The sequence below is a fragment of the Sciurus vulgaris genome, assembly GCF_902686455.1.
Source record: "Sciurus vulgaris genome assembly, chromosome: X".
NCBI classification, from domain to species: Eukaryota; Metazoa; Chordata; class Mammalia; order Rodentia; family Sciuridae; genus Sciurus; species Sciurus vulgaris.
Window position 1 is genome coordinate 33,977,736 of NC_136471.1, and position 283,420 is coordinate 34,261,155.

The following is a 283,420-nucleotide window of genomic DNA, read 5'->3' on the forward strand; positions in this document are numbered from 1 at the left end:
TGTGTTCTGAGTATATGTCCAATAAAGGATCTAAAATCAAAATTCTGTCTTAGATTCAAATTGAAATAATTTTTGTTCTATGTGGGTTTGTCACCAATGTCGTGTAAAATTAGTTTCATTTATATCAGTTTAGTTTGCTATTGTTAGGAATTTTTTCTTTTTGTTTAATTTTGTTTCATCATCATACTATATAACAAGGTGTATATAAAGAAGCCTCAAGGCCATCCCCATTCTATGCACCTTATCTCCTCCCCATATGGATAACTATCTTGATAGTTATTATTTTAACAATCTTTAGTTTGTTTTGAAAGTATAAGCAAATATATGTAAATAGATGTGTGCATGTGTTTCCCTTTATGGTAGGCTGTTCAAAAGATGACATATTATGAACACTGTTTTACCTTTTTTCCCCTAATAAGAGATCTTGGAGGTGTACCATATGAGTATATAGAAACCTTTCTCATTCTTTCATTTTTAACAGCTGTATAGTACCCATTGTGTGAATTTTCCATAATCAATTAGTCCTTTATTGATGAACATCTGGGTTGTGTCCATTCCTTTGCTACTACAAATAATACTGCCTCAAATCTTCTTTTAAATACACTATTTTGTATTTTGTCAGTGTATCTTTGTAATATCTTGGATATAATTTTTTTTAGTGCTGGGGATTAAACCCAGGCTGACTCTAGCACTGAGCTACATCCTCAGCCCTTTTTATTTTTTGTTTTGAGACAGGGTCTCAGTAAGTTTACCAGCCCTTTAACTTACAATCCTCCTTCCTCAGCCTCCTGAGTAACTGGGATTACAGGAATGTGCCACCACACCCAGCATGGATATTATTTTTAATGTGAGTTTCAGTTGAGCAAGTCTATTTCCATTTCTTAGTGACAGGACAATAGTAAAAGCTCTTTGCTAATGTGGGGTTGATGAATGCTATGAAAGGAAAAACCCTGAAGCAGGAGATATATCCACTGCTCCTCAACATGGCTATTATGGTTTAGATATGAGTTGTCCTCCAAAAGCTCGTGCATTAGACAAAGCAAGAATTTTCAAAGGCAAAGTCATTAGGTTATGAGAGCCCTAACCTCATCAGTGGATTAATCCACTGATATGGATTGTGTACTAACTATAAGCAGGTAGGGTATGGCTGGAGAAGGCCCATCACTGGGTGCATGCCTTTGGGGTTTATATTTTGTTCATAGTGAACAGAACTCTGCTTCTAGATTGTCATGTCCTGAGCTGCTTCCCTCCTTCACACCTTTCCATCATTATGTTCTCCTCATCTTAGGCCCAGAGCAATGGAGATGGCCATCTATGGACTGAGACCTCAGAAACCATGAGCTCTCAATAAATTTTCACTCCTTCATGTAGTTTTTGTCAGGTCTTTTGGTGATGAAAAAGCTAACTACAAAATGCACCCAATATAGTTGTCTCTCAATATTTGTTGGAGATTGATTCCAGTATGGGTATTGAAATCTAAGGATGCTGAAGTCCTTTCTATAAAATGTTGTAGTATTTGTACATAATCTATACACAACCTCCTATATATTTAAAAGATCTCTAGATTACATGGAATATCAAATACAGTGTAAATGCTCTCTTATACTGTATTGTTTAGGGGATAACGATTAGAAATAAAGGCTATGTTCAGAACAAACACACTTTTAAAAAAATATATTCACTGAGGATGGTTGAATCAGCCAATGTGGAACCTGTGGGTTTGGTGGGCTCCCGTGCTTCATACTCATTCTTGTCTGTGGACCCTTGCTCATCTGCAACCCACTACTCTCAGAATAACTTTTCCTCCTCTCTAAATTCTCATTTGAATGTTTCCTACCTCTATGTCTCTGTTTCCTCTGACCTTTGAAAGTATATATAAACTTTGAAATCTGTAGTTTGAATACTCAAGAGATCTTTCAAATAATGCCTAATATTTCCTCCCCTCACCTGCAATCAGGGTATTCTGTTGCTAGATGACAGCAGCATCTCGAGTTTTGTTCTTATGTTCCAAACTCCAAAGCATGGGTAACTTGGGCAAGTTTCTCCTAGTCTATATCCTTATCTAGATTGAAGGGAATAGGTTGAGTGATTTCTTTTCTCTGTCCTTCTATGAGTCTAAATAATTTTCAAAGTATTTTCAGTTGTCTTTGTCCTCTTTTACTTCCTCTTGGCAAGATAGAAAAATAAATTATGGGCCTTTCTTGGGCTGAAGGTATACTATTCATGAGTTATCTTTAATTGAAAAGAAACCATTTTTCCATGTTATTTTGTCCAAAGAGTAGAAATTTCCTTTTGCTCATCAGGATATTTTTAAAAAGAAGCTACTGGCTAAGTGTTATTTAACTGTATTTGTTTCATCTGCTAATTTATTTACTTATTCAACAAATATTTATTGAGGGTCTTTATGTGCCAGGCACCATTTGGTTGTTATTGGCTTTGTTCCTTTTGTTTTTAGCAGTAGCTTGAGCTTAAAATCTGTTTTCTTTTTTTGGAACTTCTAATTATAAATACAAACAATTCCCAGAACAGAAACTTCTAAATAATAAATGTAAGCATTTTTTCAACTGAACTATAAACTGGATTAATCATATTCCTTAAGTAGGTTGTTAGTGATTTAGTAGTTCCCATACATTTTGAGTTAACAGACCAACAAAATTAACAGAAATATGTAGATTGTAGACTAACCTGCAGTTGCCTCATTTTTTTTTTGCTAAGTGAGGATGTTAAAAAGAGAAAGCTGCCATAATAAAATAAATAACATTTCTGTGTCATAGAAAGTGGAGAGGAAAATCTCATAATAAACTTTTAATAAAGGAATGTCTTTTAAATTGAATATGAATTTAGAATCACGAAACATTTTCTTTATTATTCTCTTTGTCTTTCATTAAACTTTGCCGTGGACTTGTGAAAACATTGTCATGGACTCGTCCAAATCCATGGACTAGTGTGTGGGAATCACCGTTTTAGAATGGGTACTGTATTTTTTCCTATTTATGTTCCCACTGTACTAAGCTCCAAAAAAATAATTGTCAATTCAGTTGAAGTTCATCCTTAGAGTTAATGTGTTTTTAACACACACACAAAAATGGTTTCAACTGAGGAGGTGGTATGTTATGCTCTGAAATACACTGATGAAGTAAAAATGGTTTTGTACACAGTTATGGTTTTGTAGCCCAAATTTTATAGATGATGAAAAAGACACAGAAAGATTTAGCAGGTTAGTACCCTCACTTAATGAATCAGTAAAAGAGATAGAAAAGAACAAGACTATGAATTTTTAGGGTCACATAACTACTGAACTACAATCAGAAATCAGAACAGATGAACTGCTCATGTGATTTTCAACAGCTTTGAATGACTAATTACCCCAATGTCACAGCATGACTTTTCTAACAAATATACATAAGTTGATACTCTAGTCCCAGGCTGAAATGAGCTGTATTCCTGTTATAGTTGCATGTGGGTTAAAATTCATACTTTTCTCCAGTTAAGAAGAAGACAATGTATTCTAGCAATGGTCTTCCAATTAATAAAAATATAAGATGCACACATTCTTGGAATCTTGACAAAAAAAATATTTTCCCCTACAATCCTTTAAGCAAAGTGGACTAGTCTTCAAGGATCCTCTCAACTCAAAGATCCTAGAATTCTGTGATTTTATATGTCTTCTGACCTACAACCCAATTACTGAGCCAACTAGATATTGAATTTTCCATTTACTAAATAAAGTCTTTCCAAAGTATCTTGGACTTTGTATAGATTTTGTGTATCTCATGTGTTTGAAGTCATTTGTTTCCATCAGTGGAATCCTTGGGAAGATTGTTTTAATTTTTATTCTCTCTTAGTTTTGGCATACAGTTACTAAAAGTTTTCAAGACTCTCATTAGACTCCAATACATAATATTACAAACTATCTCATATTATTCTCTAATCCTAATCTAATAATCCTATGAGGTTACATTTTATTCCCCTTTTTGAGAGGAGAAAGATGAGGTTCAGAAAGCTGAAATTTCAGGTGATCCTGGAGGATTGTAGAACTGTCAACAAATGATATTAGGCAATGACACGTACTCCATAATCTAAGCCCTTATCTCCAGAGAATGTGGTCCCTTTAAGACTACAGGGTACTACTTGGGAAGACCTGAGCCAAAAACATGGCCAAGATCCGCACATAGTCCTTGACACAAGATGGCTTTCTATGGATAACTCCTTTGCATTGTTGCATGTTGCTGGTTTCCTGTCTTGCTGTGGTTTCCAATTCTCTGTCTCATTTTGTGTCTGCTACAATTATGATTCCATGTTTCCTTGAGTAACCTGATTGATCTAGTAAGGGGATGATCATTTGGTTTATGTTCATTACCTTCTCTCTCCCCAAGCACATCCATACTTTCTTTTTTACTTTAATGTCTCTGGCTTGATTCCCAGTCAGTTAGGCCTAGCAGGTGCCAGCCACAGCTTGTATTTACTCATGTCAGTTTGAGAATCTTCTGTCTCCATTTTATCTTAAACCTGCAACCAAGAAAAAACTGAATAAACCCTCTAGCTTCACTTGCTTTTAGTTGACTTTAAAAATCACTGATTTTGGAGTTCATGTGGCTGAGAAATATATGATTAGTCTTCCACTAACTTTGCTATAGATAACATCTCTGGTAGGTGGGTTATGATGCTAATGGTTACCTAGGTTATTTTTCAAAGATTTGAAAGCCACTTTTGTCAAAAGCACTGACTTTTTACTTTGATCTGTGCAGGTGTCTGATGGATGACAAAAATAGGGTGAAAGACTTGACATTTCTGCCTTTATATTGTATCTGCCTCCTTTGCTACCTTAGCTTGGGTCAGATTGTTTTCACTCCACTCTGCATGTAGACATGTTAGTCATTTAGGGAATGTTTGTCCAGAACTGGCAGTAGAAGATAGATGTACCCCAAAGTTCCCTAATCTCTCTCCTCCCACTTTAAGACACCAAGATAAGGATAACTAAGATGTTTTCAAGATTTACACAGGCATCGTGACCTTATGATTACATCTGTACCAGTCACCAGGTTTCGCAATGTCCCATTCCGGACCTCTGAAGCAGCACCTAGAAGTCTCCAGTCATCACGCCCATTCCAGCCTAAGCCCCACTCTTCTTTCCCCTTTGCCTAAGGATAAAAAGAGCTTAAAACTTATGCTGAGTTAAATTGTTTTGTCTCCAGAATTCTAGTTCACAATCTTGGTTTTTCTAGCTTACTGAATGAATATTTTTTATTGCATCTACAACTGGCCCTCAATTAATTGAGCCCTTTTCAAGCAGTGAATGGAAGGACTTGGATTTGGTAATAAACCTACATATTTGCTCCCTCCTCTTAAAGCTATATCTCCCTTATCCTAATCATGGGTCTTATATAGTTTCCAGTAAGTATGGGAGTATAACTGATTATTTAACTTAGATTTCTTCATTAATATTTGTTCATTCACATCTATTTATTCAACATATATTCATTGAGAGCCTACTGTTGGTCACTGTGATAGGAACTGAAGATAAATCAAAGAAATAATACAGTCATGGTGTGTGCTTTCATGGGTTTTAAAAACCAACAAGATACATAGTTATTAATCTAATAATCATACTGATGAAGATATAAGTACAAATTGAGACAAGTTTTCTGAAAGAAAGGAATATGGTTTCATGAAAGCATATAAAAATATATTTACTTCAATTGAGGATGGAGAGTTGGGATCAAGAAAGGCTTCCTTGAGATAGTAATGCTTGAGAGGAGATTTGTAGAAGCAGAAATGATAGGGGAGGCAGTGGTTATGTGAGGGCCATTAAAATATGCCTGGGAGACACCCTAAAGTAGGGAGTATAATTGACCTAGGGCCTTAGCTGCTGTGTTATGGCACTTCCCGTGGGCTGTCCCCTCCCATGATTGAGTACTGTGGGAATACTAAGACAGATTCATTCCTAGAAGACACATGAACTCCTTTGTTGGCCAACATTGGCTCAAGGATTTGCAGGAGGCTTCCACTCAACCTTGTCTTTCTCCTCTTCCCCTCACTTAGGATCAGACTTCCATCATGGCTCTCTTCCTCTTTTCTATCACAAGAGCATTTCCCCTAATAATATCTTCACATATATTTCTTGGAGGACCTAGAAAAACACAAGTGAAGTGGGTATTTGAAATGGAAGGAACAGTGTTTACTTTTCTAGGTTCATATTTGACTTGCATGACTTACTACAATCTTGACAGAAAAACTTAAAGAGACAGACACAGAAGAAAGACCATGTGAAGACAGAGGAAGAAGACATCTATCTATAAGCTAAGGAGAGAGACCTAAGGAGAAACCAACCTTCCCAACACCTTGATCTTTGACTTTAGCCTCCAGAACTGTAAGAAAGTAAGTATCTATTTTGTTAAAAGAGAAAACTGAAAGCTGCCAGGCCCCCAAAAAACTAATTGTTGGTAGCTGTATATTCAAGACCAGAATATCAGGAATAAATTCAAGAGGGATGAGGGTGTAAATATTGTGAGTGGGATGCAAGCCTGCCATTCCCTTCTGCCATTCAAAGCCTGGGGAAATGTCTGAGCAGTGTGGCCTTGGGAAAATATCATCTCCTCACACCATACTGCATGGCTTGCTTTTATCTGTATTCCTGGCTATAGCTGTCACTCTTTTGCTCCAGATTGAGTTACTACAATTACCAAGTGAGGAAATACCAGTAACAGAGAATTAGAGTTCATGCTTTGCTTCTTCATAAAGATTATCTCAGTCATTTAAACCCTATATTCCTGTATTCCTAGAGCCTCATTTTTCTTGGTTTGGGCTTTTCCTCAAGTTCTTTGCCATATATTTTTCTTTCTAAGCCTGAAATTCTTTCTTTTCCTCACTCAATTAAAATGCTTTTCTATTTTCAACTTTCTATTTGAAGAGTCAGTGAGTGTTCTAGAAAGTGTTCAGACTCAAAGCAGAGAAAGAACCCCAACTCTACCACTTCCTGTGTGAATCTGGGCAAGTAATTTGTGTCTCAGTTTTTTTATTTATAAAATAGAGATGATGATGCCTGCGTCCTGAGTAATGTAATATAATACCTCCTCAGGTAATGCAAGAATTACATGAGTTAGAGCATATAAAACCTTGATATTGGCACTTAGTAAATATTCTCTTTTAGCTCTCTTCCATCCTTCCTCTTGGCATTCTTAAAATTTTTTCCCTCCTTAGATGCTTAGTCTGCACAACATATTTCCACTTTCTGAGACAATGAGAGCCTGGGGAAAGCCATTTAGATATTTTTGTACATCCTATTTTTGTATGCACAAATAAGTCATTTTCCCACCTTTAATTATTCAAAATTTCAGAGCATTCAAAACTCATATGAAAGGATTCAATTCATCATAGAGAAATGGAGACACAGAAGAGAGAAATTGAAAACTACTGAATAGATAAATGTGATTCATTCATTCATTCATTCATTTCTTTACCAAACACTTCTTGACTATTAACATATCCGCTGAATAAGGCATACATGTCCTAAGGCTTACTTTTCCAGGATAGGCAATAGTATAGAATAGGGAGCAATGTAAAAATAATGTTTGGTTCCCAAATATTTGAACCCAGGGCCTTGCATATACCAAGCAAGCCCTCTGTCACTGAACTACATTCACAACTCTTTTCTATTTCATATTTTGAGACAGGGTCTCACTGAGTTGCCCAGGCTGGTTTTGAACTTTTTTTTACATTTATTTGACTTTTATTAAAAAATATTCCCACCAAAATTTCTCCATTTTGTTGACTTCATTTATAAATTCTATGAAATACATAAGAAACAAATATTACTAACTCAAAACAATTCTTCACAAAAATATGAGAGAGCAGGACCCTTCTCTCATTTTTTGGTGCATTATAGTTAGACATAATAGTGGGTTTCATTTTGACATATTAATAAATTGATATAACATATTTTCCTCCATTTCAATCCCCAGCATTATCACCTTCTCTCACATTCTCGCTTTCTCTCACATCCTCCCTCTCCCTAAATCTTTTCCTCTAATTGGTCTTCCTTCTATTTTATATAATTTAAAAATTTGTACATTATAGTTATATATAAAATTGGAAGGCACTGTGCTATATTCATACATGCACCTAGTATAATTTGGTCAAATTCATTCCCCAATTCTTTACCTTTCCCTCTCCTCCTCCCTTCTCCTTTGTCCCTATCTTGTACTCCACTGATCTAACCTATCTTGAGAAATTCCCTTTATTACTTTTTCCTTAATTGGTTCTGCATATAAGAGAAAAAAGTCAACCCTTGACTTTCTGTCTTATTTCACTTACAGCATGATGTTCTACAGTTCCATCCATTTACCATCAAATGACATAATTTCATTCTTCCCTTTGGCTGCTGGTTTTGAACTTTTTATTCCTTCTCCCTCAGCCTCTGGAGTAGCTGGGATGGCAGGCATGCTACACTATGCTTGAATGGAAACAATGTGAATATTCAATATAAAATATCAGAGTTTCAAAAGATTCTGGGCCTCATACCATTATGGGTTATGTCCTTATAGCTTGCTGTCTCCTTAGGCCCTGGTATCCCATCATGTTGTCGGGGGGATACTTTTACTCCACAGCTTTTCCATTTTTTGGCTATGTAACTTGGGATAGTGGGTTTATCTTGAAAACACCTTCTTTTTGTAAAGTAGGGTAAATAAAAATATTTTCCCCAAAATGTTATGAGAAGCAAATGACCTGACTTGTTTAAAATGCTTAACACAATGTTTGGCAATTAATAAGTATCCAATATCTGTCAGCCTATTATCAGTATTATCACCATCACTAACTCGGATGAAGTGACCCTAAGAGTTTATATGCCTAGACTTTAAATGTCTACACTCTTTTTCCCTTTCAGTGGTAGGTGAACAGGGCATGCCATGTATGAATGTCAGCTTTGCCACTTAGTAGCTATGAGAACTTCAGCAGTCATATAATATCACTAAACTACAATTTTCAGCTCTGCTAAATGAAGAGATTAAATATTCTTATTTCATGAGACTATAGAAAAGAGAAAAGATTACATGAAATCATGGATAAAGGAACTATCTTAGTTTGTTTTCTACTGCTATAATATTATTATATTATAAACATTAAAAACAATTATAAACAATTTTTGGCTCATGGTTCTGGAGGCTGGGACATACAAGACTAAAGAGCCCTGTCTGGTGAGGGCCTCTTTGCTGCATCAAAACATGGCAGAAGACATCACATGGTGAGAGAACACATATAAGAGAATAAGAGAGAGAGAGAGAGAGAGAGAGAGAGAGAGAGAGAGAGAGACAGAGAGAGACAGCCAGCCAAACTTCTTTTCTCAGGAGCTTACTCCTGAGATAAATAACCCACTCCCAAGAAATAGTATTAATCCATTCCTGAGGACAGAACCTCTGTGACTTAATCACCTCTGAAATGTCCCACCTCTTTTTTTTCTTTTTAGGAGACAGGGTCTCACTATGTTGTCCAGGCTGGCCTCAAACACCTGGGCTCCATTGATCATCTTGTCTCAGCCTCCTGAGTAGGTGGGAATATAAGCTTGAAACACCACTCCTGGTAAATTTCCCACCTCTTAATACAATCACAATGGCAATTATATTTTCACATGCATTTTAATCATTCAAACCATAGCAGGCACTTAGTCCCATGCCTGGATGAACATGGCATGCATTAGAGGTTATCTATTATCATTCCAGAGTTGGTTTTCAATCATTTCTTTGTGCACCTCCTTTTCATCTCCTAATTTTGGGACTCTATTCAGAGGAAGCAAGAATAATTTTGCACTAGCATAATAATCTTTGTCTCTAGAAAGATGCATTTTCTACTTCATTTTGTTGGCAGTTAGAACCCTTTGACTAAATCACATTTTGGCCTATGCTTTGGGCTTTCACTTTTATTACTGAAAGTCCATAATGATTTTTCCTAGATAGAAGAATAGCATCTCCCCCTTTGTGCCTCAGGTAAATTCCTCTGTCCCATCCTCCATTCTAAAGTAATTTTCCCTTCCTGCAATACAATCAATCAGTAAAAATGAAATTTTAGGTATCATTCAATGACCATGGGGCCTTATTGACTAAACTTTGGTACTCCCCATTTTCATCAATTTCGATTTAGAAGTGCCCCTGACCCATTAATGTCAAATCTAATGTATTCAGCCTTTAACAATCTCCACCAGTCTGTGTGAAGAGGCTTTGACCTTCAGATGCATTCATGCCATTCTGATCCACAGAAATCTTCAGGCCAGCCTATGTGGGGAGAAAGGGTGAAACTGTGTGGGGGTAGGGGTGGGCAAGAGCAGAAATCAACTGAATTATAAGGCACATACTTGCCAGGTTATGAGAAACATTAAACTAAACAGCCTGAACAGTCCATTTGCTGAAAAGACGTTTAATTATTTCAGCAAGAACTAGTCAGAGATGAGAGCCCATAAAATAAACAAAGAGACACTAGCATTTGATGTTAATGTCTTTCTATTTTGCCACAGGCCACAATTTAATTAAAATTCTGAATAGAAATTTTAAGACAACACTTTATCCTCCCTAGCAGCCAGACAATGGAGATAAAACATCACCAATATTTGGGGAATTTTGGACATTTTAACTAAATGTTTAAGCTAGACAATCTTTGCCAACTACCTTCACCCTAACCTCCCAATGATGGCCGAATTGATAAGATATGTTTGCTAAGCTCTGTTTTAAATCGAGACCAAGAGACTATGGATTGTAGATACTTTTCTGTTCATTTTAGAGAAAACTGCAGACATGATGATTGGAAAATGAGTCAAAAGAGTTAGAGGTAAATGTGAGCATTGGCGAAAGGAACGGTATTATTGGTGGGATTTTCATTGGTAGAATGATTACTGATTCAATTCAGGAATTCTGGGTTTCAACTCTGGCTCTAGTAGTTAAAAATTGCATTTTAAAATTCTCATAATTTCAAATATGCCATATGTGAAATGGGATAGGATAGGCTATAATCTTTAAGGGCCCTCTAGCTCTAATATGCCATATTTTAATACAGTAAGATAAATATAGTCTTGGAATAGAAATTCTCACAAATCCAAATATTTTGGAAATGAAGGCAGTTTTCTGATGGTGTTGATCAGATTCCAAAAGGAATTACACAGACCTATCTATTTTTTTGTTGACATCTAATGACTAGAACAATGTCTGGTTCATACTAGATGTTCAGTAAATATTTTGCTAGCAGAATATATGAATCATCCATGAGTAGTTGAATTCCCAGTTTTATTTTTATTTTTAAATGATTTTATTATTTATTTATTTATACGTGTTAGTGGGGTTATATGTGATATTTCCATGTATGCATATGGCATGGATCGATCATATCCAACTACCCTTTCCACACACCTATCTTCCAAGTTCCTAGTAATCACTACTCTACTTTCAGGTCAACTCTTTTTAGTTTCAACATATGAGGAAGAACAGGCGGTACTTGTCTTTCTGTGTCTGGCTTATTTTACTTAATGTCTTCTAGCTCTATCCATTCAGGATTTCATTTTTCTCTATGACTGAATAATAATCTATTGGGTATGTATATACACCACGTTTCTTTATCAATTCACCTGTTGATAGGCACCTAGGTTAATGTCATATCTTAGCTATTATGAATAGTAATGCAATAAACATGGTCATGAAAGTCTTTGAACTCTTGGTTTTAATTACATACCTTCCAAGCCCATGATTTGAGGATGTTTAAGATGTTTTGATGTACTTGGGAGAAAATCTGTTTAATAGGAAACATGCTAAATTATAGGCCATAACATTTTTACTTGCTTTAACTCTGTCAATAAATTGCTACCATGAAGGATTTATTTATATATTTATTTATCTACTGGTGCTGAGGATTGAACCCAGGGCATCACCCATGCTAAGTAAGCACTCTATCACTGAGTTACACCCTCAGGCCCACTATGAGGGATTTTAAAAATGTAATCTATATGCCAATTAGGAACAAATCAAAGGAGAACAATAATTTGTATCCTACCTTAGCATACGTTTTGTGGTTTGTACATAAAAACCAAAGGCCAAAAAATGAATTCTGTCACATTCTCACTTACCAATCATTTATTTTTTTCTTTTTTGTTATACATGACAGTAGAGTGTATTTTGACATATTATACATACATGGAACGTAACTTCCCATTCTTGTGGCTGTACATGATGTGGAGTTTCCCTGGTCATGTTCATACATAAACATAGGAAGGTTATGTCCGATACATTCTACTGTCTTTCCTAGTCCCATCCCTCTCCCCTCCCTTCATTCCCCTTGGTCTAATGCACTGACCTTCTATTCTCCCCCCCGTCATTATGTGTTAGCATCCACATATCAGAACATTTGGCCTTTGGTTTTTTGTGATTGGCTTATTTTATTTAGCATGATGGTCTCCAGATCCTTCCATTTACCAGCAAATGTCATAATTTCATTCTTCTTTGTGGCAAGTAATACTCCATTGTGTATATATGCCACAGTTTCTTTATCCATTCATCTGTTGAAGGGCACCTATGCTGGTTCCATAGTTTAGCTATTGTGAGTTGAGCTGCTATAAACATTGATGTGGCTGTGTCACTGTAGTATACTGTCCGATCATTTCTTTATAGCAAATGAAAGTGCATTAAGTTTTCAATTTTTCTGTTTCAACTTCACAGTTTAGGAAGCTCCTATGAACCTGAGAAATCCTTTATTTGGAAGCTCCACTCTTATCAGCAGGAATCATAAAATCTCTGACTTTAAGCCTTAGAAGGTATTTTGGTTGCAACTAGAAATGTAATCTCAGCTATTCAGGAGGCTGAGGCAGGAGGATTGCAAATTTGAGGCCAGTCCCAGCAACTTTAAAGAGATCCTGTCTAAAAATAAAAAAGAGCTGGGGTGTAGCTCAGTGGTAGAGTGCCCCTGTGTTCAATTCCTTGGTATGTCCCCTGCCACGCTCCCCAAAGTTAATTTGGTCAATCTCTCTCTCATTCAAAGCTTGCTTGAATCCATTTGACAACAGTTTCAATGGAGTACTACTTCCTGACAATGATTCTGGTCTCCCTCATGTACAACTCATAATTATGGTTTTCCTTCTAGTTATTCTATTTTCTTTCTTCCTGCTGTAACTGTGCTTTTAGACTGCTTGCCTCTGCTTCTTCACTCCCTGTTCATTCCTCAGTGTGGTATGATCTAGCACTGATACTATTCTAAGGACAACAGTAAGCCTATTGCCAAACCAATGGATACTTTTCTTATCTTGCAATGCATTACAGCATATGAAATATTAACCACTCCCTTCTTGAAAATCTTCCCTCCTTTGGCTATTGTTCATTTCTTTTCCTTCTTACCTCATTTTCTGGCTCCACTTTCTCAGCTGGAGCTTACAATGTTGTTTCCCAAGGCTCTAATCATGACCTTGGACTCTGTCCTGTACTCTCTTTTTGAGCAGTCCAAAGCATTACCATTTACATACATAAGGCTCTCAAACTTATCTTGATCCCAAATCTTTCTTCTAAGCTCCATACCTATATATCCAGTTGCCTATAGAAAATTTCCACCTGGATGTCCAATAGGCATCTTACCATGTCCTACCTGGTTCATCACAGTCATCTTCAGTCTTATTTCATTCTCTTCAGTTCTCCACACTGCTAATAGAGAAATGTTAAAAAATACAAACCTTATTGAGTCATTCTGTAGCTCAAAAATATTTTGTGATTCTCCTTTGCCAAGTATAAATCTTCTCTATAGGGCATGTAAGGCTCTTCACGACCTGACATTTACTTTTTCTCTAGATTCATCTCCCTTCACATCCATCCTTTCCTGCTATAGCAATATTGAGATCCCTGAGTTCTCTGATAATACCATGTCCTTTCACAATACGAACTTCCCCCATGCTGTTCCCTCTTTAAAGTCAACACAAGCTGTGTCCTCTGGGAAGTCGTCCCTGATTCAATTTTTCCTTTGTTTAGTCTTTCATTGCTCCACCTATCAACCTTCATTTAGTTGACATTGCATAATGATGGCTTCTTTTGTGTGTTGGTTTGATTAAATACTCATTTATTGGTTTCAGATATGAAGCAAGGAGGAGTCTTGTCAGACAAGAAGACCTTTAGAGCAAGACCCAAATTCACAGCCTATGAACAGAGCAAAAGCAAACTTTGATAATACTCCCCAGTCTCCTAAGTTCTAGTGGAGAAGATAAAGATTCATTCCCTAATCCAAAGGGGGAGGAAAGATGACTATTTTTTAGCTTTGAGCAAGGCTTGCTATTAGCAAAATAACAGATTAAGTGGAATTATTCTAATAATCCATAGACTACTAACAAGAGTGAGTCTTCTATTGGCTATCTAGAAAACTGACAACCCCTTTTCAGTGGTTTCCAACAGTGCCATGGGTCTTACTTTTGTCCTTCTTCCTTTGGCTATCCCTCCATCTTTTGGTGACAGCTGAATATTGTCCTAATTGTTACAGAAAGAGAGTGGATAGCCAGGCAATTAGGATTTGGGCAGCACATTAAAGATGACAAAATATTTAGCAGCTGGCTATTCAAGTACATTGATGGAAGTCCAACATTGAGGAGCCAAAGCTCTCCGGACAAGTATAAATTCCCAGGGCATAACCCACAAGAATGGGGTCCTAATTAGAATAAGATATGTTCTATACTTGTATAATTTTATCAAAATGTATTCTACTGTCATGTATGACTAAGAAGAACTAATAAAAAACATAAACAGAAAGATCATTACATGAAAATTAAAATAATGGCAACCTCATTGTGTGCAGGTAGTATTGATTTTGTGGTGCAAGGAAGATTTCTGGTGTGCTAAAATGTTTTATATATTGATCCAAATAGTGGTTACATGGGTGATTCATAAGTAAAATTTTATTGAGTGAGTCACTTAAGATTTATACACTTTATGTATGTTATGTTCTAATAAGAGTTAAAAAATGAGAGTAAAATATATATAGCAGAAAAAAGTAGCCCATCACAATTTATATTTCAAACATAAAATTGACACCTAAACTCAAACTGCTGTGTTATAATCATGTTTTACTTAAGACCTTTCTGACTTTATCTACTGTAGGGGACAAACTGGAGAGCGAAGAAAGAGATTTCTTACAAAACGGCATTTTCTCAGAGATGCTTAGGCCCATGCAGAGATGATTGTGATTGTTTATTTCCCCCCATTATGTTATAAGCCTTTCAAAATAATGGAACATGTCTTCCATCTGCCCATTGCGAGTGTAGCAGAGAGTATATGCCTTAAACACCATTACCTCTACAAAACAGAGAAGCAGACAAAGACTATTTTTTTTTTTTACCTCCTGTTCTACTTTTCAGTGTTCCTCTCCTCCATCTTGGTGCTTGGTGGAGGGACACTGTGCTTGTCAAACAGTAGGCACTTAATAGAGACCTGTTGATGGAGGCAGAGAAACAAAGATCCAGGGCACTATTGTAACTGGAGGAATGAGTGTGTTGAAGAAGTCAGTTATCAGGAAGTCATGTTGGAACACAGGTGGATTTGCTGCCAAGGGCAACACACTAGAGAGAAAGTTCAAGAAAGAGTAGTAGGGTCCAGAAGGTAGAGCCAAGCCTGAGGCCCTGGAGCCTGAAATGCCAATCTAAATTTCCCAGACACAGGAGCCAAAGTTGAAAACAGCCAGGGTCAACCAGGTAAGGTATGAATATGCCTAAAGGAGAGTTAGGTGAAGGCCATATTTTCCCAGGTTGACAGTTGTGAATTGCCTGTGATGTAATTTTTTTGGACTATGCCCTATAAGTCTGTTTATCTTAAACTGGTTACATACATTTCTCTGGTTGTCAACTAATTTATCTAATCTTACCAGAGATTTAGCTGATCACAATAATACCTTAGAGTTGTATAATCCTTTAAAGTCTGCAAAATGCTTTTGCATCCATTACATTCCAACAATAATCCCATGAGGGAGTTGCAGAAGGTGTTAGCACTGCCATTTAACAGATAAAGAAAAAAAGACGCAGAGTACTAAGTATTTTGCTCAAGGTTACATAGGTAATAATTGACAAAGTCAGAGGTAGAACCCCTCTTCTGACTACAAGTTCAATTTACTTTTTTTTAAAAATCGCACTATGGATACCAGTTAATGGTTTGAGGGATTGCCTTTCCTGGTGATAGTTATATCTTCATAGAGGATTTTTGAAAATGGAAAAGCCTCTAAGATGTAGAAAAAAATGACTTTCTTCTTGGAATATATATATTTTTGTAGGAAGTGAGAAATATTTTGGGGCAGGAGATCTGCCTAGTTCCTCTCAAATCATAACATGTAGTTGGCAGCTTAGTTTGTGTTCTCCTTAGCATAACCCTGCTATCTGGGCCAAGGTGGTTGATTCAGACAAGTCCTTTGCCTCTTACTCTACACATCAGGCACTGTGGCATAGTTGTTAAAAGCAAAGACTTTAGAGTCAGGCAGCTTGGGTTGTAATTTTAACTTTGCCACATATTGACTGTGAAACCCAGGGCAAGTTCTTTACATTCCCTGTGGCTCAGTTTTGTCATCTGTGAAATGGGTAAATACAACAATATTTTTACCTCATATGAGGATTTAATGATTAAATATGTGTGTGAACTTAGAATTGTGATTGGTACAAAGTAAGTGATGTGCGTGTTTGCTTATTTTTCATTATTGGCAGTATTTATATTAGAAGTCCTGGTGAGGACTGTGTTGGATACATGTGTAAATGAATGATCTTGGAGAGGTCAAATTGGGGGGAGTGAAAAGTAGGGTTTTAAGACATATGTACACATTGGGCAGGAATCCCAGCTTCTGACCCATACACACCTCAGAACTTCTGATGATCAGTTCTGCCAAGAGTCAGTGCACCTGAGCAAACTATACACACAGTGGGCCACAGACAAGGGGTCATTTCAGGAGCAGTTATTTCCATCCTGTAAAGGCCATGTAATTATAGTCACTAAATTACATAATAGAGTAGTGCTCCTCCAGACCCCAAATAGCCAAATGTTTGCACCTTTCATGGGTAAAGATTTGTATTTAATTCCCTGAAATTTTGATGAGAGGGAACATTCATTTATTCCCTAGATAACTGAATGGAAAGTAGGCTCCCTTTCTGTCATGCTTCTAGGAGGGTGGGCCTGATCACTGTGAAGAGTGGTGAAAAATAAGCCATTGAGACATGCAGAATTCTAGCCTTTTCCCTGGCTTGCTCCAGGAAACCTTTCACAGTTGCTATAGCTTCCACTGATCTCTCTGCCTCTTGATCTCCAGAGCACTAACTGTCACTCAGTTTGGCACTTAATTATATACTGCCTAAGGTGAAATCTCCCTCCCCAATTATAGCCCATCCAAAATATACCCCTGTTCTCCCAGCAAAAGCCTGACTGAGACAGTTGATATTTGAGGAAGAATTGAAGGCATAAATTAACCTTTTATTAACCATGTATTGCCCTTATGGTCCTCTGAGCTATATCACTGTGACCAGTCTGATAACCACAGGAACTACATAACTGAATTATATTGCTTTGTTCTCTTCCCCCTTCTTACCCTGCCCCCTTAACAATTCTATAAACCCAACTTATAGAATTGTTTTCCCACAAATGTTAGCTTATATTTATTTATATTTTCCTTCCATTGTTTTGCATTTTTAAGTGAAAGTTATCCCAAATCCTTGATGGAAGAAGGTAACATATACATACTCAAAACAAATTCCTGTGTAAGGTAGACAAAATTATCCTCATAATTTGATGATATGTTTGTTAATGAAGATGAGGAAATCTGAAGGGTTTGTTTGGTGGGTGGGCTACGAGTAGGCAGAGGGAGAGTTGTTGGGAACTGTGGGGTTTCGGATGCCTGCAGCTTTTGAAGTGTCAAAAGTATAAAGAAGTTGTGAAAAGTAGAAAAACTTAGGGTAGTGAATTAGGACAGAGTGCTGGTTGCTGTGAGAAGGGGGACAAAAATTTTCCCTCTATCATATCTCTTCTAAATGTCGCCTATCTCAGCCACCCTAAGCTGGGCTGTTCCTCTCCCTCCACCCCACCCCCATCAAGGACATTTCCTACAGACAATTCGGATACAAGATTTCCAGTTACTGGTGTGTTTGCCTGCTTACATGTTGTTGATTGTACTATCATATTGAAGTCATCTGGAATGCCACTGTTGGTGCATGTGCCCAGCATTTTACCTACTGGATTAGAACATATAGCTTTACCTGATATGTGATGTGTGATCTGTGGGCTTGGAAGTAGACATAAAAGTATCTTTGTAACTAGCTTGGTCATTTTTTGTGATCTTGGTCCTGGGGTGGAAGCTTATTTTAGATGTTATACTTTTGGAGACTGATCTCCAAGGCCCTTTGAGACTCTATGGCACGATATGTTAGTAACCAAGAACTGAGACAACTCTTCTAGCTGATTATAGCTACAATGTAGAGATGGCAAAATTCCAGCATGATCTATTGATCATGACTTCATGATTCTGAGAATCAGAAGAAAACATATTGCCTTTTTTTCTCCCTTAAAGTAAAAGCAACATGTGGAAATCCAGGTTTTGCAAATAAATTAATAGATGGTTATTTGTTCTGCAAAATGACTCACAGAGATTCCTTTAAATAGAAGACTCCTCTGGTATGCTTAAAATATGGGTCAATTTATTTTAAAAAAGACTTTAAACGTGCAGCACATTTAGAAACAAGTCTATTATATGAAGAAAGATACTTATGCATGATGATTTTGGTTTGGTTTTGGACTTAACAGACTTCACTTGTCCAAGTGAATTCACTTCTATCTTTTTCCAGGAAAGTCTTATTTTGACTTTGGGAGCCGAAGGTAATTGGGTTAGGATCCTTAAAAAAAAACCAACAGAAAAGTACCATTCATTCTGCCTCCTGTGGTGGTCTCAGACAACCAAATTCTTGTTGCAGGGTAGTCATAATGGTCTCAATGGTCCTTTCTATGCACTTCTTCCCTGGGGTATTAGCAGAAAGTGTGGTATTTTATTTTTTTCTGGAATATCTACATTCTAAAAGAGAAGTCAGAAACCTCTGGCAATGTGTGAATCACATGGAAAAAATCTGTGATATTTTCTAGGCAAAAGGTGACCTTCTTGACCAATCCAGGAAGATTAGTATGGAATTGCAAATTCTTTTTGAAGTGAGTACTAAGACCTTTTGGAGAGTAAGTCACTCTGAAAGTCATGAGACCACCATTACCTTACTCTGCTTTTGAAGTTAAACCTATATGTATTCAGCTATGAGGTGTGCTGAGACTCAGTAGGGATGTGGAGAAGGCCAAGATTGAACTGATCTAGGGTAAAGGCACTTATCTAAGAAGGGTGACCCACTACCCAAATCCCAGCATCTAAAGACATAGTGCAAATTTCACCTATAATTGGGCAGAAATTATATCCAAAGTGTTTCCTTTGATGATCTGGCCCTATTAGCACAGGTGAAACTAAGTCAGACACACTTTGGTATAGCTGACTAGGTATGGATGTCTTTTTTTTTTTTTTTTTTTTCGGCAGAATTTCTGCTGGTAGCTAGGGAGAGAGGGAGAAGTCAAGTCCAACAGAAACAGGAATGGTTAGTGTAAGATGGGGATCGAGGGTTGTAGCCAAGCTGGTTGAGGTTCCACGCAGAAGACACTGACTATAATCCAGGAACTATGGAAGAAGCACAATTATGCAAGTAATAGTAATAGCTGTTCTTGATTAATCATTTATGGTTTATCACAGAATATTCTATGTAATTCCCACAACATTAAAAGGGAATCTGTTGTTGTTTTTTGTTTTGTTTTTTTTTTACTGACACAAAATACACAGTATCTTTCTAATACTAACCAATTCTCCAATTCTCTGGACACTGAGTGTCCAACAATTCAATTCAATTCTGATGCTCACTCCCTCAGATCTCACATGTTATAGGGCTTAGTCCCACAAGACTTCTACCTCAGACACCAGTCACAAATGGGGTCTTCAGGTGAAACACTTCTGTCTAGCTTACAATGAATATAGGAATTCCCATGACTCTCCTCAGCTTCAATACTTTGATGATTTAGTCTTTGAGAAAGTACTTTATTTTTTATTAGTAGTCTATTATACATCTCAGGAACAGCCAAATGGAAGAAATACATGGAGTGAGGCATGGGAAAGGTGGTAGGACAGAAATTTCATGCAATCTTACCCAGCAAAACATGTTCATTCACCAGCCTGGAATATCTCCTGGTCTCTTTTTTCAAAAAAATTTCCAGAACTTTATTTCTAGTACTCCTATCCTCTCTGAAATCTGGGAGTGGGACTGAAAGTTTCAACCCCATAATCACATTTAGTCTGTCTTATGACTAGCCCTCATCAAGAAGCTATCTAGCGCGCCTGTCAGTTTCAACTCAATAGCAGAAACTCAGGTCTGGTCAAAAGCAAGATATTCCTATTACTTAGGAAATTCCAAGGATTTTAGGAGCTTTGTGTCAGGGACCAGGGACAGATAAAATATATTTGTATTATACCACTATTAGGCATTTTTGTTATTCTTATTTTACAGATAAGGAATCTTAGGCATAAATAGATAAAGTTACTTGCTTAAGGTCTTATCATTGGCAAAAGGTACAGCTAAGAATCAAACTCAAGTATGGCTGTCGCCCAAACCATATATTTAACCAGCATCCCGCCCATACTACATAGTTATGTCATGGCAGAGGTTGGAAGGAAAGATTGCTGAAACTGAGACAGCTGAGCCCTACACATAACACTGGTTAGAACAGGGACAGTCTTCGATATTAGAAAATAGAGAAAATAAAAACCCCAACAAAGCAAAAATTAAAGCTCAGTACTACTAAAATCTCATATATCAAAGGTGATAATGCTGAAGAACATTTTTATTTTTTTTTTAATTTAGGGATAACTGGACTCCATATGACTCCAAGTCACACATGGTGTGGGGCCGTTCCAAAGCAGATTTCAAGTAGCAAGAGGAAGTTGAGCTTATTATACTTTTGCTGAGGGCTTGCCTTCTAAATTTGTCAGGTATTGTGCTAAGGATATTCAGTGAAGAAAAAAGTAGAATGAGGGAGAAATTAGGTGGAAGTTAAACTTGTAAAAAGACTGTAGTGTGGAAGTCACCAGGTCAAAATGTGTTGAATCATTAGGATCAAAACAAGTATCTTGGGAGCCCTATCATCACCAACAGTCACTTGTGGAATTAGCCTTGCCTGTTCTAAACAAGTTCCCTGAGTTTCATCTCAGCCCCCATGGGTGCCCATGTGGGAAAGTTCTGAGTATTGGATTAACCTAGATTAGTTGTTATCTAAGGAGGCATGAGGATCCCTTAGTAATATGGAGAAGCAAAGTTGTAGTTATTCATTTGGTCAGTAAGTCTACAGTTCTTCACTGAATAGTTACTGAGGGCCAGATACTGTGCTAGTTACATCTGAGAGAAAACCACATATTATCAAGAAGAAAGTAACATTGTATAAATGTAAAGGGCTGAGTGGGTATAGAATGGAAGGAGTAGAAAGGACAGCAGTCAGCATAGTTTAGAGTTGACTAGGGCTGCAGTCCTAGTGCAGATGAGACAAGCATTTGAGAATTTATCCTTTTAGAGGAGAGTATGACTGCTTAAAAGAGCCTTGACAGTGTAGACACATATCTGAAATAGACCAGATAATATGAAGGATTTTTTACAGCCTGGAGCTCAACAGAGTTCTATTCAAGTGTAAAGATGTGCCCTGAGGGAGCACAGTATAAGGGGATGAGTACTGGATTGGGAACCAGGAGATCTGGATGTTAATTCAACCTCTGCCCCAAGCTTTTTGTATGATTTAGAGCAAATCACTTAACTTCTCTCAGCTCAAGATTCCTCCTATGTAATAGAAAAATAGGTTTGGGCTTGATTTACCTTACCAAATAACTAATCTGTAATCAAGCAATGTAGCATTTTAAAGTGACTCCTAGATGGGCACTATGGTGCACACCTGTAATCCCAGTGACTCAGGAGGCTGAGGCAGGAGAATTGAGAGTCTAAAGCCAGCCTCAGCAACTTAGCAAAGACCTAAGTAACTGTCACGAGCAGCGAGTAAGAGAGGAATCAAGTTTGGTTCCAACAAGTGGATTTTTTTCATGCAATGCACACTCAACTTAACATTCCTAATAATAGCCAGTCACAAATACATTGAAGATTCACTCCCTTGTTCACCTAGAGTCCAATCCCCATGGACTTACTCAATGCAACGTTTCTTAGCCAAGAAGTCAGTCGGCAAGACCGAGGGGATTCTTCTCAGCCTTAGCCTCTCTCAGCTCCTCGGATGTTGTTGGATGTCCTTGGGTGTCCGATAAGCCGGAGGCTGGGTGGCAGTCATTGCCATGGGAGAGGTGGCCTCGGTGACAACAGTCGATCAGCAATCAGCGATAGTGTGGACAGCAGCCAGGGCAGTCAAGAGACAGAGTGACATGGAATACTCTGGTCACGGTGCTGCTGACAGTTTGCTCCAAAAGTCCAGGGGTTTAGGTAGTGATTTCCAGCCCAGTCATGCTCTGGTCTTCATTGATAAAGACCAGAACTTGACCAGACTAGGAGCCACCACTCAAATCATAGATAAAGGTTCATGTGGGCATTGTTCAGGAGTGTCATCCTGCCACACAGCAAGTTTGTCACCAGGTGCCTTTTATGATTTTAGTTTTACAAGTCCAGGAAAGTACCAAATACAGCTTATTATTACTACATAACACACAACTATAGCAATTCCTATTATTTCCTTGTCTCATTACAGTAACTTAGCAAGACCCTCTCTCTAAATAAATATAGAATAGGGCTGGGGATGTGGCTCAGTGGTTAAGTACTCCTGGGTTCAATTCCTGGTTTAAAAAAAAAAGTTACTCTTGACTCCTGTCTTGCCTTTCCACACTTTTTAAAAAATTATTATTCTTATTGTCTGTGGCAAAGAATTTAACATTATCCTTGACCACTATACAATCTGAGTTGGGAAACTCTGGGCTAGGTGATATCCTAGGTTCCTTTCAGTTTGAAAATTCCATGATTTTGTGTCAGTATAAATGAGGGCTTTAACTGCATTAATTTCGACCTGTGTAAAGATTGATTGGCAGTCAGTCAGAAGGTAGGTTTAGACCAGCTATGAGGGGTAGAATTGGTCAAGTAATAGACCTTGCAGAGAAAAATGGAATTGGAGAAAGGGATGATTGTATCTAAGTTGATGGAAACAGCAAGTGTGAAAATCTCATCTGTTTAAAAGGAGGTAAGTTAAATGGAGAAAACTCATAATGATCATTATCATTGTTATGATTTCAGGTACCTTTTTGTGATCACCTACCCAGTTCCTCTATGTAAGTTACATCTTCATTCTCACAATAAATCTATGAGATATCCCCATTTTTCAGAGAAAATTGAGGCTTAGAGAAGAAAATGGAGACTTTCCCTACACAACAGGAGAAAGGAGACCTGTTTAAAAAGAACTGGCAACTGCAGATGCTATGGCAGATTGGACTTGAGGTAACCAAAGAGAGTATACCTTGGGTTTGAAACAAGGATAGGACCTGGAATCCTCAAGAGAAGGCTTGAGTGTATCCAATGATTGGGTTAAATGGTAGATGATTAACTTGGAGGAGAAACAATAAGAATCCAATAGTTGTGTATCAAGCTTGTATGCAAAGATATCAATTTGTTTAGCTTTGTTTTGTTCGGAGGACTCATCATTTTCTTCATCATTTTTTTGTTTTATGAGTTCTTGTTATAATGGATACATAAACTCAAATTCCACAGCTTGCCTGTAGAGAGAATGCACCATTTCTGTATAGACACATTTGCCCATGGAGTTAAAGTGTTGAATCTGATGATAATTCCCCTTTAGGGATGCACTGTACTAAATTTATTGGCTGATTTGATGTTCACTACAGTTGGCGCTGTTTAAATTCATTGATCTTTAGAGCTCTGCTTTTGTAGCTTATGTCTGGGCAGCAATCAATAATTTTATATTTAGTGTGGGAATTTAACTGTAACCAAAGGACAGAGGGCTTCTTTGTCATGACTCTTTATTGTAAATAGAACTTATGCTTTCTATGTTGTAATCAGAATGAATGGACAGTGCAGGTTTTCAGTATTCCTACTGTGCTCTCAGAAAAGTCAAAGACACTCATTCACAGCTAGGTTAGGGACATAGAATTCAACTTTCTATGAATTTGAAATTTATGGCTTGTGCTTAATTGTGATGGAAATCATTTATGAATAGGGTGCTTACCATTCTATTGTATTTTAAAAGATCTTTTAAAAAAACTCATTAAATACAATTAAGAGAAAAATGCATCTGCTTTGATAGAAACTTAATTATGTCAATTTAATTTATTATCCTTAAATATAATTTGCAAGTCACTTCCTTTATGTGTTTATTTTTGTTTCCTTCTGAAACATATCTATTTCCTCAGATCTTTAATGGATGCCAATAGGAGAGAGTGTACCCTATTTAGGAATTTGTTCAAATTTAGTTGTAGTGTACTCTATTATCTTCCTGTATAATTTTCAGAATTTTCAATAAGTTTATATATTCCTGCTAATCAGATCAGCTTCTATCACTTTAGTTCATCCTGAGAACTCTTGTGTGACCCACATCCCCTTTATGTCACTCTTATTGACCCTTACTTTTTTAAAAAATTTGAGACAAGGTCTTGCTATGTAGCTCAGGCTGATCTTGAACTCCAGGGCCCAAGTGATCCTCCTACCTCTGCCTCCCAAGTAACTGGGGCTACAGGTGTGTACCACCACACACAGCTGACCCTCTCTTCTTGATGTTCTCTGAAATTTTCCCAATATAATATTGTCTAGAAAGTGGATGAGTACCCTGATCATTACTTTCTGGCCATTTTAAGATGGTTTATCCGATTAGTTGATTATTACCTTGGAAGATACAAAGAGCTTAACCCGGAAAAGATCTGCTCTGTAGTGAATATTTGTTAGAAAGTCAGGAGACCTGGGGTCTGTCCTGGACCTAACTAGGTGTGTGACATGAGCCTGGACACTAACCCTTTCTGGATCACAATCCTTTCATCTATTATCATAGGTTGAATTTTTTCTCCTCTCAATACGTTCATGCCTTAATCACTGGCTGCTGTTACTGTTACCTTATATGGCAAAAGGGGACATTGCAGATGTAATTAATTTAAGGATCTTGTTATATGAAGATCATCCTGAATTGTCTGCATGAGACAAGTATAATTCTAACTGTCATTATAAAGGGAGGCAAGACGAGACAGGAGGAGGTAGTGTGATGATAGAAGCAGAGATTGGAGTGATGTGTATTAGAGAAGGAGGAAAGGGCTATATACTCAGAAATACAGGTGATCACTAAAAGCCTGTGGGCAGATAGGTGATTTGAATAAATAAAGCAGGTCAGATTGTATTTTATTGAAAGACACATTTGCTTTTCATATTGAATAGTAAAGCAATATTCACTTGTGCAAAACATTCTTTTTCATTGTTTCTTGAAATATGTGATTCCTATTTATCTTTTCTTTGTCTACTATTATTAGGCATGGATAGAGGAAATATTTCAACTTCTTTACTAGAAAAAAACTGTAGGATAAATGCAATGGTAGCCTGATGCCCAGCTGTAGTGTCAAAGAGGCAATAGGGAATGGTTAGGAAGGTGGCTGCCTAGAGAGTGAACGCCCAGTGTAGTGGAGACTGCTTCTGTTCAGTACTGGCACATCATTACCACAGGAGAATATTGGCCTGGTTTTGCCAGATTTTGTGATTTTCAAGAAAAGATGGAAGTATAGATTTTTTATGTGAAATCTCCCACCTTTAAATGTTAGTAGTTTTTTTTTTTCTTTTCCCCTTCAGTACTGGGGATTATACCCATAGCCTTGTGCTTGCTAAGCAAACATTCTACCACTAAACTACACCTCCAACCCTTAAAAATTTTTATAATTTGAGACAGTTGCCCAGGCTGGGCTTGAACTTGCCATTTCCCTGCCTCAGTCTCCTGAGTACCTGGGATTATAGGTGTATGCCACTGAACCTGGAAAATGTTAGTAATTTTTTTAAAAAGATGCAAGATATTGAAGGGACCTCATAGGACATGCTTGGGCCTCCATTTTGCATCATTTGATTTGAATAACAATGTGTAAATTTTTTTTTTTTTACTCAGCCTCCATTGCAGCCAAGTACAGATTCGAATGTCTTAATTTGAAACAAGAGTGGGAATAAAATCAGTCTCATGTTAGAGATAAGGAATGAATTTGAAGGAAAGGAAAATAGAGAAGAAAAAATTAGATATTTTTATCCATCTGTTTGCCACATAAATATTGACAGGGCTACATCTTTCTCCTTTAGAATGCATTGTATATTATATATGTAAGCATGAAAATTACATTTTTGAAACAATAAATTGGAACACATGATCGATCTCACAGTGGGACATAGAATTTGAATATGGAAATGTGCAGGACAATCTGAGATATATTACAAACATCCTTATAAAAGCATAAATGAAGTGCCTTAGAGACTTACTATCTTGCTTTCTTTCCAGGTGTCAGCCCCTATTCCAAGATCTTTTTATGGTTTTGCTTTTTTAATACCTTGCTAGGTTAAACTCCTTGTGTCTTCTAGTGAACTGTAAATTCACTGAGGTTCCTGTGTTTGCTGTGTCTCTCCGAACCTTCAACTCTGGCTTTTCTTCACAGTTTGAAGCACCTTACTGACTCCACCCTAGCCTGCACTAGTCTTTTGTCCTCAATGGGAAGTCCCAGGGCTTAGTATGCAAGCCCCCTTCAAAGTACCTTCCTGTATTGGTTGCACTAAAGCAATGCCAAAGTACAGAAGGAAATGTGGTTGGGAAGCACAGACAGGCCTGAATTAAGGGTATTTTTAGAGAAGGGTCTGACTGATTTGACTTGTAGGTTGTTTTATTTTGGATGGTTATTGGAGACAATACTGTGGCTGCAAGGGGAAAGAGCCTCAGGCAGAAAATAGTGTCATAGGGAGCTCTGGCTTCTAAGTCTTAGCATTTTGGGGCTAGTCTGCCCAGTGAAAGTCCAGAGTGGAGGCTGCCTGGAAGAACAGGAGACTGTGTGCCCTTGTCAAAGGTGTTCATAAATCAAAATTACTTTAGATATATGCTGGTCTCATAAAACATGTGCTAAATTAGGCCCATTTGCTACCAGTGGGAGCCTTGGCCTAGTTCCTGGCTGAGGGCCCTCCAGTTCTGACCTTTCATTATTTGGTAGTACTTTAAAAATCCAATCCAGAAGCTAAATGCTTTAAATCCCTGAAAGGAGGTCAAGTGGGTTTGAGGCCAAACAACATCTATAAAGAAATGCTGTTGCTCTGAGAAAAAGACTGAAGAAAACCAAGAACTGGGCAAGCATGTATTTCTATTCCCATGTGGGCTTTCTTACCTTCCTCTGAAGGCCTGAGTCTTCCTCATGTTTTATTTGGACTAATACGTACCAAGGTAGCCTTAAATTTAGGTCATATCTAAGTCTTTGGTAGTAGTTGATCACATTCTGTTTACTGCTTCCCATCATGTGCCAACAAGCCTGGTGGGGCTTGTCAGATTGGATTCAAATATTTTGACAACCCCTGATTTGACTTTTGAAGTGTTGAAGAATAATCTTGCAATGGAATGGGGTGTGGGGAAGGATCAGGTGGTGCTGTTTCTTGGACTTCAAACTTTTACTCATGCTTTTTGAAAATGAGAACATAGAGCAAGTTCCATTTGTTTAATATGATTGCTTTCCCTGGCTGCTTATTCATTTCCTTACATGGGGGTAGTGGTTGTTGACTTTCAAAATATGTATATGCATAGAATGGCTTGGCTACAAATGTGGGTTTTATAGACTCAGAATGTCAGAGCTAAAAGGAACATATGAAAGGATTTTCTTCATCAAAGCCCTCATTTTACAGATCAGGAAATAGAGGTCCAGACAGGAGAAATGACACTGATTTAGCGGCAGGATAGAAAAAAAAAATTGGGACTCCTTTTCTTTCCAATCCAGAAATCTTTTCTCTTTATTTCCTAATGTGTAATAGCTACAATTATCCACTGTTCATGAATCTGGTAATTTCCCTCCTAAGATACCTATAAATAATTATGAACTCAATGTTATAAACAGCTATAATGGAAAATACTGCCATCAAAATTTATGCTTCCTACCTGAAAGTTTATCATATCCAATAGGACTTCTCAGACTTAATTAGTGGGATCAATGAATGTGTTCATATATTCCAGCTTTACTATTCCTAGTTACTACCAACACTATCTTTAGTTGGTTAAATAAATGTAATTATGATAATGTTAAAAATTTTCTTATTTAAAGAAAAGTGTTGAGCTGGGCATGGTGGCACATGTCTGTAATCCCAGTAACTCAGTAGGCTGAGGCAGGAGGATCACAGATTTGAGGCAGATCTGGGAAATTTATTGAGACCCTGTTGCAAAATTAAAAAAAAAAACAACAAATAAACAAAAAGGAGTAGGGCTGTAGTACTGGTTCAACCCCCAGTACTAAAAATAGAACAACGTTATATTTTTTTAATCTTAGTACTGAGTGTGGAGTAGGTGCTCAATAAATATGTAGAGTTGACCTTTCATATCCACGGGTTCCACATCTGCAGATTCAACCAACTTAAGAGAAAAAAATTCAAAAAACAGTGTGTCTTTATTGAAAATTTATAGAATTTGTCATTATTTCCTAAGTAGTGTATGGTATTCCTGCCATTTACATTGTTCTAGTGTTATAAATAATCTAGACATGATTTGAAATATATGGGAAGATATGTGTAGATTTTATGCAAATATTATGCCATCCACATTATGAAATCAATCCCCTTGCTAATACTGAGGGACTGCTGTATTGAGTGAAATAAATGCTTCATCTCAATTCTAGGTTTTAATGTTCTACTCATTGGCCCAGTCTCCCAGGGGAAGCAATTCTGTCCATATGTGCTTACTTATAGGAAATCTGATGCCGTTCCCTAGTGTAGCAGCAAAAAGCAAAGGGCTCTAACTCTGATATATTTTCTATTGGCATCTGTGCAATATACAGAGAGGACTTAGAAAATTACATCTAATCAGCAAATGTTCCACACCAATGTCAATGCATTACCATAAGGAACCTACCTAGGAAAACTGGCCTCTTATTCTTTGGCTATCTTGATGACAAACTATTTCTAAGCTCCTCTGTTCCTCCTATGGTATAGAAGATCACTGAATATAGTGCTTGTCAAACAATTCTGCTTTTCCTAATGGTAGAGAAAAGTAATGGTGGCAGGGGCTGGGGTCGTGGCTCAGTGGTAGGGCACTTGCCTAGCATGTGTGAGGCACTGGGTTTGATTCTCAGACCACCTACAAATAAATAAATAAAATAAAGGTCCATTGACAACTAAAACAATATTTTTAAAAAGTATATGTGGATTCTTGGGGCATGACAAGTAGTTCAAAGTGGCTTCTTGCATATAAATTTCTGTTAGAGCTTATGTTTTATTTTTTAAATGTATGAGTTTTTTATTTTGTTTAATCCTTTGTTTCAATAGAGAATTATCTGCTCTCAAATTTTCAGTAAAATTTCTGCTAAGGAAAATATGTCATGTTTGGGCTGGGAATATAGCTCAGTTGGTAGAGGGCTTGCTGCAAGCACAAGGCCCTGGGTTCAATCCCCAGTACGCAAAAAAAAGAAAGAAAGAAAGAGAATATGTCATGTTTATATCCTATAGCATTTCTTGGAACACCTGGACCACATTATAGGAGACCTATTTGAGGAACATGGAACTGGGAAGTACCTGGTGTATACAACCCCTTGATACAAGGTCATTATTCCTAGCCTGGTAAGGTTAAATTCTCTGATTTCTTTAGATTTAGGGTGGTAGCTTTCAAACAATTTCCAAAAGCCTATTCAAGCAATATGTTCTTCAAAACAGAGCTTAAATGGACAGTCAGTATGTAAGATTTGTGTTTGCTCTAGTTAAAGCGGTAGTTGGAGGCCTAGAGCCTTATCCTCTTGGATCCCTTCTTCTTCTCTAGTAAGGGGATTCTGCAGGCTCTGAAAGAAGTTTAAAAGTCTTTAAATTAGTGTGAGACCCTGGGTTCATTCCTCAGCACTGCAAAAACAAAACCAAACAACAACAACAAAATACACCAAAACAAAAAAACAAACTTAAAAAAATAGAATGAATGCATTCTTCATCCAAATCTGGTATTTTCCATTCATCCAGGAGCCATTCACTTAATAATTGTTGAGTGACCACCATGTGCTAGGCACTGTTCTAACACTGCTGATTCAGTGGTGAATAAAACAGATAAAATTTTCATTCTGGATGGAACTAACACGTATCAGTCAGCTTTCTATCACTGTGACAAAATACCTGTGATTATCAACTTAATGAAGAGGTAAGGTTTATTTTGGCTCACATATTTGGAAATTTCAGTTCGTTATCTGTCATCCTATTGCTTTTGGGCCTGTGGTGAGGCAGGTCACATGGCAGCATGTGGTGGAGAAAAACTCCTTACCTAAAGGTGTTTGTGAAGCAAAGAGGGAGACAGGAAGGAACTGGGGGACCTGATATCCCCTCAAAGGCATAACCTAACTTCCTTCTACTAGTTACCAACTCCTAAAGGTTCAACACCTCCCAGTAGCACCAGAGGTTGAAAACCAAGCCTTTAACACATGGGCTTTTGGGGGATATTCTAGATCCAAACTATAGCATAAATCCTTAGTAGAGTAGTCAGCCAGGTAATATGCTAAATAACTGAAAAACGTACCTTGTTAGTCATCTGCAGTCTTTTTTTTTTTTTTTTTTTTTTTTTTTTTTTTTTTTTGCAGTGCTGGGAATTGAACCCAGGGCCTTGTGCTTATGAGGCAAGCACTTTACCAACTGAGCTATCTCTCCAGCCCCATCTGTAGTCTTAAGGAGAATAGTAAAACAGGGAAGGGAAATTGAAACTGTCAGGGTATTTGAAAGTGTGGCAAGGGAAGGCTTCAATGAGATGATGAGATGGGTTTTGTGTGATGGTCTACAGGGAATGAGTGAGTTAGCTCTTTGGAGATCGTATGAAAGAGCCTTCCAGGGGAAGAGACCAAGTACAAAACCCTGAATTGGGAGTGTGCTTGGCATGTTTGAGGAATGGGAAGACTTTCACTGAAGGTAAAATGAAAAGTCACTGAAGGGTTTTAAGTAGACACTATTTAGTTCTAATGATTAATTTGACTTCTGGGAAAAGAGATTAAAAGTAGGCCAAGGAAGAACAGGGGAATTTGTTAGTTTATTGCAATAATCCAGAAGGGAAATGACAATGACTTGAGAGAATAGTGGTAATGGGATGGTGAGCAGTGGTCACACTCTGGTGGTAGGGTCGTCTAGATTTGCTCTGGACCAGATGTAGTGTGTGAGAAAAAGGAGGAGCAAGGCTGTCACTAAGGTTTTTTTTTTTTATCTCAGTAATTAGAAGAATGGGGTTAAAACTAACTAAGATGGGGAAGACTGAAAGAGGAGTAAGGTTTGTGCCTGAGGGTATTGTAGATGGAGTGGGAGTGGGCAGAGGGAATATCAGGAATTCATTTGGACATGTTAAGTTAAAGGTGTCTGACATACATCCAAGTAAAGATGTCTGCAAAGCAGTTGGGTATGATGAATTCAGGGCAAAGCTGGGCCTGGATATTCACATTTTCCCATATCCCTGTACTAAATATGTGATATATGAGAAATACACCAGCAAATTGTCTTTCTACAAATGGCACACACCCAGAGGGTTCATGGCTTCCAGTCCCAGTCACTTCAGGCTGCATTCCAGTTGGCATATGTACAGACAATCCCTTGCTTTCACCCTTAACCAAGGGAGTTAGATAAACATGTCCACACCTTCTTTCAAGGACCCCTAGGGAAGACTTGTGAAACTGAGAAATACAGTTCCATGGAACTAAGTTTCATAATCTCAGATTCAGAACATTGCTTTTCAATTGCACTGGCCTCCTTAGGGGTCCACAAAACTTTGGAATACAGTAAAGAAAATTTGTTTAGCCACCAAGTATGCCTTTGCAGAACCCAGGGAAGACCATAAAGCTGGCATTATCCCACATCGTAAATGACTTTATCAAGAGGAAATCCTCTTCAAAGGAATGTCAAGGGCAGCCTTGAGGGAAAAGAAGTTAAAAAAGCAAAAGGCAGCTCTGGGAGGAGGGGTGGAAGATTGGCTTTGCCTAAATCATGGAAGGAATGGTTTTCTTGACCTGTGTGCACAGGAGCTTCAGTTTCACTTAGTGTCAGAGGGCCAAACCATCTATGCCAGTAGCTGCATCCTAGAGTAACTGCTCAGCCTCAGTTTAAAAGTGTGGAAACTGGTGCAGGGCTACTAGTCACTGAACACAGATAAATATAGTAAACTCCTGCTCTCTAAAGTGTAGGAGGTGGGGAAGGGGAAGAGGGAGGAGGTTGACACAGGAGGATGAAGTAGATGAAGGGCAGGAAAGAGTATTATTGGGAGTTCTAGAAGGGAGAACTAAAGGTAGATTAAAGAAGAGTGAGGAGTAAATGGCATTTGAATGGCAAGTAGAATTTGGCTAGGCATAAATGAGGAAAATGGCAATCCTAGCCAAGGAAATGGCATGAGCAGAGGGAGATGTCTTCAGGGAATAGTAAATTCAAATGGGCAGAGTTAAAGTAAGTGAAAGGGCATGGAAAGGGAAGCCATACAGCATTGTGGTTAAGTGCATAGTCTCTGGAGTCCAACAGACATTAGTTAGAAGCTCAGCTTTGCAATTTATTCTGTGACCTCGGGCAAGTTAGTCAACCTGTTTTTTTCCTGAATATAAAATGGAAATAATAAAATTAATTGCATAGTAGAATGTTAGTATTTAATGAGGTAATATCTAAGTGCTTGGCATATTTCTATTTAAGTGCTTGGCACGGTTCTCTCGAACCTGTCAATATTATTATGAAATGTAAAAAGGCCAAAAGAAATTACACCTAAACATCTCTAATAGTTATCCTTGGGTGGAGGAATTATGAGTAAATTGTCTCTATTTTATTCTTTTCTTCTACAAGTGTTCTCACACTAATAATTAGGAAAAACTCAAGTTTTCTTTTTTTGAAAGAAATGTGTGAAAGCAGTGGAGGAAAATAAAATCAGAAAAATAGAACAAGACTAAATCATCAAGCATTTTCTTTTATGGCAAGTATTTTAAACTATGATGCATGAACTTTAAGATTCTTTACAAGTGCTTCAGGGATTCCACAGATACTTGATTTAGTTTTCTACTAAAAATTGACATCAAAATACATATTTTAAAATATAATAAATTACATTAAATTACATAAATTTTTACATAAATAAATTACATACTTTAAAATGTATGTAATATATAAAAATTAATATATAGGTTATGCTTCAAATGATGCTTCCATTTGACTTATTTTTGTGCAAAACATATAGTGAAGCTACTAGGCCTTCTTAAGTAAAGTATCTTACAAAATGAACTGTTAAAATTGTTGACATTTGAACTACTTACCTGTGAGTAAGAATTTTTTCAATACTCTACAACCAAGGTAAAAACATAATTGGATGCTAATATAAGACTTTCTCTGGTCTCCCATATCACCCTATATATGCTTCTATAGTGGTCTTTTTCACACTGTCAGGTCCCTGGCCATAGACCCTAAAGACAGGAGTTGTGTAATTCATTTTGGCAATCACCATTGATTACTGAATAACAGTCGAATTACAGTTGATCAGAAAATGCTTTTGAACAAATGAAAATAAAAACAAAGGTCAATATTATTGCCAGAACATCCATTAGTTCTAAAAAGGTCATGGAGGGGTGTGTAGCTCAGTGGTAGAGCAGTTGCTCAGTGTGCAGGAGGCCTAGTTCCCTAATTCTTCATTTCAGAGTTTTGTATTTTTCAAGAGCCTAACTTTTCCTCACTGATTGATTTTATAATGCATAAATGTAATGCTTTTTAACTTACAAAATGAATTCATGCTGATGAAATATTTTTATGTTTTGTACATTGAAGTTCTGTGACATTTTTCTAGGAAATCATTCATCTGATTTTGAAAAATAAAAAATGTCTGAACACCAATATTCTATGGGAATCTGGGGTCTCTGAAAGTTTTTGGGTAGGGGAATACAAATCTTGGACTTTTGATTGGGGAAAGTTTATTTGGTATCAGTGTGAGAGATTGAAGGGGAAAAGATAGGAACTAGAATCAGGGAGAGGAGTCTAAACTAGGGTTAGGGCAGTGCACATGGGGAAGAGAAAATGGATGAGTGATTCTGCAGGTGGTATTTACATGACTTGACAGGACATGACAACTGATTAGGCATGAAAGAGGGGAGTCAGTGACGACATGCTGAAATCTAAAAGCCACACCCCCAAGATAATTGCAGCACTGTCCTCAAAAGATCATAGACACAGGAAGAGGAGTTGTTTCGGAATTCTTGAGTCTCAGGTATCAATGGGTAGAAAAATGGGCATGACACCAAATCAACAATTAGAAATGTGCAACTAGGGGCTGGGGAGATATCTCAGCTGGTAGAGTGCTTGCCAAGGCCCTGAGTTCGATCCCCAGTACTGCAAAAAAAAAAAAAAAAAAAAAAAAAAAAAAAAAAAAAAAAAAAAATGCAACTAGAATTGAGAAGATTGTTCTGAACTCAAGATGGAGGGGGAGATTTAGGAGTGATCCACTTAGAATAGATGGATCCCTCAAATTGCTAATACAAACCATTAATTAGAATATGTGTTCTTATTTGGGTCACTACACTTCATGTTAAATGTCATCATGATGCCTCTTTAAGTAGTTTTACTTAATCTTAAATGAAGTAACAGTGTCTCTCAATCTGTGCTTTGTTGGTATTGCATGGAATATTGTTTTTCCAGTTTAATTATAGACACAGAAACTAGTGGAACTTTAGAAGATTCACATAAGAGCATTGACTCAACTTTACCTTGTAGAGTTAAGTAACCCTAGGAGAATCACAGCTGAAGATAATATGGCTACAGCCTAAATCTGCTGCAAACAAGGAGAGGCTTATGTTTCACTGGTAGGAATATTTACCTAGGTGCCAGAATTATGTGAATTATAGATATCATATTATTTGCTAACAAAGGTCTATTACTTAACATACTTAAAATTTGGAATCTTAAAAACCAACATAGTTTTAGAAATCAAATGTTCCATGGAGTTCTTCCAGCTCAACTTTCTAATTTAACATTTAACCCAAAGTCATACTTGGTAGCAGAATTCAGAATTTAGACCAGCCAGTGCACTTGCTGTTACAGTACATTTCATCTGATTCCATTATTTCAATTTCGAACTATTGTAGTCCCGTAATTTGATGGGATTTTTATGGACATGAGGTGAATTAACCTTATCTGTAAAAGAATGAATATGTTTCAAGCAGTGCTTGATTTGACAGGTGAGATGAGGAAGCAGCAACCATTCTACAACCCTTTTCCTTTGTGTATCTGCTACTTCCTTATTTTTCTCAAATATATTTGTATATATAGAGTGAATTTGGATTATACCAGTGATAGTTAAATTGGAAAGGAAATGATCTATGGTAGCATGCCAAAGTACTGAAAGTTAAGGGGTGTTTGCTAGAAAGGTGATATTCACACTTTGAATATGTGGAAACTTAAGTAGTGTGGCTGTTCTCCCTTTTTGTTTCCTGACCCTTACTAAACGTCTAATTTATTATGGCCTAGCAGTAGTACCTATTTCAAAGTGGTGAAAATAATTCAAGACAAACTTGAGATTGTCTTGCCATGAGAACACAATTTGCAATTTTCTCTCAAAAAGACTACTATGTGTTCAGCATTTCTTATTTGAAATCTTGGGACCAGAATGTTATGATTTTAGATTTTTAAAAAATTTTGGAATATTTGTATATACATAATGACATATCTTGGGGATGGGACCCAAGTCTAAATGTGAAATTCATTTATTTTGTGTACATACCTTATACATAGTTTGAAGGTAATTTCAAAATATTTTTAGTGTACTTGGATTTTCACTGTGACCTGTCACATAACCCCAGGTATGAAATATTTCACTTGTGGTGTCTAAAAAGTGTCTAAAAAAGGTTAGTGTCTAAGAAGCTTTTTTTTTTTTTTTATTTTACTTTGGAGCATTTTAAATTTCAGATTTTTGCATTAAGGATGCTCAGCCTGTAATTGAAAAAGATCGCCTTTTATTAAGGATGCCACTGAGTTAGAAACAATCAAATAGCATCATTCACAATTAAAATATTTAACAAAATCACAGTTACCTTTTCAAATAGTGTCTCAATTTATATCACAATTCAAAATTATGTAATATTAAGTGTTTATAATCCCAAAGAGTTTGAAATGGGAGTTAGATTACACAATACTTAATATCTTAAACATTTTTCTAATTTAGAAAAACATACGTAATCATTATAGAATACTTTTGGACAACACAGGAAAATGGAGATGGGCATGTGACACACACCTGTAGTTTCGGCTACTACTTAGGACACAGAAGCAGGAGAATCACAAGTTCAGGCCAGCCTATCTCATAGTAAAAAATAAAAAGGGCTGTGGATGTAAGTCTGTGGTAGAATGCTTACCTGGAATACACCAGTCCCTGGGTTAAATCCCCAGTACCACACTGCTCCCTGAAAAGAAAAATGTAGAAAAAGAGAAGGAAAAGAAAACTCATTCATAATCCTTCCCACTTTGTGGTACCTATTTGGGGGGGGTGCAGGCATGTGCTATTGGGGTGTTGCTTGTGCTAGGCAAGCACTATACCACTGAACTATATACCCCAGTCCATGGTACCTGTTTTTTAAATTTTTTAAAAATATTTTTTAGTTGTAGATGGATACAATACCTTTATTTTATTTATTTATTTTTATGTGGTGCTGAGGAGTAAACCCAGTGCATCACATGTGCTAGGCAAGTGCTTTACCACTGAGCTATAGCCCCAGTCTGAATTAATGAATTTATTTTTAATTTATTAGTTGGTATCTGTTTTTAAAGATGAAATTAACATACAAAAGCAATTAGTTTAAAAATAGTAAATATAGAATTTCACAAAGTAGAATTATGGGCTAAATTCACAAAGTAAAACTGTGGCCTGATGGTAGTTAAATGGCTATGATTTGTCCTTTAGGGTACACATGTCACCCATCCCAGGTCTCCTTCTGTTCCCAACCTATGTAGGAAGGACAGAAACAGTGGAACTACAACCAGCTGTTCTTGATCAGCAAGGTGATCCTTAGGGCCCACAGCTGATTATACACACTGTCATCACTGAGGTCAGTATGGTGGCAGAACAAGCTGGTTCTGGAGTGACTTTTTATCCTGTGTCCTTCCATCTCATCTTTAAGTCACTCAGCTGACATCTATTTATTGAAGAGAGCTGAACTAGTCATTTAGGACAAAGAAACATTTTTAAAAAAGGCATGTTCCTGCCTTTAGGGAGATTAAAATCTAGTGAGAGTGACAAGAATTAAAGAATTATGCCCGTAAACAATTAGAGTCATAGCATAGGTACACTTCTGTGATTTCCATTCTGAACACTCTCATTTTTATGTAATTAAAATACTGAAAGTTATATTTTGCTTATATTACCTGTTCTGTACAGTATATTCCTGTGTACATGTTCCTACACAAAGTAATACTAACTATAATACTTTCTGTAAGATTTAAAGGATTTTAATGGTAATCTTGACACTGCTATTTTTATCTCATATGCTGATTTTTGAACCTAACCCCTGGGTGAGCTGGAGCTTCACTGTGATAAGGATTGTGAGGGAAGAGCACAAAGTGCCAAGAGATAAGGTGACCAAAGGGCTCCATTTAAATTAGAAGAGTAGCAAAAGCTCACTGCTTCCACTCTGCCACACCCTTTGTATGTTTTCTGAACCTAGATATGGCCATTACTAAAATAAAGAACATTTGTCTTAAAACATAGCTCTTAGGCTATATTTTGTAGGAAAATAAGGTAGGAATAGGGAATTGAAAGGTATAACAGATAGTGATTCTGAACCAGTTTAGAAATGTTCAACTCTACTCCTCATACAGAGCTGCTCTTTGTTTCACGTCTGATTTCTTCTACATGAATAATTCCCATTCTTGTGTTGAGATACAACAATCCAGCATTCATTGTCATGATAAAAATAGAAAGCGACAGGCATTGATTTTTCATAGCAATTAGTCCATGTCTGTTTTCTGATTTCTTGAGCACATACAGGCAAAAGAGGTAGGGCAGTAACATGGAACAGAGTGCCTCCTGCATTTAATGGGAGACAGTTGTTTTAGCAATAAGGAATGATGAAGGATGGCATATGCCCAAGCCTTTTGGAGCTCACATCATCCACTATATTTCCCAGATCCCAGACATGGAGCTATAGGATTTAATGTTTGTCCTGCTAGGTTTTGGTCCTGCTTTGTTCTACCTCCTTATTACTTTCTTATTCTTTCCTTTGGGAATGGGAAAGTTTACCCTGTGCCATTGTATCTTGGAAGTATATAACTTGTTCTTTTTAAAATTATTTTTAGTTGTAAATGGACACAATGCCTTTATTTTATTTATTCATTTTTATGTGGTACTGAGAGTCAAACCCAGTGCCTCACACATACTAGGCAAGTGCTCAACCACTGAGCTACAACCCCAGCCCTGTAACTTGTTTTTTATATTTACAAGGACTCACAGCTGAATTTGTTTTGAGTCTCAGAGGAGATTTTGGACTTGGACTTTGAGTAATACTGGAACAGTTCAGGGGACTCTTGGAAAAGACTAAATGTATTTTTTAAGACATTTTTTCACATTCATTTGTTTATTTCCTTATATTCTATTGTGCATTGGTTCATATTAATTATACAGAATCATGGGTTTTGTTGTGGCATATTCACATATACCTAAAAGCAATTTGATCATTTTACTCCCCTATTCTTTCCTCCTTCTTCCCCCAATCCTCTTTCTCTACCCTAATGGTCTCTCTTCTACTTCTTTTATGATGGCTTTCCCCTGCTGTAGCTTCCACATATGAGAAAAAAACATATGATACGTATCTCTCTGAGTCTGGCTTATTTTACTTGCCATGATATTCTGAAGTTCCATTCATTTCCTGGCAAATGACAAAACCTTATTCTTCTTTATGGTGGAATAAAACTCCATTGTGTATATATATCAAATTTTCTTTTTTTTTTAACTGTAGGTTATTTATTTCATTTAAAAATTTTATTAGTACATTATCATTACACAAAATTGTGGGGTTCATTGTGAATGTATATAACATGACTTGCTTCATTTAAATTCCCAGCACTGTTCCCTTCCTTCCCCTCTGCCCTTCCCCGATTCTCTTTCTTTACTCTATTGGTCTTACTTATATTCTTTTATTTTTAAAAATTGGTGCATTTTAGTTATACACAAAAGTGAAAATCATTGTGATATATTCATACATGCACATAGCCTAGTTCAGTCAATTTCATTCTGCTGTTCCTTCCCTTTCCCTCCCCCTCAGTACCCTTCCTCTATTACACTATTCTCCCTTCTATTTTCATGGGATTCCCTCTTTAGAAAATTTCCTCATTTCTCTCCAGTTTCTGTATATGAGAAAAAAAAACTTAGACTTTCTGAACCTTGACATTTTGGCTGGCTTATTTCACTTAGCATAATGTTCTCCATTTCCATTCATTTACCAGGAGATGACAAAATTTCATACTTCTTTAAGCTGAATAAAACTCCATTGTGTATATATAAGACATTTTCTTTATTCAATCATCTATTGAGGTATACCTAGATTGGTTCCATAACTTGTCCATTGTGAATTGACTGATACAAACATTGGTGTGCATGTATCACTGTAGTGTGCTGATTTTAGTTCTTTTGGATATATTCCAAGGACTGAGATAGCTAAGTCATATGGTGGGTTCACTCTTAGTCTTTTGAGGAATTTCCATACTGCTTTCTAAAGTGGTTGTACTAATTTGCAGTAGTACCAACAATGCACGAGTATACCTTTTACCCCACATCCTTGCCAGCATTTATTGTTATTTGTATTCTTGATGACTGCCATTCTAATTGAAGTATATGACATATTCTTTATCCATTCATCTGTTGATAGACACCTAGGATGGTTTCATAGCTTAACTACTGTGAATTGCACCCAAATAAACATGGATATGTATGTATTTATGAAGTATGCTAATTTTAATTCTTTTTGATAAACACCAAGGAATTGTATGGCTGGATCATATGGTAGTTCTATTTTTAGTTTTTTGAGGAATTTCCATACTCATTTTCATAGTGGCTGTACTCAATTACTTTCTTAAGAACACTGTATCAGAGTTCCTTTTTTGCTGCATCCTTGCCAGCATTTATAATTTGTATTCTTGCTGATTGTCATTCTGACTGGAGTGAGATGGAATCTCAATGTAGTTTTGATTTGCATTTCCCCAATGGCAAAAGATGATGAACATTTTTTCATCTAATTATTGGCCATTTTTACTTCTTCTTTTGCAAAGCATCTGTTCAGTTCATTTGCCCATTTATTGAATTGTTTATTTGTGGTACTTTTTCGGTATCGACTTTTTGATTTTTTTATACATTCTGGATATTAATCCTCTGTTGGAAGAGTAGATGGCAAAGATTTTCTCCCACTCTGTAGGCTGTGTCCTCCACTGTTAATTTTTTTTCTTTTGCTTTGCAGAAGCTTTTTCATTTGATGCCATCCCATTTATTGATTCTTGCTCTTATTTTCTGAGGTATAGAAGTCCTATTCAGGAAGTTGTTGCCTATGCTTATATGTTGAAAATATTTCCCCATATTTTCTTCTAGCATTTGCAAAATTTTTGGTCTTATGCTTACATCTTTGATCCATTTTGAGTTGACTTTTGTGCAGGGTGAGAGATAAGGATCTAATTCCATTCTTCTCCATATACATATCTAGTTTTCATAGCACCATTTGTTATAAAGGCTGTCTTTTCTCCAACATGATTTTGGTATCTTTGCCAGAATCTGATAATGGTAGTTGTGTGGGTTTGTCTTTGTGTCTTCTATTCTGTTCCACTGGTCTATATGTCCATTTTTATGCTAGTACCATGCTGTTTTTGTTATTATGAATCTGTAGTATAATTGAAATTGAGTATTGGAATGCCTCTAGCATTGCTCTTTTTGCTCATGATTATTTTGGCTATTCTGAGTCTTTTGTTCTTCCATATGAATTTTAGGATTCCTTTTGTTGCTAGTTCTGTGAAGAATATCATTGGTATTCTGATGGGTATTGCGTTGAATCTGTAGATTGCTTTGGGTGATGTGGACATTACTAGATGCATTTGCATTATGAAGTGGACATGAACATTTGGGAGGTAGGGGTGGAATCCTATAGTTTGGAAGTATTCCCCCAAATCCAGTGTGTTAAAGGCTTGGTTGCTAGCCTGTATCACTGTTGGGAAGAAGTGGAACATTTGGGAGGTGGGGCTTGGTTAGAGGAAGTTAGGTATTGAGTAACATGCACTTGAAGGGGATATTGAGACTCTAGACCCTTCCTGTCTCTTTGTTTTCCTGGCCAGCATCCAAAGAACAGGACTCCTCTGCCACATGCTCCTACCATGATGTACTGTGATGCCATATGCTCAAATTTTTCAAGTTGGTTATCTCAGGTGTTCTGTCACAGTAATGGAAAACTGACATACTATATATTTCAGAGTTTTTTTCCCCTGCATTTCAGAATTAACTTTTTCTCATATATAAGAAACATCTCTTGATATAATGGTTAGATTTAATATAGTCAAAATAGCAACAATACTAATTTTATCAAGTGTACATTCTATCTTCTCATGCTTGCTATTTAATGTACCATTTTCATCCCCATCTATTTTGATTGTACTAAAAGGACCTGATAAGGTCAATTATAATAACATATAGAGCAGTGCTTTTGTAAACTATAAAATGTTTTAGGACAAAAAGTCACTATTATTCTTCAGCAACTTCACAACTATTTATTGAGAGACTACTTTGTGACTGGCACTATACTGGATGCTAGGAAAATTGCAGAGAATGAGGCAGGCCAACCCCAAGTCGTCTCATGAGGCTTGCATTCCAAGGAGGGTAACAGTCAGTAAGCGAGATTATGGAATAAATTCTAGAGACCTTGGTTCATTGTCTAGATAATCTACCCTTCAAAATGCCACCCAAACCTTATTTCCTTCAATTAGTGTTCCCTGGCTCCCTGACCCACCCCTCACACCTGATGTGTGCAGACTTCATCATAGCACTTATTTCACTGTAGAGAAATGGTTCATGGTATACCTACATATCTCCTCTGATATTTATTCACTTATTTTTGCAGTGTTAGAAATTGAACCCAGAGCCTCATGCATGCCAGGGAAGTGTTGTACCACTAGACTACACCCCCAGTTTCTCTTCTGTTACATTGTCAGCTCCTGAAAGACAGGGGGCATGTCTCATTATTTTCCTGGTATATATGATGCCACCTGATCACTTGTTAGTTGCCAAGTCAATTGATCTCCCAGGAAAAGTGTACCTCTCTTGTCATAAGTCTTCAATGCAACAACAACAACAAAAGGGAGGGAAAGGATTGCTATGTAGTATGTCCTTGGTTGCCTTGCAGAATGGACCGCCTTGTACTTTACATCTTTGAGCTCATAAACACAAGTAGGCAGGCATTAATGTTTTTCCTCAAAGGCAATCAACCAATTCCTGCATAAATTTTCTTTTGCCTCCAGGGAGGTCACTGTAAATATAAATGGTGTTTAAGCTATTAAATGTTAATATGCTTAGCTCATTAAATCTTCTTAGGAATAATTTGCCGCAAGGGAGGGTCTATTAACATCCACATGCCCATCTGTATGTCTGCCAGGGGCATATGGAGCACCCAAAGAAATACTGTGTAAGTCTTAACCAGAGCACACCTTGGGTGTGAATGTTTCTAAGTGGGGCATCAGTGGCCAGGGTGAGACATCCAGTCTCAGATGTGAGTAAAATGGGAGAGCATTCAAATGCTGAATATAACGATCATGGTGGATCAGGTCTCTTGAAATAAACTGGTGGAGATGTGAAGAAGAAAAAGGGAAATGCAAGCATGGGTTACAACTTGGATTATCCTTACATGATAGTTATTTTTAAAAATACTTCCAGATCATTGTAATTTTTAACTATCAAATATAATTACAAAGATGTTCTATAAGTTACAAAGTATACCATAACAATAAACCCACTGTCCATCAAAGAGTTGCAAGAAGTCTGGATTTGGTCTCTGTATTTGTATCTAATCTATTATTTGTTGTTAGGTCTATGTCTTTGGAAGACCCAATAGCCAATTCCTACATTAATATCATTTTGTCTTCCTTGAACCTGTGCATGACCAAGGAACATAATTTTGAATTATTATTATTATTATTATTTTAAATATTTTTAGTTGTAGATAGACACAATACCTTTTTTCTGTTTATTTATTTTTATGTGGTGCTGAAGATTGAACCCAGTGCCTCAAAAGTACTAGGCAAGCACTCTACCACTGAGCTATAACCCCAGTACTTGAATTATTATTAATATCAAAATATTCAGTTTCAAACATAGGTAAGCATTCTAGATAATGTACATACTAAAAATTGCTTTAATGCTTTCTACATGTTAAAATTTTCAATCACTTGGAGCATAAATATACATTTTTCTGTTACCAGAGTAAAATGTTGCACTAATAATTGAGTTGAGGAAGCTGTTACATTCATATACAAATACAATTATTATGCAGTCAAATAGTTAAATAGAAATAGGCCCAGAGTTAGTATGAATATTAAAGAATGTATTCACTAGATAACTATATGAAGAGTATATACTTTTTGAGTTAATAAGCGTTTATAAAAGTAAACAATAGTATCAGATCAAATAGTCTGGATTAGATTATATAATAATTCTAATATTTTTAATTGGTGTGCTTGTGTTACTAACACAAAACAAAATCTTTAGGTAATAAATTTAGCTTTCAGGTATGTAATTCCACTTAGGTCATAAATAAGACTTTCAGGAAAAGTCCTATTTGAGAATTTTTTATATTTCACGAGGATGAATTAAAAAATGGAATACCAGAGGTAAGAAAAAAAGGAGGTACTGCGGAATGAAACTGAACAAATTTTTATGTGCTTGCATGAATATATAATAACAAATCCCACTATTATGTATAATTATAATACCCCAACAAAAAATGGAATATCATGTTGTTATCTCAAAATATTTCAAAAGAAAAGAACTCCAAAACCAACATAACCACATGGCATTAGTCAATTTTCCATTCTGAGAATATGTTATTGGAATTATTAGAAGTTCATCCCCTTTTCTAACTGTACCTCTGCACCTGTTAACAATCTTCTCTCCACTCCCTGTCTCCCACCATTTCCAGTCTTTGGTAACCATTATTTTATTCTCTACTTCTAGGAAATCAACTTTTGTAGCTTCCACATGTGAGTGAGAGCTGGTGGCATTTGTTTTTCTGTGCCTGGCATTGTATTTAGCAAAATGTCCTCTGATTTCATCCATATTGCCAGAAATGACAGGATTTTATTCTATTTATGGATGAATAATATTCCATTGTGTATATATGCCACTTTTCTTTTTATACATACCTTTTGCCATTTTTATTGTTTTTATTATAATTACACACAATAGTGGGATTAATTGTTACATATACATACACATACATGATATAACAATATAATTTGGTCAATATCAATCCCCAGTATTAACCCTTTCCCTCCTCTCCCCCTACTGATCTCCCTTCAATTTCCATGAGATCCACTCCACCTTTCTTTCCCTTTTCCTCTCTAGCTTCCACATATGAGAAAAAAACACATAACCCATGACTTTCTGAGTTTGGCTTTTTTACTTAGCATAATGCTCTCAGGTTCATCCATTTTCCTGCAAATTACATAATTTCATTTTTCTTCCTGACTGAATAAAAGTCCATTGTGTATATATGCCATCTTTCCTTTATTCATTCATCCATTAACAGACACCTAGACTGGTTCCATAATTAGGCTATTGTAAGTTGTGTTGCTATAACATACTATTGCATATATCACTATGGTTATGACTTTAATTCTTCAGGATAGACACTGAGGAGTGTATACCACATTTTTTTAATCCATTCATCCATCCATGGACACTTAGTTCAATTCTGTATCTTGCCTATTGATATAGCACTGCAATAGATATGGCAATGCAGATAATCTCTCTGATATGCTGATTTCCTTTCCTTTGGATTTATAGCCAGTACTGGAATTACTGGATTTTCTGGTAGTTCTATTTCTACTCTCTTTTTTGAGGAACTTTCAAATTCTTTTCTAGAATGGCTATGACTATAATAATTTACATTCCTACCAGAAATGAGTGTAAGTTCCTCTGCTTCCTTGCTAGCATTTATGTGTGTGTGTGTGTATATGTGTATGTGTGTATGTATCATATGCATATCATATAGCTAGGCTGAAGTACTATCTCATTGTGGCTTTTATATGAATTTCCTTCATGATTAGTGATAGTGAGTATTTTTTCATAATTTTCTGGCCAATTTTGTATCATCTTTTTAGAAATGTCAATTCAGATCATTTGATCGTTTTCTTAGTTGTTGATGGACCTTTATTTTTATTTATTTATTTATATGTGGTGCTGAGAATTGAACCCAGTGCCTCACACATGTGAAGCAAATGTTCTACCACCTGAGCCACAACTTTGGCCCTCTTTCTTTTTTTGTACTCTTCTTTTTCCTTCTTTTTTTATTTAAATTTTTATTTTTACAGACTGAATTTTGATTCATTGTACATAAATGGGGTACAACTTTTCATTTCTATAGTTGTACACAATGTAGGTTCACACCATTCATGTAAGCATACATATACATGGGGTAATACTGTCATTTGATCATTTTTAATATTGGTATCTTTTTGCTGTTGAATTGAATTTGTTACATATTATGAACGTGAATCCCTTGTTGAATGAATGACTTGCAAATGTTTTCTGCATTTCTGTAGCCTCTTAACTGTGTTGTTTCCTTTTCTGTGCAGAAACTTTTTAATTTAATGCAATTCCATTTGTCAATTTTTGCTTTTGTTGCCTGTGCTTTTGAGGTCATATCCCAATGTACTGAAATGTTTATCCCATATATTCTTCCAATAATTTAAGTTAATCTATTTTGAATGGATCTGTGTAACTGAGAGATAAGAGTCCAGCATTCATCTGCATATGAATATCTAATTTTCCCAGTGCTCTGTATTGAAAAGACTGCCTTTTAATGGTGGGACCGTAAATTAGTACAACCATTATGGAAATCAATGTGGCAACTCCTCAAAAGAATAGGCATGGAACCACCATATGACCCAGCTATACCACTTCTTTGTATTTACCTTGAAGAATTAAGTCATTTTATTGTAGTAAAATAATGCATGCCCATGTTTAAAGTGGCACAATTCATAATAGCCAAACTAGGGAACCATCTTGGATATCCATCATTGAATGAATAGTTAAAGAAAATGTGATATATATTTATAATTGAGTTTTATAGAGGCATAAAGAAATATGAAATTATGACATTTGCAGGAAAATGGATGGAACTAGAGACCATCATGTCCAGAAAAATAAGTCAAACTCAGTTTAAGGGTAGTCTGTGTTCTCTCATATGTGGAAGTTAGGAAAAAAGAAAACAAAGGTTGGGGTGACTCCTCTAAAGATCAAAGGGAGACCAGTAGAGAAAAGGGACAAAGGGGTGAGAGGTGGGGAGGAAGGGGGAAGTGCTGGGGAGTGATATTGGTCAAATTATATTTTTATATTGTGTACGTGTACTAATGTGTTACAACAAAACCCATCAATATGTACAACTATAATGCACCAATTAAAATGTGGAAAAAAACTGCCTTTCTCTAATGTATGTTCTTGATGCCTTTGTAATAAATCAGTTGACTAAGAACATAGATTTATTTCTGGGTCCTTTATTCCATTCCACTGGCCTATATGTCTGTTTCTATGCCAGTGCCATAATTTTTTGATTACTATAGTCTCATAGTATGTTTCCTCTAAGATCTGGAATGAGACAAGGATGTCCACTTTTACCACTCTTACTCAATGTAGTACTAGAATTCCTAGATAGAGCAATAATCTTGGAGAAAGAAATAAAGTGCATTCAAACTGGAGATGAGGAAGTTAAACTATACTTGTTTGTAGATAGTATGATAGTATGTATAGAACAACCTAGTTTCCCCCAAAAACTGTTAGAACTGATAAATTCAGCAAAGTTATAGGATACAAGATTAATGTACAAAAATCAGTAGTGTTTCTTGATGACAATAGTAAACTAGTTAAAAAGAAATCAAGAAAACAATCAAATTTACAATAACCCAATACCCAGAAATAAATTTAACAACAGAAGTGAAATCACTCTACAATGAAAACAACAAAAAAAGGAACAAAACAAAACAAAAGAAAACAAAAACACTGATGAAATAAAATTAAAAAGGACAAACAAATATATGGAAAAACATGCTACATTCATGAATTTGGAGAATAAATATTGTTAAAATGTCCGTACTAGCCAAAATAATCTACAAATTCAATGCAATTCTTTTTTTCGTACTGGGTATTGAACCCAAGGTACTTGACCACTAAGCCACATCCCCAGCACTTTTTATTTTTTATTTTGAGACAGGGTTTTGCTAAATTGATCAGGGCCTTGCTAAGTTGCTGAGGCTGGCTTTGAACTTGCAGTCCTCCTGCCTCAGCCTCCTGAGCCACTAGGATTTCAGGTGTGTATCACTTTGCCTATCTCAGTGCAATTCTTATCAAAAGACTAATGGCATTCTTTACAGAAGAATATGTGTCTGTGCACTTGTTTTGGTTTGGGTAAGTGTCCACCAAAGGCCTATAAGTTAAAGACTTGATGCTCTAAGGAGGTGGTAGATCCTTTAGCTTGTGGAAGAAAGTTGGCTCATTGGGAACGTGCCCTTAAAGGGGATATTTGGAATTTGGCCCCTTGCTTTCCTTTTTGCTTCCCAGCTGTCATGAGGTGCATAGCTTCCTTTACTACACATTCCTGCCATGATGTTTTGCCTTGCCAGAGGCCAAAAAGCAATGGGTCAATGGATCATGGACTAAATGGACTAACACCTCCAAAATTGTGAGCCAAAATAAACTTTTCCACCTTGTCAGTTGATTATCTGAATATCTCAGGTATTTTCTTAAAGTAGTGGAAAGCTAACACAGAATTTTTATCTATTATGTATACCATATATATGATATATATAACAATAATATAATAATGTATTAGATAATATATTGTTTAATATATACAATATAATATACACAACATAATGTATATATTGTGTAATGTGTGTGTGTGTGTGTGTGTGTGTAGTATTATTGTCTAATATGTAATTCACCTGAGTTCCATTCCATTGAAGGGCATAACTCACTTATTTTGTCCTTTCTTCCAAACTATTCCATTAATAGCAATTCTACCTTTTCCCACCTCTTGATTGGGGTAATAGGAAAAAAATTAGCAGAGCAGGGAAACTTTATACAAACTGAATTTTAAAACATCTGCTTTTGAGACTTGCTTACTCTTGATATCAAAACTTGACCATAATCATAAAGCTGTATGGAAAAGTACCTACTTGATAATGAAATGCTGAACTTTGAAGATGTGTTATCTTAAAGATATTATGCACATATTTGAATGGATTTCAGTTGTAAAAGTGCTTTCCCAGTCCAGGAGGGGAACATATAAATTCAAGTAGTGGTCTCATGATTGACTAAGCCTTCCTTCTGGCCTTGTGTGCAGCATAATGTTGTGTAGTTGCCTTGGGCAACTCCTGGAACATACATTATTTAGTTTGTTAGTTATTTAATTTGTTATCTCAATTCAGATTAATGTTAAAATTCTTCTGTGCTTTTGGTTTAAAATGTTTTTGTGTCCAGTACATCACCAATCTATTTATAAGCTTGAGAAATGGATTAGTAGGAGGTAACTTAAAATGAGTGGCTCTACTGTGAATTTAGGTCAGATACTGTCTTAGTAACTAAGCTGCTAAATATTGAAACTCCCTTATCCCCTAAGGCATTTCAGTCTTAGTTTTGGTTGGACATCTTCCTGATAGCTGAAAGTTAATGGCTATGGACATTCCTAACAACATTTTCTCAAGTTTCCTGTATTTTCCTTTTCTTTCACTCTTTGATCTTTCCAGTGTTTATCTTTTAATTAGTTGTTTTATAAATATTCAATTTCCTTTTATATGTTAAGTAGAAAAGTTATATTTCTTGATTATAGAATAATACATTTATAAAATTATTATTTTATTGTGAAATTAAAGTTTTTCATTAAAACCTAAGTTTTCATTCACCATAGTATTTTAATGAGACACATAAATAGCCAACATCTAACATTGTGCTTGAGAAGAGACTCAATGAATACATCTTTAGTTAACTTAGTTAATAAAGCCCAAGAGCAAACATACTATGCAGCAGTTGTTATTTTTTAAAAATTTTTTGCAGCACTGGGAATCAAACCCAGGGCCTCACAAATGCTAGACAAGTGTTCTGTCACTAAGATATACATAAGAAGATATAAGAAATGAACAATAATGGTTATGTGGAATAAGGGTTCTAGGTGGATGGGACAGAATTGAGAAGACCATTGTTTTTCTGGGAAGTTCTGTGGATTGAACCCAGGGACACTTAACCACTGAGCCACATCCCCATATCTTTTTATTTTTTTATTTAGAGACAGGGTCTCTATCAGCAAGGTCGATGGAAGTAACTGGTTGAAGTGTCACTTATATTACAGTAGGCTAACTTGAACTTCTTCCTATGACAGTTGGGTTCCATTAGCAGTAAGACAGAACAAACTTCAATGCCTAAATGCTTTTAAGTCTTCTGCTTTTGACATTTTTGAATTTGTTTATATCACATTGGCCAGAGGAAGTTACAGAGTCAATGTAAAAGGCCAAGTTCATAGTCAGTTAGGGGACTGACTACACAAGGGCAGCGGGGAGGTGTGATCAAGGGAGCCCATATGTACAACTAATTGTTACAATTTCTGAAAATTTCAATTTTCTCTAAGTACTGATAATGAAAAAAACTCATAACTAAACTCATGACTAATACATTTTTGAAATATTTTTAGTTGTTGATGGACCTTTATTTTTATTTATTTATATACAGTGCTGAGGATCAAACCCAGTGCCTCACACATGCAAGGTAAGTAAGTGCTCTACCACTGAGCCACAACACCATCCTGTGACTAATACATTTTCTTTACAATTAAAATAACTGTCAAAATTCCTTGACACAGCCCACTTGCCCTGATTATGTTTTTATCTACCTTTACAACATCATTCCCTATCACTTTGCTTATAACTTAAAATCCTTCAGCTATAATGGCTGTTTTTCTTTTTCTTTAACACATTGAATTCATTCCCACCTCAAGGATTTTCATTTGCCATTCCTTACCTGGGATGATTTTCTCTCAGATCTTTGCTTCAATGGCTTCCTCTCTTAATCCAAGAGAGGAATTTAAATTTTACTTCTTTTAGCTATCCCACTTCTCAGTTTTTACCCAAAGGACCTAAAATCAGCATATTACAGTGATGCAGCCACATCAAGGTACACATATATATATATATATACACACATATATATATATGCACACACACACACACACACACATATATATATATATACACACACACTATGGAATATTACTCAGACTTAAAGAAGAATGAAATTATGGCATTTGTGGTAAATGGATGGAGCTGGAGAATATCATGCTAAACGAAATAAGCCAATCTATCAAAATACATTCTACTGTCATGTATAACTAATTAAAACAAATTAAAAAAATTAAAAAACAACAAACAAGAATAGCTTTTTTTCCTCTTTCTATATTTTTTATTGGTGCATTATAGTTGTATATAATGATGGGATTTGTTGTTACAAATTAAGAATAGTCTTTTTATAGCAGGGAGGCTACTAGAGAAGAAGAAAGGGATTGGTGAGGGCATAAGAGAGAATAAATGTGTTAGCTTTTTTTATTGTAACCAAAATACATTGCAAGAACAACTTAGAGGAGGAGATTTATTCTGGTTTATAGTTCAGAAGATTCAGTTTATGCCTGTAAGGCATAAATATTGTGATGGAACAGCATGGTTGAGGATAACTACTCAGCTCATGGTAGCTGGGAAGGAGAGGTGGTAGAGGAGAATGGAGGAGGAGAGAAGAAAGGTCCAGGGAGTAGATAAATCCTCCAAAGGCATGTACCCAGTGACTTACTTCCTCCAACTAGCTCCCACTTCCCAGTATTACATTCAACACTCAATGAATTAATCCACTAATGAGGTCAGAACTCCCATGATTCAATCATTGCCTCAGAGCCCTGCCTCTGAATCTTGTTGCATTGGGGAGCTATACTTTCAACACATGATCATTTTATGGGACATTCCAGATCAGAATCACAACATTAAGGGAGGGTAATAGGGGATGGATATGATCGAAGTATGTTATTTGCATGTACAAATATGCCATGATGAAATGAATTATTCTGTATAATTAAAATACACTAAAAATAACAGTCTTTCTTAAGTACCCTTTCAGAAGAACCTCTATCCATTTCAGATCTCTCATTGTCTATATTATTTGTTATAAACCATTTTCCTCTTTCCTTCCTAACACCTATCATTACCTGAAATTATCATAGCCTGTTATTGCTTGATACTATTCCCTCTGCTAGATATAAGTTTCTTAAAGATATAACTTTGTCTCTGTGCACCATCCAGAACACACAGTAGGTACTCAATAAACATGCAGAATTAAATTAACTAAGACCTAAAATAATCAGTCTGGACCCAGGGATCTTCACCTGTAAGATGGAGAGGTTAGATCATATCCAAGGTCATTTCCAACTCAAAAATGTTGTATTTTCTATTCAGATAACTTACTTTTTAAATGAAGTTTGAGCATGGGGAAAGAAGCTGTCAATTATAAGGCGTGTGGGAATAGATATTCTATATATAACTGCTTCAAGTCTGAAAAAGAATCTGCCATAGTGATTTTCAAATACATCAAATGTAGGTAAAATTTAGGAAGTGGAATGATGATGCAACTTAAATTTTAAAAAAGGCATTCTTCTGGCTAATTCTATACCTAAGGATCTTGAATAAAAATAATATGATTTTTTTGTCCCACTGAGAAGGCCAAATCAAGGCAAGTGGAGCTCTTCCCTTAGTGATACCAAGGTACTAACATTTTCACTGAAATGTTGTAGCATAAGCTTTGGAGTCACCGTGCTCAGGACCAAAGCCCACCTCTGTCCCTTAATAACTGTAAAACTTTAGGGAGGTAATTTAATCTTATATGTTTCAGATTATACCTCTTTGTAGCAGGGACATTAATGGCATCTACCTCATTGAGTCCTTTTGGGGACTTAATGGGATAGTGTTTATAAACTCCTTATAAACATTTGATGTATTTGAAAATCACTATGGCAGATTCTTTTTCAAACTTGAAACAGTTATATATAGAATATCTATTCCCACACTCCTGAGCATAGTACCTGGCTCATTATAGCATTCATATTATTTATCATTAATAACAATTAGGGGGACTGGGGTTGTAGCTCGGTGGTAGAGCATTTGCCTGTCATGTGTGAGGCACTGGGTTTGATTCCCAGCACCACATAAAAATAAATAAATAAAATAAAGGTGTTGTGTCCATCTACAACAGAAAAAATATTTTTGAAAAAGAATAATTAGGGTAATATCAAGAGGCCAAATCCAAAGAATAACATATAAAAGTTGGCAAGCAGGTTGGGGTAAGGAATGAGATCCGAGGCTGGGAGAAGTTCAGAATATTTTTGTTTATCACTGTTGAAGTTGGGCAAGGTGAGTGTGGTTGCTTAAAGAAGCAGCCAGCCTCTGGAAAGACATAATTCATTCTGTAAGGAAACAGTTGTAAACAAAATTTTGCCAAAAGTACCAAGAAATCACAGATGCAATTTAAATTTACCTTCCTATGTTAGGAATTTACAGGTGTGAGATTTATATTGAAATTCTATATTTAGGCAGTTAAAGATTATTGTCCTAAGAAAAGCATTGCCAAGATCACCAGTATCATAAACATGATTGTATCAGGAGACCTTAAAATATTTAAAAGCATAAAGACTGTTGAACCCTCTTTTAAAGATATAATTGTTAGCTAAAGTAGTTATTCCTCACATGACATAATTTACTTATGACTTGAATTAACAAATTAAACCAACAATAATTATACACTTCAGTTATGTGAGACTTTATTTGAGACACTGATATTCACTGGACTAGAATAGATATTTCTCAAGTATGCTCCTCAAGTCAGATCTGGTCCATTCCTTCATAGTGTTTACATGCTAGCAAGAAGATAATATTGTTTTGCATTAATGAAATAGTATTATGACTTGAAGAGCATATTTGAGAAATATCTATTCTAGTCCAGTGTATCAGAAAAGATCTTATGGGGGAAACACTAAGACAAGACTTGAAGGGGGAGTAGAAGCTATTTGGGAGAAGAGGGTTGGGGCATGGTATCCTTAGAGGAAATAGCATGTGAGACTTGGATGCCTCACTTGGCTGATTATCTTTTTATTAATATAGCAGGTCTATTAAAAGTTTCCCTTGATTCTTTGCCAATCTGGTATGCATTTCTCTATATTCTTGAAAGTAATGTAATTGTTTTCTTTTCTTGAAAACATTCTGTGGTTACAAATTTTCACAAAAGCATTACTTTTATTTTATTAAAAAAATCTTCTGTTCAGAAGTTGAGATGCTCTTGAGGCAATTCCTGTTGCCCATTTCTTTTTTGATTGGTCAGAAATGTAATAGATGGTCTTTTCATATAAAATTCAAACCCTTAACAACTTTTATATTTTTCTGTAGAACATTTAGTATTGTATGATGCCATTGTAATTTAGTAGTGGTATTTAGCAAGACCACTAATGTATGGACAATGAAACCACACATCCATATCATTTTCTGTACTCACAGAGTATTGTGTGAGGAGAGCAGTGCTGGAGACAATAATCTGATGTCTATATCTATATCTATATCTACATGTACATATATACAGAGGGATATATACATAATAGATATGTATATCTATAATATATAATAATATAATAATAGGTATATCTCTATATATGCATATATATGTGTGTGTGTATATATATAGAGAGAGAGAGAGATACATGATAGATATAGATACAGATATTCAGGTTACTGCAGATCAATAAACCAGAACTCTATAGATTTGTGCTGTCTAATATGGTAGCCACTGGCCACATGTGATTATCCAGCACTTCAAACACAGCTAGCCTGAATTGAGATGTGATGTATATATAAAATATTCCCTGGATTTCAAAGACCTAGTAAAATAAAACAGATACTAACATTTTTACTGATCATATTTGAATTACTAATCATATCATTTATTTTTTATAATTACATGTTAATAACATTTTGAATTTATTGGATTTAAATACATTAAGTTAGTAGCTACATTCATGATACTTGTATATGACTGGTATTAAGGTTACCTGCACTTTGACATAACTTTCCAAAAGGATTTCTTAATTTTTGATACCAGATCTTATATTTCTTTGTGTCCCATAAAATTTAGCATTGGCCTTCCATATAGGAATCATTCAATAAATGCTTTTTAAATGAATGGAGAGATGATATGCTAAGCTTAGGTGACAAGGAGAAATGATGGTACCATTTATTAACAGAAAGAGGAGTATGGTTTGAAGAAAAGGGAACATGAAAATATGACTTTAAACATATTAGTTTGAGGTAATATCTATCCTGATGTTGAAAAATATTTTTAAAACAAATTCTGGAAAATTTTAATTAGTTGTCTGTTAATTTCATGTTAGTAGACTCCTGTAGTAGATTGTTGGAGCTAACTGAAGCTCCAATGACTTACAGTCATGACTACTATTCATATATGTGTTTGCATGTGTGTGCGGGTATACATACAAATATATATATATATTTGCCCTGCCGTGCTGAGGATCAAAGCCAGATCCTTCAGCATGCTGGCAGATACTCTCCCAAGGAGCTACACCCCATAGATTTCCCCAAATTCTTAATGGATGGATTAAGTAAGACTTTCTACTCTAGTTTACATTCAATCCTGGCTAGAGTGTAGGTACCTGATACCAAAAGAGCCAATCAGAGGACTTCCAATGGAATAATGGAATATTGAATTGAGTTTTAACTACTCCAGACTCAGTCTGGCTGAATTCTTGCATAGAGGAGATATAACCCAGATGTTTGTGACATGTCCTACCATGAAATTCAAAAAGCATACAATGCCAATCCATAGTAGAATAGTGAGAGACTCCCTGGTCATGTACAGAAACTTCAACATCATCCCTTTCCTCATCTTTTAGTTTCCCTCTCAGCCTCTGGTAAATACCTTTCTATTCTCTGAGTCTGAGTTTGACTTTTTTATATTCAATAAATGTGAGGTCCTACATTGTTTGTCTTTTTATGCCTGGCTTATTTCACTTAACATTGTGTCTTCTAGTTCCATCCATGTTGTCAAGAATGACAGAATTTCTTTCTTAAGGCTGTATAGATTGTACAGATTTTCTTTATCCATTCATCTGAGGATGGACACATTGGTTGCTTCCATTCTTGGCTATTGTGAATAGTGCTGCAATAAACATGGGAATGTAATTATCTCTTTGACATACCAATTTTAATCCCTGTGGATATATGTATCCAGATGTGCAATTACTGTATCACACAGGCAAAGGATTTGAACATCGATTTCTCAAAAGAAGACATATGAATGGACAACAGATAAATGAAAAAATGCTAAACATCACCAATGAGAAAAAAAAAATGCTTCACTCTTCCTGCTAAGGATTGTTTTGGCTATTCGAGGTCTTCTATTCTTCCAGATGAAGTTCATGATTGCTTTCTCTATTTCTATTAGGAGTGTCATTGGGATTTTAATTGGAATTGCATTGAATCTGTATAGTGCCTTTGGTAGTATGACTATTTTGACAATATTAATTCTGCCTATCCAAGAATATGGGAGATCTTTCCATCTCCCAAGGTTTTCTTTAATTTCTTTCTTTAGTGTTCTGTAGTTTTCATTGGAGAGGTCTTTCACCTCTTTTGTTAGATTGATTCCCAAGTATTTTATTTTATTTTTTTGAGGCTATTGTGAATGGGGTAGTTTTTCTAATTTCTCTTCCAGAGGATTCATCACTTATGAATAGAAATGCATTAGATTCATGAGTGTTGACTTTATATCCTGCTACTTTGTTGAATTCATTTATTACTTCTAGGAGTTTTCTGGTGAAAATTTTTTTGGATCATTTAAATATAGAATAATGTCATGGGCAAATAGAGATAGTCTGAGTTCTTTTCTTATTTGTATCCCATTAATTTCTTTGGTCTGTCTAATAGTTCTGGTTAGAGTTTCCAGGATGATGTTGAATAGAAGTGGTGAAAGAGGGCATCACTATCTTGTTCCAGTTTTTAGAGGGAATGCTTTTGATTTTTCTCCATTTATAATGTTCACCTTGGGCTGGACTTAGCATAGATAGCCTTTACAATATTGAGGTATGTTCCTACTGTCCTTATTTTTTCTAGTGTTTTGAGCATGAAGTGGTGCTGTGTTTTATCAAATGCTTTTTCTGCATCTATTGAAATGATCATATGATTCTTAACTTTAAGTCTATTGATGTGATGAATTACATTTATTGATTTCTGGATGTCGAACCAACTTTGCATCCCTACTTGATCATGCCACACTACCTTTTAAATATTTTTTATGCAATTTGACAGTCTTTTGTTGACAATTGTCACATCTATGTTCATCAAGGATATGATCTGAAGTTCTTTCCTCCATGCGTCTTTGTCTGCTTTTGTTGTCAGGGTGATGATGTTATCCTACAACGTGTACAAGCAGAGAAATGATACGTTGTACTTCACTTGTGTACAATGAATCAAAATGCATTCTGCTGTCATGTATAACTAAATAGAACAAACAATAAAAATGCAAATTTAAACCACAGTGAGATTCCACCTCATAACTGTTTGAATGGCTATTATCAAAAACACACAAAATAACAAGTGTTGGTAAGAATGTAGAGAAAGGGAAACTCTTAAATACTGTTGTTGGTGGGAATGTAAATTAGTACAGCCATTGTGGAATACAGTATAGAGGTTTCTCACAGAACTGTATTGACTTTGAAGCTTTGTTGACAATCGCTTATCCATATATGTTGTGGGCTTATTTATGAAGTCTATTCTGTTCCTTTAAGCAATCCCACAATGTCTTGATTTTTGTAGATTAACAGAAAATGTTGAAATCAGTGTTATCTTTTCAAGTTGTTTGTTTTAGAGGTCGTTTTGAATATTTTAGGTAGTTTACTTATCCACATATATTTTAGAGTTGACATAAATTTCTACAAAAAAAAAAAAAAAGCCAGTTGGTGTGTTGATTGGGGTTGCCTTTTAACTGCTGATCAATTTGGGAAGAATTGGCATCTTAATGATATTGAAGGTCTGCTCTGTGAATGTAATATAGCTCTCCATTAATTAGGTCTTTTTATTTCTCTTAGCAATGTTTTATAATTTTCAGGGTGTAGGTCTTGCACATTTTTGTCAGATTTATCCCCAAGTTCTAAATCAAACCCTTCTGTGTATGTTTCTCAAAGTCCTGTGACTCTAAGTTTTCCTGTAAGTAGTAGTTCCACTCAATAATGAACCAGATGAGTGTTTCAAAGAAATGCAATTTGACCAGACAGACCAAAAAAAGTATCCTAATATATTTCATTTTGTTATTTAGTCAGAATTGATGCAATTTGATTTTTCACATTAGGTGCATAGCAGGCTTATAAATGCTTTTGTACTGACCAGGCATCATCAACTTCTGGCACTCTCTCTCTCTCTCTCTCTCTCTCTCTCTCTGTGTGTGTACATTTGGGTCCCCATATCTGCCAGTAGGGTGTCTTAGTGAATTTTTATAATTTTATTATTAAGTTAGTGCTGTTACACTTTTGGGTTTGTGGTAGGAAGGATTCTAAGGTGGCTTCAAAGATTCTTGCCTTGTGGTGTTTTTTTCCTGTATATTCCTTTAGGACTGGAGTTGTAGCTCAGTAGAAGAGCACTTGCCTAGAATACATGAGGCCCTAGGTCTGATCCCTAGCACCCACACAAAAACTCCCTACAACAAGAAAAACAAAAACCAAAATAATGCAAGGATTTCTGTGTATTGTCTTCCCATTAAGAGTGGTTTGTGAATTTTCTTGTTTATCATTCCTTTGATTAGGTTATATTATATGACCAACATGAAGAGATTTTGCAGAGATAATTAAGGTACCCAATCAGATGATTTTTTTGAGTTAACAAAAGAGGGAGGTTATCCTGGGTTTTCCTTCCTTGATTTGGTGGTAAAAAAACTTGAAAGAGGAAAGAGCCACTCCCAAGGATAAAGAAGTTTTCCTATTAGCCTCAAATAAACAAACGACCATGTTGTCCACTGCCTGTGGGGAGGGTAAGCCTCTAGAACTTGTAGATGCTAAGGATCTCAATTATATAACTGTAAGGAACTAAAATTGGCCAACAATATGAATAGGTTTAGAATGTTCCGAGCTTCACATGAGATACCTTGATTGAAGCTTTTTGAGTCCCTGGGCAGTGCACCCAGAAAAGTAATGGTTGGACTCCTGACCCATGGAAACAGAAAATAAATGTGTGTGGTTTTATGTGGCCAGGTTTATGGCAATTTGTTACACAGAAATTAATTATAATTTACTCAGTGGCTATGTAGCTACCTTTGACATGTTTGCCATTGTATTAGTTGCTACAGCAGCCATAACAAAATACTATAGTGTGCATGACACAAACAGAAGTTTATTTTCTCACGGGAGTCTAGGATTCCAAGATCAAGGGGTTAACCAGTTTGTTTTCTTCTCAGGCCTTTTTAGCGTGTATATGGCCACTTTCTTACTGTGTTCTCACATGGTCTTTCTTCTATGTGCATACATCTAAGTCCTAATCTCTTATAAGAACACCAGTGATATTGGATTAGGACCTAATTGAAGACCTCACTTTAATTTCACTATCTCTTGAAAGACCTTATCTCCAAACATGATTACATTCTGAGATACTAGGGGTTAGGTTTCCGACATATTAATGGGGGGCACAATAATATTTCATTGAGACTCTCTTTTTAGCTCCTGAACCTCTGCTACATCCACCTATTCTTTTTTTGAGGGGGTACCAAGGATTGAACTCAGGGGCACTCGACCATGGAGCCACACCCCCAGTCCTATTTTGTATTATTTACAGACAGGATCTTACTGAGTTGCTTAGCACCTTGCTTTTGCTGAGGCTGTCTTTGAATTTGTAATCCTCCTGCCTCAGCCTCCCTAGCCACTGGAATTACAGGTATGTGCCACCATGCCTGGCCCATCCACCTATTGTTTCAGATTTTTGTCATACTATTGTATTTCGGATACTTTGTTTTTGTGTGTGTATGGGGGGGGGAGGGTAGGGGTGATGGTGGGGATTAAATCCAGGATCTTGTGTATGCTAAGCAAGAACTCTACCACTGAGCTATACCACAGAATTTTTTCTTTTCCTTGACAGTTTTGGCTTCAGATTAACATGTAAAATCTTTGATAATTACATTCCTAGCTTCTAATGATCAACCCTCCCAACAGTAACAAAATCATCAACTTAAATTTGTATTTTTTTTTACAAAATTACAAGGTACTTTCATATTCATTCTTATTTTGAAACTGAAAATACTATGAAGGATGTCAGGCCAGTATTATTATCATATACACTCAAAATTTAGGAAAACACGCTCCAAAAGGTGAAGAGGCTAATTTTACATCATATAATACATCTTCTGAATCTAAGTCTAGCGCTCTATTCACTAGATTAATTATTTAGAAAAAGTGTCCTAACCCAAATAGCAGGATTCCCATTGAATAAGTATTTTGTAATATCTCAGTCTTAGTTCAAATGCAGATTCCATTATTGTCCCCATCCCAAAACTCTTGTTATGCACTCTGGGGGCTTTTGTCCTTATGTGGGATAAGGCTTCCTTAGGTCACACCCAATTATCCCATTTTCCAGTCATTTCTATTGGAGAAACTTTTGTAAAGTAAGTCCATTTGAACGTTTTTATGACAGGGATGTACATCAAGTGAATTTGGGTTTATTTTAACATATATGTCAGTTTTGGAATACATGTTGAAATTGATTGCTTTATACACATCTGATGAGATCATAAACTTCTGTAGCAGGTGCTTTCCTCCTAATAGGCATTTACTGAGTGATGTAGGTATACAATAATTATTGAATAAGCATAGTGGAGAAGCAAGTAAATGAATTCCTCTTAATAGAGGTGAATTGGATTGAATAAGCTGACAGATAAATAGGGAATAATGCAAATTCATGTGTATTTGGAATTCTCATCTTTCCAGCAGTTCAATAAAGCCTAACAATGTGGTATTATCTTTAGTTTTAGCAAGTTTTTGAGTAGCTGGTTTTTCTTAAGTTTACCTAAAACTTATCACAGTACTATAATTTCAATGTATGGAAGCTGGAAATACTAAAGCAGCACTGTTGAGATCTAAGATCCTAGATCAGGGGATAGGGTTGTAACTCAGTGGTAGAGCACTTGCCTAGAATGTCTGAGGCACTGGGTTCAATTCTTAGCACCACACATAAATAAATACCATAAAGGTCCATTGACAACTAAAATATATTTTTAAAAAGATTCTAGATCAGTATACTGGTAAAGAAAGGGAGAAATACTAGGAAACACATATACCCATGATCCCCATCACACCCCATCACACCCTTAAAACATAGAACCCCCAAATAGTGATTAAATGATTTCTAAGAGCAAATTCCCATTATTTTCCTAAGGAGGAGTCAGGAAATATAAGGAGAAACAATACCAGACAGGAGATGTAAGAAGGTGGCTCCAGGCTGTAATGGTCTGGAAGGTAAAGAATGAATAGTAGAGAGGCAAGGGAAAAAACTGGCTTGACCAGGGGTTTTTGTTGGGGGCTTGGGTGACAGAGCTGGGAAGAGAGAATGGAGATTCTGAAATAGAGCAGTCCAATTAGAGTTTGGAATCAGTGTAACACAGTGGTAAAGAGCTTGGGCGACAGGATCACACCACTTGGGATCCTTGGTCCTGCTCTGGCTCTTCCTAGTTTTGTAACCTTGGGCAACTTGCTTAACCTTTACACCTTAGTTTTGTGACTAGTAACATGGAGATAATAATAAAGTATGCTTCTTGGAGTGGCTATGAGAGTTAAGTGAGTTGATAGTTCCAGAGCTTGGTTAATAGTAAACAGTAAAATGTCAAACTGCTATATCTGTAGTTATTATTCTTCCTCTTTCTTAATACTCTGTACTCCATTAGGGAGGAGGGGAGTGATGAAGGGTTGTGTGAGAACCTTGATCAGGCTTATTTTGAGGTGTGGGCTTCACTGAAGTAAAGTGGCACTACTTCCAGAGAACCCCCTTTGCCTGGGTCTCGCTGTGAGTATGAGGAGGCCGAGGTCCGGACTGTCAGGATGCACCGATGACCTCTTTGGCTAACCCGGGGCGGCTGCACTGTTGTCCTTGCATACTTGACAGTTTTCACTTCTGCCTCTTGGGTACTAGAAGCCATGTGGGCTCACACCCGAGTTTCCCAGTTTTAGAGGCTTGAGGGCCACTTGGCGGTCATCCTGCTTCCGGGCCCAGCCCTGCCACGCATTGGCCGGGGAGTTCAGCTCTGACCCCACACACGGTCCTAGCCCCAGCTCCCCCGGCCTCCCGCGCAGGCGCCGCCAGGGCCACCCCCGCCGCCATGTTTCCCCCGCCCTCGCGCTCCCTCCCACCACTCCCCCCTCCTCTCCCCAGCTGGGCTCCCGCCCCCCTCCCTCATCCCCCCATCCCCTGGTGAGGTCAGGCGGAGGCACTGCTGCTGCGGCCGCTGCAGCTCAGCTCCCATTCCCAGGAATCCTGGAACGGGGACTTTTGAAAATAACTGGAGCGGCGTTTGGGTTAGGGTCCGTGCTTTCCTCCTGCTCGAGGACAGGGCGAAGTAGCCTGGGCGAACAGGGGTGCAGAGGTACGGGTGCTGGTGCCTTGCAGCAGGAGCAAGCCCCGATTGCGCCGCGCTACTCTCCCTTCGGCCCTTGGAGCGCAGCAGCTGGCGGACGAGCGACGGGGGCGCAGGGACGCGGCAAACAAGGTGAGGCAGGTTGCTGAAGTCATAGGGGTTCCATCAGCCGCTTCCCTGCCTCCGCGACCTGGCGGTGCGCGGTAGTGCGAGGCTAAGAGTTGCGATCTGCATCAGGGACAGTGGGGCGGGGAATCAGCTTCACTCTTTGCCCCCCCCCCCCTCCGCCTTTTCTACCGCGTGCTGGTGCGCGCCCTTATCCCTGCACCTTTGCCAACTCCAGGTCCCTCTGTCCCCGCCAGATACCTGGGTTCTCCTAGGATCCTCGAACCCAGTTTTCCTGTGCTTATTTGTCATCTTTCCAAGATCTTCTCTGGGCTTCTCAATCACTGCCCTGATCGTCCGGGGTTCCACTGTCCACCTCGACCCCATGGTCTCTTGCCCTCTAACAGTTTTTGCTTTATGCCTTCCTAACCCCTTCGTTAGAATCTAACTTGGGAGACTCCCCTGCTGGCTCCCAAGTTAGAAGCACACTCTTTCCTCGAAGCTTTTAACTTAGTTCTGAACATCCTCAGCTCTGAATGTCTCCGCTGTTTTTGGTTTAATCACAGTTGACTAATTTTTTTTTTTTTTTTGGAGGTTTACGGCTTAGCCTACCATTTACTGAAAGTGGTGGAATCATTCCTTCATTAAATATCCTTTAGTAAATATCTGCTAAGGAACTTTAAAAATTTCTTTCTAGTTTTCAGTAACTTAATTCAAGAACCATAGCCACTTAAAATGTGTGTATATATGTTTTGTGTAATCCTTGTACATGGTCCTAAACTTTCCAGGATGCTAAGCAGGCCTGACAGAGGGAGAACTGGTGGGACTTGTAATGCCTAGCTCCATTTCTGAATCTGTAAATTAGGATTCTCATCCTGTTAATGCAGTTGGAGGACCTTAATGATTTAGGGGCAAAAAGTCGCTCAAGTTAGTATAGTCTGGTTACTAAGCCCATTGAATGGAAACTGAGAGACTGAGGGGAAGTTTAAAACTGCCTCTGTTGGGAGGGTACTTGCCTTCTTTTAAAAAAAAAGAAGCCACAGTTTCTTATAGTAGTTCTCATGTTTATGTAAACCCTCCAGAAACAGAATTTTAAAACCTCATAGTTATTTAAAAAAAAAAACCGAACAACTCCAAACCCCTACTTTTAGCTATATCACTTTCTTCCCATGCAGTTGCTATTTTAGTTCCCATACTGAGGTTCATTTGTAGTAAGTGTGTAAAGAAAAATAAATGGAGACACTGAAAGTGGAGGCAGATACCAGCAAACAAGCCCATGCTGATGTATGCAGTTGTGTTTTTGGAAATAGGCTATATCTAGTGCTCAAATTTGAAAACTGAGGAGAAAAATGAATTAAGTAGCTGTGACATCATTTTATATCTAAAAATATTAGCTCCCTTACCTGCAAGTTCTTATTCAAATCCTTAAACTTAACAGTGATAGATTTGTTTGCTTGATGTAAGACCAGGTGTTGCCAATGACACAATATGCACTAATTGCCAGAAATCTCAGAAGAAACCAAGTTGTGAATGAAGATGGTGGATAAATTTCACTGTCCTGGTAGCACTTCTTTTGGCAGTGAGACAATGAGAATACTTTCTGCTATAACGTCAGATGATATATTTTTAACATAGGTAAATAAGAGTCTCAATTGCCCAAAGTCTTTAATCTGCCATTTTTATAAGCACATTTTAAATTGTGTGATGTGACTCTGTAGAGTTTAGTAGATGTTCCGAAGGAAGTAGTTTTCACAAGAGCAGTAAAGGCTATTGATTATCAATTTAGTTAGATAACTTTCAGGTGAAAGTGTTGTTTCCCATTCATTTGGTACATTCCTGAGCTCACTTAAGTTCTATTAAAAAAATTGAATGTTGTAGGTAAAGAGTACTTGTTCTAATAGGCTCATGATTATAGGTCTAATTCTTTTGGCAACCCATTCTAAAAAGATATACAAACTTACAACTGTTTCAGGGAAAAGATTGCATACCATTTGTTACTTTTTTCCTTTTGTGTTTCTTATTAATACTAAGTCCAAGCTAAGATTGCCACTGATGTGATTATATAGTAAAACTATGTTTGCCTAGAAGAAAAATATGGATGTGAGTTAACTATAAGCATTTTGCTCTGACTCCTCAATATGTATTTAATAGCTATCCTGGTACATCTAGAGGTTATCAAAAATGGATATTTCTGATGTTATTAAATGTATGCAGTTTGCTATTACATTATCTTTCTCATTTTCAATTATGTTTCTTCAAGTAATTTGACTTGCAGTAGTGAAATGAGACTAACCAAATTTCAAATTGTTTGATTTTTTGATGTTTAACATACTACTGCCTTTCTCAAGTAATATGTCAGTTGACTCTGTTTTTATTTGTATGAAATAATAAAAGAGTTTGGTATGAATCGTCAGATTTCAGAAAGTGTAGAAAGAGTATAGGAAGAATGAAGAGCCCTAGAGGACACATCTGAAAATTAGGGAAAAATGGCTTTATCAAGTTAGAAAGACTCATAGCAATCATGTTTTTTTTCCTTTTGTACTAGACTTTGAACCCAGGGGTGCTCTAACACACTGAAATACATTCCCAGCCATGTTGAGACAGGGTCTCGATAAGCTGTTCAGGTCCTCCTACCCCAGCCTCCTGAGTCCCTGGGATTATATGTGTGTGGTACTGTGCCTGGCAGCACTGAGGTTTTTAAGTATTATTCATTCATTTAGTAATTCATTTTATAAAAGTAGCTGAGTGACTTTTGTGTACCAAGCCCCTATATTAGGTACACTTAAAACTTGTAAGCCATGATCTTTGCTCTTGTGGAATATCACAGTGATCATATTCTATCAGAGTGTATAGACAATAAACAAGTAAACAAATGAAGAATATCCTTATAGATTGAAGTAAGAACAAGTAAGAAAATAAGGAAATGTGCCACAGAGAACTAAGAAGGGCCTGCTTGAGCAAGAGTGGAAAGACCTCTATGATGTTTAATTTTAGGTGTCAATTTGTCCGGATAAGGAATACCTAGAAACTGGTAAAACATTTTTGGGTGTGTCTGTGAGGGTGTTTGCAGAAATCAATGTTAGTCTGAGTGGCTATGTGGAGAAGATCCTCCCTTAGAATCAGTAGGCACCATCCAATTGGCTGGAGAGAACAAATACAGAAGGTGAACTGGTCTTTTCCGGAGCTGGTAAAGACTCTTTTTGTGGTCTTGGACTTCAGGACTCCAGGCTTGCTGGCCTTTGGACTTGGGCTCCAGGGCTTATACCAGGGGCACCTTAGGTTCACAGGCTTTCAAAGTTCCTTGAACTGAGAGTTACAGCATCTATCTCCTTGGCTCTCAGGCCACTGGACTTGGACTGAGCCACACCACCAGCACTCCAGTGTCTCCAGCTTGCCTGTCTTGGGACTCCCTAAGCTGCCATAATTGTGTGAGCCAATTCCCTTAATAAATTCCCCTACATATTTATTTATGTGCATATTCTCTTGGCTCTGTCTCTGGAGAACCCCAACAAATATAGCCTCTTAGAGGAGGTGATGTTTGAGGAGATAACTGAAAAAGTAGAGAGAATGAGCCTGCCTTGTCAAGATATGGGCATACATTGAACATTCTTGCAGAGAGGAGTAAAAACCAAGGTCTTGAGGTGGGAAAACAGGCTTGCGGTTTATGAAGAATAGGAAGAAAACCAGTAATGACCCTACCCTGGTGAGCTGGGCAGGGAAATGATTGAAGAAGGTGTTAGAGAGCTTAGAGGGAGTCAGATAATAGATAAGTAAGACTTGGAGGCCTTGAGAAAGAATTTGAGTTTGATTTTCAGAACAGTGAGAAATCATTGAAGAGTCTTTTCTGTGGAAGGTACTTCGCTGTAAAAAAATGTTATCCAGTGGAACTAAAAAAATAAATGTTTTATGAAGGATAAGTAGAATGTTCAGCTACACAGTCATTTACATTAATACCTGAGAGTGATAGACTTTTATTAAGCATGCTAAATAAATATGTGATTTAGTTCTACTCTGCTTTGTTAAAGGGTGGGGTAATGGGAACTTTGAGGTGAGTATAAAGTAGGCCACTTTCCACTGTCACATTGTCACCTGTACTGCAAGGTAAGTTGATTTCAACTTTATTAAAATCAGGTCATTGTTAATTTTAAGACCTTATTTTTCAAAGAATGATGTTTTATTTTCCTATCAAAATAAACATATTCATAGGAATATGTTCCTTGGGAAGGTTGGAAGTTTCATTTCTGTATAAAGGAATATCTTAGGTTTTAGTCATGGCCTTTGGAATTTTAAGTTAGGTTTGCCTTTTTCCTTTAACCATTGCCTTTCCAAAATTTTCAATTTCCATACATTTATTCCTGGAGAGATTAGGGTTTACTCTAATGCTTGAAGCTTAAGTTAATTTTATTGCTCTGAGCCATTACTTCAAAGCAATTCAGATTTGAGGTCTAGATATTCCCAAATAGGAATACAGATGGCAATTGGGATCCCATAGGGGTAAATCCTAATATTGTAGGGGGATGACCTGCAAAAATCCTTTAGCAGGTCTTCCAGAGTCAAGTTCTAACTCCTTAACTGAGCACTTGAGGGTCTGCCATGATTTGACCCCATTCTGCTTTCCCATGTGTCTTTATTATTCTCATACAAATTTCTATTAATTTCAAGTGATTTTAACCAGTTTGGAACTTTTCTGTTTAGCATTATTCCTGATATAGATTAGGTGCACAATAGGTATTTCTCAAATGGAAACCATGCCATCCATTTGAAAAGCCCTTCCCTTTCCTTTCTGTCATTTCAAATCCCAATACTTGTCAAGGAAGAGTTTAAACATCATGCACTATTATAGCATCTGCCACTGAGCCTGAATTCTTTCTCCTCTGAATGTGAGCAGCAGGCACACACTTGCCCTGTTGTGTCATAATTATGCTTATTTGATGCCCGACCTTTTCTGCATTGGTCTGTGGCTCCATGAAGGTGACCTGAATCTTGTCTGGTTTCCCATCATTGTATTCTGAGCACCTGGCACATGATGCATACTATATGGTTATTAAATTATGAATACATATTGCCTTGTGATATTCCTCCTATTTTTGACACTTATGTAAGTTAATACTGTTTTGCCTTTCGCATGTTCCTCTGATTTTTTTTTCTTCTAGTCCTTGGTATTGAACCCAGGGGTGTTCTACCACTGAACTACATCCCTGCTCATTTTTATTTTTTATTTGAGACAGAGTTTTGCCAAGTTGCTGAGGCTGCCCTCTAACTTTCAATCCTCCTGCCTCAGCTACCTGAGTTGCCAGGATTACAGCATGTGCCACCTCATCTGGACCCTGCTGGTCTTCTGAAGCAGTTTTGGAGAGAGGTTATTTAGAAAGCATAGTTGTCGAGATCACAAGTTGTGGGGCTAGGCTGCTGGGTTCCAATAATGGCTAGGAGATTTAGTAGCTAGGAGCATGGGGTGAGATAGTTAACCTCTCTGTTGCGGTTTTGATAGGAGGTATCTCCAAAAACTCAAGCATGAGACAATGTAAGAAAGTTTAGAGGTGAAATGATTGGGTTATGAGATCTTTAACCTAATCAGTGCATTAATCTGCTGATAGGGATTAATTGGATGTTAACTATAGGCAGGTAGGGTATGGATGGAGGAGATAAATCATTGGGGACTTGACTTTGGGGTATATATATTTTGCCTGGTTAGTGGAACTGTCTCTCTCTGTTTCCTGGTGGCCATGTCCTGAGCCACTTTGCTCTACTACACTCTTCCACCATGATTTTCTGCCTCAACTAGGACCCAAATCAACGGAGCTGGCCATCTATAGACTGAGACCTCTAAAACCATGAGTCCCAAATACATTTTTCCTGTTATAAAATTGTTCTTGTCAAGTGTTTTGGTTACAGTGGTGAAAAAACTGACTAAAACACTATCTGTACCTGAGTCACCTCATCTGTAAAATAGGGATAATTGAACTTAACCTCCTAGGGTACTTGTAAGGATCAAATGAGTTAGCTAGGCCCATAATTTAACAGTTTTCAAGTTTCAGAAGTTCTGAACATTGATAAAAAAATTAATTTGGTCAGTTAGATGCCAAGTGGTAGCAAAACATGAACTGATATTCATGGTCTTTATTCTATTTATTGTTAAATTTTTCTTGTTTCTGCTGTAATATCAGTAATATGTTTATGGGGGTAGTACCATGGACCCTAGTGGGGTATTACATAATTACTCATTTTCCCCAGTTTGGAACTTTTCTCTTTAGTCTTATTTAAACATAATATGTAGCATATGCAGGCTATTGCCTATCTAAAAGTCTGGAAATTTCTGAATTTGAATCACATCTGGCACCAAGGTTTTCAGATAAGAGATTGTAAACCTCACAGTAAAGGGCTTAAATCAGGGCCTTGCACATAGTAAGCTGTTGCTGTGGGTGGCAGAGATTAGTGAGGTAAATAAACTACTTTTATCTTTCCCAATACCTTTCTTATAATGGTTACCATGTAAATTGTTACCATGTAAATACTGTGCTGATTTAGTCCTACAAGGACTCTGAATGGAGAGGGCTGACTGTATGGTCCTTAATCTTTTAGGACAAGAGAATCTCTTGTCCTGGGAGGTGAAATTCAGTTAAGAATTTGTTTAATATGATTCGACATCTATGCTTTGAAGTTGCTAAACATTTTTTAACTAATGTATATAACTAATGTGTATGGATGTCTGTATTAAAAGCAGAAGAAAGGCATAAAACAAATGATACTGCTTTAGCAGTTCTAATGTCATTCATGGTGAGATGGGGTCATGGGTCCATGTTATAATCCTTTACTTTGTTCTGTAGTCTTGAAATAATATCAAAAACATACAAAGGGAGCTGGTGGCATGGCTCAGTGGTAGAGCATTTGCCTAGTATGTGCTTCATCCTGGGTTGCATCCCCATCACTACAAAAAACAAACAATGAAAAAACATACAAAGGGAAACCTAAGCATCAATTGGAAACTTTCCTTAGTGTCTATTACAGGAATTGTTTTTTAATTATTCTAACTTCCTCTCAATATTATATAACATCTTGACAACCTATTCTTCCCAACTAAACTAAAAAGCATAATTTTTATTGATTTCCCTTATCAGTATTCATAAATTCCAACTGGTATGTTTTCTTTTTTCTCTTACTTTTTGTTGTTGTTTTTTTTTTTTTTTTTTTGGTACCAGAGATTGAACCCAAAGGTACTTTGCCACTAAGTCACATTCCCAGCCTTTTTAAAATTTTTATAAATTTTGAGACAGGCTCTCACTAAGTTTCTAAGGGCTTCATTAAAGTTGCTGAGGTTAGCCTTGAACTTGTGATCCTCCTGCCTTAGCCTCCCAAGTTGCTGGGATTACTGTCATGCACCACCATGCCCAGCTATATTCTTTCACTTTTGCCAGTAGTTATGTCTCAAAGTTTTTTTTTTTTTTTCCTGAAATGTTCTTGCAATTGAAAACTATTCCTTGAAATCAGTCTTCCAATTCACTTAACAAATACATATTAAATGCCTATTATGTTATAGGCATTGTACTAGTCTAAACAATTAGAATCTCTGTCCAGTGCTCTTTCCTCTATTTTGGACTCCTTCAAACTATAACACATGTACTGAGTGAACAGGCTGACAACATGGTAGTGTGCCCCAGGAGACACAAAATTAAGTACCTTGGCTTTTCCCTTTCCTTGCCTCCCCTACCCTTCCATCCCCCCCTTTTCAGTTTTCCTTTCTTTCTTTCTTATACTGGACATTAAATCCAGGGACACTCTATCACTGAGCCACATCTCCAGCCATTTTTAAAAAAAAATCTGAGGCAGGTTTTCACTAAATTGCCGAGGCTGGCCTTGAACTTGTGATCCTCCTGCCACAGCATCCTGAATTTCTGGGATTACAGGTGTGCACCACCATGCCCAGCATGTTTTCTTGAAGTATATATTTTACACAAAGATTTAGGAGAACATTAAATAGTAGTTCATTTAAAATTTGTAAAAATATTAAAGCAAACTCATATACATTGTAGAATGCAATATTCATATGAAAGTCTGAGATAAAACCCAATACTTAAGAGAAAGTCTCAGCTTATAAGGGCAGCTGTGGTAACCCTTAGTGACCACTGAAACTGTTCTATTTCCATAATCTCTTCTTTGAGCAAATACTCAAACATTTTTAGTCTTAGATTCCCATAATGGGTATTAATGTTTTTCTCTATGTTTTTCAATTAATTCAAGGCTACATATTGCTTGATAGTGGTATAAATCTTAAAATGTGTTGAGTTCCTAATGTTGGTGAGTAATAACTACGATGAATAGTGAAGGACTTGTCAGGGAACTGATATCTTCAAGAAGAGAGATTGTTAGAACACAGTGACCATGAACTTGACGCAGCACAGTTGATGGATTAAAGTTTTGCCTTATTTTATGCACACTTGTTTATCTCACTGATTTGAAGTTATCTTTGCTAAATTTCAAACTGCTTTTGTTTATAACACATTCAATATACAAATTGTTTTGTTATTTGCTGGCCACTGAAGTATTCCATACTAGAAGAAAATTGTCAAAGTTTGCTTGGTTGGTGAAAGGTTTCTCCAGTTTCAGAAGGTTTTGTAAATAGGTCAGCAGTGCCTGTTACAAAGTAATGGTTTAATTTGCTCCAAATGAGAAAGATAAAGAATAAAAAGGCAAGTGAAGAAAGGGGATGAAAGTAAATGGTGTAAGTCAAACACTAAATCTTTCAATTCATTTTCATGATTGCTTTCCCACTTTCATTGTTGTCCCATGCCAGGCACAGTTTGCAGGGTCTGACATTGTCATATTGCTGCATTACTGTTCAAAGATTATAAAGAGATGGGTACTGAGGATGATGAAATGCTGTTAGTTTTTGTTCAGTAAAAGAGTTGTAGAGTTTTCCTTCTTGGTCTTACCTTTTAAGAATGGACATATATTTCTAAGAAATACTTCATTTCAAAAAAATTTTCTGTTCTGCTCTTGTGTATTTCTTAGTAGGAAGGTAATAGAATTTAATGACTAAGATGTTGGGTTCTGGAATCACAGGAAGTGTGATATTGGGCAACTTGCTTAATCTCTCTGAGTTTTGATTTTTCTCCTATAAACTATCTTGACTGCTTGTTTTATGAATTATATAAAATAATGCATAGGAAGCACTAAGCACAGTTCCCACCACATAGCAGATAGAGCTATTCTTATTATCGACCTTTTTCATAGATTAGTGACTGAAATAGTTGAAAACATGAGACATAATTTAAGAGCTTTGCCATTGACATGAAGCAGAAGTGAGGGATGTAGTATATATGGCATGTATGTATACACACACACAGGCATGTATACATATATCTCCTTATTCGTATTCCAAGGTGAAATGCTGTTTTTTTTTAATTTGTACCTTTAAATGGTGAGTAGACTGTTTAGAAGTAACATCAAGGGGTTGGGGATAGCTCAGGTGCTAGAGTGTGTGCCTCACATATACAAGGCCCTGGGTTCAATCCCCAGCACCACACACACATACACACACACACACACACACACACACACACACACACACAAAGTAACATCATTTTTCTAGCAGACAAGAAAGTTTATGGTAAATCTGTGGCTTATTACTTATTCACATGTAGGCATCACATTGAATATAAGAAAAATGTCAGTTTTAATAGTTAGCCCAGTACATATTCAAATATGATATTGTTCAGTTTGATAAGATTTTAAATTTTAATATCTATTGGTGGAAGAAAGAGATGCTGGAAAATATGTACTACAATATTGTCTTTTAAATACGAAAACTTTTGGTGTTCTGATAATCAAAGAGGTCACAAATTTTATTTTTTCTTTTGTAACTTTTTTGGTGTTTCTAGGGATAGAACCAGGACCTTGTGCACACTAGGCAAGCACTCTATCACTGAGCTACATCCCCTGCAACAAATTTTCTTAATGTATCTTGAATTGTTTCAGTTTTCAGGTTTCCAATATTAAAGCATTTGTAATAGTTAAACCATTCGGAAAAGGGCTAATTCTTTCTGAATAGTGTCTTTCTATAGATTTTGAGTTGTTATGGTTAAATTTTTATTGTAGTTACTCTAGCAGCAAATCAAGTAATATCTTAAGAGTTGATAAAAGTCAATATTAGCTGGGCACTGTAGGTTATGTCTGTAATCCCAGTGACTTGGGAGTCTGACACAAGAGGATTATAAGTTCAAGGCCAGTCTCAGCAACTCAGTGAGATCATGTTTCAAAATAAAAAATAAAAAGTGCTAGGAATGCATCTCAGTGGCAAAGTGCCCCTGGGTTCAATTCCCAGTACCAAACAAACGAACGAATAAAGGTCAGTAGTAGTTTTAATAAATGAATGGATAAGTTTAAATTAATTACTGAGAGCACCTTCAGGTGTTGCAAGGATAGTCTATCCTTTTAAGTTGAAAATATATTAAGCTATCATTCCTGCTTTCCTAAATTATACCCTGTTCCAATATCAGATAAATCAGACAGAAATGATACTTGGGGAGCCAACCTAGCCATGGACTACCACAGGTGTACCAAAAAGAAAAACCATGTAACACATTGGTACTACGCTGTGCATTTAGAGGTTTTGTGACAATTATTAATATACTGTGCATCCGGATTCATGAACAGCTTAGATTACTAATGGAATGTTTATTAGCAGTATGTCCTGCATTTATAGATAACAATCATTATTAGTATCATTTGAAGATGAAAAGACATTGTCCAAATGTATTTTTAGGGCTGGGGATGTAGTTCAATAGTGGAGTAATTGTCTAGCATGTGAGGCCCTGAGTTTGGTCCCCAGCACTGCAAACAAACAAAAAAAAGTAGTTTTAGAAAAATTAGACTTACTTTTCCCTTAGGTAATTAATGTTAAATAAAGGTAATGCCCTTTATTTGTAGAGCACCTTTCTTTTGAAACTTGGTTAACTCTCATTTTATTTACTCTTGTGGAATATGCACAATAAGTTTAAGTAATGTACGGAAAGTCACATCATGTAAAGTAGTGTTAGGTGTAGAATGCCCATGATGTAATTTTTTTTAGAAAACTTTAATTTTTTGGTACAGATTAGTTAAACAGAATGGGATATTTAATTGTGGCATACTCATACATGCATATAACATATTTGGGCAATTTTACTGCCCAGTATCTACCCTTGTCTGCCCCTCTCCCTTCCCCCTGAATTCCCTTCCTCTTTGTTGATAGTCTCCCTTCCACACATTTATCACATCCTTTTTATTCTGTGCTCTAGTTTCCACATGTGAGAGAAAACATGATACTTTTCTTTCTGAGTCTGGCTAATTTCACTTACCAAGGTGTTTTCCTATTCCATCCATTTTCCTGCAGCTGACATAATTTTGTTTTTCTTTATAGTTTAATAATACTCCCTTATGTATGTTTGTATATGTGATATATATATATATATATATATCACATTTTCTTTATCTGTTTGTCTGTCAATGGACACCTAGGCTGATACTATAAGTTGGTTATTGTGAATTGTGTTGTGATAAATATTGGTATGTGTGTATTGCTATAGTATACTGACTTTAATTCTTAGGGATAAATACCTAGTAGTGGGATAGCTGAGTCATAGGGTAGTTCTATTTGTAATTTTGTGAGGAACCTCCATACTGATTTCCATAGTAGCTGTGCTAATTTACGTTCCCACCCAGTATATAAGAATTCCTTTTCCCCACATCCTCGCCAGTATTTATTGTTATCTGTATTTTGCTGGTTGCCATTCTGATTTGAGGTGAGATATAGTTTTGATTTGCATTTCCCTGATGATTAAAGATGATGAATGTATTTCATATACTTGTTGGTCATTTGTATTTTTTTAGAGAAATGCCTGTTCAGTTCATTTGCCCATTTATTGAATGGCTTGTTTGTTTGGTATTGAATTTTATGAATTCTTTATATATTCTGGATATTAATCCTCTGTTGGAGGAGTAGCTGGCAAAGATTTTCTCCCATTGTGTAGACTTTTCATACTTGTTTGCCTTGTTGTACAAAAGCTTTTAAATTAGATGTCATCCTGTTTATCGAATTTGCTTTTATTCCCTGAGCTATAGGAGTCCTATTCAAGGAATTGTTGCCTGTCCTTATATGTTGAAGTGTTTCCCCTATGTTTTTTTCATAGTATTTGCAAAGTTTCTGGTCTTATACTTAGGTCTTTGATCCATTTTGAGTTGAGTTTTGTGCAGGGTAAGAGATAGAGATCTAATTTCATTTCTCTACATATGGATATCCTGTTGTCCCATCACCATTTGTTAAAGAGGCTGTCTTCTTCAATGTATGTTTTGGAGAATGCCCTTGATTTCTAACCCAGTGCTTTTGCACTGATATAAATTGTGCCTCAACCCAAAGGATCCTTCAGTATTTCTAAGCCTTTGAATTGATAGAGTGAGACCAAAACATTAGTAGAGGAGATACCAACTATTATTCTGTACCTGTACACTTTCTTGCACAATTTGGTATTTATTAAAATGAATTTTGAATTTATTAAGGAGTTTTCAAACTGCTTTTGTCATTATATAGGTGCAGTAACTGAGCAGTTTTATGTAAAGCACTACATTAGAGGGGAATAACATGAATCCACTGCCCTGAACTAGCTTACAAACTAGCCAGAGGCAAGAGACAACAAGGACAAGAACATGAAGGTAACATGATATCAACCAATATTAATATTAATTCCAATCAATAAGAAATTATTATAATACTCATCATGAGTTTGACATCATTCCAAGTACTTTCTACACTTTAACTCATTTAAACCATCACAGTGCTAAGAGGTAGGGACTATTATTATTCCAATTAACAGGTGAGGAAACCAAGGGAAGTTTAGATAACTTGCTCAAGGGTGCATACCTAATAAGTGGAAGAGCTAGGTATAGAGTCCATGTCTTCTGTCTGATTTTTGAGTCTGTGCTTTTAACCAAAACACTTCCTTCCATTCTGTCTCTGACATGGGGCATTATGTAAGGGAGCGTGATAGCTTAAAAAAAGGCATGTGAGAAAACAGATTCTGGAGAAATACAGAACAGTGATCAGAGAAAGGTAGTGGAAAGGTTCTTCAAAGAAGGGGGTCATATTGAAAAGCAAGGAAAGTATTTCTGAATATTTTAATGCCCAAAGCTGTGTGTGTGTGTGCATGTGTGTACACAGGTGTCTGTCTGTATATATGAGTATTTATTTTGAGCTATAAAAATACTTACAGGGTAAATGAAATTGAGAATCCTTTATATTAACAATCAGAGATCTGTTTTGGGGTGCAATATTTGCCTTCACAAACTTGTGTTTTTAAAAATAAAATAATTGACAGACCATACACTTCACTCATTTCAAGAACGCAATTCAGTGGTTTCTAGTGTATTTACTGAGTTGTGGGACCAGCACCACAATCAGTGTTAGAACATTTTCATCATTTTCCCAAAGAGAAATGTGCTTTGAAACAAATGTGGTTATTGGGAAGATGGAACTAGACTGTTGATACTTCTGCTTCCCTATCAAAATGTTCATAGATGTCTGCTCAGTATAACTCAGATCTTAATACTATTTTTTCTTCTGTCTAGCTCCAAATTGTTGTAGAACTCCTGCTTTTGATCAGTAACTTGTTTTTCAGAGGATTATATATCTGATTTTCAATTTCTAAATGCAAATCAATTATATAAATTTGCTCATTGTATATTTGTCATAAGAATATCAATATTAGTAACAAATAACTATGACAATTTATATTTAAAAACAAAAGTGCTAAACCCAGTAGTGTGAATGGCATCTTCTTTGTACATTCTAATGGACCCGAACCGGAAATACCTGAGAAATTTCCTGGGGGGAAAATGTCATTTTAAAATATTTCTAAAGATTATGCCTGACATAAGTTACTAGTGCATACATGGTTGAGATAAAAGCAATACCCTTTTTTGGCTATGGCATGGTATTGGGGTGGTACATAATGGGAAATTTCTTATAAAATATATACTGTTATGATGTATATAGATATTATGAAATAATTGGAATTTAAAAATTTTTTTTCAGTCCCTTGCTTTTCAGATACTCAGGTTTCACAAAATATACAGTCAGTGTTATATTCAAGGACTGTATTTCAGTCTAGTGGGAGTTACCAAGCCAAATATCTGTGTGTGTTGGGGAAAGCAGACTGTTCTCAGGTCTTTATCAAAGTAATAAGTTACAGTCAGTGTTATTTTTCAGGTTAAGGAATTACTGTTTACTTTTCATTATTTAAAAAATCTTGAGACATATTTAGATGTCTTAAAAGAAGATAGATGTCTTTTGAAATAGGTTAATCATAGGTTGGTCTCTTGCTACATGTGATTTTTCCTACTTTTACTTTTGGAATGACTTCGAAATGTTACTATACTTCCTCAGTATTTTTCTATGCTTATTATGTACTTTGGTAGAGTTTCTACTCAGGGCCCAAAGTTGCAATTGAATTTAAGTTGACTTGATTCATTCAACGTGATTAGCTGTAAATTTCAGCTATATTTTTAATTTGCTTGAATGGATTCTATGCTTTGCCTTGTGTGGCAAAGGTGCAGTGATCTCACCACTGGTGGTTTGAATAGAATCAGACAAGATGCTGCTGCTTTCACTAGAAGAAGAAAGCTAAGTGTATCTTTGTATTAATTAGACAGAAGCACAGCTTCATCACTAAGGTAGTTGACATTGCCTGGAGTCAGGGAATTAGATGCTGTGGAGTTAAAAAAAATTGCTGGATTTAGAAATTTTGGTGTCTATATTGTGATGCTGCTTTTTTCCATGGCTAAATTTTGTTCATTAAGACGACGTGATATTGGGCTATGTAGAAAGGCGTTGGAAGTCTTCACATTTAAAACATGCTGAATTAATCTGATGTAAGAGGGCCATTCTGAATAAGAATGTGTCATATCATTTAGGAAAGAGGAGTTAGAGTAATGCAAGTTTTGTTTTCTGTGGCTTGGAATATTTTTAATTTTTTTTATTTGTTCTAATTAGTTATACATGACAGTAGAATGCATTTATACATTTTGATAAACCATATATGAATGGAGTGTAATTCCTCATTTTTCTGATTGTACCTATTGCAGGATCCCATTGGTCATGCAGTCATATATGTGCATGAGGTAATAATGTCTGTTTTCCTCTACTATCATTCCCTAATCCATACCCCTTCCCATTCCTTCACTCCACTCTACCTAATATAAAGTAACTCTATTCTTCCCTAGTGCTCTGCCTTATTATGAATTAGCATCCACATGTCAGAGAAAACATTTAGCCTTTGGTTCTTTGGGTTTGGCTTATTTTGCTTATCATGATATTCCCCAGCTCCATCCATTTTCCAGCACATGCCATAATTTCATTTTTCTTTAAAGCTGAATAATATTCCTTCATATATATATATACATATATATACATATACACACATATATACACATATATATATTGCATCATATGTATATATATACACACATTGCATCATACACACACACACACACACACACACACACACACACACACCATTTTCTTTATCCATTCATCTGTTGTAGGGCAGCTAGGTTGGTTCCATAGTTTAGCTATTGTGAGTTGAACTGCTATGAACATTGATGTGGCGGTGTCACTGTAATATGCTGACTTTAAGTCCTTTGTGTATAAACCGAGGAGTGGGATAGCTGGGTCAAACGGTGGTTCCATTCCAAGTTTTCTGAGGAATCTCCGTACTACTTTCTAGGGTGGCTGCACCAATTTGCATTCCCACCAGCAATGTATGAGTGTACCTTTTTCTCCACATCCTCGCCATCACCTTTTGTTGTTTGTATTCTTGATAATCGCCATTCTAATTGGGGTGAGATGGAATCTTAGTTTTGATTTGCATTTCTCTAATTACTAGAGATGTTGAACATTTTTTCATATATTTGTTGATCAGTTGTGTATCTTCTGTGAAGTGTCTGTTCAAATATTTATCGACTACCATTACAATGTACTCATCAATGATTACTTCACAAGCTTGATTTTTAACTTTGTGTCTGAAATAGTTTAGACTATTAAGTGGTTTGGAAGGACTCTTCATATGGATTAGATCCATCTACCTCTTGAGTAGCTAGATTTGCTTTGTCTGCAAGTAATGGAGACTTACTAAATTTAATTAACCTTACTATGTAGGGCAGCACCTTATTTTGCTGAGAGGAAATGAGGTATTTTATGTAAATTCATTCAACAAAATTATTGGGCACTTTACTCATCAAGGTGCTGGGGATACAGTGGTGAAGAAGGTTGATTTCTACCTTCATCCTATGAGGCAATTGCACTAGTCTGTTCACTTTTTGTTCTTTTTTTAAGTATATTTTTAATTTTATATTTTTCACCTTTGCCCTTTTATAAGAAATTCCATCAAAACGAATGGAAAAGGGGGCAGAGGAAACACAATCCTTCCATTTAAGGATATAACTTGGCATTCATAACACATTACTTTTGCACACATCCCAGTGGCCAGAACTCAGTCCTAGCTACAAGGGAGGCTGGAAAATATTACCCTTCACTCATGACTATGTGCTCTGCAAAACGTTTATTACTTTGAGGAGAATGGAAAAGCAAATTGGGGGATTCCCAACAGTGTCTATTATGTGATTTCTCTAATGTAACCTTGAATCTTTGGTCCATGTCATGACTTCTCTGGATATAATATCTTCTTAACATTGGCTACCCATTTTCTTCAGGATAAAATCTCACACTTGTCAGCACAATATACAATCTTATCACGATTTGACTCCTGCCTCTCCCTGTAGCTCCTTACTCACCTCTCCCAGTGTTATATTCTAAGGTGCAACCTTACTGAGACTACTTGCACTTCCCCAAACTTTTCATGCTCTCTTATCCTCACCTTTGCACTTCTCACTCTTTCTGAAATGCTGAGGACTTCCTGTCTTTCAGGGCTTAATTTGAATGGCACCTCTCTTGGGAGCACTTCTTTGAGCCTCTTCTACTTTACAACCTCTGTCAGGTGTATCTTTCCTATATTTCTTTAGTATTGCTCGTATCTGTCTTTAGCAACTTTTATTACAAGTATTATTTCTATTTTTCTGTCTCTCCCATTAGCTTGTGGGTTCCTTGAGGGCAGGGACTAAGTCAGTTATCTCTCTTGTCTAGCATGATACCTGAGACAGAATTGAGTTTAATGTTTCATAATGAGAAAATGAATGAGTGACTATTTCACTTTTTAATTATGGTTATTTGGCAAAACTGGCAGGTCTGCCTATTTTCCATTTGGAAATTACTATAATGTAGTTAGAGTGTTTTCCATTAGCCAGGGCTGGGTCATTTAATACTAGATATTGATAAAATAAGATTGTTTGAAAAATGCCAGGTGATTATAATATTTTATATAAGATTATAAAAAATAACTGTAAAACTTTAGAATTAAGAGGAGACCTATGAACCATTTAACCCAGCCCTTCTAATTTTAGAAAGATACATCATCTAATGGAGAGGGAGAAGTTAAATGCTTGCTCAAGGGTCTGTATCTCCAAGGAGCTTTCAATATCATCAGGAAGCTGATATTTACAAACATGAAAAAGATGCCTGAGGAAAAGGTACCAAAGGAGTAGAAAAGGGTGAAATAGTCAAGATAGGTTTGACCAGGGAATTAGGCTGTGAAATGACCCTTGATGTCTGGATAGCATTTTGAAATGAGAGAACATTCAAGGTGTAGTGAATGCATAAAGGTGGAAAAATAGAGATGTGTGGGAGAATTTGGGGATATTTCATTGAGTGGTGTTTAGTATGAAGACAGAAAACAAATGAATGGAACCAGAAAGGGGACAAACTTGAGTAACAGGCTACTGATGAAATCCATGAACAGTTTTAAAATAGTCAACAAATACAATGAGAATGATTTTTTTTGTGGTGCCGGGAATTGAACCCAGGGCCTTGTGCATGCAAAGCAAGCACTCTACCAACTGAGCTATTCCCCAGCCTGAGAATGATTTTTATGTTTCATTTGACTGAGAGATGTGCTAGGTTGAAAGCTGAATGGGTAATGAAATTGGCACATTGTCTAATATGCCAATTAAAAACATGAACTTAATGGGTTCTCACTTTTCGCTCAAAGGCAAAACGTGATATCACCAATTTTTGTGATAGTTAACATAACAATGTCGGATTTTTTTAATGGAAAAAGTAAGCCCAAGCAGCAAGCTTGTGATATTAGTAATGTGCCTGTATTAATCATGACATACTGTGGATAATTGCATAAATTCTTACGTTATGCCAATAAACTGTAAAAATTCCTGAAGTAACTGAGAACATGGTAGCAGCTGTAGCATTGCCTGTGCTATTTCACAAGTCATTTAGAGACTATACAAATTTGTGGGAGAAGCATGAAGCCTCCTGGTGCGTTTGGGAGTCATTTTAAGAAATTTTTTTAGCAAGATAACATGGTACATTGTATTTTAGAGAACAATAAGAAGAGGTCTGCAGGACATTAAACTTCATCTGAAAATGAAAAGCATGAGAATAGGACCTTAAATTCTACTTTGTATATACAAACAAGAAGTAGGCTCATAGAGCAAGATTTGTTTTATAAGTAGTATAGCTCATTGGTGTAGTCAGGGATGAGTGTATTTCTTTAAATACAGTGTGTGTGTGTGTGTGTGTGTGTGTGTGTGTGTGTGTATCTGGAAAGAAGACATGGATGGCTTTCACACATACTTTTGAAAGACTCTAAGTTTACAACTTTAGAATGTATAATAGTGGAAAGATAGGAATATATGGGAGAATTTGGGAATATTTTTAGTTGAGTGGTATTTAGTATGAAGAATGAAGCAGACAAATGGAACCAGAAGGGAGGAACTTGAATAACAGGTCACTGAGGGGAACCATGTAGTTTTAAAGGAGATGACTGATATAATGCAAATGATTTGAGTATATGTGAGCTCATGTCCTGTATATTTTTCTTTTTTTCCCTTTCATCAAGGACTACATGAAACATATTAATACTTATCCTTTTAAAAAACTTACATGCAAACAGCTTATGTTTTTCCTAAGAATTAGGAGAAGTCTATTTAAATTAATGTTCATTGAAGTTGTATTGATTTGTGTCTGAAATATTTGTTAAACCTTTTTTAGGAAATCTACCTAAAGGTACTTGTTTCAGATGGTATATAATTAAATACACAAACAACTATCCTAATAACATCTTTGTACTTCAACATAATTTAAAGTTAACTTTATGTAGGCTTTTGAAAATTAAGTGCATTGTAGAAAATAATGAAAGTGTGCTTTGATTCATTTTTTCCTAGTCTGATAGAAAATCTGGTCACTTCAGCTCATATAACAACATGGAAAACTGTAGCAACCAGTTTTTTTAGTATTATATGTCATTATAAGACTTCCTCTCATAATACTTCAGGGAAGTCCTGCTATTGTGTGTGCCATTAAGACATAAAATCAGTTCTTAGGATTTCTTAGTTGTAACCTATTGAGAAGTATTTGTTTTATTTCCCAGTCTGGTTGAAATCCTAATTAAAATAGTTAAAACAATTTAAAATGTACAGTGTAATGGGAAGTATTGATAATATGTCAGCATATGTCCTGTTACATGAAATGGTAATTAAACAGTATAGACCTAGGGTTATAGTGTAGTGGTTAAAAGTATCCCAAGCCTAACTTAAACTCTGACTCTTCCACTTTCTACTTGTACCACTTCATTTCATTGACTTATAGTTTCTTCATCTCAAATGGAGAAAACTAGAGATTTTATAGGAATTAGATAAAACCATGTATGTGAGTATTTAGCATAGTGCCTACAATATGATAAGAGGCAATCAATGTATGTTCGTTATTATACTTTATGCCAATAATATTTATCTTGGTATCCAAAGAACTTTGTTTAAATTTATTTTTTCAGCTACTTATTTAAAACAAACATCTATAGAAGAAGATATCTCAAAAGAATGAGGTAAGTGTTTAAATCAGCAATGTAATAGTTATGAAGAAGTAGGGGACATTTTTGGCAAGTACATTTATTATTATTGTCAATTATTTGGCCAAATAGTTGAAAAACAAAGTGAGAAAAAAAGTGACCACCAGACTAAGAATGGCCTGTAACTTTTATTTATAGGATCACTTTGAATTTACCTCACTATTAGAAAATAGCCTAGTTTGATTAGACATTGAAAAGAACATAACAAATGCAGATTTCCAGGAACTTTCAAAGATAGTGCAGAGAGTTTTCATGTACCCTTCACCCCAGTGGTTATATCTTAGGTAACTATGGTACTTTATCACAGTCCAGAAATTGACATTGGTACAACGTATGTGTGTATAGTTTTATGCCATTTTAAATCACATTTTATATTCATGTACCTACCTCCATAATGAAGATATAGAGCTATTTTATCATTGCAAACATAATTTTGAGAATTCAAGTGGTGAAGTAAGGAAAGTCTATTGTATTTATTCATATTTTCTTACCATGTTCTTTCTTCCTGTGCATAATTTATAAATTCAACTTTATCATAGATATATATGTGTAGGAAAACAGTATATATGGTTTGGTATGATCCAGTTTCAGGCACTGCTGGGGTTTTGGAATGTATCCTTTGCTGATAAGTGGCGAGGGTGACTATCTACTTTTTACCTTACTTGTTTTCTCACACCTTCTAAGACTCTGCTCTCTGATGATTTGTTCATATTTTTTCAATCTATAGTCTCTCTACTATTCAAATTGGGTAAAGAGTACTGTTCCATCTTTCAGTTCACTCATTACTTTCTTTGTTCATTCTATCCTGCCATTGAGCCTATCTGTTGAGTATTTTATTTTGATTATTATATTTTTTTCAGTTTTGAAAGTTCCATTTGTTTATTCATTTCTTCTATTTCTTTCCTGGTTCACTTATTTTGAAGTGTGTTCATAATTGCCCGTTGAAGCATTGTTAGGATTGCTGTTTTAAATTTTTGTCAAATCTGTGTAATCTTGGTGTTTCTTCCCATTGATTCTTTTTTTCATGCAACTTTATTTTCCTGGTTCTTGGTATGGTAAATGATTTTTTTTTTTGTTTGGGAATCTATATATTTGTGGTTTCACGCATGAAAATCTGGTTCTTATTGAAACATTCTATTTTAGCTGGCTTCCTTTGACAGCTTGCTTCCACCCGACAGCTTTCTGTCATGGGGAGAGTGGTTGCTGCCTCATTACTGCCATTTGGGTCTAGACTCCCAGGTTCACTTGTTTACTTTCATTGATACACAGGGAGTTGATCCTCTTTCTTATGAGTGAGAGTGGAGATCCTGGCTTCCCACTAGCTATCCAGTGATACATCTCTGCCTGAGGAATAGGAGTAACTTGTTATAGTTCCCCACCTTGACTACACTGACACCATGAGGGAGGAATGGCTTTGTAATCACAGGACAATGATGAAAGTCAGAACTCCTCTACCACCATACCAGTGGATGATGTGTCTTTTTAGTATAGCCTTGTGAAAAGGTAGAAGCCTAGGCTCCTTGCTAAGACTTTGGTGACATGGATGGAGTGCCATATGTTTTATGGTATTTAGTTGGAGTTAGGCTATGGTCTAAATGTTTTCCATCCTGCTCTTCTGCCCATTTTCCTAGATCTTTTGCCAGAAAGAACAGGTCTCTGTGTGTGTGTGTGTGTGTGTGTGTGTGTGTTTTCTCTTTTCTTTCTTTGTCTGTGGTCATTGTTGTTTCTAGGTTTTCAGCTTCTTGTTGGAATATATGAGGCAACAAGAATACCAGGGAGCACATCACTTTGTTGTTCCTTGGGTCCTGAAGTCCTTAGCCTATCTGCTTTTTCTAGCAAATTTTTAGAACCATTTTATCTTTCTTTTTTAGTCAATGTTTGTGGCAGTTTGCTGTATTTCGTAGGAGGAACAGGGAAGAATTGTCCCTATTTCATCTTTCTAGAAGCAGAAGTTTGACATAATTTTTGACCTTGATGAACTTTTATTTTATTATTAGGGTTTAATTACCTCTCAACTTGAAACTGGAACTATTCTTATTCTTACTTATGAGATGTTTTGGAATGGCTTTATATACCATTTTTTTGCAATAATATTGTTGAAAGTAATCTTTATATAGGCAGCATTTGTTTAGTTTGGAAGATAGTGTTAAGTCAGTGAAAAATATATTACACAGACAAGAGTCTGTCACACCTTTAATAATTTACTTATATTAAAAGGAAACCTGTTTGAGGTAAGGGCAGTAAAAGTGGAGGCAAGTATAGATGACACAAATTTCATGAAAAGAAAAATTTGAAATCAGAATAGAGAATTAGTGTCACAATGAATTTAGTAATGTAATTATATGTAATGCTAATATAATGATTAAATGTTTGTTATTATAGCACCAGTTAACTAGTAAGCACATAGCTCTGATTAAAATCCTTTAAAAACACATAATATTGGTATACACTATTATTTTACATGCCTTGAAAGCAGCAAATACAGAAGATTGATTTAAAGGCTGTCTGCTTTAACAATAAATTTTCTAAGTACTTAAGTATCTTACTGTGAATTTTCTTTGTCTTTCTTGTTGTATTATTGTTAAGGGAGATTGTGAGCATGACTTCAAAATAATAGCAGTGGCAAAATGTTCCCCTGCTCCTACAGTTGAGATCTACTGATAAAGGAGAAAAAAAAGATCCACTGTGATAACATGAATAAATGTTAACCTAGAAGAATAAAATATTGAGAGCTGAATGCAGTCTTTTCAATTTACAGATGAGGAAACTGAAGCATAGGCATGTTAAGGGACCTGAGACAGGTGAAAAGCTTAATAAAAGAACTAGGACGGTGGGAGCGGGGGAGAAAAAATAACAGAATGAATCAAAACTATTACCCTAGGTAAGTGTATAATTACACAAATGGTATGCCTCTACTTCATGTACAAACAGAGAAACAAGATGTATCCCATTTGTTTACAATAAAAATGAATTAAAAAAAAAAGAACTAGGACTCAGATTACCTGCTCCTGAGGCCATTGTGTTTTCCACTAGCTGTTACAGTGAGAGGACCCTCAGACCTTGGGCCTGCCTACGAAAGTAGATAGAAAGGGTGGAAGTAATTATAATACTTGGTAAAAAGTGACCTCTCCAAAAGAGAGGTTCAGATAAATTTTTGTGAAATTAAATTTTTTGAGCATTGAAATATATACTTCACTTTTATACTATGAATACTTAAAGGAAGGAAAGAAGTCAGAAATTTTATTCATTTCATATTGTTTTAAAAAAAGATCTCCAAATTTTAAAATTTCTATTTTGAAAAATCATATTAGTGGTATAAAAATGTGTATAATGCCTGGTTTAGAGTTTTCTGTAACTTGCTTAATGTAAGTATTTATATAAATAAATAGAAAATAAATAAATATATTAATAAATAAATGTTTAATTAATAAACACAGTTATATAGGTTTAATTTTAAGATTAGAGTCAGTGGGTAGAAGCTTCAAAGAGGTAAATGTCACATCAGTACAAGAAGATCTTCTATGAAGGTATTTTATTGAAATATGGAAGGAGCCATCTCAGAGTGTAGGGAATTCCCATTAGTAAAGGTGACTCAGGGAAGGCTTGTTGCTCTCTTATCAGGGATGATGGAGCTTATAGGGAAATTTAGCATTGTATAGGTGATAGGACACATATGACCTATACAGTTCCCTTTGAACTTTGATATTTTTCATTCTTACCTAAACTTTGGAGGCACAGTGATAGTTTAAATGTTTAATTTTCCTTACATTTTAGCATTTTAATAAATACCTCTTGGACTGGAAGAATTTAAGCAGAAGGCCAGGATTTGCCTTTGTGCTAGAGATTTTCCACTGGAACTAGATATTAATGAGTTGTCCTTCCCTTTCTAATTATGATCAATACACAATTAAATGTATCTTTTCATAAATATTTTGGTGCTTTTTGATTATAAGGGTACTGCACACATAAAGATGAAAACATTAAAAGAAAAACTGGAGTAACTCTGAAAAAGTTAAGTCTTCTGTCTCTGGAGGCAGCCATTTCTTATTTGTTTGTATATAGATGTTTTTCTGGAAACAGAAGCATGTGTGGTATGTATATCCTTTTAAACACAAATTAAAGTACACAGTACATACTAATCTATGCTTTCTTTGGTTTTCAAACTTAATATATATTATGCATAGATCAATATCAGGACATCACCTATCTCATTATTTTCTCATATAATTAAAAAAATTGAGTATTATTAGCATGTTATGGCAAGACACTACAATTCTCTAGCCCCCCAGTTCCTGGCAATCTCTATTCTGCTTTATGTCTCTGGATTTGTTTATTCTGGACATTTTATATAAATGTAATCATACAGTGGCCTATTGTGTCTGGCTTCTTTCACTTACCCTAATATTTTCAAAGATCATCTAAGTTACAGGATATGTCAGTAACTTATTTCTTCTATGGCTGAATAATTTTGTATCATATAGATAATACTACATTTTATTTATTCATTCATTAGTTGATGGATATTTGAACTCTCTTCACTTTTTGGCTATTCTGAGTAATGCTGCTATGAACATTTGTATACCAGTTATATGGCATGTTAACTTATTATTTTTAATGATTCCATAGTATCTTGTCATTTGTACGTTCTGCAGTTTATCTAAATAGTATCCTGCCTAAGGACATTCAGGTTAGGTCTAGAATTTATAATTGCTAGTACAAACAGTTTTGCAAGTGCAGAAATATGCATATTTTTTAGATAACAGTCTAGAAATGGAATTGCTACAATAAAAGTATACTTATGTCCTCATTATCCCCTAAGGAGGTTTCATCAATTTGTGCTTTCAAGTATCTATTTCCCTAAAACCTTAAAAAGAGATTATCCTTTTGACTTCTGAAGCATCTATAATTTTCCTTTTTATATTCATGCTGTTTCTCTTTTTCTAGATCATTCTTTCCAGAAGTTTGAAACTATGAATAGATTAAAAAGCCCTCAATAATTCAACCCTTGATTTTCTTGAACTTCTGATATTTTATTTTCTATTTATTTTTGCTGTTTTTTATTTCTGTATTTGTACTTTCTTCTTATATTTTTTTTCTTTTTCTAGCATCCATTTCTGATGCATCCATTTTTAGATTTTGTTTTGAAATATTAGTATTTAACACAATAAATTTCTGTCTAAAGCTTTGTTTTAGCTGTACCTCACAAGTATTGCTATGTAGTATTTGTTCTTGTTTTGTTTTAATACATTGTAATACTCATCATTATTCCTTTGTCCAATGTATTGTTTACAAGTTTAATAATGTTTAAAATTCAACATGGGTATTTTTATTGCATAATTGCATATGCTCTAATGTTTAGTCCTTTTGATATTTGTTGAGATTTGCTTTATGGCCTAGTATGAGGTCAGTTATCACAAATGTTTTATCTGTGTTTTTGAAAGGAAGGCAGTTTTCCACTTGCTGAAATAATTTTGTATGTACACCCAAAGATTAAACTTGACAATTGTGTCCATATTGTGTATAATTTAACTCAGTTATTTTGTCTGATAATTCTATCAGTTACTCAGAGAGGTGTTATAAACCTTACATTCTTATTGGTAGATTTGTCCATTCCTTTTTTTTGTTCTGTGAGTTTTATTTGTATGTTTTCAAGCTATGTATTAGGTGCATTAAAAGTTTAGAATTGTTTTCCCTTTCTGGTAAATCTCCCATTCTGTTTACTTTTCGCTACTTCCCCAATAAGATTCACTCTGTACACACTTGGCAGTGGAACCAAGAGTAGATTGACTAGAAGTTCAAACCTATTTGTTGGGGGGTCACAACCACATTGTTTGTGATCCTCTTTTCCCCAAATATAGCATATAATAATAAGAAGGCCATAGAAGAATGAAAGAAATAATTCTGAATGTTGGGAGAAGGGATGTTTAGAAAAGAATGGTTAAAGCTTTCTGACTAACAGTATAAAACTTATCTCTATGATTGTATATCCACCTTCACTATATAACTTTTCCTCACTTCTGATAGTCATGGGTACCCACTTTTCTTGTTTCCTCATAGGTTTCATGTTTGCCTGTATCTATTACACCTTACTGTATGGGTCAGGGAGGTCTGTGGATCAAATTGCACTCTTTCAAGGCTGGAAAATTATGGAATTTTTAGTAGTCCTTTCCCAACCCCAACACACTTTAGTTGAAGACACTGAGGTCTTTATAGGTCAATTTACATTTTCAGAATTCTACCTTTTTGTCAGGATGGAGATTAGTTAAAATCTCCCTTTTCTAACTCCCTCATCTTATTTTTTCTTCTTTTTTTTTTCCACTTGAGGGTCTCATAGTCACAGATTTTGCTGTCTGATGACTTGTTAGTGTTATAACCTATATAAAGTGCTACAAAACTGTTTCTTCTTAGGAGTATTGTTGGTGCAAAGGGACACACTGACCTCAGTTGAAATTTCAGTTATACCTAAGGGTTTGTTTGTGAAATAAAAACCTCAACCATAAATCTGTCACCCCTTATGGGTTGAGAAAAAAACTGGTTCTCAAAGGGTCCAGAATCTCTCTGAATGCATATTTATGAGCCTGAACCAGCAGCAGACATTCACATGTATTTCAGCTAGTGTAATAAGTGTGTTGGCCTAATCTGGCTACTGGGTTCCACCTGTATTTTTCTTCGTAAATGTTTTTTTCTTCATTGTTGTGCAGACTTCCAGGACATTTTAAAATGAAAGTTCCATTTCCTTTGGGTTCCACTACAGCTTGGTATATGAGCTGGTTGGGGGCAGACAGACTTACCAATATGGAAAGTATCACATGTCTTTTAAGCATACCATTGAATATATGACCATGTCATACATTTTCCACTGATTATTTTGTAAAAGCTTATTGTCATATTTTGAACTCCATGTAAAATCTCTTTGCCCATAATTATTATGTACGTTGAAAGACTGGACTCTATTAGAGTCATTTTTTTAATTCAACCCCCAACACTTTCAACCGAAAAGTTTGATATCATATCCTTGTGTTTGTGAAATTGATTATTTTCCTTTCATTTTTGCTCTCCTACCCTACCATGTACATATTTAATTATCCCTTTCTATACTTCCTCCTCCCTTCTAGAGAGTCATTCCATGTTTTGAGAGTTACGGATGGAATGCATTACATATATGAACAGTATGGGGGAAGTTAATACTTTGAGAAATACTGATCTTGTCCCTTTGAACGTGAAAATTGTTTACATGGCCTATGATGTTTTTTGGCCTAATATCTCAGATCCTTGCCCCTTTCCCAAGCTCGATACATTATTAATATTTGTGTGTCCTTAAAGTTTCTGATGGTTAATGAAAACTGATTTCGGTCTTTATTAGAAAATGTATAGGAGTTAACTAGGCAACGTGAGGAAGGGAGAGGGCATTATAGGCTTAGGGAGCCGCAGAAGTGAGATACAACATAAACTAGAGCAGGGAACTCAGTTTGTATTAACAAGTGCCCAGATCCTCACTGAAAGGTTTATGTGTAACTCCAAAGAGTTTAAATTTTATACTGATGACACTAGGAAACCACTGAATTATTTTTCATTAGAGAAATGACTTCAGAATAGCATTATAGCAATTTTTCTCAGAAGGCAGTTTGTAGAACAAATTGAAGGGTGGCAAGTCTTGAGGTCAGGGGATCAGTTAGAAGGCCAGTAAGAACTAAGGTATAAGAGAAGAGATAGGAGGAAGGATAGATTTGAAAGACAACCAATGGTTTCACAGCTTGAATGCATAAGGAAGTAAGAAAATAAGGAGAAATAAAGGAAGACGCTCAGGTTTATAGCTTATACTGGTTGGTGAGTGAACAGCTCTTCATAGTGCCACAGAATACAAGGAGAGAGAAAAAGGAAAACATTTAATTAAGATGAGGAGTTAAATTCTGGACATGTCAAAATCAAAGCACTGGGTGAGGGTATAGCTCAGTGGTTGAGTACTTCCCTGGTATGCTGGAGGCTCTGGATTCAATTCCTTGCACCACAAAACAAAACAAACAAAAAAACAAACAAGGCATTTGTGTACCATCAAAGTCTTCTAGTATACAATTGGATATATGATCCTGGATCTTAGAAAAGGCTTAAAATTAAAATTTCTTGGATGTGTTTTATCACAATACACATAATTAAAAATATGTTTTAATAAATTTATTTCAGAAAGTCATCAGCAAGTGGGTAGTAGTTAAAACCAAAAAGATGCATGAGATTGATTTCCCAAGAAGCATATATATAGTGAGCATGGAAGAAATATGTGCTAGGGTTAAGGGAACTGCCAACATTGCTGATAAATGTATGCAGAGAAAGAGGAGATTTTGAAGGAGTGGTGTGAGAGTGAGTGGAGTTAGGAATCTGAGTAAGAGATCCTTAAATTACAGAGTGGTCCAGCAAAGGAAACAATCAAGAGCATGAAGAAAGAGCCTATAGAAGAGAAGAAGATATTTGCTACCTGCACCTCAGATAGAGCATTAATCTACAGGATATATAAATAACCCAAAAATGTATCCCCTGAAAACAAATAACCTAGTCAATAAATGGGCAAACATACTGAATGAACACTTCACAGAAATACAAATATGAATGGTCACAGATATGGAAAAATGTTCAACTTCTCTAGCATTTATAAAGAAATGCAAATTTGTTTACAATTAATCAAAATAAATTAATTAAAAAAAAACTACACTGAGATTCTATCTCACTCCAGAATGGCAGTTATTGAGAATATAAGCAACAATAAATGTTGGTGAGGACGTGGGAAGAAAGGTACTCTCATACATTGCCGCTGGGACTGTAAATTGGTGCAATCACTCTGGAAAGCAGTATGGAGATTTCTTAGAACACTTGGAAAGGAACCACTATTTGAGGCAGTTATCCCACTCCTTGGTATATGCCCAAAGGACTTAAGTCAGCATGTTATAGTGACAGTGACACAGCCACATCAATGTTTATAGCAGCTCAATTCACAATAGCTAATCTAGATGACTTTCAGCAAATGAATAGATAAAAAAATGTGGTATATATACACAATGGAATATTACTCAACCATAAAAATGAATATCTTTATTACTTTGCCAGTAAATGGATGAATCTGGAGATTATTATGCTAAGTGAAATAAGTCAATCCCAAATAACCAAAGGTCGGATGCTCTCTCTGATATGCAGATACTGACACACAACAAAGGGGGAGGGGAAGAACAGAAGTTCATTGGAATAGACCAGGAGAATGAAGGGAAGGGAGAAGATATAGAAGTAGGAAAGACAGTAGCATGAATCTGACATAACTTTCCTATGTTCATATATGAATACACCACCAGTGAAACTCCATATCATGCACAACCACAAGAATGGGATCCTAATTAGAATAAATTATCCTTCATGTATGTATATATCAAAATATATTCTACTGTCATATATCTAAAAATATCAAATAAAAATAAAAAAGTAGAGAGTGGTCATCAGCGATATGCTTCAAAGTTGCCAGAAAAAAAAAATGTACCGAACATGCTCACTGGCTTAGATTTAGCTCAAGAGCTTGTTGATTACCTTGGCTGGTGATAGTAGTTCCATATAATACATTGGTTTATATTCATTCTTTTACCATCCATCTTCACTGGAAACATATTTACATTGTCTATAGTACTTAACACTAATGATAGGCACTCAATATTTGTTAAATAACATATTTCAATGTGATCTTCTTTACTACTAGGAGAAATCTTAAATTGAATGCTGGTATGCTTTGCCTAAGTGCATTATTTGGTGGCTAGAGTTGTACTCAGCTAGATTCTACTTCTATGTCACAAGATATTTTATGGAAAAAGAATGCTTCCTTAAAATAGTTAAGAATTTCTAATTTTACTTTTATTTGAGCATTATTGTTTTCAGCATTAGTGATTGTTATAGTTAGATCCAGCAGTTTTTTCCTTCTATTTCTTTCTAGATATTTTAAATTTTAGTTTCAGGTAAGGTCACTTTTTTATTTAAAAGGAGCAACATAAGAAAGTATGTTGTCCTGTGAACTAGGTTTATTTTGAAACTAACTCTTCAGAGAGATTTTAAAATATGAATACATTGTAAAAGATTTAACCAATTGCAATCTAAATTATTATACACAGGTTAGAGTTATCATTTAGTTATAATTTAGCAGGAATTTGTATAGTTTGTCTTAGATTTGAAGAAAAACAGCTTCTTTTTGAAGGAGGGAGCTCCTATTGTGGTACTTGTACTGGGGGAAAAGAGACTTGTGGAGTAGTATTTAGAGAAAAGCCAATAAAACTTGGCTCTTTGGTTAAACATTATTCTAGGTCTTTTTGTGATGAGTTTAACATTTAAATCAGTAGATTTTGTTTAGGTCATCCTTCCTAAGGTGAATGGTCTCATTAATCATTTGAAAGCTTTAGCAGAAAAAGAATGATCTCTCTAACAAAGAGAAGACTGCCATCAGTCTGGAGCTTCAGTATCAAATCTTCTCTGGGTCTCCAGTCTGTGGGCTTCCACAATTCCTTAAAATCAATTTCTTGCTCTTATGTTTTCTCTCCTGTTTAATTCTGTTTCTCTGGAGAACCCTGACTAATATAGGGGAAAAACATACTTCTGCTTTATTATTTTGAATATTTTACTTTCCACAACTGCCTGTGTTTCCTCTTCATTTGGTCCTTTCTAGAATCACATGGCATTTTTTATTTTTTTTTATGGCTGTACTTCACTGAAAGTGCTGATACCTCACTGTGTATGTAGCAAGGCACACTGTCAGCTGCTGTGGTAGTTTCCAGATGAACAAGTCTAAACACCTGGCTTCAATAAGTTTACAAATGGAAGTCATGAAACATCTAAGAGAAAAAGCAGAATGTGACTAATTCCATAGGAGAAACTTATCAGCATACAGTAGAAATGACTTATGCTTGGATATACGGGGGAGTTTTGGGCTGCTCCTGAAGGATGAATGGGATTTATTTTGCTGTCTGTTAAAATGGTGATGTCCAGCTGTAGAGGAACAGTAACTCTGGTGTTTGTGTTTCATTACCTATCCCTGTCTTGACTTTTACTTCTAAGTAATGGAAATCACTGGTGCTTGCATTACCCAATGGGGCCAGGAGAGGCCAAGGGTAGGGAGCTAGAAAGACCCAGGAACCTTGTTATCTATTCTCACATCTAACATTTATGTTATGGGCTACATTGGCCACAGCTTTGCTTTTCATGTGACTCCTTTATTCCTCTCTCTGCAGACTGCCTTTCTCTGATTCTCTATGCAAATGGCTACCCAAAGGCCCTGAGATTACTTCTAGCCAGACTGGAATTGCTGTAGTCCAATTCTCAAGAGAAAAAGTATAATTAGTTGTATAGTTAGAGTATATATCTATTTTAAAATATTGGTTTATCACTATTGAGATTGAGAAGGGTCAGGGTTCTACCACAAATTCTAAAGCTGGTAGTTTGTATACAATTTACCTTTTAAAGTGAATTTTAATAAATTTGTTCTTCAGAACATGAAGTTCATAGAAAGTTTATTAGAATTTTTAAAAAATTTTCCAAAACTATGCAAATCTAGGAAAAGTCACACTGTCATCAAATAATGACTTTCCCTTCATTTTAAAAATAATTAAACTTATATAACACAGAAATTCAGTGAAATATATTGACCCCAGGGTATTCTTTATTTTAAAAAGCTGCAATCGTCCATATACAGAATATTCTATGAATCTAATAATTGGGGGATTTGGAAGTTAAAGAAAATTAATATTTAAAATTTCTGACATGTATTATAAATTATTTCTGAAGAGTATTCATTTAGATATATTAAAATTCAAAGTTGCCTTCTAATAGGAAAGGGAAGATAGGAGACTAATATCACATTTCTGCTTAATTAGGTACTTAACATATGTTAAGTATGTTCAGTTCTTACAACTACCCCTTAAGAAGTAGGCATTATTATCTCAGAACCAATGAAGAAATTAAAACCCAGGGAAAATATCCAGCAAATATATGACAGGACTGGGATTTAAGCTCAGATCTGTCATTTCAGAGTCTCTTCTCTCTTCACTATACTGTTCAGGAATATAAAAACTTATTTGTCATATCTTTCTAGAGGAAGCTATAAATAGGACTCTGCAGAAGCTATCCAGCTCATTTTCTTGTATGTATACTTAAGATTCAGTTTCAAATTTGTGGCAACCATTTTTCCATATCAGGAGCAAATAGAAACTTTTATTAATTGTCTAATGTTAGTCACTTAAGCACCTGGATTTTCCAGAGGTCACTGAAGTGATAAATCAATATTTTAAAATAGCAGTAGCTTCAGTTTGGAAAGAAATGTTTTTTAACTTTATATTCTAAACATTAATGGATGCTAAATTGGGATTTGAGGGAAAAAGGGAAAGCTGACCTTTCTTTTTTAGTCTGAACAAACAGGAAAAGGAAAGTAAAGACTTTTAAACTTTAAAAGCAGTATTTTAAGCTTTTCATGTTTATCCACTTGAAACCTGTTATTTTAAAAACCAAATGTTTAATATAAAAATATGAAAAAGTATGCTTTAGAGATTGTTGAAGACAAATATTTATAAATTATTTTTGTAATATTTATATAAACTATCCTTCAAATATTAATTTTTATCTTTGAGTTAATGAGATTTTTACCTTATAATTTATTAACCTAAATGGATTTGACCAATAAAACTGAAGCAAATTATCATTTGGTTATTGTGGTTCACACTTAGTCTGAAAAATTTAAAACTGCTAAATTGTAATTTCTAAAATAACTAATTTTAGTCTTTGGGTGGTGAAGAATATGTATTAAGTTTCTAGCAAAAGATAAGATTGTGCCCTCTCTGTAAGCAGTGTGATCAAATGTGGTCTCCCTGGCTCATGACTTAAGATTATTTTATATAAATTAAATCTAGTTTAATGCTTTATTAAGAATTCACAATAGCCTTTTTAAGATATAAAGACTGGAGGTGACTGATGAACTTGATGTTCTGGAGTACAGATTGCTGCTATCTTTCAGAGCATGAAAGAAGAAACCAAAAACATTCTGTTTTAGTTTTTGAATCATTTTTGGTGTTCCTTTAGAAGCTATCTTTTCAAGGGATAAACTAATATAGTGTGACATACTTTAAGCATCAAACATCAAAGTTTTGACCAAACTGCTCACAGCATTTTTGTTCAAAAAGGACCTAATTAAAAGTAACCCTGAGTTACTGGCCCAGATACTGGCTCAGGCTTAGGGAAAATGAAGCCCACTTAGAGTTAATGGGTCAAACCAATCGTCCTGTGGTTCCTTTCAGTGCCTCTAATGTTTTTCCCATTGGCAAGCCCAGAGCAGAGATGGGAGCTTATTACTGATAAATTTTTTTTTATTTTTCTAAAGCTAAGCCCTCTCAGTATCGTGTCCTCTTGACCTCCAATTCTCTCTGACTTCTTGACCCCCTTTCCCATTCCTCTGAAGGCTAGCTCCTATAAAGGCTAGTTGATGTACAACCAAACTATACTGTAGTGGTGAGCATGTTATGTGGGTCAGAGACTTTAACAAATTGATCTATTAGTCAGATCTGCCTTGTTAACAACTTTTTAGTATTGAAATTCTAACTAGTCTCTCTTCACATCTTCTTAGACCCCCTCTATTCAACTCTGATGCTATGTCTGTGCTTGAGTTAGGTCTGAAAGAATTACCAGGAGTCAGTTTTACATAATCATAGCTGATCGTTGAGATTCTTATTAACCACTTCTCCAATTTTATTTAAATTCTTTGTTTCCAATTTCTGGGCTGCAGGTTTTAGTTCTGTTTGTTGTTTAGTCAGACAACCAGTAGTAAAGAACATTTCCCTCTTTTTCTTAACCACATTCAGGGGCAGTTTCTGTGTCCCCATTTCAGGTCTCTAAGTCACCGTATGTGGCTTTTAACCCTGTGAGGCCTCCCCGTGAAATGTTTTGTAACACTTTATTTAACCAGACATAAAGTTCATAAAGTTCACAGACAATATAACCTGCCTGCACATATAATGAAAATATAATGCCATTATTATAATATGAAAGATAAATGAAAGTAATTTATGATAAAACAGTATGTATTTCAGGATATACCTGTGAGGGACGAACTGTAGTCAAAGATGTAAGGTATTCAATTTTTGTCCCTACTTCTAAAGAAAAAGTTCTATTACTGTGAATAATGTTGCAATAAACATTTTGATTTCCATTTCCCTGATAATTAGTGATATTGAACGTTTTTTTACTTATCTGTTGGCCATTTGTCTACTTTTGAGAACTGTCAATTTGGGTCCATTGCCCATTTTTAACATTTTTTTTCTTGCTGTTGATTTGTGTTCACCAACTGAAAAATAGATTTAAAAATGTGATAATATACACACTGGAATACTATTCAGTTATCTAATGAAAATCCTGTCATTTGTGACACATGGATGAACCCGGAGACATTCAGTGAAATAAAACAGTCACAGAAAGACAAACATGGCATGGTCTCATTCATATATGGAAGATAAAAATATTGATCTCAGAAAAATAGAGAGTTCAATAGTGGTTACCATAGAATTGGGAACTTAGGGGACAAGGAAGGATGGGGTAAGATTGATCAGTGGGATTATAGTTGAGTAAGAAGTTCTGTTGTGCTGTTGCATATTAGGGTAACTATGGAGAATGACAACGTACTGCATATTTTAAAAATGTAGAACTTTGATAATTTTCACCATAATGAAATGATGTTTGAGGAGACAGATATATTTAGTCTGATTTAAACATGACATGATGCATACATATATTGAAACATCATATTGCCCCATTAATATGTATAATTTAAATATTTTTTTGCATCAGTTAAAATAAATTTAAATTTTAAAGCAAGGAGCAAATTAGGATTTATGAAAAATAAGATGAAAGCCTCAGAAAATGAAAAATCAGTTGTGCATGTGGGTCATATATAATACAAGTTTGAATAAGTAACAACAGACCAGACTTGTTTTTCTATGATGAGAGAAAGGAGAAAAATACTTGAAGTAGGGAAAACATTCCAGGATAAATTACATACTCTCAAAATGGAGAAAATGTGGAATATGATATTCACATAAATTATCTGTACCATGTTTATAAGCATAATGATAAAATCCCTATATAACAATATAGGACAGAGTACTTATGGGGTTTCAATCACCGAAAGCATATCTCATATTTTGAAATATTATCACCTTGAGGAAATTTTTAGGTTCCTGGTACTTCGAAAGACCTTGATCACCTAAAGACCTATATCACCTAGAGATCATATACTTCTTTAGGTGATGAGGAGTAGAGAATAGATTAGAAAGAGAATTAATAGAACAAGAAGCTATGGAGAAGTTGGGTAACAGATGTCTGTACACAGAGAAGATTGAAAAATAAACAAACATCAAATACTTTCAGTATTTTTCAGTTTTTTATAGCATGTATTCCTTAGTGTTAAAAAGTTGAATGAAAACACAGAATTTCAATCATCTGAAATATTTAAAATAATTTTTTGAGAGCATGTGATGTTTCTCTACTATTTTAATGTTTTGTTTGATATATATGAAAGTAGACTTAAATATCCTCTATGATATTTTTGCAGACTTTCAATACTTTCATAGTAGATGCACTATTGTGTTAAACCTGCTTTCAACAATATATAGTTGAAAATGCTCTAATGTAGGACAAAGAGTAGATATATTATTTAATTTTGAGACTCTATCTGATGTAAGTCTTTATCTCCATAAATTTGTCCTAAAATATTTGGTCTAATTCTCCTAAATCATTGGGCTTTTCTCTTAAGTTCTTATAAAAAACTTCTTGTATTAGTATACATAAGAGTGTTCTGGGTATCCATTTGTGTTTGATTTAGTCTGGTAGAACATTCCTTCCTTCTGGTACATGGGGCCATTCTTTGTTTTGTGGGATTGCTCCATGCATTTCATGACTTTGACCTCTGCTCACCAAATGCTATTGGTTTATCCTAATAATTATGAGTAATAAGAGCACCCTAATAAAAGTACCCTAACACATTTCCAAAATGCTCTCAAAGGAGTAGTACTCACTGACTGTTTGGCTATTCTTTACTATAAGTACATACCTGCATTTCCCAAAACAACCTCCACAAAGTTCATCTATGATTTAAAAATATTTAAGGTCCATCCCTATCTTCTCTAGAAGAAGGTCCTTTTTCCACATTGTGACCAATCTCACCTGAATTGTTTCCCTCTCAAAATCCATATGTTGAAATCAAAACCCCTAGTATCTCAGTATATGGTTGCATTTGGAACTAGGGTATTTTATGGTGGGCTCAAAGTCAATATGAGTAGTATCCTTCCAAGAAAAGGAGACTAGGGCACACACAGCTACAGAGGAAAGACCATGTGTAAACACAAGGAGAATAAAGCCATCAGCAAGTAGAGGAGAAAAGCCCCAAAATAAAACCATGCTGCTGCCCACTGGGTTCTGTTGTTTAAGCTACCCGTTCCGAGAATCCGTTGGTAGTATTCTTTCTCTGTGTTCCACAGCACCATAGCATACATACATTTATTCATAGTATTTATGTGCTCTAATTTGTTTTCCCTGCAATATTGAGTTCTTTGAGGGTTATGACTGTTCCTCATTCATCTTGGTATCACTAATACCTGGCACATTGCCTGGTTTGTTGTAGGTGTGTTCTAAATTGCACATCACTAATATTTTATTAGTAACGTTAAGTGCTAGGTATTTTTTCTGGCTCCATTTTACAGATTAAGTGCTCAGGATCACAGAGTTTAGTGGTAGGGCTCAAATTTGAACCCATGCAATTTGTGGAGTCTATGTTCTTTTTTAAACTATTTTTAAGTTGTTAATAGACCTTTATTTTATTTGTTAATATGCGGTGCTGAAAATTGAACCCAGTGCCCCACACGTGCTAGGCAAGAGCTCCACTACTGTGCTACAACCCCAGCCCTCCATGTTCTTAATAATGCCTTTTTCCTGAGAATGGAAAGGTTGTCACTTGGGATATTGTAGGAAGGTATTGTCTGAAGGGGAGAGAAAGAGTTTGGGGCATTTCACTGATAGGATCAGGAACCTGAAATACACCTTAGTTGGAGGCAAGTTGGGGGTGTGTGTACATATGTGTATGTCTTGAGGCCTAGAGAAGAACTTATGTTCTCAAATACAGTCTTTGCTGTGTTATTATTTCTACTAATGCTAATGAAAGTTTAGACATGTATTTTCTTCATTAAGAAATATTTCTATAGTGACATGTAGTGAATTTTTCTTGTAACCCTCCAAATTTCTTAATATGCATGTTATCACTGACTTCACTCTCCTGTGTATGTTGATAGCAGGGTTAAAATGGTTAATATATAGCTTTAGTGAATTTGCTATTTTTTAGAGAAAACCTGAAGAAAAATGAAGATGCTGCTCATATCAGTTAACACATCATGTTTCTTGAATCCTTAGGAAATGACCTAGTTCAGAAATTTTTTTTTTTTGTTTTAAATAAGAGTTTACCCCCTTAACACTGTATTTTTTGATTTTTAACAATTTGGTTAAAAATTTTCCTGCTGACTTGTGGCCATCTTTACAGCTCTTACTGTAGAGTGTTCTAGAGATGCTGTGCGATTTGTTGAGGCTTATGAAACTGTTTCTATAATATATGATCCTGGATTATTATACCCTTCTTGAACTTTCTTTAATGATTTTCTTCTTTGTATTGCTTCAGAATATAATGTCTTTCCATTTCAGTGTGTCTTCCTATAACTCCTTACCTGCTACTTTCTGAATTTTTGTATGCTCAAAACCAGTTTTCCAAACTTGTTTAGAATTGTATGTGAAGAATTAAGGGACATGTCAATTACTAACATGAATGTTCATTTGTGCTCAAGCTTCGTGACATCTGTTTTGTCTCTGGGGCCTCTTATTCTTTCATTGCTGCTGTTTGAATAGATGAAGTTGTTACAATATTGCTTCATTCTAGATGTATTATAAAATGTTTTAATTTTGTGATAAAAGGTGTTGTTTGGCTTAATCTTCAGAAGTTCAGATACTTTTCCAGTAGATAGTTTTAGTGACTTTTGCAATTGAATATTATTGGAAAGTAAAGTTCTTTCTACTTTACTGAAAGAAATGGTGCTCTAATTTATCTGTTTTAAAAGGGGAAGAAAAGTCAACACATACTTTAGGTGATGGTTTCATAGCCAACATTCATTTAGGCTCCTTGGAGGTGGATAACTGAGCTATAATTATCAACTCAGAGGACATAACACCTCATCAGGGAAGTAAAGGATTGGAACTGGTTTGAAAAAATCAAGAGACTAGTCATGGATTTAAGAGTAGAAAACATCTGAAGCACTTAGTGAACTGTTTGAGAGAAGCTGCAGAATGAAATGAAAGGGTATAGTAGGAAGTTGGGAGCTGAGGAAGACAGAATTAAATTAGTGTGGTACAATTTAATTAGTGTGGTATAGAAGAGAAATGGAAGTGAGGTGAGGGAATAGGGAAAGAGTTTCCTGGAGATATTGCTTTGCAGCATTATTTTTATAAAATAAATCAAAGCAGTAGTTGACGGTTGACCTTAAGATGCAATTATATCAGTATGAGATATAGTGGGCTAATGTTGGATTCAAAGGGATAAGGATGTAATGTTGTATGTGGAGAGTTTTTATAATCAGTTTTGAGTTAGATTCTTGGCTCTTATTTCTGATTGTTTTGAGATTAAGTATTTTTCTTTTTTTCTGCATGCATTAATGATGCTTTGTAGTGGATTTCATTGTGGCATATTTGTACATGCATATAAAATAATTTGATCAATTTCACTCTCAATACCTTCCCTTATCCTCTCCTCCCTCCCCTAGGTCCTCTTCCCCTACTTTAATGGTCTCCCTTCTGCTTTCATATAAAAGAAAACAGATGGTACTTGTCTTTCTGAGTCTGGCTTATTTCACTTAACATGATACTCTCCAGTTCCATCCATTTTCTTGCAAATGACATAATTTCATTTTTCTTTATGGCCGAATGCAACTTTCTTTATACAGTTATGAAATCAGCTGAGTTGTCCATGATTCCATGATGTAGTTACTGTGAACTGTGGTGCAATAAGCATGGGTATGCATGTATTATTAAATGTGCTGACTTTAATTTTCTTAGGTAGGTACCAAGTATTGGTATAGCTGGATCATATCATATTTCCATTTTATGTTTTTGAGAAACCTCCATACTGATTTCCATGATAGCTGTACTAATATATATTTCCACCAACAGTGTATAAGAGTTCCTTTTTTCCTGCACCCTCATCAACATTTATTCTTAAACAAGTAATTTTAAGACTCTTGGTCTCAGGGTCCTCATTGATGTATTTCAGGTAATTATGCCTGCCTTCAAGGTTATTGAGAATTACTGAAAATGTACACACTTTTTGCTTAATACAGTACTTTGCAAGTAGTTAATGTTTGTCAAATGCCTGCTAATTTATGGCTAGTCCTTCACTATGATATACACATAGCAGCTGTTGGTACATTATAAATTGAGGAAGTAATATTTTCTATAATAGTTTAAGTTGGACATGCTGTTTTTGGATTATTTCAGTCTCATGTTTCACCATATTCAAAGCAGTGTTACCTTGTTTTATTGTTGCTGTTGATACTGTCACTGTTGTCACTGCAGTTTATTAGGTGAATGAATGGAGAACATGGAACTAAGTAGGACAAATACCATTATATTGTTTAATATATATATTTATATATAAATTTAATATATGTATAAATTTATATATACTATATGAATATATAAATTTATATAGACTACTATGAGAGCCTACAAACAGTTTTCCTTGCAACCATGCTTTCTACTTCCCTTTTTATCTTCCACACTTTGGTTGATACTCCACAGCTCCTCTGGCCTGATTTTGATACTCTCATCAATGTTTCCCACTATACTTCTATTATAGTGAACTTATCCTAAGGTAAAAATCATATGGAAAATGCAGGATAAATACTTGATTCTTTCCCTTTATATACCCATTTCTAAAGGAATGAGTTGATTCTTTAGTGCCCTTCAAAGATGATCAATCATAAATTCTAACATCATTATGAACTCACACATTTAAGCATTTCTGGTGTGTTTCAATCTATTGAGTTACTCTCCTTATTGATGCCAAAATTATTCCATATTTGGCCAACAGAAGCTTATATAAGTTGACTTCAGTGTCACATGGCCGCAGCAGTCTTTGATGACTTCCTCACTTTCTGGTATGACAAGATATTTCAGCCTCATCTTGCACTTTTTCTGCTCCAGACCCCATAGTCAACCATTTAAGAAAGAGTCCTTCATATTCTGGGGTGGGAGTGTTTACATGCCATAATATAGGTGTTATTATTGCTTGTTATTAAAGACTTTTCCTGTTACACATCTACACATCTTTTAAGATTAAATATATCAAGAATTCTTATTGGGGGTAGGCCTGGGTTTATAGCTCAGTGGTAGAGCACGTGCCCAGTGTGTGTGAAGCCCCTATTAGATCCCTAGCAACACAAGGAAAAAAAGTTCTTATTGACAATACCACTTCAAATTTAAGGCTACAGTGTTTAAAATTAACTTTATTGATATTTAATCATTATCTTCTTTCAATAAATCCAAAGATTCATAATTATTATTTTGTTTATCATACATACACAACAACCTTATAATAATACCAACAGTGCTAACACCAACATGATTACTAAAAGCAACTTAATATTTGTGCATTTAACTCTTTTTTTCCTTAAGGTGTACCTTATTAGAAATGTATAGTTCAATTGCTGTTTTGAGATAATTTGAAATATAATTCAGTGTTAAGTATCATTAACAGTATATAGAGTGGAGTCCATTTATTTAACTTTACTTTCAAGTTTTACAATTGGGCTTTAAATTTAATTTTGATTTTGAATTAGCTATTATATTTTTTACATAGTTCCAAAGTCAAATCTACAAAAGATGATTTATTTATTCAAAGAAGTCAAACTACTACCCCTTTCCCTTTCTCTTAAAGATTACTGTTCCTCTTGTCCTTTTAAAAATAAATGATAGCATACTGTATGTACTATTTTCCACTGAGATTTTTTTCTTCAGAATATTTTGGAGATTTTTCTCATTCTGCTTTAGAGATGTTTAGTACTACCTTTTGTGTATGTATTGTAGTTTATTTAACCGGTCCTCTATGATGAATTGCTTCTCCTTTGCAAATAAGGCTGTAATGAATGGCCTTGTAGATACAACAAGATCTTACTGGACTTCTAAGAGAATTTCTAGTATAAATGAAACTTTAGAATTTCCTGTATAGTCTGGGAATGAAAAGTGAAATACTAGGTGGTGACTTAATGCCTATGTGATTGGACAATTCATGGTTATGTACATTGTGATGGCAGAGGAAGTAGCCTTTGTCTCTGCCTTTTAAATTATTCGCTAAAGATTTTTACTCATTTCCCTCATTTGTTATTGGAGGTAGCTTACCCCTTTCTGCTTCAAAGAGAGACCATAAAGATTACTACGTCTTAATAGAGCAGAAACCTAGGATGGCCATGAGCTTATCCATGCCAACATACTGTAAGTACAACATATTGTAATTCCTTTCCCTGCATATATTGTGAGAAGAAAACTTTTCAAATATCTTTCCCCCCCTTTTTACTCTCCCTGCCTTTTTTATTTCATAATTTTAACCACTTCCATAAAAGTTTTTAAAAGAAAACTGTTGTTTGTCCTTGCTAGAGTTCCTAAAGGATTGGATCCAAGTGACTCTGAACTCTTGCTCCTGTTGGTAATGTGAGAGTGGGTCCCTGTCTGTTCAGGGTTTCAAAGTTCCTCTGCTGGCTTGCTGACCCCCTTTCTGTAGTCTAAAGAAAAGGGACTATTCAAATGTCAGTCCTGAAATTCGAAAGAGGGAAGTTCTAAATGCTGTCCTGTGCTGTCAGTATATTTTAACCTTGATATATAAGCTCAGTGTAATTCAGGTGTTAATCTCAACCTCCAATGCCTCTTTGAAAGGAGTGTCACAAGTAACAGTACTAGTTTAAAAGTAAATCATATATCAATATATACTACACATGTGATTAATAAAGATCTTTATAATTCTGTTAACTTAGGAGGAACATGAGTGAGAAGTAATGTAATACAGGCTGAAAGGGTTATACACTAATAATTACATACTAAATGAACTTGAAAATGGGATAAAACCAAAGAAAATAGAGAATGAAAAGGACAAAAAGGGAAAAGAAAAAAAGAAAATGGAAGGAAGAGAAGGAGAGAGGGGAAATGGGTTCAAGTAGGAAGAGTAAAGTGGTCACTGAAGATGTGGAGTAGTTGTATATAGGACAGACTAGTTTGTCATTAATATCATTCAGTTAATGTGTTAATTAGTACTTAGAGGTTCAGATTAATTGTTGCAGAAGTTTTTAAAATAGTCTTTTGTGTCTGACATTTCAACTTTTAGAAAGTGCCAGCTGTGAGGAAGACTTTAAATGTAAATCTCCTTTCATTTCAGCTCTGCCCCAGGCCAGCCAAACTTGTTAGGTAAGTCTGTATGCAGAATTAGACCCCCTCCTTGCCTGACCACCTGTTCTGGAGGGGGTATGGTAAATTGCTTTTGTCTTCCAAAACGGCTTTGTTATTTGTCCTAGGATGAGAATGGAGTCTGTTGGAGGAATTGACCAAATCCTTCACCTGAGCTTCTCATTCAGAATCCCTGTCAACATGTGCTAAGCTTGCAGGGGTACTTCTGGGACTTTCCTCTGATTGACTCAGATCCAGATCCCTGCCCTCTGTCTTTATCTCACAGATCAGTCTGTCAAATTCCTAAGGAAGTAGCCTTTGTTCTTCCTCACTCTGAGAGCACTAGTGGGGTCAAAGTCTCTTGTGCTCAGAATGGAGCTAAGTTTGGGCCTCAGTGATCCAATGAGAAGTACTTGCCTAAGGGTTGTTTGGTCTTGAATATTCAAAAAGCAAGTATATCAAGTACCAGACCAAACGGAAAAAGTGATCTCTGAAAAACAGTGGTAAAACTACAGGAGTTCAAAGTCTTCTCAGTGCATCTCAGCTCAGATCACCTCTGCTAGGAAGTCAGGTAACTGTTGGGGATTACTGGTTCTCTCTCCAGGGAGGGACTCCAGGCTTTCTCCCCATTAAGCACAGCCCAGGGTTTTTGAGTTTATGATCTGCTCCAATTGTGGATATGTTGATTAGTATCTATTTTTCCTAAGCTTGGTGGGAAAATGTCTTTATTCTTGAAGAGGGACTGCTTCCACTCCTCCACTTAGCCACAGCATGCTGGACACTGTCTCAGTCTGTTGCCCTTATTAATGCTTTATTCTAGGAACCAATACTTTGGTTTTTTTCCGAATACTAGTTTACTGAGTTACCACCCTGCTTCCCCCACCCATTTTCTCTACCTCAGATTGATGCTGCAGAACTGCTGATTTTCAGTCTTGGAAAACTGCTGTAGCACTGTAGATTCCTCTGAGCTGCCATCTTGTTATCTCCACTCATTAAATTTTTGAGCACTAGTCTCAACCCTGAGGTTGTAGAAGACTTTGGGGACAATTATAATAAGTTCTTAATATTTTGAGTTTGGATTGTTTTGTAAATGTCTTTAAAATTTTTGGTTCCTTTTAGATATACATGACAGCAGAATTCATTTTGATATAATTATACAAGTATGGAATATATCTTATTTCAGTTAGGATCCCATTCTTATGGTTGCACATGATCATGGGATTCACTGTGTTTTTTTCATATGTGTTCATGGGAAAATTATGTCAGATTCATTCCACTGTCTTTTCTTTTCCTATTCTTCCTTCTCCCCATTGTCTAATCTACTGAATTTCTATTCTTTTCTTCCCCTCCCCTCCACCTTATTGTGGGTTAGCTTCCACATTGTCTTTATGCTCTATTTCTGTTCTACAGGAACCAAATCTGTAAATCACAGTCCATACATTCATTCATCATGGCGGTGAGGTTAATTTATGAAGTAAGATGCCATGATCCAACTAGCAGGCCTTTGTTCAGATAAAACCTTGGCTTTAGATCAAATGATACAGCAAACCATAAAAGATTACTTGATTTAATTTGTTTTGATTCATTGACAAACTCTGGGGCTAAATTTACTTCGGCAGTAAAAGACTATGTGAAAGACAGAGCTACCTGTACTTCCCTTCCTGCCATCTTTCATTTTGATAAATTTGCAAAGATTATTTGTTATGGACCAAGAACAACTGTTAGCTTTATCCAGGCCTGTGTGCTTGTACTCCCTTGAATCCCTTGCAAAATAAAAGGAGGGTGACCTGATTAGTAATATAGAGATTTATGTTGGAAAGATTTATACCTGGAATGCTGCTTTCTGATACATGAACTAATAACAGGTGTGGTTTTTGTTGTTTTTAAACAAACGGGATCCTGGAAATGTAAATTTAGAACTTCACAGACCACATTCAATATCAGGTCAAAAGTATGACTTTTAAAGCTAGCAAATACTGACTCAGTTTTTAAAAATTTTCTTTTATATAGCTATATGTATACATGCTTATATATTGAGTGCATGATACTGAATTGCATGCAGAAAATTATCCCAAATGCCTTTTTGATTCCTATGATTTTAGTAAATCCATAATAAGTAAGGTAAACTTGTCTGTAATGTTTTTAAAATCTAGTAACTCATTTTTCTAGCCAGCTAACTAATTAGGTTATAGGATATTTTTTTCTAAATTTTCAAGATACAGTGTTCAATGTTTTCTATATGAAGCAATCTCTTCAGACCTTTTTGGCAAAAGAACCCCAAACCAAAACTTAAAATGTTAACTATGTTTGATTTCCATAAATAATATCTAAAGATAGCTACTAAAGTCAGGGAATAAATATATATGACAGACATTTTTGATTCTTAAAAATGTAGATTTTTAAATAGTTTTGATTATACAAGGAAACTTCAGAGCTAGAAATCTTAGACTTTCATCTATATGTGACATTCATGGGTCATCTAAAATATTAATTATTCAATAAATTTGAAAATTCACAAATGAGCCTATGCTTTCCTTGTTCCAGTCAACACAAATAACAAATGATTTAAAATGCTAATAATCTGTGTGCAATTTATGTTTCTGATTTGTGGAATGACTTCATTTGATAATGAGTAAAATTGTGGAATTTTTGTTCTTATTTTTGTTGTTAATTGAGTGAAAAATCCTAGCAGTATTTTGTGAAATTAACTATCGGTCTGTCTATACCTTCATTTAGTAACCTTAAATGCTATAAAAATAGTTTACTTCATTTAATTTTACAACTTCCTTGTTAGAAAAGGTTCATGTTGACATTTAGACCCTAAATTTGTGATTGTTAACAATAAAATTGTGGTAGTTTACAATCCCATCAACAGAATAAAATTGATGTTAATAAGCCTTAGTAAAAGCAGATTAAAAGCATGTTTACAATTCTGTGTAAACTAACTTTAGTTGCTCTGCTCACCTGGAGTTTAAAATGAGTATACATAGTGTTGCTTATAGAACAACTCTAGTAATTTCCATTTATGGTTCTACATTTTCTGCACAAGCTGTCTGAGTTTTATTTTTCTAATCAGCAAGGTGCTTCACTGCCTTCTTGAAATGTTAGATTTTTATGCCATTTTGTCAAAAGCCTAGTAATGCTTAAATTTAGTAATGCTTATTAAATTCTAAAAGATTTAAAGTAACTTTTAAAATGCATTTGTAAATAAGGATCCAAGAGTTTGGCAGTAATTGGATCACACTCAATAAAGTTTACAAAGAACTGGCCTAAAGAACAAAGATTTTATGTTTTATTAAGATAATTTTGTATTGTTTTGTAACTGGATAAAATAATTGGTCATCAATAAGTGATACATAAAGATTTTATGTTACTCTTTAAAAAAGATAATTTCTTATGGTTCCTGCTGGTTTTATTGTGCTTTTAACATTTAAAAGAAAATTAAGTCTTGTAAGTTTTAAGATTTATTTAAATCTTCATTTGTTCTAAAATCTCTTGGTTTGTAACTAAACTTTTTACAATTATGTCATACATTTTATTGACACAAATGCTCTAAAGCTTTAAAAATCTGACATTTTATATATACTACTATTAATTGTGATTGTTAACAATTTTGTTATTAAGCTACTATTTTCTCTAGTGATAATGCCTTCTCTATTGTTTGTAGTTATTATTTTACATGTGAGACATAATCTGTAGTAAATAAGGGGCAACCTTTCTCTGTTCATCTGCCATCTCAAGATAAATTTAAAGATTTTATTATCAGATATGTGTAAGAATGACTATTTTAAAAACGTGTTTCTCAAACTGTTTACATTGTGTTGTACTTAGTTTAAAAAGTACATTTAAGTGCATATGCATGTTCTTACTTGATGGAATGACATTAATTCTTGTCAAATTTTTTTTACAGTTTTGTAAAATGTATCTAGATTTTAAAGATGCTTTCTACCCAGATCATGATTAACCTTAATACAGACAAGTTGCTTTTCTTTGGGTAAAGATGATAAAATGAAAGAGATTGTGTTTATTAGTTCAAATCTTACATAAAGATGGGATTGCCTTGCTCTTATTAGTGTTTTGTGTTTTTCTGGCCTAAGAATTCATGTTTCTAAAAATCTGTTGGGTAAAATTGGCTAAAGAGGGGTCTTCTATCACTGACTTAAACTATCACATCCCAGTTGATGTGGGATGACTCAAATGAAAGAAAGGGTCAAAGTACTTGCAATGTGGAAGCCAAGATGCTTTGGCAAATAAGCAACAGAATCTTCAGAGGACACCTTTCAGAGACAGAGTGGAAAATAATGTGGAGTCACTTGTTAAACCCCACCAAAAAGACAAACAGCTGAGAGGTCATGGAAAGAGAATTCTTAAACAAACTAACATTAAAGTCCTTCCCTTAGGCTTAGCTTTTAGTTATTTCAGAATTTGCCTCTTTCCAGAATAAACATCTGATATCTATGTTCACCAGTAAGATGACATGGAAGCCAGATGAATTGGGGGACATCCCCCACAGAAATTAGGAAGATACAGATGCTAATCCCAGAAAGTCTCAGTTCCTTTTGGTGTGATAAGGAAGGTTCCAGGGACTCAAAACCTGTGAAATTCCTCTGGGCCATGATACTCTGAAGTGAATCCTGTTCTAAACCTGTGAAATTGTTTTTTTGTCTTAATGCATACCTTCCCCCTTCAAAAGCTTTCCTCATTCCAAAACTTTTCTGAGATGGAACTTTTGAAACTATGAAGGTTTTGGCTTTGAATAAAACCTAAGAGGGAGAGGGAGAGAGAGAGGGAGAGAGAGAGGAAGAGGGAGAGGGAGAGGGAGAGGGAGAGGGAGAGGGAGAGGGAGAGGGAGAGGGAGCGCACTCGAGTGAGCTGTATTGCCTGCATTGTCCTAGAATTCCTGGGCTCAAGTGATTCTCTTGTCTCAGCCACCCTAGTAGCTGGGAATACAGGTATGTGCCACCATACCAGGTCAAAACAGGTTTTAATTGCTATCTTTAATTAGGTTATGCAAATTATGACTGAAAGAGATGTTATGCAGTATTAGATCTTTTTTTCAGTATTAGATAGTTTTAAAAGTAAATTCTTTATCTTTTAGTGTAATGTTGAAGAATATGATAAACCCTTGAAAAGTCAGTTTAAAATTAATATTCACATTCTCACCTAAATTGATTGTGGTATATAAATTCCAGGATACCCTAAAGAGGGTTCTTCATTCATATTGATCTAAGTTGTTTGGGGGAATGATATTTTTTCCTTTCTGAATAACTGCCATAGCCAATGGTAAAGAAATATTTTTTATGTGTTTCTACTTGCTTAGATGTGGCTTAGTGTTTAGAGGATGAACTTTATATTTTATCTATACATTAAGTAAAAAACCAGAAATCTTCAGATTCGAGGCCTCTTGTGTGAAGAAAAGGAAGTTATTTAATTTTGTACTTTCATTACACTTGAAGAATACCATGTTATAAAAATACTGGCTTGCATTTAGAATTCAAGGATGACTTGGAACTTGGTAATATTCCATTATATTAGAGATGTAGACATTTTTGTTTTAAGATAGCTTATGAATCTCATTTTGATTGAATGAACAGGTTTTTCATAAGGTGATTACTGTAACATAAAACCACTTAAGAATTTTACCCTTTAGAACATGGAGGACAAATTGAATTATGACCTGCTAGCATGGAGATGAAGGAAAAAAACAACCTGCACCTGCTCGCTTAATCACCCCAAATTGGAAGCTTTAATACATAAACCCGCTTAGTTTCCTTTATCTATAAAATGCTCACCAAATTATTATTATCTTCCCTGAGAATCTCTACTGATTTCAGCTTAACATTTTTCTATACGCTCTTTCCTTTTTTATCATTTATTTTCTTTCTCTTGTTTGCTGTGTTTTCTGTGGCAGAAAAGTATTCTGCATGGTAAGTAGGACCTGAGAGGTGACTTATTTTATTTTGAATATAAAAATGTTGAAGAGAATAATAACAGGTGCCACTAATGTGTCTTTAGTATGGCTGTGATTTTCTTTTCACTTTTCTCTCACACACACACACACACACACGCACGCACACACACACACACACGCACACACACACTCACACACACAATTGAGGTTGAACATTTTAATGCTTATTTTTTGTTGTCATTCTTCTATGAAAGGCCTGTTGAAATGCTTTCTCACTGGGATTCTCATACTTTGTTATTAATGTTTAATTTTTTTAAGGAATACTTTGTGTTTCAGGTCTCCTTGCCGCTTTTCCTTTATCTAGTATGTTTATGGTGTTTTGTACCATATAGAATTGTAACCTTTATTTTAAACCAGTAAAATTATAAACCATTTTTCCTTATGGCCTTTGAGGTTTGTGTTAGACCTTAGAAAGATTTTATTTGTTTCCCATTAAAATATTCTTATTGGGTGGGGATATATCTCAGTTGGTAGAGTACTTGCCTAGCATGCACAAGGCCGTGGGTTCAATCCCCAGCACCATGAAAAAAATATTATTATTTTCTAGTACTTTTTCAATTCCACCTGATTTTATACAGATATTTAATCTATCTCTAATGTGTATGTGTGGCACAGTTAGGATTTTAACCACCCCCTAACATAACCAGTTTCTGCTAAACTGTGTTTTGAGTTTATATTTATCCCTACTGATTTCAACTATCTGTATTTGGATATATTTATTAAGAACTCTGTTACCACACTAGGAATACACGGTTATAGTTACTGTACCTTTATAGTATGTATTAATAGCAATTGAAAAAATTTCCCACTTTCTTTTATTTTTCAAAATTTGTGAGCAATTTTATGTGTTCACTTTTCTCAATGAACTAGATATTCAGCATAAAAAATATTCACCCCTCCCCAATTCTGACCCTTTTGTGAAAGTGGTTGGAGTTGCATTGAATTCATATGCCATATTAATTTTATTGGAAATTTACATCATTATGATTTTGGAGGGGGGTTGGGTCAGGGATTGGACCCAGTGGTGCTTTACCATCGAGCCACATCTCCAGCCCTTTTTTTTCCCCCTTATTTTTAATTTTAAAGACAGGGTTTTGCTGAGTTGCTAAGGGCCTCACTAAGTGGCTGAGGCTGGCTTTGAACTTGTGATCCTCCTGTCTCAGCTTCCTGAGCTGCTGGGATTATGTCACAATATTGGTGGAATACAAGAAATTTGTCTACATGGAGTTGATATTTTTATAGTGGGCCACCCACTTTGTAAGTTTTCCAGTTGATTCAATTGCGCTTTCTGTAAGAACTATAATATTAACTCTAAATCATTAGTTTCTGGACTGCCATGCATGATGGTGCAGGATAAATATCCTCTGGGAACTTGTTAGAAATGCTTATTCTCTAGATGATACAGATGAACCCACATATATGCAGTTATCTCATACTAGACAAAGGCACCAAAAACATACATTGGAGAAAAGATCGCCTATTCAACAGACGGTGCTGGGAAAACTGGAAATCCACATGTAACAAAATGAAATTAAACCTCTATCTCTCACCCTGCACAAAAATCAACTCAGTTGATTAAAGACATAGGCACTAGAATAGAGACTCTGCACTTAATATAAGAAAAAGTGGAACCAGATCTCCACTATGTCAGCTTAGGAACTGTTTTCCTGAACCAGACATCTGAAGTGCAAGAAGAAAAATTGAGCATCAGTAAATAGAATGGACTCAAACTAAAAAGCTTCTTTTCAGCAAAGGAAACAATCAATAACGTGAAGAGACTTCTACACGCACCTCAGATAGAGCACTAATTTCCAGGATGTATAAAGAACTCAAAAAACTACTTAACACAAAAACCAAATAACCCAATCAATAAATGGGCTAAGGAACTGAACAGACACTTCACAGAACAAGAAATACAATTGATCAACAAACATGAAAAAATATTCATCATCTCTGGTGATTAGAGAAATACAAATCAAAACTAAGATTTCATCTCACTCCAGTCAGAATGGCAATTATCAAGAATACAAGCAAAATAAGTGTTGACGAGGATGTGGGGAAAAAGGTACACTCATACATTGCTCATGGGAATGCATACTGGTGCAACCACTCTGGAAAGCAGTTTGGAGGAGATTCCTCAAAAAACTTGGAATGGAACCACCATTTCACCCAGTTATCTCACTCCTCAGTTTATACCCAAAGGACTTCAAATCTGCATACTACAGTGATGCAGCCATATCAATGTTTATAGCAGCTTAATTTCCAATAGCTAAACTATGGAACCTACCTAGATGCCTTTCAATAGATGAATGGATAAAGACAATGTGGTACATATACACAATGGAATATTATTCAGCCTTAAAGAAAAATGAAATTATGGCATTTTCCAGTAAATGGATGGAGCTAGAGAATATTATGCTAAGTGAAATAAGCCAAATCCAACAAACCAAAGACCAAATATTGGGGGGTGGAGAATTAAGGGACTTTGGATTCTGCAGAGGAGAGTAAGGGGAGAGGAGAGAGTGTGAGGGTGGGAAGGACGGTGGAATGAGATGGACATTATTACCCTATATACATGTATGATTACACTATCAGTGTGACTCTGAACTATGTTCAGCCAGAGGAAGGAGAAGTTGTGCTCCATTTGTGTACAGTGTGTCTGAATGCATTCTACTGTCATGTATAACTAATTAGAACAAATTTAAAAAAATTAAAAATTAGAAAGAATGGCATAAAGTCTTAGTTAATACCAAATTGAAGATAAATGTTAGAATGAGCATTTTGTTATTTATTATTTAATAAAATAAATAAAGTAACAGAAAAAAAAATGCTTCTTCTCTGGACCCAACCCACACTAAGTGAATGAGAAACTCTGTATAGCACTCTGTGTTGTAGCACTCCCAGGGATTCTGATGTATGCCTAACTTTGTGGGCCAGTGATACAAATAATTTTTATTCCATTACCTATATTTTAATTTCTCACATCTTGTTTTCTTGCAAGATGTGCATGTAATAGGACTCTGGATTATGTAGAATGAACACTGACTGAATAGGCTGGAACAAATTGCTAACTTCCAAGAGTAATATAGGGAGAGAAATCACATGAGATGCACACTCTCTTATTTTCTTAATTCCTTAATTAGGTGAATGGGGAAGAGATGGGGGGAAGGAGAGAAAAATGTTAATAAAAGGATTAAAAGAGTCAGTACAGTGCCACTTATATAGGTAAATAAGGTTCTAGCATTATGAAAGTGCAGTAAATGAAGTCAGCTATGCCTGCTTTTGACACTCAATAAGCTTTAGATGAAGTTTAGTCCTTACAATAAGGGAGCAGGAACTATTAGAAAATCAGATAAAATTACATTAATACAAGGGCAATGATTTCAACATCAGTAAAAAAGACCAAGTGCAGTGATGACCCAAACAATGCCATGAGCCAATAATATACTCCAGAAGCATTCCTAATTCCTATTTTGAGTGACAACATGAGGGGAACTACTGAGGGATATTGTTGAGAAACATGGAGTGATAGTACTGCAAAAGTGGTGGAACAGCATGTGTATGGTGTGTGTTTATAGCAGTATCTCTATTGCAGGGTGGTAGTGACTACGTGACTATGACAGGCAGATTACTTCAGTGACTGTAGCCAGAAAATGGAAAGTACTGAAAAATGTATGTCAGTCACTCTGGAACTCCACCAAGGAAAGGGAGAATCTTATGGAACATGGGAGTCCAGTGGTTTTGGTGGGGGTTTAGACCTAGAAGTAGCTGTTATTGTACTTCTCTGGACCCACTAGTAGGAGTATAAGATGCTGGTTACCACAGTTTCTTTATCCATTCATCTGTTGAAGGGCATCTAGTTTGGTTTCACAATCTAGCTATTGTGAATTAAGCTGCTATAAACATTGATGTGGCTGTATCTCTGTAGTATGCCGATTTTAAGTCCTTTGGGTATAAACCGAGGAGTGGGATAACTGGGTCAAAAGGTGGGTCCATTCCAAGTTTTCTGAGGAATCGCCATACTGCTTTCCAGAGTGGCTGCACCAATTTGCAACTCCACCAGTAATGTACAAGTGTGCCTTTTTCCCCACATCTGCGCCAACATCTATTATTGTTCACATTCTTGATAATAACCATTCTAATTGGAGATAAAATCTTAGAGTTGCATTTTCTCTAATTACTAGAGATGAACACATTTTCATATATTTATTAATCACCTGTATATCTTCTATAAAGTGTCTTCCAGTTCCTTGGCCCATTTATTGATTGGGTTGTTTGTATTTTTGGTGTAAAGTTTTGTAAGTTCTTTATAAATTTTGGAGATTAGTGCTTTATCTGAAGTGCATGTGGGAAAGATTTTATCTCACTCTGTAGGTTCTCTTTTCACATTATTGTTTCCTCTGCTGAGAAAAAACTTTTTAGTTTGAATTCATCCCATTTATTGATTGTTGCTTTTATTTCTTGTGCTTTATTATTCAACCATAAAGAAGCATAATATTATGGCATTTGCAGATAAATGGATGGAATTGGAGAATATCATGCTAAGTGATATAAACCAATTCCAAAAAACAAAGGCCGAATCTTTTCCCTGATAAGTGGATGATGAAACATAATGGGGGTGGGAGGGTGGAGGGTGAGAGAGGAATGGAGGAACTTTAGATTACGTAGAGGAAAATGAGAGGGAGGGGGGTATGAAAGATGGTGGAATGAGACAGACATTATGTACATGTATAATTATATGAATGGTATGAATCTACATTGTGCAGAACCATAGAAATGAAAAGTTGTACCCCATTTGTGTACAGTGAGTCAAAATGCACAGTGTAAAAAAAAGATGCTGGTTATCAAGCAGGCTGATCATTTGCTTAAAAGAAGTAGTTTGAAACCAACTTCAGGTGCACTCTTCAGTATAGGGCAACTGTTGAATTTTATAGTGTTACACATTTAGTTAGGGTGCCTATATTGGAGTATACCACATGACTGTATTCATCTTTAGATTTACTCCAGGGAAAAATCACTACCCAGTGCAACGATTAGTGTTTTGATGTTTTAGGGTAAGCCTGCCTCAGTGCCACAGTGGGTAGGGAAATGTAAGCTAAATGATTCTATAACACTCTGTGACATTAAAAAAAAAATCAACATTTGTCTAATGAACCCCAAAGAACACAATTCTGTTTCTTAAACTTCTGGTTTTGTGATTTCAAAATGGTTTTAAATTTTTAGTGATGCTGTTATGTATAACTTGACATGGAGGAGTGCAATTATGTGCAGTTTTTCTGGTTATTGCAGTTTTTCCATTTTGTAGTGCTTAGCATTTTTCACTAATTCTTTCTGTCAGTTTTCTTTTCTTATCATAGTACTTATAGAAATTTTATTTGAAGAGAGACTATTATAGAAACCCTAAAATTTATTTTATATAACATCAGTTTGGTTCATAAGCAGGTCATAACTTATGTGGTATTAAATAGGTTACTGATATCTCAAACCTCATTACTTTTAAAGCTATTGGTTCTTAGAGTAGGAAAGAGTGATACAGTAAGTTTTAATTAAATGTTAAATCATAAATTGGAATCACCATTTGAAATAATATATGATAGGTGCTTGACAAATATTAGATTGGTGAATTACTGAAATTCTTATGAGCAAAATTACTTGAACTTATGCAAGATATCCAACTATCAGAAGCAGTTTTGTCAGTTTTATTTCTGGTGAGTTAAGTAGACTATTTTGAGGGCAAAACCACAATTAGATCTTTGTCAGGTGTGTGCTCTGAGTAATGATTAATTTCCCTTTATTCATGAGGGTATCATGGCCAGGGAGAAGTGTGTCTTTTTAATTACAATGCTGCCAGGTTATACTTTTGTCCTGTCTTTTTTTCACTGAAAACTCTTTTTTTTTTTTTTTTTTTTTGTGGTGCTGGAGATCGAACTCAGGGACTTGTGCTTGCAGTGCAAGCACTCTACCAACTGAGCTATCTCCCCAGCCTGGAAAACTCTTTTTAAAATATGCTGGCCTATATGTATCATGTCTTGTCTGCTTACCTACATAATCCCTACTTTAGGGTAGAGATTGTTTCTACTTTTTCTTTTGTAATAAAATATTTCAAACATACAGAAAAGTACAGACACCAATATAACAAAGATCTCTGTAGCTATCACTTAGCCATGTAAAATGCTATCTTTTTTCCATTTTTTTTGTTTCAAATCCTTAACAAAAAAGATACAGGTGAAGTTCCCTTCACAACTGAATTCTCCTCCCTTCTTTCTTGAGGCAACTACTATCCCAAACTTGGTGTTTATCATTCCCATGACTCTATTTATTTATTTATTTTTATTTGTTCTTTATAGATATATTTTCCTACAATTGGATATGCACATACATACAATGCATGTATGTGTGTGTAGAGGGAAAATGAGGATTATGAGAGAGGGAGGGAGGATTATGTGCTTTTGAAATGTATGTAACTGCTATTGTACTCTTTAGTTTACATTTTATTTAATGTCATGCTTTTTAAATATACTTGTTCCAGATCTCCCATTATGAATCAATTAAAATGTTAATTACTTCTACCTTATATTTCATTCCAACTACCACCCATTTCTCTGTTCTTTATAAAAGAAAACTTCTTTTTTCTTTTTAAAATTTGTTCCTTTTAGTTATACTTGATAGTAGAATGTGTTTTGACATATTATACATATAGGGAGTATAACTTATTCTAATTAGGATCCCATTCTTGTGGTTGTACATGATGTGGCGTTTCACTGTGGTGTATTCACATATGAACATAGGAAAGTTAAGTCCAATTCATTCTACTGTCTTTCCTATTCCTATCCTCCTCACTTACCCCAATTGCCCCCCCCCCCCATACAACCTTGTGGACCCTCCCTTGACCTATTGTGAGTCAGCATCCACATATCAGAGAGAGCATTCAGACTTTGTTTTTTTGTGATTGGTTTCTTGTTAGAGTTGTATGTACTGTGTCCCTCCTTCCCTCTAATTCATTCTCGAACAAACCTTAGGCATCTTCGTCTCCGTCATTCCACAGAACCTACTTTAGCAAGATCTCTAGTGGTCTCCATGTAACCACATTGAGTTGTCATTTCTCAATTCTTAATCTCTTAGCACCATCTGACACATTCATTTACTCCTTTCTTCATATAACACTTTATTTTGTCTCCTTCCTAGGTTTCCTCTTGCATGGCCACTCCTTGTTTCTTCTACCAGATCCTCTTTATTTTTTTTTTAATTTCAAAATAATTTGAACAGAAAAATATAGAATGAAAATAAACATTTTCCACAAACCTGTATTTCCTCTCACAAATAAAAGATATAAACAGACTTTGTGTGTATGTATGTGTGTTTCATAGGTGAATACAGTGCCTCCATTTAAATAGGATTTGTTTATTTTGAAATTATTTGTATTTCATTTATGTGCTTCTTGTTTATATTATGTGGTCACTTTTATTGTTTTTATTGAAAAATTTGTGTATAAATTAAAATTACTAGCCTTTTGTTGTTAGTCATGTGTATTTTGAATATTATTTCCTAGTTTATCAAGTTTTTTGGACTTTGATATTTTTGAAGTATAGACACTTAAATTTTCTGTAATCAAATTTAACAGTCTTTAAGATTTATGGTTTTGGAGTGCTGGTTAGCTTTCTCTACTGTATACGTTTAAAAAATTTCATTTGAGTTTTCTTTTGGTATTCTTTCACGTTCATATTTTTAACCTTTAAATCAAAGATCCTTTAGGAATTTATTCTAGGGTGAGAAGGAAAGTAATGTATAATCTTATGCCTTTAAAAATAAAAATCCTGTTTTAAAAACCAAAGAAACAAACAAAAACAAAAACAAAACCAAACAAAGGTTATCCAATTTTCCCCCAATATTTTATTTAATCATTTTTTCACTTAGTCATTTGAGGGTCCATACTTACCATAAATTCTCTGTATTTGAGTTTCTTACAAGATGTTGAAAGAATTTATAAATTTTTTTCAAAACACTGTACTGTTTCCTTCCTATTGATACTGAAACTACTTTTTTAAAAAGGTCACTACTCATTTATAATTGTCAGATCAAGTAGCTGTATCTTACTTAGTCTGAGCTAAACTCGAAAATGTTGAATAATTTCAAACTACTCATCTTTAACTTTTATCTCACAGTTCCCTTAGTTTACCCATTACCTGTTCTCCCTGCCTCTTTCTTGCTAGCTTGTCTTCCTCTATTTCGTTGGGATTCTGCCTTCTCAGGGAAAACCACTCTTGTTAATACTTCCCAATCTCATCACTTGACTGTCTAGTGTGTCTTTTGTTAGATAAATACATCAAATTTTATTCTTCTTTCAATATTTTTCATTCCTCTGTAGAATATGTTACTTGATATCATCCCCATTACCTAAATAAGTTTTATGATTTTATCTTTAAAGTTCCCTTAACCCTGTAATATATGTCAGTGATCTTTCAGTCAGTAAATACTAATTCTCCTTTGGTTGTCCCATAGCCCTTCTCTGGGTTCTTAGCTCATGCCTTGACCACGGAAGTAATTTCTTAACTGATGTCCGTACTTCTATCTCTTTCTGATCCACCCCATATTGAAGCCAGTATTAATTTTCAAATATCTCTATCTATCTATATATTCGATGAATCTATTTAATGGCGTAGATGTATTTATTTTATATAAATCTATGCATACATTTAATAATCTGGCTTTAAATTGGTTTTAGTTAAATCCCACTTAAATTTGTTTACATATGTTTACTTCCATTCCTTTCTTAATTCCATTAAAATGAGAATAAGGAAATGGAAAAACTCATGAACACAAAAAGAACAGATGTAGAAGCATTGAGTAATGTAAAGTTGAGTCTGATTTTTACTTAGAGCAAAGAAGTTACAATCTAGTGTCTTCTTTCACATGAAATTATAAGAAAGGCCAACTAATTCTTCCAATAAAATTCTAAATACCTCAAAACTTGGGGTCACCAACTCTATGGGAGATAGGAATATGTCATGAGATTGAAAACATGTTTTATTTGTTGATAGTCTTCATAATAGGTGGTTGGAGTCCCATGTCGTGCTGTTTAGGAGATGAGAAGTTTTGCTATCTGGAAATTTTTAGTGGAACAGCTCAAGACTTGGAGATTCAGGTGCAATAGGGGTATATTAGTCTGTTGTAGGGATCCAGTTTGACATGACTACGTCCATCTTAGTTGTAATTGCCATTTTGCATGCTAGGTGACCCAGACATACATCCCAAGCCCTACAGGACAAAAGGAGTCAACATAGTTAGCTAAGTGAGTTGTGCTGGCCACTGATGCTGGGACTATTTCATAATTGATGTTGAACATGTTAATCTCATGTTAACAGTTTTAGAGGAAGGCCAGAAGCATTCCAGTTGGATATGGCTCACCTTTGTCTAACTTAGCATATAAACCCCTTCCTCCTACTTTGAGGTATGGGGATCCAACTGTCTTGCTGCTGCCTAAGACATGCTTCTGTCTGTAAGTTCCCAAAAATTGAACCTGGTGCAATCCTGCCTATTTCTTTGGTTTTATAGCAACTTCTGCCTTTGGTGGTCCATTCTCATATGCTGGGACTTTTTTCCCCTCAAACACCAATTTTGTGCTGCTATAAGAGAATACCTGAGACTGGCCAATTTATAAAGAAATAAATTTATTCCTCATAGTTCAGTAGGCAGAAAGAAGATCAATGTGCCAACATTTGATAAGGGCATTCTTACTGCATCATCCTTTGGCAGATCGTGGAAGGGCAGAGAAAGAGAGAGGGAGGGAAGGAGGGAGAGAGAGAGGGAGCAAGCACGAGTGAGAATACATATGTGTAAAAATGGACAAACTTGTCCTTTGATAAGGAACCCACTCTTGCAATACTTATATTAATCCATTCATGAGGGTAGTACCATGTCCCCTTGACACAATATCTCCTATTAGACCCCAACTTCCATCATTGCCACATTGGGGATCAAATTTCCACCATAACACTTTTAGACAGACACAAACCATAGCAGGGATTAAAAGAGAAAGTTTGCATGGCTAATTTTGGGAATATATATTTCATGCTAGATTCAGTTAGTGAAACAGGGCATGAATTACTTAATTTCACATTACTAGATTCCTAGTAGTAATCTAGATATAGTTGATTTTCCCTTTTGCAATGTTTCCTAGAAAAGTGTGAAGACTAAACAAGAAGTTCTCACCATGTCAAAATTCTCTCATAACTTTAGCCTTTTTAGAAAGGTTAGTTAATTTCAAGATGCTTTAACATTTTTCATTTTTTATGGGCTACCTGATTTCTTATAATAACAGGATTATAATCAGATATGATAGCACAAGTAAACATGAGCTCTGTATTGTAATTGAATTTTTTTCCTTTTTAGAGTAATGAAGATGCAAGAAATAGAATATATATTGTTCTCCTTCTAATTTTTCCCTTAAAGTAAGGGCCGGGTGGGCTGGGGATATAGCTTAGTTGGTAGAGTGCTTTCCTTGCAAGCACAAGGCCCTGGGTTCAATCCCTAGCACCCCCCCCCCCAAAAAAAAAAAAAAGGCTGGAAGAGGGCTGGGGATAATGAAGAATCCTCCTGTCTTACTTAAATATTTGAAGTCTGAACAGCTTTATAATAAAGTTTTACAAATGAAATAAATTGGATTTAATATATTTTTATCTTAGCAATAGAAGTTGATTTTATTTACAAGGAATAGTTAAGCAAAATATACATTTTTTCCAAGTATACTTGAAATAAATAGAATAAATATATAAAATTTACTTTACCTTTGTGATGTAATTTATTGGCATTGCTAGAAAGAAATATATTTGATATAGTTCACCTTACCCAAACTCAACTGCTTTTCCCATAAAAACAACCACCAATTCTGTGCATGCCAAGAAAAACAACATTCCAACTAATTTATGTCTTTAAGGTTTTAAAATATTACCACTTTCTAGCCTGTATTTTATACAGCTTCTTTTTAAATTGTGGCTTTCACTTTTGGGCTTCTCAGACCCCCCATGTCCCTTTGGTAACAAGGGAATTAGTGTGTTTTTGTATCTACTTGACAATTATTTGCCTCAACACTTTGCTGCTAACTTCTTTTGTCTAATCCAGCTTCCCAGACTCCTCTGGCCTCTGTTTTTTTGTTTAATCTAACTTTCTGTATACTTGGTTGAATTTCCATGGATACATGTTAATTAATGACTTTACATGAAATTTAGTCAGTTCTATTTAATGATTCACAATTGAGTGAATCATATATAGACTATTTTGCTTCTTAGAAAGATTCAGTTTCTTTTTTTTAACATTTTTTCCTGCTTTTATTTATCTATTGGGCATCTGCAGGCCTAATAAATAGTGCTTTTTAGCAAAAGAAGCTTCTAATTGTTATAATTGTACGTTTCTGTGTCTTTAAAATTTGTTGGTTTTAGATATACATGACAGTAGGGTGTATTTTGACAGATTATACATGGAAGAAGTGCAACCCATTCCAATTTGGTTCCACTTTTATGGTTTATATGGTGTGGAGTTACACTGGTCATGTATTCATATATGAGCATAGGAAAGTGATGTCCAATTCATTCTACAACCTTTCCTATTCCCATCCCCTTCCTTCTCTTCATTCCCCTTTTTCTAATTCAGTGAACTTCTATTCTTCCCTCCCCCTCCATTTTTGTGTGTTAGCATCCATCCACATAATCAGGGAGAATATTCTGCCTTTTTTTGGGGGGGGTTGGCTTATTTTACTTAGCATGATAGTCTTTAGTTCCATCCATTTACTGAAAAATGCCATAATTTCATTTTTCTTTATGGCTGAACAATATTCCATTGTGTATATACACCACATTTTCTTTATCCATTCATCTGTTGAAGGGCACCTAGGTTGGTTCCATAGTTCAGCTATTGTGAATTGATCTGCTATAAACATTGATGTGGCTGCATTACTATAGTATGCTGATTTTAAGTTCTTTGAGTATAAACTGAAAAGTGGGATAATTGGGTCAAATGGTGATTCCATTCCAAGTTTTCTAAGGAATCACCATACTGCTTTTCAGAGTGGTTGCACCCATTTGCAGTCCCACCAGCAATATATGAGTGACCCTTTTCCCCATATCCTTGCCAACATTTATTGTTACTTGTATTCTTTGTAATTGCCATTCTGATGGAGTGAGTTTCTTAATTTTTTTAAGATGTAATATGAGCATTAGGTATTGGACATACATTTTGCCTTTAACAATGAGATATACAAAAACTACAAAAGTAGACGTAATATTGACTCTCATAATAAATATTGGCTTCTTTTCCTTCTGAACAGGTCATTTTCCAACCTTTAGAGGTGATGGATCATCTGCATAGAGGGGAATTGGTTGCTGCAATACTTCATAACCGGTATATTTATGGAAACAAATTACCTTATTTATATAATGTCTGCCCTACCTATACTCAATATTTGTTAAATGCCTAGGATAGAATAAGAAGCATTTACTATGAATGAGTAAAGCATGACTGAGTAATAAAGAAATGGAATAAAGGGGATGTTAGTGACTATGTCCTGAGTTAATGAAAAATAGAGAATATAACTATAAAACACAATTGGTATAAATTGTGAACACCTGGAATACTGTCAGTGGAGGTATTGATGTGAACTTTTAGTTTTAAAAGCATATCTGTGAATAACTATAGGTAACTATAACTTAAGAAATGTCTCCACAACCTATTTTAAAAATAGGATTGCCTTATGATTGTGTGTACATTTTTGTTACTAAAAATCCAGTTAAACATGTCCCATGGAATTACTATGAGACATTTAGAGCTTCCTATGTCAATTTAGAATTTTAAATTCATGGTTTCAAGAAACACAATCATTCAGATAAAATGTTCAGTATCTACTTTCTAAAATTATTTCTTTGCAATCTTTTCTTCTTTTTACTGGGTAAAAAGTATTTATATGTATCTTGTTGGTTGGTCTAGTATATTCTTTAAAAAAACACAACCTTGTTTTGTAGAAGTGGAGAAATTTCTTTTATTCCTGATAGCAGATTGTACAGTTTGGGTGAGCTATTTAAAATAGTATGGTTGAATTGTCTGTGTTCTGGCTCTGATGCTTATGAGCAATGTAGGTTCAGGAAGTTTCTTAATGTTCTGTACCTCAAATTCCCCATCTGTGAAGTGGGGTCAATAATAGTACTTGCATTTCAAGAGTACTGTGAAAATTAAATAAATGTAACTTGGGGTTTGTGTGTGTGTGTGCACGTGCACATAGAGAGAGTGCATGAGAGAGTAAGTGGTATATAAGTGCTAGTATTATTGAAATGTAAATGTGGGATTTAAATTATTTAAATATATAGCTCAGTCATGTACCACATAATGACATTTCCATCAGCAGACTGCCTATATGACAGAAGTTCCTTGAAATTTTAATGGAGCTAAAACTTCCTATCATCTAATGATGTAGCTATCCTAACATAGAGCAATGCATTGCTCATGTTTTTGGTGAGCTGGTTTAAATAAACCAATTATTCTGCCTGTTGTATAAAAACACAGCACATACAATTATGCATGGTATACGATACTTGATAATTGTCATATACCATGGTTTACGTATGTATGTACTGTATGTACTACTCCTTATATTTAAACTTATATTTAAAGTGTACTGTAAAATAGTATGTTGTGTTATGCTGTCAGCAGACTCATACATATTTTGTTTACCCTGTGTCTTGATTGCATCTAGAGGCTATGTCAACTGACCTACAGCAGCTAGTTTTGTGTAAATACAAACTATGTTGTGCATACAATGACAAAATCACACAGTGGTGCATTTCACAGAACATTTCTCCATCATTAAGTGATACATGACTGTGTTTGTGCTTCTGAATTCTGAGGTACTTTAAATAAAAATATATTATAAAAGAAAAAAGATGGGAAAGTTTGAGATAGGAATGAAACATACATAAAGTCACTGTTATTTGAAAAATACCACAAAATGTATTTTATATAAAAATAACATTAAAGAAATATATGAAAGGTACCTGCTTGTTGACGTGGTACTATCATCTGAGTGAGGGTGAGATATGACCTTTGTAGGAGCTATAAGATGGACTTGATCAAAGATAAAGAAAATAAGAAAATCATAACAGGGATAATGTGTGACCATGTTGAGTGAAAAGATGGAGGAGGAGTAGAGGAGGGGATATTGATTTCATTGTTGCATGTGTCAGTAGTACATTCTTTTTTATTGTTGTGTAATATCCATTTTAAAAATATACCACAACTTAACACGTTTTCCTGTTGATAAATTATTTATCTTGTATCCAGTATTTGGCTGTTATAAATAAAACTATTATTAACAGTCCTGTATAAATCTTTTTTTTGGCATATGCACATATGCACTCATTTTCTTTGGGTATATAACAGGAGTGGAATTGCTGGGACAAAGGGTAGACATTTACCATCTCTTGATATTGTTATTCTCTTTTAAAGTTTAGCCATTATCAGAGTGTGTAGTGGTTACTCATTATAGTTGTTACTCTACATTTTTATTATATGTAATAACGAGTATATTTTTATGTCTATTAGGTATTTGGACTCTTTTAGAAGCTTATGTTCAATTCTTTTTTGAATCTGCTATTCTTTTAAATTTACTTTTATTTTTTATTATTATTAGAGCTTTATGGTTATACTTAGTATTGGGTTAATTCTGACAAACTCATACATGAATGGAAATAAATTTAAGTTTATGATCCCTACCTTTTCCTCCTGTCCTTCCTCCCCTCCCCCTTTCTCTTTCTTTCTACTCTGTTAAACTTCCATTTACTTGTCTATTAATTTGTATTAGACTGGTTAATCAGAATGCAATGATCAAGAATATGAAAAACAATAAATGCTGGAGAGTCTCTAGGGAGAAGGGAACACCTGTACATTGTTGGTGGGACTGCAGACTAGTGCAACCATTCTGGAAAGCAATATGGAGATCCCTCAAAAAACTAGGGATGAAACCACCACATTACCCAGCTATCCCTCTCCTCAGTACATGTCCAAAATATCTAGAATTGGCATACTGCAATTCATTTAAAAATGGGTGGTTGTTTTATTTTGATTTTTTTTTTTTTAGATTTTAACTCATTCTGGATATTTAGGTATATACTCTGACTATTCTTCCAATCTGTGGGCTTGCTCTACTGTTTTCTTATATTTGTGTGTTTTGATGAGCAGTAGTTTTTTCTTTCTTTGAAGTTCAACTGTGTAAGTTTTTAATTAGAGTAGTGGTTTTTGTTTCTTGCCCCCCAAAATTATTGTTCTTCCAAATTTCAGGCTTTCTTTAGAAAGTTTTATGTTAGCCTTCACATTATAAGTACTTTCTTGATCAAAACAAAAGAAACCCTAAACCAAAAAAAAAAAAAAAGCAAAAACAAGAACAAAAACAAGTTTTGGCCTAGATTTCACATAGACTCTGACTAAATAATTACACAACTTTATAAAAGGATCATGTCTTTGTAACTTTTAATTCTAAGTTTGTACCTTGGTAGATGGCAAGGTTACTGAATGGTAATGTGAGCTAAGCATGGTGAGGCACAGGGAGATAGTCCTATGATTCTTAGTTTTTAACACAATGACTTGATTTCAGTCTTTTATGGCCTTTCTTGTTATAAGAAAACCCCATTTGAAATAAACAGATCATTCAGATTGTAAATCACTTTGAAAGAAACAGATTATTCTCATTATAAGTAAATGGATCCAGAACACTAAAGAGTGATGGGAATCCACCCAGTTTTTATGATGCTGCATAATTTAGACATCAGTACCTGAGAAAAATATGACTTGCATGTGTACACAAATTATGGGTCAATTTCAAATTCTAAATAAAATAAAACTAACAAACTTGGGAATATGTAAAAAAAGCCTTTCTGAATAAGAAAGTTTTATTTCAGCTTGGGAATGGTACAATATGAAGATTATCCATAAGATGTATTATATTAATAGATCTCATAAGAAAAATGTTAAATGCTGAAGTGTTTGAAAAATTTAAATGAACGTTTTAAGAGTAAAAAAAAACTCTTAAATAGTCAATGATAGAAACTTACCATCAGTGCTAAACTTTAAGAGTTGTTCCTTAAGTAACAACAGAACAAGTACACTTACAATCACCAGTATTTAGTATATATCTATAAATTAAGGCAATATTGATATAAATAATAAATATTTAGATGATAAATGGTACTGGAAAAACTGGATCTCCACATACAAAAGAATAAAACTGGACCCTTAATCCATACATAAAAATAAATTAAAAAATGAATTTAATATTGAACTGTGCTTAAGACCTGAAAGAATAAAACACTTAGAAGAAAATGTAGGGGAAAAATTCTTTGATATTGGCCCTGGCAATGATTTGAATACTACACCAAAATTTCAGGCAGCAGAAGCAAAAATAAACAAATTGGGCCCACATAAAAAGCTTCTGGCTAGCTGTGGTGGCTCATGCCTGTAGTCCTAGCTACCTGTGAGGCTAAGGCAGGATGGTCATCAGTTCAAGGTCAACCTGGGTGACTTAGTGAGGCCCTGTCTCAAAATAAAATTTATAAAAGCCTGAGGATGTAGCTCAGCAAGTAGTGTATTTGCACAGCATATGCGAGGCCCTGTGGGAGAAAATATTTCAAACTATACTTGTGATAAAAGTTAATATCTAAAAAAATAAGGAACTCACAAAATGGAATAGAAAAAAACGTGATTTAAAAATGAACAAAGGAACTAAATCTACATTTTTTTCCGAAGATGATATGCAACTGGCCAACAGGTGCATGGAAAGTTACTCAGCATCACTAATCATCAGAAAAATGCAAATTAAAACCCTAATATCACATCACACCTGTTACAGTGGCTACTAGTATCGAAAAGAGAAAAGATAACAATTGTTGGCAAGGATATAGATATAAGAGAACCTTTATACACTGCTGGTGGGTATGTACATTAGTGCAGCTATTGTAAAAAACAGTATGGCACTTCCTCAAAAAACTCATATACGACTATCATGACTCAGCAATCTCTGTTGGTTATTTGTCCTACAGAAATGAAATCAGCATTTTTTTGAGATACCTGTGTGTCCACGATCATTTCAGCATCACTCACAATTGCTAAGATATGGGAACAAGTTTTAATGGATGAGTGGATCAAGGAATTGTTATGCACACAGACATAGTGGAATTAGTGTCTATTCTTAAAAAATGAGATACTGACATTTGCAAAAACCTGGATGAACCTGGAAGGTTTTATGCTAAACGAAAAATTACTGTATGTTCTCACTTATGTACACTTTATGCTAAAGAGAAAAACCTGTATGAAAGAAAAGTACCATATGACCTCACTTATGTACAGAAAAGGAAAAGTGGAAACAGAGTAGAAAGATGGTTACCAAAGATGGGTAGTGGGAAAAAATTGGGAGAAGTAGGTCACAGCATATAAACTTGCAGTTAGGTATGGTGAATAAGTCTAGAGATGTGGAATACAGCATAAGGACACTAGTTAGTAATATCATATTGTTTATTGAATATTTGCTAGGAGAGTAAATTTAAGGTGCTTTTATCAATACACAAAAAGGCATCTGTGAAAGGTGATGGGTATGTCAATTCATTTGACATTAGTAATAATTTCACTGTGTCTAACTGTATCAAAACAGCATGCTTTGTACCTTAAATATATATAATGAAAAAGAGATACATAAAAAATATTAGATAGACTCATATATCTATAAAAGTCAAATCTTGAAAAGAATTGATAGAGTTAATAAATTGTAAAAAAGTAGCTGGATATGAATAAAAGTGAAGAAAACCACCTTTTATCTGTGTCCAAAATATTGATTTAGAAGATATGATGGAAAACAATTAAAATGGCCATAAAACATAAAAATTTAGTAATAATCCCAACAACAATGTCTAGGACTTATATGAGGAAAATTTTAAAATTCCATTCAGAAGTAGGACAGAAGACATTTAACAAATGGAGAAACATGCCATGGTCCCTGGTTAAAAGACTAAATGTTGGGAAGAGATAAATTCTCTTCAAATTATTCTATAAATTTAAAAAAAATTGAATTGTATCCCCATTATTACTGCATATTCCTGGCAATGTAGTGCATGTAGTAATTGATCATTAATTATTGCTGAATTAAGAATGGACTACTCAAAAAGATCTAATGATTTTTTTCTGTTTACACTGCAATAAATATTTATTGTGTAATTGCTAAATGTGAAGCATTTTCACATTCTTAAACAACAAAACATGGTGAATCCTTATTGACAGTACATTTTGTGGAGGTGAGGTCAGATAATAAAAATGTATTATCACAGAGAAAATTGTTTGACAAATTAGTAAAGCAGGTAGAAAGATGAAGAGCTAAGAATGGGAGATGGTAATGTAGAAGGTTGTTAACTTCTATGAGTCCTGGATATTTTAAATCTTGTGGTCTTCCAACCATATGTTTTATCCTATATATGGTTTCATTCCAGTGTTTTCTTTTATTTTTTTTAAATTGTAAACAAATGGGATACATATTGTTTCTCTGTACATGGAGTAAAGGAGTACCATTTGTGTAATCATAAATTTACATAGGGTAATGTTGATTGATTCATTCTGTTATTTTTTCCCTTCCTCCTACCCCTCCCACCCCTCCCACCCCTCTTTTCCCTCTATACAGTCCTTCCTCCATTCTTTCTCCCCTCCCTAACCCTAACTCTAACCCTAACACTAACCCCTCCCACCCCCCATTATGTGTCATCATCCACTTATCAGCGAGATCATTCGTCCTTTGGTTTTTTGAGATTGGCTTATCTCACTTAGCATGATATTCTCCAATTTCATCCATTTGCCTGCAAATGCCATAATTTTATCATTCTTTATGGCTGAGTAATATTCCATTATATATATATATATATATATATATATATATATATATATATATATATACACATACACACACCACAGTTTCTTTATCCATTCATCAATTGAAGGGCGTCTAGGTTGGTTCCACAATCTGGCTATGGTGAATTGAGCAGCTATGAACATTGATGTGGCTGTATCTCTGTAGTATGATGATTTTAAGTCCTTTGGGTATAGGCCGAGGAGTGGGATAGCTGGGTCAAATGGTGGTTCCATTCCAAGTTTTCTAAGGAATCTCCACACTGCTTTCCGGAGTGGCTGCACTAATTTGCAGCCCCACCAGCAATATATGAGTGTACCTTTCTCCCCACATCCTCGCCAACACCTGTTGTTGCTTGTTCATTCCAGTGTTTTATAAAGTACAGGAAGAGGCCAGGAGTATGTGGCTTTCTTTGTTGCAAACAGCATCCCAACCTGAACATAATCCTCATGTGCACATTATGGGAATATATAGGAGGGTACATTGTAGCAGGAGTCATCTGCTTGTGGTATTTTCTGATGACATTTCTAGATCTAATAAGGGCTTCCACAATGAAGTGTTCCAGTCTTCTAAAAGTACTCTTTGTTAGATCAAACATAGTACAATATATTTACTGGCATTTGCAAAACAGGGGAAAGAGAGCCACACATTGTTATTGCATTTTATGCCTTTATCAAATATCATGCAGTACCTTTTGTGTGAACTGCTAGGAATATAGAAGTGAATGATAGACAAAACATGGTTATTTCGTCTAGTGGAGAATAGAAAGAAGTAATTTTGTTTATCGTGTGCTAGGAAAAGAAAGTATAGGATGCTTCTGAATATGTCTAATATAATATATACCTCTGTCTTGGGGGGTCATGGTAGTCTTCCTGGGTGGAGTCATGTTTTCTTTACTCCATCTCTGCTAACCTCCACCTTACACCAAGCTACTATCATTTTTGCCTGGATTCCTGTAATAATTAGCTGGCTGATTCATTCTTCTCTAGACTCTGATTAGACTTTGCTTTTCAAAATTCAAATCTTATCATATTTCTTCTTCAACTTTCAAACTATCCTGTAGTTTTCTCTTACCTTTTGGATACTGTTCAATATTAATGTCACCTTTTACCACTGTGCATGGGGCCATGAAAAAGCATGACACAGTCATGAAACTAATGAAAATTAGATAATTATTGTTTGTAATGCTAGGGGCAAAATAAGAAGAGGCTGGAGATGGGTTTGCGTAGGTGGTCGAGGTCAGTTTAAAAAGTGTTTGTGTCATTCAAAGCAAAATGGATGCTTCATGGACTGCAGGGATCTACTAAAACTGTCAAATAGGGGAGTGATATGATTGATCAGATTCATCTTTCTAGAAATAACACTTCGGTGACTGTGTGAACTACTCAGGGAAGATGGGGGGAATTAAGAGACTCAGTGTCTATTGTAGTAGCTGCAGAAAGAAATGAAGAGTAAACCAAGGGGATAACAGTGATAATGAAGAACAGGAAATAGATTTGTAAAATATTTAGGGGTAATTCAAAATATTTGGCAGTATTAAACAAATCCCAGTGGTTTGGGAGGCTGAGACAGAACGATCACAAGTTCAAAGCAAGCCTCAGCAAATTAGTGAGGCCCTAAGCAACTTATTAAGATCCTGTCTGAAAATTACAAAAAAGAACTGGGGATGTGACTCATGTTTAAGCACCTTGGATTAAATCTCTGTTATATATATTCATATAAAATATATACATATACATACATACACAATGCATGCATATACAATATATATGAACCAGAGATTGAACATATTGTGTGTGTATATATGTGTGTGTGTACATATATATAGATATATAGATATAGATATAGATAGATAGAGAGCATGCACACCTTTTACTCTCAGTGTCCTCATTTGTAAAATGTGAGGGTTGGAAGCTCTCAAGGTTCCTTTGCGATTTAAAAATCTAGAATTATATATTTAAATCTAAGAACATAGTAGGTGCTAAATAAACACTTATTTGATTAATTTCATAGAAAATGAATTTAACAAGATTATCAGTCATCAAAGATAAAATCTTTTCATTACTTTTTCATCACTTGTCCTTCTCAACTTGAATAAAGTTATTTTTCAATGCTTTGCTTACAAGTCAAATCTTTAGCTAGAAGAGACCAAGAGGGATTATAATATAAAAGAATAAATAATACAGTGAATACCACTGCCAGTTGCTTTTTATAAAATGAATTTAATTTTGTTCAGAAATTCTGTAGATTTTGGTTACCTGTTATTATCATCATAAGATCTTACAGTAGATGCGCATGCAATTTATCAGCATATTTGTTTCTGTCCCTGAAGGGTTATACGTTCTCATACAAAGAGTCCAAACTTCTTAGTACTGTTGCAAAGTCTATCTATCTAGAGGAATTTTTCAGGTTATGGAAAGTTTTTCTGTTCCTGGGGAGAGAAATTACTACACTGATTCCTGTTTTGTTTATTTGTTTGTTTGTTTGTTTTTGGTACTGGGAATCAAACCCAGGGATGCTTTATCATTGAGCTACCTCCAGCCCTGTTTATTTCTTCTGTTGAGACAGGGCCTTGGTAAATTGCTGAGGCTGGCCTTGAACTTGTGATCCTGTCTCAGCCTCCCAAGTTGCTGGAATCATGGGTGTGTGCCACAGCACATGGTTTGATTCCTATTTTTTAAACCTCTTTCCTGTATTGCTGTTCATAATTTTGTTCATATTATATAAATTCTTTTTGTGCAATCATAACAACAGCCATTGTCTCAATCCTCATCTCTATGTGAATGACCTTATATTTTTATCTCAAGTCTAAATATTTTTTGTGAATCTCAGGCTAAATGTTCTTTATTCTCTTTCTCTACCACTTGTTGGGAGGGCTGGATTCTACAAGTAATATATATTTATTATAGAACACTTAGAAAGAAGAAAATTATATATGTGTAAGGTAAATAATCACTTAAAATAATCTCTTAACACCTTGATGTATATTCACTCTGACCTTTTTGTGCACTTTTAAATGTAACAAAGTTGTAATTATGGAACATGATTTAGTTATAGTCATTTGGTTAAAAGCAGAAGCTTTCTACTATTTTTCATATTCCCTTCCCACTCCCTTCCCTTCATTTCCCTTTGTCTGATCCAATGAACTACTATTCTTCCTCTCCCCACTCTCCCTGTTGTGGGTTAGCATCCACATGTCAGAGAGAACATTTGACCTTTGAATTTGGGGTACTGGATTATTTCACTTAGCATGATAGTCTCTAGTTCCGTCATTTATCTGCAAATGCCATAATTTCATTCTTCTTTATGGCTGAGAAATATTCCACTGTGCTTATATACCACATTTTCTTTATCTGTTCGTCTGTTGAAAGACACCTAAGTTGGTTCCATAGGGGATCCTAATTAGAATAAGTTATACTCCATGTATGTATAATTCGTCAAAATATACTCTACTGTCATGTATATCTAAAAAGAAAAAATTTAAGAAATGTTAAAACAAAAATCAGAGGGTTTTTAAAACAAAAAAGCAGAGGCTTTGAAGTCTGCCAAATACAGACTCCAGTCAAGCTCTGCTTCTTCCCAGTTGAGTGAACAATCTAATGTTTCTTCAACTCCCTGAGTCTGTTTCCTTGTCTATTCTCAGGAACAACTCGTGAGATGTTTTCTTTTTTCAAATGTTTTTTAAAATTTATTGGTACTTTGTAGTTATACAAGACAGTAGAATCCATTTTGACATAATTATAAAAACTGTTCTAATTCAGTTCAATGATCTTTTTAATGTGTTGTTGAATTTGATTTGCCTTTGATTCAAGAAAATTCCCCTCTGATTTCCTAAATGACCCACTATTTATTCAGTAATATTTTGTTTAACCTTCATGTGTTTGTATAATTTTTAGTTTCTCTTGTTGTTGATTTGTAGTTTCATTCTATTTTGATCAGATAAGATGCAAGAAATTATTTCAATTTTTTTAATTTGTTAAAACTTATTTGTATCCTAATATATGGAAAATTCCATGTGCTAGTTAAAAGACTGTATTATACAGCTGTCAGATCAAATATTCTGTATATGTCTGTTAAGTCTATTTGATCTGTAGTGTAATTAAGTCTTTTATGGATTTTTTTTGGTCTGGGTTATCTATCTGAGAGAGTATGGTTTTGAAGTCACTCATTACTATTTTATTTGAGCCTATATCTCTCTTTATGTCTAATAGTGTTTGTTTGATTAATAAATTGCGTGTTCTGATGTTCAGTGCATTTGTATTTGTAATTGTTATATCTTCTTGATACATTGTTCCCTTCATCAATATATAGTGAACTTGAAATTCTTTTTCTCTTCTAACTGATTTTGTTTTAAAGTATATTTTTTGGATATAAGTATAACTACTCCTGCTTGCTTTCTGATTTTACTTGTTTGAGATATCATTTTACATCCTTTCTCTTTTGGTCTGTGTTTGTCTTTATGAGATAAGTTTCTTATAGGCAGCATGTTGTCAGGTTTTTTTTTTTAACTGTATTCAGCCAGTCTGCATATTTAAATTGGAGGATTTAGACTATTTACATTCAGGGTTATTATTGAAAGGTATGTTTTTTTTTTTCTTATTCCTGTTATTTTGTTGTTTTTCTTATGGTTCTTTTGAATATTTTATGTTTATTTCTTCCTCTCTTATTCACTCTAGAAATTTGGTGGCTTATTGTATTGATAATATTTGACTCTTTCCTACTTCTCATCTGTGTTTCTGTTCTTCAGTTGGGGTATATTCTTTCCCATGCTCTCATGATTGTTTCTCTTTTCTCCTCTTCTGAGTGTTGGATTCCTAAGTTGTCTTCTATAATGCTGGTATAGTGTTTGTGAATTCCCGTAATTTATGCATATCTTGGAAAAATCTTGATTTCTTCTTTGATTTGGATGGATAAACCTGCTGAATATAGCTATGTTATTTGGAAATTTTTTTAGGACTTGAAATACCTCATTCCATACCCTCTGGCCTTTAGAGCTTCTGCTGCGAAATCTACTGTTTGTCTACTGCACCTGTTCACTATGCAGCTTTTAGGTCTCTTGTCTGTTTAGACTATAGGTTTTCAAGGTGCTGGATCCTGTGCTTGTGGAGATTACCCAAACTTTCTTTTTCACCTATATCCTCATCAAGGTAGTACTTCACCTCCCCGTGCCAACTTCTGAACACTCAGTACTGGGGTATTCTGTTTCTCCTACTCTAGTAATAGCTTATACTATAGATTTCATCTGATTACTGACTATTGTTAAATGCTTCCACTTTCCTATCACCCCCACTTCTACATGCAACTATATACCTGTTGTTTGGGTTCAATCTCATGGAGAAGCAGGTGAGTTTTAGGTGGCTCTAATCCACAATCTTATTCAGTAAGTAACATTGAATTTCAAAACATTTTCATTTACTTCATGGTAGTTATTTTTTGTGGTTGTTTATCTACTCTCAAAGAAAAAAGATTCTGTCAATGATTTTATATTGACTGTTCCCTTTGTCTATAATGTTCTTACTCATGGCCTTTAAGTGGCTGACTCCTTTTGTCCAGATCTCCATTTAAATGTGCTCACCTCTGAGGTTTCCTTTGAGTACCCAAAGTGGCCACTTGTTTACCCTTTACTGTCACACGACTGTAGTTTAATTCTACACAAGACTTATCACTACTACTATTAGATATGTCCCTTCATTTATTATCCCCTTTCAGTAGAATGTCAAGGAATTCAGAGGGCTTGTTTGACTTGATTACAACTTTAATTTTAGCATCTACAACCATGTCTTGCACATATTAGTTGCTAAACAAATATTTGCTGAATGAATAGATAAATGAGTTAACCATTGACCTTCTCTGAGTACTCTTGGACACCAAGCTCAGCCCCTTTTAAGACTTAGGAACAACCAAAATAAATGATTGAATAAATATTAATTACAGAAGAATTCCATGTTTTCTTTGTGTACTTCTAGATATATATATATATATGTGTGTGTGTGTGTGTGTATGTGTGTGTGTGTGTGTGTATATATATATATACACACCTCCCTACTCCAAGAGGTAGAACTTCATCCCCCACCAAGTATGGCTTTAATGATACACTTCCAAAGAAAAGCATGTGGAATGGGATAAAGGCCTTTATGGAGAAAAAAAACCTAACAAACATTATCTATATTGGGTAAAATAATATCACCCCTCCAATGGTGTCCACATCATAATTCCCAGAATCTGTAACTATGATACTGTATATGGCAAAAAGAACTTTGTAGATGTTATTAAATTAAGAACTGTAAATGGAACATTATCCTAGATTTTTCAGGTAAGCCCATTCTGATCACAAGAGCCCTTATATGAGTGACACAAGGAGTCGGAGTCAGGGAAAGAAGATGTGATGAAGGACCCAGAGGTTTGAGTGATGCTCTTTGAAGGTGTAGGAAGATGCCATAAGCCAAGGAATTCAGTTGGCCACCAGAAGCCATAAAAGGCAAGGGAAAAGTCTCCCTGTAAGCTTTGCCAACACTGGATTTTAGACTCCTAACCTCCAGAACTTGTTAAGTCAATTGGTGTTGTTCATAAAGTCACTCTATAGTTATTTGTGACAGGGGCAATAGGAAATTAATACACCAAGTTTTCAGAGTCTGGAACACAGGCTTCCTAACGTATTTCAAGAGCTGTAACTTCTAACTTGATATAAACACAGGAGAGAATAATGGTGGTAGAGGTCATAAATGGGCACATAGTAGAAGAGAATAATACTCAGGCTGCTTTAAAAATTAGAACCTTTTTCAGGTCTCAGTTTCAGTGCTAGTACTCTTTTACCTGTACAAGATAATTAGTAGGGAGTTGAGGAAAGCAGAATCAGAGACCAACCAACAGCATTTTATTTTTTTAAAAATTTGAACATTTATGGGGGCTGGGATTGTAGCTCAGTGGTACAGCACTTGCCTAGCATGTGTGAGGCACTGGGTTCAATCCTCAGCAACACACAAACAAAGAAACAAATAAATAAAATAAAGGTTTAAAAAAGCCACAGTTCTTTAAAAATTTTGAACATTCATGTATATATGTCTTCCTTATTCAATTGTATAATCTGTACTCATGATGAACAATTTGGAAAAATTTTGGAAAAGTATAATCCCATTGCTCTGAATGCACTGTTAATATTTTGGAACTCACAAATAACAAGTGTTTATTCAACATGAAGATTTCTCAGTATTCTAAATATAACATGACCAAACCTATCTAATTTTAGTCCCCAGAACCTGCCTTCTCATCTATGGTCTTGGGCTTGTTAAAGCATTCACTCAGTTGCCAGAGTCAAAAAATTGAGCATCATCCTGACTCTTATTAACCCCATATTCAGTCACCAAGTCCTGTTTCTCTAATCTGCTGTCCCTGCAACTTTATTCTTTTTTTATTTGTTCTTTTCAGTTATATGTAACAGTAGAGTGTATTTTGACATATTACACATACATGGAGTATAACTTCCCATTCTTGTGGTTGCACATGATATGGAGTTTCACTGGCAGTGTGTTCATATATAAATGTAGGAATGTTATGTCCCATTCATTCTACTGTCTTTACCATTCCAGTCCCCCCTTCCTTCCCTTCATTCCCTTTTGTCTAATCCAATGAACTTCTATTCTCCCCTCCTCCCCTTTATTGTGTGTTAGCATCTGCATATCAGAGTGAACACTCGGCCTTTGGACTTTTCGGGATTCCTGCCACTTTATACTGAATTACCTCTTTCTTAGTTTAGGCCCACACAATTTGTCACCTAAATCATCATAATATCCTTTATCGTGGTGCTCAGGATCGAACCCAGGGCCTCATGCATGCTAGGCAAACACTCCACCACTGAGCCACATTCCCAGCCACCATAATATCCTTTTAATCTGACTTTTTGCCTCTAGTATTAGTCTTTAACCTACCCTCCCTGAAGGATCATCCTTATTGCAGCCGTTGTGATCTTTCTGAAATATAAATGTGTTCATTTTGTTTCTTTATTTAGAATTCTTCAGTGACTCTCAGTGTAGCACGGCTTGTCATATGGCTCCACTCTACCTCACAGGTCTTATTTCCTGGCTACAGCATGTGTTGCAATCTCCCTCAACACTGAAATGCAACATATTCCCTCATATTTCCATTCTGTTTCTGGAATGCTTTCTCTCATATTCTTGGCCTAACCAACTCCTTTTTATCTTTCAAGATCTAGTAGAGGTATTAAGTTGTTTGTGAAACTTTCACCACCATGGACTCCTTTTACTCTTCTAAGCAGAATAGGTATCCATTTCTTATGTCTCTCATAACATTGACTCTTAATTCTATGTGTCGGGAGTGGTGATGGAAGTCCTAATAGTAATAATAGCTCTGTTGGCAGTCGTCATAGTGTTTACTTGGTTTCACTTGTAAAGTCCTCATATATGTTAATTTATTGTATTTTCATAGTAACCCTGTGAAATAGGTATTAATCATTATTTCCATTTTACTAACAAGGAAATAGAGGCACTGAGAAATTAAGTTGTCCAAGTACTCACAGTTAAAAAAGCACGGATCCAGAGTTCAAACAGAGGATTTCCAGTTCCAGAGTCTATGTAGGTATTCTACCTTATTCATTAGGAGATATGTTCCACGAAACCCAGTGAATACCTGAAACTGCTCATAGTACTGAACCCTATATATACAATAGTCCCTCGGTATCTATGAGGGATTGATTTCAGGACCTCCCTGCGTGTTGCAAAATCTGTGTATGCTCAAATCCCTTGTATAAAATGGTATATTGTATTTATATATAATGCACATCCTGCTGTATACTCCAGATCATCCCTAAGTTATTTATAATACCTAATACAATATAAATGCTATGTAAATTGTTGTTCTCTGTTGTTTATGGATTAATGACAAGAAAAACAGGACTGTACATAATCAGTAGAAATAATTTTTTCAATGTTATAGATTCAAAGTTGATTGAATTCATGGATGTGGAATCCACAGATACAAGGGGCTGACCTGTACTATATTTTTCCTTTTTAAAATTTTTTAGTTAGATGGAAACAATACCTTTATTTTATTTATTTATTTTTATGTGGTACTGAGAATTGAACCCAGTGCCTTACACATGTTAGGCAAGTGCTCTACCACTGAGCTACAATCCCAGCCCTGTACTATATTTTTTTCATATCCATACATACGCACAATAAAGTTTAATTTCTAAATTAAGCATGGTAAGAGACTAATGCTAAGTCATAATGAAACAGAACAATCATGCTAAATGAAACAAACCAGTCCCAAAAGTCAAAGGTGAAATGTCTTCTCAGATGTGTGAAAGCTAATCCAAAATGGAGTGGGGGAGAGAAAGAAAGAGAGAGAGACTGGAGAAAATAGAAAGGGAATTTTATTAAAATAGAGGAAAGATCAGGAGAGTAGATGAAGGGGATTGACGGGGAGAAAGAAGGGATGGGAAAAGGGAGAAACAGTGGAATATATCTGACTGAATTTTCTTTGGTCCATGCATGAATATACCACAGTGATTCCCAACATCAAGTATATGCACAAGACACTAATTTAAAACAACAACAATAACAACAACAACAAAACTATAAATAAACTGCAGAAACATCAGTTGAGTAATGGGAGGAGTTGTAGGGGAAGGGAGAAGGGCAGAAGGGAGAAGGGCTTTGACTGGATTAGAGCAAATTGTATTCCATGCTTTTGTGATTATGTCAAAATGTATGCTAATGTTATATATAGCTAAAAAGAATCAATAAAAATAAAAAGAACAATCTTTTAAAATAAAATAGAACGATTATAACAATATACTGTGATAAAATTGCTAGCATTGCTATGTTTGTACTTTAGGGACATTATTATGTGAAATAAGAATTACTTTAACACAAGCACTATAATACCTCAAGAGCTGATCTGATAAATAAGATGGTTAGTGGGCAAGTAACATATACAATGTGAATACTCAGGACAAAGTGACAATTCACATCCCAAGTGCAATGGGATAGAATGATGCTAGATTTCATCATGATTCACAATAACTTGATTTAAAATTTATAAAGTGTTTATTTCTAGAATTTCCTATTTTGGAATTTTGGAGCTCCATTGACCACGGTAACTGAAACTGCTGAAAGTGAAACAGTGCATAACGGATGGCTACTGTAAATGTGAGAAGGAATGTGGTTTCACAAAATAATTCAGATCCTTAATTAATATGGGTGTTTTTTTATTGTAAACAAGTGGGATACATGTTGTTTCTCTGTTTGTACATGGCGTAAAGGCATACCATATGTGTAATCATAAATTTACATAGAGTAATGTTGTTTGATTCATTCTGTTATTTTTTCCCTTCCCCCCACACTCCCACCCCTCTTTTCCCTCTATACACTTCTTCCTTCCTCCATTCTTGCCCTGATCCCTAACCCTAACTCTAACCCTAACACTAAACCCTCCCTCCCCCCATTATGTGTCATCATCCACTTATTAGCGATATCATTTGTCCTTTGGTTTTTTGAGATTGGCTTATCTCACTTAGCATGATATTCTCCAATTTCATCCATTTGCCTGCAAATGCCATAATTTTGTCATTCTTTATGGCCGAGTAATATTCCATTGTGTATATATATATATATATATATATATATATATATATATATCACAGTTTCTTTATCCATTTATCAATTGAAGGACATCTAGGTTGGTTCCACAATCTGGCTATTGTGAACTGAGCAGCTATGAACATTGATGTGGCTGTATCTCTGTAGTAGGCTGATTTTAAGTCCTTTGGGGATAGGCCAAGGAGTGGGACAGCTGGGTCAAATGGTGGTTCCTTTCCAAGTTTTCTAAGGAATCTCCACACTGCTTTCCAGAGTGACTGCACTAATTTGCAGACCCACCAGCAATGTATGAGTGTACCTTTCTCCCTACATCCTTGCCAACACCTGTTGTTGCTTGTATTCTTAATAATCGCCATTCTAATTGGGGTGAGATGGAATCTTAGGGTGGTTTTGATTTGCATTTCTCTTATTACTAGAGATGTTGAACATTTTTCCGTATGTTTGTTGATTGCTTGTAGATCTTCTTCTGTGAAGTGTCTATTCATTTCCTTAGCCCATTTGTCGACTGGATTATTTGTATTCTTGGTGTAAAGTTTTTTGAGTTCTTTATAGATTCTGGAGATTAGTGCTCTATCTGAAGTATGATTGGCAAAGATTTTCTCCCACTCTGTAGGATCTTTCTTCACATTGCTGATAGTTTCCTTTGCTGAGAGAAAGATTTTTAGTTTGAATCTATCCCAGTTATTGATTCTTGCTTTTATTTCTTGTGCTATGGGAGTCCTGTTGAGGAAGTCTGGTCCTAAGCTGACATGTTGAAGATCTGGACCTACTTTTTCTTCTGTAATCTGCAGGGTCTCTGGTCTGATTCCGAGGTCCTTAATCCATTTTGAGTTTAGTTTTGTGCATGGTGAGAGATATGGGTTTAGTTTCATTCTGTTGCATATGGATATCCAATTCTCCCAGCACCATTTGTTGAAGAGGCTATCTTTTCTCCATTGCATATTTTTGGCCCCTTTGTCTAGTATGAGAAAATTGTATTTATTGGGTTTGTGTCCATGTCCTCTATTCTGTACCATTGATCTACCTTTCTATTTTGGTACCAATACCATGCCGTTTTTGTTACTATTGCTTTGTAGTAGAGTTGAAGATCTGGTATTGCGATACCCCCTGCTTCACTCTTCCTGCTAAGGATTGCTTTAGCTATTCTGGGTTTCTTATTCTTCCAGATGAATTTCATAATTTCTTGCTCTATTTCTGTAAGGTACGTCATTGGGATTTTAATTGGAATTGCATTGAATCTGTATAGCACTTTTGGTAGTATGGCCATTTTGACAATATTAATTCTTCCTATCCAAGAACATGGGAGATCTTTCCATCTTCTAAGGTTTTCTTCAATTTCTTTCTTTAGTGTTGTATAGTTCTCATTGTAGAGGTCTTTCACCTCTTTTGTGAGATTGATTCCCAAGTATTTTATTTTTTTCGAGCCTATTGTGAATGGGGTAGTTTTCCTAATTATTCTTTCCAAAGATTCATCACTTATGTATAAAAATGCATTGGATTTATGTGCATTGATCTTATATCCCGCTACTTTACTGAATTCACTTATGAGTTCTAAAAGTTTTCTGGTAGAATTTCCTGGTTCCTCTAAATATATAATCATGTCATCAGCAAATAGGGATAGGTTGAGTTCTTCTTTTCCTATTCATATCCCTTTAATTTCTTTGGTCTGTCTAATTGCTCTGGCTAGAGTTTCAAGGACGATATTGAATAGAAGTGGTGAACGAGGGCATCTCTGCCTTGTTCCAGTTTTTAGGGGGAATGCTTTCAGATTTTCACCATTTAGAATGATATTAGCCATGGGCTTAGCATAAATGGCCTTCACAATGTTAATGAATGTTCCCACTATCCCTATTTTTTCTAGTGTTTTGAGCATGAAGGGGTGCTGTATTTTATCAAATGCTTTTTCTGCATCTATTGAAATAATCATGTGATTCTTGACTTTAAGTCTATTGATATGGTGAATGATATTTATTGATTTCCTGATGTTGAACCAACCTTGCATCCCTGGGATGAAACCCAGTTGATCATGGTGCACTATCTTTTTAATATGTTTTGGTATGCAATTTGCTAAAATTTTGTAGAGAATTTTTGCGTCGATGTTCATTAAGGATATCTGAAATTTTCTTTCCTCGATGTATCTCTGTCTGGTTTAGGTATCAGTGTGATATTGGCTTCATAGACTGAGTTTGGGAGGGTTCCCTTCTCTTCTATTTTATGAAATACTTTGAGAAGTATTGGAATGAGCTCTTCTTTAAAGGTTTTGTAGAACTCAGCTGAGAACCCATCTGGTCCCGAACTTTTCTTTGTTGGTAGGCTTTTGATGACTTCTTCTATTTCATTACTTGAAATTGGTCTATTTAAATTGTGTATGTCCTCCTCGTTCAGTTTAGGTAATTCATATGTCTCTAGAAACCTATTGATGTCTTCAAAATTTTCTATTTTGTTGGAGTATAGATTTTCAAAATAGCTTCTAATTATGTTTTGTATTTCAATCGTGTCTGTTGTGATATTTCCTTGTTCATTCCGAATTTTAGTGATTTGGGTTTTCTGTCATCTTCTCTTTGTAAGTGTGGCTAAAGTTTTATCAATTTTGTTTATTTTTTCGAAGAATCAACTATTTATTTTGTCAATTTTTTGTATTGTTTCTTTTGTTTCAATTTTGTTGATTTCAGCTCTGAGTTTAACTATTTCCTGTCTTCTACTACTTTTGTGCTGTTCTGTTCTTCTTTTTCTAGGGCTTTGAGCTGTAGTGTTAGGTCATTTATTTGTTGAGTTTTACTTCTTTTATTAAATGCGCTCCATGAAATAAATTTCCCTCTAAGTACTGCTTTCATAGTGTCCCAGATATTTTGCTATGTTGTTTTTTTGTTCTCATTTACCTCTAAGAATTTTTTAATTTCCTTCCTATTATCTCCTGTTATCCATTCATTATATAATAGCATATTGTTTAATCTCCAGGTGTTGGAGTAGTTTCTGTTTTTTACTCTTTCATTTATTTCTAACTTCAATCCATTATGATCTGATAGAATACAAGGTAGTGTCTGTATCTTCTTGTATTTGCTAACAGTAGCTTTGTGGCATAAAACATGGTCTATTTTAGAGAAGGATCCATGTGCTGATGAGAAGAAAGTGTATTCGCTCTTGGTTGGATGGTATATTCCATAAATGTCTGTTAAGTCTAAATTATTGATTGTGTTATTGTGATCTATGGTTTCTTTGTTCAATTTTTGTCTGGAAGATCTGTCCAGTGGCGACAGAGGTGTGTTAACATCACCTAGTATTATTGTGTTATGGTCTATTTGGTTTCTGAAATTGAGAAGGATTTGTTTGACATACATGGATGAGCCACTGTTTGGGGCATAGATGTTTATGATTGTTATATCTTGCTGATTTATGCTTCCCTTAAGCAGTATGAAATGTCCTTTTTTATCCCTTCTGACTAACTTTGGCTTGAAGTCCACATTATCTGAAATGATGATGGATACTCCAGCTTTTTTGCTGAGTCCATGTGCATGGTATGTTTTTCCCCATCCTTTCACCTTTAGCCTATGCATATCTTTTTCTATGAGGTGAGTGTCTTGCAGGCAACATATTGTTGGATCTTTCTTTTTAATCCAATCTGCCAGTCTTTGTCTTTTGATTGATGAATTCAGGCCATTAACATTCAGGGTTATTATTGACATATGATTTGTATTCCCGGTCATTTGGTTCATTTTTAAAAATTTTTATTTATTTATTTATTTATTTATTTATTTATTTATTTATTTATTTGACACGACTTGGTTCCTCCTTTATTTGACAATTCCTTTAGGATACTTCCTCCCTTTGCTGATTTGCTTCTTTGTTTTTCATCTCTTCCTCATGGAATATTTTGCTGAGAATGTTCTGTAACGCTGGCTTTCTTTTTGTAAATTCTTTTAGCTTTTGTTTATCATGGAAGGATTTTATTTCATCGTCAATTTTGAAGGTAAGTTTTGCTGGGTATAAGATTCTTGGTTGGCATCCATTTTCTTTCAGGGCTTGATAAATGTTGTTCCAGGCCCTTCTAGCTTTTCGGGTCTGGATTGAAAAATATGCTGATATCTGTTTTGGTTTCCCCCTGAATGTAATTTCGTTCTTTTCTCTCACAGCCTTTAAAATTCTGTCTTCATTTTGTATGTTAGTTATTTTCATTATAATGTGCCTTGGTGTGAGTCTGTTGTAATTTTGTGTATTTGGAGTCCTATAAGCCTCTTGAACTTGATTTTCCATTTCATTCTTCAGATTTGGGAAATTTTCTGATATTATTTCATTGAATAGATTGTTCATTCCTTTGGTTTGTTTCTCTAAGCCTTCCTCAATCCCGATAATTCTTAAATTTGGCCTTTTCATGATATCCCATAGTTCTTGGAGATTCTGTTCATGATTTCTTACCATCTTCTCTGTTTGTTCAACTTTGTTTTCAAGGTTAAATATTTTGTCTTCAATGTCTGAGGTTCTGTCTTCTAGGTGTTCTATCCTACTGGGTCAGCTTTCTATGGAGTTCTTAATTTGGTTTATTGTTTCCTTCATTTGAAGGATTTCTGTTTGTTTTTTTTTTTTTTCAATATCTCTAACTCTTTATTGAAATGATCTTTTGCTTCCTGTATTTGCTCTTTTAACTGTCGATTGGTGCAATCATTCAATGCCTGCATTTGCTCTTTCATCTCATCATTTAGTGCCTGCATTTGCTCTTTCATCTCATCATTTGCTTCCCTGATCATTTGAATTATGTACATTCTGAACTCCTTTTCTGTCATTTCTTCTGCCATGCTGTCATTGGGTTTTATTGATGTAACATCTAGATTTGTTTGGGGCATTTTCTTTCCTTTTTTTATCATATTGTTCAAGTATTAGTGGACCGCTGAGATATTGCAGATTTCCTCTATTGACTTATAATGTCCCTGAAGTTTTCTAGTATATCCCCTCTTAGCCTTCAGTAGGCTGAAGTCTTGGAGGAAGTTGATAATGCGGTGCTCCACAAGGAAGCTGCCTCTCTAGGGGTGGTGGCCTTCAGGTGGGGTATATTCCCTGCTAGTGGGCAGAGGTGCCTTCACTTCTTGACCAATGATCATCCAATGGGGAACTAGGCTGCAGGCTGAGGCAAGGCCTGTTTGGGCCTATGTCTCTGGTTTTACCATCCTTGTCGGAAAACCTCACCTGGCAGGGAAGACTCACCCGGTGAGGAAGTCTTGCTGGTCAGTTCTCCTCCTAGAGGTTCCCCTCAATACACAACTACTGCCTGGGCTTGGCTGCCTTCCTCTGCAACGTTCCCAGGGGCCCCGACCTACCTCCTGGGCCTGGGAGCCTCACCCTTTGTAGACGAGTCTCCTTAGGCTGCCCCTCCTCAGAGAATCTGCCCACAGTCCTGGAACCTTCGCTCTGCCCCTAAGCATGTCTCTGTGCTGCTCTTCCACCAAGAAGCCTCCTAGGTCCTGGGACCCTGCTCTGCACCTAATTGCCTGGCTATGCGGCCCCTCCTCTGAGCCGCCACCTGGAGTCTCATACAATTGCTCCGAGTCCCAGCGACCCACCGCAGGCCTCTTCCTCTGGTCAGCTGCCCGGTGTTCTGGTGCGGTCACTAGGAGTCCATGCAACTCACTGCTTGCCTCCTTGTCCTGCCACGTGCTCTTAGCCCTCGGCAGTCACTCCGAGTCCAAGTGACCCGCCCCATTCCTCCTCCTCCTCCGGGTAGCCCCCTGGGTGTTCACGAGGGTGGCTCTGAGTTGCTCTGAGTCCAAGCGACCCTCTGCACACCTCCTCCGGGCAGCCGCCCGGAGCTCTAGTGTGGCCACTCTGAGACCAAGCGGCTCACCGGGCTCCTCCTCTGGGCAGCCCCCTGCCCCCGTGTTCAGAATAGGTTGCTTTGAGTCCAAACAACTCACCACTCACCTCCTCCTCTGAGCAGCCACCTGGAGCTCTGATACAGTCACTGCGAGTCTAAGCGACCCGCCGTGCTCCTCCTCCTCCTCCTCCTCCGGGCAGGCCCTGGTGTTCAGAAGTGGTTGCTTTGAGTCCACACAGCTCTCCTCGCAGCTCCTCCTCTGGGCCGCCGCCCGGAGCCCCAGTGGTTGCTCCGAGTCCCAGCGCTGTGCTGAGTGGCCTCCTCTCCGATGCTCCCAGTTGTCCGAGTTCACCGCTCCAGCCGGGGGAGGGGCGTCTTGCCAGCAGCTCTACTTCACAAAGTTTCCTGCGTTCCGGGACCACCGTCCCATCCAGCACGCCTCCCCAACGGGAGAGACTCACCCGGCTGCTTTGAGTTGGTCCCAAGTCTCTCAATATCTCCTCTTTTGAATCCTGAGTCCTGGAGCAACATGAAGTGCAGCCACCCTCTAGGCCGCCATCTTGAAAAACCAATATGGGTGCTTTTTAAAGACATATGACCAGACAACAAAGTTTCCTCTTTCTGCCCAAGTTGCCTGATATTTCAATGCTTTTATTTTTCATAGCACTTCATTTTCCTTTTACCATTCCTTTCAGATTGAAATGAACAGAAAAGGTCATCCTCTTCCCTTTTTTCTAAAAACTGTATTCTTTCACTGGACTCTAGTTTCTGTGCCTGCCATTGGGGATTAGTTAATGACAATTTAAATACTGTGACCACCGATAGTTCTACTACAGGTCTTGTCTAAGAACCCAGGGCCTTAATCTGCAATTGGAATTACGGAAGTGTGTCTTTATCTCCTGCATATCTCCTTGTGTGTCATGAATTGAATTCTCCTGAAGTTGAAGATATTCCATATATCAGTAGCATTGCATAGCCAACATGGATACAGGCTGTAGATAGCTGGAAAGAAAATTTCTAGTGACTTACACAGTCTGTTTTAGGCATAACAAGACAGGAAGCACAGTGAATTTGAATTAAATTTATTGTTGTTTTTGACAGAAAGAACTGTGTCAAGGTATAGACAGTGTTTTGTATTTTTCGCTGGTACATTATTGAAAATGCTAATATTTAAGTTTGCATTTTGTCTGAGATCAGCCATTGTCTAGACTTGGCAAGCCTCTCAGGATTGGCTTAGTTCCCACTCTTACCTTCTCAAGCTTGGGTGGCTGTTGGAGTCAGTGGGAGGCCACCTAGAACACACTTTTCTCTCTGGGTTCCCTGAGGCAGTGCTAAGACTTATAAAGCCTCCAAGGGAAAGGCAGCTATTTGATCTCCACACCCACTGCCTGCGCCTCCATGTTATACTTATCCTTTGACCATGAAGGAGAACGTACATGAATATGAGCTTTTGATCCCATACTCCCATCCATTTCCCCTTGAGGGTAGTTCATTTACCTCCTTGATCCTCCTGTAGAATAGGCAGAATGCAATACTAAGTTTAGAGTTTGAAAAACACTTTTTTTTTTCCTGGTCCTGACTTTCCAGCTAACAGTGGCAATTTATTTAATCTGCGACCAGTTTCTTTTCTTTGTTTTTCAAGACAGAAATACTTTCTTTCTCCTGTTTTGAAAACTAATGAGATGATATGCTTGAATCACTTTGTTCTCCCTGGAAGGTGGACCCTGAATAAATTCAAGTTGATTTTTTGAAAGGAGTTGAAAGCAGAATTAAGGATGTTTGTTTTTCTAAGAATCCATTTGGTTCCACAAATAACACACTACATTTTTTTAGAGATAGAGCGTAGAGACAATAGTCAACCTGCTTACATGGGCATTAAGAAGAATTTGATATGCAAAGATGAGAATTTCTGCCCATTATAGATGATTGTTTAATATTTTATATATATAAAATATATAGAAATTTGAAAATGTAGAAAAGAAAATGATATACCACTCCATCTACTCTAATGTAGGCCATTTCTTATGTTGGTATATTTCCTTTCACCCAGTTTTCTAAGTATATATTTATCTAATTTTAAAATTTTAATTTTATTCTTACTTTAATCAACAAATAATACTTGTGTATTTGTATAGGGTACAATGTGAAATTTTGATATTCATCTACATTTTGGAATGATTAAATCAAGCTAATTAACAAATCTGTCAACTTACATACTTACATGTTTGTGGTGAAATCATTTAAAATCTACTCTTTCAGCAATTTTGAATTACACCATGTGTTGTTATTTATTATGGTCACCATTCCATACGACATAAAGCTTAGTGAAAGCTTATTCTTACTGTCTAACTGAAATTTTGTACACTTTGATTACCACCTTCCCTTTTTTCCCTCATCCTCCAGGCTCACCCCAGTCATTGGGAAACACCATTTTATTCTCTATGAGTTCTGCTTTTTATACTCCATGCATGAGTAAGGTCATGTGGTATTTTATTTCACTGAACTGTGCATGTATTTAATATAGCCATTATAGTGCATGTACAATTTTGTATGTTTCTTCAATAATGAATTGTTGTTAATCCTTTTGGTATTAATAGTCTTCCTAATCATCATCTAATGAAAAAAAAAAACATTTCCTTCTTTTACATCCAATCTGTGTTCATACTAGAAAATTCAGAAAATATGAAAACAGAAATATTTCTAATAACACCACTCAAGTTTAACTACTTTAAAAATATAATCACATTTCATTCAGTCTTTTTTTTTCTTTTTTTAATAATGCAAAATTTGACTCAAATATTTTTGTATCATGCTTTTCTCTTAAGAATAGTATAATCTTAACTTTTCCACTTATAGAGCAAAAATTTAAACAATAAATTTAAAAAGTAAATTGTAAGTACATGGATATTACTTTCATTTTTTATTAATGCATTATAATTATACATGATATTAGTGTTGATTTTGACATAATTATACAAGCATGGACTGTAATTTGCTCCAATTCAGTCACTAGTATTTCCCCTTTCCCTCCCCATTTCCTTTCCTCTACTCTACAGAAGGTCTTTCTTCTATTTATTTAAAGATTTAAAAAAATTTTTAAAATTTAGTAAATACACAAAAGAAATACAAGAAAATACAATTTATATAAAATATCACCAATGAAGAATTTCCTAATATTAGTTAACATTTTGATCTATATTTATATAAAATGTCTGTGTGTAAAGTTGTTTTTTACAAAAATGGACTTACATTATACATATTGTTTTAGCATTTTCTGCTTAATATATCATGGATATCTTTCTGGATCCCCATTCCTCTTAAGTACCATTCTATGTGATAATATAGAAAATGTGCTTATAAAACGCTTCAAACACTATCTGGAACATAATAAGCAGTCAAATGCTATTTGCTTTTTGTCATTTCTGTTTCATTAGCCTTATTATAAGTGTGAAATCTGTGTTGCCATTTTCTTATTTGTAACAATTACTTTGAAATAATCTCAATTATATAGAAAATATGTAAGATTAGTACATAGAACATTTCTTTTGCTTAAGTCATTTATGAGTAAGTTGCTAGTATAGTGCCTTTCAGCCTAAAATTCTCTAGTGTATATAAATGAGAATATTCTCTTTAGATAACCTCAATTCCACCATCAAATTCAGGAAATTACCATTAATAAATTACTAAACTCTGATCAAAGCTCATTCTATTTTTTCTCAATTATCCCAAAACTCTTCTTGATAACAAAAAGTTCCAGTTTAGGATCCTATATTGCATTTAATTGTAATGTCTCTTTAGTTATCTTCCATTTGGGACACTTCTCAACATCTCCTTAACTTTCATGACCTTGACACTTTTGAAGGCTGCAGGCCAGTTATTTTGTAGAATGTCTCTCCGATTGTTAGCCGTGATGGTCCATCATGATCATATTTGGATTTTGTTTCTTCAGGAATTGCACAGGTTCCCTGTTCTTCTCATTCCATCCTGTCATTTGGCACCTGATTTTTATTTGTCCCATACTAATGATAACTTGTTTAAGGTGGTATTGGTCAGATTTCTCCATGTTAATATGACTTTTTGTTCTCTTTCTAGTTAGTGTTATGGACTGGGGATGTAGCTCAGTTGGTAGGGTGTTTGCCTTGCATGCACAAGGCCCTGGGTTCAATCCCCAGCACCACAAAAAAAAAAATCATTGTCTAGTTAGCATTATTCCTAGGTAAGTAAGGAGTACTTTGGAAATATAGAAATGTCTTATTCCTCACCAAACTTTCAATATTTAATTTATTTATTTCTATTAGCCTCATTCAAAGAGTTATAATGTTCTTTATTTTGATGCCAAATGCTCTGAGATTTGGCTGGTAGGAGCCCTTTTGAATTGGTTTCTGTGTCCTTTCAACATATATCTATTACATCTGAATTCTTTTGATACTTCTTCTGCTTCATCCACAGAATCAGCCACCCTGCTTCCCTTTAGCGGAGTGGTATCTGGAATCAAAATCGGTGTGCTACAAGTACTCGTTGCTATATTGCTGCTCCTAAGCCCTTTTGGTGGAAGAGTTAGGAAACATATACATGTACATAAGTATGTCTGTATTTCTATATGTTTACATATGAAAGACCATGAGTTCTTATCAATACATCAAGTTCTAATTCAAGACATTGGGGTTCATTCTAGTTTTTCTTTTTTCATGTTTTTACTCCTTAATAACTAACATTAAAAATATGCCTCCCATTATTTGACCAATTCCTATGTAGCTCAACAATGCTCTGTTAATACACCCTTGCACTCCCCCTTGCTGAATACCCTCCTTACCCTGGGCCTCCAAAAGTCCATGCCTGGCTGCAGCTGCCAGCTCCCTGAATGAATACCCTCCTCATTATTTTTTCAGGCTTCAACTTACTGTGTCAGGCCTCCATTGATGCTATCTTCCTGCAATGATAACTTTCTTATTCTCACAAGTCCTGCAAAAGGCCTCCCCCAGTCCTCCTCCTGGGGCACATCTGCTTTGCTTGACCCCAGGAACAGGATTTTGACTGAATTGTTCAGGAAAGGGACTGAAAAGAACAGTTTCTATCCTTTGACTTTTAAGTCGATGTTACCTTTTTCCTTACCACCATGATTTTTAATGATTACTACTCTTCTATTGGATGTTCTGTTATCTCACATATTCTTGTTGTGGTTTTATAAATAGTGATTTCCTGCAGGCAGCATCCACATTTTTTCATTATAATTTGTGGGATTTTTGCTTGTCAATTTGAGTGCTGTTCAGACTAACATTAACTAGCTTGCTGAGCATGGTGGACTGCACACCTGTAGTCCCAGCTACTCAGAAGGCCAAGGAGGGTGGATCGCTTGAGTCCAGAATTTTGAGGTCAGCCTGTATAGCATAGTGAGATCTCATCTCAAACAACAAACAAATAAAAATTACAAAAATCTAACACTAGTTTATTCATTAATTATTATTGCTGGTTTAGTTTCTACCAAATTATATTATAGAAATAAGGTCTTAGTAAATGAGGCAGCTGGTACTAAAATGAGTTTTCAGATAATTTTAGCATTATTTGAAGACTTGCTTCTTCTTTCTCAATAATCATTTTTGAATGAAGGTAATTTAAAAATCTATTGCATAGTAACCTGTTCTGGTTATTTGAAACTAGGAATATGAGTTTAAAAAGTCTGAGGTCCTTCACATGTCATAGAAAGCACTTCACTGGACTCCCAAACCACCTTTTTGCCACTTCTCATTTGATTACTGTACCACATCATTTAGCCTCCCTCAAAGGTGCCATATTCTTTTGTATTTCTGCAATAATGCTGTGTTCCCCAACGCATAGGTACCAAACAATGAAGGGAAAAAAGAGTATTTGATATTTAATGAGCACCAGATTTCTCATCACCAAAGAAATTAGATCTTTATTGGACTTCCTTACAACGAATTCACAGTTTAGAACTATTTACATTTTGAAATACATGTGAGGGAGACACCATAGCTTTTTTTTGTAATTAGGCCTCTGGTTTAATCAGACCCTCCTCTGTGCCTTTGATCTTGCTGGACATTAGCACTGTGAACCCTGCCTTCAACCAAATTCACATGATATTCCATCCCATAGTATTTGATTGCACATTTATCACAACACTTAGCACTTGTGTATTATTTTTTAATAGTCTCTCCTGACTAGACCATGAATGAAATCCATGAGGAAAATTAAATGTTCTTATCTAGCCATTCATTTCCTGCAGCTAGCCTAGTGACTTATGCCATGTAGAAACTCATTAAATGTTGTCAAACTGAATAATTTATTGTCTTGTTTATAGATGCAGCTGGTGGCCCTTATAGCAGAGATTTAATGATTTCTCTTAAACTGTAGGACACTTGATTCATTAGTATCTGCTAGAATAGAATTTGACATGTGAGGGTAGTCCAGTTTGCTAATACCTCAAACTGTTCAGAGAATAGGCAGTGTAGAAATAAATAATCCAGAAAAGCCATAAGACTCTTACGCAAAAAGATAGTTTGCTGGTGATTTTTTTCCCCTCCATCTTGCTTAGTATTCTGACAAGCAGGAAACATTTTTTGATTTCCTAGCTTTATCTGTATACATATTCATGTTCATTCATTTGCACTATTTTTTTTTTAAATCAGAGAACTTTCTCAGATCAGGCCCAGCATTATAAGCACTTCCAATTTTTTATGTTACTGATAATTTAAGGAAAAAATTAAAATTCTATTGTTGATAGATTCCATATGATCACTGGTTCTTTTGCTGTATAAATATAATTTATCCATGTCCTGCAGGAGCCACAGAATGGCTTAATTCATTCCTGCCCTATAGAAACTTGGTTCATACTATAAAAGAAGTTCCAAAGGTCATTTTTTAAATGTGGAGCCATCTGAGTAGGACATTTTTCAATGTCTGTGATTCTCATATGCTAGTTAATATTGTCTGCAGTGAAATACGAAAAACAATTTGATTTTTCCCCAGAAAGCTAAATTTTATTGCTTGTAAAGGATCATCCTTTAGTCTATGATTGTCCTTCATATTTATTGAAGATTTAATCACATTTTGCCCTTTCTTTTAATGAAACATTCATGACCAGGACTGTGAATCTCTACCCTTATTATGTGAAATATTCAAGACAACATATGTTTCAGAATTTAGGTTCATTTTGGATTTTAGAAAGGTAATAAAGTCCATATATCCTATATTACATAACAGCCACAGCAGGGTCTGAGAGGACACCCCCTAATCAATTACAGTAATGTTTCTACAGTGAAACATAAGAATATTTATACTGCATGAGAGAATAAGCCTGTGGATAGTCTCATGTCAGTTCAGGTCAGGCTTTACTGCCAGATGAGTTTGCGTTAGTTAAGATGTTGGTGCCAAATGAGTTACAGGCAAGAAAGAAATGGCACATTTGATTTCCAAATGTTTGGATTTTGAAATAGTGGATAAGGGGTTGCCTTTTAAAATGTTCTTAGTTTGCAAAATAAAGTTGGCTACCCTGCACAGAACCCCGAGATGTTTTTGAAATTTCACTGGTCCACAAAATCTAAAAGCATGGGAAAACCTCCTTGAAAGATATTGAAGTGAATATAACTTTACTTTTATACTCACCCCTAGTCAATAATAATGTCCCTTTTATTTTGTTTGCAAGGAAATACATTGTCAGTTATAATCTTTGAATGTTGCAAGATTCCCAAACATGCTTTTTAATTGAAGTAAATCAAATTTATCTTGTGTCAGTTTTCGGAGATTTGGAACAGGATAGTTGCAGTGTAAACACCCATCCACAATGCTCACTGATAGGTTAGGATTCTCTGATAGGGAACTTTCTCTGAAAGGTCTTCTTGGTTGTATTCATTTAGCCAAATAGAATAGTGAACATAATACTGGAGGTTGGTCTGTGTTGGAGAAGGGCACTGCCAAATAGCTATGTGAATTTAGGTTAACTTTGCCATTTGTAGTTTATGTTCTTCATCAAACAGGGCTAATAGTTCCCACGTCACAACTATAAAATGAGTTAGCAGTCATTTTAAGAAGAGGGTCACTTTAACATATCGAATGGCTATTTTGAGGAATAACTTATATAGTATGAAGCAATAGAATCAAAATAACATAAATACACAATCCTTATCCTAGCAAATTTGTCCAGAAAGTAGATTTGGTAAACAGGTGTTTGACTTTAGCTAGACTATAATGTGACTCCTGCTTAAAAACAGTATTTCTCTATTAACCATTATGTCAATTATTTATTTATGGTGCTCCAACTTCCAAATCACCCTTTTTTCCTGCTTTCCAAAATGTACCTAAACCCATTAAATATTTTGTTTCCTTAACCCTGATGTTCTATCAGTAGAGAATGCTGGAATGGCATGTCAGGAAGGAAGGGTTTTTCTTCTAGATTACTGTGTGTTCTCTTAGCAGGGCATTCTTGGGTATCTTCACTAGTATTAACTTCTTTACCCAGTGGTCAATATCTTCTCCTGCTGCCCATGGACACAGTTTTTATAGCAGAGTGCTTCTATTAGGACACTTTCAAGGAGGTACATTTGAATCAGGTTCCAAATAGGGGGTTTCTGGCAAATTCCAGTGAATGAGCACCCCAGCAGTTTTCTGCCCCTTATTCAGCTATAACTATGCCCTTTACAGTAAGGTTGGATATCAGCCCTGGGTAGAAGGTACTTGCTTGGGAATTCCATCTAGCCCCTAGGGGTGGTGGTTGCTCCAGATATCTGGATTCTTGAGTTTTAAAAAAAAATTCTTTTCACTTATTACTAGCCAATTTGTAAATACTCCAATTCCCTGTTATTCCAGTTCCCTGTCATAGTTAATTTCTTATGTGCAACTCCCAGTTCAAATTACTGTGTGGTTTCTCTCTCCTGATTAGGCCCAGTTAAAGATCTCTATGAGCCACCATGTTTCACTTGTAAAACTATTTTTAAGGAATGACACTATTTTTAAGGAATGACACTATGCCAATAGTTGAGCAAAATTAAGATAATACATTTCAAATAACCTTTAGGGAAATGTCTTAAAATCCCATAAAGTCAAGTAGTTCTTCTTCCATGTGAGGAAGAACTGTGAGCTTCCTCACATGAGGATAGCGTGTGATCTCTGCCTTAGTGTGGGATCTCTGTGCACCTGTGTATTTGTCTCTCTTCTCTGTCTCTGTATCCTATACCTTCACCACCTTCACTAACTTCACTTTTAGTTTTCAGTATTCACCTGTATTGCTCTTTATATACTTAGTTTGGAATCCTAGCTTTGCCGTTTGCAAGCTATTACTTGATCTCAATTTCCTTTTTGGTAAGGTAGAGATATAAAACAGAATAAATTAATTATATCAAGGTCATTAAAGTGCTTTGTCATTACTTGGGCATCATATAAAATCAGGTGATATTACTTGTGTTTGTTAATTTTTTCTCTTCTATGTGTTTAAATTTCAGATTACTCATTAAACCATTTCAGAAATGTATTCTGTAGACAAAATTAAACTTAGGTATTTAAACACACTAAACTACACTAATACACTGTAGATGACAACCCTGTTCATTAATGGCATTGAACTGGCAGAGGACAGTTGGACATACTGGTACATACTGAGTGTTCAATAAATATAATCTGGGTAGATAAAAAGTAGGGAGGAAAGGAAAGAGAGAGACCCTAGCCTCTGGGCTTAGGTCCCTTAAATCTCTTCTCCATCCCTCACCTAGCATTCTAAAATGAAATGCAAAAACTAATACCTTACAAAATCTGCAGTGTGGGAACTGAGAGGAAATGAATTTGGAAGATCTTTGGGGAATGATGGAAATTTTCTAAAACTATTGTGGTGTTGGTTGTACAACTCTGTAAATTTACTAAAAACCATTGAATTATATACTTTTGCTAGGTAAATTTTTTGATATGTAAGTTATAACCCAATAAAGACACTTAAAAATTCAAATTGCATTTTATTTTAAAAGATTTGAGGTGCCTTGAAAGGTGCTTATAACTTAGTAAAACAGATTTTATGTATGCGTATATATAATTATTAGATGAGGCTGAATGTGCTGGTGCTAAAATAGGGGAATGAAACAGGGTACAGCAGACCGGACAATTAGAACTTAATCCAGAAGATTCATGAGTTCCAAGGTGAGTCAGCTGATCTTGCAGGATCTAAGTTGCTATTTGTTAAATGGCTCTGGCACAAATGGATCTGGTGCTAGGCAGTTTACATATATTATCATATTTAACCTTTACATTTATTTCTGTAATCTTTTTTTTTTTTTTTTTTTTTTTTTGGTACCAGGGATTGAACCCAGGGGTGCTTAACCACTGAGCCACATTCCTCAGCCCTTTTAAAAATATTTTATTTAGGGATAGGGTCTCTCTGAGTTGCTCAGAACCTTGATAATTTGCTGAGTCTGGCTTTGCACTCTTGATCCTCCTGTGCCACTGGGATCACAGGTGTGCACCACCACACCTGGCTATGTGTATTCTTAAATTATTTTATTATGTCTTTGACTGATATTCTGAATACTTAGTTTGAGGACAGGCTTATATACAGATGTTTTGTTCTTTAATTGAACCTCACCCCCAGTTAATTGTGTGAGCCAGTGACAGTAAGTAAAATCTTCAGATAGAAAATTCTGTTTTTATGCAACTTCTTATGCATATCCTATTTTTGTATACATTAATGGAAACTTGCATTTGGAAACAATGGTTAAATATGTTTTACCTCAGAACTAGGGTAAATAGAAGGATGGTATGATAATCTCCATATTAAAAAAGGAAAACCATTTGTTCACCAATTGATTGGGTGTATAACATTCTAGGGGATGACATTCTTGGTTGCATATAGTAATAAATATAGCATGCTATTTAAATTAGAGATGATTACTCTTCAAACACAAAGTATCCTATGAAATCACAGGATGAGTGCATCTCCCAGTGGAAGATGTTGCAAAGTGCAAGTGATTGTGAGCCCTCCCTAAGGTACTTGTCTTTACAACTTGGATTCTTAAAAGATGCTCCCCAAAGACACTTAACTTTTCTCTTTGGAAGTTAAGCGGAATGGGACTTCATATTTATTAGAAAACTTCATTCAGTTTCAAATTTTTGTGAAGAGTCCATACTTTTTCCATTTGGAGATGAGGTGGAACTTGCCTCTTCCTTTGGGAATAAAATGTGTGAGGATAGCATGTGCAGTTTTAAAAAATAGCCCCACTTAGGTCAGCATTTTCTGAAGTGTGGTACGCATACTACTAGAAGTAGACAAACAAACGCAATTTGAATAGATTTGCTACTTCTTTTAATGCTTATTAGAAAAAAAAATGCCTGATTGAACCATACTTATCATTACATGGATATTATTGCTGACCTTAAGACTAGAGTAGTTAACAATGAAGTGATGAATATTACTGATGCAGTGCTCAGGTATGCCCGAGAAAGTGTTGCTGAATTTTTTTAGGGATACAATAAAATCCTACTTTCAGAAAATGGTAATAATTAAATATACAACATAGTTACAGTACTCATAATTGTGAATTGGAATCAGACCTGTGCTCTCTTTTTTTTTTCCCTGTATTATTGTTCAAGTCAACATGGGACAATAGGTAAAAATGGAATTTTTAAAATATAAAGGTACATTCTGTGAGGGAAATGTTAATACAAGGGAATGATTTTGATGAAATCAGTTATGTATCTTTGGATAGCTATGAAGATCAAATTTAGTAATTTTCTGGATTTTCTACTACTGTTATAGAGGGACCAACTGTAAAGAAAACAATTATTCCAAAAATATGCTAACAATTATTTGAAAGTTGTTTTTTCATAATCATGTTGAGAATGAACCTATTTCCTTGTATATCATAGGTTTATGGACACACATTCTTGTGTGATTCTTTTTAACCCCAAGTGTTGTTTTGAAACACACAAACACATAAAGAATACTGCACAAAAAATATAAAAGAGGTTCCTCAAAAATTTCAACATAGAATTAATCATATGATCTAGAAATTCCATTCCTAGATATATACCCAAAAGAATTGAAAATTGATATTGAAACAAATCTACACCTATGTAGAACTGTGTACTAGGGTAGCACTATTCACAACAGCCAAAGGGTAGACAGGGGAGAATGGGGATCAATTGCTTAATGGGTATGGGTTTTTTCTTCGGGTGATGAAAATGTTTTGCAACAAGGTAGAAGGCATGATTCCACAATCTGAATGCACTAAATGCCCTGAATTGAATTGTTCACTTAAAAACTATCAATTTTATGTCATGAGAATTTCACCTCAATAAAAAAATGCAGAGACCTATTCCATAGTGTGGTACATGCAATGAATAGGATGATGTTAGGTTATGCACAAGCATTACTTGTTATAGGAATTACATATCTATTTTATGATTTTCTTTTTATAGTGAATTATATTAATTTTCCACTTGCAGTAATATACATTTTCCTTTTAAGATAAATGTTAAGTTTAAAGGGATTAATGTAAAAGAAAAAATAATAAAGGTGTCACTGAGATGACAAATGAAGACAATTCAGAGATGACTGAAAAAATAGAAACTTCAAGAAACACTCTATTCTATGTTCAAGCCAATTAATTTTTAATGAGAACATATTGGGTACTAGTTGTTGTTCACCAAAGTTGAACAAATTTGTTTCTTGCCATCAGGGCTTTTATCTAATAAAGGTGATACACCACGTTTGTAAGTAATTTTAGAAAGACGCTAAATATGCCAAATGCTCAAACAGACTGAGGTCAAGACAGGAACCTGTTTGGTTACCAGTGCCATTCAAGAAAATGCTATTATATATAGAGAGAAAATGAGCCAAAGTCAAAGAAGCCCAACTTAGTTTAGACATTGTTGGTTGGTAGAAGGGATATTAATGGGACATCATTTTACTGAGAAATTTGCCTTTGAAGTTAGAGATGAGGAGCAGCAGTAATAAATGCACAAGCAATGTATTTAAGTTCTATGTACTGTACTCCTTTCTGCCTGTATTTTTTTCTCTCTCAGTAACCTGACACTTATCTGGGGCTCCCCCTTTCCCTATCACCCTCACATTTGAAGATAATATGCTAAAGGACTTAAGAATGTGGACTCTGGAGCTAGATTGCCTTGGTTCAAATTCCAGTTCCATTAGTTATATGTTATATAAACTTAGTCACATCACTTGATTTTACTATCTTAGTTTTCCCTCTTGTAAAATGAGAATATTATTATCTACATTACATAGTTGCACTAAGGATTAAGTAAGTCAAATGATTAAGTGGATAAAGCATTTATTTTTATTGTGATTGCTGGGGATCAAACCCAAGTTCTTGTGTATGATAGGTAAATGCTTCACCACTGAGCTACACCCCAGCCTTGGTAAAGCATTTTTAACATTGCTTTGCACTTAGTAAATGATCAACAAATGATAGCCATTATCATCATCTTTGGTCAATTAGTCTTGTACATTCTATCTCCTAAAAACTTTTTTGAATGTCCCCCAATACCACTGCCTTAGTTTAAGACCTCATGTAGAAGCAGTTGCAATTGTATGCTAACTAGTCTTGCTTCTCCCCACCCCAAGTCAGAGGGCTAACAACTTCCTGATACACTTTTGCTTAGTCTCATACACTCAGCTCTTTGAAACTTTCCCTGATCTCCTATCCTAGCCCAGTTAGAGCTATCCACTGGCATTTATGTCACCTCAAGCATTCCCCAATTATAGCACATCTCATGGTCCTATGACTACTTGTTGATCCTTAGGCTGTGAAACCTTGAAAGCTGCTGGTACAAAGTAGGTACTTATTGAATACTTGAGTAGATGAATGAATGCTTTCTGCCTGTAGACTGTTGGCTCACTGTCTGTATTTGGAAAGTTAAGGTGAACACATCAAAGAATAAATAACTATGAACATTGTGTGGTAAGTGCTCTAAGACTTCAGGAAAAAAGGGCATTTGGTGAGTGTTGGGGTAATCTCATTCAGCTTCAAAAAGGTAGAGCTTGATTTGGAACTTAAGAAAAAGCAGAACCCGGGTAAAAAGAAGGGCAGCCACAATCTCTGCAAGGGAGATATTTTATGAGTACAATGAATGGTAACAGAAAAAAAATGTAATGTTTCCAAAACAGAAGACATCAGTCTAAGTAGGGTGTTTGTGTGGGGGTTACATGTTGAAAATTACAAGTAGTTCCCAACCAATAAACAGTGTATGTTCTAAGGATTATTTACAAATTATTTAGACTTTATAGATCATATACAAGATAATGAGATTTCTGAACCCAGTCCAAGATACCATAATTAACCTACTTAAGGAGTCAATGTAGCTCATGGACAGCACTAATCTGAGCTCAAGGGCCTGGAGAAGCTGAGGGTCAGAAAAGGTGTGGTGGATTTGGGATAAGAAGATAGAGTGGTAGAGGAAAAACGAGCTTTGTCTTGATTTGCCTCTGACCCTTTCTACGCCCTTTTTACATGTCAGTTTCTCGGTTCTACAGCTCAATTTCTCTCTCTCTCAAGACTTCTTTGCTGCTAACTTACTTGAGAAAAGCACCACAGCTAAGGATGCTAGGTCTCCCCTCCAGCCTGCCCCACTCCTTCAGGGTAACCGCTCTTTGCTATTTGAAGAGACTTGATTGAACTCATTCAGGACAATGTGTGAATAACTGATAGCTACCTCATTCTGGCAGCTGTACTTATCATCATTTTAACAGCCTTCTTGTTAGCTCAAATGAACCTGTAATTGCTGGAACTTCTGGCAGTAGTACAGAGCAAACAATGGGGTGGGATAAGCATTGCAGAAAGAGGGAGTTCCACTGTGTAAGATATTTTGAGGAGGGAAACCTTGGCTAAGTGCTTTGCTTAATTTCCCTTTCTTCTTCACCTCCATCCCCCAAATTGTTCTTGTGTATTCTTCTCCACAGATTTACTATAAGTTGCACGTAATTTTTTATAATAGCTTCATGACAGTTTGGGGTAAGTATTGTTATTCATTTGTGCACAAATCTGGTACCCCCTGTAATGGAAAATAGGGTTGAATAGAAAGGTAGGGGCTATAGTTGAGGGGCCCTTGAAAGTGGAGCCTACAAAATATATCTACACAAATAAGGAGTCAGAGAAGTTTTTATGAATAGAAGATTGAGTTGATGAAAGCAATAAAGAAGGCAAAATTTATTCTTAATTTTGGTTTAGAAATGGTGGGGGTGTCAGCCTGAATCTTGGCTTGTGATTGGTTACCAAATCCTATTTGTACACGCTGTTTTTCATTGCCCTGGGGCTTTTTTCTTAAAATGTTAATGTCTGTTTCCTTTGCCATCTGACTGTTCTCTGTGGCTTGGGAACCAGTCTTCCTTTAGGATTAAGGCGTTTTGAGGCTTTTCACGATTCTTGTATTCCCAACTAGCCCAGATGACCTTATATACTGTTTCTATATTTCAAAATTCAAATCCAATTAGTGAAACACCAAGACCACATCGTAAGATCACATTTTTCTTTTTGGTGAAAGTCTCCAGCCCTTCCAACTGTCCCCAGAACACAGCAGAGACAGCAGTTAATGATCTGCATCTGTTAGCCCTCACAGCTGCAGGAGCTTCTGCCCTCCTCCCCAACCTATGCATGTTAAACCAGTTTGCAAATAGACTTTTCCCCTTGAGAAGCCCTGTTGTCTCTTTTCTTTATAATGTTCATTATGTTAATATCCTTGATATTTCTATCCTGCCAGTCTGTAGAAAGGATGAGGCAAGAAAATGGGAAGATAGAGATTTGAGACACTTTCTTAAGCCTAAATTATAATTCTCTAATTGGAACTGAATTCATAGTCTTTAATCAAATACATATATTTTCCTGCATTTTGAAAGTTAAGGGTCTTGTTAACATTAGACCCTCTTGCATCTTATTTGCATACTTTACTCTTGACAGCTCACCATACCATTTGTGATACTGGTATTGGTGAAGTGCAGTGACTTGCTTGGTCGAATTTGCTATTTTGTTTTCTTGCTCCATCTAATGGAGAAGTTATTGTCAAAATTGGATTTTGTGGTTTAGTCTTTCATCATCAGTGGTTGCAACCATAATTTAATAAGACCTAACAATCCAAAGAATACGCTTTCATCTTTTTAAATTTCCAGTCTGTAGAAATGACTAGTTTTAGGAGATTCTGTTTCATTTTACAATATTAACTGGCCTAGCTGGTGACAAATCAGTGGAATGCATTTTTCACATTCTAGCATTACCAATACTATTTTGACTTAGAAAATTAATTACTGGCATTTCCTTTTATTTCCTATCTAAGTGTTTGCCTTGCTCAGTTCAGTTCAGCAGTCACTTACTGAGTAGGTCATACCACCTTCACCCTTCTGTCATTAAGTTGTTGTATATCTACCTACTATGCTGGGCACCCTGCCAGGCACACACAGCCTCCATCATGCAAACATCAAGTGGAATCATTTAACATATTGTTGGCAATTGTAATCTTTTATTTATTTCTTATGATTCACATCTTAGTTTTGCAAAATAAGGCATTTCTTTTTAAATTATCATCAGAAAAGTGTGCTTAGGCATGGAGGATGGAAGAACCTATCTCTGCTGCCTTGATTTCACCAAAATTGTCTCCTATTGGGTTATTATGTGATAGGCACTGAGTTAGGTATCATGAATACATAAGAAAGACCCAATCTTAGCTTGCTCAGGAATTTATAGTGTAGGGAGGCATAGAAACAGTTATAATTTAAATAGAAAGGAGCTATAATATTTAGGAGGATACAAAACTCAACACCTGAGTCTGCTAAGGGGTGTGTGGGAAGATTTCATGGAAGGAGGTATGCTTGGTTGAAAAGGAGAGCAGAAAATTCCAAGTTGAAGCATATGAAAAACCAATGAAGCATGAGAGAGTATGGCATGTTTGGGGTCTATGCCAAGAAATTGCTGACTGATAGATAAATGGGAATCCTGTGAATTGGCATTGAGAAGGTATTCCTGCACAGATATAGGTTGATCATTCTGCAATTTTTGTCATATAGTTAATCTATAGTTTCTATGAGAAGTTTTCTGGCCCTCCCTTCCTTGAGCCATTTATTTTCCCATGATTAATGTGTGAAGAATTATTTGTGTGTGTGAGGAAGGAGGAAGGGTATGTTTAGGAGCCATATTTGTAGTTTATCCATAAAATAAATAGTATAATACAGTGGTGACTAATGAACACTGAATTGGGTGTCAGGGGTCCTGGATTCTTGTTTTCCAGCTTTCTCAGGAGATGTCACCTGAGCCAAATCATTTAACAACTTTGCTTTTCCATTAGTGAAATGGGAATATCAACACCTGCATTGCCTACCTCAGGATCAGGTTAAAAATGAAAATGAGACACTTAAAAATAAAGAGGCATTATAAAAATCTTTTATTTGAAATTCTGTTGGTTGAGTTTAAACTGACATTAAAAACAAGTAAAATATTTTGAGAGTATTGGGGTGGAAAATTAGATTGAAAAATAATTATCAAATTGAAATATTTTACTTCTTCATTAACCTCATATATCTGCCTTTATGTCTTTGGGGCTTAATTTAGCTTATTTTCATGTTTTTAAGGCTAGCATGATAAAAAATTTAAGCATCCCTGTGTTCTAGCATGTATATCCTAGACCCTTTCAGATTCCCACAATAATTATTAAATAGTAATTTAAGATTTATGTAAGTAAATGATGAGTTGGTATATTTTATAGTAAACTTGATAATTAATAACTATTAAGTTGTTTGAATTACTCTCAATCATTTGTGGTGCTAGGTAGTTGTATGATTTGAGTTTTGTTCCATTTTGGATATTAGAGGGTTCTGATCCATTCACTAAGGACTGGGAGGTTATATAACCCTGGACTTCTGCCTGCTTTGCCAGTTTTCCTAGTCCAGTGACAGATTTCTTAGACAATATGTGCTACACATTAGGAATAATGCAAAGTCCTTGTAATGGAGGAAAGTAAAACAAGTGTAGTCAAATTGCCATGGAAGGAATCATAGAAAACAACAGAATTTGAGCTGTATCTAGAAGGGCAGTTTGAATTTAGAAAAGTAGAGGGAGAAAAGATTTCATGCAAGGAGGACCCCTGGAGCAAAGCGAGAATGAACAAAGCAAGCTTGTGCAACAGAGAATGGCAAGTTGTTGTTATGGAATACTGTGTGCAGGAAACTGCAAGAGCATGTGGTGACGTCTAAGTGCTGGACTTAGTTGCTTAATTCTTTGATTGATCCACTCATTAAACAAATGATTTCTCATAGCTCACAGGATAAAATTCAGACTTCTTCACTGCCATGTGTGGCCTTCTGCTGTGTGGTTTCTGCATAATCTTAAAATTTACTCCTTTCAACACTTCCTACCCTATTTCTAGTCATATTGAACTCTTTCCAGTTATATTGAAGATTTTGCTGATCCTTCCAACATGTTGTACTCCCTCAAATCTACGTGGCTCTGCCTAGGGTATTTCTTCTACAGTCTATCTGATGAAATTCTCATTCTTCAGCCTCAGTTGCAGCAGGATTTCGTTGTTCTGCTGTTGCTGTAGAATTGAGCCTGTACTACTAAAGCTTCTGCATCTTATTTTGTGTTGTCGAAGTATATGTCTGTTTCCCTCACTCAACTAGAAGCTTTCTGTGAGCAATGGGTTGTGCCTTATTCACTTTTATAGCCATATTACCAACTATAGTACCTGTAGCTAATTCAACTAATTTTTTTAAATAAAATGTTCATTGAACACTTAGTTTGCATCATGTGTAGTTTCATTTTAAAAGAGTGATCTAGAAGCAATGTAACTGATAGACTGAGATGGAGACTAGGGAGACCAGTTACATATATCTTTTTTGAAGTAGTTTGTTTATAAAAACCAAGGGGGGTTAGATTCCTGGAAAATTGATAAAGAGAAATGATAGGATTAGTGACTGGCTTCTATAAGCAAGAGAGAGGAAAGAGGAAAGATAATAAAGATTCAGTATGGCAAATAGCAGGACAGTGACCCTTGCAAAAAATGATTCCTTTCAGGTAAACACGTTGTTTCCCAAGTCAGATCTTGTGTTAGTAATTTGCCTCACCACATCTCTGCTCTAAAGATAAACACTTCGTTCCTGTTCAGTTTATTGGAACTAAGCTCAAAATTCATGTGGTCCCCATTTTCATATCTGATCTGGAGTTTAGATGTGAAATATAAATAGTTCAAGCACACCGACTACAATTTTCTGTCAAGGGAAGGTGAGCAGTGCATAGGTGTTTGAATGTATAAAGCCTGTTTCTGCTTTTGGGAGCTGCAACTGAAGTGTTATACCAGCCAGATGCACTGGGGTGCGCTACTATGTAGCAGAGCCTAGCTGTGCATCACAGCTCTTAACTTTAAAACTCCAGAGAATTTGATGAGAGAGGGATCCACAAGAACATGACAAATGATGAGAGTTCAAACCTTAAGAGAAAAATGGGCTTATTGGTAAGAGACCTCTCTTTTCCTTTATTTACTGCTGTTACTTATTCATTGAAATAGCAAGCCTGTTATTTTCATATGTGGCTGTGAAGCGGTATACAAAAATCAATTTTACATGTATTGTAGAATTCAGGAGACATATTGGTAACCATGTAAAAATCATAGGGAGCTTGGATAAAGCTTGATTTTTAACAAAATCTCTAAGGAAATTTTATTTTGCTTCAGACTGTGGTGTAGATTTATTTATTTAGCTTAAATGTAATCCAGGTTAAGAAATATATATTTAAAAAGTTAAAATAAAGAACAGTGACTTGTGTAGAAATATATAATTTCACTAAGTTACCAGAAGGTGGCACACCAGATTCTTCTTACATACACAAAGAAAAGGAATAATATTAATAGGAATATAAAATAAGCTGTATTTAAAGATATTTTAATGTATTTCTAAGCAAGGAAATGTTATAATTGTTATTTGCTTGGCAAGGCTTATGCTAGAACATGATAAAATATGAATTTAATTTATTATAGCTTTTAATCATTCAAAAATAATATTTATATTATAGCATTTTAAAAGTAGACTGAAACAATATTGCAGCAAGGAGATGGTATTTAGAATTTATCATTCTAGGAAAGAAAATATTCGCCATTTACCTTTATTCTTTGGAAATCATTAGATGTAAGATAATCTTTTAGGTAAGGTCTTTGTCAAGGTCTTTCTAAAAATGCTATTAAACTCTGACTTTGATTTAGTTATGACTTTAATAATGCAATAACGCTTGTGAGATGACCCAGAAAAAATTGAGACAGGTTATTGAGGAGAAAATGTTAGATGAGGCTAATGTTTACCTTCTAGAAGCTAATAACAACATAAATGAAATAAATGTAAATAAATTATATATTGTGTTAGAGCTTCTCAAACATCTGCCAGCATGCTGTAATTTATTAAGAGAATTGACTGTCGACAGAATATACTGCAGTGCTTCTGTAGTAGTCTCTATTTTTAAAACTGCAATCCTGAGGCTGTACCAGAAGTGTGTCTGTCCAACGTTGCTTTTTTGTGTATTTGCCTAAAGGAGCTAGATAAATGGCAGAACTTCCCCAGCACCAAATCCTCTGGTTAGGCGACAGTACATCTATTTATATGTTTTTATTAATTACAAGCAGTATGAAAATAAGAAAATTGGTAGTGAACGAGCCCAGAAGAACATTAGCCATCTGTTCTCAGAAAGCTTTTAATGTGTGTCATTTGCTTTCAGGTTTTTATGGCAAAGTGGTATATCAGCAAAGAATTGACCTTTAGGCTTAAAAAGCTAGTAAAAGACAAATCACTCCAAGGGTGAATATATGTTTACTGGAGAAGTGTTTCCTTGTGTCCAAATTTGACTAGTTTAGTCTTGTAGATCTGTTGTAAATAAAGATTGCACTTAATGTCAATCTTTATTCCAGAGTTTCTAAAACATTAAGAGAGCATCCAAAAACAAATAGAATCTTATGACTTTCTAGTTAAGCTTTTGAAAAGTTAATTTACATAATTTTAAATTGTTCTGTGTGGCCTTAACTGTTCAGGGTTTATAAATATGACTTGCTAATTTACAGCTAAAATGCTTTCAGGGTATGCTTTGAAAAATTTGAACTAAATACAATGAAGCCACAATTAACCAGATTTTTTTTTTTTTTTTTTTTTTTTTGCACTCCACTTTCAGGAGACGGAGGCAATTGTCTTTAAAACAAGCCGATTTCAAGGATATATTCAAAAAATCAACTTCAGGGTATGTCTAAGGGTCTGCATTTTCGTCTACCTCTTTTTCAATGAGAATTTATTTTTATAAAAGACCCTGAGGAAACTGAAGACATTTAGTTTTCAAGGAAAGTTAAATGATGTCTAGGATTTTGTGTTTATTAAAAAAATTATTAAAAATACCACACATCATTGTATTGTGCTTTATATTTTCCTGTGTGCTTTCACAAACATATGTTAATTTGTCTTTCATAACATTGCTATGAGATGAGCAAGGAAAGTAGCATTTTTCCTGATTTACAGATAAGGAAAGATAACACTAGAGGTCATAAAGCTAATTAGTGACAGAACTGCAACCAGACCCAAGGTGCCTTGCTCTGTCCTCTTGCATTCTTCCTCATGGAAAAAGTTTGAAACAAGTTCTTAGCTTTTAAATTTGTAATACATAATCAACGTAATTTATAGTACATTTTTAAAAATTCCTGTTCCTCACAATTCCCCACTTTTCATCTACTTGTCTGCTTCTGTGTCTGTCTGCCAGCTGGACACTATTGCTTTCAGACTCTCCCAGACCTGGAGAATTTGGAGTGTGGGAGGGCAAGATAAAGGCTGTGGACAGTTCAGTTTGACAACTGGTGGTGAAAAGCCAATGCTGATATGCTAAGGAAGGCTAGGGACTGAGAGAGAAAACAGAATGTTACTATAGTTGGGGTATTTTGAGCTGGGGTGGTGGGAGTGTGTTTAGCAACCTTGACCTTAAAGAAGTGTTTCTCTTAGTAGACCTGACATGGTAATCAGTTGGGGTACTTGTTTCAAATGCAGAGTATAAATACCTACCTCCAGACTTGTACATTTTATTTGCTCCAGCTGAGCAAATGTAAAATTTGGCATACTAATGTTTGAAAGCATCTGCTTTAAAAGTATAAAACTTCTCTCTTTTTCTCTTTTGACTGTGCAAGAGTCAAAAGAAGAGACCCTTTTTCTCAGCAACATTTGTGTTTCATGTGAAAGCATATCAACCAGGGCAGTTGGAGCCAAGAGGTAGGCAAGGGTGAGGAATAATAGATATTATTTACCCACATTTCTGTGTCCACATCTGAAGCTCATCACAATAGGCATTGCTCACTTTGGAGACTGTGAGGTATTTTATAAAAAAGGCTATGTCCATTTTAAACTTCAAGAAGGTTAAAGGGCAGAAAGATTCCCTTAAAAAGGTGAAAAATAAATTTTGATATCATAATAACTAACCTTTCCTAGTTGTTTTATTTTAAAATATTTTTTTAAAAAATTAAGTTGTTTATAGGGCTGGGGTCGTGGCTCAGTGTTAGAGCGCTTGCCTAGCATGTGTGGGGCACTGGGTTCCATCCTCAGCACCACATGTGAATAAACGAATAAAATAAAGGTCCATCAACAACTAAAAAAGATATTTAAAAATTTTTTAAAAGTTGCCTATAAAATTAGACCATCCAAGTTTCTATTATAGTTAAGGCTTTTACTGTATCAATATATTTGTTCTCCCTTATGTTTCAGGTGTGACTATCCAGTCGACCTGCTTAGATTATAAGGGCCTGATAGCCAGAGCACCTGTGTTCTTTTGTATATTTGTAACATTTAATGAAGTCATATATTTTCAATACTCATTGATGATTGGACTAAATCAGTATGTACCTCCTCTCTAAGGACTTGGGGTTGGGTATAGTGAATTGATTGATTTTGGTATTTCTGACATCCAAGTCTATGTTGCATTGTCCATAATGGTTAATATGCTAAAAAGGCCTCAGTTGAAACACATTTTAGTTAACATATAAAAGAGCATGGTCCTAATTAATAAATTTGCTAATGTCTTTCCCTGAATATCATTTGAAGCTCAGTCTTGCCTTTTGGAATATGGGTTTTGTTGTTCTGTGTTTTACGAGTCTGAATCTCAAAAACTGGTATTTTTTGAAACACGTAAATATAAATATTTTTGTTTAATGTCTGAACTGTATTGTAGGAGTTTAAATAAAATGGCTAGATCCTGCAGTGGAAGACACATAAAAATGCTCAACAGTGTCTCTGACTTAGATCAAGCTGAATAAGGAATGAATGAATAAATATATACTAGCTAAAGGGAAAATATTTTCACCCAAGTGTTGTGTAGCTTCAGAATTCCATGAAAATGACTAAAAATAACTGATTATTTAAAACATGCATTTGATTTTAAAGACATGATGTGATTCTGAACATATTATAGTAGACAGGCTTAGAAAGACTGCCAGGAAACCCAAAAGTAAACTACCACTAGCTTAAACCTAGGGTCAATCTAGGATATAAATTTTGTTTTTATTCAAAATTGCATTCACTTTAGTTAATAATAGAACATGAGATAAAGGAAAAGAAATGGTTTACCCCCTATGGGATAGCTGTTGCATCCAAGTAATAAAGTTAGGCATAATGCCAAAGCAATGCTTTTGTTAGATCACAACACGTGACCACTTTTTATAACATATGCTAATGATGTGTTATATCAGGATTTTAATTAAGTTGCTATTTGAAGGCATAGAAATTTTAGATTACACACTTTTTAGTTAGCTTCTATAATTTAGACTTACCACCATATAATGGGCATCTCTCACCCCAACTGTTTCTGTATCCTTTATTTGTTTAGGAGAACTCAAAATCTCCAAACAGAAGATTCAAAATTAGAAAATGAAAAGGATGTGGAAATAGTCATGAAAATAGGGATGAGTTTACTAAAAGTCTCTTGGTTACTAGAGACTAGGCCAAATACCATGACTATAAACTATACCCTTAACATAACAGTCAGGCTTCATGTTAGAATAATGAGTCCTGAAGTTCAAATTTGAAATTGAGTTGTTTTTGAAGTGTAAGATTTTTCTCATTCATTATATAATTAAACCTTTTCTTTTTAGTTAGCAATAATGTCTATGGATATAGATATAGGGAATTTAAAGTTTTAATGATTAAGCCTGGGAAATGGCGAAAAAATAAATCAATTGAATATAAAGAACCATTTTTTGTGGAAAAATTAAAGTGTATATAATATTGATGAATCATTAGGATTAGCTTTCTATGAAAGTATTGCCTCTGGTTATTCAAATATTATTGTGGTTATACTATATAAACCTGTAATCAAGATTTTCAAATAGGGAGAAGAGATTGGACAGCTAGGTAATCTTCTAATATTGCTTTTAACTGGAATACCAGTGGTTCACATGTGAATATAATAACTCTTTGTATATATGTTTTTCAAAATAGTATCATTATTTCATCAATTTAAATTGGAATGTTGAAGAAGATATTTTGGAGTTCTTTAAATTTAGAAACAGATTTTATAAAAAATCTTTGTGGTTCTAAAATACTTTAGAATATATCAAGTATTGACTGGCATGTCTTTTGAGATTTGGTATGTGATATACTTATTGTCGAAAAGTTTTTAACCATCATAAACAAATGTTATTAGCTATTGTTTATTCTTAGCAAAATAGTCCAGAATTTATAAAGATTGTGGGGGCTACGGTTGTAGCTGAGTGGTAGAGCACTTGCCTCGCATGTGTGAGGAACTGGGTTTGGTTCTCAGAACCATATGTAAAAAAATAAAATAAAAATCCATTGACAACTAAAAAAAATGTTAAAAAAATGATTATGGGGCTGGGTTTGTGGATCAATGGTAGAATGCTTGCCTGGCATGTGTGAGGCCCTGGGTTCAATTCTCAGCACTGCATATAAATAAATAAAATAAATGTCCATTGACAACTAAAAATTTTTTTTCAAAAAATTGTAGATTTTATATATATATATATATAAAGTTTTCATGCATCTTTAGTAATCTTGCTTGTATGTTTGCTGCCACCAAAATTAAAACACAGTTGTGAAATTATTTAAAAAGATTTGTATGAATATATTTTTATTCAGTACAGCCATATTCTTAACTGTTCCTTCAGTTGCAAGTACATTCTATTTTATTTATTTTATTTTTTTGGCAGTGTTGAGGATGAAACTCAGGACTTAATGCATACTAGCATTGCAAGTACTCTATCACTGAGCCACACCCCCAGTCTGCACTGTACATTTAAAATGGCTTTTTATTTTGATAAGTTTGACTTTTTCATGTACAATGCATTAGAGAAGCTAGCAATGGCTTGTTATTTTATTTACCCAAAGTAATTTAAGGACATACTTAGGAAGTTGCTGTGAGATGATCAAACAGATAAAAAAAAATCATTATTCTAGGTGAAATTCTAATTCTAGGTGAAATTCTAATTCTCATTAGTACAATTTATTTAAGCATATATTCTGGATGGTTTTCTTTAACACATACCTATTTTTTGGGGGGGTGGGTACTGGGGATTGAATCCAGGGGACATTCAACCAATGGAGTCACATCTCTAGCCCTTTTTTTGTATTTTATTTAGAGACAGGGTCTCATTGAGTTGCTTAGGGCTTCACTAAGTTGCTGAGGCTGGCTTTGAACTACTACTGCAGGCATCCTACTGCCTCAGCCTCCCAAGTTGCTGAGATTATAGGTGAGTGCCACTGTGCCCAGTCACATACATATATATCTATATATCTCTATCTCTATCTCTACCTATATCTATATCTATTGATCTATCTAAAAACTCTTTTTTTTAACCCTGTAACTTCTTTCATCTGTTTCCCAACTGTAGAAAGTGTTACATAAATATCAGGAATTGCTACTCTTCTGGTTTTCCATTTCCCTTCAGCCAAGCAGTATCTTCCTTGTCCCTGTTGCTGTCTTCTTCTTTAGACCCTTCCCTAATGTTTCCTGACTTTTCAGCATACCAGTTCCTCATATTGCTGCCCTGCTTAGTATCCTTCCTAGCCTATGAAACTATTGCATACTGAAAGAGTCCTGAGCCTCACACTATTTGTGCCATGATGAAATAAGAATTCTCTATGCATGTGCATGAGTATGTGCCTGCATAATTATGTCTTTATACTTAATTTTTATTATGAAAGAATGGTAAATCCAAGACGTAGTCATAGCCACAGTAGTGCTATGTCTTCATAGATCCTTTGTGGAACTATAAGAATCCACACAGTTCTGTTAAGGAAATTTCCAAGATAGAACTTTCTAACACAGTTATCTTTGAAAAACAGTTGGAATTTTGCATTTTGATTGTAGCAAGACTACATATATATGTAGTAAGAACTTTTTAATGTATTTTATATTCAATTTCACATTACCAAATAGAGATACACACACACACACACACACACACACACACAAACACAGTAAGAAATGTGTATAACACATATACACAAATACATGTAGCCATACATGTGAACAGTTTTATTTCCTGTAAGAAGGAAATAAATATATTAAGATTTTTGCTCTTTTGTCCAGAATTATTTCTGCACTTTATAAGATTTAACAGTCCCACTTGGTTGCCATCCAAGTACTTATACTGATTGGTCGAGCATAAAAGGGGCACGTAGTTTGTCATGATCTGCAGTCTTGTCTGGGTAACATGAATAACATTGATGTTCTAGATTAGTCTGCAGAGACATTGTCACGACTGAAGAGATTACATAGTGCCTGCTCACGTAAAATGTGGCTGATGCTTTTATTATTTAGCTGTACCTGCCAGAAGGAAAGGTAGGTCGTTCTTAGGGCATATCAGGAAAAAAAAAATGGAGAGAGAATTTAGGCACACAACATATTAGGTGGTACTAGTCAGTCAGTAAATTAAATTTTACTCTAAAGTTATTTAGGAATATTTATGCCAAGAAAAAGTCAGACAATTATTTGTGCTTTTCACTTTTGTCCCATACTATGACTGGCTTAAGTTGTATTTACATTTTTGTCTCTGATTGTTCTTAAAACAGTTTTGTGGAATTGGGGTAGTTTGGCAATAGTTCCTTATGTGCAGCTTTTCACTTTTGGTGTTTCCTACTTTTGTCTTTCTGTGTACATCTAAAAGGTGGGGTAAATACTTCTCTGTAGTTCTTATTTATTTAAAATTCTTTGAGAAATTTATAGGATATGATTCACTTCAGATAAAAGCATACATCTTATGGAATGGTCTGATTGAAAAGAGAGATGATAGAGATTCTAGAGGGGGAATCCTAGATTGGAGATTGAGAACAGTTCTGCTGCTAATTAGAATGGTGACTTTGGACAAATTAACTTCTCTGAGTTTCAGTTTTTTCATCTATACAATGAGGGCACTCGGCAAGATGATTTCTAAGAGTATTACAGTTCTGAAAATCTCCTCTTCCTATACCAGGAGGCAGGAATTCTGTGTTGTAATATTTGGCCAAGAATGGCTCTTTCTGTGCCTTGGCCAAGGACCATCATTGTCCTTTGTTTATTATATCTCTAAAATATGCATTTCACAGGTATTTTTAAGTGATTAGTTAATGTTCATACAATTCTTTGAAGATCTTTTGTGTATGTTGTCTTTCTATCTTGTTTTATGCAGTGGTCCATAATAGAAACCAAGTGTTCTAGAAATGAAATCAGTGTTTCTTATGATGTGACTGAGGGTTTTTAACATTTACTAGTCTCAATATTAAAGTAATAGAGCATTAAGCTTGCATAATTATATTTTACATACACATCTAATCATTTTCTTCCTTTTTCCTGAAGATGAAAATAATTTTTAGTTCTGGAATATAATGGTTATTATAATTATATTCATAGTTGCTAATAAAGTCTCTACCAGGGTAGTAACATCTGATTAATTTGTATACTGCTAATTTTTAATTGGGATGATTTTACCTGGCTGAAGTTTATTTCTAAAGGACGTATGAGGAATGGTGTTATTAGGCAAATTAAAATAGTGTTCATGGGCCATATTTCTACTCAAAGGATTAGTTTTTAAAGTCTTTGACATAATATTTATTTGCTTATGAGAGAGAATTACAAATGACTTAGCAATTTATTAAAGCAAAAGTAAGAACTAGATATAAATAAAGTTTCACAAGCTTTTGGGTTTTTGAGTTTTTAAGCATGCTGAAGATAGGGTGGAAGGAAGCATCTTATTTTCTTTTTACTTTGAATACATATTAAAAATACTGGAATGCCACTTGTATTAAACTCTATGTCTATGAGAAATCTACACTGAAAATTGATGTAGAAAATTAATGAAATTGGTTGGTTTCTTTGGAACCTAATGAGATTAGAAAAAAAAATGTTTTTTCTCAACCAACATTTCTCAGTTGATTGTTCACAGAAGAATAATAACTTGAAAATCTTTACAATAGAGCACTCTTCACCTGCATAAGACAGTAAAATATCTTCTTAGAAATTTGGAAAACTTTTTAACCCTATTTTCTGCTCAGAAATTTTGAGTAATGTCTATAGACAGATGGACTGCTAGATATACATCACCCATGGATTTTTATAGAAATTTGGGGTCTTTTTTTCTCAGAAGTTGAAGTTACATTTGCAGTTACTGTTTTGTAAAATTTTCATAAGCTTGAAAATGTTTAGTCGAATCTCCTTTTTTACCAACATCACCTCCTTACTATGTAGTCTTATTGTATAGTGTTTTATGTTTTATATTTTAAAATATTTGCAAATGCTTCAGGTTTTGAAAACTTGTTTGAAATTCACTGTGGAAAGAGGTATTCCAAACTTGTTGCCTACACATGTGTGTGCATACACACTTGTGCATCTGTGCTGTGTGTGTGCGTGTGTGCATGCATGTGTGTGTGTGTGTGTGTGTATCCGTCTTTGGGTTTCAAACAAGTTGACACCGATAGTTGTACCTGGGACCTTTCTGATTTATAACATTAAAACTTTCTAATATAAAATACATTGACTATGGTATATTTGTATTAGTGGCACGATTTTTTAAATTTACCTTTTAAATATATTTTGTCCACGAAGGAATTGATAACTCCTTTCTCTGATTCATTTCAAGATTTTTATGACACAATTTTATGTATGGGTACTTAATGGAGCTGGAAATATAATTTGGGGATTTTTGTACATGATAGATTGAATAAAAATTGTATGCAAGATAGTGGTGGCTGATATCAATTTAATATTTATAAAGTTTGTGTATTACTGATTAGTGCTTCAAAATATGTATTCTCTCTCCATGTATATATGTGTGTATGTATATGTTGCATATACATACATAATTGTGTTTCATAGGAAAAAAATAGTTTGTCTTTTTGCCTATTTGTGAATATCTTAAGTGATTCTGTGCTGAATTTCTGGTATATTAAATTATGTATTTTGTAGTTTTTAAAAGTAGCTTCTTATACAAATATATTCATCTGTGCTTTTAAAATACAAACGAGAAGTCCTCTTAATGGACTAAATCTGAATATTAGAAAAAAAACCAGGAATAATTAGAAAGTATTTGAAAGCCAACTATTTCAGTTGGAAGCACAGTTTATTGTTTGGATAAAAGCATGAAAGTAAATATGAGCTCTTGTGGTTTTGTTAGAAGGTAGTGACTTTTGTTCCAGTGGTGATCTGCCTTTATTAAGCTTGCATTGATGGAAATGGATAATTTTATTTTCACGTAAACATAAAAGGGTGTTATGATGGTATGTACTTAGTGATTAACACTTGCCTACATCAGAAGTTAAATTCTTCACCTGTAAATAAAGAGTTCATAATACCGTTTTAGAATGGTGTAGAAATTTTATGAATTTGTTTTGGTGCTTTAAACCTTTAACTTAAAAACACCCAGCCACATTTGGAGCATTCACAATGCTATTTTCTGGAAGTATTTTAAAACAATGTAGGTAAACCCTTTATTTGCCATTGCTTTCACGAAATATCTCAAGCTGCCTTTGACAGCAGCTTCAAATTTTGAACCTCTGTGACAATCGCTAATCCCTAGAGGTTACTGGACCGCTGCTGAGCTTTGGAGTGGTCCCTGCTGGACACCTGCTTGGCCAGCAGCGTTGGTCTGTCCTCTAGGCAATTTGTGAGCTGTTTGGGGGCGGGCCGGGGGGAGTGGGGGGGTGAACGGGAGGAGACAGGGGGAGAAGAAGGGGAGGGCAGTATTGAATTAGATTGTTGATAGCGTCCCTCCAAGGACTGCTATTAAGAGCACGCTATTCTGTACTTCTCTGCTGCAGAAGGCAGAGAGATACTCGTGTTACCACGGCATGTTGTAAATGTATGAGATTTTGCTCATCCTGGCTTGGAAATAAAAATAGGGGAAGGAAAGCAACTTGAATCAGAAGCAACTAGAAGAGCGTGCAGAGTTTTGCAGCAGTTTATATTTGTTCTTATATTTTGCTTTCTTCTAACTGGAAAACAGAGGAATTGGCATTTTTAAACGGGCTTTTCCCATAATGGCATTCTTGTATTGTGTGGCCAGAGCTTGCACAGGAGGAAAGCAGGCTGCTGAATTTAGTCACTGATCTCTATTAGCTGTGACCTAAGGCTATGCTGAGGTTTATATCCCATTTGTATTGTTGCAGCTCAAAAGAAGAATGTTCAGAGGATGACAAGTGTATTCTGAGTAGGTATGTTGTTTCATTTTCATATGAAACCCATCTATTTTTTTTTCCTGCTACTATTGGTCAGAAATCAGGTTAAAGGTGCAGAATATACTATAGTGCTGCAGTATCCCTGTTAAGGTAGAACAATAGCATTGCAAGCTTAAAAATAAAAAGCAACCCTTAGTTGGTTTTATTAAGTAAAGCTGCATTGTGTGGTATGCACAGTGCAGTCATATACACACACACACACACACACACACACGCACACACACACACGTGTGCATGCACACACACACACACACACTGCAGTCAACGCTTTTCTAACGAGGTGGCACTATTGTTGAGTTGGAATGATAGAATCATCATATTGCTTTAGGGGACAGGAGGATTTAAAGGAGGTACCTTGCAGTCCTATTTTACAGATTGGAAGCATCGGTTTAAGGGCACTGGCAGAATCCTTTGCTTGTTCTCCGCGGCAGCCACTGCTGTGTCAGTACAGTGTGGAATGGAAGTCCTAGTTGGTAGTCTGTTATGGAAACGCTGTTTACTGTTATTGTAGTACCGTGGTGACAACATGCCATTGAAATGGAAAACGAGCTCTCCTGCTATCTGGAAATTCCCAGTTCCTGTGCTTAAAACATCCAGGTCAACTCCACTTTCTCCAGCATACATGTAAGTGAGAGAAAATAGGATATTAAAGTGGGATTTCATTCATGAATCTACCTTGTGACAAAACGGGGGGAAACCCCCAAACAGCAGTATCCCAAAACCTACAAGATTAGGAAATCTTCATGCTTGCTAACATTTAAAGAGATTGGCATGTCCACATTTTACCATTGTTTTGTTTTCCTATAGTTTATGTTTATGTTCACTTAAAATGCCTAATGCTAATCTAATTACTAATGTGAAAGCACAAAGGTAGAGCTGAGGGATTGCATAAGGAAAGTTTAATGTTTAACATGGGAATGTTTTGAATTTCTAAATATCTAAGACATGATTTCTTTTGTGTAATGGCTTAAAATGTGATGATTGTTGGTGATGGAAATGTCTTCTATAGTACTTTTGATGAATTTGAAACATTCAGAGTTAACATATTGGTCATAAAATGAGTCTTTCAACAAGACTTTTATATTGTAGTTGTATATAAATATTAATAAGTTAGATATTGCATCTTTTCAGTTCTCTCATTTGAGTTCTGAAGTATAAGTTTGAATTCTTGCAGATTATACTTTGAGCAGTTATTTATATGCAGAGAATTGAAAAGAGTATTCTATATATTACTGTTTTAGAAATTTATGTTAAGTAAAAACATACTGAGATGCATTGAGAAGTCTTCAACAGTTTTTAGAATTTTCTAAAATCTTGTTAAATTCATAAAGTGTAGCTTTACAAACAAATTCTAGGAAATGTAACAAAACATTCTTTTAAAGTAGTATTCACAATCCTTTTCTTTTGGTGGAGGAAGGAGTGAAGGGAAACTGGACCTTTTAAAATAACAAAATTAGTAGAAGAAAAGCTTTTGAATAAGAAAATTGTTTTAACTGTAAATATTCCTTTTAAAATATTTTTTAGTAGGAAAGACGGAATTTTTTTCCTGCTTTAGGTTAATTGTGTGTGTAAAAGTCTGGTGAGTTGCCATTTTTGACTTAGTTTTTGTTTTATGTGAGATTCAGATACACAGTGATATCTATCTGGTTCTTTGAAAGGCTTTCATTTGTTGAGGAAGTGTGTTTATGCTTTCAGTCCAAAAGAAATGATTCCCTGGAAAGCATTGAAAAAATGAGGACATTTCAGAGTCATTTTCAGATTATTTTTTATATTCTTTTTTGGTGCTCCAGGGTTATTTTATTTGTTATAGGTATTAGACACTTTTTCTTATCAAGTAAAAATTTAAACTATATTTGTAAAAAAAAAATCAGCTATATCTGATTTTCAAAAGCTGATTTTGTCAAAAGCATAAATTAACAGAGGTGACAAGTTAATGGAGGTGGACAAGTTAATTGAACTCTTTCACATTATTTGAGAAAATAGGATATGCTTGCTGACTTTATGAATCTTGGTTGGTGAGAAATCACTAAAGATTTACCAAAAGTAACTTTATCATAAATAAAACAAAACTCTACTAAAACCAGTTCATAATGGTTTCATAATGGTCATAATGGTCATTAATGTTTCTAGTATCCATACTATCCAAAAGATTCAAATCACAGCTTCAATTGCAACTGATTTGTCAGTTTTTAGTGATGGTTAAATATGTGCCCATATTTTATTAATTCATACTAGCCACAAGCTCAGATACAACCTAATAAAACATTTTTAGTGAATCACTTTCTTCCTTTTAAGTATTTACCTCTTTGACCTGATGATATGAGTGGACTGATTTAGAAGATAGAATCCAGAAAATACCACAGGTCTTACAATGTCAAATATTGGTCGTTGGTGGTACACATAGGTAGAATGGAAAAATATGTTTGAAGAGCTAATGGGAGACTAGACTATTTTGACTTAAATCAGTCTATATATTATTAAGTCCACCTAACTTATTTTTCCTTATAAATATTTTAATACTTGATGTTAAGTAAATACACACCAAGAGAAAATGTTAAATCTGGGGAAGCACTTTCTTGGGGAGTTTAAATCATTTTTTAAAAATAAATTGTGTAGTTCTTGACTATTTTAGATCATAGTTCATTGCCTCACTTGGCCTGAAATAAAAACATCATATTTAACATGTTCTCACCAGTATTTCACATTCCATAAGCCTCCTACATAAAAAATTGACATTAAGTTTAACCTAAAATTTCACTCGAAAATTATGAAGATTAAGTTAGATTACTGACTCAAGTAGTATCTTTGTTTGGCTGCCAAACATAGATTAAATCATTTTCTTTGCCTAAACTCTTTGCATTGAAATAGAATAAATTCTGACTCCTTGAAAAATTGTCATCTACTAGAAATTTACCTGCAAAATTATTTGTAAAACACTTAAATATTTTGAATATAGAATTCTTCACAGTTGTTATAAAATCATTTTGTATGTACACTTGTATAGCATCAGTGTTGATTTTTAATGTTTTATCATTATTTACTGTGATTTTTGTCTAATACATATTATGTGATTTTTATTGAAGTATTGGGTACTTTCTCCAAGATCAAAATATCAATATAAAGTGTCCTTGGTTGTAGTAAAATTGTGTTGCAGGAATTGAGCAAGCAAAGGAAAATATAAGGACTCTTTACCGTCTTTTTCTAAACCCAGTAGGTACTGCTTAGCTGTAGGTCTTCATTGATGCTATAGATAGGACAGTGCTGCTATGCTCGTGAAAGATAAAATACAAAACATTTCCCCTCCTACAAACATTGAACAGAAAGGCTATTTTATTTTTTTTCCTTGTGGGTTTAAAGTTCAACTTTGTTTTCTCTTTTTAAAAAAACTGAGTGACACTTGTAATGTCTCAACAATTTTCAGACTTCTTGATGATGGACTATTTATGGCAATTTTCAAGAAAATAGATTTTCCATGTAACAATAAACACTTTTAAAATTGTGTCTTTAGCACAATATGTGATACAGGAGAAGTAGAGTATCTTAAAGACAAAAGACAGGATAATACAGTCCTTATTGGGTTGATATAGCTTTCCTTCAGCTTCAGATTTGAACACTTTCAGGATGCTATACCGTAAATGTGGATTTCAGAAGGGATTGTATTGATAGAAATCAAGTTCTTGGTGACATGTGTTTGTGTTACAGTCTGTTCAACAGTGGGTTGAAGTTCAACCTTAGCCTGAGGGAGAATCTCCTGGTCATTGTAAACTGTGTTAGTAAAGAATCTGTTCTTGACAGGTGCAAAACATATAAATTACCCTGTCATTTTGCCTAAATTAATAAAGTTTAAAGGCCAATTACATCTAAGTTGTTTTCTGGTGTTTTTGATATTCAGTGTTTTAAAACAGCAAATGGTTTCTTTAGGCCAATTTTATGGGGTTAATGCATTGTTAGATTCTAAGGACACACTGGAATAAAAAAGATAATACTAGTGATCCTTTTATCTTTCCTTCACAAGCAGCAAATTTTGACAGTAACAGTATGACTATACAATTAGGTAAGAATTAGCCAGTGCAGTATCACAGTGAATTCAAGCAAGAAAGATAATGTGAGATATTTTTGTTAGAATTTTATGTTTCTCAAGTTAAAAGACAATGAGTGTTATTGAACTAGACTTGGTCTCTTTTAGCCCCTGCACTTGTATTCAGTGAGCTTCCTGTTTATAATTATTTTGTTTAATATGTAAAATATATTTTATAATAAATGTCAACAGCACAGTATTTTATAGCAAGTGCTTTCAATTATTTCATCAATAAATCTAAGTTCTTAGATTTCCAGGGGGAAAAATATGCATAGTTTATAAATTCTTCCTGTTTGTGGGATTCAAAAGATAGACATCATAAAAACGTATGTTTTCTAATTTTGACATTTCTTTCCTGTAAGACTGTTTTTTTTCTAATTTACTGAATATATTGACTTGTTTAAGAAATCTTACATAGTAAAATAATTTTTTAAATTGATAATCTCAAATTAGAAAAGAATATTTAGATTCTTTTACAATTACATAAACTTTTACTTGGGTGTCTGCTTAATTTGTTCTTACTACATATGCCCAAATTAATAAAATTATGTCAAGAAATAACATAGCTAACATCTACAAACAATTTTTTGTTCATCTGTTAACTTTTGTAGCATGTTCTTGAGGAATGTGCGTTGTCTGCAGTTGTAAACAGGCTAACTTGTCATTTATGAATAGAAAACATCATAGAGATACAAGTGATCTTTGAGATCATTTGGAGAATTTATACCCTCTTTAATTAATGCAGGAATCCCTTTGTGATACCTCTCAAAGATGGCAATATATGTCCTCCTAGAACATTGTCAGTGACAAAGAGCTCACTACCTCATCAAGACAGCAACTTTCATTCATGGACTGCTCCAGCTCTTCTTTTGTTGAACAAAATCAATTCCTCCTATCTTTTAATCTCCTGATCCCAATGTAGCTATATAGAAAATAAAGATATTTTTCTATTACATTTGAGCTTGAAAATCTCGTGTGCCATGGTTTATAGGCCCTTTACTTTCCCATTTATCCTCACCTAAATAGGTTTTCCCTGTTAATCTTTATGTGAAATACTGCATCTGAATGTGATCCACTGTATGTTGTCCTACTAGGAGAAGACATCTCTCTCCTTTTAAACAGATGTTCTGTTTGTCTAAAAGATCCCAGGATTGTTATTTTTTATTTATGGAATTTACACTTGCCCCTCATGAATGTAGAGTTTGCAAGCTTCTGTTTTGGAGGCTTATGTTTGAATTGCTTGCACCTTGTTGTCAGTGTTTATATTTTCAGCTGTTTAAGATCTTTTAGTTTGGAGAAGCATGGCATGTGCAAGTAAAATTAAAATTTTGTCTTCAGCTCTACTGCATATGTTTCAGAGACCTCTTGACACCATTTAATGTTATTGGAAAACACTGCTCACAAGACACCTAAAGATAGCTAATGTTCTTGTTGTTTTCAGGTATTTCAAAGAATTTTGTTTGTCAATAATTTATCTAGATTCATTGTTTTTATGCTTAAATGAGTCTTGCTTCCAAGTACCCTCCCCCATTCCCAAACCCCACCCTTCTCCCAGAGGGAATCATAATTGCAAGTTTTCACACCAGCATGGTAAATCCAGAGCTACTGAGAATTCCAAACATTCAGCTTGGCATTTAGAATATTTTGGTGAGACCTATGTAGAGTCAAATTAGGGGGAGAGGGAGGGATGACAAAGAACTGAGTTACTTATGTTAATAACTTTATTGCAGTTGAAGAGTTAAGAATTATATGCTTTGTACATTATATTTTAAATTGAAATGGCGGCCATAGTGTATTTATTTTTTTCAAGACTGAGAAATAGGTGATATAAACATGATATTCTTGGGGAATCCATACACAAAGAAGTTCCTGATAAATTCAGTTTTGGAAATGCTCAGTTAATTTTCATTCACTTTGAAAGTTGAAAATATCTTAATTCAAAATGCATTTAGTATCCTCATCTACTTAATAGTCCAGCTTACCAATGTAGTATAATGTAGAGTGTTGGTTGTTTACCCTTATGATGGCGTGGTTGACTGACCTGTGTCTTGCTGCCACTGCACAGCATCCTAAAAGATTATCATACCAGCATCCTAAAAGATTATCATACCACATGTGATTAGTCTGGGAAAAGGTCAAAATTCAGAATTGGAAGTGTGTTTTCTACTGAATGCATAACACTTTCACACCACTGTAAAGTTGAAAAATAAGTCAAACTATCCATTATATCAGGGCCCATCTATATATTAAGTTAAAAATATTCAGCAGTTACTCACTATTATATGTCAGGCATAATTGCTGAATATTAGAGATATAGCTTTTACAGCCATTCAGAATGACTCTTCTTCATCTTTGATACTATCTTTATTCATAAACAATGAAATTGTTTAATTTATTTTACTGTCATGAAAGTTCACAACCAAGACAAACAGGTTAAATAAAATTTTTGTTTATTCTAATTTCAGTGTTGATGTAATATTTTCTGCAATGAAAATATTACAGAAGAAAAATGTCTCTGGGGTAAATGAGGAGAAATAAATTGGAGATAGGTACTAAATTCCAAAGTGCTTATTGTACAGCATGGAAAATGAAGTTTAATATTGAACTAAATGGTATCCTTTTAATCAGGAAGGATGGAATGCCATCCTTCATGTTGGACAGGGAATAATTTACTGTGTAGATACTTTATATAATATAAGGGTACATATATTGCCTTCCAAGAAGCAATAATTTGGTCCCAGACTGCAAGATTAAATCTTAGCTTAAAATAAAATTATTTAGTTTCCACTTACACTAAAATATTTTTTACTGGCATAACTTGCTATGATGAAGGCATCTATTATTTTTACCCATTTTTTCACATTTAGCATATGCTAAGACAAGAACATACCCAACCTGTTTTGAGAGTGCTTCTTAGAATATTGATTGAGAAGTGAAAAAAATCTTCCTTCAATGAGGAAAATATAAATGAAATCAGTTTAAAACTTTAATTTATCTTGTATATCAGATATTCTCAATTTCATATGAGACATATTATTCCCAATTTTAAAATGTGCTAGTTTAGTTTTGTTAAATATAATACTATTTATTGAGTGCAGCTGTAAAAGTGCTAGGCACCTTGAATGATGTCTTCCCAAAACTCTATAAAATAAGTCTTCTCCTTATTTACACATAAGGGCATACAGGTTCAGAGAAGTTAGTTAACTTGCTTAGTGTAATGTATAAAGTAAGAAGTGAAGTCCACATTTCAAACTCAGGGCCATCTGATTTCAAAACTCTTGACTTATCTAATGCATTTTCATTTTTATAGATTTTGGCTACTTTTATACTATTAATTAGATAATATTTTACTAGGGTTAGAATAAAAAGAAAAATGATAGATGAGAAAGCTTTTTTGGATTAAGGGATGGTAGTACAGAAAGAAGTTTGACATCTTATTTACTGTCAAGTGGTGAAATTTTAGGAAAATATTAAGAAAATTTTGCTTACTTCCTCATATGATATTGGGACTAACTTCTGATGTTTTCATAGTTTCTTAAAGCATTATTCCACCTTCATTGATTACCCACCTGTCCTCCACATAGCAGTTAGCCACCTTGGACAGTGCTGTAGCTGGTGTGCTCTTTTTAGCACTTTCCGAGGGTACTACCCTAGTCAGTATGTTTAGTACTTTCTTGTGACACTATTATTGCATTGCTTAACTGTGTGCAAGTACACAATGAAAAAAAAAATCTCTATTAGTTTTCTATTGCTGCCCTAGCAAATTATTGCAAACTAATGGTCTAAAACATCACAAATGTATTATCTTAAAGTTTTTTAGTCTGAAGTTTGGTATTGGTCTCCGCAGTCTAAAATCAAAGTGCCTACAGGACTAGACTCAATGGAAGAATCTGTTTCCTGCTTCTTTCTGTCATTGACCAAATTCAGTTCTCTGTGACTGTAATAGTGAGGTCCCTGTCATCTTGCTGCCTGTAAGCTGAGGAATAGTCTCGGCTTCCAAAGCTGCCTGTGTTCCTTAGCATCTGGCTCCCTTCTTCCATCTTCAAAGCCAGAAATAGCAGATTGAATCCTTTTCAGATTTCTGCCTGTCCCACTCTTCTACTTTTAAGGACTCAGGTGATTACATTGATGCATTTGCAAAATATGAGATACTCTCCCCAAATCAAGGTCCTAATCTTAGTTTAACTTGTAAAGTCCCTTTTGCCATGTAATAAAATATCCACAGGTTCCTGGGGTTAGGATATGGATATCTTTGGGAGGCCATTATTCTGTCTGATGCATTCTTCATTGAACACAATCATGTTAGGCTCACACAAGCACTGTAAGAAATTATTCCAAGTAGTTCTATGAATTTTACTTTCTTATAAATGAACTCTATTTATTAATCTCTGGGCCTATAGTTTTGTTCTTGCAAATCACAGTAGTTCAACTATTACAAAGGCAGTTCTCAAGCCCTTGCAATAATGATTTCCTGGAAATATTTTTTTTATTAGTTCATTTTAGTTATACATAATATTAGGGTTCATTTTGACATAATGTTACGAAAGTAGGTGCATAATAGAAGTTGGTCAGTGTTGATTTCATTGAATAATTGAACGACTCAGCTGGGTGTGGTTGCACACACACATATGATCCTAGTGACTCAGGAGATTGGCACAGGAGGATCAAAAGTTTAAGGCCTGCCTCAGCAACTTAGTGAGGCCCTGTCTCAAAATGAAAAGGGGGGATTGGGGATGGTGATGTAGCTCAATGATAGAGTGCCCTAGGTTCTATCTCCAGTGCTGGAAAAAAAAAGAAAGAAAAAGAAAAATTGAAGACTCTTTGTTTCTGTCATCTTAAAACATTTTCAATTTATTCAAAGGAGTTCAAAATCAGATAAAATGTAAAGGTTGCTATGTACATTACAATAGCCAAGTTATAGAATCAGTACATGTACCAATCAATGGAAGAATGGATAAAAATATGTGGTATATATACACAATGAAATTCTACTCACCCCTAAAGAAGAATGAAATTATGGCATTTGCTGGCAAATGGACTGAACTGGAGAACATCAAGCTAAGTGAAATAAACCAGAGTCAGATAGTCAAGTCTTGAATATTTCTTATGAAGAAGATGGAGAGGAAAACAAGGAATTAAAAAAGGGGATCTTGGGCTGGGGAGATAGCTCAGTCGGTAGAGTGCTTGCCTTGCAAGCACAAGGCCCTGGGTTCGATCCCCAGCACCACAAAAAAAAAAAGGGGGGATCTTATGAAAACAGAAGGGAGAACAATAGATGAAGGGGCTTGAGAGGGAGGGAGGAGGAGAGGACATGGGGAAATACTGGGGAACAAAATCTACCAAATTATGCTTTATTTGTATAAGTGTACCAGTGAATTCTGCATGTATATATGAAATTATTACATTATCTATATGCATATATACACATATATACGTGTATATATAATCCATTATTTGAAATAATGCTGATGATAGAAGGGAGATCAGTAGGGGAGAGCAAGAAAATCAGGAGTATTTGGGAATGAGATTGATCAAATTATGTCATGTGCAAGTATGAATATGGCATAATGAATCCCACTATTATGCATAATTATAATGCATTGGTAAATAATTTAAAAGAAACAGAGGTCACTAGAAAATAATAGTTTACAACTGGAAGGTCCTCACATGTCTCTGGAAAGTCAAATGGAACAAATTGTTGAGAAACTTTTAAAAATGTTCATGTGTATCAGTTTAAAATAAATTTATTTTAAATTGAAAATGAATGAAATTCAATAAGACTCAAATATTCTTAGAAATGTTATAGAATGAGCTAACAGTGGCAAACGATTATATGGTCATTGGCCTTGCTAATGCTCTTCAGCAATTGTTCTTTGGCAGGTGAAAGGGGAGAATATTAAAAAATTGAATTGTTACTTAGTTAACATTGAATGAAACAGGAGCAGTAAAATAACAAGTAAACGAGCAACTACGCTACTGTTTCTGAGCTTTTAAACCTAATTCTCTGGCAAGTGACTATAGCCTGAAAAGTGACATTTCTAAACTTGAGTTAAATGTAGGAAAATTCTGAACTCAGATCCCATTGCCTGTCTCTCTAGACACAGTTTCTTATGGAATGTACAGGGGCTTGGTTGCAATTGCAAAAGTTCAAATGCTGTATTTTTGAGCACTAAAAGTTTAAGAACCAAACATTAGGAGAGTGATGGATGGAGTGGCAAGCTGGGTCTAGGGTTTGGGGGCACTTGTGGTAAAATAGTGCTTATGCAATCCCTCTGCCTCTACCCTCCCTTTCTTCCCTCATTTAAATCTCTCACTACAGGTGTATCAGAAAATTTTAAATGATTTTTTACTCATCATTTTCAAGGTTCTTTGTACCGTCTTTTAATTTTTCTGGTTTCAGAAATATAGAGTGTTTCACTGATTAATGAGACAAGACCTTGAAATCTTAGAAAGAACATAATTATCTTGTTAAGGGTTCCTTGAATCCAAGAGCTGGAAGGGACCTTAGAAATAATTCTTTTGGTCATATCATGTACTTTGAAATGCCTAATCATGTTTCCTTCACCTGTGTACATTTTATTTGATGATTCAACCCAATCTTAGCTTATTTTTTCTTTTTCTTTTTTTTTTTTAAAAAAACACTCCCTTTTTATCAACTGTATTACAAATTAATGTTAAAGACCAGTTTACTGTAGGACTTCAACTATATCTGTCTTTATAGATATGGTTACATCAGAACTTTTCTCATGTTCTATGGTAAAACATATTCCTAATTAATAGGTAAAGATCTAGGTAAAGATACAAAATATTCAAAATGAAAATTTCAAAATTCTATGGATGGAATAGGTTGCTAATAGATGATACAGTTGGTAATTCCTTAGCATCACCTGGTTGAATTAATTTTTCATTTATTATGAACATTTTTCCTACAGAGGGGATGTGTATCTAATCATTTCTGAATGATTCACATAAACAGAAATATGTGGAACTGGAACCAAAATTTTGGTCTTAAGTAGATCACTGGCTCATTAGCATATTTTTCATAGCTATGCTGCTTAAGTATATAAATAGATGCAATTAAAGGCTGCCTTTTTTGAATCATCATGAATTTTGTCTTTCTTTCATATAACTATAGTTGCAGTTTATTTTTTGAATAGTGGATATTGTTTGATTGCTGATCCTGACTTACAGATAGCCTGATCCAAAAGAAATAATCTTTTATTATAATAGTAAGGGAAATCTGTTACTTTTAAAAAAAATTTTGGTGTTCATATACTACATATGAACTGATACTCTTATGGGCTAGGGAACAAAGTTTGCAATTAATTTTGTTATGTTGTTTATATGAATTATACAACATGATATTTGTTAGTAGATAATGTTATCTTATTATAATTTATATCATTTAATCCTTTGGAAAGTAATTATATCTTTGACTATGATCTCTTAGCAAGCAAGTATCCTGTCAGTTGTTTGTTTCCTTGTTTCTTAGTGCAATGCCTGGCATGTAGCAGCTGCTGAATGAATGTTGAATGTATGAGTGAATTTAAAGAGACAAGTTTTTAAGTGTGTAGCACTGTTCATATCTATTCACTTAATAGTGTTGGATTTCTTCATTTGATATATGTAGTAATATATCACAGTCTTGTTAGAGAGTAACTTATGGGTATCTCTCCTATTAAAGAATGGATACAAAATTCAGATTCTCTTCATTGTTGCTGATAAATACTCTGATGCAGGCACAGACTGGAAGTAGTTTCACTGGAAGCAGTTTTCCAGTCACCAAAATACTTTAATTATGGTGCACAAAATTGTAATCTGATGAAGAAAATAAGGTTATAATTTATTGTAAGATTGCAACTACTCTTAAAGTTAGGGGTTATTTGAGTTATTTTCACATGTTTTATCATAACAGGGGAAACTGAGACACATTTGTATCTTGAAACTAGTATGCTGGCACTTAAAGGATAATGTGTTTTGTATGTGGAGTTTGATAAAAAGAATAGCTGACTAGGAGAAAAAGAAACCTAACTAGAGTTTAGAAGGAATACATTTAAAATTAGTATTCAAAAAATCATCCACATTTACTTACATTTGGAATTTTTATATTTAAAGTGCTTCAATGCAATTGTAAAAGTTTAGCAGATATTAGATTTAAATGAAATGAATTTTCCTTCTACTAAAAATGTTTAAATAAAATGTCATTTCCACATTACTCGGTTAGCATTAGACAAAAAGTCATAGCTGAGAATATGTAAAAGAAATATAACCTAAAGAAAAAATTATTCTCTTGAAATATTATTTTGAATTTTTATTCTCTAATCATTAAATATATATTTATTTCGAATAATTTGTTGGAATATGCAATTAGTCAATGAGAGCTTGGCCAAGAAACCTTGAATCCAAGAGTGTAGGATTTGGTTGTTGTTTAGAAAGTAGTGAGTCATTGCATAATTTTGAGCAAGGGACTAATTTATAATTATTTTATAGTCAAAGCTATAAATATAATAATAATATGTAAAGCTATGCCATAATGTGTATGATATTTGTAATCATAACCAACTCAAAGTAACTGTTAGTAGAGACTAAAACTATGGTAGAGGCAGAGGGAGTGGAGAGGGGGTGAAGGATAAAGACATTCTATAGAGATGTAGTACTTAAAAGTTGAAGTCAAGCACAGTGGTGCATGCCTGTAATCCCAGCAGTTTGGGAGGTTGAAACAGGAGGATTGTGAGTTCAAAGCCAGCCTCAGCAATTTAGTGAGGCCCTAAACAACTCATGAGATCCTACCTCTAAATAAAAATACAACAAAAGAGCTGGGCATATGACTCAGTGGTTAAGCACCCTTGAGTTCAACCCCTGGTAAAAAAGTTGATTAGACATGAGAGATGGAGAAGAAGCAGCAAAGGTGACAAGTATTTTGATGATATCAATTGTCTTTTAGAATCCAAAATATTCTATCTGTGGCTCTCTTGAATGTATGACATCAGGATACATTTGAGATTCCTGGAATTTCTTTTGGCTGATCAAGTTTCCAGAAATGGCCATTAAGAAATTTGTCATCAAATTAATATTTTTTAGAATATCTTAAGCCTATGAAAAGACTGGATTTTGAAGATTTAAAAATTATTACTTCAAGAAATAGCTCATGGAGATGAGTACAGTAGACTTTAGAGTAGCATCTTTCAACTAGCTGGACAAACTTTTAACACCTCAATTCCCTGCTATTCTTACCTACTGGGTGACTATTTGTCTGCTTCTCACCTCCACTCTGAGAGTCAGAAATTATAATTTAGGTGTGCAACAATGGTTTAAAGGTCTATATTGAAGGAAGGAAAGAAGTGCTTCTATCTCAGACAAATTAAGGTCGTAATTATTTCTTCATAATTTGTAGACCACTTTTTCAAAACACATACAATCTAAAATGTTTCAGTTATCTTTTATTTGAAGTTTCCACTTAAAATGTGAATGTTTGATGCATACTTTGATATTTCATCAAAATGATATGGTCTGTGTATATGATGTCATTTCTACTAAATAAACTAGAACTCATGGTATTCCTTTAAAAACATCTTACTCTCAAAGAAATAAACTCACCAGTGATTTATAATTTGCATCTTTTTCTCACCCAAACAGCAATCTTGCTTCCAGGAAAACATTACGGAGTCTATTAAGAATTTTTAATAGTTTAGGTAATCAAATATAGTCATGGTACAAAAAATAATTTGCCCAATTGCCTCCTTGCTTAGTGTTAATACATTATGAACAAAGTCTTATGAAAAACAAAGAGTTTTTTAGAGAATAGTTTTTGTTATTCACATTAACACAATTGTCCATGGATAGATTCTGAAATTACTTGTGATATAGTAGAACTGAGCATTATGGTAATCTTCATTAAAATAGTTTCTTAAGAGTGTAGTAAAATGGTGGGTCCTGACAGCATTTTAGGAGAAAAATCCAGTACCATTTCTGGGGTTAAAGACTATATTTATACTGTTGAAGTATGATTATTGTATGTGGATAAGTGGGTGAGAGTAAGAATTTTTGTATTTCCTAACAAAAATTTAAGGCCAGCACTATATATATTTCCTTCTGGAGACTATAGTAAAGAGGGATAATTTCAAGTTTATAACAAAGTTTTATGAAAAAATACCATTTAATGGTAAGACAGCTATGCAAAAAGGAGAAATAATTTTAACATGAAAAATGATAACCTAGATTATTTGCTTCCATAAGCCCCATAAGTGAGATGAACTTAAGAGAACTATCCTAAGTGTGATTCCCAAACTTATGAGGTTGAGAGCCTATCTTCCGTGTTCTTTATATTATTCGTCCTTGTTTCAAAAATACTGGCTGTTGTTTTAAAAACATATGATTAATTTGATACTGAAAGTTTTCTATATTCATCAAAATAATTAGAGATACCTCTAAGTTATTGCAAAATCAAGACTAAGATTTCTTATATTTATAATGGGCTTTGAATACATAAAGTCAGTGGGACTCTTAGAGCTGCCAATTGTGTTTATTAAAACATGGAATGCAATGGTTATTATGTTGTAAGACTTACTCTTTTGTTTTTGTGTGTGTATGTTTACTTTTAAAAGAGAAATAAACATTCCCTTAAGATCTGTTTGTGAATTATTGACTTTATGAAGTTGAATGTAACTGGGAAATTCAGAAAAGGATAGGATTTTCATCACCTTTCTTAAAGTACTTGATTAATGCTTCTCCTTTTCCCAAATGGATTTGTCTCAGTGATTTCTAATTGATTTTGGTTGTATAGAATCTGCCTTTATAATAAACTTTAAAATTGGATAACTTGGATGTTTGAATATTTAATAAACTGAAATTTTAGGCAGATGAATCCCAATTTGTTCATAGCATGACTTTCAATTTAAATGCACCATAGCACAATAGTGACATTTCAGAGTTGGTAAGCTACAAATAATGGGAGTAAAATGACACCTTAGTTAGGAAATCATCTGGAAGCAAAGCTCCTTTGGAAAAAGTTGGCCTGTGTGTTGGAGGGATTGAAATGCCTGTTCTAGTTTCTTCATTTTGGGATTGAAGAAGGAGAAGGCAAGCTCATTGCTGCAGGCATAGCCATACTTCTCAATGGGCATGCATGCTGCTGGTAGTAAGGTGGAGCATTCTGGTAGAGGGTTCATGTGCAGCCAGAGGATTGTAACTATTTCTTCCATGCTTTGAGGGCAGAACTGTTGATAGGGATGGAAGCTCATGCTTTCTTCCAACCCACATCACATCACCCTCTTCCCACTTAGAGGCATCTCTTATTTCAACTAATTTAGAAAAATTTCAGTATCAAAACAATTGTATGTTTTTAATACAACAGCCGGAATTTTTAAAACAAGTCACTGTCACTTGTACACATACTCATCTTATGTAGCTTGTGGCTTCTTAAGGGCAAGGAAAGCTTTGACTGAGTTTTTTTTTTTTTTTTTTTTTGCATAGCAGGTATGGAACCAATATTCAGCAGTTCATTCTTTTTCTTACTATTTTATTTCTACTTAATGAAATAGAGTGAATTCTTAAATACATCTTATCTATCTCCCTACCCACTGTCCTTCTATTCACTCATTCATCCATCCACTTACCAATCTACCCATCTGCCTATCTTGTTTTCACCAGAATATTACAAGAAATGTGAATAGTGAAAAAATAATATATAAATTGGGCTTCCTAAATTGAAGAATTATTTGGTCAAGATGTGTGGGATCTTATATAGTTTGATTAGAATCTGGATTTTAACAGATGAAGGGAGACTAACGTCTTGAAATATGGTAACTAGAGGGAACAAACGTTAATTTTAAAGCTTTTCAAGGACAGGATTGAGATTCAGTGCAAATGCTTTTTGGTTTGGATAATTAACTTTCATCCTGTTATAGTTATCTAATGGAGTATCATTTGTCATTCCATTTGTCTAGCCCAATTCCCTCATCTGTGTCATAGTGCTATTTATGTGATTGTGATGGTTGGCATTGGAATTCAGAATCTGTTCTTTTAAATGTTGATATCAGTAATGTAAAATTCTCCATAAATTTGATCTGAGTTATATTTTAGGGTAGCAATCTCCTCACTCCATATGCATTGGCAGAAATTTTTAGCATTGACATTGTTTTTATGGAAATAGAGAAGTTAATGTGGATAATTTTAATAATTTTTATTTTTAAAATATAGTTTTACTTTTTGTTGTTTGAGGCAGGGTCTTGGTATGTTGCCTAACTGATCTTGAACTCCTGGACTCAAGCAATCCTGCCTCAGCCTCCCAAATAGCTGGGATTACAGGCATGTTTTACTGTGCCCACACTAAAATATATTTTCATTTTAAAATAAGACATAGTAATTGCACATATTTATGTGATGCAGTGTATATACAACATGTAATGATTACATTTGGGTAATTGACATATCTACCATCTCAAACATTTATCATTTCTTTGTATTAGGAACATTCAAAATCCTCTCTCTACTAACTACTTCAAAACATTGTTTATTCTTGTCAACCACAGTTACCCTACTGAATTGTACCCCATAACTATTAACAATCCTCTCCTCTATCTTCTTCCCTGACACACAAAGCAGGTGATTTTAGACTAAATTAATTAAACTGGAAAAATCACTTGCCTCTAATAGAATGAATCTCTCAGATATCCTCCTTGTATTTATAAATTAAACATTGAAAACAGGAATTGCTTTACAGTTTTTACTGTCTGCTATTTTTATTATTTTAGGTTTTGTGCATTGGGAACAATGCAGGTTCTGGGTTCAGTAGTGGGTTCAAAATCAGAGTAAGGCCTTGAATTCTCTGAGCTTTGGTTCCCTGTCTTTAGTATGGGGTAGTCATGAGGATTAAGTAGCATATTAGAACGTGCCTGGCACAATGCCTGGTACATAGCAGGTGCTGGGTAAATGATCTTATTCCTATGTGAAAATGGACATCAGCTATTTATTAATGTGATTCAATTTTATATTTGACAGACATATACATATAAGAAGTGTGTGCAATAGCTACTTTGGAAAATCGCTTTACAGTATAATCCTATCACCTTGATCTTTTGTGGATTATGGTATTGCTACAGCAGGAAAAAAAAAGCTTTGGGAAGATAGCAGCTATTTTATAAAAGTCATCTATGTTGACAGTTTCCATTAATGAAATAATTTCAGACAGGTAATAATGTACTTACATTTATGTCATTAAAAAATACAGATAACCAACTAAAGCTTTGTCTTTCTGGAATCCTTTTAGGCAAACACCTTAAAAAGGAGATATATTCTCTATAGTACCTTTAGCAGCAATTAATTTATGCCTTCTTTTCTTAAGAGAGGTTTATATATTTGTAATTTCTTCGTATAATGTTACCACAGATATTACCTTAGTTGGAGACAAATCTTTCAGTGCTCAAAGTTTTAAGTTTTTTTTCTTCATTTTTTTCAGTGAACAAGACAGGCTTATTTTATAGATGTTAACTCATTTCAGGAGTTGGAAATTCTGTGTGTGAATTTATTCAAAATATTCCTCTAATTTATTCCTACTAAGCTGAGCGTGTGTGTGTGTGTGTGTGTGTGTGTGTGTGTGTGTGTGTGTGAAAACTCATGTGCTCTAACATTCAAATTTTGTTTGGGAGGGGTGATGAAGGACAGTAGAAAAGTATTAATATCTTTGGAATTCAAGGCAGTATGCATAGTTTGAATCTATTCAAAAACTACTGGGAAATGATTTCTACCATCTTAAGTTTTTAATACATTTCTCAAGGGTGGAAGGAAATACCTTGACAGATTTAGCACTCAAATTCAAATGAGTATGTGAACAGGTGGCAAAATTTCTTCTCCACCTGCCATGCAACTTTATCTCAAGAAATGTTTCATTTAGCAAATGCTGCTGCTAGCAGGCAGTTCTCTGTTTCAGAGCAGAAAAACAAATGGAGGGGGAGTACTTCTTTGAAGAAAATCTTTTTCTTGATTTTCTTTTTAAATTGTAAGTGTGAGAAATATGTATTTTATTTTTGGGGGGATGGGTGGTAGAAAGCATGAGTGAGTGCATTGATTAACCCACCTGTTTTGTAGTATTGTTTAAACCATTCCTGGCTTTCTTGTTTTTGTTTTGTTTTGTTACTGTTGCTCTTTTCGTATATCAAACAACTAGTAACTTTCAAGTATGATAATTGTATTAACCTGGGAGCCTACAATATTTATATAATACTTTAAACACTAACTCAAGAGACTCTATTCTTCTATTACAGTGGAATTGTGTTATTAGAATACATTGTTAGACTTAACCTCTAAGAAAATGGTGGCAAGCAAAGGGAAGCACTATGAAAATAATTGGTAACTAAATAGAGAAAAGATAAAGATGTTGTTCATATACTTTTACATTTTTACTTCTCTGATTCATTTATTTGGTGTGAGCTAGAAGCTAATGTGCCAATGCATGAGTTGGCACACACACAGCCTCTACTAAGAGAAGTTATGTTTCCCTGTATTTTTGAAATTAATAATTTCAAAAAGCACTAACATTTTTCCTTCCCAATGAAATCTGTCTTGACTCGCCTTTCTGCGTAACCTGAATTGGTGTTTGCAGTGATCAAATCAAAGAAAATGAGATGTGTTTTATATTTTACCAGGACAACTCCCTATTTTTTAAGTACCAAAGTACTGGTTACAGTGGAGTTTGGAAAATTGTTGTTTTTGGCATTGGGAGATTATTTGGGTTTTGGACTCAAATGCAATTAAGAGGTGTTCTTCCCTTCCCATGACAAGTAAAATATAAGAATGTATCATTCTTTATAGAATCTCTAACAAATTAACCTTCTGCATAACTATTCTTGGTAGAAAATATAGCTGAACCACATTGACAGAGCACTCTTGCTGTGGCCAACCTACCAGGACATGAATACAGAAAAAAATGCTTCAATATCATGATGTTTGCTATAAAAATAAAAAAATAAAAGATTTGTTTATTAGGTGATCTCAAAATTTTTTTCAAATATCTATTTAGATGAACATTCCATATAGACAGTAGGGGTTTAATATATGTCTGCACTAGAAATTTGAGAGAATTCTTTTGCTTTGATAATTTTATAGGTTTAAAGATAGAATCTTTGTTTTAATTTGCATATTCTGGAATACTGATGAAGTTGAAGCATTTTTGTTAACCATTTGTACTTCATGTTTGCGAATTGTGTGCTCATATCATTTACATATATTTCTCTTGGGGTAATTGTTAAAATATGGAAATTTTGAGGCAAGATTACAATGTTGGCATCATTTTGTTAGCATACAACAGTTGTTTAAGACGTTTTTCCCCTTTGTCTTGAAATAATAGTGCAAAGAAATGCCATAGTCTGTATATGTTCAGTTTGACCGTATTTGCAATTCTTTTAGCAAAATGATTAGATGGTGCCTGTATCTCTAACCTTCAAAAAAGTGATTGTTTTCTATGAGCAAGAACCATTGACTGATGCACGCACACTTCTGTGAAAGATTACTTTTAGGCACTGTGGTTGGTCATTGTTTTGAAAATAGCATGTGTCCAATGGAAGGAGTGTCTTGGCAGACATATGTAGACTTTAATATTGTAGGAACAAAGAGAGATTTAATTTTTAGAAAGAAAATTGATGAACATAGTCTTTCCCCTGAATACTTTTGTAGTGTTGATGAAATGGGACTATTGGGACAGGATTCATTACATTCTAAGCTTCATATTGAATCCAAGTAACAATTGTTTTAAGCAGAATTAATAAATCATTGTTTTTACATGAGCTTATATAAAATGAAAACTTTGCTACATAATTCTTATAAACTTAAAAGCCATTATCCACTTATCCACTGTAAACACTTTAAATTGATGAATGTGAGAACAGCAGAGGTACTCTATTTGGTAGTCATGGAAGGGTTAGTGGCAATTAATAACCATACTGTGTTTTTGTCCTGCTAATATCACTTCATAGAATCAACCAGAGGACTGGGGAATTGTTTAAAACAAAAAAATTGATTGAGAAACATTTCACGAGGCACTCGATCTCTCTATATCAAGGTTTCTCAACCTTAGCACTCTTGACATTTTTTCCTGAGAATATCTTTGATGTACGGAACTGTCTTGTGTGTTATAAGATGTTTAGTAGCATTCCAAGAGATGATAGTAATTGCATTCTCATCTCCCAGTTGCTATAATGAAAAATGCCTCTAGACATAGCTGAATGTGTGTGTGTGGGGGGGTGGCAGCAAAATGTCTTTCACTCCTCCCTCCTTCATTGAGAATCACTGGCCTGTCTATTGTTTTTAACCATATGAATTGAAAGAAAAATAAGATTTTCTTTAAATGAGTTTTTTTTTTTGTTTGCTCGTGGAATTACTCAGATGATCATTCTTTTAAGCATAGTCTCATATAATTGTGGCCTGAGGTTGCAGAGAGGTGTAACCTCCTTACAATGTTGAAGAACAATGATCTTCACATCCAGTCAATAAACTTAATGAAAAGGAGATGGAAGGGAATATTGAATCTGCTAAGAAGGTTGACATGTCATGTACTGTTACTGATGCAGAAATAATAGGGAGTGTTTTGAATGTTAAAAAGTCAAAAGATACTGACGAAAAGTCATAAAGAAGATGAATTTACTGAAGGCTTCTTCAGCTTTTGAAGTAATTAATTAGAAAGCCAGCTACATTATATTGCCAAGAAAGGACTGCATTTTCACATTCTGCTTTTCAATTTTAAGAGCAAGAGACAAATGACAAGTAAACAAGTTGTTATCTGTAGTTTATTCAAAAAAGTAATTTCTAGGGTATGTCATAAGGGCAATGTTGTTTCAGCTTTACTCCTGTCCCTTTTACATCTGCAGTTTTATAAAAATGATAATTGATAGTCATTTAAGCACTGCATGATGAAGAAATGTCTTTGGAATGATCCACAGAAATGAGATCCTGTATTCATTCAGAGGACATATATTAAGCTTCTCATGCCAGGCTCTGTGTAGAGAACACAGATACTAATAAAAGAGTCTGCTTGAATATCCTATTAAAATAATTCCCAACGAATAGAAGTCTTCTGATTAGAGATACTACTCACCATCAATCTCTTTTTTGACTTTTCCAGTTGATTCTATAATTTTAAATGTCTGTTCACAAACAATATTGAGAAATATATGTGAAGATACATAAAACATATCATATATATAATTTAAATTTTAAAGCTATTTCTGAAACTCTGGTGAAAGGCTATATTCATTTTCTTTTATGCTCATTAAAACCTTATTTAAATTATTTTCTATTGAATATGCATGTTGAATAAAGCATGGTTATTTATTATTGATTCATTTTTAGTTATGCTATGGCACTAATATTTAGAAGAATCAATGTCATCCTTAAGGTCAGGATTTTTGCCAATTATTGCAGGATTTAAAACCATTCAGTTGGTGTCAGAATTCAACAAGCAGGATATTATATAAAATATGCTATAATCTTAAAACTTTTTTCCCCTATTAAAATTGATTAGCTCAGTTTATAGGTATTTTAGAAAAAGTGCAATCTGTGTGATATTTGATAGTCCAATCAGAAAAGCAAATAATTCAAAATTTAGGAAATTACAGATAAATGGGAAAAAGTGGAGCACAATTAAATCCATTCTCCTTTCCCCCTAAGGTCAATTTTAGTAGTCTATATTATGAATGAACAATCCAGTTAAGAGAATGGCCTCTGTACTCAAAAGCAGGTGATCCAGAAATAGTTTTAGCCATCTATAACCTAAGGAAACACAAGGCCTCTTCTAAAGGAAAAATGAAAAGCCATTCCATGAAGGCCAATTTTTATTGTAACCTATGTGGGACTTTTAATTATCAAATATACTGTCATAGTCTCTGGGCAACTAAGTGAACTGCTCACTACAGTTTCTCCAACCCTTATGGCCTCTGAGAAAATTATTGTTATAATACATATGTCATTATCTTGTGTTATTTTATTATTCATTTCTTTGAAAAGATGGATATGCTACTAGTATATAAGCCAAATAGTCCCAACCTGAGAGATACTGCTAGAAAAAGATATTGTTTCATGTGTACAATTTTGTTCAGTTGGTGTCGATTAGAACTATTAATACCAGAAGAGGAAGCCATGTATTAATATAACAATGTTCATTTTTTACTTAGATTAATGGGGGATTTGGAGTTGGAATCAGACTAAACCTAGATTCAAATACTGACCTGATCATTTTAATAACATTGTAATTCTAAATTAGTTATTTTAATCCTCTTTTGCTTGCTATCACTATTATTAAAAAAAAGGAGATAATAACAATACCCATTGCACTGAATTGTTAAAGGATTAAATGAGCTTATATTTGTAAAATTTTTGGCAAGGACCTGACACATGTTCAGTGAATGGTACCTATTAAGTTTTATTTTTCTAAAATTTCTAATTTTTAAAATTCGATGTTTCAAAGTAAACTTTACTGTGAATAATACAACTTCATAGCATTACTGTCTGAATGGCAAAATATCAAAAGCAAATACTGTGGCAATAAAAACACTTGTGACTATAGTTTCAAATGATCTTTTAAGTTTACTTCTCAGTTCTTATCTATATTTTCTGTCCTTAGAAAACATTTTATAAATATATATTTCTTGTATGATACAGAGTGATATGAGCCTTAAATATAGTGAAACACACTTTGGTGTATTCCATAGTAAGATTATTGGCAATAGTGCTATTTTTTTTAAGTAATTTCATTTTTGTGAATCATACACATTTTAATTTTATTTTTCTGATTTTAAAAACATTTCAGATCTCTTGTGGAAGAGGAAGACCAACACATGAAATTATCCCTTGGAAGCAGCGAAATGGGCCTCTCTTCCCATTTACAGTCTTCCAAGGCAGGAACCACACGCATCTTTACCAGCAATACCCACAGTTCTGTGGTGTTACAGGTAATCTAAATTGTCCCTTTAGTAGTATTTGCACATCTTTTTAAACATGCCAGGAATTTTGTGGTGTGGAATGCTCATAGTAGGGGATGTGGTGGGTGTGAAGGGGGCAGGGATGGAAGGTGTGTGGTAAATCTCTATTTTCTGCTTAGTTTTACTGTTAGTATAAAACTTTAACAAAAGCTTGTTACTTAGAAAAACAAAAAAGAAATACCCACCAGGGGAGATTTTTTTTTTCAGTACTGGAGATTTGACTCAGGTGTACAATACCACTTAGCTATATCTTTAGCCATTTTTAATTTTTTTAAAAATTTTAAGATGGGGTCTGCTAGGGCCTTGCTATGTTCCTGAGGCTGGTCTCTAACTTGTGATCCTCCTGCCTCAGCTTCCTGAGTTGCTGGGATTATAGACATGTGCCACTGCACCTGACTACCAGGGGAGAAATCGCGCGCGCGCGTGTGTGTGTGTGTGTGTGTGTGTGTGTGTGTGTGAAAGGAAAAAGAAACTTTTTTGCTTTGTTAGCAAAGGAGAAACACAGGGCACTCCTGTCCCAGAGGCTATGATTCTGCCCTCCTGGGGAGCCAGGGGTTTTTAAAGAGGTGACTCAAAAGCCACATTCCACACTTCTCTGTTGGAGTTGTAATTCACTTGTTAATTTGGGAGATAGTCATTTCTGAGATCTTCTGGTGCCATCACCAAAGTCTGAATTACTTTGATCCTGTGATGAGTGTGTGCTCAAGGACAGATAACTCTGCCTAGGATGGGGAAGAAAGGTGATTCTGTTTCCCCTGAGATTAGGAAGGGGGAGAGATTAGGGAGGAGAAGGGAGAGAGGAAGAGGAAGAAATATGTCCTTTTAAAAATAAGTTGCACTGGCAGAGCAGCAAGGGCTATAATCAAAGCATAAAGTGAACACTGTTACTTTTTCCCACTGTCAATTTCTACATTCCATTTCTATGGAAATGTGAGTGACAACATCTCCAAGCTGCTTCCTGCTGAGAGAGGGCGAGCTGTGGGGAGTGACCCAAAGTCCTTGTTCTCTATCAGATGGGATGTGGACAGTTAAGGGTATTCAGTGTCAGGGCTGTTCAGAGGTCCATAGTGGCAGTTGGCGGGTGACTGGACAAGGCATACATAGGGCAGGGATCATGCTAGCATAACAATAAACAGGACAGCAAAGCATTACTCTTTTGTAAACAGCACAAAAGCAATTAGTATCTCAGTCAGTCTCTAAAAACCATGAAGACAGTAACTCATTAAAGCTTAAGATGGGATTCTGATTTGTGAGTGGAGGCCATTTAAGGCTTTAGAAACATTAGTCAACTTGTTGAAAACATGCACAGAATTTAGTTTTTTTAATGGCCCAGGTTTCCCCTTGAGCTGTAGTTAAGATAGCTAATGTCACCCGATTTCTATTAAGTAACTTTCTCATTAGCATTTACCTCTATGTTTAGTAGAGGGATCCCTTTAACTATTTTTTAGAGCTCTATTGGTAAAGTTAGTTAGGGCTTGTGTGTGCCACATTGCATCTTTTAGAGCAATCTGAGGAACAAATATCAGGGCTAGATAATCATACCAGTGAAAAATAGATCAAGTTTATCTATGTAGGAAATTAAGAAGATTCATAAGTCTATGAGATCAGGCTCAAATTTACTCATGAAAAACTTGTGACTCTAAAGTCATTTTTTATAGTTATTACATGAGAGAAATCTTGCAGTGCTGGGGATTTAACCCAGGCCCTTGTGTTTGCAAGGCAAGCACTCTACCAAGTGAGCTATCTCCCCAGTCCACGTGGGAGAATCTTGATGGAGTAATGTATACTTTCCTGATTAAAAAAATACTAATTCCCAGAATTCAATTTGTGTATGTGTGTGTTTGTGTATATAAAGGACATCTTGCTAGCATATCACTTTCTTGAAGAATATCATATTTGGCAACACTGACTATTACATAGCAGCCTAAGTACATATGACAAGGTCTCTACACTAAATTTTCTAGTTTCTCATTCACAACCTGTTCTCCTAACATCTTTGCCATAGTTCTAAAGATCATGTTTATTTGTTGTATCAACTCATGTGGACAATAGTAGGTGTGGGAGTTGGAATGAAGACTGCTAGATACAAACCCACTTATAGATTTAGGAAGTAATAGCTAACTAACATGAAGGTAGGGGACAGAAAGCCAAAAGAACACAAACTCCTGTAATCTGGAAATATTTAACATAGGGATTAAGGATTAGCATCTGGAATACTTTGACATTTGTGAATATTCACTGACCTCTGTGGGCATTGCTGAATTAAAGGACATCCATAAGTGTATTCTAAATACAATTAAATTATATGTCTTCTCTGTTTAGTAGATAAGGAAAATATATCTTTCTAAATTTATCTTTAAATGAAATCTCCCCAGGTAGATTTCATGCATATCCATGGTTAAAAACATTATAATAAATAAACATTATAATAAACCATTATTATAAATATAATACATAGCATAATGAGAGACAGCTTATACTTGTGTTACCTCAGTGTTTAGTGCAATTTCTCTGGGCTTCATTTTTCTTATCTCCAAAATATGACTCTTGACTAGGATATCACTATACTCCCTTCTAGTTCCAATATGTGAATCTAGACAAATCCCATTTTTCCAATATCCCAATGTATTATTTAATGGTGCATAACAGTTGTACAGAGTCGTGAATTTCATTGTGACATATTCATACATGCATATAGCATAATTTTCCAATATAACAATTTCTAATGGGAGGTGGATTCTAAGGTTCATTGTCCTGTGAGTATCATCAACACAAAAGTGAAATTGTTACAATGGGGAAATATTGAAAATAGATTAAATATCCATCAGTAGGGGAATGATTATATGCATTATGTTGCACCCAAACTATGCAATACTAGGTAGTCTCTAAAAAGAATGAAATAGGTATGTAGGTATTGAATGGAAGAATATAAGACTGAAGTATAAAAAAGTAATAGGGAAAATGTGATATATCTATCCATACAATGGAATGTGATTCAACTATATTTTAAAATTCAAAGCATGATGCATGCTTCCTGGATGAATCCTGAAAACACTATGCTAGGTATAAGAGTCTGGTCACAAAAGTCCACAATTTCTATGATTCCATTTGTATGCAATATTCAGAATAGAGAAATCTATAGAAACACAAAATAAACTAATATTTGCTTGGGGTTAGGGAAACTGGGAGTGTTTGTATAGTAGTTCAAGGGTACAAGGTTTCTTTTTGAGATTATGAAAATATTCTAAAGTTCACTGTGGAGATGGTTGCATGTATCTTTAAATATACAAAAATCTGTTCTGAAACTTGCTTCATGCAGTTAAGGCACTGTAGATATCCTTTTATGTTAACTATCCCATCCTTGTTTGATATCTGATGATATTAATACATCAATATTAAAAACATTTAATAAATTTTAATATTTTATAAAAATATATATACAAAAACCATTAATTTAGTACACTTTAAATAGGTTGTATGTTATATTAGTTATATGTCAATAAAACTGAAAAAGTGATAGGGCAATGTATATTAAATAATCCTATTTGTGGAAAAATTAGACTATATATATATATATATATATATATATATATATATATATGAATGTGAGCTCATAGTCAAAGGTCTCCAAACATTAGGGAGAATAATGAAAGATATTACTTAAAAAAATTTTTTTTTGTAGATGAACACAATACTTTTATTTTATTTATTTACTTTTATGTGGTGCTGAGGATTGAATCTAGTGCCTCACATATGCTAGGCAAGTACCCTACCACTGAGGCACAACCCAGCCCAAGATATTACTTTTTGCTGTGCATAATTGTACATTGTTTTAGTTTGTTCACAATGGAAATATTTTTCTATATAATCTATTTAATTTAAAAAATAGAATGGTTGAGCAAAGTGTAGCTGGATCTTATAGCTCTTGGCTCTGTCTGCTTTGTCTCATTGGTCCAGGCTGGTGGTAAAATTTGTGATATTAGAGTAACCACAAAGTTTATATTACTTGAAAATGATCTTTCTGTAACTAATTTTTTGTTATTTTCAGTAGAGTACAGAATTAGTACTCTATTTTTTAAAAAAAATCTTGCATGCTTTATTTTAAAGTCTATTTAAATCATGTTCTCACAAACTAAGATTTTTAAGTCCAAAAACAAATAGGGAACAATTTTGTATTTAATCTTAGGTGTGTGGTTGTCAAGGGAACAAGCCAGGGAAGTGTTTAATGTATAAATGTTATTACTGTTTTAAAATTAGCAATAAAACAAACTACAGCTTGAAAAGACTTTGAAAGTATTGTTGGGAGTAAAGATCCATGGGAAACAAGTGTTCTAAGAAGTCTTAGTCTGCAGGATTGATTACCCAATTGCCTAAATGGAGTAAGATTGACAAGGGGTTCAACCTAAACTGGAATTCTAATTGTACCACTTATCAACTAGTTATACAACTTTGAGAAGTCATGTACCCTCTCTGGGCCAGCTTCCTTATTTATAATCTGGATGAGAGATATGAAGATTAAATGTCATAATTTATGGAAAAATAAGGTACATGATAAATATCCATTTATTTTTTGTTCTACCCAAGGTAAACAGAGAATATGTCAGAGAAAATGGAATTGATCAGAAGTGATGGGTGAATCAAATAAGGTTTCTGTCTGGTTGGCATGAATGGCTCTTGCAGATTAGTCATCTCCATTAAATAGGCTTCAGCAAACTGGACTGTCAAAGACAGTGCCTAGAAAGACATTCCTAGAACTCTGAACAAATCCCAGGAGAATCCATGATGGAATTAGCAGTTGCAAATTACTTTTACTGAAATAAAGAAGGTTAACCAGGGTTAGCCAAAGTAGTGATTGGTAAATTCAAGGATGCTCCCATTTCCCACACTCCTGGACTGCTGCTAAATCTGTGGTTACTTCTCATGGAAACCTTCAATTCTTTGAATTCTTTAAGGTGATAATATCTTTCTTTTACTGCTTCACCCTACAGTAATTCTTTGAATCATACCCTTCCTAGCACCTTCAGTTTTTAAAATAATATCTTTATTGATATATGATTCATATACCATAAAATTAACCCACTTAAAGTGAATAATACAATACAATGATGTTTAGTATATTTACACGATTGTGCAACCATTACCACAGTCAATTGTACATTATTATTACCTCAAAAAGAAACCTGTACTGCTTGGCGCAGTGGCACATATCTGTTTTCCCAGTGACTCCAGAGGTTGAGGCAGGAAAATTGCAGATTCAAAGTCAGCCTAAGCACCTTAGTAAGGCCTTGTCTCAAAATAACAATAAAAAAGGGCTGGAGATGTGGCTAAGTGGTTAAGTGACTCTGGGTTCAATACCCAATACAAAAAAAAAAAAAAGAAAGAAATCTGTATATTTGTATTTGTGGCTATGGATGTAGCTCAGTGGCAGAGTGCTTGTCTAGAATGTGCAAGCCCCTAGGTTCCAGTCTAGTAACAGCGAGTGGAGAGGGAGAAAGAAGAAATGAAAGAAATCCTTATTTGTTAGCAGTTATTCCCCATCTGCCCCCAACCCCTTCCTCAACTCTTAGCAACCATTAATCCATTATCTCTATAGATCTGCTTATTCTGAGTATTTCATATAAATGGAATCATGTGCTATGTGGTCTTTTGTGACTGGTTTCTTTTACTTAGCATAATGTTTTCAAGGTTTGTCCATATTGTAGCATGCAGCATGCTTGCTTCCTTTCTGTGGCCAAATACTATTCCACTGTATTGATATACCACAATTTGTTCATCTATTGATGGATAGTTGAGTTTTCCCACATTTTGACTTATGAATAATGCTGTTGTGATGATTTGTGTAGAAGCATGTGTATGTGTGTGTGGCTATATTTTCATTTATCTTTGGTAGATACTTAGGAGTAGAATTACTTGGTTCTACGTAATTCTTGGTTTAATCTTTTGACAAAATGCCACATGGTTTTTCATAGTGGCTGTACCATTTTATATTTACACTGGCAGTATAGAAGTTTCCAATTTCTTCACAGACTTACCACTGCTTCTTTTTTATTGTACTCATACTTTTGGTTTTGATTTGAATTTTCCTGATTTGCTAAGAATGTTGAACATTTTAAAATTTGTGTTTGTGGTCATTTGGATGTGATCCTTAGAGAAATGTCTGTTCAGGTCCTTTGCTCAATTTTTATTTGGGTCATTTGTAATTTTAGTGTTAGGAAGCAATAATTCTTAAATATATTCTAGATTCAAATCCCTTATCTGGTCCAAGGTTTATAAGTATTTTCTTTGAGCACCTTCAGTTTTATGGTTCTTCATTGTTCTGCCATAACTACTCTGCCAATTTCCAACTTTTTTTCCTTTCAACGATGTAATCTTTCCTTCATATATTTAAATAGAGGGTCAAGGCAAATACCTGGAATATCTATTATTTTTTTCACTGTCCCCTAAACATGTTTTTTTTTTTCACATATGAGTGTTGTTACACCCATTTCCTCTCCCTCAAATGTCCTTACTTTATTGTATCTGTCTGGTAAACCCCTATTTATTCATAATGACTCAACTTAAATGATGCCTTTGTATAAGATATTTATTTTTGGCATAAAAAAATAAAAGTCATTTTTAAAATAAATTTTGATCTGTTACATAAAACATAAAAATTGTACATATTTATGGGCTACCATGTGGTATTTCAGTACAGTTGTACATTATTTAACTTAGGTTAGCTGTATCAATCTCCTCAAACTTTCATTATTTCTCTATGGTGAAAACATTCAAAATCCTTTCTTCTAACTTTTGAAGTATGCAGTACAATTATGGTTATATTCATCCTATTGTGTAATAGCATAGCAAGCTTCTTGTTCCTAACTGTAATTTAGTATCCATTGATCAACTTCTCATGTGAAATGTTTCTTGACCCAAGCAGAGTTAGTAGCTTCTCCTTTATATGAACCATTTAGCCCTTTTTAATATTAACTCTCAGTGAGGTCCTCAAGATCTGGAATAAATTAATTTGGATGGCAGTTTTTAACTTATTTTCACATGTACTTGCCTCATTGAAAATTGAAAACTATGTCATGAGAGAAAGGGCAATATTTTTTCTTTATTTTATAGATAAGGAAACTAAATCTCACAAGGATTAGGAGGTTTTCCCAAGTATACATATCCAGTAAATGGCAAGTGCTACAACTTGACCCAGATATGCTGACCTTAAATTTGCATTTATGTATCTTCTAATCTTTCTGTAAACTGCATTACCTTTTAAAATACAATGTCAATAAAGAAACTATATACAATGGAATATTACTCAGCCATAAAGAATGATAAAATTATGGCATTTGCAGGCAAATGGATGAAATTGGAGAATATCATTCTAAGTGAGATAAACCAATCTCAAAAAAACAAAGGATAAATGATCTCACTGATAAGCGGATGATGGTACATAATGGGGGTGGGAGGGAGGAAAGAAGGGAGGAAGGAGGAACTGTATAGAGGGAAAAGAGGGGAGGGGGTGGGGGGAAGGAAAAAATAAGAGAATGAATCAAACATCATTACCCTATGTAAATGTATGATTACACAAATGGTATGCTGTTACTCCATGTACAAACAGAAACAACATGTATCCCATTTGTTTACAATAAAAATAAATTTAAAAAATAAAATAAAATACAATGTCTATAAATAGTGTTTATTAACTCTAAGTGTAAAAACATACTAATGAAGGCTAAAACATAATTTGGCATGAATGATAGAGATTTTATTCTTTATTGAAATAGAATTATGAAGATTATCTTCTTGCCTGTCTGCCCTTCCCCTCTCCTGCCCAAAAGAAACAAAAATAAGGTAAAAGTATTAACTACCAGTTTGAAGCATTCCTGTTAGGACAAAGAGGACATAATGAGGGTACCATGCCTCAGTTGGTGGTAATGTTTGTTAATTGTATAATACTTACATAGGTAGGAAGAAATCATTTCCTGATTAGTGGCTATTCTTATTGAAACCTATAAAAGCTTGAAAATACCTCCCTGCTCTGGCTAGCTAGGTTGCTAATTGGCATTTTCTCATTTTAAAGATTATTGCCTATAAAACTGCTCTTCCCATGTTTTCTTCCATTTTAGCTATTCATTTTCTCTCTCTAATTTTAGTCCTAAAGTCAAAGTAAGATATAATTTTATAGCCCTAAGTTATTATCTAGCTAATAGAATGTTAAAGAAATGGGTTATTCCAAAAGCCTGTACAAATAAGTGTGTATTGCTTTCCACTGGATTAACTTCATAGAATGTTTTTCCTAGTGTAAATGTTTGGGTTGCTGATCATGCTGTGTCAATGAACTGTACCCAGTTTCAAAACTTCCTGATGATAAGATAAGCAGTTTAAAAACTATACTGTTAACATAAGAAACAAAAGCAAAATGACTAGGAGAAGTTACATTTTACAGAAGAAGAGTGCAAATAATTTAGATTATTGAGATTTCTATGAAAATGATACTTTCCATTTCTTCTCAACTCCTTAAGGGCAACTAGAATATAGGGAAATGAGTCTGTAGGTTTTCCTGGGAAAAGCTCTTGGGACACTCAAGTTAAGGTACAATAAGTTAATCTTATATTTCTAATTGAATGTGTATCTTTAGGATATAAGTTGAAAGACTGTGTTACTTTTTAGGTCACTTTAGTGTGTTATTATCATGTTCTCTCAATTGAGTATTTTTGGTTATTTAGCATAGGACTGACCCATATTAACTCGAGTCAAAATACTTTAATACATAAATTCAATTTATGGTTGTTATATATTAATTCAGTTTGATATTAATTATTAATTTGTATCTTGCAAACTTAATAAACTATAGGAGGTTTTTAGAGCTTCTATAGGATTTTCAACATAGACAACCATTTCACCTATAAAGAAAAATGGTTTTATTTCTTCCTTTCCAGTCTTTTATTTCTTTTCTTCTTTTATTGAACTGTGTAGAACTTCCAGAAAAAATGCTGAATAGGAGTGGTGAGACTGTGTATTCTTGCTTTGTTTTTGATGTTGATGTTGGGGGAAAAGCATTCAATCTTTGGCTATAATGTTACTTGTAGATTTGAGGAAGTTCCTATTTATTTTTAGTTAGCTGGGAGTCCCCACCCCCAATTAGGAACAAATGTTGAATTTCATCTAATATATTTTTATAGGTATTGAGAATATTTTTCATTTTTTTAGTCTGTTAATGTGATCAGTTATATTGATTGACTTTTGAATACCAAAACAATCTTGTATTAGAGGCATAAACTCTCCTTGGTCATGATGGAATGCCCTTTTAAAATATTGTTCAATTTGATTTGATAAAATTTTGTTGAGAATTTTTATATCTGTGCTTCTTATGAATTTTGATCTTGGTTTTCTTTAGTTGTCTTCGTCTGGTTTTGTAATTAGTGCTAGGAGCTGAGGGTATAACTTAGTAGTAGAGTACTTATTTGACTAGCTTGTGCTGGACTCTGGGTACAATCCTAAGAAGAAAAAAAATATGTAGCGCACACCTGTAATCTCAGCAGCTCAGGAGGCTGAGGCAGGTGGATCTTGAGTTTAAAGCCAGCCTCAGCAACTTATCGAGGCCCTTAGCAACTCAGTGAGACCCTGTCTGTAAATAAAATTCAAAAAGTGCTGGAGATGTGTTTCAGTGGTGAGTGTCCCTGAGTTCAGTCATCAGTACAAAAAAAAAAATAAATAAAAAGAAAAGAAAAAAAGATGATGATTCTGGCCATGTGGAATAAATTGGGATATATTCCCTTCTCCTAATAATCCAGATGTGTTTGTGAAGTATTGGTGTCCTTTCTTCTTTTTATGTTTGGTTTATCTTACCAGTGAAACCATCTGAGATTAGAGTTTTCTTTGGGGGAGGATTTTGAATTCAAATTCAATTTTATAGTAGTATCACTATTTGGGATTTCTGTTTCTTCTAGAATAAATTTTAGAAGCTGTGTCTTTTAAGGAATTTGTCCATTTCAATTGAGTTTTCAAAATTTTCAGCATGCAGTTGTCCATAATTCCTCATCATCCTTTTAGTAGTGATATTACCCCCATCAATCCTGGTATTAGTAATTTGTATTTTCTGTCTTTTCCCCTATGGTCAATCTGGCTAGAAATTTTTATGTTCATGGACCTTAAAGAAGCAGCTTTTGGTTTTATAGTGTTTTCTTTGGCTTGTATTTCATTGATTTCCACTGTGATCTGTTATCTCCATTCTTCTTAACTTGTAATTAATTTGCTCAGGTTTCCTCAGGGGGAAATTGTGATCTTTCATATGAGAATTTTATTTCATAATGTAGTCATTTAGTGCTATAAATTTCCTCCTACATACAGCTTTAGCTGCATCTGCTACTTTTCAATACATTGTATTTGCGCTTAGCTAAAAATGCTTTCTAGTTTCCCATTTAGCTTCTTCATGGGTTATTTAGAATTATATTATTCAATTTACAAATATTTGGGGACTTTCCAGAGACCTTTCTGTTTCTGATTTGTAATTTAATTAAACTGGTTGAAGAACATACTTTGTATGGTTTAAATATTTTAAAAATTTCAAAATTGCTTTACATTTAAATACACTGGTATTTTAATTCATGGTATGATCTGTCACGGTAAAAGTCCTATACGTGCCTGAAAATAATTTGCATTCCCTTATTGTTTGGTGAAGTATTCTATAAATTTTAACTAAATTAAGTTGGTTTATATAGTTAAGTCTTCTGTATCATTATTGATTTCTGTCACTTTTAAAACCAGTTTTTGAGAGAACAATGTTGAAATCTACCACTGCAATTGTGAATCTGTTTATTTCTCTTGGTAGTTCTTTCAGTTTTTGCTTCATATATTTTGAAACGCTCTTATTACACATAAGCATTTAAGCATTTTATACTCTCTTGGCAAAATGATACTGTTATCACAAAATGACTCACTTTATCCCTAGAAATAATCTTTGCTCTGAAATCTATTTTGTATGATATTATAGTCATGCCAGCTGTGTTTTAGTGTTTACTTGGTATATATGTTACCATCCCTTTAATTTTTATTTTATAAATTGGAAAACAGCAAAAAAGTGATTATTATTTCATATAATTTTATGCGTTTAGTAGATGTACAGTTTAATTTAGTCACTATGATGATGGTACAGAAATATTATATGACCCCAACTTATTATTTCTTGTTACCCCTTGGTAGTTACCTCCTTTAAACTTTAGAAATTACTGATCTCTTTTCTGTCATTATGTTTTTGTCATTTTGAAAATGTTATGTAAATCACCATACAGTCTATAAACTTCTGTGAATGGCTTCTTTTACATGGTCTCATCCTTGAGATCCTTTCACTTTGTCATGTGTATCTTGTCATGTTTCTTTTTTATGATCGAACAGTGTTTTGTGATACAGTACTTCATGGGGTGTCTTTTTGATACTCTTCCACCTCAATCATCGATCATCTCCCTGGCACTTTCCAGTTGCCAAAGCCCTTTTTGATCATTCTATGTGAAAGTTGGTGCTTTATTTCCCCTATTATGCCATATACTTAGCATAACTACATCCATGTCATTGGTCTGAGGACAGAGAAAGAGAAAACATTAGGTACTCACCACAGATGGGCCATCACAGCTTCTATGATCAGAGAGAAAGTTTTTCTCTTTCTCAGATTTTTAGGCATTTGTTCCCTTCACTTTCACCACTGTCAATGTTCCCACCACCACTGCTTTGTAATTGCCTGGGGATTGGGCATACGTTACCAGGTGCCCCTTTCAGGTGCCCTAAGTCCGGGCCTGGTATACTGGTGGGGGGGAGTTGGGAGTGGGACAGGGACTCACTATTAGAATGGTGTAACTTTGCATTTTGATATCCTTTCCCAATTAATTTCCCAATTGACAAGTTTTTTTTTTTTTTCATTTACTTTTAAGGCTTCAGAGTTGATGCCAGAGCAGCATTTATTGTAGAGTCAGCTTTTCCCCAGTACTGAGGTAAAATTCTTTTGTGAACTCTAAAGCCATAACATTATAAGCTTTCCATTCTTATGGTTTAAACAGGAGCTCTTCCCAGCCCTTTGTTAGACTTATAGATTGTTCCATATTCTCTTTTTGAGTCTTTCCCGAAATTCTCTTATTTTTATTCACCTGCATCTTCAAGAGCTATCTGAAGTCCTCCGTGCAGATTTCTCATATATTTTGACAAATTTAGCTGCCTTGGTCTCCTCAGACTCTTCGGTCTTGGGAAAAAAGCTGGGTTTTACCTGAGTTCCCACTCCCTGTACCTATGCCTGGGATCTCTAGGTAGTAAATTGTGACAATTATAGAACTCACTTTATTTGTTTCTTTTCTTTCATAGATACCTCTCCTTTGAGCATTTTAAACTGATGTTTTCATAATTTTTTTTAGTTTTAAAGTGTTTCAGAGGTAACATAAAGCTAATGTCTGTTATTCCATCTTCACTGAAAACAAATTTATAGACTATAATTAAGTGCTAAATTATGAAACCCAGACTGAAGGTTCCTAATAATTTTAAAGGAGATTTGTTTGGAGATAGCTTTACAAAGGAGGTAAAATTTGTGTTTGAAGGAAGGAAGACATTCCATGTGAAAACTAATGGCACAAATGAAAGCTCTGGAAATGGAGTAAGCCTGCATTTTTACCAATGAGACAGTATGGAGAACTGGATAAGATGAGTTAGAGTACAAAGGGAAATAATAAAAATAAGGTTGGATAATTGGGTTGGGGCCAAATCAGAGAAGTGTTTGAAAACCAGGAGTTGTGATAAAATACAGTGATAGGGAACCATTAGAAATATTCTAAACCCTGAGTGGTGTTATATAATGAGAGCAGAGTTTAATACTTATATAAATTTTTATGTTCAACCTGTATATTCATTTTAACATAAGTACATCTGTTCCCCTTCTCTCTTCTTAATAAAATGAAGAGTGGCCTCATAAAAACATGGCTGATATTGTTTTGATCGAATACATTCCATGTATTTTAACACTAGAGTTCTTTTCTTTAGTTTCATATTCTTTGTTCACAGAACATACTTTTAACCAGTATTTTTTATTTTTCTTTTCAATATACATTTCCTGTTTTCTCTACCTCCTTTTTGAAGTGATAGTCATCAAAACTAGATATAATATGCTACTAAGTTCTTTTTTTAATGCAGAAGTTAGTGAAAAGATTTGCTTATTAGATTGTATTTAAAATACTTTTTAGTTGTAGATGGACACAATACCCCTTATTTTATTTATTTATTTATTTATTAATTTATTTATTTATTTATATGCAGTTCTGAGAATTGAACCCAGTGCCTCACACATGCTAGGCAAGTGCTCTACCACTGAACCACAACCCCAGCCCCTATTAGATTGTTTTTTCAACACCTGACAGTATCAATAAAGCTTTTCCCACAATGGAATTATATTTCATGTGAAAGCTTTTTACATCCAATCAACTTTTTAAGTAAACTATTTATATCTTGTCTGTTTTCCATATTATAATTCTGTAATGCCAACTTATTCTCTTCTGTTTTAATATGGTTATTATAAAGTTTATCCTACTCATTTAATATATTTTAGTCTTTCACGATAGTAAATATGTACCTCTCACTATTTAATAGCATTTAAAGTTTTGATACATTGGGTACATTTAATTCAGAGGAGGAAAAAAACATTTTAATGCCCTTCTTTCTCTCAAAAGGATATGGAAGATAAAAAAGAAGAGGATATGGGAAGATTTATAGGAGATAGAAAGGGAAATATTAAAGACACTGATAGCAGACAAATCCCTCTTAAAACCAAGGTCCCGAAGAAATAGAAAAATACAGAACTAAGATAAGTGTAGAGACAGAAAAATGAATTTAAATCAACATAAGCAGTTTTAAGGACAGTCTAGAAAACTAATTGGAATTGAGCAATTTACATAAAGCAGAATTATTTAGGTATATAGTTGACAAGCACATGGAGATAGACAACATAATTTATAGAAATCTTATGAGAAGAGTGAATACAAATTTGATGGAAGAAAATGATTTTGCAATGAAAGGATATATTTTGAGTATACAAGATAGCTTTGTGACTTTTCCTAGAGATAAATGGGAGAAAAGATTATGAATGAGAGTAAAAATAAGTATACTGAAAGCAGGTGGACAGGGTGGAGAAGAATGACCTCCTCTTTTAATGTATGTACTCCACTAGAAGGTGATAGTATTAAAGCTATTTAGAGAAATGACTACCTTCTTCTATCCAACAGTGTGTGTTATGGAAAGAACTTCTCTTTAAGGAGACCTGGGATATCCAGAAAAATCACATACAAATAAAATACCAGCAGTCTGTAAGAAAATAATCTGAATTGATAGATCTCATTTTGATAAAGATAGTAATAATCAAATAAAATTGGTAAGTAAAAAATTGGATGGTGAGATTATTCATTTATGCATATGAAAATAAAGATTGTGAAATGTATAGAAAGCAAACTACTTTACATGCAGTGAAAATAAGTACAAAACCTCACAAAAGCAGACAATTTGCCAAAGGTAGATAAATTAAGCTTAGAATAGGAAACACTTAAAATGTGGTGAAAATGATTTAGGCGTGTCAGATTTTTTTTTCTTTTGGAATGCCATATTATACTGATAAAGGGTAGAGTATTTTTTACAATAGTGTAAAAGGATGCGAATGATCAAATTTGCCAGAGGGTAAAGGCTGTTGATGTCTTAGCAGATCTGAGTTGTTCAGATGTTGAGGATTGTGTCTCCATGTTCAATTTAATGTAATGTGGACAAAATAAGAAATGATATAGTTAATGATACAAGAAGCATTAGCCATACTTTTTTTTTTCAAAGAAAAAAGAAGAAGTAATAAATAGTAGGAATGGAGCCCTTTGTGTTATTCAATTCTAAATGTAAAATACTTGTAGGAATATTTAAAAGGCAGGAGAGCTAGCAAATAAGCCAAGAGGATTTTTTTTTTTGTTTTGTTTTTGTTTTAATGGAAGGAAATAACTGACTGGATACAGTCATTGCTTTTGAATAAGTAGACCTTCAATTCTTCCCAAAGATTACATTTGCTTTAGAGGAGATTCAAAAATTATTTGATAAATGAAAATAAGGGAGGAAGATACACAGTACCTAGTCTCATCTTACTGATATCTGATATCTCCTTTTTACTAGTACCTAAGGCATGATATTTTTCCCAAGAAAAATCAAATCTTTTAATAGGAGCTATCAAAATGTTAAAAATGCATATGTTATCTAGCCAACAACTCTATTTCTGAGAATATCTCCTACAAATATACTTACAGAAGTTTCTGTGTGTGCATGTGTCTGTATTATATACATGTGTGTGTATATATATGTACATATATATACATGTACATATATATATATATATATACATATATATATTCATTGCAGCATTGCTTGTAATTTCAAAAGTTGAGGCACAGTCCAAATGTTCAACTAGAGGGGAATGGATGAATAATTTGTGGTGTGTCCCCACTATAGAATACTTTGCATCCTCTAAGAAGAACTAATTAAACCTATGTGCAGAGAGATAGAAGATTGCACATATTATCTGCTCAAGTGAATTTTAAAATACACAGCCATGTATATGTTATCCCACTTGAGGCTGACTTTCAGTTTTAAATATTTTTTTGTATTTTGACTTTTAAAAGCATATATTTAAAGCATTTAACCTAAAAATTATTTGAGGGAGTTAAAAATAACAACAAAAACAATAAAGCTATGCCTTTTGGAGTCAAACTTTTCTCTCCAAACTCTGCCTGGGTTTCTTCACTCTTATCCTTTACCATCTACACAAATAAGCACCTTAAGCATAGTTCATTTTATTATTGGGAGAGGTTTCACAAATAAATTTCTACTTCCGAGTTAACTTGTCAACAAGGTGAAAGTTCTGCCAGTTGTGACTCTGTGGCTTTAAAGTACCAAATGATGGCTTCTGGATAAAAGTTGGTTCTTTTGTTGAATTCAAATATGCTAGTTCCTAAACTCTTCCAGCTGAGGGACGTCTTAGTTGCTTGACTGTCATACCCCACTTCAGTGTACTCATTCATTATTTCCTGATACTCACTTATATTTGAAAGGTGATTCTTGTAAACATATTACACATTATATTTCATATATGAATCTTAAAAGAGTTACTTTTTGCCTTCAGCATGAGAATATTCCCCCAAAATTGATGTCTCTTTTCCAAGATGAGCTATTATTCTTTTTCTTCTCCTTTTTTGAATAACAGGCTAACAGATGAAGTGGCGGTCATGGAGTATGTTTGTGTTTACAAAGTCAAAGGCACATTTTTGAAAGATATTTTACTTGTGAACAAAAGCATCATGGAAGCAAGACAAATATGATATATAATCCTGTTCTAAAATATATGCATAATGTAGGACTGTTTTTCATTCCCTAGAGGGAAGGTAACTGGATCAGATAATTTCTTTGTAGTTTCAGTTCTGTAGCTTCAATTGTTTACCTTAAAACATAATTTTTAAATTATAACGAGAAGTTTAGACTAAGGATTATATTATACATATATGTAGAATCAAGATTTAAAAAAATGTGTTCTTAGTATATTATACCTTTTGCTTCTTAAATCTGTGAATAATTATTTAAAATTTTACTTGTGGTCATTAAAATATGAAGTTGATTCAGTAATCCTTTATATTAGTTTTTATTGTATTACATTATTATGTTTGTACAAAGCAATTTATATCTCCATCTTCCCAATTTTTTAATAATAAATATTTCTATCTTTGAAACTACATACTCAATCTTGCCAAAATCTTCATTCTTTTGGCCTCATTATTAAATTGTATATTGCCTCTTGTTGATGCACTCTACCAGCTTGCTATAATTACTTTGAGTTTCTTATTTTTAATTGACAAAATTGTATATATCCACTGTGTACAACATGATGTTGTAAAATATGTTTACATTTTGGAATCATACTTGTATGATCTTAAAAATGTTTCATTCTCTCAAGAGTAGATCCAGAGAACTATTGTCTATTTGTTATTGGTTGGGACATTAATGGGTGTAGGTGGAAGAGCATTGTACTTAACAGAACCCTGTCTCTCTTTCAAACTATGGGTGATAGCGTGTTAATTCTCTGCTAAACCTTTAAGCATTTGGGGACAATTAAGAATCATGTTGGGGCTTCCTGGCCTCCTTTTACCAAAGATAATTAAATCTCAAACTGAAAGATAATTGGTCAAGCAGCAGCAATGTGCCATGTATTGGAATTTTTACAGCAAAGTCCTTCTCAAAGACCGAACAATCTGATTGGTAGAGTGGACTCCTATCTTGCATTTAATGTAGATAGTCTCTTCCTTTTTCTCAAAAACAGAAAATGCAAAGTATTTCATTAAAGTTCTATAATATGGCTATTAATATATTATTATGGAAAGGAGCATTGACCAGTCTAATACTCTTATTCTTTGAATGGGAAAACAGAAGATTACATGACTTTTTTTCTAAAACAAGGTATAATTTAATGTTTGTGTAAATAATTGAATTTATATACTTTCCCTATTTGTTCTTAATCTAAATAGCCCCAATTTCATCTTTTTCATATAGTGAAATGTACATATTCCTACATATCAAGAAAGCTGTTTGATTTTTTTCTTCTCTGAAGGAAATATTCTTTTGTTTTTTCTTTTTCCAAAAATGTTGTTCCACACGAATATATAAATAAAATTTTAGGCCATATATTTGCAACTTTTACCTTCAATAGTGGCTCAAATAATATTCTTGTTTACAGGGCTTTGACCAGCTTCGACTTGAAGGATTGCTTTGTGATGTGACCCTGATGCCAGGTGATACAGATGATGCCTTCCCTGTGCATAGAGTCATGATGGCATCTGCTAGTGATTACTTCAAGGCTATGTTCACAGGTAGTTTGCCTTTTTAAACTCTGCATCCACATTAAAACAATATGGAAAATTTGTATTTAAATCTTTTTATTTCTAATTTGAAATTCAGTTATTTTTTTGGTTTCAAAGGGAATGATCACCAGTGTCTATGATCATGGGTGGTGCTATACAGCTGTGCATGAAAGTCCAGCATATATGGTTGTAGATGATGCACTTTTTTCCTACCATCCATTGTTGTTTCACAGCTTTTCCTTTTCATATCTGAATGGGCCATTAGAGGCTTTGTGTCTGACTAATATAATCTTTGATCCATCAAAAGATAGGAAGTGATAAGAGAACATTTTAGAAGTACTTGCATCGTATAAGACCTCCATTAGTATAGAGATGATCTTCTTTAAGCACTCTTTTAATTGTAAAATATGCAAAAGCCTGATTCTTGTTTGAAGGCTTATACAGAAAAGACTTTTCCTTGATTTCATTGCATCTAATTAGCAGCAGAAGTGAGTTTGACCTTAATTATCCACCTTCATTTAATTGAATGTCTTTTTTTATATTTAAGGTGGAATGAAAGAACAAGATTTGATGTGCATTAAGCTTCATGGTGTGAGCAAAGTTGGTCTAAGGAAAATTATTGATTTCATTTATACTGCGAAGCTTTCTCTTAATATGGACAACCTTCAAGACACACTGGAAGCTGCCAGCTTTCTACAAATTCTGCCAGTTTTGGACTTCTGTAAAGTATTTCTCATATCTGGGGTAAGATATTTTCAGATTTTTTTTGGGTAGATTCCGGTTGTAGCCTGTTTACAGTAGGACTCACAAAAAATGTTATGTAGATATGTGCAACTTGCCAATAGAATGGTGTCACATAGTATGTGGTCTGGAAAAAAGATGAGATTAAAACAGCTGCATTTTTACAAAACAGTATCATTTAACAAAAATTTTCAGTGTCATCAAATGACATGGAATACTAATAGTGTTTGATAAAGATGTATACCTTAGCCTCTTTGATAATATTACATACCTTAATTTGGTTCTGTTCATCTTAATGATTTTACACAGTAGTCTTCTTTAATGGAATCCTACAGAAATGTAATCTGAGCTGCTAGATGTCTGTTAAAATAGGTTTGGCAACTTTTTTCCCCTCCTTTTAGTATAGGAGTTAAGATCTAGAACTAACACTTATGTGCAGACCTGTAAGGATACCAGTCTTGATTTCTTAGAAACATATTAACCAATGAAGAGTGTTTAGCCTTTTTAATGACCAATTGAGTACTTAGTAGTCACCCATTTTCTAAAGATAATCTTTTATTTTAGTTGAGACCCTTAAATTTGATTTCATGAAACTAAATGCCTGGACTATTCAAAAATATTGCCAAGATTCCAGAACACCTAGAACTAGCTTTTATGATTAAGAATTATAACAGTAGTAATTTTTTATCTATTTGTGAATTTATTATGTTGATGGATAGTACACTTTTTGGGGGGAGGGCACTAGGGATTGAACTCAGAGGCACTTGGCCTCTGAGCCACATCCCTCCAGCACTAATTTGTATTTTATTTAGAAACCATCTCACTGAGTTGCTTAGCACCTTGCTTTTGCTGAGGATGGCTTTGAACTCGTGATCCTTCTGACTTGACCTCCTGAGCTGCTGGGATTACAGGTGTATGACACTGCACCCACTTTTTATAATTGTTTTTAACTAATATAAATTTTAATATTGGTAAATAATTGCCATTAGACTTTTAAAGACTCAACAATTTTTGAACATGCACTCTTCCTTAAAACACTAAGTTTCAAGAGAGCTTTGCTTAAATTATTTTATTAATCAGATATTCCTTGTTTATCAGTTGAAGAACGGATAAAGTGGTATATACAGACACAATGTAATGTTATTTAGCCTCTAAAAAGAATGGAATTCTATCATGGATGAGCCTGGAGGACATTGTGTTAGGTGAAATAAGCTAAGCCCAGAAAGACTAGTAATATCTGTACTCACTCATATGTGGAAGCTAGAAAAGTTTACCTCATATAAGAGTAGAATAGACAGAATGAGATCCTAACTAGAATGAGATATATTCCATGCTATATAATATCAAAATGGATTCTGCTGTCATGTATAATTAAAAAGAACAAATAAAACAGAATAGAATAGAGTTTGTTAGGGGCCCAGAAGGTTAGGGGTGAGAGGGATATAGGGAGAGGTTGATTAATGGGTATAAAAATATGGTTAGAAGGAAGAATAAGTTCTAGTGGTCTATTGTAGAACAGGGTGACTATAATTAGCAATTTAATTTAGATTTTGAAACTGCTATGAGAGGATTGTGAATATTCTCACCACAAAGAAATGATAAATGGTTGAGGTGATGCAAGTTAATTAAATTACCCTGATTTGATCATTATTTAATGTGTACATGTATTGAAACATCATATGGTACCCCATAAATTTGTACAACTATTATATATCAATTAAAAATAAAATGAAAAGTATTTAAATGTTGAAAAAATTTAAAAATCAGGTACTTGTAAAGTCAAGCCAATAGCTAATTTAACTGCATTATTGAAAATGTGTTTTTTTTATATGTTTCCATTTTAGAGTACTTGAACTGCTATAATAATTACCTATAAAATTCAAAACTGATTTCTATTTTAAGGATTTTATGGCAGCATATTATATTGTAGATGTGTATCATCTTTACTTTGAAGTGAAATTTGTTAGTCTCCCACACTATTGCTTGCAGTTTGTGTGCAAAATTTCATTTTAACTTGCTGATTTTAATTCTTTTGGATAAAAACCAAGGAGTATGATAGCTGAGTCATATGATGGTTCCATTCCTAAACTTTTGAGGAATCTCTATGATTTCCAAAGTGGTTATGTCAATTTGCAGTTGACAAATGAGATAAAGAAAATGTAATTATATATATATATATATATATATATATAATATATATATAGTGTATTTTTATTTGGCCATAAAGAAGAATGAAATTATAGCATTTGCTGGTCATAGAACTGGAGAATATTATGCTAAGTGAAATAAGCCAGACTCAGAAAATTAAAGGTCAACAGTTTAATCTCATATGTAGAAGCTAGATAGAGGAGGAAAGGGAATTTTAAAAGACATCTCATGAAAATTGAAGGGAGACCAATAGATAGAGGAAGAGGATCAAGAAGGAGGGAAGAGAGGAGGGCATAGGGAAGAACCAGGGAATGAAATCTACCACATTATGCTATGTCCATATACGAATATACTGAAATGAGTCCCATATACATATATATATATAATTATAATGCACCAAAATAGTAATAGTAATATTAATAATAATAAAAAGGCAATCAGTAGTACAGCAAGCAGATCAGGGACAGGGAGGAGAGAAGGAAAAGGGAAGGTAGTAAGGAATGAGATTGATCAAATTATGTTTATATATGAATATAGCATAGTGAATCATACTACTCTGTATAATTAAATGTACAAATAAAATAAAATATTATAAAAATAAAATAAACAACACCATAATGAGTTCATTTATAGCCAGAAAAATTTATTTTAATTCTATCATATAAAGCCAGTTCCCTTAAAAGCAAATATCTTGTCTCTTTTTTTTTTTTTTTTTTTTAAGTAAGGAAAGCAGTTTAGTAGGGCAATTAAGAACATAGGTTGCTAGGGTTCAAATCCCAGCTCCGCCACTTACTAAATAGTGTAGCTTTCTTTTTTTTTTTTTTAATTTTTATTTTTTTATTTTTTTTTTTATTTTTTATTTTTATTTTATTGTAAACAAATGGGATATATGTTGCCTCTCTGTTTGTACATGGCGCAAAGGCATACCATTTGTGTAATCATAAATCCACATACAGTAATGTTGTTTGATTCATTCTGTTATTTTTTCCCCTTCCCCCCACCCCTCCCACCCCTCTTTACCCTCTATACAGTACTTTCTTCCTCCATACTTGCCCCCCTCCCTAACCCTAACTCTAACCCTAACACTAACCCTTCCCTCCCCCCCATTATGTGTCATCCTCCACTTATTAGCGATATCATTCGTCCCTTGTCTTTTTGAGATTGGCTTATCTCACTTAGCATGATATTCTCCAATTTCATCCATTTGCCTGCAAATGCCATAATTTTGTCATTCTTTATGGCTGAGTAATATTCCATTGTGTATATATACCACAGTTTCTTTATCCACTCGTCAATTGAAGGGCATCTAGGTTGGTTCCATAGTCTGGCTATTGTGAATTGAGCAGCTATGAACATTGATGTGGCTGTATCTCTGTAGTATGCTGATTTTAGATCCTTTGGGTATAGGCCAAGGAGTGGGATAGCTGGGTCAAATGGAGGGTCCATTCCAAGTTTTCTAAGGAATCTCCACACTGCTTTCCAGAGTGGCTGCACTAATTTGCAGCCCCACCAGCAATGTATGAGTGTACCTTTCTCCCCACATCCTCGCCAACACCTGTTGCTTATATTTTTGATAATCGTCATTCTAATTGGGGTGAGATGGAATCTTAGGGTGGTTTTGATTTGCATTTCTCTTATTACTAGAGATGTTGAACATTTTTTCATATGTTTATTGATTGCTTGTTCATCTTCTTCTGTGAAGTGTCTGTTCATTTCCTTAGCCCATTTGTCGATTGGATTATTTGTATTGTTGGTGTAGAGTTTTTTGAGTTCTTTATAGATTCTGGAGATTAGTGCTCTATCTGAAGTATGATTGGCAAAGATATTCTCCCACTCTGTAGGCTCTTTCTTCACGTAACTGATAGTTTCCTTTGCTGAGAGAAAGCTTTTTAGTTTGAATCTATTCCAGTTATTGATTCTTGCTTTTATTTCTTGTGCTATGGGAGTCCTGTTGAAGAAGTCTGGTCCTAGGCCGACATGTTGAAGATCGGGACCTACTTTTTCTTCTATAATCTGCAGAGTCTCTGGTCTGATTCCAAGGTCCTTAATCCATTTTGAGTTGAGTTTTGTGCAGGGTGAGAGATATGGGTTTAGTTTCATTCTGTTGCATATGGATTTCCAATTCTCCCAGCACCATTTGTTGAAGAGGCTATCTTTTCTCCATTGCATATTTTTGGCGCCTTTGTCTAGTATTAGAAAGTTGTATTTATTTGGGTTTGTGTCCGTGTCCTCTATTCTGTACCATTGATCTACCTGTCTATTTTGGTACCAGTACCATGCCGTCTTTGTTACTATTGCTTTGTAATAAAGTTGAAGTTCGGGTATTGCGATACCCCCTGCTTCATTTTTCCTGCGAAGGATTGCTTTAGCTATTCTGGGTTTCTTATTCTTCCAGATGAATTCTACAAAATCTTTAAAGAAGAGCTCATTCCAATACTTCTCAAAGTATTCCATGAAATAGAAGAGGAGGGTACCCTCCCAAACTCATTCTATGAAACCAATATTACCCTGATACCCAAGCCAGACAGAGATAAATCGAGGAAAGAAAACTTCAGACCGATATCATTAATGAACATTGACGCAAAAATTCTCAATAAAATTTTAGCAAATCGCATACAAAAATATATTAAAAAGATAGTGCACCACGATCAAGTGGGTTTTATCCCAGGGATGCAAGGTTGGTTCAACATCCGGAAATCAATAAATGTAATTCACCATATCAATAGACTTAAAGTCAAGAACCACATGATTATTTCAATAGATGCAGAAAAAGCATTTGATAAAATACAACACCCCTTCATGCTCAAAACACTAGAAAAAATAGGGATAGTGGGAACATTCCTTAACATTGTAAAGGCCATCTATGCTAAGCCCATGGCTAATATCATTCTAAACGGTGAAAAACTGAAAGCATTCCCCCTAAAAACTGGAACAAGACAGGGATGCCCTCTTTCACCACTCCTATTCAATATCGTTCTTGAGACTCTAGTCAGAGCAATTAGACAGACCAAGGAAATTAAAGGAATACGAATAGGAAAAGAAGAACTCAAACTATCCCTATTTGCGGATGATATGATTATATACTTAGAGGAACCAGGAAATTCCACCAGAAAACTCTTAGAACTCATAAGTGAATTCAGTAAAGTGGCAGGTTACAAGATCAATGCTCATAAATCCAATGCATTTTTATACATAAGTGAGGAATCCTCAGAAAGAGAAATTATGAAAACTACCCCATTCACCATAGCATCGAAAAAAATAAAATACTTGGGAATCAATCTCACAAAAGAGGTAAAAGACCTCTACAATGAGAACTACAGAACACTAAAGAAAGAAATCGAAGAAAACCTTAGAAGATGGAAAGATCTCCCATGTTCTTGGATAGGCCGAATTAATACTGTCAAAATGGCCATACTACCAAAAGTGCTATACAGATTCAATGCAATCCCAATTAAAATCCCAATGACGTACCTTACAGAAATAGAGCAAGCAACCATGAAATTCATCTTGTCTCTTTTTTTGTGGCACTGACATCATATAATGACTTCAAGTTACATTCAACTTTTATTGAATGTATTTTTAAAAATGTCTCAATTCCAATACTTAATCTGGAAGTAATACCTAAAAGTTCACACTTATAGATTAATATTGTTTTATACTGATCTCAGGATTACTTGGTCATCCTGAGCCAAACTTGGGGCAGTGCCATGATTTTTTTAGAAATAATCGTTAACAAGAATACAGAGGCTTAATACTTAACAACTTTAGATATTGGATGTGATCAATTCCCTTACCTGAAAGAAGATCACAAAACTGAATAATATGCTATAAATATTATGTACATATGATATATATGTTTCATTTATATATGTATATTATATATATATATATATATAACTTACAAAAAAGAAACTTTCAATAGTGTAGTTAAATTAGCCATTGACTGAGTTTATAAGTGCTGAGGTCTGTGTGTGTTCAATTAATGTATTATTGTGAAAGTAATAGATAAGAATTTTGTTGTAGATAACTTTTAAAAGCAGTTTTATTTAAAGATGAGATCACTGTAATTTTGTAATTTTAACAAATTTCCAATTATTAGATGTTCCTTAACCTACCTGAAACATTTATTATAACTGTGTGTTTTAACTCTTTGGAAGTTTCCTCATTTTATGAACACTCAATATTACTTTAAGGATTATATTCTTCATTCCCAGTATCCTCTGCAGACATCCTAAAACCCACTTTTAATGGAGAAAGGGCTTCTGCCTGGCAAAGCTTGCTTGTGGTATAGTTTATCCCTGTCTTCTTTAATTTTAGGACTTTCTTGCCTATGAATATTTTAGGAGACACCTCTTTGCTTAGCATCATTATACATCTATCCTTCATCCTATTTGCTGAAGACATGTCTGTGTGCTTTTATAGTGGGAATCTTCTCTCTTAGAATCTATGATAGTTCTTTTAGAAACTTTAGTAGATTTTTAGTTTTAGGAACGTGAAATTTAACTTTCCCTTTGTTTTTTTAATACATCATTTCTTAATTATGCCTATGTTCAACTTTGCTCTATTTATTTCCCCTTTCCTTCTTAGTAATCAAGTTTCTAAAGGAAAAACAGCACTCTTTGGTACCTTTTCTACTTAAGAGAACTGAAAGTTTCAAGATACTGTAAATGTTATACCAGAAAATTTTTAAGTTGTCCCATGAACTAAGTTATGGATAATTTTTTTAAATATAATGATCATATATTTTAACAATTGTGTGCTGAAATCAAATGTTTTGGAGGAAAAAGACTATGTTTTTAATGATATAGTGAGATTATAGCTCACATAACCAAAACACTACTTGGATTTGAAATTTTAAAAGGAAAAATTTCTTTTTAATGCATTTCTATTTTATCTCATTCTTAATCATTTGTGTGAACGAAGAAGAGCAATGGTACATAAAATGTGACTTGACAACACAGAAAGCATTTTACATGATAGTTTTGAATATGATAGTAAAGTTATTCTTGTCTTTGGGATAGAAATATCAGTTATCTGGGGCTGGTATGGTAGCTTAGTGGTACAGCACTTGCCTAGCATGTATGAGGCACTGGTTTGATCCTCAGTACCACATAAAAACAAACAAATAAAATAAAGATATTGTGTCCATCTACAACTAATAAAATTAATTAAAAAAAAAGAAATTCCAGTTATCTACAAGAAAGATTCAGACTCAATAGAGGAACCAATCCTATACCTAACTTTGCCATCTTTTGCAGTAATAATTTTTCTCTTAGGGTGGTAATTAGTATTATAGCTTATGGGATCTGGCATTTTTGTTTATGTTGTCTTATTTTCTTGATAGTTTTGGAAAAGAGAACTAGGAACTGAATAGAAAAAGGATGACAGTTATGGGTATAAAGCATAGGAGGTAAAAATTTCTGTAAAACTAAAAACACTTTTATATAGTATAAAAAAATGAAAAATGCCTTTCTTTAGTCATATAACTTTAAAAGTTGTATTTGCTTTCGTCCTTAGACATTGTATAACCACAACATGCTAAATATTTTTCAGTCATTCCCTGTTTTATAAAATGGTTGGAGTTATAGTTTTTACTTGTCATTTTTGTGGAATCTGGAAATTTTAGCATCTTTCATTTGCATCCTTATTGTTTTGGAGGATAGCAGGCTGGCTCAAAAAATAAACTCAATTTAATATTAGGTTGCTGTTATAGGATGCTTGTAATTGAACTAGGTATATTACAATTTGAATATACAGCATAAACAAAAGAATAAGGTTAAGAAAGAAACCATTTTGTTTCTATACAAAGGCATATTTAATCAGAGAATACAGGTACCTTACTGCTTTAGACTTGGTGATCCTCTTTATTTAAAATAGTTTTAAGCTGGGCACGTTGGCTCATGTATGTAATCCCAGCAATTTGGAAAGCAAAGGCAAAGAATGGCCAGTTCCAGCCTAGCCTTGGTAACTTGGTGAGATACTGCCTCAAAATAAAAAATAAAAGACTGGGGATATAACTCAGTGGTAAAGCATCCCTGGGTTTGATCTGCAGTACTGAAAAAAGAGTTTTATTTTTCACTCTTAATACAGGTATATCACTAGTTCTACGTGTGTGTTTATTATTAGCAATAGGAGCGGAGGGCTCACAATGAAATGGAAAGAAATCTTATGGATGGGACTGGAGGTAATAAAAAGTTGGAAACAAAATAAAGGAAATACGTATGTGGAAGACAGACAAAAAGCAGAGGAAAAGGGAAAACAGGGTTCTCTCAAGGGAAAATGAATCAGAAATCATTGGAAAAAGACAATTTATTTTGCTTTTGGGATATTCTTTTTGATATATGGATTCCTTGTGTAGTGTATATGTATTTCATTCCTTGGATTTCATTTAAATCGGATTTATCCATAAATAGATAATGTCTTTTAAGAAAATAATAGATAGGTCTTTTAAGAAAATAATTCAACTTTGGGGAGATTTAAGTTAGAGAAATTGTTGCTTATGTAACTAGAGTAAGTAGTGAACAAAAACTTTTCCCCTTCCCATTAAACCAGTCTTGGCTTCCTTATTTCCAGGGCTGATATTGAGTAAGTATCCAGGTGGCCCCATAATGGTTGTTTATGGTCATCTATCTATTCTGTTTGGTTGGTACCCATACAAACTGGCTGCTAAATATTCTATCATCCCTGTCTATAACCTTGACCACCCATTCTTGCCCATCTGCCATCTGTGACTCTGTATGGGAAGAAGTCGTCTGACCTGGTCTCAGACTACTTCAGCACCAGAGAAACCATTATAAAAGACAAACATTGCATTCAATAAGAGAAGTGCATTCAGAGCACAAAATGGTGGATTCCTCAAGCTGGAGACACCATCAGCATTCACTTCAAAAGGCATTTCGAAACTGAAGAGAGACACAGAGAGGTACTTTGTTTTTATTCATCCCTTTGTCTAATTTTTTTGTGTGGTGCTAGGGATTGAACCTAGGGCCTCTCATGCGCTAGGCAAGCCCGCTGAGTTACATCCCCAGCAACTCCTTTGTTCTTCTTGTAAAAAAATGTTTCCTCCTTGTGTCCTGTGATGTTCTCACCTATGGGAGGAGGTCTGAGAAAAAATGCCTGTTATATCTTCTGCCCACCTCCAGAGTAGCTTATTCTTCTATGTGTTTTTTGGTGGGCATGCTTCTTTTTCTTCATTGTTTGCATTGTATGGCAGGGTGCTATTTTAATAACCTAGACAGTACTCAGAATAATTTTGTACATTGAATGACTGAGGAGTCCCCCAAATTTTGCCAGATTTCTTAGTCTTTGTTTATCCCTTGAGAGTATAAAAGCAGATACTCATTTTGTTGTCTTATGGGAATATTATTGTATAAAACACTGATCTTTAACAAATTAATATTATAGATTTCTGATGAAATCTGCCATTGAAATATCAAATTATGTTAATGGCAGTGTTTAGGTACATTAGATGCAATTTGAATAGTACATCAGTAGTCAGTACTAGTATATTAATGAGAATACCACTTGTAAAATTATGATGTTGGCACTGCCTTAGGATGACCATGAAGATTGCTTGGTTACAATATAATAGTGTATAATAATTTTTGTCAGGGGGACTTAAATGTGCACTTGTTTATTTTCAAAACATTTTATAGGTTCTCATATGCGTTTGAGGAATTTTGTCCTTTTTGTGCTGCTCTAGCCTTTTAAATGCCAATATAATTATTTGGATTAACTTCTGTTATAACTCTGTTTTTTCAAATGTACTTTTGGAATTTTGGCCAGGTTTTCAGATGGAATTAGATGAATTAAGATGAAATTAGAGTTCTTTCTACTTAGGAATCTTGAAAATAATCTTTAAGCTTCATATTTTATATTTTCAATGTGTAATGTAACCTATTATATACATACATTGTATTGTGTTGCAGCACATACTCATTTCGTAATGCCATCTAATCTAAATGTTTGGAGATTTGTTATTTGAGGCAATTTTAAGAATCATTACTGATTTTGAAAGTTCTCAACACCTAGAAATGATAAACATCTGAGGAGATAAATATGTTTAAACTAATCTAAACATTTTGCAATGTAGATTATTATTGAAACATTACATGGTACCCCATTAATATGTACATTTTTTTTTGTTTTTAGGTATCAGTTAAAAGTAAAAAATAATGACTGTGAAGTGGGTTTGAAATGAACCATGATAGAATAATCCTGTATTTTGCAAAATTATTCATCATTTTCCATCATTTTTGGTCTGCTTATATCATTATCCATTATTCTAGACTTTCCTTTTTTAATCCCTGTATTTTATGATTAATGTTTTACCTTTGGGTATATGCACTTAATGAAAATTCACTTTCTAGTACATATTTTTCCTATGTGACTCATTTTTAAATGAGCAAGATTCTAGTAATTTACTATGTTAATTTAACAGGTATTCCACTTTTAATTCATTCTACCATTGCAAATTTAATTTTTATTTTTGATATTCATAGATTTTTATCTTTTCTATATACCCTGTGATAGCCATTGTACATGAACTGTGAACAATACTTAGTTCTATAAAGAATATGATAGAAGGTTATAAAATACATTGTTGCAAATTTTAGGAAGAGGGTAGGGAGCTATGTGTATTGACTAAATAGATTGTCAAAAATTTTCCAGTTCTGTACATTAGTACATATGAGTGTGCTGATATATTAGAAGGTATTTTACAGATGCCACTAAGTAAAAGGTAAGTCTTATTCTCCTAATATTTTAATAATGTTTTTTCTCTTGGATAAAGTTGAGGAGGTTAAAATAGAAAGATTTCATCTTACCTCACTTAGAATGGCTATTATCAAGAATATAAGCAACAATATGTTGGCGAGGATGTGGAGAAAAAGGTCCAGTCATACATTGCTGGTGGGGTTGCATATTGGTGCAGCCACTCTGAAAAGCAGCGTGGAGATTCCTTAGAAAACTTGTAATGGAACCAACATTTGACCCAGTTTTCCCACTCCTTGGCCTATACCCAAAGGACTTAAAATCAGCATACTACAGAGATGCAGCCACATCAATGTATATAGCAGCTCAATTCACAATAGCTAGATTGTGGAACCAACCTAGATGCCCTTCAATTGATGAATGGATAAAGAAACTGTGGTATACATACACAACGGACTATTACTCAGCCATAAAGAATAATAAAATTATGGCATTTGCAGGCAAATGGATGGAGTTGGAGAATATCAAACTAAGTGAGATGCCAGTCCCAAAACACCAAAGGCTGAATGTTTTCTCTGATAAGTGGATGATGATACATAATCATGGCAGGGAGGGGATAAGGGAAGAATGGAGGAAGGATGGATTGTGTAGAGGGAGATGAGGGGTGGGGAGCGGGTATGGTGAAGGGAAGATAGTGGACTGAGACAGACATCATTACCCTATGTACATGTATGATTACACAAATGGTGTGACTACATCATGTATAACCATAGAAATGAAAAATCGTACCCGATTTGTGTACGATGAATCAAAAAAAGTATTAAACACCTTAATTCTATTTCTAAATTTTACTACTTGGTTGCTGATCTTAATCTTGGTCTATTTTAGAAGGTATAAATTTAGATTTAAATTCAATGGCTAACAACTAGTGATCTCATTTTGCTCATTCAAAGTTTCCATTCCTTTTTTTTATTGGTGTTCCTATCACTAATGATGAGAATCTGCATACTTAGAAATTATATTTGTATTGTCATCAACTTTTACTTATCAATATTAGTAAATATATTTAAAAGTGCAAATTACCTTTTCTTGGGGAAGGGCTATTTCTAACTTGCTTTGGGAAGTAGATCCCTTATTTTAAACAGGAATTCCTTCTACCTAGGGTTATTGGGGCAATTAAGTGTTAACTCTAATTCCATTTATACAACTTAAAATTGTATCAGACCTGAACCTACCAGTCATAAGTGGATGAAAATGCACTTTTATTGTTCATATTAGAAATCCAAGGTATAGTGTTTAATTATGCGTTTCTAGAGGCCCATAGTTTCTTAATTTATTTTCCTACTTCTTTTATGTTAGAATAATGTTTTAGGTATATATATAGCTACCAATAGAAAAAGCAATTCGATATTTTCAAGAAGTTTGTAAAGCAAATCAATTGCTTAAAAGAGTACAAATTCTTCCTGAGTAATAAATCCAGGAAAATAGCCATATATGTTAATTTCAGAGCTTTAAGTACTGTAACATCCTAACTGAACTGTTATTTTATGCAGAGGAATTTTACTTTTACCTCCATTTCAATTTTTAAATGAAATGTCAGTAGAAGAATTAGCTGGTTTTAAGCATCTAAACATCTGCTAACAATAGTTAGAAGGTTAACAGTACATAGATGAATTTTGTGTGACGTATTGAATACACACCCTGACAAAATTAAAAATACATGCACATATACATATTTGAGTCCTTTGTCTATGACCTGTCTCTGTGTTTGCATATACACATACTGACATTTGTATGGTGGGCTTGCTTATGTGAATTTTTCTCGCATTACATTTGCTGATATAATTTTCCTATTTTTCCTTTTGGTCCATTTTTAGACATTGAAAAGAGGTCCTGCTGAGGAAGGACCCTTCTAAACTTCCTTCTTTTGCCAGCTCTTTTCCTTAATAGTGAGATTTAGTCTGTGCTGGGGACATCATTCTGGGTTCATTTTAACTCCAAACAGAGCTATAATATGCTGAGAGTAAGAGAGTGGCTAAGTAAAGGTACATTTCCCAGATACAAGCAATATATACCTCAAACCAATCTGCATGAATGATATAGGTACATCATTCCTGCCTTCAAGGAACCCATATGAATGATACTCACGTGATGCCTGTTGACATGAAAGGAAAATTGAGGAATTGGAGTTTTTCTATTTGTATATCTGCTAGCTGTGTGGTACTTTTAAGAATTATGACTGAGAAGTGAAAAGAAAGGAACCATAATAAAAATAACCCTCTGTTTTCCCAAATTTTCCACCTGGCAAAATTTTTATCGGTATTTTTTTCTGTGTGGAGTGGGGTACTTTTTGAAGAGAAAACTCTTTTGGCCACAGTCAAGTTTTAATATTATTTCTTAGATAAACTTCTACTCACTGATCATTGTCTCTTAGTCACCTTTATACTGAATTAGGTGGTCATTTGCATATTCATTTTAGATAATTGATGCACTTAGATAAAAATTTTATTTGCCTCTGTATGAACAGTGAAAAGCATAACTCTTATTTTAGAACAGGTATTTGTGTGATTGGAATGACTGTCAAGAAAGTAGCCATGTTTGAATTTTTTTATTGGTTTAATAGGTCACTTTAGACAATTGTGTCGAAGTTGGGCGGATTGCCAATACCTACAATCTGACAGAAGTGGATAAATACGTTAACAGTTTTGTCTTAAAGAATTTTCCTGCGTTGCTGAGTACCGGGGAGTTCTTAAAACTCCCTTTCGAGCGTCTTGCCTTTGTGCTTTCCAGTAATAGCCTTAAGCATTGCACTGAACTTGAGCTCTTTAAGGCTACCTGTCGCTGGCTTCGCCTGGAAGAGCCTCGGATGGACTTTGCTGCAAAATTAATGAAGAACATACGATTTCCACTGATGACACCACAGGAGCTCATTAATTATGTGCAAACGGTGGATTTCATGAGAACTGACAATACTTGCGTGAATTTGCTTTTGGAAGCCAGCAATTACCAAATGATGCCATATATGCAGCCAGTTATGCAGTCAGACAGGACTGCCATTCGGTCTGACACCACTCATTTGGTTACCCTAGGAGGAGTGCTGAGACAGCAGCTGGTTGTCAGTAAGGAATTGCGCATGTATGATGAAAAAGCCCATGAGTGGAAGTCCCTAGCCCCCATGGATGCCCCAAGGTACCAGCATGGCATTGCTGTCATTGGAAATTTCCTCTATGTCGTTGGTGGACAGAGTAATTATGACACAAAAGGAAAAACAGCAGTTGATACAGTGTTCAGATTTGATCCTCGATATAATAAATGGATGCAAGTTGCATCTTTAAATGAAAAGCGCACCTTCTTCCACCTAAGTGCCCTCAAAGGATATCTGTATGCGGTTGGTGGGCGAAATGCAGCTGGGGAACTGCGTAAGTATACTTGTTTACTTGATGCATAGAAACCAATTTCTTTTTTTTCCCAGAAATCCATTTTGAATCATAAAGTAAGCATCTTGGTACAAGTAAAGACAAAATGTAGCTAGGGTTTCATTTTAATACAATTTTTCTTTAAAAATATCAGAGACCATCTGTATGGTTTGTCTGGGCAGATATAGTTGGCCAGAGTACAAATTTTATCTTTTTAATATGTGGATATGTTGCAGATTATTTCATTTATGCAGGATATATAGTTTTCATCTTGAAAATTCAACTAAAAAGTACATTCAATTAAATTCTAATAGAACCTTGGGCAGGAGTTTGGCATGTTTCTTCATTTTGGAGTTTTAAAAGCCCACAGGATATTTTACTGAACAGGTTAGAATCCTTCTTTCTAGAGGATTGACTTTTGTTGTTTCTCCATTTCCATAGTTTGGCATCTTTTAGAAGCTATGCAGTAAGATAATGTTCTTTATAGATTAAGTGTACAAAGTTCAATATTATATAAAATTTATTTATGGTATTATGATTTGTGACTTTTAGTTTTAAAATTTATTCTCTTGTCGAAATGCCAGTTTCCTTCATTGTAAACTGATCTAGTAAGCTATTCATTGGTTATCTGCTGTCTTTCTAAAACTGTTCATAAGTAAACTTGCACATAAAAATAATTTGACTAAATAAATTAAACTTAAAAGGTATAATTTTGTTATTTAAGACTAAATGGGAGAATATAGCTTTTCCAGAAAGAAAATCAGGTAGACTGCATTTTATATTGTGACACATATCTGTGATTACTATTATTTTTTTACCCATCTTCTTTTATTCTCTGTTGAAGAGTTCTTGTAGTTGGCCAATATTCCAGGCTCTATAATACTGGGGAAGATCAACATATTTTCCACATATTGAAATTGGCTTTGGATAAATTCAGAGTACTTTTCAGAATCTTTTCTCCCCAATATTCTAAGAAATGAAAGGTAGTTGAATGGATATGAGCTATGTTATTTATTGAGGAAAAGAACTACTCTCAGCTCCTATGCTTTCTTTGTTTTAAAACCCCTTCTAGTTAGTGACATGGTCTTAATGTTACTCATCTTTTTCACCCAGTTTTCCCCCTCGTTGTTACCATATATTTCCGCTAAGGGCTGACTTTTTAGAGTTTTGTACTAGGTGGCATGATCACCAGGTACATACATTTCCTAACATATTTTATTAATCAGACACTTAAAAGCATTTGAGGCATTAGTAACTTCAGTGGAGAATTGTCATTTTGGGTCTCCTCAGTCAACCCACACATATTATTTTCATGTTATTTTACTATGTAAATTCATGGTATGTGAAAATATCCAGATGATGCAAGTAGCAATTTTTGTGGTTTCTTAGAAATGCAACCAGTGTATGATCTTTAAAATTTCACAAATTATAGGTCATTAACTCAGGCAGTCAGTGGTTATTTTGAAAATTTTATTCTCAAAGGAAATACCTTCTCTTTTTCCAAAATCAGTGCTTGTTTGTTAATGTTATCACCAGTGTTAATATGCAGTGACTAAATTTTTAATATATTGTTTCTAATATTAATTAGGAGCCTTACACTTCTGGGATTTATCATCTTCAGGCCAAGGAGAGTCATTACGTAAATCTTAAGAGTTAAGATTACCCCTTTTTCTTTGAATTTTTCTCATGTTGTGCCCAGCTACGAATAGGAAGTAAACTACCCCACTGTGTAAGTGGCATATGCACAGTCTTCCTTGATCACAACCTTCAGATACCACCTCTGATGAGAATAGTTTTCTGTGTGGAAGAAAACAAGTGAATCTTGCCTTTGTGAGCTATTCCTAAATTAGTATTAACCATTTGATTATATTTAGGCTTGAAAAATAAAATCCTCAAAACTGACCCTAAGAATAACATTTTTTAAAAAAATATTCCCACTCTAGATGATATAGGTTCATTTTTATCTTTTTTCATAAACTGCATTTTCACAACTGCACATCTGATTATAATGTGAATACCAACTCTCCAATTATAGTCTGTTTTTTGATATTTCATCCCATTTGAAATGATATATGATCTAAGTAACTAAACTTTTATAGGAAATGATTGCCTCCCTTAAAATCAGCATATCCAGCAAATACATCCTGTACTAAATATTTTAAGGTAAAATATATTAGGAGTTGTTTAAAAACATTACATGATTGACTTAAGTACACTCAAATTGAAAGTCAGAATTCCAAGAGAGCCTTCAGGTCAAAAAGAATCATTACTTAAAACCAATAAATAAGAATCCTTTATTTTTTCTGGCCACCTCTTCTACTTCCTTTGACTTCCTCTTATATTATATTTAAATGAGTGAGCAAGAAGTGGACTGTTTCATTTTGTCATATTCTGTATTGTTGAGGTAACCAAATTTGATATAATCTTTCCTGATTACATCTGCTCACAGTAAATAATATCAATGAATTCTTCTGAATTCTACCCACTGAAAATAATCTCTTTTTATAAATAAGAAAAAAAGTGTCAGTTGCCCTTTTCAGTTTTTCTGGTCCCAATGTTTTTGCAGAATAATAGATTCTGATTCTAAAGAAACTCTTGCTTTTATTTCAGAATTCTCAGGCTAGAGGCTAAATTTTAAACTTTTCTCCTGATCCAGTTTTTTTAATGAATCCCCCCTACACACACACACACTAACATCTTATTAATTATCTGTATAATAAACAAGCATTTCCATCTTACAAGTGAATATATTGACATAGTCATATGCCTGTGTCAGTGGAAAAGGGGTGGGAATGAGTAGCAAGAAAAGGGGACTGATGGGAATGTCATTTAAGACTTTAACAGGTTTATTAGCACCAGTATATCATTTATTCACCACATAAAAAATAACTATTGTCTATATGTATTTTTAAAAAGAAAACAGTGGAAAATTTGTAAGATATTTTTAATCATTTTAATGTATTTGGCTTATTAAAATATTTTTGTGGATTGTATGGACCTAAGGAAAAGCTAAGCCCATAGTAAATCAAAGAAAGACTAGCAGTGTGTCTGTGAGCCTGGTTTATGGCTGAAATACAATTCTTAGGAAATGCTGCTTTCCCTGACATTAGTGACAATGGGAAACTAGGGGAAACTTACAGGACCTGTCATTTAAGTGAAAAGGATTCAGTTATTTCTGGCATCTTTCAAGATTATGTTGTGTAAGAAATTGATCTTCCATTGAGGTCTTTTTTATATTGAAGAATATGACAGCTCTGATATCTTTCACTTCAGTTAAATATTAATATGTCAAGCTTTCAAATAATAAAATAACTTATAGAAAACATGTTTGATTTTTTCAAATAAATGTACAATAAAATTGCTAAAATTTGCAAAATGCCTCCATATTCCTGAATGGATTTGGGCATTTCCTGAGCACTAAGCAGCACCCTAGGATTCTAGAGACCATCCCTTCTCTGTGGGAGCCATCACAGTGCAAATGATTTTCTTCAGGTCAAATCTCAAAGAAAAAGTAAGTTCCACATCTTTCCTTGGGGTCTGGTTTAGGACCTTAGTGGAATCATCTGAGAAAATAAGGACCCCTGATAAATATGAAATAATCAACCTGAGTATAATTCTTACATTGGTAAGATTCTCTAACTCACACACCAAGCCCCTAGACTTCTGATATCAGATCTCTGGATTAGTGGTCATTAAACTTCTGTGAAGGGCCAAGAAGTTTATCTTTTCATTTTTATGAGTCAGTCTCTGCCACAACATCCTGCTATTTTAGTGCAAAAGCAATTTAAACAATTCATAAATTAATGGATGAGGCTAGGTTCAATAAAGCATTATTTATGGTCACTGAAATTTGAATTTTATATATTTTTATATGTTACTAAATAGTCTTTCAATTCTTATTCAATGCTTTAAACATGTAAAAGCATTCATGTTGTTATCTTGTGGGTCATACAAAAACAGGCAGTGGATTGGATTTGACCCACAGGCTGAAGTTTGTTGACCCATGCTCTAGATATTTTTCTTTGCCCCCTTACTATTCCCAACTCTCATAGACTATGATAGAGCCATCGCTTTGGGGCTCCAATTCCTTGCTCTACATCATGCTTTGCCCCCTCCTCCCATCAAAGTTATTGGCATTAACCTGTATCTGACTGTTTTTTTAAGTATGGAAGATAGAAACAGGAGCTTGTTTTTCTTCTTTTTAATTAGATGCATTCCTTTTTCAAACTAAATACTATTGATTTTACTAATAACAGCAATTCTTTAAGCAGGAAATCTAAGGGCTAACAATAAAGACTGAAGGATTAGAAAAACTGAGAGAAAAGATTATTAAATAGAAGAAGAAAAGTTTAGAGATGATGAAATATTAAATAGTTATTGTGTTATTGGTGGTTAAATCTGTCTTACACTTAGAGGCTTCTGTGTGAGAAAGTCTAGATGGATTCTTATGAACCTTGTCAGAAAAAAATGTAATTAATTCTTATGACAGAAAAACAGCATTGTTGTTTTACATCAGAAAATACTGGACTGGGGATATAGCTCAGTTGGTAGAGGGCTTGCCTTACAAGCATAAAGCCCTGGGTTCAATCCCCGGTACCGCCAAAAATAAAAAATATTAGTAACAATAAAGAGTGATTAGTTATTCAATTTCTAAGTCCACCATAGAATAAGAGAAGACTAATGGAATACATCTCAGAACCATTTGAATTAGACATGGGAAAGGACAGTTATGATTGAGAAATTTCAAAGTTCAAGGCAGAGTTGTTCATTAAGAAAAACTAACAACTGTAGTTAAACCTATCTGATTTCACATAGATAGAGAAGATAATCTCTGCAAGTCTTTTAAAACCTTTTTTTCTGTTATGTAATTAGATTACTTTATCATAGAAAATTCTACCATTAATTGCTTTGCTAATGCCCCATACCAGTCAATAATCTAAGTCCCCTGTTAAAGTGTAGAGAGAGAGATAACAATATTCATTCAGTAGGATTTGCTTTTTAGTTAGGTGAAAATCATGTTAAAAATGTAAATGAACATTTAAAAGGACATCTGGCCACAAATAAATAATAAATGTTTCAGGTGACATATCTGTTAATTACCCTGATTTGATTATTACATAATATATTCATGTATCAAAATATCACATTGTGCCTCATAAATATGTGTGATTATTACATATCAATTAAAATAAAATCTAAAAAGACATTCAGTGCCTAGAAATAGTAAAAAACAGTATTGGGGCACCTGGCAGTTTAACTGATTATTAATTGTGGAAATAACCTTTATTTTGAGGAAAGATTTATAAGATCCTGCTATTTGATAGAAGTGTTTAGAAGGAATAGTGTTGGTAAGAATCCAGGCCTGAAACAATGAACAAACCAGCAAGAGAGCAGATTAAAATGAGAATAGTAAAGTCTTTGAAATAAGACTGAAAATTTAAAACTACAGTAAACAGAAAAGGAAATCAGTTGAGACATATGAAAAGTGGTAAAATATAGGTTTGATTGGAGGAGAAAAAATTAATTTGCATTAAATGAATTTGATGAAGAAATGAAATTAGTGGATACAGAAAAAAAAATCTGTGTGTATCTTTCTCTCCCTTTCACTTGTATTTATTAAGTAGGGAATTGCATTCAAAGGTTGATTCACTGTTAGAATTGCATTTGGTTTTAAGTAGCAAAGCCTTATTCCAATGGCTTGATTAAATAAGAAATGTTCAGTATGCTTCTGCTTACATATCACTCCCTGGAAGTATATCATATGGTTTCTGGGGAACCCATTAAATTATATTTAGTTTGGGACTTGGTGCAGTGATTCCATGAATAGAGTTGTGGTTCTATTAGAAGAAAATAACAATAATATAAATGGGGTTGAGGAAGGCAAGAAATAGTATTATCATTTGTCAGTGTCCACAATAAATAATATGAACACTTCAAGTCAATCTAGACTTATGCTTTGACCACAGTCCCCAAAGCGGCCCTATTTCTTTCTGCCTTTTAAAAAAGGATTACATTTTCCATGTGTCTGGAATGTCACTTTTCTGATCTTGAGGCTATAACAGACAGATTGAAAGACAGTTCAGAAAGTTGAGGTCACTTCCCCAAAATGATTTGTGTTAAAGATGATAAATTTTTTACTGAGAAGTACCTTTAATTAAGGTCCTAACTTCATTTTATGCTGCCAGTCATCTTCAGGTTAAGAGTAGTACTGGTTACCATGATAGTGGATATATAGAAACCAAAGGCTTTGAAGCATACATGTGGGGAAATTATTGTCATTGTATGTATTTTGTAGTCTGGGTATGAAATAAAGCAGTAGGCTTCAGGACATAAAACAGGCAGTGCATATACTTTCATTCTAAATTTAAAACTTTGCTTCATATATATTCGCATGTGATCCTATGTGGTGTGTCAATATGGGGGACCATAACTGAGGTGTTCATCATTACTTGTGATGTTTTTCATGTTTTCTTCTCACATTTTCATAGCAAATAAATTCAAGAAATGTCAAATTATAAAAATATAACCAGATTCCAGAGCAAAAGAAGACTTAACTATTTTTGCAATGACAAATGTATTAGACTCTTACATAATCTAGTCTAATGTAACACTTTACTAATGGTTCATATTAATATACTCTCAATAATTACTATAAGAGCCCCATGGATCTCATAAACCTATAATATATGTGTCTCAGATATGTGTATATTATTATTATTACAACTAAAATAATTAATTGCTAAATTTGAGATTGAAAATCATGTTATTTTCTTTGACTTTTTAAAATAGCTACAGTAGAATGTTATAATCCAAGAACAAATGAATGGACCTATGTTGCCAAAATGAGTGAACCTCACTATGGACATGCTGGAACTGTGTATGGAGGAGTGATGTATATTTCAGGTAAACAAATATCATGTGAACACAACATAATAATTCACGAACTTTTAACTATATGATCTTCTTTGTATATACTGATAGTAATAATTCAGAAAATGGATAATCAAAATATAAATTAATATTGATTAAAGCAGGTATTGTATGCACATTTGCATAAAAATGCTTTAGGCATTCTGTAAGTTTGTAAGACTAGCAGCAAACCAAACTTGTTATAAATGTGTGGCTTAGAAGAAATGGGAAAGCATTCAGATTCTCTAATTTACTTTCCAGTTCCCATACCCTGTATTATAATAAACCCTATTCATATATAGGACCAATTAATTCATTTTGTTTAAAATTTAGCTGAACTATATGAGGAAATATATAATTATGTAACATATAAACTCTACTATGCATTAAGCATGCATAATAGTGCATAATGTTCATTATTTTAGTGTAATCCATAGTAAGTATATTTCCTTTTTCCTTAGCATTGTAATGGGGTTCTCTATGGTGTCATTACATGAATAATTCAGTGCTAAGTATCTGTATTTTAGGCACGCACAGAGATACTTTCTATTAAAAATTTTGAAATGGCTACTGTTTATTCAGTGTCCCAATAACAACTCATTCTCAAATTGTTGATGTTCAAATCATCTTTCTATAGCATTTAGAAAGAAGTCTTGTTTAATGTAATGATCACCTCTGATATTGAAATTTAATTTTGTTAGGTAGGTTCTTATCATTTGGCACTATACAGTCTGCCTATGACAATTTTTGCTCCATTTGAAGGCCTGGCCATGTCAGGTCAGTAATTGCATTGTTAGAGAACAAAGACATTAAGGGGTTGTTTGTGGTCTGAAAACTGCCTTATGAAATCTGTAATCTAGCAGGATCAGGGAAAGGCCTGTAGCGTGTGATTGGCAGATTTCTGGTGTTAAATTCATGAGCAACTATAGGACGTCTAATATTGAAAGAGCCATCCAGGAAATCATATGCTCCACTAGTCAATGATTTATACCATCTACCTATTTTATATGTGTAGGTGCTGTACCATTATAATGAGAGCTCCAAATTCTTGGGAAAAAGGTGACACCTGAATTGTTTTAGTGATGCTTTAGTGTAACTGGGAAATATTGGAGAAATGACCTCCCCAATCAAGGGTAGGATATGAAGCAGGCTGATTTTCAAGCCAATGAATACTATTTTGCTTTCTGGGAATTCTTTAAAGCATAGAATAATATTATAAAGCAGAAGCAAATAGTGATTGCCATTTGGCTACTTGATAGTAGAGCTTTGCATGATATGACTGAAGATTAGCTTTGTCTAAAGAAGATAGTCTGATATATTCATTGTACAGACTGATTTAAGCGTGATCTAATAATGTACACTTTATAGATGATATAGACTTAATAGATGAATCACAAACTGCTACACATATAAATTTCCACATAGATTCAGCATTCCAATTCTTTAGCTTTTAAAATATATTTTCCAATAGCAGATGTCATTATTGATCCTCACTCTATCCACCAGAAACTCCACAAAAACAAACAATTCTGTTTTCTGCTTATTCTTATAAACTTGTACATTATTTGCACAAGACATCCAACTTTTCAAAGCGTTTTTATTTAAAAATATTTCACTTCATAGTCACAATCCTAATGAGATAACTGTAGTATATATTCTTATTTGGCAAGGGAGGAAATGGGTACTTGGAATTTAATGGGTACTTGGTGCTGCCCAATGGTCAGCACCCAGAGGGTACCCACTAAAAAGCAGCAAGGAGAGAATGATGACTTGTAATTTGAATTTATTGCAGACTCAACTCTAATAGTTGCCAAAATATAGTTTTACTCAGTAAAGCCTCTTAAGTGTCATAGGTCTCCATCTGAAAAAATCATTGCAGCAATATAAGCTGTTTTTCATTCTTTAATAAGATGAAAATATTATTTGCTTTAGTTAACCTAAAGAATATTTATAGAGGGCAAACATTGATAAGAACACTACTGATAATCTTTAATATGCCATAATACATAGCTAAAAGTTGACTATCTGTGCTAGCTTTGACTTTTCCATTTTTATGATCTGTTTACCTCATGCCTATTATTGTCATTCTTTAGGAGGAATTACTCATGACACTTTCCAAAAGGAGCTCATGTGCTTTGACCCTGACACTGACAAATGGATCCAGAAGGCACCAATGACCACTGTCCGAGGTCTGCATTGCATGTGTACGGTGGGAGAAAGGCTCTATGTCATTGGTGGCAATCACTTCAGAGGAACCAGTGATTATGATGATGTCCTGAGCTGTGAATACTATTCACCCATCCTTGACCAGTGGACCCCAATTGCTGCCATGTTAAGAGGGCAGAGTGATGTTGGGGTTGCTGTCTTTGAAAACAAAATCTACGTGGTTGGTGGGTATTCTTGGAATAATCGCTGTATGGTAGAGATAGTGCAGAAATATGATCCAGACAAAGATGAATGGCATAAGGTTTTTGATCTCCCTGAATCCCTTGGGGGTATTCGAGCTTGTACACTCACAGTTTTTCCACCTGAAGAAACCACACCATCACCTTCTAGAGAGTCTCCTCTTTCTGCACCTTAAAATCATCCCTACAACTAAGATGCTGTAGTCCTATCTTTGCAATGTGTCATGATTCTCTTCTTTTTCTCCCCTTAAGTAGTATATCTGTTAGGATTAGCCTCCAGTAATTGATACCAATATTGGAAAAAAAGACAACATTGATGTTATTTGTGCTGTTCGTTTGGCCTAGAATGTTTATAAAGTGATAACAAAACCATCCTGGAAATGTATCCCATAGAAGCTGTTTAACATATGAAAAAAAGGTATTGTCTATGAACCGTTTCTTCAGTACTTTTTAATGCTGTGTACTGGGTGTAAGGTATTTGTCATCTTACATTATAAGCCAATTTGAAGGTGGATTATAGTAAATGTACAACTGTGCTCACTAGGCTTCAAAGTAAAAAGTTTTCCTTTCATCTTTGACTGTAAGATGTCAAAGGGAGGCAGCCCGCTCCAGCAGGAAACAATACACAAAAGGTTGCCAACTCGCATGAGCTACCTCCCTCTTTTCATGAAGTATTTTTGATGTATCTGTCAACCCACCTGATTGTGTGGGTGCATTGAGAACATATAAAGTTTCTTAGACACACAGGAGAAATAACTGAAATTCACCAATATTAATCTAAAAAAAGCATGACCCCTCTGCTTATAAAGAAAAGGTTGGGGTTTTTAAAGTATGTAAATGCATACACACATCCTTCTATCAAATATGGATTTTTAAAAATTGAGTGTCACATCAAATAAATGTGAAATTAAAAAATCTTTTAAAAAGCAGCTTCCATTAAAATGGGAATTCAGTGTGCACATACTGAATACACATATGTAGAACCATACTGAATTTAGGTGGATAAGGGCTAGAAATTTTAGCAACTAAATTTGTCACTTGACCAAATTTTATCTTCAAAAATTGTATTCTACTCCTTCTCCTTTGCTGTTGAGGTAACTTACAAATTATATGTATTCTGTATACTCTCAATTCATAAGGTTATTTAGCACAAAGTTTAGCAGCTTCACCTGGAAAGCTGCTTTTGCTCAAAGAATTCAACTTCCATGTTTTATCTTTTTTTCTGTTCAATAAAAACATTTAATGTCATTTCGGTCTGAGGTATCCTATTTATTGTCTGCTTTGACTTTCTTTTACTAAATATCTTATTTTGGCAAGACTCAAGTGATCAGAATGTAGAACACTGAGCAGTTAGGATGAATGAATGTTTATGAATATTATCCAAACAAGAAAGTGTTTGACCATGTTTATCCTGATTGCTGGTTATCTTCGAGGAGTTAGTTTGTGAAACATGTTAATTGACTCTTCATCACCACAGAACTGCCAGAAATAGCTAACCTATAAAAGATGTTACATTTCTTTCTTTTTTTCTATTTAAGATGGGGTCTTGCTGTATTGTCAGCTGGTCTCAAACTCCTGGGCTCAAACAATCCTCTGTCTCAGCCCCCCAAGTAGCTGGGATTATAGGAGCATGCCATCATACCCAGCTTAAAACCAGTTGTTTCTGAGGTCAGTTTCCCTGATGCTCAAGAAGATCCATCTTGCCTACTGAGAAGGACTATGTAAAATGACCTTGGAGATTTATTCTTGACCTAGGATACTAAAGGAAAAAATGTTTCGTAGAAGATTATTTGGCAGTTATGTAGGACCATATTGTGATATCTCCTACTTTATCTGCAAATTATCAGATGAAATCTGAAACAAAAATTAGAGACATTCCAAAACAACTAGAGGGTCATCACATTGCTTCACTAGCGGATAATTAGCAGCCCAGATACCACCACCTCTGCTTGAGTTATACTTGATTAAAGAATGTTGAATGTTGAATGTTGGCAGAACCTGGTATGAATTTGAAAGATCCCCTCGGGCAAGATGTTTTCTTAAGTGAGGTCAACTGGTCCAGTGATTTCAGTTGTCTGCTTAAAGTCAGAGTGGATATAGCTGTTTACACATAGCTAACACCTGCCTAAAAATGAAGACATGCACAGACCAATGATCCTAAAACAATCTAATGTGGCTCTATTCAAAGCAGCAAAGTTTATTTTCATCCTGTGGTCTTCCCATCTATGTTTGCAGAGTCCTCTCCATTCAGTTAGCAGAAGAAGAGTGGAGTAGTAGTGAAGGAGTGAGGGATGTAGTGGTCAGTTTAGAAAGAGGCATACATCACTTCTACCCCCATCCCACTGGCCAACAGTCAGTCCTGTGGCTACATATAAACACAAAGGGAACTGGAAAGTATCAGCTGTGTGCCCAGAAATGAAAGAAAATAGGACTGGTGATCTGCTAGCAGTCTGCCACAGGAAATTATACAAATCATACACAGTTCTGTTTGACAACTTACCTTTTCTGCATTCTGCCACATGTTATTTAGAAACAATTAATTTCACACTTAAAGAGCTATTATTAAACAATTCTAACAGCTGGGAAATCACTACACATTTTCCTTCATGGTGAATTAACTATTTTTCTTTATGAAAGAATATCTGCCAGTCATTGGTTGGCTTTAGCGGCATTTCTTACATTCGTCCTTCTTAAGTTCTTGGTCTACTTGAAAAAGGAATTATAGAATCCATGAAATCCTAAAAGCTTCTTAATTTTCCTTCTTGGTCAAGGTAGCTAGGGTGTGAAATTTGAAGAAATTATTTGCCTATTTCCATAATTTTAGAAAATTCAACTAATGTTACGATTTGTATGTGAGGTGTGACTCCGAAGCTCCTGTGTTAAGGCAGGTATGTTCAGAGGTGAAATCGCTAGACTGAGAGTGTAACCTCATCAGTACTAATTTGAATGAGCTGAGTGGTAACTATAGACAGGTGGGGCATGGTTAAAGGAAGTAGGTCACTGGGGGCATGCCCTTGGAGATTATATATTTTGTTCTTGATTTTGTTCTCTCTCTGCTTCTTGCTTGCTGTGAGCTGTGTAGCTTTCCTCTGTGATACTCTTCTGCCATGATGTTCTGCCTCACCTCAGACCCAGAGCAGTAGATTTGGCTGACCATGGGCTGAACCTCTAAAATTGTGAACCAAAATAAACTTTTCCTCATCTCAATTGTTCTTTCCTGGTATTTTAGGCACAGTAATGAAAAGCTGACCAACAAATCTGATAATCATTATCTGCCCTAAAAAGTGAAGTTATGACTTGAAACTCTTTCCTTTATAATATTACTTTAGGGTCTTTAAAAATATATGTTTATGAAAGTACATAAAATTTCTTTGGGTATTTCTAAAATTAGTCCCTTATATTAGCCCATCATAGAATATTCCACAGGGCAATTAAATGTAGTATTTTATTTAATTAATTCCATCATGTGCTTATTTTTTTTTTTCCATTTGAGGAGTCTTTGTGTGTTTTCCTTCCAAGAACAGTAAGCAGACATTCTTGTGTGGAAAGTTGGCCCTAATTTTATTCTTGGCTCCTGTGCCTTCCCTTGTGTTTTTCATTTTTAAGCCACTAAACCTTAGGTGTAGTCCTTTGCTCATCAGGTAACTTTCTGGGTAGGCAGGAAGAAAAGTAAATTCAAAGCAAGTTCTCAAGGGTTAAGACATTTTTATTTTAGATTAATCAAATAATGCAGTGTTTAAAAACTTCTGGCAATTATAAAAATGCAAAATGTAGAAAAATTGGAAGGTCACCCATCTCCCCTTGTATCATAAAACTATTGCTAACTTTAGATACATTGTTTTTATACAATTATTACTTAAAATTCAGTATAATTCTTTTCTTTTTAGATATACATGACAGTAGAGTGTATTTTGACATGCATACATGGAGTATAACTTATTCTAATTAGGATCCCATTCTTGTGGTTGTACATGATGGTGTAAAATTTAGTATAATTCACTGGTGGTGTAAAAATTCAGTATAATCTTGTAGACACCATAGAAAGTATTTCTGATAGATCAACACACCATTTTCTGACACAGAATCCATCAATGTAATTTTTAGGATAAGATTTTCTAACCTGTATTAAGTGAAGTTTAACTATTAGGCAATGTGTTGGACTTTTTCAGTTTAAAAATATTAAATTTTAAATATTAATGTGGTTAAATAGGATGTCTACATAATTAAGCAATAGTGATGCTAGACAAAATATCTCATCAGTGAACCTAAGTCATACAATTCAGATCTTATAGTGAGTGGATATTTCATCCTATTTAAATTTAGTGTTCCTTATTGTCTGCACTAATTATATATTACTGAATGTCAAATATCTCTTTATCTCGTATTTGTTATTTGACAATATGACTAAGATAAAGAGTAAATGAAAGAAGGTGAGACCAAAGGCTCTACCTCCATTGAAAGAAAAAAGGAGGAACCAGTACAACAAACCTTGACAAATATTATCTGTGTAGAACCAATGAATATTTTTATACTTGTGGGTCATATGTTCTCTATTACAGCTACTCAGCTCTGCTGTTGTAGTGCAAAAGCAGACACAATTTGCAAGTGAATAAGCATTAGTGTGTTCCAATAAAACTTTAAAGACACTGAAATTTAAAACTCATGTAATTTTCTTGTATTACAAAATATTCTTTTGACTTATTATAATTATTAATACATATTAATTTTAAAAATTAATAGTTCAGTGTGTCATTTCCATACATGCATATATCCACCCTTCTTCCCTGCCACCCTTTCTCACACCCCTCATTCCCTTTCCCAAAAGTCTCTCTTCTAAAATGATTGACTTTTTTTCAACCATTTAAAAATGTGACATCTATTCATAGCCCATGAATAGGTCACAGGTCAGATTTGATCCACAGGCTGTAGTTCACTGATTCTTGTCTTGTAAGAGTATGTTTCATTACCATTAATTGACTCTTCCAAACAATATTTATTGTAATCCTATTTCATATCAGTCAGTGAAATGTCCTACGGCTACAAAGATGAATACAGCAATCCCAGCCCTCCTGAGTTCAATCTAGTTGGGCAATAGGTACTTACAATATGGTGTGTTGGAGATTATGATGGGTATGAACAGGCAACATCTGAGCAGTCATAAAGAATGGGTATAAACTGAATGAGTGGACGGCTATAAAGAAACGAGAGTCTGCCTTAATAAAATACTACTTCTGTGGCCATAAAAGTGGAAATAAAAGATTACACATAGGGAGAACAGCCAATCTTTTAAATCCTAGTTTCTATCTTCTGTGATATAACTTCATCTTGCAAATCTCTCACTAATTACTCTAAATACCAACTTACTGGTTCTGTGCCAGGTAGGGTCACCTACAACTTGTCCTTTAAAATACTTTATAACCTGGAAGCTGGGGTTATAGCTTAGTGGTGGAGAACTTGCTTAGCAAAGTTCTATGTGAGGCACTGGGTTTGATCTTCAGCACCACATAAAAATAAATAAATAAGATAAAGGTATTTTGTCCCTCTACAACTAAAAAAAAGTCTTTAAAAATACTTTATCACCTAGTAGACACCAAAATGGAATATTTTACCAAGCTTCCTTAAAATGTTGGCGTATCAAAAACTGGGGTTGTGGTAGAGTGGTAGAGCACTTGCCTAGCATGTGTGAGGCACTGGGTTCGATTCTCAACACTGCATATAAATAAATGAATAAAATAGAGGTCCATCAACAACTAAATATGTATATATATTTATATGTATACACACACACACACACACACATATATATATATAAATTTTAAATATGCTTTTACTACAAGGAATAGAAAACACCAACTCTAACAAAAAGGAATGTGTTTTCTCATAGAACTGCAAAGCTCTCTTGGAGGTAAGGAGGGGCCCCAGGCATGACATAATTAGCTCACTGTCATCAAACAGCTAGACATTTTCCTGTCTCCACACTGTTTTGTCACTAGCATCACTAGTTCACAGCTAGAGAGAAAAAGAGGAAACCTCTCACCCAACGATGGACATTAAATACTTATTTTCAGTCTGAGGGAGTCAATTTAGGACATCTGATTACCCCTGGACCAATTGCTACTGGACTAACGTGCATAAATTTCCTTAAACTAATTATCTCATGTGAAATTAAGGTTGTGGAATCAACCGCAACACTCTTCTCACTCAGGAATAGCAAAAGGGAAGCAAAATTTGAACAAAAGTTGACTAATTGGATGTACTTGGTTCAGTTGTTCATACTTAACTTGGACTTTTTCTAGATGAGTGTTTTTCAAAGTCTGGGTGTGAAGTTACTAGTACAGAGGTTCTCATCCCGTGGTCCAGGCTACTATGATGTCCCAGATACCCTTTCAGGGGGTTCATGAGTTGAAAAACATTTTCATCATAATACTGACTTTACATGCCTATTGTACTCTCTTTTTCCCCAGAGAGTGCAGTGGAGTTTTCCAGAGGCTAAAGGATGCATGGTGATTTTATTGGTGAGTCAAGAAATGAAATATGAGTTTGTGAAACTTTGTATTCTAGAATATTCTCATATTTCACTTGAGGCAGTAAATACCAATAAACATAACCCAAATGAACAAAGTCTCTATGGTGTTTTTGAAAGTGTAAAGGAATCCTGAGACAAAAATTGGAGAATAGCTGGTGTTAGTTATAAAGTCATTTTAGTGGATTATTTTAGTGGATTATAAACAACATTTTATACAGGAATTGAATAAAACATGGACTATACTGTACCTCATAATTTTAAGCATCTTGTGATTTTTCTTTTGAATATGTAAATGTATAGATATGTTTATTTGTACATATATACACACATGCATATATATCTATACTTATACATGCATATATGCATATTCATACATGTGTATAGTCAAGAAAATATTCACAAAACAATACTTGCACATATAAGTATAAACATGCATGAACACATGCACACATACTTGGTTGCAATATTAACAAAATGTGTTTTAATGTAGCAAAATGACCAGAGATGGAGTCTGAGAATTTTATTTCAATTTCAAACTCAATCCTATAAGGAAGTCCACAACTTGAGAGTTATTTGCAAGGAAAGAAGACTTTATTTTACATTTCACTTTCAATATTAAAACTTTCAAATATACTGTCAAGTAAGGGAATAGTATAATTAACACCTACATACCCATTATTTATATATGTAACAATTATAACATTTTTCATATTTGCCTAATCTAACTTTTGGTATTTTAAATAAATAATGAACATTATGGCATTTCTTCCCTAAATACTTCAGGATGTATATTTAAAAGTAAATGAATTTTCCTTCTTAAAATGAACACTATTATCCTGCTTTAAAAATTCATAAATCCTTGCTTAGTACCCATGTAAATACCCACTAAATGTTTGTGGTCCAAGAGCAAAATTTTAGAGTATTTGCCAGCAAGACAGTAAGAAAGTTAGGTGCCACAATGTTAATTCTAGTTTGTTTTTAATGCCCAATTCTGCTGCTAACATTTTTCTCTAACCTAATAAGTAAAATATTAAAAAAAATTAAAAAGAAAGTCAGGTGTCATCTATGTAGAATGTCCCAGCTAAGTCTCCAAGCACCCTGGCCCTATAGCAGAGGAAGGGTTTGTCCTTGTTCAGGTGCTCAAAAGTGCTAATGGTCACTATCACTGAAAACTTTTCCAAGAAAACTTTGCATCAGGGATTCGTGGGAGAGAAATTTTTTTCAGAGTTCTTAGAAGTAGGGCTGAGAAGCAGCCTGGAATATATATGGGTATAAAATCAAATAAAAGAGAGTTTTCATGTTTTTTTGTGGTAGGCTAAACTACTATAACTACTTGTTATGCTTTAGCTATGAGGTGTCCCCCAAAAGCTAATATGTGAGACAAGAAAGTTTAAAGGTGAAATGATTGGGTTACAAGAGCCTTAACCTAATTAGTGCATTAGTCCCTTGATAGGGATTAACTGGGTGGTGACTATAGGCAGGTAGAGTGTGGCTGGAGGAGGTGGATCACTGGGGGGTGTGCCTTTGTGGTTTATATTTTGTCCTTGGTGTGTGGAGCTCTAACTCTCTCTACCTCCTGGAGCCGTGTTCTGAGCTGCTTTTCTCCATGGCACTTTCCTGCCATGATGCCCTGCCTTCCTTGGGCCTTGAGGAATGGAGTCAGCCATCTATAGACTGAGGCCTCCAAAACCATGAACCTCAAATCAACTTTAAATTGTTCTTATTAGGTCTTTTGGTCACAGCAGCAAAAAAGCTTACTAAAACACTACCAAAATGATAATGGCTCAAAAATACTCAATGATAATGGTTCCAAAAATATGTTAACTTTTTTATCTGTACAATAATCAAGGTCTGAGGGTAGCTTTCCTCCAGAAAGACACTCAGGAACCAAGTCTTCCATCTATGGCTTCTCAAACAGCCATGATCATCTCCATTTCAGTAAGCAAGAACAGAAGAATTGGGAATAAAGAGCAAGTCAGAGAATTTCTGGATCAGATCTTGATATGGTACACAAAATTTCCCACAATGCTATCAATTAAGCTAGGAAATATTGTCTAACAGAGATTCCAAAGAAGGGAAAATTGTGGTGAAATATTCGTAGATTCTGCCATAGTGGAGGACTTAAATCTTTGGTTTAGAAGGAAAATGTTTCCAAGGGAACTGGTAGATTCTCACACAGGTTCAGTGAGTAAGAAAGATCTCATGGGGCATGAGATCTTGAAATCAGAGAGAGGACAAGAACAGACTGTTTTTGCATGTATCAGTGAGGGAGCTTCTATTCACACTGACTTCAGCCTCTGAGATCAGGGTAGCAGGTGTAAGAAAATCTCATGAATTTTTCTCTTATCACTTGATCCTGGGTGAGTTCTTCAAGTGTATGAGCACAGTGCAGGTTGTGGAAAAGTCAAGAAAGAGTAAGCTCTGCACATATGGTTTCAAATATGAACCTCTCTGTATTAAGTGGAGCATCAAGAGCAAAATATGGGGAGAAACTGAGTCACAACCTCTGACATTTTGTAAGAGAAAAACTCAATGGCAGAATGAATCAAACAACATTGCTCTGTGTAAATTTATGATTACACAAATGGTATGCCTTTACTGCATGTACAGAGAATCAAAATGTATCCCATTTGTTCACAATGAAAAAAGAGAAAAACTCAAAGCCTATATTTATGCACAAATAAGGGTAAAGACAGATTTGTTATAAATTATTGAAGCAGAGCATAGAGTCCTGTGAACCATGGTCTGAAATAGGAGACTTTTGATTACTATTGTAGAGGAAATCCCCAAGATTGGCCAAGGGAACACAGTGTTCAAGAGATGCACCAGATGATTCACTTCTGTGAAATGCTAGGGTTCTGTGGTACAATACTATTTTTGTGGCGGGTGAAACCCTGGGCCCAGGTTTACGCCACGGCATCTAAAGATGGCGACTAGCAGAGAGCAAACGGAGTCCTGATTATGCCTGGAGAAAGGCAGGAAGCATTTACAATTGGCTGTATGATAATCAGTTCAGCCACCTAGCACGTGGACAGATATACTTTACATGTATGCTTGAGTGAGTGATCGCTTGACCTTTAACAGGATTGGATGGACATATCTGGTTACAATTGCTTATGCATGAGACTGCTTATATATTGAAGGTGTTATTTGAATAAACGGGAAGCTGCTTCATGAACCTCTGAAGTGTATGTGTCTTTTGTCCCACTGGTCAGGCTGTAAGAGCGAGAAGCGGCTGCGGAGCCGCTTGGAGCAGCCGGGCTAGGAAGCAGCGGTTTTCGGTAAGTGGTGGCCCATACGGGGATCAGACGAGGATCGGACTGGGAATGGGTGAGCGCTCAGCTAAATAAAAGACAGTTTTGCCAGCGCAATTAACGAGAAGGTTTCCCTATTTGAGGAAATCATTGCCTTAAGGTTTTAACAGAAGATTCTCCTAGAGAGGGAATATTAACGGAAGATTCTCCTAGAGAGAGAATATATTGAAAGGCTGTCCCAAGAGACAGCAAAGGACGTCCCATAACAAATATGTGTAAGTTATTTGTGTTACCTTTCCTTGTTTGGTTTCTGTTTGTTGTTGTTGTTGTTGTAGCGATGTGTACCTTAGTTAATTTCTGTCTGACTTCCAAAAAACCAAAATCTCAAAAACAGTTAAGAGAAGGGGAAAAGATATTAGAAATTGTAGAAAAAGAACAATCAAATCAAGCTTCTGAAAGAGAAAGTAGATGTTCAGACCTCTGTGCCTCCGCCAGAGCAGTATTAACTCCAGAGATGGGAGTACAACCAATACCAACTTCGGTTGTTGGCCCATTACCTAAAGGAACAGTGGGACTAGTGCTGGGGAAGAGTTCTTCTGCTTTAAAAGGATTAAATATTGTCCCTGGAGTTATAGACCCTGATTTTACAGGAGAAATAAAAATCCTTGCTTCTTCACCAAGAGGTGTAGCAATAATAGCTCAGGGTGATTGCATAGCACAATTGTTGGTCTTACCCAGTTGCTATGATCAATATCCATCAAAAAATATTATTAGGGGAAATAAAGGATTAGGTTGTACTGGCCAAAATATGGTCATGTTAACATGGGGTTTAAAAGATAGGCCTATGACAAAGATAGTGATAGAAGGCAAAAGTTTTGAGGGCTTATTAGATACTGGGGCTAACAAAAGTATTATCAAAATTACAGAATGGCCCAAAGCCTGGCCACTTCAACAGGCAGATCAGACTTTATGGGGATTGGGTATGGCTTCCAATCCTAACAAAAGCACAGCCATATTAAAATGGAAGGTGGCTAACCAGGAGTTATGTTCTGATACTGCCCGATGTAATGCAGTTTTGGGCAATCCTCAATGGAATCTAAACATGCTGACAGGCCAAGGACCATATGAAGGGCAAGGTAATCAGATTAATTTCCACCCCGGTGTGTATCAACAAATTAACCCTCAACTTTTAATCTATCCTTATATGGATGATATTTTGCTAGCTCATAAGGAAAAACCTGTCTTAGAGCAATGTTATAATTCCTTACTAAAGTCACTTGAAAGATGGGGCTTACATATTGCCATTAATAAAGTACAAATCACAGACACCAAAAACTTCCTGGGATCTATCATAAATCAAACTATGGTTAAACCCACAAAAATTACCGTTCAGGTGGATGAGCTTAGAACTTTAAATGATTTTCAAAAACTTTTGGGTGATATTATTTGGATTAGACCTTACCTTCATTTACCCACCTCAAGTTTGGGCCCCCTGTTTGATATTCTTAAAGGTGATTCTGACCCTCTTTCTAAGCGAGTGCTTACCCCTAAGGCTTGAACAGCTCTCAAGCTTGTTGAAACAGCTATGGAAAAGGCTCATCTTGATCATATTGACCTAACTAAGCCTTTATCATTCATTGTCTTGGCCACAAATAAGTTACCAACAGGAGTGTTTTGGCAAAAGGGTCCTATTCTATGGGTTCACATGAATTATGCCCCTAACAAGGTCTTAGCCTTATTTACTGAATCTGTGGCAGAATTAATCCTTAAGGTGTTAAAAGTATCCCTTTCCACCTTTGGATCACATCCCTCAACTATCATTACTCCATATACTACTGATCAAATACAATATCTTATTAATAATTCAAATTCATGGGCTATAGTCTTTACTAGTACTTCTGCTGTGTTTGACAATCATTTGCCATCTGATCCTCTTCTCCAATTTTGGAGTCAACATCCTATAATTTTTCCTAAAGTCACCTGAAAAGAACCTATTACAGGAGCTACCCTTATATTTACTGATGGATCAAAAAATGGTATGGGTGCTATTACTATAGATAATGTTACAGAAACATTGTTGTTTAATATTCTATCTGCACAACAAACAGAACTATTAGTAGCTATAGAAGTATTCAAAACCCACCATGAGCCTTTTAACCTATTCTCTGATAGCGAATATGTTGTTAATGCTGTTCAAATATAGAATTAACTGGTCTGATTTCTCTCACCTCCACTATTACTAAATATTTGCAAAGTTTACAAAAACTTATCTGGGACAGAAAAAATCCTTTTTTTATTGGGCATGTTCGGGCTTATACTGGCCTTCCAGGTCCTTTAAGTTTACGCAATGATTTAACAGATATGGCCACCAGAGACCCACACATCTTTAATACGCTTGAAAATGCAAAAACTTTTCATTCCAAATTTCACGTAAATGCTTCCACTCTACGCACACGCTATAAAATTACTAAGGCAACAGCTCAGGACCTAGTCAAGTCTTGAGCTAAATTTGTTACATTTATTCCTAACCCCTCGTTAGGAGTAAATCCAAAAGGGCTTTAGCCCAATCATATTTGGCAAATGGATGTAACTCATTATTCAGAATTTGGAAAACTACAGTTCATTCATGTGTCTATTGATATCTTTTCAGGATTTATTATGGCCTCTGCTCATACTGGAGAAAAAAAAACAAAGGTGTAATAACACACTGTTTACACTCTTTCTCCATCCTAGGAGTTCCCAAACAAATTAAAACAGATAATGGTCCTGGATATATGTCCCAGGCCTTTAAACAATTTTGTTCCACCTTTGGTATTCAACATGTCACAGGAATTCCCTATAATCCTACTGGACAAAGCATTGTTGAGCATGCCCATTTAACGCTTAAAAACATGCTTTATAAACAAAAAGGGGGAATAGGTGCATCATACAGATCCCCAAAAGACAAATTGTCTGTTGTCTTGTTCATTTTAAATTTTTTAAATCTTGATTCTGAGGGCTGATCGGCTGCTGACCATCATTCAGAGCCTAATAAAAAGCATCTACCTCAAGTGCTCTGGAAGGACATTCTATCAGGACAATGGAAAGGCCCAGATCCGGTATTAATCTGGACCCGAGGGTCTGTTTGTGTTTTCCCACAGGACGCATAATCGCCAATTTGGATGCCGGAGAGATTGGTCAAGGCCTCAACAGAGACCCAAAAACAGGAAGAAGATGAGGAGGCTTCTCCTGCTGATGGTGCTGGCGAATTCTTGCCAAGTTAATGGAGGAGACTCGCGTGAACTATGGGGGATAGTGAAGATGTGGCCCTATCCTGTACCCCTTACCAACTCTTCTATTCTATATCCTCCTATTTTTACAACATTTGGTCACATTTCTGCAGTCCGCTATTCTATGGGGAAAAGAATGGTTTGGGTTTTTGTCCAGGGGAGGTCTCTTGTGTGTTGTATCTGTCCTGTGCATATGCAAAATGCATATACATCCGCACAGAGAAACAGCCATTATCCGCCAAGCTCTCATCACAATTGATGCTGGCCCATCCCCCCAAGTCTGGTTAAATATGCTGGACCGGTAGCCAATGACGGGTAAGATTCATGGGGAGCTCATACCAACCTAAGACAGGAAATGAGGGCTAGAGCCTCATTGTCCAACGGCGGGTAAGGATGTTGCTCTGCCGTGGACAACCTAAGACAGGCACGGTCCCTTTTATAAACAGAAAGGGGGAGTTGTGGCGGGCGAAACCCGGGGCCCAGGGTTACGCCATGTGCATCTAAAGATGGTGACTGGCAGAGAGCAAATGGAGGCCTGATTATGCCTGGAGAAAGGCAGGAAGCGTTTACAATTGGCTGCATGATAATCAGTTCAGCCGCCTAGCGTGTGGACAGATATACTTCACATGTATGCTTGAGTGAGTGATCGCTTGACCTTTAACAGGATTGGATGGACATATCTGGTTACAATTGCTTATGCATGAGACTGCTTATATATTGAAGGTGTTATTTGAATAAACGGGAAGCTGCTTCATGAACCTCTGAGTTGTACATGTCCTTCATCCCACTGGTCGGGCCGTAAGAGCGAGAAGCGGCTGCGGAGCCGCTTGGAGCAGCCGGGCTAGGAAGCAGTGGTTTTCGGTATATTTTCTTTTGGGTGTGGCTATTGGGGATTGAACTCAGGGGCACTCAACCACTGAACCAAATCCCCAGCCCTATTTTGTATTTTTTTTAGAGTCAGGGTCTCACTTAGTTGCTTAGTGTCTTGCTTTTGCTGAGGCTGGCTTTGAACTCTTGATTCTCTGCCTCAACCTCCCAAGCCTCTGGGATTACAGGTGTGCACCACCATGCCCAGCAGTATTTTCTTTTTTAAAAAATATTTTAATTGTAGATGAACACTCTACCTTTATTTTATTTATTTATTTTTATGTGATGTTGAGGATGGAATCATGTGCCTCACACATGCCAGGCAAGCGCTCTACAACTGAGCCACAACCCCAGCCTCACAATAGTATTTTCTGACTTTTTTCTGTATCTCCCTGTTTCCTGAGAGTTCCCATATTTAAACTCAATCATTCATTTTTACTTAGTGTTATACAGGTCAATATTTTAACGACTTGCAGAAAAGAAAGGGAGTACCCCAATTTATAGTGTTTGCCAATTTCTGTGGAGTAAATATTTCCAACATGGCTGATTTTAAGTTGTCATGTGACATCTTTGGAAGTGGAATTGGGAACAGATACAAACAATGATTTCTCACGAGCAGGTCCAGGTCAGCTCTAGTATAGAAATCCAACCAGAGAGCACCATAAAGATGAATATTTTCTCAGAAGCCCTTGGGACATGGCTGGAATACATTTCTCTGTGTATTTCCCACATTTGGGGGCTTCCCTTTTCATTTTCAGGTTTCCCATTTTAATCCCCAATTAGTCACTTACCTCTTTATGTAAATACACCTAGTTGTTTTTCAAGAGCATTACTGATGAGATCTTAGGGGGGATACATGGAAAAGTTGGGACTCTTTGGAAGGTGAAAGAATGTGCACACATCCTTCAGGAAGGCCTTACCAGGTTTGCTTCCAAGACAAAAATTGTGAGGGCAGTTTGTAAGGACAGTTTTCAGTGAGCTGGCAGGGCACATAAATGAATGGGAGAAATGATCCTTTTATGTAGGGTAGGATATAAAGATTCAAGTATTCTTTAGAAGTCCCAAAGTAGTGATGTTGCAAGAGGAATTGCCTCATGAACACATTGGTCAGGGAGCCCCCATATCTGTTACTTTCCTCTTCACTGAGTGAACCAACAGCAGACTTAATGACATAGACTGATGCCTGCATGAATCACTCATGTTCTTGAATGTCTATGAAAGTGCCCATGATAATATTTAGGGTCCCATTCATATGGAGAATCCCAGTCACACCACTCATATGACTGTATGGGTAGTCAGGAGCTATTCTGTGGTGGAAAAATCCAAGAAGACACTGTGAGAAATTAAAAGGTCACAACAGATTATGAAGTAGAGATCAAGGTAAAACAATGAGCCCATTTCACATGCCCAGTAGTTCTGAAAAATGACTCTTTTGTTAGGGGAGAGAGTGTGGACTCAGATCTCTTCTAGGTCCTTAACAATGGGAGGCAGAGGAAATAATTGGCCCTAACATGGCAGATGTTTTAACTACAGACACATAGTTATTCAGAAGGATTGAGAAGAGTGAAATCTGGGGTACTTTTGAGGGTAGCAGTAATACAAAGTGGAAAATCACTTTGAAGGTGTTTTTAACTAATACTGAACAGTATCAGAACTAGGGAGGCCCAGGTAAAGGGGAAGTGCCCTGGAGGAGTCCATGATGCAAATAAGAACAGATTAAAGGCTGGCTACTGGACTAAAGAGAAGAGCAACAGTGACACTAGTAGTCACAGGCAGAGACTTCTTAATTGCAAATACAGCACAAAAGACAGAGGCTCTGTTGGGAATGGTACCTAAAGGAAAACTGAATTTCACTTTGAAAGAGGGACAAAAAAACTCCATAATACTGTCTGTTCATACTATTGTTTTTACGTATATCCAAGGCAGAATATATGTAGTCTATGAGTCTATATAGAGTTGAGAAAATTGTGAAATCTCATCTGTGTCTACTATTACTTTCTGGTGAATTCAAGGTACAATGCATGTAGTCTCTAATCAAAGTAGAAAGGGTCAAGAGAGTTACCTAAACCTGGCACCACAACAATGGGTCTATCTGTACCTCTGACCCCCAGTATTTAGGAAGTTCAGGGATGTAGCCAATTTGGGCCATGGTGAAAATGAAGTAAAAGATGCATTGAGAGAGATGTACAGCCTGAAGCTGGACCATCCAGAGTGCAGAAGGCCAGGAAATCCCAAGAAAGGCTTAGCAGGGACACTTGGAAATGGAGAGAAGGATTTGGATCCTAGTATCTTGATTTGCTGCCAAATGGTAGCAATTCACATCCAGTCCACCTCCTGAAGCTGCCTCTCCTTTTACCTCTCATTCTTTGGCCTGAGAAATAGATCTCGGAGAGGCCAGTGCCTGGCTTTGTGTGCAGGAATGAGAAAATATAAAATCTTATGTGACTGGGGAGGCCTCAGGATGCCTGTATCCTTCAAGATTCTTGCCCAGATTTTCTCCATTATTAAATATGTAAAATGTATACACAAAGACTTTCCTTCTAATCTAGGGCTCAGTGGATGATGAATAGTGGATCTCTCATTCCCTAGAAGCTAGCTGTTTTAACTGATCCCTTCTGTGTACTGCTACCACCCCTGGGATAAGCAACTCTGACTATCCTCTTTAGCTTCCCAGCCACTTAGGCCAGAAAAACTGTTCAATATCCTGGCACTGCAAAACAGAATGCTGTGCTTCATGTGGCATTGCCCCTCCTAGAGAATAAATACATGCTACATCTCAAATAATGTAATGAGAATATAATAATATAGATACATTTGGGGTGAGAATAAATAGTTCGTATCTTATAGTAGTGAATAATCTAGTCAACTGGAATAAGCACCGGGCATGCATTACCAGTTTTGACATTTTTCTCAATGAGAGCTGCATATTTGGTAGCCTTTTTAAAAATAAGGATCCACTGCTCCCTTGACCTTAAGTCTAGCCCCTGCCCCTGGGCCCACTAAGCAGGGAGCTGCCTCCCCAAGAGGCCATCTACTTGTCATCTTTTCCTTATGCCCCTATCCCACTTGTACTTCAGGTTAAATGTGAGCCTAATTTTCTTTCCATCTATTAGTTTCCCAGACCTGCACTGATCTCCTTTTATTAATCTGCCTCTCCTTCCTAGTAGCTTCCCTTAGGACCAAATGACAATAATAAATCCTAGGAAACGAAGCTTACCACCATTATAAATGACAGGGGACCGCATGTGGTATGCCTTAAAGCATTTTTAAAAATTAATTTACTAGATTTATTTTCCTTGGTAGGCTTTTCTTTTCTCTAGCACATGTAGTCACATGGTTGTGTAGGGTATGGAATCCCTAAGCAGTGTCCACCCGTGCTGCACTCTTTTAATAACAGTGAAGAACAGTCCTTGGGCCCAGATAACTGACCTACCTCCAGAAACCCTCAATTTTTGGAGCAAGGTCAGAGGGAGAAAAATACAATTATCTCAAAAGGAGCCTCTTTGGGTGTTATTGGACTGGAAGACCCACACCAGGGCTGTCCCCAGGTGTCACATGCTTGCTAATGGTTAAGGTCAAGACCTTGGCACTTCTGTGAACTGAGAAAGAGCCAAGAGCCCCTTTGAGACTTTCACATTATCTGCCTGCTTTTGTTCCCATTCCCTGAATCTGTAGTAATTCCTCATTGAGGATGAGCAGATCAGACTCTTCTATGACCAGATTTGTGATAAATATCTGTGAAAAGAGAGTTGTTATTTAGAAGGCAGCAGGACTTCCAAAAGATTTTTCTTGTTTAGAGAGCAATGTAGGATATGAGTGGCCCCTGACCACTAGACAACATATTCCTAAGAACATGATAGAGTTGCATATGTGGATAGATCTTTCAGGAGGACCATTTCTTTCAGGAAGGGCAGTGCTATTGGGGATGTGTCCAGGCATTTGGGAACCCTTCCTTTTTGACAAATGAGAGCCACCTTTTCCATAGACCTAGCAATGTCTGGTAAGGTAGCAAGATTTAATCCCCAATAGTTGTAGAAAATGTTGGTCCTCAAGGGGAAAATGCACCTGGACAATGAGAAAGGCAGATTAATTCCACGTCATGCTAGTAGACCCCTTTTGACCTATGCCTAAGGAAGGACAAACTAATGCTGGATTGGGAAGTAAAACCACAATGGAGGCACTGTAGGCTGTCTGGGCAGGTTGTCTACACTCACCAGGTCAACAAACTACAATTCTTCAATGAAATTCCTTCCCTTTTAAGAAGCCTCCTTTGCTCAAATTATCACTCTGGTGCTGTGACTCAATGAACTCATCCTTATCATATGTTTCCTTTCATGACAACACAGTCTTCTTTTATTATGCCACCATGTGCTAGATACCACAATACCCTGTACTCTGTACACAGTACTCAGAACTTATTTACAACATTTCTCAGATAGAATTGTTATCTACCAATTTTATGTAGAGGGGAGAATCAGTGTAATCCCATCTGCTCTCAACTAGTGTCTCTTGGTGTGTCCCAGGTAGAAGGTGCAGCTTTGGGCTTTCTAATAAGGAGTACTTTACTTCAAAAGAAAAAAATGTTACATGGGACTAAATAAAATGTCAACTGCATGAAAGTATAAATGAAATATACTTCACTTCCCCCTCTTCTTTATTTTTATATTGAGGGGGGTAAATTCTATTTTCAATGAAAAATAATTCCATGGGATTAGCTAAAGGACACACCTTGTATGAATTAAGTTCTAGAGGTTTCCTCACTGATGATCAAATATTTTACAATCTTAATTTTTGAAATACAAGCCCAAGGTCTATTTGACCTTGCGTCCTGCCATTAGACCCTCTAATTTCTCCAAACTAACCCTTTACTTATTACCATGAATTCACCATTCCCTTGTCCACAGACTCTAACTAGTCTGTTTTCTATCTGTATACATTTGCCTGTTTGGGATATTTTGCATAAATTAAATCAAACAATATGTGGCCTTTTGTGTCTGCCTTCTTTCATTTAGCAGTTTTTCAAGGTTTATCCATGTTGTAGCATGTACCCATACTTCACACCTTTTCCATTACAGAATAGTATTCCATTTTGTGGAGGACATAGCCACATTTTGCTTATCAGTTGATGAATATTTGAGTTGTTTCCACCTTTTAGCTATAGTGAATAGTGCTTCTGTGAATATTTATGTATGAGTTTGTGTGTTGACATTTGTTTTTATTTATGTTTGATGTGTCCTTAGGAGTGGATTGGTTGAGTCCTGTGGTGGCTCAAATATAACCTCTTTGAAATATTGCCAAATTAGTTTGCTAGAATTAATTTTGGTGGTAGCTTTATTTTCCTTCTCCTTCAGGTAAGCATTTACTTCAATTGGTTAGACAATACAATAACTACTTGAGGAAAAATACCACCAGATAGAGTTGGGGGATAACATTTCCTTCTCTTCCTTCATATTTACACTTATTTATATTGATGACTACCCATGACTATATTTTCCAGGTTCAAATATCACTGGAATTAATTTGGGTGGTAAACTAAAGCAAAAGATTCCCCTGGGTTTTGTTTTTGTCAGTTTCTTTGCCCAATCCTAATCTCAAGCCTTGCTCCATTTCCACTTCTGTTTCCATTCTTTCCCTTCACCACCCATTTATATCATCACAAGAATAGATTATTTGATAGGGTATTCATAAATCACTTAACTATCTTGTTTAAAGAGCATGTAAGTCCCATTAACTATTCTGGAAGTTGGATATACAGAACCTACATTTTAAAATATAAAGAAAAAGAGAAGCAGAAGAATAGCAAAATTGGTCTTGCAATATGGTTTAAATACTGGAAAGAGCTGACGAGTGCCAGCTTTGAGATAAGAGAGAAAGATAATCCACATAATAAAAGCAGCTGGTCTCCTGTCTATTTAGAATTTGAGGCTCATGATCATGCATGATAATCATATGTTCTCCATCCAGCAATAGCTTCTGCTAGAATTTGCTTTTTATGAAATGGTTCTTTTCCAGACAGCTCTGTTTTAATTCTTTACCCTCAGAGAAACACCTAGGGGAGAAGGTTTAGTTGAGATTTCTTTTAAATAATAATCACATTATGACTCTCTCTTCTCCTTCTACTTTTTTCTTCTTCTAGAATATTCTGCCCCCATGTTTCTACCCTTGCAGAATTTTTCAAAGAGGGGAGTTCTATATTCTGAGCCTGTCCTACTGACATTTTCCTCAAACTGTCCTTCCCAACCACTCCTACAGGATACTCCTTGTTCCAAAGACCAAATGATGTGGCCTCCCCTTCAGAGCTCTGAGCCTAGATAAGACCCTGAGGAAAGTCCACATGGAAGTTCCATGAGTGTTGTGTACTAACAGATCAGCCCTAAGAGAATGACAGAGATCATTCTATCAATAAAATGTTATGGGGGCACAGAGTTCTCCTTTAGACAGCAAGGTATGCAGGGACTCTGATGACTGATGTTGACTAAATATACACAGGGTGATTATTTGGAAGATGTACAAATTTATTCGTACTTAATTGACAATTGACATATATTTCCAGAATTCCCAAATGATGGCTTGTGCCAATACAAGTGACGGTATGACAATGCCATGAACAGAGTCTTGGGAAACGTGGGTGTGGTACTAGGTTTACCATTAAGTGACTGTGACCTTAGGTCAATTTTCCTCATCTGCAGAGTGAAGACATTGGAATGAAGAGGTGACTTTGCAAGATGTTTCCTTCATTGTCATTGTTGTTTAACTCATGTACTAAAAGAACTCTTTTGATTTCTGTTCTGTTCTTTCTGTTTTTATTTTAACTGATTGTTGCTACCCACAAAACTAGTTTTATAATCCAGTAATGGGTGGTGACTGTATTTTAAAGAACACTGAACTAGAAGGTCTTAAGATATTTCTGTTCTAATGTTCTAAAAATTAAAGGATTTATATAGAAAACCTGGCAAAAAAGGTCCATCCATGTTACTGAGTCTTGTCTTTGACCTTCCTACACTTGTCAGCAGTTACAAAAGTCAGATATTATCCATCTTCAGGCAGCAAGGTCTCTTAGAAATGGCCCAGGTCCATGCCTCTTCCCATATACTCAGCAGTTCCTTGGCTCACAGCATCTATTAATCCCAGGGCCTTCATTTGTAAAAGGGGAATGCGAATGCAAACCTTACAAGTCATGATAAGGGTAAAATGATACCCTGAGTGTGAGGGTGTCCATATATGCCATTTGTTTTGTTTGTTCTATATCATACACACCCTCCATTTTGCCACTACCTCTACCATTTCTATTGTCTAACATCCTTTGCTTGTCTGCATTTAGGTAACCCCTGAATGCATTTGAGAGAGTTACTTATAGCTTAGCATAAAGCATGTGACAAATTGGGCATTTAATTCATTTCATTCTCTTAATTTTCCTGTGAAAGTCACTTAAGTCATGTGACTTTGGGCAGGTCATTTAAACCCTAAATCTCGTTTTTCTCATTAAATAGAAATAATGCCTGTCCTGCTTGCTTTTCAAGGCTGTTGGGGAGCATCAAATAAGATAACAGATTCTTCATTGATTCATCATTTATTAATTGATTATCATTTATCAATTACTATATATTCCAATGGCAACCTTTTCCACTGCTCCCAAGAAATTTCTAGTGTCAGGGGTAAGACACACGTGGAAAAAGGTGCTGTCATGGACATCATGGAAGAGGGTAGGGCAAATAGCATAATGATAGGGCAAAAGTTCACTGCCAACACAGTTGTCAAAATATAAACCTTGTTTCCTTCTCCCTGCCTTATTTTGGATATCAGAAAGAAAGAGAGAGAAAAAGGGGGGAAATGAAAAGAGATTTCATCAAAATAGAGGAGAAATCAGTAGATTAGGTGAAGTTGTTTGAGGGGTGGTGGAGGGAAGGGATAAGGAAAGAACAGTGGAATAAATCTGACCAAACTCTCCTATTCACATACATGAATATACCACAGTGAATCTCACCATCAAGTGTATCCACAAGATATTAATTTACAAAAACTATAAATAAATAGCCAAAAGATTAGTAAAGTAGAGGGAGAGGAACAGAGAAGAAGAAGAGGGCTCAAGGGGGAAGTGCTGGGAACTGAATTAGAGCAAACTATATTCCATGTTTTGTGATTATGTCAAAATATATCCTAATGTTATTTATTACTAAAAAGAATCAACAAAAATGTATAAACTTTGGGGTTGTGATGGTGAGCAGCTTCATCAGAAATATAGCATTTTGGTGCCACAGACTATACTATCAAATCATCCCTGTGACTTTGCCATGCTAGCTCTGTTTTGGTGTCCAATGCCTTTTCCTTTATGTTCTCTCTCATCCTCCCCACCAACAGACCTGTGAGGTAAATGTATGTGGGTTTGTTATCCCTATGTTACAAGTGAGAGAACTGAAGTTCAAAGACATTAAGAGATTTTCCCAAGATCACTTTTCTGGGCAGGTCTCTTGCCAAATCTTCTCCACAGTTATGCATTCTCTATTTCATTATGAACACTCTATTTTATGGTGCAAATATGATGTATCAAAGAATGGAGTGGGATGTGTACTTATGCCCAGCAATCTCCAGAATTTGAAAGATACTGGTGCTTTAGGATACAACTGACTTGAGTTAACATTACCTGGCTCTCCTGTGGTTTGCGTTTCCAGAGCTTTTCATGTAACACATATATCATATCTTCATGGCTTTTGACTGTATCACTGTGCCCAGTTGTTTGGCTTTACCACAGCACTCTGTCATGATTAAACTAGGCAAGATAACACAGACTCATGGTTAACATATTAATAAACTCTACATTGTGTGTCCTGACAATGCTTCTTGTTACTCATGATGCATCACAAAGTGATTCTCCAGAGCCGCCTGAAGAATAGTAAGTCTAATTATGGCAAATGAGAGATGATAAATTTGACTTCATTCATCTAGGGATTGGTCATAAATGAAAAAATCCAGGTGCAACCTAACCTGAGATGAACACTAAAACATGAATCTGACCAAGATGCCAAATGAGAGCTCCACTTTATTAAACAATGCTATTTAGACTTCTCATAAAGGATCTGAAATATTCAGGAACTATTCAACAAAATAACTCACCAAAGTATCAGGACAATGAAAGACAAAGACTAAAGGACTGTCACAGATTGGTAGAGAGACAAAGGACACACAATCACTATAACAATATGGTGCCCAGATTGGATTCTAGAACAGAAAAGAAATATTAGTACAAGCAATCTGGTGAAATTTCAATAAGTTTAGTTAATAATATTGGGCCAATGTAATTTTATGTTTTTGATCATTTTGCTAAGGTACGTAAATTGTTAACATTAGAGAAACCTGGGTAGAGTTTTGATGTGAATTCTCTGGACTATTATTTTGCACCTTTTCAGTAGGTCTAAAATTATTTTGGAATAAGTTTAAAATGATCTGAAATATGTAGACATACTACTGGTAAACATGAAATGTGTAAATTAGTGATATTGAAGCTAAACTCAGCATTCACCTCAGCATATGAGGCTGAGGTTCATTTTTTCTTTGGCTTTACAAATCACTTAAATTTTGTAGGCTTTTACACATATGGCTAGTGAGAATCCTAGGCCAGGCTGAGAGATGATTCTAAAGAGATGAATGTGATCATGGGACTGAATTGTATGACCCTAACTTCTATGTACCTTAGTTTCCTAATTTATAAAAAAAGACATCATTGGATTCAAATTTTAACAACCCTTTACAGTTTTGAAATGTTATGGTATTGCTTCTAGCATGACTGTATATATTGAGGAAAATGGTCCTTGGGAAAATTTGAAACAGGAATGTTGAAGAAGGGACAACTCCTTTGGTGGTAAAAAACTTGGAAAAAGTTCTGAAGATTCTAGTGTCTTGTGAGAGCTCTTTGAAGAATATCTAGGGCTAGTCTTACATGTGTTACCTTTGTCAAAAGGTATGTCATCAAGGCAACTTTGTTGTCCAGAAAACCAGAAACCTGTGTTAATAATAAGTCATATTTTATTCTAGAATTGTGCATATATTTCTGGTTTCCATTTTCAAGATGAAAATTGCAACACTCTTTTCCTGTGGCTTCGCTTGAGATAACAGGATTCTAGTGAAGTAGGTTCCTCTAGTGTCCTGTGGGCAATCAGTAATCATCATCGTCATCACTGCTTTAGTTATACAACACTTTTATCCTTTCAAAACACAAATTATTTTGTTTCTTCTCATCCACCCTGTGCCCCTGAGGTAGGTAAGATAGATACCTATAAAGGAGAAAGAAAATATTTGGACACATTGTTTCACAGACTGTATATGGACCTATGTACATAGGAGGTTCTCGAACTCTCCAAGAGAGGATGCTTGGTGATGTTTGAAATGTTTCACCTAATTGTTATTTCTGGCTGCAAGAATGTTGTCATTGGCTCACCACTTGAACATTTTCTTTCTTAGGAAGACTCAAACTTTCTTAGACCATCCCCCCACTATTTCTAAGGTGTTCCAAGTCCTTAAACTGTCTTCTCCAAGAAGCCATAAAAGGATTGGTAATATTATTGTGAAATTTGGCATTTGGAAGGAGTTAGCGATGTTAATCAGGTGAGAATAATGGAAAAGGCATTAGTTTATATTGGTATTAAATACAATATTTTGCTAACCCTTTTCTAACTCCACTGCCTTGACAAATTTTGCCTGATTTTCTGAATTGAATTCTTAATTATTAAAACCTGCTCTATTTCCTCTTAATGAACTTTATATTTTAGTCACACAGAGCCGATCCCATTTAAATGCTCCTTGGATTCAGGTTTTCCAATTTAATACTAGTTCAGCACATGCTAATATCATTAAATGAATAATTGTGACCTTCTAACTCCTTTGAATAGTGAATTGGTGGGAAAAGATCTTTAGCTATGGGTTTTGACTTCATTCCTGTGGTTAATTGCTCATCTCTAGGAGATCTCAAACTGCACTTACACAACTTACCAAAGTTTTGGTTGGAATTAAATTGTAGAAATATTTCCTGCTGAAGTAGCTCTTCTTTTTGTAGAAATAAAGAAATGGCATGGGCCAATAGCTCTCTGGAAAATACAAGTATAGCCATGATTAATTAGTTATAGGAAATTGTTTGTGTTAGGTGGAATTCTAAGATGGCCCACCAAGATTTTCCACCTGGATCCTGAGATTGTGAATATGGAGACTTTTCAAAAGGGATTTTGCAAGTTACCTTTAGGAAAGGAGATTTTCCAGATGGGACCAATTGAATCATATGAAGCCTTTAAAACAGTGTTTTCTCCAGCTGGTGGCATGATAGGAAGTTGTAGTCAAAGCATGAGAAGGACGTGCTGTTGCTGGCTTTAAAGATGGAGGGGACACAGGGCTTCACCTAGAAGGAGTGAAGAGCAGCCTCTGGAAACTGAGCACTAGAAAGGAAATGAAGAGTTCAGTACTAGAGTTTCTCAGAGCAGAATTTGCCAATGACATGAATGAGCTTGTTTCTCAGAGCCTCTAGATCAGAACCCAGCCTGGTCAGCAACTCAATTTCAGTATTGTGAGACAGACCACAGAACCCAGTTGAGCTCATCGACCTCTGCCCTTCAAAATGGTGAGATAATAAAGGAGTGTTGTCGCAAGCCCCCACAGTTTTGGTAGTTTGCTATAGAGCAATAGAAAACTAATACAGCATTCTCCAAAGATGGAGGAACTAGAGTTATTTATTCTGGATAATAAATGACCGAGAAGGAACATTTGAACAGTTTTTCATGTGAAAGAAACAGTAGATATTCTCTCTTGCTAATCAACAGTGTCATATAATACAATTTTTTGAGATGATCAAAATGTTCTATTGCTATACTGTTCAACAAAGCAGCCACTAGCTACAAATGGCTATTGAGCCCTTGATATATGGCTACTGTTTCTGAGAAATTGAGATTTAAATATTAAAATCTTATTTAATAGTTATGGCTTTAGATCCAAATAGCATATATGATTGCTGTCTGCTAGATTGGACAGAACAGTTTTAAAAGTTTAAAGCAGAAAAAATGCATAGAAGCATAAGAGCAGTAGATTTAATGCAGCATAACTAAGATCTTCCTACTAATTGGATCTATTCACACATAGAGTGGCAGGCCTTTAAGTAGTGAGTTCCCAGTCAATAGAAGTCCTTCCTACTGTAAACAGAAGCTGGATCATTATGTATCAACAATACTGCAGAGATGATTCCTACTTTTGGAAGGAGGTTGTCCAGATGACCTCTCTGAACTTTGCTGATTCTCAGCTTCTAGGTTCTAAAGCAATGGAAATGCCTTTACTGACTTCATAATGGAGTTTCTCCCTATGTCATCAGGAAATAACTACAAGGAAAATCCCTCTTTTTTGCTGTTCATTTTTATTGACTACTGCTTATTTCATTAGTACCTTATAGTTTTACATAATCGTGGGTTTCAATTTGATATACTTATGCATGCACATGACATAATTTGCTCCATTTCAATTCCTGGTGTTACCCCCTTCCCTCTCCTTCTCTTTTCCCCTGATCCCCTACTCTCTTGGTCTTCCTTCTATTTATTTATTTTTTAAGATTTTAAAATTTTTTTCTAATTAGTTATACATGACAGTAGAATGCATTTTGACACACCATACATAAATGGAGTATAACTTCTCATTCTTCTGGTTGTGCATGATGTAGAGTCACATCAGTTGTATAGTCATATATGCACATAGGGTAATATTGTCTGATTCATTCTACTGTCCTTCCTACCCCCAGACCCCATCCCCACATTCACTCCTATTTATTTTTTAATTGGTACATTATAGTTATAAGTAAAAATGGAATTCATTGTGATATATTCATACATGCACATAAAATAATTTGGTCAACTTTATTCTGTGGAATCACTCTCTCTATTGCTCTCTCTTTTACACATTTTCTTCAAAAGATCTCCCAAAATTTTAATTTGGAGGTAAGGAAATTTCCCACAAATAAAAAGTAATACCTTTCTCAAATGCAGAGTTTCTTTTAGGGGAAATTCATATAACATAAAATTAACCATTTTAAAGTGTACAATTCAGGGCTACAAATGTAACTCAGTGGCAGAGCACTTGCCTAAAGTGTACAGTTCAGTGGCATTTAGTATATTCACAATGTTGGGACTGTGTGTGTTGTGTAAAATAATCTATTAAAAGAGAAGAACACTGTTTGCTAGAACTATTGGAGGGGAAGGTTTCATGGAGATTGTGTGGAATCTTGGTAGCACACTTTGTTTTATGTCCTTGTACTTAAGCTTGAATTATCATCTTGCTCTTTATGTCAAATAGTCTTTTAACTTCTAATACCAAGCATAAAAAGTTAAGATGGTACACTGTGTGGTCATGTTAGGTGAGGCCTGGTTCCTACTCATCACTCACTAGTCTGTTTTCTCAGGAAAGCTGATTCACCTCTTTGAGCCTCAGTTTCATTACTGGTAAAAGTAAAATATATTAGTATCTACCTTAGAATGCTGTAAGGGTTAAATTATTTGCTGAAAGTTACCTTACACAGAATAAAATGTTATTACTGTTATCAGCATTATTGTCACATTCAGTGTCAACATCTGAAATGGCATATGATATTTTTTGCCATGTGAGGGGAGACCATTGTTTATGGATGTCTCACAAAACCTATTGACCCATGAGGTAGAGTAGGAAGGAATCCCCATATGGGCTAGGATCATTTTTCCTTTGGATCTGCAAAAAGAGCGGTTCCTCAGTCAAAAACATTTCTAAAATTTAATTTAGGTAGGTGGCTGGAGAGTGTCAGTCTTGGACAATTGATCTGGTCCTGAATCCCAAGGAAAGAAAATAAATTGTTTTTATGAGAGTTTCTATCACTATCTTGCTATAGAATATTCTCACACTCTACTGATCTCTTCACCTTTACCGAGCCTTTCAGATGATGTTACCAGAACTTCAGAGGGGGTCAACCTAAGTGTTACACTACAGTCTCCATTGGATACATTATGTTGCCAGTCCTTGGAGACCATTTGGGGAAAATGTAGTTCATTATTTACCAATAGCATGATGCCATTAGGGAAAACCAGAGTGACTTAAGTGCTTCTAGAACTCTGAAAGTATCAAGTAAGATGACAAGTCTTCCCTATCTATAAGGTGTTTCTTATTACTCTTCACAGAAATCCTTACCTTTGGCCAGCTGTCATGGTCTGTTGTTTTTGTACATGATAATTTTTTTGTAACAATCTGACCCATTTTTTTCCCCAATTGAGTTTTAATGGTCTCTGGCATTTACAAAGCCACCTGTTCCTTTTTTCCTTTTATTCAAATTTCACTTTATGAGGGTAAGAATAATTTTATTGCTATCTGTTGAAATGGTCCCAGAGAAGTGAATGTATAATTGAATGCAGTCCAACTGTTAGTACTATTTCAACTACCAGTGTGGGAAGTTACTAGAGATGTGCAATAAGCCTCTTTCATGTGTGCATGTGCCCAAATCCGATATGGAAACATAGATACCTTATTTAAGGAAAACACTTAGGAAGGTCATTTTTTAAAGCAAAATCTCTTTACAAAATGCAATCAAATAGTAGTTTTTGAGACTAAGAAACCATAAGGAACAGGGAAGAGTCCCCTGCCATGATGAGCACAGAAAGAAATAGGGTTCTTGATTCTGCTTCTGAATCTCCCATTATGTCATTGTGTGGCTGTACCTAGTTTAGCTTTCTGGGCTTCAATTTTCTAATTTGTAGAAAGACAATTGGAAAAGATGAACTCTTAAGAACCCTTTCAATTATTAATATTTATACTCCAATAATTCCACAGAAAGAAAATATAGGGAAAAAAATCAATTTGTTGGGCTTGGATGACCTGAAAAATTATGCAAAGAGGACCTGGAGTGCCTACATTTGTAATTTTGTAAAACTTCCCTTGGAATGGTTATTGTGTTACTAAATATTGATAGTTACAAGATCCTTTGTCTTGAGCCAATATAATTCTCAGATCATATCTTACTCTTTACCTTCATATTCTTTTATCTAATTGTAAAAAATCCGAATGTTTAAATGGTGTTCTACAATTTTCAATTTTTGTTTGATTTACCAACCCTTGAGGACATGTGTTAATCATGATCTTCATTTCCATTGATGAGATGAGGAACCTGAGAAATTAACCAACTTATTCATGGTCATGTGTCCAGTAAGTGATAGGGCTGTGTCTTTATTCTGGGTCTCCTGTCTACAGGACAGTTTCCCTTCTATTCCTACATTTTGAATTAAAATTAATTTATTGAGCAAATTGTTTTGTACCAGATATTATGGGAATTTTTATTCATTAACTCATTATTCTCCTTATTTTGAAGAAAGGAAATTAAGGCATAGAAAGGAGATGTATCTTGGTCAAGCCCAAATAGCTCCTAGGAGGTGAAACTGAGATCAGATCCTATGTTTGGGTTCTTAGCTATTGTGTCTTTAATTATTACTACATTGCTTAGCCTGCTTCTTTTGCTAAACCTTTTTAAAAAGCTTTTTTTTCAGTGAACATATGATAGCAAAATATCTGGAGACAGAGGTTAAGAATGCAAGCTTAGGCTAAGGTGAGATACTCTCAGTTCCAAATTGCACAGCTGCAGCCTCGGCCCTGGCTGAACCTGCCTTCACCATGTGATATTTCCTGAAGTTGTGTGGTATAACTATAGAAAAATGTTCTCTTCCAGCTGTTTGGAGTGTTCTTCCATCAGATAACCTTGCTCTTCCCTCAAGCCTCTGCTTACCCATCACCTACCGGACTCAGGGCGTAGCTCAGTGGTAAAGCATTTGCTTAGCTTTCATGAGGCCCTGGTTCCCATCCCCAGAACAACAACAACAACAAAATATATATATATATATATCACCTGTTTATGGAGGCCTTCCCAGAACCCCTTATCCAAAATAGCATTCCAACTTTCTAAGTCCTTCTTCAGCCTTCATTTTCTCTCTTTTTTTTTTTCTATCACAGTGGTATTTAATTTACTGGAAAGGTTTATAAGAAATTAAATAAAGGAAAAATATAATTGTCAGTAAGAAATCAATATCACTTCATTCCCCTTTTCTTAGTTTTGAAAAATTAAAATTAAAAAATCAAATGTAAAATAAAAGATACCCATAAGTGGATACATGATGTCTGAGAATGAAATTCTTTCATATTACAAATGCATCACTTAAAAACGTGTATCTCAAAAGCCTTCCATATTTATTTTATTTTATTTTTTTTATTGTAAACAAATGGGATACAGGTTGTTTGTCTGTTTGTACATGGGTAAAAGGCATACCATTTGTATAATCATAAATTTACATATGGTAATGTTGTTTGCTTCATTCTATTATTTTTTCCCTTCCCCCCCACCCCTCCCACCCTTCTTTTCCCTCTAAACAGTCCTTTCTTCCTCCATTCTTGTCCCCCTCCCTAACTCTAACCCTAACCCTAACCCTAACACTAACTCCCCCCACCCTCCCCCTTATGTGTCATCATCCACTTATCAGCGAGATCATTCATCCTTTAATTTTTTGAGATTGGCTTATCTCACTTAGCATGATTGTCTCCAATTTCATCCATTTGCCTGCAAATGCCATAATTTTATCGTTCTTTAGGGCAGAGTAATATTCCATTGTAAATATATACCACAGTTTCTTTATCCACTCATCAATTGAAGGACATCTAGGTTGGTTCCACAATCTGGCTATTGTGAATTGAGCAGCTATGAACATTGTTGTGGCTGTATCTCTGTAGTATGCTGATTTTAAGTCCTTTGGGTTTAGACCAAGGAGTGGGATAGCTGGGTCAATTGGTGGTTCCATTCCAAGTTTTCTAAGGAATCTCCACACTGCTTTCCAAAGCGGCTGCACTAATTTGCAGCCCCACCAGCAATGTATGAGCGTACCTTTCTCCCCACATCCTCGCCAACACCTGTTGCTTGTATTTTTGATAATCGCCATTCTAATTGGGGTGAGATGGAATCTTAGGGTGGTTTTGATTTGCATTTCTCTTATTACTAGAGATGTTGAACATTTTTTCATATGTTTGTTGATTGCTTGTACACCTTCTTCTGTGAAGTGTCTGTTCATTTCCTTAGCCCATTTGTTCATTGGATTGTTTGTATTCTTGGTGTAGAGTTTTTTGAGTTCTTTATAGATTCTGGAGATTAGAGCTCTATCTGAAGTATGATTGGCAAAGATATTCTCCCACTCTGTAGGCTCTTTCTTCACATTACTGATAGTTTCCTTTGCTGAGAGAAAGCTTTTTAGTTTGAATCTCTCCCAGTGGTTGATTCTTGCTTTTATTTCTTGTGATATGGGAGTCCTGTTGAGGAAGTCTGGTCCTAGGCCGACATGTTGAAGATCTGGACCTACTTTTTCTTCTATAATCTGCAGAGTCTCTTGACTGATTCCAAGGTCCTTAATTCATTTGAGTTTTGTGCAGGGTGAGAGATATGGGTTTAGTTTCATTCTGTTGCATATGGATTTCCAGTTTTCCCAGCACCATTTGTTGAAGACGCTATCTATTCTCCATTGCATATTTTTGGCACCTTTGTCTAGTATTAGAAAGTTGTATTTATTTGGGTTTGTGTCCGTGTCCTCTATTCTGTACCATTGATCTACCTGTCTATTTTGGTACCAATACCATGCCGTCTTTGTTACTATTGCTTTGTAATAAAGTTGAAGTTCAGGTATTGTGATATCCCTGCTTCATTTTTCCTGCAAAGGATTGCTTTAGCTATTCTGGGTTTCTTATTCTTCCAGATGAATTTCATAATTGCTTGCTCTATTTCTGTAAGGTACATCATTGGGATTTTAATTGGAATTGCATTGAATCTGTATAGCACTTTTGGTAGTATGTCCATTTTGACAATATTAATTCGGCCTATCCAAGAACATGGGAGATCTTTCCATCTTCTAAGGTTTTCTTTAATTTCTTTCTTTAGTGTTCTGTAGTTCTCATTGTAGAGGTCTTTCACCTCTTTTGTGAGATTGATTCCCAAGTATTTTATTTTTTTTGATGCTATTGTGAATGGGGTAGTTTTCATAATTTCTCTTTCTGAGGATTCATCACTTATGTATAAAAATGCATTGGATTTATGAGCATTGATCTTGTAACCTGCTACTTTACTGAATTCACTTATGAGTTCTAAAAGTTTTCTCGTGGAATTTCCTGGTTCCTCTAAGTATATAATCATATCATCTGCAAATAGGGATAGTTTGAGTTCTTCTTTTCCTATTCATATTCCTTTAATTTCCTTGGTCTGTCTAATTGCTCTGGCTAGAGTCTCAAGAACGATATTGAATAGGAGTGGTGAAAGAGGGCATCCCTGTCTTGTTCCAGTTTTTAGGGGGAATGCTTTCAGTTTTTCACCATTTAGAATGATATTAGCCATGGGCTTAGCATAGATGGCCTTTACAATGTTAAGGAATGTTCCCACTATCCCTATTTTTTCTAGAGTTTTGAGCATGAAGGGGTGCTGTATTTTATCAAATGCTTTTTCTGCATCTATTGAAATAATCATGTGATTCTTGACTTTAAGTCTATTGATATGGTGAATTACATTTATTGATTTCCGGATGTTGAACCAACCTTGCATCCCTGGGATAAAACCCACTTGATCATGGTGCACTATCTTTTAATATATTTTTGTATGCGATTTGCTAAAATTTTATTGAGAATTTTTGTGTCAATGTTCATTAATGATATCGGTCTGAAATTTTCTTTCCTCGATTTGTCTCTGTCTGATTTGGGATTCAGGGTAATATTGGCTTCATAGAATGAGTTTGGGAGGGTTTCCCCCTCTTCTATTTCATGGAATACTTTGAGAAGTATTGGAATGAGCTCTTCTTTAAAGGTTTTGGAGAACACGGCTGAGAACCCATCTGGTCCTGGACTTTTCTTTGTTGGTAGGCTTTTGATGACCTCTTCTACTTCATTACTTGAAATTGGTCTATTTAAATTGTGTATGTCCTCCTCGTTTAATTTAGGCAATTCTTATGTCTCTAGAAACCTGTTGATGTCTTGGAAATTTTCTATTTTGTTGGAGTATAGATTTTCAAAATAGCTTCTAATTATGTTTTGTATTTCAATCGTGTCTGTTGTGATATTTCCTTGTTCATTCCGAATTTTAGTGATTTGGGTTTTCTCTCATCTTCTCTTTGTTAGAGTGGCTAAGGGTTTATCAATTTTGTTTATTTTTCAAAGAACCAACTATTTAGTCAATTTTTTGTATTGTTTCTTTTGTTTCAATTTCGTTGATTTCAGCTATGAGTTTAACTATTTCCTGTCTTCTACTACTTTTGGTGTTGGTCTGTTCTTCTTTTTCTAGGGCTTTGAGATGTAGTCTTAGGTCGTTTATTTGTTGATTTTTACTTCTTTTATTGAATGCGCTCCATGAAATAAATTTTCCTCTAAGTACTGCTTTCATAGTGTCCCAAAGATTTTGATATGATGTTTCTTTGTTCTCATTTACCTCTAAGAATTTTTTAATTTCCTTCCTAATATCGTCTGTTATCCATTCATCATGTAATAGCATATTGTTTAATCTCCAGGTGTTGGAGTAGCTTCTGTTGTTTACTCTTTCATTTATTTCTAATTTCAATCCATTATGATCTGATAGAATACAAGGTAGTGTCTCTATCTTCTTGTATTTGCTTACATTACCTTTGTGGCATAATATATGGTCTATTTTAGAGAAGGATCCATGTGCTGCTGAGAAGAAAGTGTATTCGCTCTTGGTTGGATGGTATATTCTATAAATGTCTGTTAAATCTAAATTATTGATTGTGTTATTGAGATCTATGGTTTCTTTGTTCAATTTTTGTCTGGAAGATCTGTCCAGTGGTGAGAGAGGCGTGTTAAAATCACCTAGTATTATTGTGTTATGGTCTATTTGGTTTCTGAAATTGAGAAGGATTTGTTTGACGTACATGGATGAGCCACTGTTTGGGGCATAGATGTTTATGATTGTTATGTCTTGCTGATTTATGGTTCCCTTAAGCAGTATGAAATGACCTTCTTTATCCCTTCTAACTAGTTTTGGCTTGAAGTCCACATTATCTGAAATGAGATGGATACCCCAGCTTTTTTGCTGAGTCCATGTGCATGGTATGTTTTTCCCCATCCTTTCACCTTTAGTCTATGGGTATCTTTTTCTATGAGGTGAGTCTCTTGCAGGCAACGTATTGTTGGATCTTTCTTTTTAATCCAATCTGCCAGTCTATGTCTTTTGATTGATGAGTTCAGGCCATTAATATTCAGGGTTATTATTGAGATATGATTAGTATTCCCGGTCATTTGGTTCATTTTATTTGTTTATTTATTTATTTTGACACGACTTAGTTCTTCCTTTATTTGACAACTCCTTTAGGATAGCTCCTCCCATTGCTGATTTGCTTCTTTGTTTTTCATCTCTTCCTCATGGAATATTTTGCTGAGAATGTTCTGTAATGCTGGCTTTCTTTCTGTAAATTCTTTTAGCTTTTGTTTATCATGGAAGGATTTTATTTCATCATCATATTTGAAGGTAAGTTTTGCTGGGTATAAGATTCTTGGTTGGCATCCATTTTCTTTCAGGGCTTGAAAAATGTTGTTCCAGGCCCTTCTAACTTCTAGGGTCTGGATTGAAAAATCTGCTGATATCCGTATTGGTTTCCCCCTGAATGTAATTTGATTCCTCTCTCTTGCGGCCTTTAAAATTCTGTCTTTATTTTGTGTGTTAGGTATTTTCATTATAATGTGCCTTTGTGTGGGTCTGTTGTAATTTTGTATATTTGGAGTCCTATAAGCCTCTTGTGCTTGGTTTTCCATTACATTCTTCAGGTTTGGGAAATTTTCTGATTATTTCATTGAATAGATTGTTCATTCCTTTGGTCTGTTTCTCTAAGCCTTCCTCAAACCCAATAATTCTTAAATTTGGCCTTTTCATGATATCCCATAGTTCTTGGAGATTCTGTTCATGATTTCTTACCATCTTCTCTGTTTGGTCCACTTTGTTTTCAAGGTTAAATATTTTGTCTTCAATATCTGAGGTTCTATCTTCCAGGTGTTCTATCCTATTGGTTATGCTTTCTATGGAGTTCTTAATTTGGTTTATTGTTTCCTTCATTTCAAGGATTTCTATTTGTTTTTTTTTAATATCTCTAACTCTTTATTGAAGTGATCTTTTCCTTCCTGTATTTGCTCTTTTAACTGTTGATTGGTGCGATCATTCAGTGCCTGCATTTGCTCTTGCATCTCGTCATTTGCTTCTCTGATCTTTTTAATTATGTACATTCTGAACTCCCTTTCTGTCATTTCTTCTGCCATGCTGTCATTGGGTTTTATTGATGTAACATCTAGATTTGTTTGCAGCATTTTCTTTCCTTGTTTTCTCATATTGTTCAGGTATCAGTGGACCGCTGAGATATTGCAGATTTCCTCTATTGACTTATAATGTCCCCGAAGATTTCTATATATATCCCCTCTTAGCCTTCAGTAGGCTGAAGTCTTGGAGGAAGTTGATAATGCGGTGCTCCACAAGGGAGCTGACTCCCTAGGGGTGGTGGCCTTCCGGTGGGGTATATTCCCTGCTACTGGGCAGAGGTGCCTCCACTTGTTGACCAATGGTCATCCAAAGGGGAACTAGGCTGCGGGCTGAGGCAAGGCCTGTTTGGGCCTGTGTCTTTGGTTTTACAGTCCTTTTGGGAGAACCTCACCCAACAGGGAGGAGTCACCCGGTGGGGAGGTCTCGCTGGTCGGTTCCCCTCCCAGAGGTTCTGTTCAATTCACAACTACCGCCTGGGCTGGGCAGCCTTCTTCTGTAATGTTCCCAGGGACCCGGACCTACCTCCTGGGCCTGGAAGCCTCACCCTTCACAGATGAATCTCCTTAGGTTGCCTCTCCTCAGAGAAGCTGTCTGCAGTCCTGGAGCCTTCGCTCCGCCCCTCAGTTTGTCTGTGCGGCTCTTCCACCAAGAATCTGCCTAGGCCCTGGGACCCTGCTCTGCCCTTTTTGCCTGGTTATGTGGCCCCTCCTCTGAGCAGCCACCTGGAGCCCCTTACAGTCGCTCCGAGTCCCAGTGACTCGCCACACGCCTTTTCCTCTGGCAGCCACCTGGTGTTCCGTGCGGTTGCTCTAAGTCCAAGTGACCCACCACGCACCTCCTTCTCCACCAGGCAGTCACCCAGAGATCTGGTGCGTTCATCACGAGTCCCAGGACCTCACTGTTCACCTCCCCATCCCGCCTGCCACCCGTAGCCCTGGTGCAGTCACTTTGAGCCCAAGCACCCTGCCGCGCTCCTCCTCCTCCTCCAGACAACCCCCCTGTGTTTAGGAGCGGATGCTCTGAGTCCAAACTACTCACCACGCGGCTCCTCCGGATAGCTGCCCGGAGCCCTGGTGCAGCTGCTCCAAGTCCAAGCGATGTGCTGAAGCCGGTATTTCTCCTTCTCCTCTGGGCAGCCTCCTGTGTTCAGGGGTGGTCACTTTCAGTCCAAACAGCTCACCGCGCACCCTCTCCTTTGGGCAGCCTCCCAGAGCCCGGGTGGGTTGTGCCAAGTCCCAGCGCTGTGCTGAGCGGCCTCCTCTCTGATGCTCCCAGTCGTCCGTGTTCACTGCTCCTGTGGGGGGAGGGGTGTCTCGCCGGCAGCTCTACTTCACAAAGTTCCCTGCGTTCGGGGACTACTGCCCCATCTGGGATGCCTCCCCAATGGGAGAGACTCACCCGGCTGCTTTGAGTTGGTCCCAAGTCTCTCTATATCTCCTCTTCTTGAGTCCTGAGTCCTGGAGCAACACGAAACGCAGCCACCCTCTAGTCCACCATCTTGAATCTCCCTTCATTTTCTCTTTAGTACTTGTCAACATGAGAAAGAAAAAAAACATTTGTTTATTCATTCATTACATGCCTCCTACCTCTGGAATATAAGGTCCATGTGTCTAGGACTTTCTTTTCTGATTTGTTCAGTGCTATTTTGACAGTTTCTACAATAGTGCCAGGCCCAAAATATCAGTAAATATTTGCTGAAGAAATAAAAGGAAGAATGCCAGTGATGGTAAGTGTTGCTCCTGAGACCTGAAGAGTAAAGATTTAGGTGAGAATGTGAACAAAGGCCTCTAGGATTCTGGCCAGCATCAGGAAACCAAAGGATAGGGTAGGGTATCAGCCTGGGAAAATCAAAATATGTCGAAAGAAATGGAAAGTTGGAGGCATTTATTCAAACAATGATGCCCTCAGTGGTGGGATAGTTTGGTTGGATTGTTCCAGTTCAACTTCTATGTGTAATATCTTCTTGTTTTAGATTATTAATTATAAGGATCTTCCCAAGTTTCAATTTAAAGCATAGATCTTAGGCTATTCAAGCTTGACTAGATCTTTAAAACTCATAAGGAAAGTGAGACTCAAGGGAGGTAACTTACTTGAGGTCAAAGATGGCCACTTACTAAACTCTGAAAGGAATCAAACTGTAGCAGAGATTCAAATTTCAAAATCTTTTGGCTATATGGAAACATCTGGAAGTCTTTCAAAAATTACTGACACTTTAATTGTAATTATGATATGCAGACTGGGTTAAGAATCACCAGCTTGAAGGACAGGCTTTGGAAAACAGACAGATTTGAGTTCAAATCTCATCTCACTTACTAGCTGCTATTATACTGGGAAAGTAAATACATCTGAGCCTCAGCTTCTCCATTTGTAAAATAAAGGTAATTGTGGTACTGACCTCACAAGATTTTTGTACAGATTAAATAAGATGAGGTCTATGAAGGATATAATATTGTACCCCTGAACCATGATAAATACTTGATAAATGATAGTTATTATTACCATTATGATTACTATAATGCCACATAATAGTAATCCGAATAATGATATTCTTTCCACATTAGAAAATGGCTACTTTAAGACTGTATAAGGGGGGCTATCCAAGATTGCGGACTAGAGGGTGATTTCATCTCCAGTCACTCCAGAACCCAGGATTCAAGAAGGGGAGACATTGAGAGACTCAGACTAAAATAGAACCACGGGGTGAGTCTCCCCCACCTGATGAAGCTCGGCCCAGGTGGCAGGCCCGGATTCGGGTGGCTTATTAGAGTAGGGCAGGGCAGCTAGAGTCTCCCCCAGGCAGCCTGAGCACTCCGGTGGTGGGCTCCTCTCACAGGGCCAATTACTCCAGCTTCGCGGAGCACGCCCTCCAGTGAGAGCCTTTCTGCACACAACCAGCTCCAAGCCATGGAACCAGTAGTGGGCTAGGGACAGCTTTCTTCGGAAATACTGCATTATCAAGCTACTCCAAGACATCAGGCTACTGAAGGCTGGGAGGTGATACACTGGAAATCTATAGGGACACTATAAGCAAATAGAGGAAATCCACAATATCACAGAGTCCCATTGATATCTGACCAATATGAGAAAACAAGGGAAGAAAATGTCCCAAACAAACCTAGATACTATATCAATAAAACTCAATGATAGCACAGCAGAAGAAATGTCAGAAAGGGAGTTCAGAATGTACATAATTAAAACAATCAGGAAAGTAAACGAAGAGATGAAAGAGCAAATGCAGGCATTGAAGGAGAAGATGAAAGAGCAAATGCAGGCATTAAATGATCACACCAATGAACAGTTAAAAGACCAAATACGGGAAGCAAGAGATCATTTCAGTAAAGAGTTAGAGATACTGAAAAAAAAAAAACAAACAAACAGAAATCCTTGAAATGAAGGAAACAATAAACCAAGTTAAAAACTCCATAGAAAGCATAACCAATAGGATAGAACACCTGGAACACAGAACCTCAGATATTGAAGACAAAATATTTAATCTTGAAAACAAAGTTGACCAAACAGAAAAGATGGTAAGAAATCATGAACAGAATCTACACGGATTATGGGATATCATGAAAAGGCCAAATTTAAGAATTATTGGGATTGAGGAAGGCTTAGAGAAACAAACCAAAGGAATGAACAATCTATTCAATGAAATAATATCAGAAAATTTCCCAAATCTGAAGAATGTAATGGAAAACCAAGTACAAGAGGCTTATAGGACTCCAAATATACAAAATTACAACAGACCCACACCAAGGCACATTATTATGAAAATACCTAACATACAAAATAAAGACAGAATTTTAAGGGCTGTGAGAGAAAAGAATCAAATTACATTCAGGGGGAAACCAATAAGAATATCAGCCAATTTTTCAATCCAGAACCTAAAAGCTAGAAGGGCCTGGAACAACATTTACCAAGCCCTGAAAGAAAACGGATGCCAATAAAGAATCTTATACCCAGCAACACTTACTTTCAGATTTGACGATGAAATAAGATCCTTCCATGATAAACAAAAGCTAAAGGAATTTACAAAAAGAAAGCCGGCATTAAAGAACATTCTCAGCAAAATATTAAATGAGGAAGAGATGAAAAACAACGATGCAAATCAGCAATAGGAGGAACTAGCCTAAAGGATTAGCCAAATAAAGGAGAAACCAAATCATGTCAAAAAAACAAAAATGAGTCAAATGACTGGGAATACAAATCATATCACAATAATAACCCTGAATGTTAATGGCCTGAACTCATCAATCAAAAGACATAGACTGGCAGATTGGCTTAAAAAGAAAAATCCAACAATATGCTTCCTGCAAGAGACTCATCTCATAGAAAGAGATACCCATAGACTAAAGGTGAAAGGATGGGAAAAAACATATCATGCACATGGAAACAGCAAAAAAGCTGGAGTATCCATCCTCATTTCAGATAATGTGGACTTCAAGCCAAAACTAGTCAGAAGGGATAAAGAAGGACATTACATACTGCTTAAGGGAAGCATAAATCAGCAAGATATAACAATCATAAATATCTATGCCCCGAACATTGGCTCATCCATGTACATCAAACAAATCCTACTCAATTCCAGAAATCAAATAGACCACAACACAATAATACTAGGTGATTTTAACATACCTCTCTCACCGTTGGATAGATCGTCCAAACAAAAATTGAATAAAGAAACCATAGATCTCAATAACACAATCAACAATTTAGACTTAACTGACTTATATAGAATATACCATCCAACAAAGAACGAATACACTTTCTTCTCAGCAGCACATGGATCCTTCTCTAAAATAGACCATGTTTTATGCCACAAAGCTACTGTTAGCAAATACAAGAAGATAGAGATACTACCTTGTATTCTATCAGATCATAATGGATTGAAATTAGAAGTAAATGACAGAATAAAAAACAGAAAATTCTCCAATACTTGGAGATTAAATAATACACTATTATATGATGAATGGATAACAGAAGACATCAGGAGGGAAATAAAAAATTTTTTAGAAGTAAAGGAGAACAAAGACACATCATATCAAAATCTCTGGGACACTATGAAAGCAGTACTTAGAGGAAGATTTATTTCATGGGGTGCATTCAACAAAAGAAGTAGAAATCAACAAATAAACGACTTAACACTACAGCTCAAAGCCCTAGAAAAAGAAGAGCAGACCAACACCAAAAGTAGTAGAAGACAGGAAATAGTTAAAATCAGAGCCGAAATCAATGAAATTAAAACAAAAGAAACAATTGGAAAAATTAACAAAATAAATAGTTGGTTCTTTGAAAAAATAAACAAAATTGATAAACCCTTAGCCACACTAACAAAGAGAAAGAGGGAGAAAATTCAAATTACTAAAATTCGGAATGAACAAGGAAATATCACAACAGACATGAGTGAAATATAAAACATAATTAGAAGCTATTTTGAAAATCTATACTCCAACAGTACAGAAAACCTCGAAGACATCAACAAGTTTCTAGAGACATATGAATTACCTAAACTGAATGAGGAGGCCATACACAACTTAAATAAATCAATTTCAAGCAATGAAATAGAAGAGGTCATCAAAAGTCTACCAACAAAAAAAGTCCGGGAAGAAATCAGACCTGAGGGTTTCAAGATGGCGGCCTAGAGGGTGGCTGCATTTCATGTTGCTCCAGGACTCAGGATTCAAAAGAGGAGATATTGAGACACTTGGAACCAAGTCAAAGCAGCCGGGTGACTCTCACCCGTTGGGAAGGCGTCCCGGATGGGACGGTGGTCCTGGAACGCAGGAAACTTTGTGAAGTAGAGCTGCCGGCGAGACACCCCTCCCCCCGCTGGAGCAGTGAAGTCGGACAACTGGGAGGGCCGTAAAGGAGGCCGCTCGGCACAGCGCTGGGACTCGGAGCAACCACTGGGGCTCCGGCGGCTGCCCAGGGGAGGAGGGGCGAGGAGAGCTGTGTGGACTCAGGACACCGGGGCCTGCCCTGAGGAGGAGGAGGAGGAACGTGGCCACTTGGATTCGGAGTGACTGCACCAGAGCTACAGGCGGTTGCCAGAGGTGAAGCTCCGCGGCCAGCTGTTTGGACTCAGAACGACGCTTCTGAACCCCGGGGCCTGCCCTGAGGACGAGGAGGAGGAGGAGCGGGGCCGCTTGGATTCGGAGTGACTGCACCAGAGCTACAGGCGGTTGC

At 35.2% G+C, this 283,420-nt stretch overlaps 1 protein-coding gene across 9 annotated transcripts; it reads left to right on the top strand.

The window, feature by feature from the left end:
• The first annotated feature begins 61,962 nt into the window (after positions 1-61,962).
• Positions 61,963-243,259, top strand: KLHL13 (kelch like family member 13). 9 transcript variants are annotated; one of them, XM_079123376.1, is made up of 9 exons: positions 61,963-62,285; positions 123,070-123,143; positions 167,229-167,294; positions 199,624-199,765; positions 217,557-217,689; positions 218,228-218,424; positions 231,905-232,700; positions 239,487-239,600; positions 241,700-243,259. In XM_079123376.1, the coding sequence occupies exons 2-9, from the start codon at positions 123,094-123,096 to the stop codon at positions 242,185-242,187; spliced, it is 1,986 nt and encodes a 661-aa protein (XP_078979502.1). In that variant the 5' UTR covers positions 61,963-62,285; positions 123,070-123,093; the 3' UTR covers positions 242,188-243,259. The 9 variants fall into 9 exon arrangements, with proteins under 9 accessions (XP_078979502.1, XP_078979507.1, XP_078979509.1 ...); XM_079123377.1 differs by lacking the exon at positions 61,963-62,285 and adding an exon at positions 104,869-105,350; XM_079123381.1 differs by lacking the exon at positions 167,229-167,294 and having other exon boundaries at positions 61,964-62,285.
• The last annotated feature ends 40,161 nt before the right edge of the window (positions 243,260-283,420 follow it).

Excerpts from the sequence above, each read along its gene's own strand:
- KLHL13 (XM_079123376.1), top strand. The coding sequence starts at position 123,094 with ATGGATCATCTGCATAGAGGGGAATTGGTTGCTGCAATACTTCATAAC. Across the intron at positions 167,295-199,623 it reads TTCAAAAAATCAACTTCAGG|ATCTCTTGTGGAAGAGGAAG; the intron begins GTATGTCTAAGG and ends AAAACATTTCAG. Across the intron at positions 217,690-218,227 it reads CTTCAAGGCTATGTTCACAG|GTGGAATGAAAGAACAAGAT; the intron begins GTAGTTTGCCTT and ends TTTATATTTAAG.